This window comes from Eleutherodactylus coqui, chromosome 4 (assembly GCF_035609145.1).
Source record: "Eleutherodactylus coqui strain aEleCoq1 chromosome 4, aEleCoq1.hap1, whole genome shotgun sequence".
In the NCBI taxonomy this organism is placed as follows: Eukaryota; Metazoa; Chordata; class Amphibia; order Anura; family Eleutherodactylidae; genus Eleutherodactylus; species Eleutherodactylus coqui.
The window spans coordinates 235,897,382-236,175,671 of NC_089840.1; the positions used below are offsets into that span (position 1 = coordinate 235,897,382).

Sequence of the window (278,290 nt, forward strand, 5' to 3'; positions counted from 1 at the left end):
AACAATAAACTTTATGAATGAAAAAACAGAAAAAAATTCAAGGGAAAACAATGGAAACGAGAACACTTGGAGGAGAGCACGACACAGCAAAGGAAGCGCTGCATCATCAACCAGGAAAATCTGAAAAAAATACAAAAACCAACATTAATATTTAAAAAACGCTATCACAAAGACAATTATAACAATACTAGAAGAATCTGCCCCCAGAAATGGTAGACTAGATGAAGGACATAAAATGGTACTCAGTATTGAGGCCTCCTGGGGACAATCTATTCAGGTTATGAATCCACATTAGTTCTCTTTTTATCAATAGCCATTCCCTGTCCCCACCTCTTGGTGTGACAGGAACATGATCAATCACTTGAAGTCTAAACTGACTGATATTATGGGTTTTTTTCAAGAAAATGGTTTGATATTGGGAGTTCCTTATTGCCCGTTCTTATGGTGCTTTTATGGTTTGTCATTCTTGTCCGGACCTCCATCATGGTCTCCCCAACATATGCCAACCCGCGGCGGCATGTAATGAGGTAGACCACGAAGGAGGACCGGCAAGTGTATTTACCCTCAATCTTATAATGTTTACCCGAATGCGGATGACAAAAGGAATCCCCCCTGACCAATTTGCTGCAACAGGCACAACTATAGCAAGGGAAATTTCCATTCTTAAGGGCAGCCAAAACTCTAAGTGTCAGTCTGAGAAAAATTTGAAGACACGTGGGTCACTAATCTGTCCCTCAGGTTGTATCTCCTCCTATAGGACATAAGGGGCCTGTTTTGAAATTCCAAGATCTGACTGCAAATGGTGGAGAGTATGGACCAATGCTTGTTGAGGATATTGGAAATATGTCCGCTCGAGGTGCCATATGTGCTGGTAAATGGAATTCTGGATGGAAAAATGGTCTTTCTTTCTCTTGGGGACCACAAGTTCACTCCTTTCCTTCCTTCTCACCTCCTCAATAGTTTTCTTGATTAAATCAGGGGGATATCCCCTACCAATAAATCTATTCCCCATTTCAACTAATCTTAGAGAGTTATCAGCAATCATATGAACCCGTAGGAGCTGGCTCCAAGGGAGCGAATTGACCATGCTCCTTGCGTGATTGCTGTTGTAATGCAATGTACTATTACGATCTGTGGGTTTACTGAAGAGGTCTGTTACCAGTTTTTTTAACTCTCATATAGAGAACCCATTCTTGAATATCCTATTAGGATGCCCCAGCATTAATAGTGTGTGGGTAGTATGCCTCATCTATGAGGTGAAGCAGAAGCAGCTTGTGCTGAAGGATGTAGAAGTCGATTGTACAGCATTAGATAGGATATTCATTGCTGTCAGTCAGGACTGTGTAATACTTATTTTTGCCTGTGGCAGCGCTGCAGAGACATTGACCACTTGTTGCTGTGATCCCTCAATGCCAACCATCTAGTGTGGAGCAAATACAAGTCCTGGACGGTATGATGTCCCAGTCTGGGGAGTCTCATACTCACTTGTTATTCCAGGGTCTTGGTGGTGCAGCAGCACAAGATGGATCTAAATAGCCTAAATTTAGAAAAAAAGAAGTGTGAGACCAACGAGAACAGACAAATGTTGTGGCGACAGCAGAGAATAGGGTTTATACTAAAGAAAAGAGCAATAGTGGGGAGCTTCATCAGAGATGACAGTGAAGGCTGGAGACATAAAGGAGCTCAATGGGGCCTATTCATAAAGCCTTGGATGACAAGATTTTGTTATCCAAAAGTAGCAATTTTGGTACATGTGCCAAAACTGAAACTTTTGAGGCATTTAATTGTGCCTTGGCACTTTTTCAAAATTGGGAAAGCCTCGGCTTTAAGGGGATGGCCGTGTCCAGCTCATCCCATTTGCTATAATCTTTGGCAGAAACTGGCATAGATTATAGCCCAAACCTACTCAAGCTCATAGCTGGCATATGTTTGCATCTGGAAGCTCGCAACTCTTAACACATTTGTCGCTCATAGATGAGCACAGTGTTTGCTTAGACCGGCGTGTGAAGCATCAATCTAAGTAAATAGACACCGATGGTTGTGATGCATGTAGGAGGGATAGGAGAGACACAACCTCTGTCTTCCTTGCATTCCACCATGTACAGTTCTATGGTAGTATTAATCTAATACCTAGTAATCATGTGAAGGTTATAACATGCGCTTTGTACATAGGGAAATGTAGCAGAGAAACAAAATGTGTCCTCCCTGCTTCAAGGAATCTCAATGAAAGAAATGCAAAGTAAGCATTATTGAAATTAGAATTTACCGAGATGGAAGACGGCTGCTGGTACGGCGGCTCTCGCTGCTCCTGCTGTGGAGAGGAATATCAATGGAAATACTGTAAATATCCAGTTATATAATAGTTTTAGGCAGTGGTGTAAATTGTGCCATATAATATCTGTAAGTTAAAGGGGTTGTTTGGTTACCGGACAACATGTCCTCTTTAGCACCCATTTTACTTACATGTTTCTCCGTAGGCATTTCGGAATCCACCATTTTTGGGTTCTGAAAACAAGACATAATCAGATACAATGGATGAGAGGAGAACAGATGACATTATCAGTCCATAAGATTCAACATATAGATATTGTTCTGTGTAATGTTCTTCAGCTACTACCATAAATGATACAACACTACCAGTGTGGAGTAGAACTGTTTTGGGTAGAACTTTGCAAAAAAAATCAGTTTGGGTTTGTTGCAGACCAAACTTTTAGCAAGGTTTGACTCAAAAAAAGGTTTCACTGATTCGGTTTGTTCAACAATATCCTGCATTATAAATCCAGCTCTGCACCTTATAGAATCTTCCTGGAGTGATTCCTCGCTTGTCCAAGCCTCCTTTACACTGTGTTGTATAGGCCTATAATGGAGAACGCAGGTCCAGTTATAATCATTGATAATTGCTCAATTGGAAACTTACAAAAAAAATCTCATCTATAGAATCTGTTCCTACCAGACTGAAGGACCATAAAATGCAGATCCAATAGTGAAACCGTCTGGACAACCCTAATCTACAATGTTATAAAATGCATATAGTCACCACATAATATGTAATAATAAGCTTTCTACCAACCTGCAGATGGTCTCTTCTACCAGATCTAAGGTCTCTATCTCTTCTTCATCCTCCACATCTTCCTCCCTTTAGAATAAAAAAGGTAAAACATAGGAACAGAATTCTGAAAGCCAATAAGAAAACAAGAACAAAAACCTAAACTACAACTATCTAGTGATTCCACACTTGGCCAGGCCTCCTTTACATGATGTTTCATAGGCCTATAATGGAGAACGCGGCTCCAGTTATCATCATTGATAATTGGTCAAGTGTGAACATACAGAAAAAAAATCTCATCTGTACAATCTGTTATTACTAAGGTCAAGCATCATAAAATGTAGATCCAGTAATGAAACAGTCTTGTCACCTCAAATCTACAATGTTCTAAAATGTATATACGGTAGTCATCATATAATAGGAGACCACAAGCCTTCCACAAACCTGCTGATGGTCCCTCCTTCCTCCTCCTCCTCCTCCTCCTCCTCTTCCTCTTCCTCTTCCTCATCTTCCTCCCTTTTGAAGAAATAAGATAAAATATAGGCACATTATCTAGAAAGCCAATAAGTAACCAAGACCAAAAAGCCAAAACTACAACTATATAATAGACAACTTATATAACAATTTCCTCATACACTGCTGGAACTGATCTCCCTCTCGTTATGAGCGGGGGGTCCTAATCTATGACCATGGCAGTGGTAGAGAAGTCACATTCACCAGCTATGCCCAACCTTCTTATAATGTAACCCTACTTTTTCTATAGACTTACGGAATTGGCTGCACACTTGGCCACAAAGACACTTCATTGTATTTGAATCTCCTACAATAGAAAACAGAACTGTGGTTAGAATAATCCATAATCATGAGACGCTACACAGGATCCATCTATATATAACTCATCTCTCTTAGGGAAACACATAGGAATACATTGTAGCATCTCCTCCTCTATATATCATGATAGATAACACAAGAAGATTGTATTTTATCTAAACATTGTATCCACAACAGCCTCCTCCTATATGACTCTGTAGGGTAACACTAGAGAAATACAAGCATTATTCTATATGGTAAGTACCGGAATAATGGCCTCGCCTCCTTCACCTTCTGCATCCAACTGTTATAAGAAGAAACATGACAAATATTATATATACAGGTTATAGAAAGTACCAGGAATATACATTATACTACTGGCATCAGATATAACATGCAGTACAAACACTGGAGCTCCGGCCCATAGAGGATAGTGTTATATCTATTGGGTGATGTAAACTAGATGTTGGGGGTAAAAGGCCCAGTAACAGGGGCCACACAAATTCTATAAGACTCTTTACAATGATCACTTTGGAGGAATCAAACCAGTAGAACCCTGTTTCGGGTCACACTTTGCTAAAAGTTTGGTTTGGCATGAACCTGAACTGAGCTTTTAGCAAAGTTCTACCCAAAACAGGGTTCAACTGGTTCAGTTTGTTCAAAATTAGTCCTGAACACTTGTGTATAACACTAAGGGCCATAAAACCCCTGTATATCACTCTGAGTGTTTTATAGGGCTTTTATAGCTCCTAGACAATGTTATACATGGGTTTTAGGGGTTTTGCTGAACTTCTAGTTTGGTTTAAGCTAAAGGTGAACACCCACTTGTGTTTTTTTTAACGCTGAAATATCACAGGTTTTTTTACGTGATTGTCAATGGGACTTTCTAATGTTAAAAATACATTACAAGTTTGTGCTTTGTGATTTTTGTGCGATGCGTTTTTAATCTTAGAAAGTCCCATTGACAATCGCGTTAAAAAAAGCAGCGATATCGCAGCGTTAAAAAAAACGCAAGTGGGTGTTCACCCTAATTCAGACTGAACCAAACTTTTTACAAAAGTTTTGCAAACCAACTGAATTTCTCAAAAGTTCACTCATTACTAAAAATGACACACATACTTCTCATCAGGGAAATCCTCTTCCTCCTCCTCATCTTCCTCCCTTTAGAATAAATAAAATGAAACATTAATACATAATTTGTAAAGCCAATAAAAAAAACAAAAACAAAAAAGCATAAACTACAACTATATAATCGGCAACTTCTACAGCAATTCCCTCACACACTGCTGGAACTGATCTCCCTCTCGTTATGAGCGGGGGGTCCTGATCTATGACCATGGCAGTGGTAGAGAAGCCACATTCATCAGCTATGCCCAGCCTCCTTATAAATATAACCCTGCTTCTCCTATAGACTTACGGAATTGTCTCCAGCCACGGTGGCCAAGAAACTTCATAAAATTTGAAATTCCTACGATAGAAAACACAACTCTCGTTAAAATAATCAATAATCATGTGACGCTACACAGAATCCATCTATATATAACTCATCTCTCTCAGGGAAACACATAGGAATACATTGTAGCATCTCCTCCTCTACATCACTCAGTATGGTAACACTAGAGAAATACAAGCATTATTCTATATGGTAAGTACCGGAATACTAGCTTGGCCTTCTTCACCTTCCAGAACCATCTGTTATAAGAATAAACAGGACAGATATTATATATGCAGTTTATAGAAATATACATTATACTATTGGCATCAGATATAACATCCAGTACAGTGTTGGTCTATTGGGTGATATAAACTAGATGTTGGAGGTAAAAGGCCCAGTAACAGGGGCCACACAAATTCTATGAGACTCTTTACAATAATTAGGGTTGAGCGCATCAAACCAGTAGAACCCTGTTTTGGGTCACACTTTGCTAAAAGTTTGGTTTGGCATAAACTCAAGGCAAGCTTTTAGAAAAGTTCTACCCAAAACAGGGATCTACTGGTTCAGTTTGCTCACAAGTTAGTCCTGGTGTATAACACTGTCTAAGGGCCATAGAAGCCCTGTATAACACTCGCAGTGTTTCATTAGGATTTTATGGCTCATAGACAATGTTATATCTTAGTTTTAGGGGTTTTGCTGAACTTCCGGTTTGGTTCAAACTAATTAAGACCGAACCAAACTTTTACAAAAGTTTTGCAAACCAACTGAACTTCTCAAACGTTTGCTCATCACCAAAAATGATACACATACTTCTTGTCTGGGAAATCCTCCTCCTTCTCCTCTAAACTTTTCTTCATCCTAATTGAGAGTAAGGAAGACAATGAGAATTAAACATCAATGACTCCTGGGACGTCTTAAGATGTAGACAAACCTTTATAATAGACCGATATGTACTTCTAATTTACTAGACCCAACCTGAAGCTAAGACCTTTACCTCTATTGTATTTATACCCAACCTGTTTCTGCACCTCTAGACCTGAACCCAAAGCCTGAGCACCAACCCATCGATCCCCAACATCTATTAACTACATAGTCAGAGAAATTGTACATTTACAATAGAGATGAACTTACCTGAAAATATGACAATCGTTCTCCAATTGCTCAGCAATAGCTCAACGCTCACCAATGCTACTAGAGGGAAAAAGAAGAATTTACAGAAAATTGATCATAGTATTTCCCTGAGAAGTATCTGCTGATACACTTATAGGATGGAGAGAAGTGAGAGAGGAGAAGAGCGGACAGCTGGACTCACACAGGGGAGACATATGGGAAGAGGTGAAGAAATGCCAAAAAATAATGGTGGACACAAGCAGATCCTCAGAGAGCAGACTTACCTCCACTAGCAACTACAACCCTCAACAGAATGTTAGCGCTGCGGCTCCTTATATACCAGGTGCAATGTCATAATCCCAACATTCCGTGGCCATGTATGAAAGCATCAGCTGTTATTTAAAGGGACAGTACGAGGCCACACAGACAATCCCATGTAATGTAGATGAAATGGGAAATTCTTCCCATCTGACACCTGATATATAATATTATTCTGGTGTCATTTTTGCCTTATATACACCTGTACATACATATAGCTATAAACCACACATCTGTACACAAATACGACATACACAGTACACATACAGGTACACATACATACATATATACTACACAGGTACTACACAGGTCATTCTCTAATGACCCTGTGTCGTACAAACATGAAATTTGGCACAACTATTCTTTAGGTCGTCAATAGCAAAAGTAAAGGGGTTGCAACTTGATTATTCAATTCTAAGTGGAAAAGTAAGTGACCCTCTATGTAATATAAATAATAGCATACATCTGTACCTTACAAATGTGAAATTTGGCACAAGCATTCTTTAGGACATAAAGTGACCTCTGTGTGTATATTCTGAAACAATTTAACTGACCTCTATGTGCATATACTGAAAGGCTGTAAAGTATATAAGGAAGCAGCCATAGACTGCAGATATGGAGCATGCCTTTAAGGCTAAGAAGGGGTTGCAATGTCCAGTCAGGGGTTAAATTGGAATAAAAAGGGGCATTACCTCTAGGCTGGGTTTGCCGCGGAAATTCCATCTGGAAATTCGCTGCGGCAAATCCGCCTGCGGCCGCTAATTCCGGGTTTAGCAAGCCATGTGGACGACATTTCTCAGAAATCTCGTCCACACGGGACGGCAAAGCCGATAGAAGCCGGCCGCATCATGTTCATTTTTTTTCTCCTTCCGCTGCGGCCACGCTCTCCTCTATGGGAGCGCTGGCTGCAGCGGAAGAGCGAGCGGCCAGACTGCTTCAAAACCCGCGGCTAAGTGCAGCGGGTTTTGAAGCAGCGCTTCTCCTGGCGGAAATCTCGCGTTTTTTTGCTGCGGCCAAACGCAAGATTTCCCCTGGGAATCCGGCATGTGAGAACCCAGGCTTAAGGGTAAAAAGTGCAGAGTGTGGGACTAGTGGCACATTCTGCAGAGGGACATCAGTACATACAGCCTGAGGAGAATCTAACCTGAGGAGAATCTGAATCCTCTATGTGTTTACATATTTTATTCCTTGGTTACTCTGAAGTAACCACGACGACTTACACACACATGTATAGTACCAAACCCACAGATATTTCCAAAGCACTTTGCAGACCGAAATCAGACACATTCATCTGAACAAGGCCTTAGTCAAGCCTCTCCTTTCCCTCTGAATACCACCTATGGCGCGGTGTTTACAGCAGACTGCAGACTGCCATACATGAGATGATTTTGGGCGGAGACCTATGCCCCTCAGCAGGGTTACTACATATTTATCACACTCTGTGCTGTCAGGATATTACCCAGTAAACAGGGTAATACTGTAATATACTGCAATGCTTCTGATTGGCTGAGTGCTGTGATGCTCAGCCAATCAGAGCCAATGCTCGATGAACCAAACAGCCATTCATTGGTTGTGATTGATTCATCGAGTGCTGGCTCTGATTGGCTGCGTGATGGCCTTCAGACAATCATTGGCAGTGCTTCCTGGATGCAGGGATTTTCTGATCCCCGGCCAGAAGAGATGCTGAAGACAACTGCTGGAGACCGGGGAACAGATGGGCCGAAGTCGGACAATGCTTCTTAGGTGATGATTGTGTTTTGTTATTTTAATTTTTTCTGCAGCTAGGTCTTAGACAGTAAGATTTCCTACTGTCAACGTTGCATCGCCCCACACAGAACCGCGGTTTCATGTGATACAATGCAACAGAGAGGAAGGCTACATAGGGAAACATGGGCTACAAAACCTCACAAGTCACATGCATATCGCAAAACCCGCAAGGTTTTGGACTCTCAATGTAGCGTGACACAAAACATCGCAAATGTGAAGGAACACATAGGAAAGCATGGAATTATGGGCCTATAAAAATGCCAGATTTGATTTTTTCAGAAATGATTGATGGAAACTTAACACCAAAGTACTGAAATAATTTACTGTCCCTGCTTAAAGCTGTCCCAAATTGCTTCATTAAGCCTAGTTTTATGTGTAACGGTGGCAACAGTATTTTCGAGGGATCAACCAGTGGAAGCGAAACACCTTTCGCCAGGTGTGAAGGTACTTCTGACTGGCTACTGCTTCCAAACGCAATGTTTAATCCTTACTCTGGAGTCCTATTTACACAAAAAGTAAGGAAATTGGGTGTAGCCTGCTTATTGGCTAAACAATATTGCAATCACCTTGAAAATCTGAAGACAGACAATTTATGACGCTTGGGTAAAGTCCAAGTGCCAGACGCTTGGCCAAGGGCTTGACATTGTACGGGGGTGGCACAGGGATGGATTCACTATGAGGCAGTGGTCTCATGGCAGATGGCATATTAGTATACACAATGTTATACTTACTGGCACTGGTATGGCCCACGATCTTCACTGTGCAGAAGTAGCAGTCATCACTGTGATTTCTTGGCTCACACCATACCATGGGTGCACCGAACGGCATTGCTTCCCTTCTTCCACTTGTCCACTTCCCCAACCTGTCCACACATGCACGGCACACTTTGTGAGGAGCCAATGCTTTGTTCTGATCTGCTAGTTTAAATCTGAAGTATTGAAAATAAGCATTTTTCATGAAAGGCGTAATATTTTGCCTGTTTTCCTGTCGGCTAACAGCACATATGTAGCAAAATATGTCTGGATGATTGACACAACCACGGGAAGCCATTGTACACGCCACGAAGAAACAACGAACGGTCACTATAAAGAAAGAAGGGAGAGGTGGCGAGAGGTATGGGTCATACTGGCGTGCCAAGATTACTTTCTCTCATGTTTAGGCTTTGTGAGTTCGGCAAATCTTGATGCGATACAGATAAATCAATTTCATTTTCATAATCAGCTATGTACTTATGTTTATCTGTTCCTTGCACATTCATTCCATCCCTCCAGAGAACATTTTCACATGTTACAAACATTGCCATGTATCAATGTCATTAAAAAAAGTGACGTTTTATTTTATGTTTTGCCATTTTTGTGATCTGTGAGAAAACCTGACATGATACAAAATTTTGAAGGTCATTTCCAGAATCTGCTGAAAAAACCCATTCCGATACAACTCTTCAATTAAAAACAACAAGCAAAAGTGCAGATTAGTGACCCACCTCTCCATAATACATGTGAGCCGCTGACCTGTTCTACTATACTGTTGTACTATGGAAAGCCTCAGTGTGTGAGATCTACGGGACAGTGAATAGTAATGTTACACAGGCTGGACTGGATACAATCTTATCATCATTTTGATGCTTATGTCATTTGTGCTGATACATTGGGAGTCTTTGGGAAATGGGATTAATATAACTAAAGTGAACTTTTTGTCACCTACCTCATAACCTCTAGCTTTATTTTATACTTTTCAGATACAACTATTTGGTAAATGATTGGGGAAATAATGTCTCCACAGCGCCACCTATAGGAAGGTAACAGAAACTAGCCCATAGCATAGCTATGTTTCAATAAACGGCACTGTAGATAATTATTCCCCCAATAATTTGCATAGTTTTTTTTCCAAGGAAACATTGCAAGGCCTATTACCAGACCCCCTGTAGCCTTACCACCTAGACTCACTATAGATACAAATGCTGAATTGGTTGTCTCATGAAGACAACCCCTTTTTGAATGGCATGGCAATATTTATTCTCTAACTCCCGACCATTAGCTGTTATCACCAGAGAGGTATGTGTCTGCTCATACAGTATACTTCCCTCTTGCAGCAGAAATATACATTAGTACTGTCAGAAGAAACCAGGCAGGTATAGCGAGTATTGAATACAATGAGAGCTGCACCTGCAATATCTAACCAGGCAGCTGTCATAAAGTCAGCCCAATGTGCTTTCCATTAGCTTAACTGGAGCAACTAGTGTCAGGCAGCTGCTGCCAAGGCAAATAGGATCATGGGGTGAATCAAAAGAGGTCATGGGGCACATGACAAGAACATTGTTCTTCCTCTTTACAAGGACATACCAGAGCTTACAAGTAACTGATTAGACCACACATGGAATATTGAGGACAATTTTAGGCAGCAGTACTCAAGATGTGAGCCACACAGACACTGATCAGTCTGTGTGAGGAGAGAATGCAGGAAGCCAAGCAATTTCCTTGTGCTTGCCCAGGGCCCAGTCTGCCCAGGATATGCCGATGCTACCACTAAGCACTAAGAGAGAGGACCGCTGCTTAGCCAGAGGAAGGCACAAGTAACGTGAGTGTGAATCGGTAGAGAGTGAGAAAGACCCGGGAGTGGAATCACACAGATAACTTGGACTGTGGATTTATTCAGATATCCCAAGAAATCCTCTCTGTTGCACCACTTTATCTTCTGTGCCAGAACTGTTGATGTACCTTGAATGGTGCCAAGTTACAGTAAACAGACATTGCCGACTGTTCCCGGTTTTGTCCAGAAAGTTTTCCCAGTGTGTGGACTACTTTATTCCATTGTCAAGTTCCACTGCAGAAGATGAAACGGTAGCATCACGTGTGACAAATGTACTACAGGTAACCTTGAGTTACTTTCCCTGTGATCTCCCCCAGCAGTGACTTGGTCGGGTCCTGAGCTACCCCCAGGGTAGGAGGTGGTAGAGCCCCGTGACAAGGTCATTATCTACCCCGCTATCTCCTCGGCCGTGGTCCCGCTCCTCAGACGTTGTAACAGATTACTTCAGGAGGGTCAGTGACCCAGTGATTATTCCAATTGCCAGATTGGGGTCGGGAAGGAATTTTTTAAATTAATGGGGAAAATTGGCTTCTATCTCATGGTGTTTTTTGGCCTTCCTGTGGATCAACATTGGGGGGTAACAGGCTGAACTGGATGGACATGTGTCTTTTTTCGGCCTTACCTACTATGTTTCTATGTAGTGATAGCAGTGCCAGTAATCAGCTGATCTGTGGTGATCTGAGCGACGGACCCTCATCAATCATCTATTGATGACCTATCCTGAGGACTGGTCACTGTGCAGGATTAATAATGTGACTTTTTAATAATCTGGACTTTTGTGGACAGAGTGATACCAATTTTTAATTATTTTTTGACGTCTTGAACATTTTCTTTTTTAATCTTTTAATATATTTTTTTGAAGTCTTTAACTTTATTTTACTCACTTTTTCCATTAGTCCCTAACACGGGAGTTGAGATCATTTGATCACTAATACAGTATAATGCAATACCATAGTATCACATTATATTGTAATCTGATCAGCAATCTATCAAAACCTGCCCCAGGCGTGTCTTGATAAGCGATCATTTCTGGCATCCCTAGCAGCCTCAAGAAGATCCCAGGCTGCCATGACAGCAGCATGCCACTTTGCTACTACATGATAACCTTCACCTAATATCTTGGCCAAAGTATCATCTTGGTATAATAAGGAACATTCTTATGAATTCTGAAAGATAATATCATGATAATTGTTGCTAAGCTGTGGAGAGAAAGGAAGCAACAATGTTTTTGTTGTCTGGTCAAATGACGGACAGCTGAGCAGAAACCAAATGGACCCCATTATAGCCAACAAGTTCCGCTTGGCATTGTTTAGTTCTGTCATAAGACGGATCCATTCTTCCAGGGAACTACCCTTTCCAGCAGGAAAATGGAACCCCCGCAGAAGATGTGAAAGCAACCCTAGGCCAGATACACAAGTTGCATAGTTGCACGCGCTTTTGTGGAATGGGCGTTGCGTATTTGTGCTCGGTGTATTTCACTGTACTTTTTGTGCGCGCAATTGAGCGCACATAAAAACACACGGATGCTCTCAGCCATTCAAATGCCTAATAGTTTCATAAGTTCAAAATGTTTTCTTTCCCTGCGCAAATGTGCAGGAAAATAGAACATACTGCATATTTTTTCACGCAACGGCATTGCGCATGCCAAAAGAGCGCATGTGAATGAACCCATTAAGATCAATGCTCTTCTATTTTCTGCGTGTTGTGCTCGCAAATATGTTCATGTGAATCCGGCCTAATCCTGGCATGTAATATATTATTCCCAGCTGTTTCCTTGCGATGCGGAGCTGTTTTAACACATATCACAACATTATCACCTATTAGTTTACTATCCAGAAACTAAATCTGACAGATTGTAATCATGCGTGGAAGGGAAATAATCCGGATTATTGTTGATGTATCCTATACATTCAGATATAACATTAGTGTCCTCCTTCCATTCAGCCAGTATGTCATCAGTGAAGCCCCCGTACCGATGAACATACTGGCTGTATGGATTGTGTATTGAGAAGATATATTTTTCTTCACACCACGAAATGTAGAGGGCGGCAAGGGACGGAGAAAACTTCATAGCCACAGGCGTATTCTGAATCAAGCATAGTTGTGTTGTATGAAACACTTCACAAGTCCGGATACATTCTGAGAATTCATCATGGTAAACACTAATTCTGTAGATGAGAACCTAAGGCCACCGAAGCAGCAGGGAAAACAGGAGACATCACTTTGGCCTTCATGTTTCTTTTTGCGCGCATATAAAATGCAGCGAATACAAGTACAGCGTCCGAGGAGCGGGCCACAGCCTAGGAGACAGCGGTGTAGAGTTTGGGCCTTGTAATGGTGGCCCTACCGTCTCCCACCCAGAGGGTAACCGCTGACAGGTCCAAGGGCCGAGGGCAGGTTAATAAAAGGGGAAACCTAATACTGGATTACCTTAGTCTCGTTCGTCACGGGTGACACCACCATTTCTTCTGCAGCGGGGAATTCCTAGTTGTCAGAGTAAATCCTCCCTTGCGCAGCTTCCATGGGGGAATTCCAAGTTGGCAGAGTACATTCACACACACGGGTACTTTTAAGACACAGCCTCTGGAAACGGACAGGCGACTGGTCATTTTACTTCAATTTCCAATAGCCAAACAGTTTCGTGAAAAAAGGTGTGACAGAGAGACCTCACGGGATCACAGGAGAAACCACAGCCAAAGTTATCTGTAGGTCCTGGCCCGGCACCACGCTTGCTTTCCTCTCAATCTCTACACACTCACGAGTAGGAACAGGCTGAAGAACTTCTGGGGTTGGCAGTCCCTGACAATCACTAGTCCATTCTCTAAGCTTCCTCCATTCTGTATCACACAGGTTGAAGGTACCTGTGTGGACTTCCTGCAGAGCTCCCCACACTCCTCTGTCTGACAGGACCCATACAGAACTCTCTTCTCCCTCAGAACTCTCTCTGCACACAGCTTGCAAACATCATCACATGACGGACAAAAAGATACAAAACCCAGACAGTCATCTCACATACTAGAATCTTAACCCTTTCAGTGCTGCAGCTATGCAATACACATTATTCTTGCTACACAAAAGACACTGACAATACATAGACAATCGAATGTATACAGCTATGGTGGGGCCCCATTGTACTGGACCACTACACAACTGTAGCACATACATAAAAAAATGACCCATAGGCACTAAAAGCGCACTGAATACACTCATATACATGCAGTGAAATCAGAGCGATATTCACGCGCCGAAACTGCTGCTAGGCTGCATTCACACAAGCGCGAATCTCACACAGGTTTGGTGCATTGTAAGAAGCATTAAACTTGCGAGAATATGAACTCCAATCATTTGAATAGAGTCACACACAATTAAACGACATTGTGAGGCAAAAATTTGCTGCATGTCCTAGCAGTTTTCTAGAATGTCCAAGATAGGTTGCCTCCAGTTTAAACGTACACCCTGATGGGACCCAAGGATGAAGCCGGTAGCGAGATGTGAGCAAGTCCTTTGTTCGTCCAGGATTGGAGGGTTGGTTCAATCCCCGATAAGAAAAACAAGGGCTTCTGTTTCTCTGCCTACTTGTGAAGTGGAAGTGTCTCATGATATCCCTTTTTGTGATTTTCCAAAATCCTTTAAAACCTCCGGATTCTATATGCACTTAACTTTTGGAAAGTGAACACACAGTAATGAAAGGATGTACTTTTATGACCGGTGATGCCCCCTGTATCTCATTGGCTGCACATCTGCCTTACCTGTAGGTCCTGGCAGGCCACTAACATTAAGCTACAGTTGCAAATGCTTTTCATCAAAGGTGGCCTCGACCTCTGTAACTTCAGGGACCCTGCTGCAAGGTGCGCATTGGGCCACCTGAAAGGGCCTTTCCCGCCGGTGGCTCAAAAGGCAGCACCCCGCTCTGTGTTGAAGAGCAAAGCTGGGTCGGCATGACTGAGGCGACAGTGCCATGAATCCTCTTTGCTGGTGGCCCCACAGAAGGCGCTCCAAGCACCCCCACATGTATTGATGATTAAGTTCACCAGCAGGGAGGAGACATTGCCAGTGGTGCTGTAAGTCACAGACTGCATGCACAGGCAGCAGGAGCCAAGCAGGGAGCCGGCATCGGTGCGCTGCACTCCCTGACATGCGTCCCCACCAGACTGCATGAGGAGAGCAGGGAGCCTACAGGGATAGCGAACACAGAGTTACAGGCTGCAGCTGCATACACCAGGAGGATAGCTGGGAGACCACAGTGCCGGGGACGGGGGACAGGCAGTAAGCTGCAGAGGGCTGCTCAGTGCCATTGCTTACAGCTCACAGACTTAACATTTAGCACCTTCCAGGACCTTCACCTATTGACCCTATCGGGAGCTAGGGGTGTGACAGGGGCGTTCCTCCTGACAAACCTCTAGCTTCCGGTGGCGTCAAAATACCATAATAACGCGCTGACATGCTGATTTCATTGGGTAGGTTTTATTTTTGATGATTGACTGGCAGTTAGGCCAATCAAAGGGGGTTTGGCATCTAGTAAAACACCAGATTGATTATTTGAAACAGTGCCTTTTATTGTGATGTCAGTCGATTATATATATACACCTCCCGCTGCTATTATCCAACCTGGGGAATAGTAATTAAACCATGCAACCAACAAAACGACTGTCATCACAGCAAGTAATCCGTATCCTTGAGCATAATGAGGGGCAAAGAAGGAAAGACCTCCATATTTTTTCCTAGCTAAGAAGTTGGTCAGATACACCTAATGCAGTATTAGGGCAGTCAACCTACCGGCCCATATCTTAGCAAATTTATATAGAGGGATGACCCCATTTTCTTCACGCTGCCAAGCAACCCTAGTAGGTTTTTTTGGGTGCTTCCAGTTAAGCAATATAACTTTTTTAGCAGTAAAGAACAGCAATTTATATAGAGTACGTGTTACTGTGTCAACCGAAATGTCCCCCACAAAGACAAAGAGATAGATTTTAGGATGCAGGGTGTGCGGGCCCCTAAGTGTGTCTCCATAAACTCAGGGACATCTCTCCAATAGGTCTGCAGAACATGGCATTCCCAAAACATGTGCATGATAGTGCCCGCACTCATCAATCATTTCGGGCAGTCTGCATTGGGAATTAGGCCCATGGTACACAAACGGGTGGGAGTATAGTAGATTTTGTGCAGGAACTTGACTTGGATTAACCTGTTTCTTGCACTGATCAAGGGCAGCCCTGAGCTGGCCAAAAGCCCGTCTCGGTTGTCTGAGTCCAGGTCTGATAAGCCCCACTTTTCAGGAGCCCCCATCTCTCAGTGAAACAAGACACTTTGTCAGTTGTCTATGAAAACAGCACAGTATCTTCAGAGTATTGGACATCTGTTTCAGCTCCTCTAGTCGGGTCAGCACAAGGGGTATGTTTAGACCTCCAAATTGGGCTCCGAGGGCATGATGGAGTTGGCGATATCTAAAGAGGGAGTTATTAGGAAGGCCCGATCATTTCTGCAGTTGTGAGAAGGTACTAAGAACACCATTCTCAACCACATCCCCGAGGGTAGTTATCACATGACGTCTCCAGAAGATAATGTCTGGCATTCCTTGCAAGTTTGGGAGGTTTTGATTTCTCCAAAGGGAAGTATGAGAGGACCATTTTGCTGCCTGGTCCTGTACCAAGTGGAGGGTTATACTCCATACTTTAAGGGTCACCCACATAGGCATAGGCAGGGTATTTATGCATGAAGTCGGGCCCCTTAGCAATAATCTTAAACTTTGTTCAGGACTTACTATTCTGTGTTCAAGCCAGGGGTGTAACTATAGAGGATGCAGGGGATGGGGTTGCACCAAGGCCCAGGAGCCTTAGGGGGCCCATAAGGCCTCTCTTCTCCATATAAGGAACCCAGTACTATGAGTAGAGCATATTAGTTGGGGGCCCTATTATAAGTTTTGCACCGGGGCCCAGGAGCTTCTAGTTACGCCTCTGGTTCAAGCCCCACCACTGGGTAATAGCTAGTAGAGTACAGTCACCACTACGCGCATACAAACTGACTAGCCATGTAGTAGTAGTTAAAATGGGGGAGGGACAGCCCCCCTCTCCCTCTATGGGCAGACAAAGAGTTTCTAGTTTAATTCTCAGCCTGGATCGTAAAGTTGATATTTTAATACAGTGGTTCCTCCTTGTGAAGATAATGCATATATTATTGAATAGAGGATATATATCTTCAGAATATTAGTTATAGAGGAACCCAGGATTATCATGTTATTGCTCACCAGCTAATGGCAGAGTTCGTAGACTGCCTGCGTCTGGTCAGACTGCATTAACAGGCAAGGGTGTGCAGCCTCATGGCGGATCAGTGCATTAAGTCAGCAAAAGTCCAGAAAGCAGAGTCAGGCTTCAAACCACAAGTTACAGACAAACCCATGTTTCACTTGGCCAGTGTCTGCTGCACTTCTTGGTTCTTCCCATGGGGAGGCTAACCCCAGTGGATTTCTTCTCTCTTCTTGGATAGGAGATCATGCATAGAAAACTTGTTCAATGAATTTATACACCTGGCAGCTGAAAGAAACCATCAGAAAGTCACAAGGTATAGAGTTGACCGCCTTCCAGCGGGGTACGGTGGTGGGATATCACCTAAGCAACCAACCAGAATGGGACATTGCTGAACTTTTGGACCTTCCAAAGTCTACTGTTGGCAATGTTATTCAGAAATGGGAAACATCTGGTATCTGCTGCCATGTTCAGGGAGACCTTGTAAACTGAGAGAGCATGGACAACGAAGCCTTGTACCAGCTGTGAAGGCATCATGCACATCATCTGGTGTAATAGTATCTCGTAGAGCACCAACCCTGGGAAATATGTGCTCACCGAGGCTCATGGTAACATCCTCAAAATGGGGTCATGTTATAATGACAAGGCTTCTTGAAATGCGGTCATTTTACCCATAAAATGTGTCTATGTGCATCACACTGAAATAGACTGAACTCCCAACAACTGCTTTAAATACATAACTTCCTAAATTGTAACTGAATCATGTAATTTCCATCATCCAACGTGTCATGTGCAGCGTCCGAGGAGCAGGCCCTCAGCAGGGTAGAGAAAGGCCTTGCCACGGGTGGCTCTACCATCTCCTTCCCTAAGGCCGCCTGCAAACGGGCGGGTCGGATCTGGCGACGAGGATTCTCGCCGCGGGACCCGACCTGAGTGCCTACAGGGACCAGCACGTACTCACCCGCGCCCGCGGCTCCGGCTGTTTGATGTGCCGGCTTGTCGGGCAGCCGGCGCATGCGCAGACCGGAGCCAACGGCGGGTAAGTGACATTTCTGTGCGGGGCTCCGCGAGCCCCGCACAGAAATGGAGCATGCCATGATTTGTTTGCCGCGCGATATTTCGCGCGGCCAAATTGCGGCCGTCTGCATAGGATTGCATATTGTATTATTCTGTTTAATGCATATGTTACAGGCAATGTGTGAAATAACCAGACCGTTTATAGGTTAAATTTGGTGCATGTCCATTGCCCCATTTTCTAAATTCCGTGGAATGTGACAAATGACAGTAAATGTGTACATTGCACAGTTGTGTGCTGGTTGCGCTCTTAAAATGGCTCGTTGTCCGCCACGTTGCCACTCCGTAGCTAGAAGTATAAGTTCTATATTGTAGAGCAAAGTTATTTTTTTCCCTTATTTTTGAAGCTGTGATTTCCACTTTGATGTACAAAAAGCTGCTATTTTCTTAAGCTCTGAAAAAGTAGTTTTGTTAACCTTTCCTACTAGAATTACTGTAAGGTTTTATGTTGATGCATATACCGTCTTGGATTGTTTTAGTACTTCTTATGGAGCAGCTCTATACAAGGCAGCATACATATATATTCACCAAATAGTGCCCAGTAGCAGTTGGGCGTTTGCTCCCCTATGACATAAGCTGTCTAGGTACTTGCCAGAACACCCTGACCAATGGAGAATGCATCTGCAAGTAGGTCAAAATTTGGATAATTCCTTCATAGGAGTCGGAGCTTCAATTTTCTGATAGTTAAAGGGATTGTCTGGTTGTCAGGTGTTTTATATCAAATTATAGCTTCAAATATGGTAAAATGACAAAAGAATTGGTACTTATCCTCCCTCTGCGCGGCAATCCAGCACTACAGTCCCCCCCCCCCCCCGGTCTCCATTTTGAAAGGATACCCCCTGACAGCTGCAGGCAATCACAGGCCACCATTGGTCAGGTGCTATTCTTCTGCTATCATGGCTCTCAGCCATGTGACCTCTGATTGGCTGCAGCAATCAGTTGGTGTCCAGTCTAGGAGGACTGTGAGGCTATAATGCTGGATAGCGGTTGAGAGGACAGGTAAGTATTCCTTGCTATTATCATTTTAACACATTTGAGGTTGTAAAAATAAATAAAATAATCTGCTACCCAGACATAGATTAGAGCTAAAAGATACCATAGTAGGCACTACTAGGGGGACTTAAGAGCTAACTGCATATTGTATTATTCTGTTTAATGCATATGTTACAGGCAATGTGTGAAATGAGTCATTGCATAGAGTGCCAAAAATGGGACATCAGATTATGAAATGATGAATATTTCACACATTTCCTAGGCATCCCATGCAATGCCGAGATATGCACTGGTAAATAAAGGAAGGAGGTAGAGCTACTGTGCCGAAAGAAGAACTGGCAACATATCAAATACTTCCACCAGCAGTGGACTGCCGCCCTTCCCTGGGCACGCCTATTTTTCCCTACACTAAACATACGATCCCAGCTTTCTAACCATCCGTCTTCATCATCTTCCTCCAGTGTCCCACAATCCAACCCTCATCATCTTCCTCCAGTGCCCCACAATCCAACCCCCAACCTCTTTCTCTAATGTCCCATAATCCAACCCCTCTCATCTTCTTCCAGTGTTCCACAATCCAACCCCCATCCTCTTTCTCTAATGTCCCACAATACAACCCCTTTCTTCTTCTTCCAGTGTCCCACAATCCAACCCCCATCATCTTATTCCAGTGTCCCACTATCCAACCCCTTCATCTTCCTTCAGTATCCCACAGTGAAACCCTCATCATCTTCCTTCAGTGTCCCACAATGCAACCGTTCTCCTCCTCCAAGATGTACTCCTACAGTCCTGCAGTCATTCACCTTCCTGCTGTCGCTCCTCCACTGCACTCATACTGACAAACAGTGCAGACTCTAGAGACCACAGTGCCTGCAGGCTGTCTGCATGCGAGGCTGAACAGGTCTGGATGCCATTGCATGGTTTCGGGACGCAGGTCCTACACGGCTCCACTCACTTAGTACCCCATGCACTGCCACCCATCGGTCAGTCTTATGTGTCCTCTGATTGTGCCTCGTTGGCTTGGTAGGATAGGAGTCAGGACACATCCAGCTCCTCGACTTTCCCGACTGCTGCCACTTCGAACATATGACTTAGAGAGAGAGAGCTGAGTGCTAACTCACCGTTAAGGGGTCCTGAAGGACTCGGAAACACAGGCACTGCGCACCGCTAGGTCAATACTATTTTGTTTTATTTTTTCTTTATCAGTAAGAAAGTCCTATACTTTAGTTTTATTTTTCTCGTTGCGTTTTTCATATACGTCTTTTTTTTTCCCCCATAAAGGCTTTCATGACTCTTTTCATGCTTAAATAGTACTTGTCATTCTGTTTAATGCCTAGGTATTCAATACCATGCCTAGGGAAAATATGTAGCATATTTAACTCAAACACACATTTCATACTTTGCCTAAAAGCCTTGCACGTTCTGTAGATTGCCTATGCATTCTATACAATTCTGCTTTTCACACTCTGCCTGTATTCAATGAGCTCCCCCTACTGGTGGCTGCAGAAAGCCAGAATGTAATCTCTTTTTTAAACTCTAGACATTTGGAGACCTGTGTCAGAAAGTTAGAGCTCCAACCCTTGGATTTTATAATAAATTGATTACTACAGTATTTATGACCTAAAAATGACATGGTGTGGTTGCTCACATTAAACCCTAACTGCACACACATAGTATTTAAAGGGGTTGTCCAATTGTCAACTATTCATGGCCTATCCATAGAATAGGCCACCAATAGTAAGTCAGTGGGGTGTGACACCCAGGACCCCTACCAATCGGTTTGTTGACAGGGCAATGCGCTTATGCACTAAGCTCATTTCTGCAGGAAGCAGGCCTGGTACTACATGCAAAATTCTCATTTACTTCAATGAGAGCTGTGCCTGCAATACCATGTCTGACCACTACAGTGGAAATGGAGCTGTCTGCTTTCTGCAGGTATAGGCTCAGTGTATAAAGCACAGTGGCCTGTTAAACAGCTGTTTGGAGGGGCTCATTGATGGCAAGTCCTCACTAATCTACAATTGATGGCCTTGCCCGAGGAAAGCTCATCAATAGTTGTCAACTGAGCAACCGCTGTAAAACCTTTACAGAATCTCTGTCTCTTCTGGCAGAAAGCTCTTCTGCAGGGTGTATCTTCTGCGGGTAGTACATGTTGCCGAGCAAGCACATGATTCCTGTACGGGTGGCCACTATCTGCGCACATGATGCTACATGTATAGATGGGGTCCTAGGATATTCTTTCTGTCCTAGCTTAGGATAAAACCCTAAGAATACTGCAAGATATGGCGGCTTGGGGGAGTTTAATCATGTAAGTGTATGCCTGGCCATGGGTGACTATCCCGGTATGTGATGTTCTACTTACCTTCATCTATTGACAGACGTCCGTTACCAGAAGTTGTGACCACAGCGGCCAATGATGTCATATGATTGCGGAAAGCAGTGTTTTGGTCGTACGGAAATAGCAAGAAACCTCTCATGATAACCCATCTCGGCCGGTGGTCCTGGTATCCGGATACTTTGTCACAACCCGCTGTCCTTGTATTAATGTTGCTATAACCTTTTTATTTTGAATCTTCCATTTTTTAAGGTTTTGTGTGTTTAATGATGACCGGCCGATGCCGCGCCGTTACGTCTGGTTTCCTTCCAGGACGTTTTACGACACGCTTATCCGGTTTGTTGCATTATTTTGTTTACTGAAAGTGACCAATATATCGTAGTATTATTTCAGCGTTCTCATTTAGGGCAATGCTCTGCAGCCTCTGGACCTTCAGCGAGTGGGAAACTACAAATCCCAGCATGCCTTGCACAACAGCTGGAGATTCACAGGTGGCAGAGCAGGTATTCAGAGCTGGGACTGTACGGTAAGTCTGGGGCATATTCCCAAATTATTACCCTTATATTACTTTTAATCGGAGATGATTTATATTATGTATTAGAAACCTGTAGCTATTCAGCAGTTATGGTACTGTATCTATCGCTCTTCCTGGCTGCCTAGAATCGGATAGGCATGCTGGGACTTGTATTCCAACAGCTAGAGAGCTGTAGGTTGTCTGTAAGTTCTGTTGGTAAAGTTCACTGGTGCCTCCACCCCATTACCTTACACTATATGAAGTAAATGGGTGTTACAGAAATGGAGAAATGGTGTAAGGCTTCCATGCTTGGCCGTTTCCTTAAAGGAACATTCCACGGGATAGAGGATAACTAGCTGATCGATGGAGGTCCTACTGCTGGAAACTCCACCGATCATGAGAATGGGGGTCTGGTTGGTCCCCAAATGATAGGAGCGGAGATCACACAGGCGTACTGCCATTACCTTAACTTTAATGAAAGCATTGGAGATTGCCAAACGCTTGAACTTGGCAATTTCCGGAGCTCTCATTAAAATGAATGGAGCAACAGTGCAGCTGCGCGATATATACTTTGTTTATTTGGAATCTGATCAGACCCGTCCTTCTCGGATCCCAGCGGCGGTCAGACCTCCACCGATCAGCTAGTTATTTCCCCCGTGGATAACTTGTTGAACCCAGATCCCCCTTTCAGTTGTGGAATTAGCTGCAGGTTTCTCATCTCAGCTATAAGGATACATGAACTAATTAATAAGCACAGAACTATGGACCTAAAGCAGCTTGATGAAAGTGGAGATTCACTTTAATGGGGGTTTACCCACAACATTTCTTTATGGCATTTCAACGAGATCCTAAGAGCAAGAGTATTTACTGCAATGGAGCATGACCCCCACATGCATGGGAATGGGTACCGAGCATTGATCGCACTTCCTCCACGGTGTAAGAGAAGCATTCGCACGTGCCCCCTTGTTCTGCTCTATTCTGTTACACTTAGCTTTGAGACATAGTTTTGCTGAATGATGTCTTTTCCACAGCACTGTCTGTTGGATTCCGATCAGTGATCTAGAAAGCACATGTTTGTGAACCCTGCACCATGAAACAGCCTTTCTACGGATACTTAACATTTTGGGATGAAAACACAAACTCCAGAGCGCCATCCATTGTGACATGCTGGAGCTCACGTTCTCTGCACCGTAATCGCAGGCATGCTTCTGGTTTAGAACACAGCTTATTTCTAATCGTGATTGTTTTTTTTCCCCTTTTCTGATATTTCGATCTGGAATTGGTTTATTTTCTTTACTGGTTTGTAAATCGCACTATACTGTATAATCAATAAATTTTAAGAAATTGACATTTTCATGGTTTTGCTTTCAGTCTGGTGTTGTAGTGCTGTGTCCTGGACAAATAAAGGCAGTAAATGAGTGAAACAGAATCATTGCCAAAAACAGTAAAAATAATCCAAAAATATATTGTACACCCCCACCTTACTGGGACCGTAGGGACTCTTTAGGGGAATGGGTGGATTAGAGCTCAAGAACAATGATCAAATTTAGGATTACTCAGTTTGGGTTAAAAAAAGGCAGTTTAGGGGCAATCTAATGACAATCAAGGAGAAGGAAGTCCACATAAGAGGTCAACAGCAAGGAAATCAAAGTAGTTAATATGTTCGTATTCCTTGGGCTCCTCATTGATCATAGTGTCACCACGACAGGTGAGATAAAGCGTCTATTAGCACTGGGGCGTACGGCCATGGTGAGCATGGACCCAATATGGAAGTGCAAGGATGTCTCAGTCACCATCCAAGGAAGGTTAATCATGGCCATCGTCTTCCCGTTTGCAATATATGGCTGTGAGACACGGACCTTGAGGATACCAGACAGCAGAAAAATTGACACTTTTAGGCCTTAGTCAGACGGGCGTTTTTTCACGCGATTTGCGGATCGCATGACGGATGCGCATCCGCAAATCGCGTGACCGGTGCGCGCAAGTCGCCCGCAAATCGCCCGAAAATCTGCTCCTAGCCGCGTTTCATTAGAAACGGGCCGGAGCTGTCCAGCGCATTGCATTCAATGGAGACGGCAATAGAGCCGGCTCCATTTAAAGCAATGCGCTGCGGGCGAGCCCGGGATGAATTGTTGGGAAGGGCTTAAATATATAAGCCTTTCCCTGCAATTCATCCTAAAATGTGTAAAAATAAAAAATATATATATACTCACCTTCTCCCGGCAACCGGATCTCCGCGCGGCCGTCCTGCAGTGGGTGTGAAGGGGGTGTGAGTCAGACCTGCCCCCTGATTGGCTCAGCGCTGAGCCAATCAGAGGCATGTCTCACTCACACCCATTCATGAATTCATGAATGGATGTGAGTCAGACCTGCCCCTGATTGGCTCAGCGCTGAGAGGCAGCAGTCACTCACCCATTCATGAATTCATGAATGGGTGTGTGAGTGAAACCTGCCTCTGATTGGTCAGGGCTGTGACCAATCAGAGGCAGATTATTCAGCAGGCGGGGATTTTAAAGCCCAGCCGGCTGAATAGTGCCGAGAAGCAGTTCAGGAGAACTGACAGCGGCCGCGGCTGGACTCCGGCTGCAGCGGAAAGGTGAGTATACAATTTTTTTTTATTTTAACACATTTTAGGATGAATTGCAGGGAAGGGCTTATATATTTAAGCCCTTCCCGACAATTCACCCCGCGCACTCCGGCAGCCCATTGCTTTCAATGGAGTGGCTGTATTGCCGGCTCCATTGAATTCAATGGGCAAATATCGTTCTTCTCTGTCACAGCTGTTACAGCTGTGGCAGAGAAGAATGATTTGTCTTCTATATGTTCTCAATGGGGTCAGCGCTGCTGCCGCCGGCCCCATTGAGCGCATATAGAGAAGAGAACAGGAATCGCAGATCGCAGATAGGTGCGATCTGCGATTTCTGTTCTATAATTTATCGGACGAGCGCATAAAAAGCGCTCATGTGTCCGATACCATTGCAAAGCAATGGTTTTATAAAATCGCCGGACGCATGCGCATGCGCAAATCGCGGCTAAAAACGCCCGTCTGACTAAGGCCTTAAGCTATGGTGTTGGAGGAAAAGTGTACGAAACCCCTAGACAGCTAGCGTCACCAACAAATAGACTGTCTTAGACTGTAGCAACCCAGAGGTGTTCCTGGAAGGCAAGATCACGAAACAGAGACCGACTTACTTAGCGTATGTGATGAGGGCGAATTTGCTGGAAAAAGTGATGCTACTTGTAACTGTCAGTGGTAAAAGGAAATCGGGAAGACAAAAGACACGTTGGCTGGAAACCTTCAAGAAGGACACGGGAATGGACATCAGGCAATTGAAAGCTGCCATAGAGAAGGATGGAGAGGACTACAGAATGTCCAATAGTCGGAAACGACTGAACGGACAGAATTGGAATTTGGAATAACCAATGTACAAATATATGAATGGATAGTACAGAGATCGCTCTAATGATCTTTTTACAGGACTGTAACAATGGAGGCATCCTCTACATCTAAAGGAAAGGTTTTACCATCATCATAGATGGGGATTCTTTACTGTAAGAGCAGTGAGACTAAGGGACAAATTATGTGTATTAGATTTTCGGAGATGAGACCTTGATCCATATAATTGCATATAATTTTTACTGTTGGCTGTTTTTTGGCGTTGCTTTATTAAGACAGAATTTGTAAACAGATTTTCTAATTTACCTGCATTATTTAAAGGGGTTGTACCAGAATTTCAAGTTATTCCCTATCCACAGGAATAACTTGCTGATCGGTGGGGTCTCACCACTGAGACACCTGCCAATCTTGAGAATGGGACTCCCCTGCCCTGCTCTCCTATCACTGCGGGAGTCGCTTCTCCCTCTACAGTAGGTTTACTCTGAATGGATGCGCGGTCAGTGCTCAATTCATTTCAATGGGCCAACGAAAATATTGAATCTGTTCTTGCTCGGGTATCTTAGCAGTCCGATTTGAAAGTGAATGGAGCACTAAGAGGGGGAGGGAGCTCCTTCCCTGACCTCCTCAGCATGTATTTTCAGAGGGCCAATAGATTGCCACGGCAACTACATCCGGGACTGCCATAGATTGTAATCGTTAAAGTCTCTAGATAATACACTGCAGCACAGAACTACAGTGTATTATCTGAGCGATGATGAGATTACATGTTCAAGTTCCCTACATCAATGTAAAAAAAATTAAAATAGTAAAAAAAAGGCAAAATTAATAAAAGATTGATAGCACTGCATCTGTAACAAGCCGTACAAAAAATTGAACACCCTTTTTAGTGCACATAGCAAACACTATAAAAAAAAGCCTAAAAAAACTCCCAAAAAATAATAAATTATGCAATATATTATATGTTACCCGTAATGGTACAAATAAGACTTACAGCTGGCCATGCACCGACCAAGCCCTCATACTGCTAGATCAATGGAAAAATAAAAAAAAGTTATGGTTTTTCAAAAGTGAAGATGAGAATCCCAAAAAATTAGATCCAAAGTCGGCTGCATCCTTAGGCTGGATTCAGACGAACGTATATCGGCTGGGTTTTCACGCCCAGCCGATATACGTCGTCTCTCTCTGCTGGGGGGGAGGAGGCTGGAAGAGCCACGAGCAGTGCTCTGAGCTCCCGCCCCCTCTCTGCCTATATTCATTCTTCGTTTCATCAGTCATAAGCCTGCTAATAAATATCACCATATCCATAGGGTTCCATAAAACAATATTCATATATACCCAAAGTGTAGCAAGAAATTAATCACTGAAATGACCAGTTGTTTTATATATCGGATTCACTATTAACCCCTTAATGACGCGGCCCCCTTTTTTTCCCATTTTTGTTTTTTCCTCCCCCCGTTAAAAAGAAAAATCATAACTCCTTTGTTTATCCATCGACGTCGCTGTATGAGGGCTTGTTTTTTGCGGGACGGGTTGTATTTTTCAATGGTGCTATTTAAAGGGACTAAAACATGCGATGCTTTGATCGCTTCTGCAGTATGACATAATGCTGTAGCATTACATCATACTGCAATTTGACAGGCAGTCTATCAAGCCACCCCACTGGGATGACTTTAGAGGCAGTCTCCTAAGGCAGCCCTGGGGCCTTTCAGAAGGCCCCCGGCTGCCATGACACCTGCACGGCTCCCCCGATCTCACCACAGGGGTGCTGCACGGCTGATTGCAGCTATTGCTCGCAGGTGTCAGCTTTAATAAACAGCTGACGCCCGCGCTGTATGAAGAGAGGTTGCCCTGCGACCTTTCTTCATACATACCCCGACGCTCCAGGATGTTAATGTACGTCTTGGAGTGGGAAGGGGTTAAAAGTATTGAAGCAATAGATTGTAAGTGCAGCAGCCCCATAATCCAATTCAATAATACAAACGAATATATAGATTAAATAAACCAAAAACGAGGGATAACAGAACAATACAACAATAAACTTTATGAATGAAAAAACTGAAAAAAATTCAAGGCAAAACAATGGAAACAAGAACACTTGGAGGAGAGGACGACACGGCAAAGGAAGCGCTGCATCATCAACCAGGAAAATCTGAAAAAAATACAAAAACCAACATTAATATTTAAAAACCGTTATCACAAAGACAATTATAACATAAACTAGAAGAATCTGCCCACAGAAATGGTAGACTAGATGAAGGGCATAAAATGGTACTCAGTATTGAGGCCTCCTGGGGACAATCTATCCAGGTTATGAATCCACAGTACTTCTCTTTTTATCAATAGCCATTCCCTGTCCCCACCTCTCGGTGTGACAGGAACATGATCAATCACTTGAAGTCTAAACTGACTGATCTTATGGGTTTTTTTCAAGAAAATGTTTTGATATTGGGAGTTCCTTATTGCCCGTTCTTATGGTGCTTTTATGGTTTGTCATTCTTGTCCGGACCTCCATCATGGTCTCCCCAACATATGCCAACCCACGGCGGCACGTAATGAGGTAGACCACGAAGGAGGACCGGCAAGTGTATTTACCCTCAATCTTATAACGTTTACCCGAATGCGGATGACAAAAGGAATCCCCCCTGACCAATTTGCTGCAACAGGCACAACTATAGCAAGGGAAATTTCCACTCTTAAGGGCAGCCAAAACTCTCTGAGTGTCAGTCTGAGAAAAATTTGAAGACACATGGGTCACTAATCTGTCCCTCAGGTTGTATCTCCTATAGGACATAAGTGGCCTGTTTTGAAATTCCAAGATCTGACTGTAAATGGTGGAGAGTATGGACCAATGCTTGTTGAGGATATTGGAAATATGTCCGCTCGAGGTGCCATATGTGCTGGTAAATGGAATTCTGGATGGAAAAATGGTCTTTCTTTCTCTTGGGGACCACGAGTTCACTCCTTTCCTTCCTTCTCACCTCCTCAATAGTTTTCTTGATTAAATCAGGGGGATATCCCCTACCAATAAATCTATTCCCCATTTCAACTAATCTTAGAGAGTCATCATCAATCCAACGAAACCGTAGGAGCTGGCTCCAAGGGAGCGAATTAACCATGCTCCTTGCGTGATTGCTGTTGTAATGCAATGTACTATTACGATCTGTGGGTTTACTGAAGAGGTCTGTTACCAGTTTTTTTAACTCTCATACAGAGAACCCATTCTTGAATATCCTATTGGGACACCCCAGCATTAATAGTGTATGGGGAGTATGCCTCATCTATGAGGTGAAGCAGAAGCAGCTTGTGCTGAAGGATGTAGAAGCCGATTGTACAGCATTAGATAGGATATTCATTGCTGTCAATCAGGACTGTGTAATACTTATTTTTGCCTGTGGCAGCGCTGCAGAGACATTGACCACTTGTTACTGTTATCCCTCAATGCCAACCATGTAGTGTGGAGCAAATACAAGTCCTGGACGGTATGATGTCCCAGTCTGGGGAGTCTCATACTCACTTGTTATTCCAGGGTCTTCACGGTGCAGCAGCACAAGATGGATCTAAACAGCCTAAATTTAGAAAAAAAGAAGTGTGAGACCAACAAGAACAGACAAACGTTGTGGCGACAGCAGAGAATAGTGAATAGGGTTTATACTAAAGAAAAGAGCATTAGTGGGGAGCTTCATCAGAGATGACAGTGGAGGCTGGAGACATAAAGGAGCTCAATGCGGCCTATTCATAAAGCCTTGGATGACAAGATTTTGTTATCCAAAAGTAGCAATTTTGGTACATGTGCCAAAACTGAAACTTTTGAGGCATTTAATTGGGCCTTGGCACTTTTTCAAAATTGGGAAAGCCTCGGCTTTAAGGGGATGGCCGTGTCCAGCTCGTCACATTTGCTATAATCTTTGGCAAAAACAGGCATAGATTATAGCCCAAACCTACTCAACCCTATAGCTGGCATATGTTTGCATCTGGAAGCTCGCACCTCTTACCACATTTGTCGCTCATAGATGAGCACAGTGTTTGCTTAGACCGGCGTGTGAAGCATCAATCTAAGTAAATAGACCCCGATGGTTGTGATGCATGTAGGAGGGATAGGAGAGACACAACCTCTGTCTTCCTTGCATTCCACCATGTACAGTTCTATGGTAGTATTAATCTAATACCTAGTAATCATGTGAAGGTTATAACATGCGCTTTGTACATAGGGAAATGCAGCAGAGAAACAAAATGTGTCCTCCCTGCTTCAAGGAATCTCAATGAAAGAAATGCAAAGTAAGCATTATTGAAATTAGAATTTACCGAGATGGAAGACGGCTGCTGGTACGGCGGCTCTCGCTGCTCCTGCTGTGGAGAGAAATATCAATGGAAACACTGTAAATATCAAGTTATATAATAGTTTTAGGCAGTGGTGTAAATTGTGCTGTATAATATCTGTAAGTTAAAGGGGTTGTTTGGTTACCGGACAACATGTCCTCTTTAGCACCCATTTTACTTACATGTTTCTCCGTAGGCATTTCGGAATCCACCATTTTTGGGTTCTGAAAACAAGACATAATCAGATACAATGGATGAGAGGAGAACAGATGACATTATCAGTCCATAAGATTTTACATATGGATATTGTTCTGTGTAATGTTCTTCAGCTACTACCATAAATGATACAACACTACCAGTGTGGAGTAGAACTGTTTTGGGTAGAACTTTGCAAAAAAATCAGTTTGGGTTTGTTGCAGACCAAACTTTTAGCAAGGTTTGACTCAAAAAAAGGTTTCACTGATTCGGTTTGTTCAACAATATCCTGCATTATAAATCCAGCTCTGTACCTTCTAGAATCTTCCTGGAGGGATTCCATGCTTGTCCAAGCCTCCTTTACACTGTGTTGTATAGGCCTATAATGGAGAACGCAGGTCCAGTTATAATCATTGATAATTGCTCAATTGGAAACTTACAAAAAAAAATCTCATCTATAGAATCTGTTCCTACCAGACTGAAGGACCATAAAATGCAGATCCAATAGTGAAACCGTCTGGACAACCCTAATCTACAATGTTATAAAATGCATATAGTCACCACATAATAGGAAATAATAAGCTTTCTACCAACCTGCAGATGGTCTCTTCTACGAGATCTAAGGTCTCGATCTCTTCTTCATCCTCCACATCTTCCTCCCTTTAGAATAAACAAGGTAAAACATAGGTACAGAATTCTGAAAGCCAATAAGAAAACAAGAACAAAAACCTAAACTACAACTATATAGTGATTCTACGCTTGGCCAGGCCTCCTTTACATGATGTTTCATAGGCCTATAATGGAGAACGCGGCTCCAGTTATCATCATTGATAATTGGTCAAGTGTGAACATACAGAAAAAAAATCTCATCTGTACAATCTGTTATTACTAAGGTCAAGCATCATGAAATGTAGATCCAATAATTGAACAGTCTTGTCACCTCAAATCTACAATGTTCTAAAATGTATATACGGTAGTCATCATATAATAGGAAACAATAAGCCTTCCACAAACCTGCTGATGGTCCCTCCTTCCTCCTCCTCCTCCTCCTCGTCTTCCTCTTCCTCATCTTCCTCCCTTTTGAAGAAATAAGATAAAATATAGGCACATTATCTAGAAAGCCAATAAGTAACCAAGACCAAAAAGCCAAAACTACAACTATATAATAGACAACTTATATAACAATTTCCTCATACACTGCTAGAACTGATCTCCCTCTCGTTATGAGCGGGGGGTCCTGATCTATGACCATGGCAGTGGTAGAGAAGTCACATTCACCAGCTGTGCCCAACCTTCTTATAATGTAACCCTACTTTTTCTATAGACTTACGGAATTGGCTGCACACTTGGCCACAAAGAGACTTCATTGTATTTGAATCTCCTACAATAGAAAACAGAACTGCGGTTAGAATAATCAATAATTATGTGACGCTACACAGAATCCATCTATATATAACTCATCTCTCTCAGGGAAACACATAGGAATACATTGTAGCATCTCCTCCTCTATATATCATGATAGGTAACACAAGAAGGTTGTATTTTATCTAAACATTGGGGTCCACAACAGGCCTCCTCCTATATGACTCTGTAGGGTAACATTAGAGAAATACAAGCATTATTCTATATGGTAAGTACCGGAATAATGGCCTCGCCTCCTCCACCTTCTGCATCCAACTGTTATAAGAAGAAACATGACAAATATTATATATACAAGTTATAGAAAGTACCAGGAATATACATTATACTACTGGCATAAGATATAACATCCAGTACAAACACTGGAGCTCCGGCCCATAGAGGATAGTGTTATATCTATTGGGTGATGTAAACTAGATGTTGGGGGTAAAAGGCCCAGTAACAGGGGCCACACAAATTCTATAAGACTCTTTACAATGATCACTTTGGAGGAATCAAACCAGTAGAACCCTGTTTTGGGTCACACTTTGCTAAAAGTTTGGTTTGGCATGAACGTGAACTGAGCTTTTAGCAGAGTTCTAGCCAAAACAGGTTTCAACTGGTTCAGTTCATTCAAAATTAGTCCTGAACACTGGTGTATAACACTAAGGGCCATAAAACCCCTGTATATCACTCTGAGTGTTTTATAGGGCTTTTATAGCTCCTAGACAATGTTATACATGGGTTTTAGGGGTTTTGCTGAACTTCTAGTTTGGTTCAAGCTAAAGGTGAACACCCACTTGTGTTTTTTTTAACGCTGAAATATCGCAGGTTTTTTTACGTGATTGTCAATGGGACTTTCTAATGTTAAAAATACATTACAAGTTTGTACTTTGTGATTTTTGTGCGATGCGTTTTTAATCTTAGAAAGTCCCATTGACAATCGCGTTAAAAAAAAGCAGCGATATCGCAGCGTTAAAAAAAACGCAAGTGGGTGTTCACCCTAATTCAGACTGAACCAAACTTTTTACAAAAGTTTTGCAAACCAACTGAATTTCTCAAAAGTTCACTCATTACTAAAAATGACACACATACTTCTCATCAGGGAAATCCTCTTCCTCCTCCTCATCTTCCTCCCTTTAGAATAAATAAAAAAAACATTAATACATAATTTGTAAACCCAATAAAAAAAACAAAACCAAAAAAGCATAAACTACAACTATATAATCGGCAACTTCTACAGCAATTCCCTCACACACTGCTGGAACTGATCTCCCTCTCTTTATGAGCGGGGGAGGGGGGGTCCTGATCTATGACCATGGCAGTGGCAGAGAAGTCACATTCACCAGCTGTGCCCAACCTCCTTATAAATATAACCCTGCTTCTCCTATAGACTTACGGAATTGTCTTCAGCCACGGTGGCCAAGAAACTTCATAAAATTTGAAATTCCTACGATAGCAAACAGAACTCTGGTTAAAATAATCAATAATCATGTGACGCTAAACAGAATCCATCTATATAGAACTCATCTCTATCAGGGAAACACATAGGAATACATTGTAGCATCTCCTCCTCTATATCACTCAGTATGGTAACACTAGAGAAATACAAGCATTATTCTATATGGTAAGTACCGGAATACTAGCTTGGCCTTCTTCACCTTCCAGAACCATCTGTTATAAGAATAAACAGGACAGATATTATATATACAGTTTATAGAAATATACATTATACTATTGGCATCAGATATAACATCGAGTACAGTGTTGGTCTATTGGGTGATATAAACTAGATGTTGGAGGTAAAAGGCCCAGTAACAGGGGCCACACAAATTCTATGAGACTCTTTACAATAATTAGGGTTGAGCGCATCAAACCAGTAGAACCCTGTTTTGGGTCACACTTTGCTAAAAGTTTGGTTTGGCATAAACTCAAGGCAAGCTTTTAGAAAAGTTCCACCCAAAACAGGGATCTACTGGTTCAGTTTGTTCAAAACCAGTCCTGGTGTATAACACTATCTAAGGGCCATAGAAGCCCTGTATAACACTCGCAGTGTTTCATTAGGATTTTATGGCTCATAGACAATGTTATATATTAGTTTTAGGGGTTTTGCTGAACTTCTGGTTTGGTTCAAACTAATTAAGACCGAACCAAACTTTTACAAAAGTTTTGCAAACCAACTGAACTTCTCAAACGTTTGCTCATCACCAAAAATGATACACATACTTCTTGTCTGGGTAATCCTCCTCCTTCTCCTCTAAACTTTTCATCATCCTAATAGAGAGTAAGGAAGACAATGAGAATTAAACATCAATGACTCCTGGGACGTCTTAAGATGTAGACAAACATTTATAATAGACAGATATGTACTTCTAATTTACTAGACCCAACCTGAAGCTAAGACATTTACCTCTATTGTATTTATACCCAACCTGTTTCTGCACCTCTAGACCTGAACCCAAAGCCTGAGCACCAACCCATCGATCCCCAACATCTATTAACTACACAGTCAGAGAAATTGTACATTTACAATAGAGATGAACTTACCTGAAAATATGTCAATCGTTCTCCAATTGCTCAGAAATAGCTCACAAACCGCTCACCAATGCTACTAGAGGGGAAAAAGAAGAATTTATAGAAAATTGATCATAGTATTTCCCTGAGAAGTATGTGCTGATACACTTATAGGATGGAGAGAAGTGAGAGCGGAGAAGAGCGGACAGCTGGACTCACATAGGGGAGACATATGGGAAGAGGTGAAGAAATGCCAAAAAATAATGGTGGACACAAGAAGATCCTCAGAGAGCAGACTTACCTCCACTAGCAACTACAACCCTCAACAGAATGTTAGCGCTGCGGCTCCTTATATACCAGGTGCAATGTCATAATCCCAACATTCCGTGGCCATGTATGAAAGCATCAGCTGCTATTTAAAGGGACAGTACGAGGCCACACAGACAATCCCATGTAATGTAGATGAAATGGGAAACTCTTCCCATCTGACAGCTGATATATAATATTATTCTGGTGTCATTTTTGCCTAATATACACCTGTACATACATATAGCTATAAACCACACATCTGTACACAAATACGACATGCACAGTACACATACAGTACACATACATACATATATACTACACAGGTGCTGTGTATGGACACATATAACACACAAATCTAAGTATATAGACTCCTGACAAATCCATCCATGCACACACATATATATATATACACTACCGTTCAAAAGTTTGGGGTCACCCAAACAATTTTGTGTTTTCCATGAAAAGTCACACTTATTCACCACCATGCGTTGTGAAATGAATAGAAAATAGAGCCAAGACATTGACAAGGTTAGAAATAATGATTTGTATTTGAAATAACATTGTTTTTACATCAAACTTTGCTTTCGTCAAAGAATCCTCCTTTTGCAGCAATTACAGCATTGCACACCTTTGACATTCTAGCTGTTAATTTGTTGAGGTAAGCTTGTGAAATTGCACCCCCCGCTTCTAGAAGCATCTCCCACAAGTTGGATTGGTTGGATGGGCACTTCTGGCGTACCATACGGTCAAGCTGCTCCCACAACAGCTCAATGGGGTTCAGATCTGGTGACTGCGCTGGCCACTCCATTACCGATAGAATACCAGCTGCCTGCTTCTGCTGTAAATAGTTCTTGCACAATTTGGAGGTGTGTTTAGGGTCATTGTCCTGTTGTAGGATGAAATTGGTTCCAATCAAGCGCTGTCCACTGGGTATGGCATGGCGTTGCAAAATGGAGTGATAGCCTTCCTTATTCAGAATCCCTTTTACCCTGTACAAATCTCCCACCTTACCAGCACCAAAGCAACCCCAGACCATCACATTACCTCCACCATGCTTAACAAATGGCGTCAGGCATTCTTCCAGCATCTTTTCATTTGTTCTGCGTCTCACAAACGTTCTTCTTTGTGATCCAAACACCTCAAACTTGGATTCATCCGTCCACAACACTTTTTTCCAGTCTTCCTCTGTCCAATGTCTGTGTTCTTTTGCCCATCTTAATCTTTTTCTTTTATTGGCCAGTCTCAGATATGGCTTTTTCTTTGCCACTCTGCCCTGAAGCCCAAAATCCCGCAGCCGCCTCTTCACTGTAGATGTTGACACTGGTGTTTTGCGGGTACTATTTAATGAAGATGCCAGTTGGGTACCTGTGAGGCGTCTGTTTCTCAAACTAGAGACTCTAATGTGCTTATCTTCTTGCTTAGTTGTGCAACGCGGCCTCCCACTTCTTTTTCTACTCTGGTTAGAGCCTGTTTGTGCTGTCCTCTGAAGGGAGTAGTACACACCGTTGTAGGAAATCTTCAATTTCTTAGCAATTTCTCGCATGGAATAGCCTTCATTTCTAAGAACAAGAATAGACTGTCGAGTTTCAGATGAAAGTTCTCTTTTTCTGGCCATTTTGAGCGTTTAATTGACCCCACAAATGTGATGCTCCAGAAACTCAATCTGCTCACAGGAAGGTCAGTTTTGTTGCTTCTGTAACGAGCTAGACTGTTTTCAGATGTGTGAACATGATTGCACAAGGGTTTTCTAATCATCAATTAGCCTTCTGAGCCAATGAGCAAACACATTGTACCATTAGAACACTGGAGTGATAGTTGCTGGAAATGGGCCTCTATTCACCTTTGTAGATATTGCACAAAATACCAGGCATTTGCAGCTAGAATAGTCATTTACCACATTAGCAATGTGTTTGTTTAAAGTTAGGACTAGTTTAACGTTATCTTCCTTGAAAAGTACAGTGCTTTTCCTTCAAAAATAAGGACATTTCAATGTGACCCCAAACTTTTGAACGGTAGTGTATATATTATATATATATATATATATATATATATATATATATATATATATATATATATATATATATATATATATATATATATATATAGGCAAATGCCCTGACTGACTGACTCACCACTAATTCTCTAACTTCCCAGTGTTGCATAAGTGTGAAATTTGGCACAAACATTCTTTAAGTCCTAGATAAGAAAACTAAAGGGATCACAACTTGATTATTTAATCCTAAGTGCAAAAGTAAGTGACCCCCTATGTTATGTAACTTTCTGGTGTCATACAAGAGTGAAATTTGAGTCCCACGTAGAAAAAGAAAGGGGTCACTACTTGATTATTCAATGCTAAGTGAAAAGTAAGTGAACCCCTATGTAATGTATCTAATCTGATTCTCAAACTTCCCGGTTTCATACAAACCTGAAATTTGGCACAATCATTCTTTATGTTCTACATAGGAAAAGTAATAGGGCCACAACTTGATTATTTAATTCTAAGTGTAAAAGTAAGTGATCCCCCTATGTTATGTAACTTCCCAGTGTTGTACAAAATTGAAATTTGGCACAACCATTCTTGAGGTTCTAAATAGGAAAAGTAAAGAGGTTACAACTTGATTATCCAATGCTAAGTACAAAAGTAAGTGAACGCCTATGTAACAGACCTTATCTAATTCTCTAATGCCTGGTGTCGTACCAATGTGAAATTTGGCACGACTATTCTTTAGGTCATAAATAGCAAAAATAAAGGGGTTGCAACTTTAGTATTTAATTCTAAGTGAAAAAGTAAGTGACCCCCCTATGTAATGTAAATAATAACATACATCTGTACCGCACAAATGTGACATTTGGCACAAGTATTCTTTACTGACCTCTATGTGCATGTACTGAAAGGCTGTAAAGTACATAAGGAAGCGGCCATGGACTGCAGGGATGGAGCATGCCTTTAAGGCTAAGAAGGGTCTGCAACTCCCAGTCTGGGGTTAAATTGGAATAAAAAGGGGCATTACCTTTAAGGGTAAAAAGCGAGGAGAGTGGGAGGTGTGGCACATTCTGCAGAAGGACATCGGTACATGCAGCCTGAGGAGAATCTAACACTCCTCTATATTATTAAGGCAAATAGAAAAGGTGTCAAACCGCAACAAAGTAATTATTATGGAGGACATTCATTATCGGAATATAATATGAGAAAACGAAACCTGAAAAGCTTACAAAGGTGATAAGTAATTAAAGATAACTACCCCACCCAACTTGTGTGGGAGCCAACTAGAGGGAGGGCCACTCTGGACTTATTATTAACCAACAAACCAGACAGAATCTCGGGGGTGCTGGTTGAGGAACACTTGGAAAATAGTGACCACAACATAATTAGCTTCCAGCTGTCATTCAACAAGAAACCTCATCAGGGAGCAGGGAGAAGTTTAAAAACACCCTAATTACCTCATGTGAACAGTATATACCCTTTAAAAACAAAATAACTACAAGTAGAAGGAAACCACTGATACTTGATCGGTTTATACCCAGGACTGCGACGGTAACAAGAGGGCATTTGCTACGTCTAGAAGAAAGCAGGTTTCATCACCAACATAGAAGGGGGTTCTTTACTGTAAGAGCAGTGAGACTGTGAAACTCTCTGCCTGAGAACGTGGTGATGGAAAAATCCATAGAGGAGTTTAGGAGAAGACTATATGTCATTCTAGAGCAGAAGGATATTATAGGATATGGACATTAGGTGACCAGTAGGGTTGTTGACCTCAAATGTTGATCCAGGAATTACTCTGGCTGCCATTATGGAGTCAGGAAGGAATTTGTATCCTCCAAAGGAGTCTAATTGATTGGCTAGTTTTCTTTTTTTTTACCTTCCTCTAGACCAACAAGGGGGAGATTAAAACAGGCTGAACTAGACATTGTCTTCATTCAGCCTAGCATACTGTGTTACTACTATGTATATATACTGTGGATAATCTAATTCAACTCTATGTGTATATACCAAGGAAAATCTACCTCATCTCTATGTGCATATACTGAAAGGCTATAAAGTACACGAGGAAACGCCCATGGACTGCAGGGATTGAGCATGCCTGTAAGGCTAAGAAGGGGCAGCAACCTCCAGTTTGGGGTTAAATTTGATTTAAAAGGGGTAGAGTGGGAGGTGTAGCACATTCTGCAGAGGGACATCAGTACATGCAGCCTGAGGTGAATCTGACACTCCTCTATGTGTATACATATTTTATTCCTCGGCTACTCTAAAGTAACCACGACTTACACACACGTTCATAGAACCAAACCCACAAATATTCGACTTTACTACACTATGGGGAACATTTCCAAAGCATATTGTAGACTGAAATCAGACACATTCATCTGAACAAGGCCTTAGTCATGCCTCCGACCTGCAGCTTTTTTCTCCCCTCTGATTAACACCTATGGCGCGGTGTTTACAGCAGACTGCAGACTGTCATACATTTGATGATTTTGGGTGGAGAGCTATGCCCCTCACCGGGGTTACTACTTATTTATCACACCCTGAGTGGTCAGGACATTACCTATTAGACAGGAACACTGCGTGGAGATTATAAATCATCTCCATCACTATTTACCAGGCACAAATCCATATATTTAGTAGTTTCTATGCCTCGTAATATAACTCAGAAGTAGCTAAGCCCAATTCAAGTAAACAGGACTAGGCTGCAGTACCAGGCACATCCACTACTATGTGTATGGAGCTGTGCCTGCTAAACAATAAAGGGGAAGATACATTGTCTAACTAATGTGGCCATTTAGCAAATTTTAAAATTCCTATAATCTAGGAATTAATTACAATACTCCTGACAATGTGTGGTCTTTTAGGAGTTAATTTATCTTCTTTAGGAGTAAGGCCGTAAGACACTCATCCATTAAAGCAGCTACAGATTATCTCATATCATCAAATAACTTCTGATCAGTTCATTGTTGGTTCTCCTTACCTTTTTATTTCCTGCTATTTGAATGCTTTCAAGTTTTTAGGTTCTGATTTTCAGGAGGTCTGCTCCATTTTTCTGCTGCCCTGTTTGCAATCCAACATCAGGCAGTGGACGTGTCACAAATCTACCATTCTGCCAGCAGTTCCCTGTCCTGTACTTTCTTTTCTGACTTTCCATGCTGCACTCTGCTGGCTCTGACACCAAAAGCAGGGAGGCATTTTCTGAATGCCAACCCCTCTGCTAGCACAACTGTAGAAGTTGGGCAGTCAGAGATAATCTGGCTAAATGGTTAGTAAATACAGTATAATGCCCACACATACTGTAACAGCAGGAGAGGTGGAGATTGTGGAGATCTGTAAGCCAGTGAGTGCAGAGGAGCAGCCTTTGAATGTAGCCCTTTACAGGGGTAAAATAACATTTTTAATGGAAGTATATTACAAGATTAATGCGACACACACAGTCTATTACATGAACAGAAGTTGCCTGAAAGGTTTGCGCCACTTTAAGCTACTCAACTTATGAATTGAATCACCCCCACACCCCCATCCACCAACACACACACAAATTTGTTACTTTGTGGCACAAAAGCATCCAAGCAAATTTACTAATAATGTCCAATAATTACAGTGCAAACTTAGTTTGAAAATGTGCCAGATTTATCACATTCGTCATGCTGGATGATAAGTCCGATGCATCTTCAAACTGCCGAGTCTAAGCTTATGCCACTTATTAGTTGGCTTAGTTTATGACAAAATTTAGGGCACAAAAGGGACCCTTTATAATATGTCTGCATAAGCCTTATAAACTTTTTTTTATGGGAAAACCCTTTAAGGGTTAATATCCCTGGTAGTCTACAGCAAAATATTAAATAAGTCATAACTTGGTGAAATAAGTAACTTGTTCAAGGTCACAAGGAAGTGACAGTAGGGTTGTGATGTCTCCCATAGTCATGAGAACAGCGGGCGCCGCTTTTTAGAGAATATATTAGCACTGGAGATATAAAGAAGGTTAATGATTGAGAAGTCACTCAATCTCTTTGGGTCACAGATTTCAAAGGTCAAATGGAGCCACTAGAATCAGAAAAGAGCATATTTAGAATATTGACCATCCAGTTGGGTCTCAAAATTATTTTGTTCTTGAAGTCTTATGTTTTGTTACAATGTAATGACCTCGGTGCATGGAATCATTTTGCATGCTTGGAAGCTTCAATGCAGTAACAGACAGAACCTATCTTTTTCAATCGTACATTACTTCAAGTACACATGCATATTGGCTAGATGAACCCTTTTTGGCACTATGGTGGTGTCTGTTGGCCATCTTGGAGGCAGCCATTTTGGTTTCAGCCCGAGAAGCTTCAATGGTAATGGGGTCATGGGCTAAATGATTTAGGGGTAGGATTTTATCAGAAAGGGATAGGTACAGTCATTTTTAAACAGATGTAGCGATTTTCGAGTTATAGATGACGTGATGTTGAGTATTAATGAAGTTATGTTGAATTATGGGGTATGGAAAACACTAAATGCATGTTCTTTTCATGTAGCGGTAGCTGCTGTTAACAATCCAGGACAGAATTGAGATCATCCTGATGGTCGGTTAAAGAAGTTCATATGAGCTGGCCGAGGCTTTCAGAAGAAGGAAACCAGTGAGAGCACAAAGCATCAGGAACCCTATTCAGAAGTTCAGGGAAACTGGTAGTGTTCCTGGTACCTGAAGAGACGTGCGATTAGCATTCTCCATACCACATAATTCAACATAACGTTATTACCACTCAACAAAATATCATCCATAACTCAAAAATGGTTGCAGGGGTTGAAATAAAAATGACTCCACCTATCAATTTCTGATGAAATTCTACTCCTATTTTGCACATAAAGTACATACTTACTCCACAGCACTGTACATCACTTGATGTCCCCATTGGGACTCACAGTCTAAGGTCACTTATCTGAAGGTTTTTGGAGTGTGGGCAAATTGGAGTACCAGGGGGAAATCCATGCATACACAGTGAGAACATACAAACTCCAAGCAGACGTTGTCCTTGGTTGGATTTAAACCCAGGACCACAGCACTGCAAGGCAACTGTGCTAACCACTGAGCCACCATGCTTTATTCTTAAATCATGTATCCCATTACTTGCATTCAAATAAAATTTAGGCTGCCACCAAGATGGCGGACGGGAACTACAATAGTACAATTAAGTTTTCCCCCCATCCAAATGTTTTATAAAGTTTCTTACTTGTATCTTTTGTTTAGAAGATATTCTAGATGGCCCTGACTTTTGAATCACCCTGTATTTTTGTGGCTATTGAACCTTTTTTTTGTGAATACATGTCAATGGAGCCTAAAAAATCTACATAAATGACTAACATAGTTACGTGGTAGTAGGGGCATTGGGATATTATGTTTTATGGCATTTCTGGGGTTGTTCTAGCATTTGAAAAAACTGATGCGTTCCCGCATCAGCTGGACTTTCATGGCTTACCCGGTGATTATGCCATAAAAGCATCAGATGGGAATACCACTTAAAAGACACTTGATAGTAACATATCCAATATTTATAGTAGAAGGGGCTTTCCTATAAAGAATATTATTAACTGCTGGGAAGCCAATCACCAGAGACCTCCAGTGATCATGAGAACAGCAGCCCCCGAATCCCATATGAATGGAGTGGCAGTGTACATGCATGATCGTCCTCTGCTCCATTCACTTCTATGGGACCAATCGTAAATAGTTGAGTGTTGTACTCCATAAACATTGAATGAAGTCACACATGGGCACTATTACTCCATTCACACAGGGACTACCATTCTAATCATCTGTGGGTCCCAGTGCTTAGACCACAAATATTATCACCCATCCTGTGAATAGGTGATAAATGCACTTTATGGGAAAAACTTTTTAAAAGGAGTTTTCCACAACTTAAATTTGCTTCACAATCACTTTGCCCTTCCTGGTTGCTGCCGCCCAGCACATGTGACTGGCCAGTCAATGGCCACAGCAGTGACCTCCTATAGCCGGTGATTGGCTACAGCAGTCACACATCCTGCTCAACAGCAACCAGGAAGGGCAGAGTGGCTGCGGAGCAATTTCAAGTAATGGGAAATCCCCTTTAATGGATTTTATGTAGAATATTAGCTTAATCTTGCAGTAAAAGAAAAAAAAAAGAGAATTAATAGCAAAAAGTAAAAAAGAACAGAAACACAAAAAAGGATACCAATCATTGTTTATCTAAAAAGAATAAAAGAATACCAAAACCAAAAATAATACATTAAAAATTAAAATCACAACATATACAAATGATACAAAATAAATAAGATAGATTGCAAATCTACAACACAATCTGATAAATTATAATCTGTAATTTGGAGAACGATCAGCCCATGAAAATGGATACATTTCATTTGTAAAATTTTTTTTTTTGTGCTTAAATTAAAATGTATATACAACACAGTTTTTGGATACCACAGTGAGAATAAATGTAACTGTTTGAGAAATATTGTACATTATACTACATGATACTGTAACACATAACACTTTAATAATACAGAATGTTGGTAAATCACAGCTTTAGATTGGAGCACATTCCTGACATTTTTGGGAAAAAAAATTCTGAAGCCAAAATTTGCAGGTTTAAACCGAAGCGAGCTGATAATTTTTTCTCTCTTTTTTTTCAAAACATATTTGCTTAACCCCCCAAAAAAAAACAAAAAAAAAACAAAAGCATTTTTATATAGTGGAAAAATTATTGTGTATTTTACATACTTTATCGTTTCCTAGGATACATCCATATAACACATCAATGAAAAAAAAATATATCACTCTGTTTTATAAAGTATTCTATTTGATTATAACTTTATATTGCATAATATCTTTTTTTAAATACATAGTAGATGGTAAAAAAAAATGTCATAACTCCCTCATCTACCTCAGTGGTCTTTACTGACGCACAGAATTGCATATTAAATTGCTATTAAGCTAAAGAAGCTCTTAAAGGCACATACATTCATGGTAGTTTTTAATTAAAAGAGGAAAAACTTTGTAAATACAAAAAAACTGTATTCCCTGTGGAGAATTAAAGAGCAAGTAGCAAAAACGATGAGAAACCCGGTCTTCTAGGAATTCACTACAAATCCAAATTACATTTTTGTTAGAACATATTGAAACCTGCCTATTAGAGATGAGCGAGCGTACTCGCTAAGGCAAACTACTTGAGCGAGTAGTGCCTTATGTGAGCACCTGCCTGCTCGTCTCTAAAGATTCGGGCGACGGCGGGGGAGAGCGGTGAGTTGCGGGAGTGAGCAGGGGGGAGCGGGGGGGGGGGGGGGGGGAAGAGTGAGAGAGAGATCTGCCCCCCGTTCCTCCCCGCTCTCCCCCGCGGCTCCCTCGCTCGAGTAGTTTGCCTTAGCGAGTACGCTCGCTCATTTCTACTGCCTATGTCTGTTATGTGGCAGTCATTTTTGTAGGGGCAGAACCAATATCAAATCAGACCAGGAAATCTCTAAGAACAAATCATATCACAGATCAAAAATGTGGAATTAGAAAAAATACTTTAAGTGTATTTTTTAGCTATTATTGGTCATTTTTTTCTTAGACGATCAATTTCTCTTTTTGACGTCTGTAACATAGATCCCATCTCATCACATAATATACCCAATGAATATTTAGGTAAGGCAATTAGTGGCGTCCCTCATGTAAAATCTCATTTTAAATAGCGTCATCTTAGTTTTACGACTCCTTTACAAAGTCAACTGAATGGAACCCAATTGCAGTACGGCAGGAGAAAAATAAAAAACTTACAATATAACCTTTTTTTTATTCCATATCCCCGAGTCCCAGGATTATCCTAGAAATCTCTTGAAGGGAACTTTACATTTTTTCATTCTTTGACCAGAAGTGATTCGAGTCATTTACAAGAACCTCAGCACCTTCCGGTGAATTTTTGTGAGGAAATTAGCTTTTTGCTAGATACTACAGGATTAGGCGTTCAATGGAAAATCACATAGATAAAGGCTTTGATCATGAAGCTATCAAGAACTGTAGGAATAGACGCAGGCAGTATTTACAATGGGAGACGATCAGACCATCTTCACCTCCATTATAGTCTGGACTGAAACCATTTTGGTCAACAAATTGCGACTTTTACCACAGAAAATGGGACTGTTTTATAGTTCAAATACCCTTGATATAGTTTTGAGATTCTACACAGTCATAAACCTCTAATATTCTTGTATCTTATAGGTTATTGACTTAGGCAGATTTATTGCTCTGGTTGAATTACATTACTTGACATGATTGTTCAAAATGGCTGCCAACTAGTTCTCATTCAATGCAACAGTCTTTAACAGCAATACCTGATCATAAAAAAGGTTAAGGAAGAAGTAGACATGAGAAAGCAAACTTATATAATAATATAATACAAAGGTAACTTTATTAAAATGACACTCCATTATTACGTATAATATTACAATATTCCAATTGGAAGCAAAAAAAAAACAAAAACAAAGAAAATAGAAACCTCTGCATAATAAATTTGCTCCTGCTACATATAATATATACTGTTTCTCCAACAAACAAGGACTTTGATTGTTAAGTTGCATTAACAAACAACCAGAAAAATGAGATCAGACAAGGGGTTTCAGGGTGAAAGGTCACATATACCATTAAGATTTCTCATTCAAGCTTATGCCAAAGCTGAGGGGCTCTAAAGCATTACACGGAGGCTCAGGGCCTTTTTGTCCATCCCATTTTGTTTTAGACACAAAGAGCGTAAAAATTCCCTAAACTACAATTATTTACAGGAATGCTGCTTTTATACAATTACTAAAATACTTTGGCAATGCCCAAGTTGTCACTAACTAGCAATGGTTGAGTCCCTCCCGAAATGGAGAGGAACAGGCGTAGATGGTCTTCACAGTGGTCACTAAGACATTTTGTCTAGAAAGGATTGTGCAAATAACATGAGAAAAAAAAATAAAAATAAAACCCATAAGAACGTGGCTCTACAGGGCATCGGTAGACCTGTCACATCTCATTGGCAGAACAGTACCATATTAAATAAGGTGTTATTTTGAGGTTTCCTGCTTGTGTAATTCTTGAGCCAATGAGACAAGAAGAAAAAAAGTACCAAATTCAGCAAACTTAAGAAACCAGTATATTATGCCAGCCAATAATACACAAATAAAGCAGCTACCAAAGGCAAATCACATATCTGAAATGAACGTCTTAAAGTAGACCTCCATCTCGAAATTGCACTTTTTAGCAGTGTTTATGGCAGCATCTTCCAACTAAGGTTCTGTGGAAGCCTTAGTTTACTTCAAGATTGGTTAAGGGTTCCCTGGAAGACAGCATTAGCAGTTACTTTACTGTAGGGATGGGGTAATTTAAGAGCAGTGATCTTATACCTGCGGCTCACCAAAGGATGTCAAGGCAGATGTTCTCCAGCAGGAGGACATTTTGTCATGGGTTCCTTCATGGTAACAAGTTAGAAACTAAAAGCTTTATGGAATTACTTACATAGTAAGTAATAGACTCATTGAAAATGTCTTCAGACATAACAATGATCCATTCTGCTGAGACTTCCTTGCCTCATGCTACCTCCTGGTCATGTCTGTCATCCAAGCTTTTGAGCTTAGGGTCTCTCTACTGTATATACAAAACTACATCCAGACACAAGCCATACATAAAAGGCAGATATAAAAGGATATAAATTCTCCTACACAGCTCTATGAACTCAACTGTTGGTGGATGGGCCTAAAACCTTTTTGCACTATTTAGTGGATCACAAAAACTTATACAATTCGTTATGCCTGGAGGGTCAGTGCATGACTTCTGTCTTTGTTGTTCCTTAAGTTGAGTCATACCCCACTCCTTCAGAACCTGCATTAGGCATAACACAGATCCGTTTTTCTGATATGCTCCTTTAAATAAGTAAATCCTAAGTAACCAGGGAAGAAAAAAAGCAGAAGGGCTTCAACTCACCTGCATGAACACTGCAATGTAATCTTGGTGCCCGGAAACCGGTTGCGTATACTTGAAGAAAGTTCAGCACATCAAGAACCACATGAAAAAGCTTTATTATGCAAAACACAAGTGAAAGCCATACACCAATCTAAAAGTGGTCGACATGTTTTGAGCCTATTCATGGCATGTTCAATAAGAGCTATCGCTCGAAACGCGTGTGACATTTTTAATCCCATGTATGGTTTTTACTCTTGTTCAGCTTTTTTTGTGATTCTTGACATACTGGACTTTCTCCAAGTATAAGTAACCAGGAAAAAGTTACAACTGAACTTGTATCTAACCCATATAAGTTTATTACTGGAATATATGAAGCCTCAGTTCAGCTACTGAACCCTTAGCACTAATTAAAAGACAGAAACAAACAAAGGATTAAATGTCTATTATAGTAGAAGTCATTTTTATCAGGAACAGACATGAATCTCCACCTTAAAAAGATAGAAGTAGCAATTAAATATACTGGAATTCATTGGATTTTAGCTGCCTTTACAGTTTCTAATAGATAGTCAACCTTTGACGAACACTGGCTCTATAACCATAAAATATAAAAACCAGAATCATTTAGAATACATCACCGTTGTCATTTTGGCTGTGTGCGCATAGCTTTCAGTTTGCCTTTACTGTATCAGTTATAGAACAACAAATATTTACTATTGGAAACAGTCAACAAGTAGCTGCTGACAGATCTGTAATTCTATTAATGTATCTTTATTAGTACTTTCAGTGCACAATCGCGTCCTGGAGTGCATGCACTGGGAGTTGGACCATTAAAAACATAATGCCCCATGGTTCAGAACAACCTATGGCTATCCGGTGAGAGTTGTAGGTATTCATAGGATTATAAGCCTACTGTGCGAACAGAAAAATAGTTACAATGAAAGTGTAGCCATAATAAGACCTGTCAGCGCTAAACTACCCAAAGTAAAGGTCCTTTAACTAGGACCAATTCACTCTGATAGATGAGCGCAGATCGAAGAGATTGGCGCTCGTCTACCAGGCCTTTACATAGACTGATTCAGACCATTAAGGGGCAAGCAATCGTTCATATGATTATTTGTCCCCATAGAGCTGTCATTAGTCCCTGTTTACAAGGGAAGATCCACAGCCAACCAGCGAGCATATTCATACTTGCATAAATGAGATGATCGGCCAATGAAGGAGCGTTTGCGCTTTTTCCTCCTGATCATTTACACTTTTATATGGCCCAGTGATGGGGCAAAAGAACGTTTAGGCAAACACTCTTACCAGAATATTGAAGTGGGAGGGGCCCTTAAAAAAAAACCCCAAAAAAACATGAAGGTCTATTGCAAAGATAACCGATGACATTTCTTAATTAAACAGTCAATAATTGAAGAGGGGATTTTTTTGTAAGTTCTAGATGAAAAAAATATATATATTTTTTTGACAATTTCAAAAAAGATCAGAAGTAAAAAAAATATTCTCTAAGTTAAAAGTAAACAGTTTGGTTCATTCGAGTACAGTGAGAACTAAATTAACTGGCACGTAAGTCACAAGTTTATGACTATCAACAGGAGTAGGAATTATTCACCAAAGCGTTACCAGATCCCAGCCGAGGATAGCAGCCCCCAAAATTTGAGAATATTTTGTTTTCATAAAACATCTTTCGTTTTTGGTGCAAGAAAACATAATTTCTTTCAGATTAAGCACAAACACAATGACCTAATCTAGAGGATTTCCAGCCTTGCCATTCTACCTGAAATAGATTTTATCCACGGAAATATTAATGGGAAGCTATAATAAAACCATCTTGTTAAACCCTTAAAGGCTTTATAAGAGATGGGAAACATGGCGGCTCTCTTCCAGAAATAGCATCACTTTTATCCATGAAGTATGGCAGGAACTGTATCTCAGCCATTTGCTAATGGGCAACACCACCAGACACAACTCTCGCGGCCTTTTTTCATGCTGATGAGCATGTTGGTTAGCGCTTGTTGTCACCATGTACAATGCATGCAGATTATTTGCTCTATGGGGATGACCGATTGTAATAGGATCGTTTATGCCCATAGAGCCGTCATTGGTTGGCTGCACATCTCAGGGATACGTGCAGCTGACCAATGAGCATTTTCATGCTCACCTAAATGGGATGATTAGCCAACATATGAGCGTTTGTTCATTCTTTGGCTGATTATGAACTTTTTCACACAGCTCGATGATTGGTGGGCAATTAACCTTGCTCAATTATCAAGGCAAGTAAGAGCCCTTTAGACAAGAGTGCTGCTTTTCTAAAAGAAAACAGCCAGGTGTCTGTATTTGCATACAACTCCTTTAAAGGGGTTGTACCAAGATAGACTTTTATTACCGATCCGTATCCCCCATTTTCTCTGTCCTCCTCACTGCTGGCTTACTGTACCCTCCGCGATGTGGAGGATAGTTGAAAGCTATGGCAAGGCATGCCCAATGTTGTTCCATTCATTTCAATGAGGATGACAGAGATAACAGAAGGCCTTGTGCTCTGCTATTTTTGTTAGCTCCGTTGAAGTAAATTGAGCTGTGGCTATGCATGCATGGACAGCGCTCCATCCAATCTGGCAGTTCCGATAATGGGTTCTGTGTCCCCTACTCTTTGTCACTGTGGGGATGCTTCTTGAGAGAGGATTTCTTCTAGGGATTGGTTGAGGTCTCAGCGGTAAGACCCCCACTGATCACACTAAATATTATGGATAGACTGTTGAAAAAAAACAGTACACTACATGAGATTCTATAGGATTTCACTAAATAAACCCATTAGGCCCAGCTTTATTTTGTCAACACAAGACAATAATAAACCTTTCTGTCTTGGTCTTAGACTATTGGGAATGGTCAGAAATATTTGGCAATTCTTGTATGAAGTGGGTCAAGCTGGCATACAAGTTAGTGAGATAACTTCTGTTCCAAAACTGGTCCTATACAACCAGCGATGCAGTAGATGATCAGTAAAGGAAAGGATCAGCACTATTATATATAAACAGAAAAACATAATAAACCTTTCATATTAGGGTCCTGGTAAAATCAAGATGGGATATAAAGAACACTTAAAAATCCCTATATCACTACCATCCACAAAAGAGGACCTGGAAGAAGATCTTCACCCTACTTTATTTGTTTACAGGACATTGTTCCTATTGCTGTTATCTAAGCAGGTGAGCAAAGCAGACAAGCAGGGGGGCAGCTAGGATCAAACAAAGAGGCACTTAATAAAAGACAGGAGATCCTAGTTGTTAAACTGCTGGCCAGCTGCTTTTCCTATAGTAGGACTTTTAAGGAAGAAGCGTCTCTCTGCACATGAATAAGGTTTTGTAGGTCAAGAACTCTATTTTTTCCTCCTATGGAGAACACCTAGAAGGTGAGTGAGGAGACATTCATGCTCCTCTGGGTAATATGCAAATAAAGGACATGGAACAATACCTCTGCAGTGCCACCTATTGGAAGGCAGCATTCTTGCAAGTCAATGTTAGACTCTTTGTACAAGCCTTGTAACAATAACTGGGAAGTGAAAGCTAAGCCAGAATTTATGCACATACTCCGAAACAACTGCCTGTGTATAGATTCTGGCTTGGCTTTTAATTCCCATTCATTGTTACAAAGCTTGTTAGACTCTTTATACATTGACTTGCAGGAATGCTGCCTTCCAATAGGTGGTGCTGCAGAGGTATTGCTCTATCTCTCTTATTTGCATCAGGTCTTATAGGAACATGTTTTTTTTTAAATTTTCTATAAGGGGCAAAGTAGTCAGGATGCATAGCAAATAAAAGGGGGTACAGCGCTGTCTATCCAGTCCCCCATAAAGGGCAATAACACTGATGTTTCATTTCATAGTTAAGCCATAGCAAAGTTATCATTAGTAAAGTATGTAAAATTAATACAAACAACCTTCAAAAAGGGTACAATCTCACTTTATGGGCTTTTTTTAATACAAAAAAAGCAACTGATCCGAGAACAGAAGAGAGAATGGACTCCTTTAATGATCATATAAGTCTTAAAGAGTTATCCCAAGAAAAGATATGATGGCATACGACAAAAGCCATATTTTGAGCAATAATCGTTGCCTGTAAATGTGCCCATCTTTCACTTTTCTGCTGAACGATGATTTCATGTTCGTCATAAAGTCCATCGTTCGGCAGAAGAGCTGATAGCAGGGACTTCACGCTGAGTTCTATGCAGGGAGTGCTGATAATAATGTCTCAGCTGTCAGCCCCGCGGCAGAACAAAGGGAATGTTTTCAGAGAACAGATCACCTGCTGTTCTCGGAATATAGCTTCCAGTGGCTCACAGGCATTAATAAGCTACCAATTAGCATTAGTACCAATTAGTAGTTTATGCAAAATGATGGCTCAAAAGTCATTTTTTGATCGATCATCTTTGTGTGTAAATGGGCCTTTGGCTACTCCATAGAGAGCACTTTATATTACCTTGATACTATTATCATTGAAACCTATTACTACAAGCTACCAGCTTCAATCCTTCTACATCGTCACCTAAGATACAAGAGATATTCCTGCTGGCACAATCAATATATGCAGGCAATATATGCAGTTGGATAAACAGAGAGAACTAAAAGGAACACAGTCGTGAGATTAGCTACAAGATACTAGTTACAACCTATATCAAATCTTGAATACCTTGGCGATACTTCATATGACTTATCTTGTACTGATCCCGAATTACATAGCAAAAGATGAACCATTCTACTCCAGAATTACATTTGGACTACAGTCAGATACTTATGGCAGTGCCTTACCTCCAATGTGAACAAAGGACAGCCATTTTGAAGTGCATAATGCCTAACGCCCCTCCCGAACTCCTATCATGTGGGGAGAGTTGGGCGGCCTCCAGGTACATCTGGATGCAGGCAACTTCTAATTGTATGCTCAGTTTTAAATGTCTGTTATTTGCATACCATGGTTCAACTGACCGTAAACAAAATTGTGAATGCAGCTCTGGAGTATATAATACTCCCTAGCACAATTTTTCATACCATTTTAAACACTTGTGATATATGCCATGGATTTTACGAGTTCTCCACAACATATTTTACAAGCATTTCTGGTAGTTTTTTTTTTTTTTTTTAAACTTTTTGTACATGCAACTTCTTCTGGAAGCCCAACAGAAAAGTCTAATGGAGAAGCATGAGGGGAAAAAAAACCAAAACCCCAACACTATACGCATTTTAGGAAAAAACAAACACACACTATAACCCATAAAAAAAGGGTTTTCTATGTTTCACTACAGACTTTAAAGGGGCTTTCTGGCCATAAATTAACTTTTTGAAATTAGAGCCAAATGGGTTAAAATAATAAATCAAATGGTACTTACCTGTCCTCAGGCCCGGTGATCCAGATCCAGCGCTACAGCCTTGAAATTCTGCCAGTCTCTGATTGGCAGGCAGTGGTCACCCGATTTTCACCATCAACCGAGGCTGCATCGTCACCGTTCTGAACTCCTAGCAACATGGTGCCCACGATGTGAGTGCTTGATGCCAGAAGAATAGGCAGTGACTTCCATTTTTAATGAGACTGGAAGAATCTCAAGGACGCACTGCTGGATTGCCGGGACTGAGGTCAGGTAAGTACAGTATTATTATTTTAACCCATTTGGCCTATTTTAAAAAAGTTAATTTTTGGTCGGACAACCTTTTTAACCCTTTCCAATCCACTATCTGACGTCTAAAGACATTAGGATATAAGGCTGTACAGCTCTGATGTTGGAAGACGTCTGTCAGGGTTGTCTTACTGTTTATTGCCAATCTCTGCGGTCGGAGCCTATCCAACGTGTCACCTCATGCAGTACTGGCTTTAGCCAGCAGATAGCGCCGTTGTATAACGACAGAAAAAGAGTAAGCCCCCTAGGAAAACCAGGATACAAATTGGATTGGAAAGGGTTAAAATAACACCGGAATGCAGCATTTTGTAACCAAAAATACGCTGCTCAAATGCTGAAGAAAAGGTCATGAAAAACTATACAAAATACAGAATCCAGCCTAACTCAGGACCAGTAGAAGATAAGAACTGCAAACTATTGAAATGCTGTTTGAAAGCCTTTTATGGAGATTTATATTATAATTAAGTCAAAAATGTTGGAATATATACGCTAAAAAGATCAGTGAAAATATTGAACAATCCTATCAGGCACAGGCTAATGGAAACATCGCTTAGAGGGAAGGGCGGTCCATTCAATTACAAGCATTAAAAAGGTATAGAAAAATAGCTATCTAGGCACATATATATGCTTTACCTCTTACATAGCAGCATTGCTTCTCTGGTATTACACGTTTCAATGGCATCTAGGAGTAGAATACACAGCAGATCTACAAGGATTAGCGAATTCTCATTCTTGTACGCAGTAAGCATTTTAGGGTTTTCTTATTTTTAGAGAGGCAAAAATAAGTATATGTCAGTCATAAAAATCAATGGGACTTGCTTATATCCATTATCTAAAAATCTTGTATTGTTTTTTTTTTCTTTTCTTTTCAATTTGGTAAATTTTAAAAATATAATTTTATAATTTATGTTTTTTTTTCAGCTTTTTTGATTTTTTTTCTTCAAAAATGTAGATTCATGCAGGGTCTAAGCACTGGGATTTGCATAACTTTTTTCTTGTATTAACAGCCAATACCATAACATTAAAGTGCAGCAGAAAGTGCTACTGAAGAAAGAAACAACCATTTAGCAGACAGCATCAATCATGGAACTGGGTCCACCAGTTTACCAGTCATCAAATATATCAGTAGGGACTGGTCCTCTATGAACGGTTAGCCAATGCCGAACAGGCAACGTCATGGTTGGGATCATTGGAGACTAAACTTGGCCAACTGTTATCTTGTGAGTTTATGCTAGTGATTCTGGCCACAAATGGCTGCCCCCGATGTAGGTGAGAGGTTTGTCCAATGGAAATCGTTACTTGTTTGATACAAGTTGCAAAAATCTACAGCGATGATGTAACTATACCCAGTATGTTTTTAGGATTTGCTTACCACAATGAATGTAGATACACCTCAAAATCTGGAGACATATAATGCCAATAATTGGATATTTCCAACATCTCAAGACCCGAAAAAAATCGAAAATGGTCTGGAACAGATACGACTGCCTGAACAACAGTGCCCTGTGACTGTACAACCATAGGAGACATTAATAAATGAAGCGTGCAAGGGTGTTGTTGCCAGTTATCATTTTAGGGCATAACTATTCATTCAACTTGCAGAATACTATAGGGTCGGGCAGATTTGTTAGCACATAGGGAAATAAATGAACTCAAGTAATTGCTTCAACATTCGCATAATACAAGGACTAAGGCGGTAAGCATTTCAGAAAACCTATTAAATCTCAAAATGTGAAATAGTGCAATATAATACAATTTCTAGGTACCAATACCTTTGAACAACTTGGACAACAATATGAAAAAATATTTAGCAATTTGTGGTCCTAAATTACATCGACAGCACGTTATATGGGACTCTGCTACTTGTTGAGACAGTTAAATTGTATTTAAGTTCATCTCTCACTTAAAGTGACCCGCCCCCCTGGTTTCAGGACACAATTTGATTCTGGGACCTGAGGAGAGGGATATATTACTTGCAGTTGTTAATTGTTGGCAGTTAATCTGTCCAAGTTAGCCAATGCAATCTTCAGACGACCTAATGCACAAAGTGTTGGACTACCAATGCACTATACCAGCTGTCTGATTGGGCAGAGATGCTCATGTGATCAGCACTGGCCAATCAAAGAGCAATGCACAGTGTGCATTACATAGTTCTACAAACACAATGGAAATTGTCATTTTGTTGGCCCAGTAATTATTTATGGAAAAGCAGCCAACCAGTTGTATATGAACAGTATGACTGTATATTTCATGTTAATGTTCTAAACCAATATTTAGGAGAAAGCAGATCATCGACAATGCGGTCAGATTCTTATAAAAGTCAGTATTTTGTGCAAACGGATCACCTGTTGGCAAACATTGAATAAACCCATTCTGAAAGCTGGCCTAGCATGTATAGCCTGTCTCACGAAAAGACTACAGCCAATAGCGGGGGCACTGAGTGTATCACTCTGCCGTTTGTGGTTGGGAGATCGGCCACAAATGTTACTGGTACCAATCACGTGACCGTTTCTGTTGACTGGAGGCGAGGCATTGGTTATCCAATCCCTCCAATAAACAACCACAAATGGTGAAGTGATGATTCAATGCTGCAGCTATCGGTTGCATTCACTTCATGAGAGAGACTAAAGTAACGAATATTTGCTAGGAACCACAGTAGCTCGCTAGGGTCAGTGAGGTTAGTCATAAGACCTGATGAATTCATAAGAGGTACTTGATCCTAGTCAATGGACTATGTTCTCATGGACATTGGTTTAGCCCACAACATGCCTACAGATATTTAAACACACCCAATGTAATATGTGAATCAAAATTCATCATAGGTTAGGAACATAAATTAATATGGCGGTGTAAATCTCCAAACCCAATCAATTGTCAATAGATGTGGTCAACATGAGCCAATTGTCTCAAGGTAATTATCTATAGAAACATGCTCCAAATGTGGCAAAGACCAATTACTTCTTTAGTCTTAAAGGAATTTTCCAGAAAAAAAAAAATAGAGATTACTTTTTTTTTCTCCAGAAACACTGCCGCTCTTGTCCAATGGCTTGACATTGCATTTAGGCACCAACTGCTTCAATGGAGACGGAGTGCAATAACCACACAATGCCAATGGAAAAGAATGGAAGTACACCCTCTTTTCTAATCCTGGAAAACCAGAAATTATTGGACATTTAGTATTGGACTAAAAGAATGTAGCAGATATATTGAAATCAGCCGAATTACTACATTGTGAAATTTTAATTTGGAGTGCTGTTTGGCAAGTTGAATGTGACAACATTTGGGTTGTAAATCCGGCCACCTTCTATATCCGCACCTTTCTCAAGGTTTTAACAAAAAGCTGCTCATCGTCTGGACTGCATCAGGTCACATATTCTACGTCGGGAACTCCAGTAGGTTTGTCAGAAGTGGCAAATGTTGCCTTATTTAATAGAAAAAAAACTATATATTATCTAAAAAAAATAATTTATATTATATTTTCTATAGGTATACATAAACTTTTGAGCACTTTCATTGTAGCATTCTTTTAGTTGTAATGTCATATTGTTTTGAGAATTATTCCATCATCATCACTGTAATAGCTTTTGAGTTAACAACCTCTTCCAAAACTATTAGCATATACCGTATAGGCAGGAAATTCTTACTCATGACCCCCTATGACCACTGTAGGGGTTCATATTTATAACAGGAAATATTTGAGTAATACAAAAACTGCAATAAAACTGAAGTGAATTTCAAAAAGTGGGACGAGAAGAAAAATACATTTCTTTCCAAATAGCTGTGTTCGAGGACTATCATTTTTGGTCTCATACATCAATCCCTATCTTATTACGTCTCCCCTGCTTTCATGGTAAGCTCATCAGTTCCTGTCACTGCTTGGTTCAGAATCTTTGGTCTCAGGATGCTGGATGATACGTGGCAGGCGCACGTACGTGTTTTCGGTCGCAGAGACAGGAATCCAGGAATGAAGCTGGAGTATGGAGTGAAGATAGTCCTGAATTTTAGCAAGCTGTGTGACGCTGGGTCAGATGGGCCCTTCGTTGTGCATACTGTGATTGGACTTATTGTGTGAAACACAGTTCTGTTCATTTAGCAGATTTGCGGTTTCGTCGGCTAAACCGTCATGCAGCTCTGTTAGAGTCATTTCAATTTTAGTATTTTCACTGTCTGAGGATTGTGGGGTTTTGTCCATTCGTGAAGCCATTAGGGCATTTTGGTACTGCTGTCTTGTAATCTATTGTGCAGGTAAAAAAAAAAATACAAGAAAAGAGATCAGTAAAAGGAATGATGAAAATAACATCCCACCACAATCATGTATTGGAGATTTCAAATCAAACTAAATAAAATATATATTGTTGTCTTAAATATTGATATTTCGGCAAACTGACTTCTAAGGCCGCCTGCACACGAGCGTTCCGGATTACGCCAGCGGATTTTCACGCACAGGAGACCTGCGTATGGCACCTAAATGTGCTTGCGGATAGGTGCGGATGCGTGAAAAATCACGCGCGGATATATGCGGATGTGCTGCGGAAAAAACGCGCGGAAAAACCTGCAGTCTCCTACCACGCCTACTTCCTCTAATGTCATAGCAACCAGTGCCTTCATCCGCAGCTGCACCGCGGATGTACTGCGTGAAAAAACACGTCCATTCACTTGTATTGGAATCTACACGCACAGAATCCGACCCAAATTAGGACATGCCGTGTTTTTTTCCTCCACTCACTAGTCCCCCTACCCTCTTTCCTCCACTCGCTAGTCCCCCTACCCTCTTTCCTCCACTCGCTAGTCCCCCTACCCTCTTTCCTCCACTCGCTAGTCCCCCTACCCTCTTTCCTCCACTCGCTAGTCCCCCTACCCTCTTTCCTCCACTCGCTAGTCCCCCTACCCTCTTTCCTCCACTCGCTAGTCCCCCTACCCTCTTTCCTCCACTCGCTAGTCCCCCTACCCTCTTTCCTCCACTCGCTAGTCCCCCTTCCCTCTTTCCTCCACTCGCTAGTCCCCCTACCCTCTTTCCTCCACTCGCTAGTCCCCCTACCCTCTTTCCTCCACTCGCTAGTCCCCCTACCCTCTTTCCTCCACTCGCTAGTCCCCCTACCCTCTTTCCTCCACTCGCTAGTCCCCCTACCCTCTTTCCTCCACTCGCTAGTCCCCCTACCCTCTTTCCTCCACTCGCTAGTCCCCCTACCCTCTTTCCTCCACTCGCTAGTCCCCCTACCCTCTTTCCTCCACTCGCTAGTCCCCCTACCCTCTTTCCTCCACTCGCTAGTCCCCCTACCCTCTTTCCTCCACTCACTAGTCCCCCTACCCTCTTTCCTCCACTCACTAGTCCCCCTACCCTCTTTCCTCCACTCGCTAGTCCCCCTACCCTCTTTCCTCCACTCACTAGTCCCCCTACCTCCACTCACTAGTCCCCCAGCCCTCTTTCCTCCACTAACTAGTCCCCCTACCCTCTTTCCTCCACTCGCTAGTCCCCCTACCCTCTTTCCTCCACTCGCTAGTCCCCCTACCCTCTTTCCTCCACTCGCTAGTCCCCCTTTCCTCTTTCCTCCACTCGCTAGTCCCCCTACCCTCTTTCCTCCACTCAGTAGTCCCCCTACCTCCACTCACTAGTCCCACTACCCTCTTTCCTCCACTCGCTAGTCCCCCTTTCCTCTTTCCTCCACTCGCTAGTCCCCCTACCCTCTTTCCTCCACTCAGTAGTCCCCCTACCTCCACTCACTAGTCCCACTACCCTCTTTCCTCCACTCGCTAGTCCCCCTTTCCTCTTTCCTCCACCCGCTAGTCCCCCTACCCTCTTTCCTCCACTCGCTAGTCCCCCTACCCTCTTTCCTCCACTCGCTAGTCCCCCTACCCTCTTTCCTCTACTCGCTAGTCCCCCTACCCTCTTTCCTCCACTCGCTAGTCCCCCTACCCTCTTTCCTCCACTCGCTAGTCCCCCTACCCTCTTTCCTCCACTCGCTAGTCCCCCTACCCTCTTTCCTCCACTCGCTAGTCCCCCTACCCTCTTTCCTCCACTCGCTAGTCCCCCTACCCTCTTTCCTCCACTCGCTAGTCCCCCTACCCTCTTTCCTCCACTCGCTAGTCCCCCTACCCTCTTTCCTCCACTCGCTAGTCCCCCTACCCTCTTTCCTCCACTCGCTAGTCCCCCTACCCTCTTTCCTCCACTCGCTAGTCCCCCTACCCTCTTTCCTCCACTCGCTAGTCCCCCTACCCTCTTTCCTCCACTCGCTAGTCCCCCTACCCTCTTTCCTCCACTCGCTAGTCCCCCTACCCTCTTTCCTCCACTCGCTAGTCCCCCTACCCTCTTTCCTCCACTCGCTAGTCCCCCTACCCTCTTTCCTCCACTCGCTAGTCCCCCTACCCTCTTTCCTCCACTCGCTAGTCCCCCTACCCTCTTTCCTCCACTCGCTAGTCCCCCTACCCTCTTTCCTCCACTCGCTAGTCCCCCTACCCTCTTTCCTCTACTCACTAGTCCCCCTACCCTCTTTCCTCCACTCACTAGTCCCCCTACCTCCACTCACTAGTCCCCCTACCTCCACTCACTAGTCCCCCTACCCTCTTTCCTCCACTCGCTAGTCCCCCTACCCTCTTTCCTCCACTCACTAGTCCCCCTACCTCCACTCACTAGTCCCCCAGCCCTCTTTCCTCCACTAACTAGTCCCCCTACCCTCTTTCCTCCACTCGCTAGTCCCCCTACCCTCATTCCTCCACTCGCTAGTCCCCCTACCCTCTTTCCTCCACTCGCTAGTCCCCCTTTCCTCTTTCCTCCACTCGCTAGTCCCCCTACCCTCTTTCCTCCACTCAGTAGTCCCCCTACCTCCACTCACTAGTCCCACTACCCCCTTTCCTCCACCCGCTAGTCCCCCTACCCTCTTTCCTCCACTCGCTAGTCCCCCCCTACCCTCTTTCCTCCACTCGCTAGTCCCCCTACCCTCTTTCCTCTACTCACTAGTCCCCCTACCCTCTTTCCTCCACTCACTAGTCCCCCTACCTCCACTCACTAGTCCCCCTACCCTCTTTCCTCCACTCGCTAGTCCCCCCCTACCCTCTTTCCTCCACTCACTAGTCCCCCTACCCTCTTTCCTCCACTCACTAGTCCCCCTACCTCCACTCACTAGTCCCCCTACCCACTTTCCTCCACTCGCTAGTCCCCCTACCCACTTTCTTCCACTCGCTAGTCCCCCTACCCACTTTCCTCCACTCGCTAGTCCCCCTGCCCACTTTCCTCCACTCGCTAGTCCCCCTACCCACTTTCCTCCACTCGCTAGTCCCCCTACCCACTTTCCTCCACTCGCTAGTCCCCCTACCCACTTTCCTCCACTCGCTAGTCCCCCTACCCACTTTCCTCCACTCGCTAGTCCCCCTACCCACTTTCCTCCACTCGCTAGTCCCCTTACCCACTTTCCTCCACTCGCTAGTCCCCTTACCCACTTTCCTCCACTCGCTAGTCCCCCTACCCACTTTCCTCCACTCGCTAGTCCCCCTACCCACTTTCCTCCACTCGCTAGTCCCCCTACCCACTTTCCTCCACTCGCTAGTCCCCCTACCCACTTTCCTCCACTCGCTAGTCCCCCTACCCACTTTCCTCCACTCGCTAGTCCCCCTACCCACTTTCCTCCACTCGCTAGTCCCCCTACCCACTTTCCTCCACTCGCTAGTCCCCCTTCCCTCTTTCCTCCACTCGCTAGTCCCCCTTCCCTCTTTCCTCCACTCGCTAGTCCCCCTACCCTCTTTCCTCCACTCGCTAGTCCCCCTACCCTCTTTCCTCCACTCGCTAGTCCCCCTACCCTCTTTCCTCCACTCGCTAGTCCCCCTACCCTCTTTCCTCCACTCGCTAGTCCCCCTACCCTCTTTCCTCCACTCGCTAGTCCCCCTACCCTCTTTCCTCCACTCGCTAGTCCCCCTACCCTCTTTCCTCTACTCGCTAGTCCCCCTACCCTCTTTCCTCCACTCACTAGTCCCCCTACCCTCTTTCCTCCACTCACTAGTCCCCCTACCCTCTTTCCTCCACTCACTAGTCCCCCTACCCTCTTTCCTCCACTCACTAGTCCCCCTACCCTCTTTCCTCCACTCGCTAGTCCCCCTACCCTCTTTCCTCCACTCGCTAGTCCCCCTACCCTCTTTCCTCCACTCACTAGTCCCCCTACCTCCACTCACTAGTCCCCCAGCCCTCTTTCCTCCACTAACTAGTCCCCCTACCCTCTTTCCTCCACTCGCTAGTCCCCCTACCCTCTTTCCTCCACTCGCTAGTCCCCCTACCCTCTTTCCTCCACTCGCTAGTCCCCCTACCCACTTTCCTCCACTCGCTAGTCCCCCTACCCACTTTCCTCCACTCGCTAGTCCCCCTACCCTCTTTCCTCCACTCGCTAGTCCCCCTACCCTCTTTCCTCCACTCGCTAGTCCCCCTTTCCTCTTTCCTCCACTCGCTAGTCCCCCTACCCTCTTTCCTCCACTCAGTAGTCCCCCTACCTCCACTCACTAGTCCCACTACCCTCTTTCCACCACTCGCTAGTCCCCCTTTCCTCTTTCCTCCACTCGCTAGTCCCCCTACCCTCTTTCCTCCACTCAGTAGTCCCCCTACCTCCACTCACTAGTCCCACTACCCTCTTTCCTCCACCCGCTAGTCCCCCTACTCTCTTTCCTCCACTCGCTAGTCCCCCTACCCTCTTTCCTCCACTCGCTAGTCCCCCTACCCTCTTTCCTCCACTCGCTAGTCCCCCTACCCTCTTTCCTCCACTCGCTAGTCCCCCTACCCTCTTTCCTCCACTCGCTAGTCCCCCTACCCTCTTTCCTCCACTCGCTAGTCCCCCTACCCTCTTTCCTCCACTCGCTAGTCCCCCTTCCCTCTTTCCTCCACTCGCTAGTCCCCCTACCCTCTTTCCTCCACTCGCTAGTCCCCCTACCCTCTTTCCTCCACTCGCTAGTCCCCCTACCCTCTTTCCTCCACTCGCTAGTCCCCCTACCCTCTTTCCTCCACTCGCTAGTCCCCCTACCCTCTTTCCTCCACTCGCTAGTCCCCCTACCCTCTTTCCTCCACTCGCTAGTCCCCCTACCCTCTTTCCTCCACTCGCTAGTCCCCCTACCCTCTTTCCTCCACTCGCTAGTCCCCCTACCCTCTTTCCTTCACTCGCTAGTCCCCCTACCCTCTTTCCTCCACTCGCTAGTCCCCCTACCCTCTTTCCTCCACTCGCTAGTCCCCCTACCCTCTTTCCTCCACTCGCTAGTCCCCCTACCCTCTTTCCTCCACTCGCTAGTCCCCCTACCCTCTTTCCTTCACTCGCTAGTCCCCCTACCCTCTTTCCTCCACTCGCTAGTCCCCCTACCCTCTTTCCTCTACTCACTAGTCCCCCTACCCTCTTTCCTCCACTCACTAGACCCTCTACCTCCACTCACTAGTCCCCCTACCCTCTTTCCTCCACTCGCTAGTCCCCCTACCCTCTTTCCTCCACTCACTAGTCCCCCTACCTCCACTCACTAGTCCCCCAGCCCTCTTTCCTCCACTAACTAGTCCCCCTACCCTCTTTCCTCCACTGGCTAGTCCCCCTATCCACTTTCCTCCACTCGCTAGTCCCCCTACCCTCTTTCCTCCACTCGCTAGTCCCCCTTTCCTCTTTCCTCCACTCGCTAGTCCCCCTACCCTCTTTCCTCCACTCAGTAGTCCCCCTACCTCCACTCACTAGTCCCACTACCCCCTTTCCTCCACCCGCTAGTCCCCCTACCCTCTTTCCTCCACTCGCTAGTCCCCCCCTACCCTCTTTCCTCCACTCGCTAGTCCCCCTACCCTCTTTCCTCAACTCACTAGTCCCCCTACCCTCTTTCCTCCACTCACTAGTCCCCCTACCTCCACTCGCTAGTCCCCCTACCCTCTTTCCTCCACTCGCTAGTCCCCCTACCCTCTTTCCTCCACTCGCTAGTCCCCCTACCCTCTTTCCTCCACTCGCTAGTCCCCCTACCCTCTTTCCTCCACTCGCTAGTCCCCCTACCCTCTTTCCTCCACTCGCTAGTCCCCCTACCCTCTTTCCTCCACTCGCTAGTCCCCCTACCCTCTTTCCTCTACTCGCTAGTCCCCCTACCCTCTTTCCTCCACCCGCTAGTCCCCCTACCCTCTTTCCTCCACCCGCTAGTCCCCCTACCCTCTTTCCTCCACCCGCTAGTCCCCCTTCCCTCTTTCCTCCACTCGCTAGTCCCCCTACCCTCTTTCCTCCACTCGCTAGTCCCCCTACCCTCTTTCCTCCACTCGCTAGTCCCCCTACCCTCTTTCCTCCACTCGCTAGTCCCCCTACCCTCTTTCCTCCACTCGCTAGTCCCCCTACCCTCTTTCCTTCACTCGCTAGTCCCCCTACCCTCTTTCCTCCACTCGCTAGTCCCCCTACCCTCTTTCCTCTACTCACTAGTCCCCCTACCCTCTTTCCTCCACTCACTAGACCCTCTACCTCCACTCACTAGTCCCCCTACCCTCTTTCCTCCACTCGCTAGTCCCCCTACCCTCTTTCCTCCACTCACTAGTCCCCCTACCTCCACTCACTAGTCCCCCAGCCCTCTTTCCTCCACTAACTAGTCCCCCTACCCTCTTTCCTCCACTGGCTAGTCCCCCTATCCACTTTCCTCCACTCGCTAGTCCCCCTACCCTCTTTCCTCCACTCGCTAGTCCCCCTTTCCTCTTTCCTCCACTCGCTAGTCCCCCTACCCTCTTTCCTCCACTCAGTAGTCCCCCTACCTCCACTCACTAGTCCCACTACCCCCTTTCCTCCACCCGCTAGTCCCCCTACCCTCTTTCCTCCACTCGCTAGTCCCCCCCTACCCTCTTTCCTCCACTCGCTAGTCCCCCTACCCTCTTTCCTCAACTCACTAGTCCCCCTACCCTCTTTCCTCCACTCACTAGTCCCCCTACCTCCACTCGCTAGTCCCCCTACCCTCTTTCCTCCACTCGCTAGTCCCCCTACCCTCTTTCCTCCACTCGCTAGTCCCCCTACCCTCTTTCCTCCACTCGCTAGTCCCCCTACCCTCTTTCCTCCACTCGCTAGTCCCCCTACCCTCTTTCCTCCACTCGCTAGTCCCCCTACCCTCTTTCCTCCACTCGCTAGTCCCCCTACCCTCTTTCCTCTACTCGCTAGTCCCCCTACCCTCTTTCCTCCACCCGCTAGTCCCCCTACCCTCTTTCCTCCACCCGCTAGTCCCCCTACCCTCTTTCCTCCACCCGCTAGTCCCCCTTCCCTCTTTCCTCCACTCGCTAGTCCCCCTACCCTCTTTCCTCCACTCGCTAGTCCCCCTACCCTCTTTCCTCCACTCGCTAGTCCCCCTACCCTCTTTCCTCCACTCGCTAGTCCCCCTACCCTCTTTCCTCCACTCGCTAGTCCCCCTACCCTCTTTCCTCCACTCGCTAGTCCCCCTACCCTCTTTCCTCCACTCGCTAGTCCCCCTACCCTCTTTCCTTCACTCGCTAGTCCCCCTACCCTCTTTCCTCCACTCGCTAGTCCCCCTACCCTCTTTCCTCCACTCGCTAGTCCCCCTACCCTCTTTCCTCCACTCGCTAGTCCCCCTACCCTCTTTCCTCCACTCGCTAGTCCCCCTACCCTCTTTCCTTCACTCGCTAGTCCCCCTACCCTCTTTCCTCCACTCGCTAGTCCCCCTACCCTCTTTCCTCTACTCACTAGTCCCCCTACCCTCTTTCCTCCACTCACTAGACCCTCTACCTCCACTCACTAGTCCCCCTACCCTCTTTCCTTCACTCGCTAGTCCCCCTACCCTCTTTCCTCCACTCACTAGTCCCCCTACCTCCACTCACTAGTCCCCCAGCCCTCTTTCCTCCACTAACTAGTCCCCCTACCCTCTTTCCTCCACTGGCTAGTCCCCCTATCCACTTTCCTCCACTCGCTAGTCCCCCTACCCTCTTTCCTCCACTCGCTAGTCCCCCTTTCCTCTTTCCTCCACTCGCTAGTCCCCCTACCCTCTTTCCTCCACTCAGTAGTCCCCCTACCTCCACTCACTAGTCCCACTACCCCCTTTCCTCTACCCGCTAGTCCCCCTACCCTCTTTCCTCCACTCGCTAGTCCCCCTACCCTCTTTCCTCCACTCGCTAGTCCCCCTACCCTCTTTCCTCCACTCGCTAGTCCCCCTACCCTCTTTCCTTCACTCGCTAGTCCCCCTACCCTCTTTCCTCCACTCGCTAGTCCCCCTACCCTCTTTCCTCCACTCGCTAGTCCCCCTACCCTCTTTCCTCCACTCGCTAGTCCCCCTACCCTCTTTCCTCCACTCGCTAGTCCCCCTACCCTCTTTCCTTCACTCGCTAGTCCCCCTACCCTCTTTCCTCCACTCGCTAGTCCCCCTACCCTCTTTCCTCTACTCACTAGTCCCCCTACCCTCTTTCCTCCACTCACTAGACCCTCTACCTCCACTCACTAGTCCCCCTACCCTCTTTCCTTCACTCGCTAGTCCCCCTACCCTCTTTCCTCCACTCACTAGTCCCCCTACCTCCACTCACTAGTCCCCCAGCCCTCTTTCCTCCACTAACTAGTCCCCCTACCCTCTTTCCTCCACTGGCTAGTCCCCCTATCCACTTTCCTCCACTCGCTAGTCCCCCTACCCTCTTTCCTCCACTCGCTAGTCCCCCTTTCCTCTTTCCTCCACTCGCTAGTCCCCCTACCCTCTTTCCTCCACTCAGTAGTCCCCCTACCTCCACTCACTAGTCCCACTACCCCCTTTCCTCTACCCGCTAGTCCCCCTACCCTCTTTCCTCCACTCGCTAGTCCCCCCCTACCCTCTTTCCTCCACTCGCTAGTCCCCCTACCCTCTTTCCTCTACTCACTAGTCCCCCTACCCTCTTTCCTCCACTCACTAGTCCCCCTACCTCCACTCACTAGTCCCCCTACCCACTTTCCTCCACTCGCTAGTCCCCCTACCCACTTTCTTCCACTCGCTAGTCTCCCTGCCCTCTTTCCTCCACTCGCTAGTCCCCCTACCCACTTTCCTCCACTCGCTAGTCCCCCTACCCACTTTCCTCCACTCGCTAGTCCCCCTACCCACTTTCCTCCACTCGCTAGTCCCCTTACCCACTTTCCTCCACTCGCTAGTCCCCCTACCCACTTTCCTCCACTCGCTAGTCCCCCTACCCACTTTCCTCCACTCGCTAGTCCCCCTACCCACTTTCCTCCACTCGCTAGTCCCCCTACCCACTTTCCTCCACTCGCTAGTCCCCCTACCCACTTTCCTCCACTCGCTAGTCCCCCTACCCACTTTCCTCCACTCGCTAGTCCCCCTACCCACTTTCCTCCACTCGCTAGTCCCCCTACCCACTTTCCTCCACTCGCTAGTCCCCCTACCCACTTTCCTCCACTCGCTAGTCCCCCTACCCACTTTCCTCCACTCGCTAGTCCCCCTACCCACTTTCCTCCACTCGCTAGTCCCCCTACCCACTTTCCTCCACTCGCTAGTCCCCCTACCCACTTTCCTCCACTCGCTAGTCCCCCTACCCACTTTCCTCCACTCGCTAGTCCCCCTACCCACTTTCCTCCACTCGCTAGTCCCCCTACCCTCTTTCCTCCACTCGCTAGTCCCCCTACCCTCTTTCCTCCACTCGCTAGTCCCCCTACCCTCTTTCCTCCACTCGCTAGTCCCCCTACCCTCTTTCCTCCACTCGCTAGTCCCCCTACCCTCTTTCCTCCACTCGCTAGTCCCCCTACCCTCTTTCCTCCACTCGCTAGTCCCCCTACCCTCTTTCCTCCACTCGCTAGTCCCCCTACCCTCTTTCCTCCACTCGCTAGTCCCCCTACCCTCTTTCCTCCACTCGCTAGTCCCCCTACCCTCTTTCCTCCACTCGCTAGTCCCCCTACCCTCTTTCCTTCACTCGCTAGTCCCCCTACCCTCTTTCCTCCACTCGCTAGTCCCCCTACCCTCTTTCCTCTACTCACTAGTCCCCCTACCCTCTTTCCTCCACTCACTAGACCCTCTACCTCCACTCACTAGTCCCCCTACCCTCTTTCCTTCACTCGCTAGTCCCCCTACCCTCTTTCCTCCACTCACTAGTCCCCCTACCTCCACTCACTAGTCCCCCAGCCCTCTTTCCTCCACTAACTAGTCCCCCTACCCTCTTTCCTCCACTGGCTAGTCCCCCTATCCACTTTCCTCCACTCGCTAGTCCCCCTACCCTCTTTCCTCCACTCGCTAGTCCCCCTTTCCTCTTTCCTCCACTCGCTAGTCCCCCTACCCTCTTTCCTCCACTCAGTAGTCCCCCTACCTCCACTCACTAGTCCCACTACCCCCTTTCCTCTACCCGCTAGTCCCCCTACCCTCTTTCCTCCACTCGCTAGTCCCCCTACCCTCTTTCCTCCACTCGCTAGTCCCCCTACCCTCTTTCCTCCACTCGCTAGTCCCCCTACCCTCTTTCCTTCACTCGCTAGTCCCCCTACCCTCTTTCCTCCACTCGCTAGTCCCCCTACCCTCTTTCCTCCACTCGCTAGTCCCCCTACCCTCTTTCCTCCACTCGCTAGTCCCCCTACCCTCTTTCCTCCACTCGCTAGTCCCCCTACCCTCTTTCCTTCACTCGCTAGTCCCCCTACCCTCTTTCCTCCACTCGCTAGTCCCCCTACCCTCTTTCCTCTACTCACTAGTCCCCCTACCCTCTTTCCTCCACTCACTAGACCCTCTACCTCCACTCACTAGTCCCCCTACCCTCTTTCCTTCACTCGCTAGTCCCCCTACCCTCTTTCCTCCACTCACTAGTCCCCCTACCTCCACTCACTAGTCCCCCAGCCCTCTTTCCTCCACTAACTAGTCCCCCTACCCTCTTTCCTCCACTGGCTAGTCCCCCTATCCACTTTCCTCCACTCGCTAGTCCCCCTACCCTCTTTCCTCCACTCGCTAGTCCCCCTTTCCTCTTTCCTCCACTCGCTAGTCCCCCTACCCTCTTTCCTTCACTCAGTAGTCCCCCTACCTCCACTCACTAGTCCCACTACCCCCTTTCCTCTACCCGCTAGTCCCCCTACCCTCTTTCCTCCACTCGCTAGTCCCCCCCTACCCTCTTTCCTCCACTCGCTAGTCCCCCTACCCTCTTTCCTCTACTCACTAGTCCCCCTACCCTCTTTCCTCCACTCACTAGTCCCCCTACCTCCACTCACTAGTCCCCCTACCCACTTTCCTCCACTCGCTAGTCCCCCTACCCACTTTCTTCCACTCGCTAGTCTCCCTGCCCTCTTTCCTCCACTCGCTAGTCCCCCTACCCACTTTCCTCCACTCGCTAGTCCCCCTACCCACTTTCCTCCACTCGCTAGTCCCCCTACCCACTTTCCTCCACTCGCTAGTCCCCTTACCCACTTTCCTCCACTCGCTAGTCCCCCTACCCACTTTCCTCCACTCGCTAGTCCCCCTACCCACTTTCCTCCACTCGCTAGTCCCCCTACCCACTTTCCTCCACTCGCTAGTCCCCCTACCCACTTTCCTCCACTCGCTAGTCCCCCTACCCACTTTCCTCCACTCGCTAGTCCCCCTACCCACTTTCCTCCACTCGCTAGTCCCCCTACCCACTTTCCTCCACTCGCTAGTCCCCCTACCCACTTTCCTCCACTCGCTAGTCCCCCTACCCACTTTCCTCCACTCGCTAGTCCCCCTACCCACTTTCCTCCACTCGCTAGTCCCCCTACCCACTTTCCTCCACTCGCTAGTCCCCCTACCCACTTTCCTCCACTCGCTAGTCCCCCTACCCACTTTCCTCCACTCGCTAGTCCCCCTACCCACTTTCCTCCACTCGCTAGTCCCCCTACCCACTTTCCTCCACTCGCTAGTCCCCCTACCCACTTTCCTCCACTCGCTAGTCCCCCTACCCTCTTTCCTCCACTCGCTAGTCCCCCTACCCTCTTTCCTCCACTCGCTAGTCCCCCTACCCTCTTTCCTCCACTCGCTAGTCCCCCTACCCTCTTTCCTCCACTCGCTAGTCCCCCTACCCTCTTTCCTCCACTCGCTAGTCCCCCTACCCTCTTTCCTCCACTCGCTAGTCCCCCTACCCTCTTTCCTCCACTCGCTAGTCCCCCTACCCTCTTTCCTCCACTCGCTAGTCCCCCTACCCTCTTTCCTCCACTCGCTAGTCCCCCTACCCTCTTTCCTCTACCCGCTAGTCCCCCTACCCTCTTTCCTCTACCCGCTAGTCCCCCTACCCTCTTTCCTCCACCCGCTAGTCCCCCTACCCTCTTTCCTCCACCCGCTAGTCCCCCTACCCTCTTTCCTCCACCCGCTAGTCCCCTTACCCTCTTTCCTCCACTCGCTAGTCCCCCTACCCTCTTTCCTCCACTCGCTAGTCCCCCTACCCTCTTTCCTCCACTCGCTAGTCCCCCTACCCTCTTTCCTCCACTCACTAGTCCCCCTACCCATCTTTCCAGCCAGCAGGTGCACTACTTATTATTCCATCCAAGGAGTTCCTCTATGCATTCTGCCACTCCACCTCACTGTTCCACTTGATCTATTTCCTTATCTAACTAAACGTTTGCCCCTTACCAGACCGTTCACGACATTGAAATCCAGATCAATCATGACATTTAAATGCCACTACTGGAATTGATAGCAACAATTAAAAGGTTAACTGCCACGATTGGTTTAATCCCCCCAACTATGCTTTTATCTATTCCCTTACTATACTATCCCTCTATGCATTCCTGTAAAAAACTATTCCCACATCTACCACAACTATCCCCTCCTGGTTATAGGCTCTCTTCCACCCCTCTCTTTCCTTGTTAATTTTCAGTACATCCAGCTATCACCATCTTCTACTCTGCCCATCCTATCTACTTCTTTATGTCCCTCCATCTAATTAATATCTGATGCTTTCATATAAAACCATTTGTATGGCTTTACGAACTCAAACAGTTCTACGTAACACTTGTGTGTGACCGCCGACAGCATTAAATGACAACACAATAGAAAAGCATTCTCTGATAATATACAAGAGATATATTACCTTGACAAACTGCATGTCAGTAACGGCTCTCACAGAGTAATCGGGAATATATACTTGCAAAAATGAAGCATTTAGTTGGTTGTTACTGCTCCCCAGTGTCGGTGTGACAGCATCTATCCGATCACTTCTATTTAGAGAGTCCGAATGATTTAGTCCACACGGGCGAGGCGGTGACTTATTCTCCGCTATCAGAGAGTGAAGAGAAATAGGTTTTTAAGGTAAACAAATGGTTTCACGAAGAGGTTTTTCAATATTTGGCTATTTTTCTGGGAGAGTGCTATATGCTCTCAGTGGACTCCTTTAAACCAAGGCCACTTTTAGGGTCATGCTTATAGAAGGAAAAATATGTCACTACTGGTTGGGAAAACAATCCCGAGAACATTGCAGCTGAACCCACTGTAAATACAACCACCTTCAGGAATAACCTGGTTGTCATGAGTCTGGCAGCCGCTGACCATCAATGAAAGGCCCACCACATATCAGCCTAGTTGCCAGGTCATCCCAACTTACTATTAATTAGCAGATTTATGCTCTGGGTCACAGGTCCTTGGTCAGAACTACCCTCTACGAAATCCATATGTCATAATGGGGCATATAGATAGGTGTTAGTCATAAGACAATCCTTTAAAGGAGGACTTGTCACAGAATAAAATTAGTAGGGCTGACTCTATTTCCATTCCTCTGTTCATCTGGAAGGGCACTTCTTAGGTCTAGCGACGTCCCCACAGCTCGTTGTCAATGGGTAGCGTTGGACTGTCAATCAAGTCCAATGTCAACCATCAACAGTGAGGACCACCAATCTGACATACTGACAGCAGAGGGAACCAAACCTAACAAGAGCCAGTGCAGACGAAGGAAGACTAGTATGAAGAGAGTCACAGGAGCCACAACTCTTCTCCTCACTGTGGGCTCACTGTACTTCCTGCAATGAGAAGGTGATTGAATGAAGCAGAAGTCACAAATGCTGAGTGTATTGCTCCATTCATCTCCAATAGGAGTGTTGGAAATAGCTGAGCGCTTGTACTTGTCTGTTTCCATAAGCTCCACTGAAATGAATGGAGCGGCGCTGAGGATGTGTGACCACTGGTCCATTCAATCTCCATGTCACTGTAGGTGGGTGCAGTGAGCTCGCAGTGACAAAAAGAGGGGCATACGGAACTCTTGTTTTTGGGATTGGTGAGGGTTTCAGAAGACCCCACCTAGCAGACGTTTATCACCTTTCCTATAGATAGGAGATAAAAGTCTATTTTGGTATAACCCCTTTAACTAATAAAAAGTTTTTCTTACTTCATACTTATTGGAAGGGCCCCTTAACAATAAGATTAGCAATAAGCAATCAGCTTTTATCTCTCTAGACGGACCCCATTCCGATTTCACTCCATCTCACTGGCCGCTGCATCCAGGCTGTAAGGCGTGAATGGGAATTATGTAAGCAGTGTAGTAAAGCGAGCTATGCTGTTTCCGTAACTTGTGAGATGCAAAAACATAACTCGCTGTGCTAGGCTCTTTACATACCTTCCATTCACTTCTATGAGAGATACGCAGACAGCGTAGTAGTACAGGGTGCTAAGCCTTTTCTGCAAATCCGGACACCTCTCCAAGCCTGGATGTGGCAGGACAGGGTTCTAGAGACAGATGTGGGTCCCAATTCCGAGACTCAAACCTGTCAGTTAAGGCATATTCTTTGGGTATGCGGTAACTGTCTTAGATGGGAATAACCGTCTGCGTCAGGTATAGTTTTTGAATGGACTACTCCAAAAAGCAAATATATTCCACTAGTCTTTAATCCTAAACTGGTTTACAAGGCTTTATATGCTTACATAAGCAAAGCCATGAAAAAAAAACAAAAAAAAACCTTAGACCAGATGACTGACAATGAAAGAACAGTCCAAAAAGAAAAAAAGTGCTGACCCTTAGGGGCCTACAGTTCTGCTTAAAGGTATGGCATGCCGAAGTTGTGCAAATCTGTGTAAATAGTTCTCATTCCAGCCAAGACTTTATTACTGTCACAGTAGGGAAAGAATGGTAAAAGGAGAGAAGAAAGAGTATAGAGAAGGTTAGGACAAGCATGGAGGACACTGCACAGCTACCGCTCTAGTCAGTCAATGCTGAATATTCAGTGGAAGTCATAGTCCAGAGTGGTTTCTTGTTTACTACAGGGATCAGTAAGAGCTGGAGCTTATGTAGGACTCCAGACTAAAAAATAAATATATATCACTTGGGCACCTTTGGCTCCTAAATCTAAAAATGTAGGTGTCAAATCATATTTTTGGTTGCATTGATAACCATTTTAGTCTTTATATGAAGCTTTGCTATGCCAAAAGGTAAAGGTAAAGTCCCCTGGTGCAAGCACCGAGTCATGACTGACTCCTAAGGTTTTCTTGGCAGACTGTTCCTGCAGGGTGGTTTGCCATTGCCTTCCCCAGTCATCTGTTACCCCCCAGTAACCACGCGAGGGATTAAACCCGCAACCTTCAGGTCGGGAGTGAGAGTTTAGGACTGCATTTCTACTGCCTTAACACTCTGCGCCACATGAGGCTATATATATATATCTATCAGTTACAATCACAACTGTTAGGCTGGATTTACACAGGGCGGATTTGCTGCGGAAATTACGTCCGGAATTTCGCCGTGGCAAATCTGACTGCGGCCGCTAATCCCGGGGCTATCCAGCCATGTGGACGAGATTTCTCAGAAATCTCGTCCACACGGGACGGAGAATCCATTGCTGCAAAGCTGGCAGAAGCAGCATGTCTATTTTTTTTCCCCTGCTGCGGCCGTGCTCTCCTCTATGGGAGCACCGGCCACAATGGAAAAGCGTGTGGCCAAGCCGCTTCAAAACCCGCTGCTAAGTAGCGCAGGTTTAGAAGCAGCACTTTCCCGGCGGAAATCTCTCGTTTTTTTTCGCTGCGGCCAAACCGCGAGATTTCTGCCAGGAATACTCTGTGTGGGAACCCAGCCTTATAACCCACCAAGCTGAAACATTATGATCAGCAGAGGCCCGCTCTCTCTAGCTGTTGTCATATTAACTCTTATATGACCAATGGTCACTGGTGCGCCTGTATCCAGGTCACATTCTGCAGTTCTGGTAACCCTACTTTGAAAAAATCATAACTTTTGTATTTTTTCGGTGACAGATCTACCTGAGGCCTTGTTTTTTGGGTGATTTTTTGATTTGTATTTTTCAATGGTACCATTCAACATACCATATAATGTATTGTAAGACTTAAAAAATTCTAACACGGGTTCAACGGACAAAAAAAAAAAGAAACTATTGCTCCATACCATTGTATAATTGAAGTCTTTCTCTTACTGATTTTTACAATTTTTTTTTTGTCCCCATAGAAAACGTAAACTTATAATTGTTTGATCAATTATACAGTATAATGCAATACTATGCTATTGCATTATACTGTATTTTAACAGGCTTCCTATTAAAGATGTGTCACAGGCATGTCTTAATAAGCAAACGATCATGGCAGCCATGGGAGCCTTTTGAATAAAATTACCTGAAAGCGCTGCGGAATAAATTGGCGCTATACAAATAAGATTTATTTATTTATTACATGGTCCGTCATTTATGAATGCTATATTTCCTCAACTGTGGTCACTGCAGGGGAACTGTATGGCCAAGATATGCCTGAGACCTGCAACGATCACCGGTTTCTATATAAAGGAGTTTTTCATATTTTTGCTGGCACTGATGTGAACTCAACAGAAGCAGTAACTTTCTCATATACTTCTAGGAAAGTGCCCCATTTCCAGATAGGGCCTGGGATATCGTTAGTGATGTGCCATTGCATGCATTGTCTCCGCTGTAGTCTATTCCCATTTATGGGTTTGTTCCATATGTAGCAGTGTTATATTAGAGAGACAAAACCGAGCATGCATGAATATCATTGCCCAGTGTTAACAACCCTTCCCGGCTTCTAAGTAGGATGTCGGGAGGTGATCGGCTGCAGTGGAGAGTTGGACAGGAAGACAAAGGGAAGTACTACACACAGTTTACAGCGTGCAATGATTGCTGGGAAATTTAGTTTTCAAATGAAGCTGAAACTAATGCTACGCCCCGCGGTAGCACCCCAGCGAGGTCAACAAACAGAACACGACGGGGTCAAGGGAATTGGTGAACAGCAATTTTCTTTCCGAAGCGATGGTCAAATTTCGGAAGGCACACGGTGGGAATGACTTTCGACCTTCTTTCCTATCCATCTTTGAAAACCCCTTTAATAAGACGATGCCTTAGAAAGAGAGACAGCTGCTTCTACCTGCAGCCCAAGTAATAATATACGGCACATCATACATATCAGTATATACTTTGAAGGTCACCAATCTTGAAAGGCATTTTGCTACATTAATTTAAAGCAATGTTTGATGAGTTCTATGTAAACTGAAAGAAGCATACTGCAGATTATTCCTCCATTTTTAATTAAAGAGAGATTATTGTACGGTTAAGGGGAAAAAAAATTGGCAAATTGTCAAAATCCCTGGAGGCCAATAACTTAGAGTACCTGGAATTTGACAATTCTGAGACTGCGAGGTAAAAAAAAAAAAAAAATGATACCGGTAATGTCACCTGTCTGTCACAGGGTCACCATACCTAGAATGTGGGAGTCCTTGAACTGACAGCATTTGTAAATTCACATTTGTTCAAGAAGCTTAACCCCTTAGTGAACATTAATGTCTTTTTACGGCAATCACCAAGTAGCCTTAGGTTACAGTGCCAACGTTTAACTGCGCAACTACTGCATGGGTGTACCATGCTGCCTGCAACGGGTGCTTGGTTGCCTAATGACAGGCAGGCTTCTGCTCCAATGGCCAGGATCGGAGGAATCTCTGATCCTGGCCGTTTAACTTCTTAGATGCCACAGGTAATAAAGACCACAGCATCTAAGTGGTTTACACAGGAAGGTGGCTCCCTTTGTAAGTCCATAAGTACCCACACATGCCAATGAGGTGTCATGGAAGCGGTGGCCTAATGAAGGCCATAGGACAGCCATCTCTGGCAGAGCCTAATAGGGTGCCTATCAGTTTAACAATGAAAGAGTTAAAGAGGAAAAAAATGTGAGCATCTGGAGGCGCTGCTGGTATGAAGTTCACGCGACACCTCAGGTATGTATCAAAATATTTTATATTTACAGGTATGCAGTAAACCACTGGTTTTTCAGGATTGTACTGGTCCCTACTTCAAGACACAATATGCAAATGCAGAATATGTAAAAGAGCTTTAGTGCCAGAAAAAAATGGGAATGGATTCTATTTGATTGAACAGAGAACTCTCCGCCCTACACGGTTTCCGTAACTCCAGTGACTGCCATTAGGAGCCTCCATTGGCAGTTTCATCACTTTGGACGGCAAGAATATCCCAGCAGCACCGTTCTAGTCATCTAAATGAGGGGAACGTCAACGGAGACCCTACGGATCCAATTACTGGTAAGTCAATGGCGTCCGGCGGGTGTCATTTGAATCCGTTATGACAGATGCAGCACAGTGTTGTGACTTCCACCACCGTACAGACTCAAAAAGTCTCATCTACGCATCACGGAAAAAATCTGCAGCATAAATTAAGCAGTGATACAGATTTTACATCCGCAATACGTCAATCTATACGGCGGATTTGTAAAACATATTTTATCAGTTGAAATCTGCGACAAATCCGAAATATTTCTGCACCAAAATACACAACAAAGATTGTACCATTTGGAGCTTTACTACAATCTGGATTTTCTGCAAACTTGTAGCAGATTTTCCTTTCTTTGCTTCTGGTATCGTATTTATACAGTATGCTTGGTTCTGATATCATATCTAGGCAGTAAGCTTGATTCTGGTGTCATATTTATACAGGAAGATCGGTCCTGGTATCTCATCTATGCAGTAAGCATAATTCTGGTATTGTGTTTAGGAACTAAGCTCTGTTCTGGTATCCTATCTATATAGTAAGCTCTGTTCTGGTATCCTATCTATATAGTAAGCTCTGTTCTGGTATCCTATCTATATAGTAAGCTCTGTTCTGGTATCCTATCTATATAGTAAGCTCTGTTCTGGTATCCTATCTATATAGTAAGCTCTGTTCTGGTATCCTATCTATATAGTAAGCTCTGTTCTGGTATCCTATCTATATACTAAGCTCTGTTCTGGTATCCTATCTATATACTAAGCTCTGTTCTGGTATCCTATCTATATAGTAAGCTCTGTTCTGGTATCCTATCTATATAGTAAGCTCTGTTCTGGTATCCTATCTATATAGTAAGCTCTGTTCTGGTATCCTATCTATATAGTAAGCTCTGTTCTGGTATCCTATCTATATACTAAGCTCTGTTCTGGTATCCTATCTATATAGTAAGCTCTGTTCTGGTATCCTATCTATATAGTAAGCTCTGTTCTGGTATCCTATCTATATAGTAAGCTCTGTTCTGGTATCCTATCTATATAGTAAGCTCTGTTCTGGTATCCTATCTATATAGTAAGCTCTGTTCTGGTATCCTATCTATATACTAAGCTCTGTTCTGGTATCCTATCTATATACTAAGCTCTGTTCTGGTATCCTATCTATATAGTAAGCTCTGTTCTGGTATCCTATCTATATAGTAAGCTCTGTTCTGGTATCCTATCTATATAGTAAGCTCTGTTCTGGTATCCTATCTATATAGTAAGCTCTGTTCTGGTATCCTATCTATATACTAAGCTCTGTTCTGGTATCCTATCTATATACTAAGCTCTGTTCTGGTATCCTATCTATATAGTAAGCTCTGTTCTGGTATCCTATCTATATAGTAAGCTCTGTTCTGGTATCCTATCTATGCAATAAGTGTGGTTCTGATATTGCATAGCTGCAGTAAGCTTGGTTGTGGTAATGTATCTATGCAGTAAGCATGGTTCTGATATTGCATATAGGCAGTCAGCTAGTTTTGGTAACGTATCTAGGCAGTCAGCTAGGTTTGGTAACGTATCTAGGCAGTCAGCTAGGTTTGGTAACGTATCTAGGCAGTCAGCTAGTTTTGGTAACGTATCTAGGCAGTCAGCTAGTTTTGGTAACGTATCTAGGCAGTCAGCTAGTTTTGGTAACGTATCTAGGCAGTCAGCTAGTTTTGGTAACGTATCTAGGCAGTCAGCTAGTTTTGGTAACGTATCTAGGCAGTCAGCTAGTTTTGGTAACGTATCTAGGAAGTCAGCTAGTTTTGGTAACGTATCTAGGAAGTCAGCTAGTTTTGGTAACGTATCTAGGCAGTCAGCTAGTTTTGGTAACGTATCTAGGCAGTCAGCTAGGTTTGGTAACGTATCTAGGCAGTCAGCTAGGTTTGGTAACGTATCTAGGCAGTCAGCTAGGTTTGGTAACGTATCTAGGCAGTCAGCTAGGTTTGGTAACGTATCTAGGCAGTCAGCTAGTTTTGGTAACGTATCTAGGCAGTCAGCTAGTTTTGGTAACGTATCTAGGCAGTCAGCTAGTTTTGGTAACGTATCTAGGCAGTCAGCTAGTTTTGGTAACGTATCTAGGCAGTCAGCTAGTTTTGGTAACGTATCTAGGAAGTCAGCTAGTTTTGGTAACGTATCTAGGAAGTCAGCTAGTTTTGGTAACGTATCTAGGCAGTCAGCTAGTTTTGGTAACGTATCTAGGCAGTCAGCTAGTTTTGGTAACGTATCTAGGCAGTCAGCTAGTTTTGGTAACGTATCTAGGCAGTCAGCTAGTTTTGGTAACGTATCTAGGAAGTCAGCTAGTTTTGGTAACGTATCTAGGCAGTCAGCTAGTTTTGGTAACGTATCTAGGCAGTCAGCTAGTTTTGGTAACGTATCTAGGCAGTCAGCTAGTTTTGGTAACGTATCTAGGCAGTCAGCTAGTTTTGGTAACGTATCTAGGCAGTCAGCTAGTTTTGGTAACGTATCTAGGCAGTCAGCTAGTTTTGGTAACGTATCTAGGCAGTCAGCTAGTTTAGGTAACGTATCTAGGCAGTCAGCTAGTTTTGGTAACGTATCTAGGCAGTCAGCTAGTTTAGGTAACGTATCTAGGCAGTCAGCTAGTTTTGGTAACGTATCTAGGCAGTCAGCTAGTTTTGGTAACGTATCTAGGCAGTCAGCTAGTTTTGGTAACGTATCTAGGCAGTCAGCTAGTTTTGGTAACGTATCTAGGCAGTCAGCTAGTTTTGGTAACGTATCTAGGCAGTCAGCTACTTTTGGTAACGTATCTAGGCAGTCAGCTAGTTTTGGTAATGTATCTAGGCATTAAGCTAGTTTTGGTAACATATATGTACAGTAAGCCCAGTTCTAGTACCTTATCTATACAGTAAGCTTTGTTTTGATAGCCTATATGCAATATCAGAACTGGTTTGCAGTATTGCATCTGTGCAGTAAGCACGAGTCTGGTACTGTATCTAGACAGTAAGCTTGGTTTCAGCTTTGTATCAAGGGAGTATGCTTGGTTCTTATATCAAATCCATAGAATGAACTCATTTCTGGTATCATATCTATATAGTAAGCTCTGTTCTGATAACAGATCTATGTGATAAGTGTCATATCATCCTAAATCTGCAGACTTATGGGGGGCCCATAGTATTCACAGACCTGGAGCCCATGGCAGCCTTAATCCACCTCTGCCTATAATAAAATAATTATTGTTGTTTTAAGCACTGTAATGTCATCACTACCGTGTTTCCCTGAAAAAAGACACCGTTTTATATTAAGTTTTGCCCCAAAAGAGGCACACAGTGTCCTATTTTCTTTTTTTTAGCGCTGCGGAATAAGTTGGCGCTATACAAATAACAAATTTTTTTGGGGGGTGGGGGGGGATGTGCCTTAATACTCACCTAGCAGCCAGCGTTCGGGTCCCTTGCTCTGGGCTGCGGCGCTGCTGCAGGCTTCCATGTAGTATTAAACACTGACAGAGCATTTTTTCCTGATAGCGGGGCTTGAATACCCAGCTTCCAGCAAGCAATTGCTCTGATTGGTTCATTGAGCGCCGCCTCAGCCAATCAGAGCCAGCGCTTGATTAACCAATTACAGCCATTGGTTGTAACAATTTTCCTTTCTTTGCTTCTGGTATTGTATGTATATAGTAAGCTCAGCTCTGATTTCTTATCTGTGTAGTAAGCTTCGTTTTGATATCGTACCTAAACAGTAAGCTTGGTTTGGTAACGTACCTAGGCAGTAAGCTTGGTTTATTAAAAAATCAGGGTAGGTTTTTTTTTTTTATCGGGATAGGCCTTTATTTTCGGGGAAACATGGTATTATTGCAATCATTAACCGGAATAGTCATTCTGCCTTATTTGTGCCACGATGCTATGGCAACCATAATGAAGTGAACAATGTCACAACAACTATCTATGTATCGTTTTTTGGCTTGATTTCCTATTCCCAATCATTGATCAGACTTGTTAAAAAGTCACACTGATTTGAAGGAATACTGCCATCCAATAGGTGGCGCTGCAGAGGTCTTTTTCCATCTTCCTTATTTGCATAAATTACCCGGAGGAGTTTGCATGGCCCTAAAAATCTCCTCACTCACCTTCTAGGTGTCCCCACGCCCCTTTTGGGTTCTCACCTTGGGGAAAGACTATACCATCTCCTGATCCGCTCAACCCCTAAGTGTTTCCACATACGTTTTGGGTGCTCTCCTTAAGGAGAGACGACGCCCCTCCTGACAATAACTACTGGGATGATCAACCATATAAGAGTTCTTCAGTATAATGTAAATGAAGTCTTGCCTATCCTATGCAGGCTTATACTTATCCAGAGACCTGGAGTGCTCTTGTGTTCCCTATTACATACCGCAATACTGACTACAGGACTGTCCCATTGAGTCTTGATCAAGTACTGTTGGGTTGCAATTAAAGAGTCCCATTACCGGGACCATAAATACAAGGCAATAGGATAACTTGCACCATTTTAGAAGAGTCATTCTCAGTCATCTTGGGGAAGGAAAGTTGAAATAGTTGAAGGAGAGTCCAGAGAAGACGTAACATGGGAGCAGAGAGCGAACAGACAAATTGGTGCAAGAATAAGTCAATAGATACATGCATGATTTACCTGGAGAACCAGCTAACGATTCTGTTCTGCTGACAACAAAGGTACGAGACAGGGACAAGGGAACTGTAATCAAGGAGAGAAGAGATAAGGAACCATAACAAGAGCACAAGAAGGAAGCCATCTACACCAGCGCCTTCTCAGTTGATATGCAACCATCTCCAGGGAGTAAAGATATGGAGGCAATGAGGACAGTCATTGTATTATAGAATGGGGAACAACTCTATAAAACATGGATACTCCATAATGCACAAAACAACCGAATGTCTTAAAAGTGATGGTGCAACTGGTGCAGAAGGCTCCACAAAGGAGGAGGAATTTGGTCAAATTGCAAAACAAATAATGATTTAAGATACCCAACATTCTAGTTGTTGGAAACGTTACCTTCACACTTCGTGCATTACATGTACAGTTCATGCAACCTTTGAATTGTCGCTTAATAGAATAAAAGTAGAGATGAGTGAACCTACTCGTTTCTAGTAATTACTCGATCGAGCACCGCGATTTTCGAGTACTTCCATACTCGGGTAAAAAGATTCGGGGGGAGGCGTGGCAGCGCGGGGGGGTAGCAGCGGGGAACCCTCTCTATCTCCCTCTCCCCCCCACTCCCCGCTGCAACCCCCCACTCATACACGGCGCCCCCCGAATCTTTTCGCCCCAGTACGGAAGTACTCGAAAATTGCGGCGCTCGGGCGAAAAAGGGGCGTGGCCGAGTACGCTTGCTCATCTCTAAATAAAAGCCATTAAAAGAGCCAAGTAAAGTTTTGCTGCGGCTATGTATGTAGTTTTTACAGCATTCACCATTTGGTAAAAACAATAGGATCATTTTCTTATCTGGAAGAACACGATTACTGCAAGATCAATTTAAAAAAATTTTTTTTTTTTTTTTTAACTACTTTTGCACAATAAAGAAAAAATAATTGAATCTGCATCACTGCCTTCTGATTGGTACAATTTTGAGTACATGTGACTTCTGGATTGCTTTTTATTGCGTATCTTTGGAGGCGAAAAAAACAATAGCAATTAAGGTGTTACTTTTTAAAATTATTTTTGCAGCGTTCGACCCCCTGCCTACGGGCGTTGCGGTATCCCGTGGCGGATGTCCGCCCTGGAGCAGGAGCCGGCAGACGAATCTCCGCAGGCCAGCCTATCTCACAGATAGGTTGACCGCGGAGAATTGCGGCAATTTGCAGCATGTTGCAAATTGCCAGCCGCGAGCGGAGAATCGCAATGATTCTCCACTCATGGACACGGGGCCGGCGCTTTCTATAGCAATGCTATGAAAAGCTCCAGACGGCGTGAGTTTATGTCTGTGGACAGGGGGTCTTCACCATGTAAGATAAATAGTCATTTCATTTTTTGAGTTGTTATGAGCGCGATAATACCCATTATGTGCGGCTTTAAAAAAAAATTATATTTCATCCATTTAAAAAGTGTTTGTGGGGAAAAATGTGTATTTTCTTAAACTAGATTTTTTTTAAATTAAACCTTGCCTTAGGTCGCCTGCACACGAGCGGAAATTCTGCGGCGGGATTTCCCATGGAATTTCCGCCGCTGGAAGCCTGCATAAGATTGCGTTAACAAACCCAATCCTATGCAGACGGACGCGGTTTGGCCGTTCGAAATCTCGCGCGGCAAACAAACCGCGGCATGTCCTATTTCTGTGCGGGGCTCGCATGCGCCGGCTGCCCGGCAAACCGGCACATCAAACAGCCGGAGCCGCGTGCACGGGTGAGTACGCACTGGTCCCTGCAGGTGCTCAGGTAGGGTCCCACTGCGAGAATCCACGCCGCCGGACCTGACCCGCCCGTCTGCAGGCGGCCTTAGTCCTTCAAGGGAACTTGAAGATATGATAGTTTGATTGTTAGGATAGTACACTGCATTACTTATGTAGTGCATTCAGCTATAACTATGACAGCAGTCTAGTAGTACCTGCCCGGGAGGTGGGTCTTCTAGGCAGAGTTACATGGCATACCCTTTGCTGCCACTGGATCCCACTGGTACCTTGTGATTGTATAGTGGGGTGCTGATGGGTGACAGAAGGAGCTCCCTCCCTCTGACATCTGCTTACATGCTGCAGCTGCTGTTGAATATGGCATGTAAGGGGTTAATCTGCCAGGATCTGAGGTTCCTATGCTCCAGGCAATAAGAGCAGGAGCCTGGCTGTCGGTAGTCATCCAAGCAACCACCCTAAAAAGATGTATGTGCAGGTGTAAAACCCATTAGTGAGTTCAGTAATAAGAATTATTGGATGTCACCAAGGGGTTCAATTACTTTTTCATTATAAAATGACTACTTTTAGTTAAAAGGGTTGCGTCAATATCACAACTCTATTGTATATTCTATTAGTTCTCCCACTCAGGACCCCCTTCTACAAGCTGGAGTGGAGAGCAGCTCTGTAAGAGTGGCTCCCGTTTGGGCGGACTTTGTACCGTTCCTTTAAATAGCCGCCCTACAATACAAGATTCCCCTTGCAGAGAAATTTTATGACTGGCGGCGGCATCCCACGGTAAAAGCAGCTGAGTCTGCCAAGGACGCCAAGAGTGGGATCTGGGGCAAGGAGTTTTTAGCCCCAGGTGCTCTATTCTTGCTTACATCCAGGACAAGAGAGTGGATAATACTAAAACACATTTAAAGGGGTTTTCCAACCCCCCAAAAATCTCTATTAAAGGGTGTGGCTACATGGGGCAGATTTTCAGCAGTGGATTTTCTCATGATTCTCCACCAAAATCCAAAGCTTGGACTGATTGGTCTCATTCTCACTTGAGGGGAAACTAGTACCTCACTCGACCAACAGGTGGCGGCTGTACAATTATTTTTTCCTATACATTATTTCGGGCCGCCAACCTATTTTCCTTTATCTCCATTGTCCTCTATTGATGATGCAGGCTTTGGGTGCATGCTAGAAGTTGTCATTTTGCAACAAGTTGAGAGTTGCAGGTTGGAGATTCCTTTTTTCTACCATACATGTTTGATAAGCTGGGATCTGTACAATCTTGTTGGAAGTTACTTGGTCCCAGTCTGAAGTCGCAGCAGTAATCACAAAGTCTGCCCATGTGCATTCAGTCCTTGCTACGTATCTATATATGTATCTATAGCCGTCAGCATATATTGTTTCTTCAGTCTGGAGTATGAACCCTAAACATGTATCTACTGTTCACCACTAGATGGCACTACATCACGCTTAGACGTTGTCCTGCCAGCTCTGCCACTTGGCACAGAAAATAACCCAGTAATCAATGCATTGTTCAAGGGAAATGATGTGTGAATGATCTGCCTGAAATGATGTGTAACTTGCTTTTATGCCTTAAGAATTTTATGACTTCAAGAAGTATGCCTGCAGGCCTTTCCACTGATTTAGTCAAGAAAATGGCATTCTGGGAAGTTCGGCTCATTTAAGAAGATTGGTGCCATGCATACCTCGTTTTAAAGCATCGAGAAATGCTGTATGAGATAATGCTACATTACGTTTTAGACGCACTACTAGAGTTTATACAGTTTTCTAAAAAAATATAAAAAGCAGTAAATGGTTCAAAATGAAAAAAAACAAAACAAAACAAAAACTAAAAATCAGACTTACCTCTTCAATCTCCCACCAAATCAGAACCCTAGTCTTAGAAGCAGTCACCAATCTGTGGTCTCAGCAGTCATGTGCCGTACTGCTGGCATCATGACTCCTAATGCTGAGCAGTGATGCTAGTAGAATGGTGCATGACCGCTGAGGCCCCTGATTGGCTGCAGCGAGTATGTGCTGGCGGTTTGTGAATGCTGGGGGATCACTCAAGCATCTGTGATGGATTGCGGGATTGAAGAGGTGAGTGGTGTTTCTTTTTTTCTTATTTTGTTCTTATTTTGTAGCATTTGCTGCAGTTTTTTAGTTTTTAACCCCTTCAACTTCATCTCAGTGATCTATTACAATAACTTAGCTAGGATTTCTTAACTTGTACAATGAAAGAATTCTGTAGCCTCCTACCAGAGCCACTCATGTCTGTGGGCTGTGTGCGGTATTGCAGTACAGCCTATTTAAAAGGGGTTGTCCAGCTGTAAACTAGTCATCGCCTGTCCCTAGGATAGGCCACCACTAGTAGATTGGCAGGTCTGCTGTCCAGAATCGCAGTTCATCAGTGCTCACCATGCAAGTGAGCTTGTGCATGGATTTGTAATCCGCAGTAAGCAGACAGCTTTGTTCTCTCTGCAGTGGCCAGGCTTGGTATTACAGGCAAAGTTCCCAATGTAGTGAGCTTTGCATGTAATACCAAGCCTGGCCACTGCGGAGAGAACAGAGCTGTCTGATTTCTGCAGAAATCAATTGGTGCATGAGCAAATGATGAAAGTGCAATTAATGTCCTGCCAGCATTTGGATGGGAAGATTTCAGTATCTGGAGATTTCATGCGTTCAGAAGGCAAGTAACGATGCATGCAATGTGCTGCACTTTAAGGCCCTAGAACAGAACATATGATATTACCAAAGTAGGGGGCTCATGAAGCGTTCCCTTTTACTCAGGACGACCAACCCATGTCTCCACCCATTATTCTGGTGGAGACCTAATGCACCAGTACCCATCAAACGTCTCCACTCAACCTACTTAAGCAGTTTCCTAATAATAGCTATTCTTTTGTGTTATTCGCTTCTCAACTGTACATAATGCTGAAGGAAATATACAATATACTGCAACTTCTCTGCAAACCCAACAGCATGCATAGGCCGCTTTGCTACAGACCTCATCCACAAGTCCTCTACTGTAGATTTTCACCAAGGGTTTTAAATGTGGAATTTGCAGCAGCTCCGCGATAATGAAGCTCATCCTAAAGTGCATTCACACGTAGACAATTTGCTGCAGCCTTTGTCATGGATTTCTGTGAAGACCTGCAGCAGATTTCACTTTTTCAATTTGAATTCAAAGGGTGAAATCTGCTGCAGATCTGCTACAAATCAGCTAGGTGTGAATGCCCCCCAAAAAGTGCTTTTATACAGGCAGATGTCCTGCTAGGAACGAGCTCCAATCATTGTTTTTGCAAGTCGATCGACACTCGTTCATCCCAATTTACATGGGCCAATCAGCACTACTGCACGCGCCCGATCAACTGTTCCATTGGTTCCGGAAACACATCCATGTTTACACAGAGCGGGGTGCTGCAGACAGCAGATGATTTTGGTGTTGCATAAAAAGTAGCAATCACCCAACAACAGAAAGTTTTGATAGTTTGTTGCCTGATCGGCAGCACTTTCACACATACAGATGATTGGATGAACGAATGTTTGTTGCCAATCATCTCACCATGTAAAAGGACCTTAATAGTTGCACTTTGATTCCTCAAATACAGATTACCAGATATTCCAGGAATGTAAATAAATGTGAATAGCTGTATAAATAAAAAAAAAAAAAAGGTCCGCAACCTTCCAATACTTTTGTATTTTCCAGTTGCTTTTCCTCCCAAGTGGGCTGAAATTTCTTTATATCAAAAACTTATACAATCAAAATACTAACGACCACCTGTCCGTCCGTTCGTGAATGAGTTACATGCTCTGCCCCTGATCACATGATGATGTCATCACAGGTCCTTCAGCCTGAGTGAGTTACATACTCCAACCCTGAACACATGATGATAACGGCATCACAGGTCCTGTAAGCACACGGCTGTTGGTTAGGTGTTGGTTAGTATTCCATTGCAACTGAGGCAGCAGTGGTTTGTAGGGGATGTAGTCCGCCCGTAATCTGCACAGGAATGAAGAACCTGTGATGGCGTCACTGTCATGTGATCCGGGGCAGAGCATGTAACTCACTCGGGATGAAGGACCTGTGATGACGTCACCGTCATGTGATCAAGGGCAGAGCATGAGGGTGATGTCATCACAGGTCCTTCATCCCGAGTGCTGCGCTGCTTGTTATCCCCGTTGTATGGGATAAAGATTGTATGCAGCAGAGCTGTATGTGATGTACATGTAGCAGTGCTGTGTGTGTGTGTGACATGCATGTAGCAGAGCTGTGTGGTGCATTGCGCCACCAGAAATACTGGTACTATAATTTCCTAATAATTACTAGTTGATTCAGACACGAGTCAGTAAATTATAATTATCTGATCTCTTTTTAAGGGGGTTTTCTCATAAATAATATGTTTCACCTGTTCAAAGGATAGGTGATAAATGTATGATCACTAGGGCCCCCCACGTGGGCCAGTCCTGAGCTTCTAGAGGAGTTTGAATGGTGCCAAACATATGTACTTCAGCTTCATTCAAAGTATATAAGACTGATAAAATATAGTGGAGTACAGGGTTCAACTATCTCCATCACTTCCATAAAGTTAGAACAGAGAGGCAGGGCAGTGCCCCATTCAAACTCCTTCAAAATGGGGGCTCAGGACTCCCTTTCAAGTGATCAGGCGGGAGTCCCAGCAATTATTTATTAGCTATTCTATGGATAGGTGATAAATGTTGTTTATGGGATACCCACTTTAACAATGCATCTGAATTGAAAAAAAAAAATCAGTATTTTCAACCCCTTCTTCAACCCATCAGCTGCCATAACCAGGCAGGGAATGAATGAAGAGATGGCCCATGCACAGCACTTATAAGACTTCCATAGCATCTTCCGCTGTTGTGACGTCAGTAGTGTTAATGATTTTACTTCTCCAAATTAATTATTGCTACTGCTCCAGAAATTCACAAATTTCACGTTCTATGAAAGTCATGGGTTAGGCATATTGGCTGATATGCTGACGCTTCCTAACAAAGTGTAAATGGTTAAATTAGATTACTAATTTATTGGATTATGCGAGTACGTAAATCTACTGATCATACTGCATTCTTGTGACTTTCTGGGTTATGCGGGGATATTTATCTTTATGCCTACTGTCGAAGACACAACATAGTAATGCTGCAGGACGGTGTGTACATACCAACAAGTAAAAGTCATCTGAGGGCGACAGAAAATTGTAGACGTTTATTTCAATAGGATAACTAGTTGTGGAAATAAAATACCTGGAGATGCTGTGAGTGCCATCACTCCATAGTATGAAAAGGCACCGGCTTCGAATTTCATCCCTTCCTTCCCGGCTTCTACTTCCACTTTCCCCTGTAGATAAACACAAGGAATATCATTTTTACCTTAGTCTTTCCACCAGGTCAAGAAATAGACACTAATTTTTCTCACAACGACTGCTCATTTACCCCTTAAAAATTAAGTTTGAACTACCTGCCAGTAGTTTTGCAATCCACTGCTTGTCGTTAGGCATTTAGCTTCTCTAGTAACAGGGACATAGGGACACTGCAAGTTACTGCATGCAACATAGGAGCGTGTATTCAGTTTTTGCCTTGCAGCTGATCAGTGAAGGGCTATGCAAGCTAGCATGGGAAGTGTGGGAGCAGAAGTCTCTGCCAGTACAGTACTGGCAGAATAACTGGCTTGGGATGCCCCTCCCCCACCTATAAGTGAATTACAAACAGCAAGGCAGCAGAAAAATAGTGACATCTACATGGAAGCTTTAATTGATAAAGCTCAAACTGGGTACAATAACAGTAAAGCAGAGGCCAAGGAAGACCCGGACAGCTTTTGAAAACTTAGGTGCACTTTAAGTAAAGCTAAAACACAGCTGGTTTTAGGCTATTTTTGTATTTTATACTAAAAAGTTCATGTAAAGTAACAAAATAAACCAACACATATAAAGCTAGCCCACCAGGGCATGGTGGCCCAAGTGAGGACAGTCAACAGTCCTGAAGTTCTGTATGCTAATTGAGATATATGGAGAGTTGGAGAAATAGATTTTAGGCTGTGAGCATTTTTGCACAAAGCCAATAAAATCACAAAAATGACTACAATGTGCAGCATCTCTGCAACAATATACAGAACATGAATTTCATAGCAACAAGTCTGACCTGTAAAACCAGCACAAAGTAATCCACCGGCTTATTACGCTGGTAGAGGTAGTATTCAGGAGACTTCTTGTTTTTGTCATCGAACTTTAGTTCCTGGATGACGTTGGGATGTTTGAGCAGCCTCAGAAGAATCTTCTCCGACATCTGAGATGGGCTGAAGGCATCCACTTCTGCAAGTCAGGCGGAGAAGGGAATGCATGATCAATTACGGAACACTCCAATAGAGAAAAAACCCAACTATAGTCAGAATCATGGCTAAATGGTTTAGAGGAGCTGTCTGCTCGCTGCACGTCTGGAAGGACTTGTTGTATATTCACCATGAAATAGGAATTTGGGAGCAGATTTTCTTAGAACTTTGCATTGTACTGTTCCTCCATTACTCCTCCTGGAAATCTATGAATAAACTGAGAAGCGGGTAATTTCCCTTGTCAATCAAATGAGTCCCAGCACAATGATGGATGGTGTCAGGGTATGACGGGATACTCGCCTTTGACCAGAGAAACTGTAACACTAGTTATCAATATATTCATGCATTTCAAGAAGGAATAACAGAAAAGTGGCACCATGCAGAATGGCTTAAAGGGACTGTGACAAGATTAGAGGTTATCTCCTATCCATAGTATAGGGGATAAGTAGAATACCAGTGGAAGTCTGACCACTAGGACTCCAACTGATCACAATAATGAGTGTACCCCAAATGGATGGAGCAGCGGTCAAGCATGCTCACTGCTGCTCTATTCATTTCAACAAGACTGCTGCAGATAGTTCAAGCTGTTGGCAATCTCTGGCAATCCTATTAAAATAAATGTAGGGGCAATATGCTCGATTGCCACTCTATTCATTCCAGTCCCTTCAGGACCCTTATTTTTCTAATTACTTTGGGTCCCAGCAGATGGACCAGAGCACCACCGATCAAACATTTTCCCTTTATTCTGTGGATAAAGCATAACTTCTAATCTTGGCACAACTTTTAAAAGAATTAAAGGACTTATCCCAAAATTGACTTATCACCTATTCATAGGATTGATGCTAAAGTCACTGCTAAGACCCCCACCAATCCCAAGAACAGAGGTCCCACTGCAGTGAGGAGGAGATTGAATTGAGCGGTGGTCAAGCATGCGTGGCATTACTCCATTCATTTCAATGGTGCTGATGGAAATAGTCAAGTACAGGAGCTCGCCTGTCATCGGCGGTGCTATTGAAGATGAATGGAGTTCCATCGCGCATGCTTGAATGTCGCACCATTCAATCTCCTCCTCATCATAGGGGGTGCAGTGAGGTGGAGACCGGGACATGGATTGGTGGGGGTCTCACCGCAATGGAGAGGTAATAAAAGTAAATTTTAGCATAACCCCTTTAAATATTTGTAGATCCCTATGAGCTTCTCACAAGTCTGTATATACAAGTACTGAAGACAACCCTCTCTCCCCTTTTGCATGTACAACGAATATTGCTTTTTCTTCTAATTATGCCTCCATTCTTTACCCCCCTCCTTATTATGGAAAAGGCTGACCCCACGCCCTGCGTCGGGCAGAGGAATGCCAGTATCGCACAGAGGAAGTGAGAACACGTGTCCGCGCAGAACAGACGTTGGGAACCACTCCAAGCTTCACTACCCTTTCTCCGTCCGTATAGAGTCAGAAACCAGCGTGGAGATTGTTAGTGATCTCAAACTGTGATAAGCCCAACTTGCCTGTTGCTAAGAAACGGTGCATAGCCAGGAGAAGTTGTGGGGAGATTTTAACCTTCATCTCGTTGTCGGTTTGCTTAAAAGCGGAGAAATCTTGTTTTCTCTCTCGATGTGTTATTTTCTTTTTTGTTCTGTTATCAGCTAATAATGGAGACAAAAATGCAAAATGTGTTAAGCAAGAAACCCAACAAGATATTACATATGGAGCGGAAGCGTAAATGGACAACCTAAAAACAGACAAACAAACAACAAACAGAACTGTATCAAACTGTATCAAACAACATCAAACTACATCAAACTACATCAAACTACATCAAACTACATCAAACTACACCAAACTACACCAAACTACACCAAACTACACCAAACTACACCAAACTACACCAAACACATTACATCTATTGTATTATTCGTATAACTGAGCAATAACCATTATGTAACATCAGATATCCCTAATATTAGATACCCCTGAAATTACGTTCAGCATTCATGTTGGATAATCTCCCGGCGCATATGCAGAACACATCTTTATGGTCGCACTCTTTCGGCATCCGTCAGGCCAGTATGGGTCAGCGTACCTTTTTCTCATCTGTATAGAAAAGCTTAGTCTACATAGCCAACCTCATCATACTTCTAGACAACCGTCGAAATCTGACATACCTTCAATGGAAAGGCTCAAGCTTGATGTGAACAGAGCCCTAGTTTTGGCAATTAATCACGTGACTTTACTTTGAAAAAAATAATCCCTAGACTACCAGGGATGCAGATATTAACCCCTCCCATAACCCTGAGCATCAGGAGTAAACCTCTCCACTATTCTGGCCCTCAGAAGCAGATACCTTCCTGTCCTTCACCTTGACCACCAAGAAAGCAAACATAAACCTACCCACTACCCTAGACCATAGAGAAGCAAACATTTAACCCTCTAGTACACCAGAGAAGCGCACATAAACCCTTGCATAGTCTACCTACCACACTACTCTAGACCATAAAATAAGCATTAATTAGTCCCTTTATTCCCTTTAAAGTCCAGAGAATACTAACCCCTCCACTACCCTAGAGCACCAGGGAAGTTGACAGTGCATTTGCAACATGTATTTAACATATACGCCAGGAAAGCTCCTACCATATATCTTAAACCTATCCAAAGGTCCTGAAAACAGCCATATACTTACTGATACAGGAGAGCATATATCTGCACCACCTCAGCATGCAGGCAGCCAAACTGGTGTAATTGGCTGCCTGCATGCTGAGGTGGTACACAGGTCTGCCCTCCTGTATATGGCAGATTTCATTCATTATTTGTTTGTTTTTATATTTGCCTTTCTGGGATACATTTATATTGTGTAGGGAATCACAAAAAGCGAGGAGCCTTGACGTGGCTTATGAGTTCAAATATTTTGGCCAAATTCCATTGAATACCTCGCATTTATTATATATTATTCACATGCAGTGCGGATTCTAGATGCCGAGGGAGCCTGGGATGACAGTACCAATGTGGTTCACTTTCTGAGGTGCAGGGCAACTGGCCGAACTGATATCGCGTCATTAATAGGCTGCTAGCCTGCATGGTGCACTACATGTATAAGAGTGGTCTGGCGCACTGTATTTACTACTCTGTGTAGAAGTATACACTAAGCAGCCACCCCCCTCTATATTAGGAGGCAGTGTGAGTGGCTGTCTCATAGGTGTCCTCCACAGGTGTAAATGGCTCCCTCATTTGGCATTTGACTGCCTGCATGCTGAGGTGGTGCAGACATCTGCCCTCCTGTATCAGTAAGTATATGGCCGTTTTCAGTGATTAATTGATTTTATATTTCCCTTTCTGTGTTACATATTCATAGGTCCTCATTCACCCGATGGAGGCCAAAAAGTGTCGCTTTGGCCACCATTGCAGTGCTACGTGTTGGGATACCTATTTTTACTGGATAGAATAACATGCTGCACCAGTTAAAAGTTTGGACACACCTTTTCATTCCATGCTTTTCATTGTTTTTTCTTTTAACATTGTAGATTCATATTGCAAACATGAAAACCATGAAGGAACACATGGAATGAAGTAGTAAACAAATTATATAGCACTTATATAGAGCTATATGGGGCAGTCTTTGGTTGCCAGAAGGAGCCGAAAACGGCCGACGGAGCAGAAATGCTCTGAAGGTGAAAGTGCAGGTACTTTTTAAATATCAGTGCATCTTAAAGTTCAGTATGTATTATAGTTTACTGTACTTGTCAAACACATTATTTCTACTCACTGTATAAATCAGTTTCATCTAGGATTTCAGATTTGATGATTTCTTCTATTACATCTTCCAAGGTAACTATCCCAAGGACTTCATAAAATGGGTCCCCTTCACCTTCATTGTTCACCCGCTGTACTATTGCCAGGTGGGATTTGCCTAGAGAATTAGGAATACATATTAGCATCTTTTTAATTCTGAATCGTTAGAAAAACATATAAAAGGAGAAGCTACGCGTTTCAAGCCGACATGGCTCTTGTTCACAGCATAAGTACATATAAGACTGAATCCCATTTAAAAACAACAATGGAGCAAACCTAGTAACTTAATTTGCATAGAGGTGTAGCCCCAATAAATTACATTTCAACAAATATCTCACCGTGGTTTGAAAAACAAGGATACAACTAGGTGAAGACAACATAATATTTAATAGATATAAAGATGGTCACTTTTGTAATTCATGTCTCTGGAAACCTTGTAGCAAAGTTCAGAATCCAGAATGCCTCTATTTAGGACAGGTTTCCTCCAGTCTCTCCCATCTGCTGGTTGATAAACCCTTCCAATTGCTGAAACCTTTATTAGGCTCTTCTATGTACCTATGCTATGTTACGGCTCGAAACATGTAGGAGTACACACTGTCCGTTGGACTTTATTCTGGAATATTTTTAAGAATGGAACAAAGAAAAATTTTATCTGCGGAGGTGGTGGATCTCCTTGTTTACTGAGCATTGCTGACAGTTGTTTGTGCACTCCGGGTATTCTTGCAGTATTGATTTGGTGAGCTCCTGCTTCAAGTATTCCTATATAATAAGGTGACCATAAACAGTTTTTCAATCACAGATTTCATTACAGGTCTGCTACAAATTGTACGTTAGGGACCTTTTGCATGGCTTGATAACAGCTTGTCAATTAGATCAGCACTTGTTTAACTGGTCTTCAAACAGACTGATTCATACTTCATGAGGAACGAATGAACATTCATGTTATCATTCATTACCCATACAGTTTCATCGCTGTTGGCACCATATTCTCCCTTTACACAGAAAGATGTACTTCTGACAGCTATGCATTTTACTGCAGCGCAAAAGAGAAAATCAGCTGATGAATAAGCGTTTGCTTGTTCGTCGTCTGATCAAGGGACTATTTATAGGAGGAGAAGCCCTCTTCCTACAGGGGAGCGGCTTCACAACTCCAAGCAGCGGACGATGGTTGCATGAGGCCCCACCCCTCCGGTCCAGTACCAGGCCGAGAGGGTGAGCAGGGATAGTGGTGGTGGGGACCAGAGACAGGCAGACTGGCGCCAGTCAGAACAGTGCTTCCGTGCTGTGCTCAAGTCTCCCCACCACCAGCCAGAGCCTCAGCCGGGAAGGGGAGATACAGGGTGCCAAGCTAAAGAGCGCTGGACCACATTATTTTGGAATAGCCTCACAAAAGGCTGTAAGAGGACGCTCTGCTCCCATCTGGTGCAGGCAGTTACACAGCTAGTATGTCACTGCCCAGAAGACTGCCCCACTGGCCTTAAATAGAAGTTCTGCTGCACCACGACAGCAGATAACACAGCAGCAGGGTGTGTATAGGTGCCAACATACGTGGTGGCTGCCGCAGAAGACGAAGAGCAGTCTGGGCAGTGTCCCCATACTGCGGAGCAACGCAAAAGAAAGGCATGGATAGAGCCCAGACAATTGCTGGAGAAAACAACAGCATTGCGTTGAAAGAGAGGGAGTCTCCCTTCCCGCAGGGGACTCTATCCCCAAAGTAGATGACGACACCGTAATCCAGTATACGAATTAAGATGAAAGATGCTAGATGCGCAAGACCGGTTCAACGACAGTAGTGTGCACACCAAGGACAGTGACTATGACAGAGTTGTGACTAGGTAAGTTAGAGATGAGCGAGCACGCTCGGATAAGGCTGTTACTCGAGAGAGCATCGCTCTTCTCGAGTAACTGCTTACTGGTCCAAGCAGATTCGGGGGGGGGGGGGGGGGGGGGGGAGAGAGAGATCTCTCTCACTCTCCCCCCGCTACCCCCCGCCTGCTCGGACCAGTAAGCAGTTACTCGAGAAGAGTGATGCTCGCTCAAGTAACTGCTTTATCCGAGCGTGCTCGCTCATCTCTAAGCATCTCCCTGAAGGGTGGTGACACCATGTTCAGGGTTACCGGTTAGTTAGTGAGCAATGTGATGTGTACGGATTTATGATGCAAAGTGTATTGTGATAGGGGACCAAGTCAGTTCGGGGTAGCAGTATTGTGCGCAGATGAATGAGATGTGAGGTGATTTTCGCGCCTGCTGTGTGTGAGTCTGCATTCAAGCAGGACTCGGAGATTCAGTAAGGTACTCTGACACCTACGGTGCATTAGGCCACGAGGTAATCTTACCGTGGAGCTTGAAGAAATACTACAGGGTACACGGATTTAAAGTCTGTCATCACCGCCTCATCCTAAACCTGGGCACTTACCACCAGCCTGTTACAGATTCACATGGCCCGAAGCTCAGGCAAACAAGGATTCATGTCTGATCATCAGGCCGCGTATGAAGGCCTTTACATGTGAACTTCGGGAAAATTTGTTAGGGCTGTCATACTTTGGATTGTAAAGGCTGAAATGTGTAGTGAGAATGTGTGAGGATAAGGCCTCTTTCACACGGGCGACAACAATATCGCCGCTACAAAGTCTCGTTGCGGATGCAGAATTTATGAATTGGCTGAGCCGCGGCATTGATTGGCCAATTCATAAATCCTGCCTCCACAACATGATTCTTTAAAATCTGCTCGACCAATCAACGCAGAGCTGGATGAAGCAATCACAGCCCGCGCATTGGTTCATCGAGCGTTGCATTGATTGGTTTATGCAGCACTACTCAGCCAATCAGAGCCATCGCTTACTGTAGGTGGGATTTCTGAAACCTGCAACCATCCTGTAAACGATCTTCTTTCAAACGAGGAAATCAGGACGCACGGTGGAGCTCCAGACCAAGCCTGCTAGGTAATTATCCTTTTTTTTCCCCCCTGGTAATGCAGCTAGGGCTTATTTTAGGGGTAGGAAAATCTATTGCATCTCACGAAAATCGCTAGTTCGTGTGATGCGATGCGATACAATGAGGCTCCATAGGGAAACATGGGCTATAAAAAAAACCCTGCAAAATCGCTCAAATATTGATCATGCTGCGATTTTCTTTTTTTGCAACATAGCATCAGTGAAAAACATCGTTAATGTGAAGGAACCCATTGGAAAGCAGGGGCTGCACATACATGCGAGAAATTTGCGCAATTTTGTCACCCGTGTGGAAGCAGCTTAAAGCTAAGAATGGGTTGCAATACTGCGGATATGAAAACCCATGCTTATTTTGGACGCCAAGAATGGGTGAGGCTTCTAAAACGCCGATCACAAGTATTTCAATGTAAAGTGAAATGCGATTCAACTTTAAAAGTATGCAGCAAATCCAAATGTGGCCTAAAGGGGTTGACTGGTTTAAAAACAAAAATAATTTCCAAATAAGAAAAAATTGGTTATTAACCCTGTAACTACTAGCCAATTGTTGGGATTTTCATTTTCCTAAGGCCTCATTTAAACTGGCAAACTGGCATTGCCGCGTGAAAATCGCGGCACTATTGCATCGCTGGTATGTGCAATATCACTGCAGTTTCTCAAGGTGATACCGCGATTTTGCAGCGCTACTAGCACCACATGGGAGGATTTGGGGGGTGGCTTGAAATATAAGCCCTACCTCGAAAATAAGCCCTAGCTGCAGAAAAAAAGTTAAAAAATAAGTATACATCACCTTAAAAGCACTGTCCGGGGTTCTGCTGCAGCTTTCCCCCATCCCTGCCATTGGCTGAGGTTTAGCTAATCAGAGCCAGCACTCAATAAATGGCTGCGATTGGTTCATTGAGCGCTGGCTGTGATTGGCTAAGCGTTAGCTAATCAGAGGCAGCATTTCTGGGAGGCAGGGATTTTTCAAATGCAACTGTGCCATATTTTATTTATTTATTTTTTATTATCTTGGGGGGGGGGGGGGGTCAATACCATGTTTATAGTTTTTTTTTTTTTCATGTTTTATACTTTTAAACCCTTCCCGTCCTGGTCAGTAACAATATGTTATGACTCGCACTAAGCGCAAGCCACCATACTCATATAGTGCCGTGGTGGTGCGAGATCGTTGGCTGTGCCCGTGCAATCACTTGCAGTTAATATTTGTATTTTATGACTGGTGCATTAAAGGGTTAACAGAGTGAGGAAGCTTCCTGTATGAGCCAATCAGCTGCCCACAATGCAATGCTCTAATAGTGCCCAATGAAAACGAATACAGATGGACTGCAATACAGGATTACTGCAGAGTATTTTCTGGGCAATCATCCGAGTGCATGCTCAAGTCCCACAAGGGCAGAGCAATAAATTAAAGGTAAAGTAAAAATTATCAAGTTAAAAAAAAAAAATGTTAAAAACAAAAATACGGTACACATTTTGTATGAATTCATTATTTATCCCCCCAAGGTGTACATTGTAAAGATTAAATAAAATTTGGGTACGTACAACTTTTTGACAGACTGGCAAACAACAAAAAAAATGCAATATTGGCACAGCATTTTTTTGTCATGATCATGTTCATCATGTGGGATAAATAATTATTTATTAATTAATTTGACACTTAGAGGAGAGGAATCAGCCAGCTGGAGGTGAAGCGACCCCCTCTGGACTGCAGGAGACAGAAGATAGGGGAGGTGAAGATCTGGTAAGTGTACCGACGAGGGAGGAATAGGTAAGTATAGAATGTTTTTTGGTTTTTTTAATGACACAACCCCTTTAAGGACCCAACATGTCCATGCATTACACAGCCAACCCGCTGAAATAAGAATGGTGTAATGCCTCATTTCTCCTTTGGTGGTGCTGTGGGAGAATGTAATACTTGCCATTAGGCTTACACACAAATTACAGCTTACTAATAGGGGTCAGGTGGTCCATCTAAGAAGAAGAGATGGTCCTAAATGGACACTTCCTTTAGGATCCCTTTAATAATTGATTTAGTTCAGAGATATGAAAGAAGTCTAAAGCTATACATATAACGGTAGTGGATGGAAACACAGGACTGGAAGGGGGAATATCCAATAATAGTAGCATCCAACTAAAATGGGCTTCAGAGTTGTGTGAGAGCAACTCATCTCCATAGATGGAATCTATTCATTAGGTCAAGTCGAACATGTTTTTCGTCCAGAAGCTACACGTTCAACTGTGAACGATAAACCCTTTATCCAACGATTCTATTAGCTCTATGGCAATTGGAAAGTAATCACCGTCTCAGGAAGAGTGTACATGAAAGCTAGTCTAAAGACTTTCCCTAGCACCATGCCAAGAAAGTAAAGACTTGCATTCAGTTTGAGAAGACCTGCCATGTATGGCATTCAACCAAAATAGCAGGAATTTTCCAACTTGTAAGGAAAACTGAAATAAATTACTGCACAATACCGTCAAAAATATACTGTAGATGGCTAAAATAGCTCTAGTATAAGACCACTCGGGGACCAACGATATCTCCTTCCAGCTGATATAAACAATAAGAGTAACCCAATAAATACAATTTTCCCATGGTCTGCCGTAAGTGGTTAAAAATTCTTGGTGAATGCTGTTTGCTGAAAGTTGGAATTCTTTAGCTATTCTCAGCTTGTGATCATTTAAAAGGAATTTTCCAAAGCAGGGTCTAATATTAGACTTAAAATGAAGTTTCCATTTCGCTCCAGTTATATTCTCACCAAAGTAACTGCTATATAATCTGATTGTCTTGGAGCCACTAATTTAAATGCAGATAGACATACTTTACATACCAGCTGAACACCAAAAGACCAGAAATTAGAGGAGCTGGTGTTTAATCATCGATCCAATAAAAACAACAGCACAAATCTATTCAAAACTACTTCAGTCATTAATGTGTAGCTTAAAACCAGCCCTCAAAAAAAAAAATGTGAGAAACTTAACCTAGAAATCCGGCTCTGGTACACCGCCGCCGAGCCCAGTAACTCTTAACTTCTCTGTTACTTGGTTCCTGAACCGATGATGTATTGTCCATAATGACATCATCAGACTGTGGAGGACACTTGTCACTACAATCCCACTATCCATCAAGACAAAATGTCCCATGGTGTCAATTGACCAACCCAAGCTTGTGACGTCATCACACATGGCATACAATTGCCCCCAGTTTTTACGTCAATGACCAATGAAGGCCAGTGATGACTTGCTAGAGCAGGATTTCAATAGTAGGTATACTCCAAATGCAATGTTCTTTAGCTAAGGGTCTCTTCTAGAGGTTTTCACTGTTGTAGGAAGCCAACTTAAAGGGGTTGTGAAGACATCATTTTACACCAAGCGTTGGGAGAAGACAGCTGCTCAGGTAACAATCCAATACCTGGCACGTATCATTCAAAGATTCCATTAATTAGTCTAAAACCTATGCATTATACTTGCTGGGTGAAGAGTTGGAATGGCAAAGTCCCACCCTGAATGCAGATGTGTGTTTTCATGTCTGATGTCAAATCAGGCGGGAAAGTATGCCCATACAACGGCTTGAAAAGAATCCTCTCAGTGGATTCATGCTGCCCAAATGATGTGCAGCATAAAATACCAAATACTTTTTTGCAAGCAGCCATGTTTAACTCTGAAATGCTGCAGAGAAAAAAAAAAAAAGTTTAATAATGAGCTGAGAACTGGGAGAAGGGTCACCTGGGCCACAGCCCGGATTATGTAGGTTGACAGGTTACTCCCCATTCGTAAATAGGGAAAGACCTGTCAATCAACCTAAGCTGGGCAGGGGGAAGTAGCTGGCAGGATGCTGCCCACATGACTCTCTCTCCCATTGCCAGCTTATGGGTAAATTGTGTTCTCTGAAACACTACTGCATTGGTCTTCTAAAAATGCATAGACAGTAGTGATGTCAAAGGAAACATGCTCAGCTTACAAGTTTCTGACCTTTTCAGTCCTTACTCATCCTGCCCGCACCTATGAGCAGCACAAGTCTCCTGAAAGTTTTCCGTTAAAAAATATATGTACACGTACTCAAAAAAAAAAAATAGAAAAACTCTAAAATACAAAATGGTTTTCAGTGGTTAAATTTCAGATTTTTAGCAATAGGGCTTGAATTCGACGAGGGCAACATCAGCATGGTGTTTGATGGTTTTTGTATGCATATTCCCATTTCACGCACATACTCTGTAGTAATAAATAGCCATACTGTCCCCCTGCAGTACTAAATAGCCATACGGTCCCCATGTAGTTTTAGCATAATATTCACCGTACTAAAAAAATAAACTCTCACCTCCCTTACGGTCCCACTGTGCCTCCCCTTCACCCCTGACCTCTTTTGTCCAACGTCCTGAATCACATAGAAGATGCTGCGTAGTGGAGCAGGGAGTCCAACGGTTTAAAGGTGCGGATACAATTAACTTCAAATTCAGGGACAGAGGATCAGCGGGAGGAAACGGTGGACCACTGCAAATCTGCCATTTCAGGCAGATTGTCAGTACAGGCCTGCAAATTCGTACCGCCTGAGGCAAAGAACTCAACTTGCCTCCTAGATGAGGCACCCCCTGATCACATTGCACATTTGTATCTCACCATATTACTGAGCTATTCTTCTGTAAATACAATGCTTCTATGACCCCCCCCCCCCCCTCCCCTTCCCTGCACATTAAAAGGGGTTTCCCAGGTCTAACCAATTCCTTCACAACCACTCTGTCCTTCCTGGTTGCTGCTGACCAAGACATGTGACTGCTGCAGCCAATCACTGGTCCCAACAGTGATCTTCCACAGCCAGTGATTGGCTGAGGCAGTCACTTGTCTTGGTCAACAGCAACTAGGAAGGACAAAGTGGTTGCGAAGCAATTTTAAGTCATGGGAAAACCACTTTAAGGTGTCCCGTAGTATTATGCCGAGTGCAGTATTAAATTGAAGGAATGCTCTGTACAGTTATCAGGTTGTCTGGAGCCATTAGACACCTATGTGCAAAACACCTTAAAAAGGTTCTCTAGAATTAGACAAAAAACATGACAGCCTTCTTCTAAAAACGGCATCGTTGAGGTCCATGAGTTATATCTTTTATGGCGAGTCAGCTCAATTGAAAGCAATGTGGTTGAGTTGCAGTACCCCACATAACCTACAGAGAGGGCTGCTAAATCATCCATGTTTTTCCAATCTTGGAAACCCCTATAAGACTTAGCAGTTGTACTACCAGTCATCGATCACCTTCCACTTGACTTCCACTCTATATATGCTCGGAGGTGAACCTACGATGGTTGTAGGACATGGTTCCAAAGATCAAGATTACACGTGTGCCATTAAGTAAAATTAAATTCTAAGTACTATAAATCATGGCCAAGTTTGGCAACACAAGAGCGCAAGATTTTATTTTTCCAGAAACTTCAGTGAAATTAAATGTTCCCCAAAGAGGGATCGGAATATATTAGACTGTATTTCTTTCCTCCCAACATCCGTTGTCAAATAATTCTTTGATGCAAATTGTGAGAGAACTGAAAAATCAACCTTCCCAAGGCAAGTATAACAAGCTGTGGAATTTCAGGGTGTGAATCAATGTATCATTTTATAGTATTACAAGATATCAGCATAAACCCAAGTCATAATAAAAAAAAAAATCTTACAAGGCATTCGAATTGAAAATCTGCCATGTTGCAAAATTAAATCATGTGCCAAAGTATTAGGTTACGAATATAAGCCCAAACATGAAAAACAACAGAGATGACATTTCTAGACTATTTAAGCCATGAAGGAAGAATCAGAAAGGTCTATAATAAATATTTTTGAATCTAGACTTGAGGTTGTTATATAGCCCAAACCCAATTGTGAGGGACGTCAACTAATGAGAGGGATCACAATTAGAGATGAGCGAGCAACCAAATGCTCGGGTCCACGTTATTTGAGTCGAGATTTTCGTAAAATTCGAAAGCTCTACTCGAGTAACGAACTCCATTGACTACAATGGGAGACTCGAGCATTTTTGTATGTGGGTTTTTTTTTTTTTTAAGGTCTCTCGGTCTCTTTCTCATGCCAGACAAAAAATTTGCCATTGACGTGCGCTGCGTCGCGGCGGGGAGGGGCCAAAACAGGCCCATCACAGCGGGGAGGAGCCAAAAACTGGGGCGGGGTCGAACTCGGCTTGATGCTCGTTTGAGTAACGAGCACCATCGAGTACGCTAATACTCAAACGAGCATCACACTCGACAGAGTATGTTCGCTGAACTTTAATCACAATCTGTGTACAGCGCTGCAGAATTTGGTAGCACCATAGAAGCTGCAATAAATAGCCAGTTTATCTCATCCACCAACTTCTCCCTGTTCTAATTAACTATCCAATATTTTTTTTTTATTAAAGAAAGTGGCTCAAAAAAGCCACTATTTAAAACAGCTGACTAATGTGCATCTGGCTTCTTTCATCTCCACATCTCTCTAGTAGGAGGTTTCATCTAGGAATTCAGGAGAAATGTAGCATTACATCATAGTTATTCAAATGAATGGCTTTCCATATAATGCATGGACATGCCAAGTTTGCCAGAGCAGAAGCTGCTGTTACAGAGTGGCTCTCTGTTCTCGAACAGATGGTCTTGAACTGGAGAGCCCCTTAAAAAAGTTTATATGCTCTAACATGATATATGGATAGTGCTTGTCATAAGGCAACAGTTTAAAAAGGAACGATTGTTCCAAAACATCAAATGCATAAAAAAAGCTCAATCCCAAATATTCTGACTGCTGGTTGAAAACAATTGTTTTTTACCCACGGGGACTCGGTATTTGTTTAGCGCCAACTTATTCTGCAGCGCTTTCAGATAATTTATTTATTACCCCCCAGCAAGCTGGGAACTCATTTTACCGGTGGATGGAAGGCTGAGTCAACCTTGAGCCGGCTACCCCAACCCTGCGGGGATTGAACCTGCAACCTTCAGGTCGTGAGCGAGAGCTTGGAACTGCATACTGCTGCCCTAACACTCTTCGCTACACGAGGCCCCTACAGTACAAACATTTGGTATCAATCATAGATATCAAACATAAGATTTGACCCAATCAATCAGGTAAAAAAAATACCTTAAAGTAGTAGTCTGGTCTAAAGAATTCTTTACCTATCCACTGGATAGGTCTTAAACGCTACATAGATGGGAGGAACAACAGCTGAGATACATTCCTCGCAGACTCTAGACCACAACGAGGAGGAATACGAATGGAGTAATGGTGAAGTATGCAACCAAGCCCCCTACTCCCTCCACCCAAAAGACTGTAGCTAGTAGGGGGTCAATCATCACCTATCCAATAAATAGGTGAAAAATGTGGTAGACTGAAATTTCCAGTTAAGTCTGAATTGCTTGGGTATACTCCTCTCATGGTCTTAAAGTTGTTGATAGAAAGTAGAAAAACATGGCTGCTTTCTTCCAAAAACTGAATCACCCCTATCCACCAGCAATGTGTGGAATTTCAGCTGACTCCAATGAAACCGAGCTGCCATAACAGAGACAACCTATGGACACTCGTGGCTCTGTTTTTGGGAGAAAGCAGCCATGTTTTTCTAATCCTTGTAAACCCCATTAAAATATGCCAACTCTACTCATGACATGTTTTTACTAACTATTGAAGCAGAGCCATGATTCCATAAGTTTGATTAAGATTTTTGCATTGGGAGAGGACAACCATTTTGGTCCAAAACAACCAGTTTACGTTGAGGTTTCATGTAGACGACAACTTCTATTCCAGGCTTGTAGCTCTATATGACTATATAATTCTGAGAATTTTGTAAATAGCATAGTAAAACCATTAGGTACAAAGTAGAAAGCTTCTCAAGAGAGACTCAGGTGAATTAATATGCACAGCTTAGAGGAGATGAAAGGGGGACTTGTGATGGAAACATTTAAGTACATCAAGGGTTTCAAGTGTTCTGGGGAAGCATTTTTCTAAATAAGAGGACCTTAAAGCAGACAAGGTTTGATTTTCAAAGCACTTCACCATCAGGTACTACGTTAATTAGGTCTTCTACAATTAATATCTAAAGACATTAGTAGCACTAACTGCCTTCTATGTAATAGAATGTCTTCGTCTAGTATGGCGGTGATGAAATCTCCAGGGTTGACATGGTCTACCATCTTTGTACCATGGCATTCTTACTGCCTTCAGCATGCCATACAGTCATCCAACTCATTCTCCATAGAAATAGACTAGAATGATGAATCCTGTAATATCTATGACAGAGATTCTTTATTTGTGCACGCCATTATGATCCAGATGAAGTAAAGTAGACAATGACAAGACCTTCGATTTGCTAATTTAGGCAAGTCTGATTTTGACTTTCAACTTTTTTTTATTAGAAAGCCATTTATATGAGCTGGTAATATAACACATAGGTTGGCCTATATATAGTATATTTGTAAACATAATTGGAGACTCAACATTTCAAAGACCTTATCAGAACTGAAGATATTTGAAAATGTGTGCCTCCGATATCTTTCATCAGGCGAGTCAACCAAGCCCGCTTCACCCCGAGTCAGCTTGTCATATACATTATTGCTCACTGTAGAGCTAGGAGAAACAACATTTGAGTATTATAAGATGAATGACCCAGTGGGCTCCCAAAATAAATGGAGTGGCTACATATTTTCAATAGCAATATTTTTGGTCCGCCCAACCGGCACTTGGGTAGAGGACAGTTTATTCTGTACTGCACCCAGCAGTTGATATTGTAGACATGCCAATGCTTCCATTCAAAAACATGATGACTGCAAACAATCGAGTTCCTGAGTGATGTAAGGGCTCTAAAGAAACAATTTAATAAAACAACATTTTTCACCGAAACACATGGGAAAGCTTTCAAAATTAAATTGACATAAGTGCTTAAATATGAGAAGGATTCCAAAGAAATGACTCAAGAGAAAGCAATTCCTTCACAGGCGAAACCACAAATAACTTTGAATGTCTAATTTTCATTTTCTTGTAGTGGTCTATTAACAGAAAATCGAATGATAAAAAACAACTATATAAATAAAACCACTATTGGCTAACCCAATCCGCGTCTCCTGATATGGAACTTCATGAATATGATTAAATGCCTCCACCCAACAACTCCTTTTTCTTAATACTCCAAGTCAATATCCGAGATGCCAATCAGAAACTCAACAAATTTAAAGACATTTGGTTACGGAGGTCTACAGAAAGTGAAAGAGCCACCAACTCTACATGTTACATGGTTCTTTAAGAGTGGAGTAAGCGCTCCGACACATGACCATAATATGGCACTGCCGAAAAATTGTGGACAGGTCCTAACATCAGTTCCATGTTCGGTCTTTCTCAACCACTTACATGAAAAGGTATCTGTTGCATGAAGTAACTTCTGAAACCTTACAACAGAAAACTACAATTAGAAAAGCTGCACCCTCTTAGGACGGCAACAGGCTGCCAAGAAGTATCCACCTTTATTTGTTAGTCCAAAGAAAAACAAAGTATGAAACCTGCCTAAACCCGACATCCAAACATCACCGATGTTCTTGCCTCGTGTATTTCATGACTTGTTTCAGTCCTTTTTGATTTACCAATTCACTCTCTCCACATTTTAATGAGGATATTAAGCCGGCTTCTTGGGAAATGAACTTTGTTTTACCTGACACTGCGAGACCCAATGGCCGAATACACAACATCGATAGGGTAGTTTAAGGTTTAGAACACCTCTCCTGGAACAGGTAAGCTAGGCTCAAATTCCAGTGTCGGATGTCACACTAGTAATTTCATCTAGTTCATCCCTCTGCTTCAAAGGGTTAGATCACTGAAATAAAAAAACTGGCGTGTAACTGCTTCATTTTATATTTTTAGAGAATAAAAAAGTGGCAATTTTGTAAGGATAATTATTTTAAGAAATCTAAAATGTCTAAAACTTGATTAGTTTATCATAGAGCACCATAAACTGGACATTTCCTGTAGGACAAATGCAGGCAAAGTGAAATAGCACCAAAACATTATTTTAGATTTTTCATACTTACAAAGTAACAGTTGCTCATAATAAATTGACATTCGGAACCTGCCGGTTATGTTACGGTGACATTTTCTTTGATGCATCAGTGCTTACATTTACATCTAAATGGTACAGTGAATTAAAGGGATTTTCCAGCCCTGAACAAGTGATGACCTATCATAGATGATCGTCGGGGTTCCGCACCAACTGGGACCCCCATGGATCAATTTACCAGGGCCAATGTGGTAGTATGCCGGAAAAACAAAGAAGTATATTGGTACACACTGCAACCTGTATTGGTATTGAAGGCACAGTAAGGCGTTGTGCCAAGTTATAAAGTTATCCCTTATCCGGGGGATAACTTTATGATCCACAAGGGTCCAACCGCAGGCGCACCACTCCTACAGTCACTTCAATAACAAAGTACTCGAACTTGGTACACACTGGTCCACCCAACCGGCACTGGTAATCAACGAAATTGAAGTGAATGGAGCGGCAGCACACCTGCACAACTTCTGCTCCATCCACTCAGGGACTGAGCACACACCCCGTTCTTAGAATAGGGGATAACTTTTATGACTTCGTAAAACCCCTTTAAATGGGAACTGTGCCTGCAATACTAATCTATGCCACTGCTGTGTGTTCAGAGCTGTGCACTTCGGGCATACATTAGCCTCTCATATTATTGAATCGTTACTATTTTGTTTTCCTGCATTAATTTTTACCATATTGACCACAATTTAAATGGGTTGTCTGAGATAAGTGTATATTTTACAAACAGGTTCCCATGTCAGAATACTGTATATCCTCAAGTATAAGCCTCGTTTTTCGGCTTATACTCGAGTCAAGGAAGGCTTTAAGAAAAACCTCCATACTCCCCTCCCAGCCGAAGCCTGTGTCTCCGGCGGCGGTGCGGCAGGCTGTTTGAATTCTCTCCGCTGTCATCCCCCGCCATTAGCGCTGTGTAAGTAAGAGCTGTGATTGGATCAAGCGTCAGCCAATCACAGCCAGTGCTCGATCATTCACAGCCAATCAAGCTGCTTTAGAATTCTCCCCGCTGGGCTTTTAAATCCCCTGCCGTCAATGCTGTGTAAGTAATCGCTGTGATTGCATCGAGTGCCAGCTGTGACTGGCTGGTGCTCAATCCAATCACAGCGTTTACTTACACAGCACTGACAGAGCCAAGCAGAGAGGATGGCGGGGGATGACAGCGGGGAGAATTTAAGCAGCTTGTTGCACAGACGCTGGATGGGAGGTGAGTATGGGGGGGAACGGGGGGTTTACCTAGTATATATTCGAGTATAGCTCGGCTAATACTTGAGTCAATACGTTTTTCCAGTTTTTTGTGGTGAAACTTATTGTCTCGGCTTATACTCGGGTCGGCTAATACTCGAGTATATACGGTATATATTTGCTTCTCCTGGGTTCCCACATCTCCTGTATTGGCAGCTCCAGGTTTCCTATGCAAAGCTATATTTACAGGTTGCTGCAGCCAATCACAGACCTCAGCTTATAAATACAGACTGGCCATGGAGGATAAAGATCCGGGGTGCGAGATGCGGGAACCTAAGTGGGGATAGTATAAGCTTATTATTTTAGGACATAGAGAACCTATTTTAACCCTTTCCAAAATACTGCCTGACTTCTAAAGACATTCTGATTGAAGGCTGTACAGCTTTCGATGTCGGAAGACGTCCAGCAGGGCATTCTTATTGTATATTACTGGCTGCTCTGTTGTCAAGGGCCTCTCCAGCATGTCCAATACCGCAGTACTGACTCTAGCCAGCAGGTGGCACCATTGAATAATGGCAGAAAGAGAAAACCTACTAGGAAACCCAAAATTGGATTGCAAAGGGTTAAAATAAGAATTTATCATGGAAAACCCCTTTAAACAGTGTACAAGTTTCTAAGTATTAAAATATCATTAAATATTTATGTAATAAATGTACAAACATAGTTGGGTTAGTATGTGGTAAAATGTGTAAAAAATTAATAAAACAAAAACAAAAATCTATAAAAATAGAACGATTGAGGCAAAAATGTACAGTGAGAACTCTTTGAGAGGAACACCCAAAGTGGTCTTCCAGGTCTTCTCAAAGAATTTGACCAGTATACATAATATATGGTGAAACTGGAAATCTGTGCACAGGAATTCTGCTCTGCATTAGTGTTAGTGGAATCCTGTTTCAGGCTGAACTTTGCTAAAATCTGGTTCCGCACAAACCCGAACTGAGCGGTTAGTAAAGTTCTACCAGACACAGGGTTCCTCTGGTTCAATTTTGCTCAACACTAGTCCTGAACACTGGTTCTGAGTGTTATACAAGGATTTTATAGTTCTTAGATCGTGTTATACACCAGTTTCAGATGTTCTTGTGAACTTTCAGTTCGGTTCAAACAAATTCAGACCAAACCAAACTTTTTGCAAAAGTTTGGCAAACTTCAAAAGTTTGTTCACCACTAGTCTGCGTAATGGGTTAGTCTTCTTAAAGAGGTGGTCTATTTGAAAGGTTTTACTGCAATTATTAGGTTTATTGCATTTTGAATACCATTAAAAAAATGACGTTGTCCTCCTCAACTAGCATTGAAGATGATCTTCTAAACTAGGTATAATGCAATCACTGGTCAATGGTATGACCAAAGAATGTATACTAAATCATGAGAAAGGATAAATAGCAGAGGACAATGAGAAAAGGCCCATTTTCCATTAGTGTAGGATTATTTTAAGACAACATTTTTGGTATGTCTGTTCCCATAATTAGCACTGAATGTTCTCTGGGCATGTCTTCATGTCTCGGGTGGTCTGTCAAGAATGGGATGTTTGCATAAGGAGTAAGCAGTGGAAACTGTCATAACCCAAGACATGAAGAACATTGAAGAGATAAAACAAATGGAAAACTGCTCTCTCCCATGAGACAGGTACCAGGGAAAAATATTATACAGTGTTCTCAGACAGTCACATCATATTAAATGAAGTTCAGCTCCAGACTTCACTCTCAGAAGGTCAATATGCCCAATCTTTCCATTCATACTTCATAATACCACGCCAGTTTTCTATGCATTCATTAATGTACATCCTATCTTCTCCTAGCGGACTATGTGTTAAAATGATACTTGGAAAGGAGCCATCGGAAATAAAAAGTATTTTAGAATAAATTGGGGCTGCCAGATATTTTGTAACAAATCAAAAATAAAATCAATAAAAAAATCTAAATTTATTGAAATAATTGATACTTCTTCATTCTGATCTACATTAATCTCTAGATAAAATTTTAGATCGCCTCTAGCAAGATGCGTCAATGTTGATCAAACCTTAGGACTAAGTCACATGGTTGTATCTTTGGCTTGTACGCTATCCGAGTTGACTACCGACTAGACTGACAGCAGAGTACTCAATGTGTCAATTCAGACATCAGATTTTTCACACGGACACACAGGCACATTCAGGGGCGTAACTATATGGGAAGCAGGGGATGCGGTTGCACCCAGGCCCAGGACCATTAGGGTGCCCATAAGGCCTCTCTTCTCCATATAGGGAGCCTAGTGGTATGAATAAAGCATTATAGTTGGGGGCCCGGTTACAGGTTTTGAATTGGGGCCCAGGAGCTTCAAGTTACGCCTCTGGACACAATCTATGTATACGAAAAATCAAATTGCAGACTATTCTGGTTTGATTTGCTCATAAGACTCACTCAGGCAAGTCAATTGCGGTGCAAAAAAAAAAGGCAGACAGCACATTGGCGCCTTGTATGTGTGGTTTGTATTTCATGGATTACTAATACTCCATTTACACTGACAGATGATCGCTCAAAAGTCGCTCAAACGTCAGTTTGAGTGACAGTTTTGAGCGATCATCTTTGCATACTTTTTATAGTAGCTAATTAGCTATTATAGAGCTATGCAGGCACAGCCGGACACCGCCACGGCCACTAAAAGAACAATGCAGCTGCTTTGCATAAGCAAACAGCTGTAGTGTTCTCTGCACTTACAGCAGGTGCGCTGCTGTGGATTCACAGCAGGACACAGGCACAGAGAATCTTATCAGTGTAGCTGACTGATAATAGCTAATCGCTCAATTCTAGCAAGCTGGAATTCAGCGATCAACGACTCGTGCATGAAAAATGCACGATGTCCGTGCATTTAGACAGACTGAGAATCGCTCAAAAGATTCTTTTGAGCGAATTTTGAGCAATTCTCATTGTGTCTACATCAGCCTTAAGTGATGCAGCAAAAAAATTAATTGGAGCCTGTTCCAGTTTTCCTTTGTGGTTGTGAAAAATGAATGACATATGGAAGTAAAAAGTATAAAGAATTTCAGACCGCAAATGGAACTACACATATATGAAAAAAAGGAATTTTTTTGTGGACGTAAAACTGATGTGGTTTTAAATGCTTGTGTTAATTAACCCTAATAATGCTGTGCTATAGCTCATGGAATTAAATGGGTTTTCTGAGACTTCTCAAAAAGTTGCTAAGGGCAGAAATAGACTAAAGAAAAAACAATAAACTATGCAGTACTCACTGGTTAAATGTCCTTTTCTGGTGCAGCGCAGCCACAATGGACCGAGCCAGTTTAGTTCCGAACGTTTCTGCTATGGTCACATGCCATGCATCATTCATGTGAAAGGTAAAAAGGTAAAGTCACCTGGTGCAAGCACCGAGTCAGGACTGACTCCTTGGGTGACTGTATTTGCAGGGTGGTTTGCCATTGCCTTCCCAGTCATCTTTCACTCCCCCCCTATTCAGAAGAAGAAAAAAAACTATAGGTGTATTTTAAAAGTTATGAATTAGAGAAATGACATATGGGTTCTAGTTGTGAAAAATAGATATAGGAATATAGAACCGACCGGAAAAATAAGTATCTTTCCCTGACAATTTTTCTCTGCTTCCTAGATCGTTAGGTTAAATCAGCAAATCTTGTTGCAGGCCTCGGCCACCACGCCTCCCCGACTATTTCGTTTTTTTTTTTCATACACTATCCTACAAAAAGTAACTGGACAACTGAGGAACAATCAAAAATAGTATTTACTTATGTTAATACTTAGTGGGGCTTCTTTGGCCCTAAGGACAGTGGATAATCTCCATGGCATACTTTCTACTAATGTCTGACACACTTCAGCTGGTATTTCCCTCTAGTCATCCTGCAAATGTCTGTCAAGTTCTCTCAAAGAAGATAGACATTGTTTATAATTTCTGACCTAACGTTCTGGTTTGTCCCAAACGTTTCAGTTCGTTCTATAGGGTCCAGATCAAAACTCTGCGCAGGTCAGTCCAATTGTGGAACATCCACATTCTTAAACCAACGTACAACAACATAGGATTTGTGACAAGGCACGTTGTCTGGTTGGAAGTATGGCTGACTATTCCCAGAGTATTACCAGTATTATAATGTGCTGGCAGCACATTACAGTCTAGAATGTCAAAGCACACCTCCATGTTCATGGTTCTTGTCACTACAACCAACCAGTAAAACATCCCCAGACCCTAATGTGACCTCTACACTTCAGCAGAAAGCGTTCCCCGACATCCTCCACACCCAGATATATCCATCTGATAGAGTAGTGCGAATAGTCACTCCATAGAATGTTCTTCCATTGCTCAACTGTCCAATGATGACACTGCTTGCACCATTCTAGGCAGGCGGATGCTTTGTACTTTGTAATGGATGGCTTGTGTGCAGTGGCATAACCCATATACCCAATACTGTGCAGTTCCCGTCACAAACGTTGGCCAACACCTCAAAGAGTCTGCATCTTAGGTAGCATGGTTTAGAACAACTAATAAGATATGATCCATACTACTGATTGGGATGTCCATATGCTTTTGGTAGAAGAGAGTATTTACCCACTTTGCGTAGACGGGTTCTTCTTTTTAGGTCTGGCTCTTAGGGTTCTCAATGTGTCAAGTGGGTGGTCCCCACTGCTTAGACTCAAAGCATCATGTCAGCTAAAGTTTTTTTTCATTTTCTAAACAGACGCATAAATGAGTGTTTAGATGAACAACAGATATAACTACTATAAATATTATGTACTAGTCCGTATGTACAAGACAGCACAATGTGCATTAGCAATATAAGCAAATCAGACCATTAAATAGTGAGACCATACAAGGAAGAGAAATATGGTCCTATCATTGTGGCCTTATTGTGATCCGTACCACATACAAAATAAGCTTGGACAAGGGGTGGTATGAGAAAGAATTCGACTACTTCTCTCCAGAATCAACTCTTGTCCGCGGCCTTGCCTGAATGGGGTCGGGCTGCAGAACCAGACACCTCCCATGGATAAGAGTGCTACTCTTTCCAGAAGAAACCAGTCATGTTGTTCTAATCTCAAAGTTTCACAAAGAATCCTGGTGGGTAATTTGGAATACATGATGTAGCCTGTTTTTGCAGTGCTTGAGTGCCAAGATCAGCCCATTTACTGGACTACAAATATTGCTTTTTTCTGCTTTCTTTGTAGGAGTTGGGTATTTTATCTGAACTCTATAAATAACATTTCAAGAACATTTCACTACAATGTTGGATTGAGGTGTTTTTGCATTGATAGTTTAAAAAATAAATTCACGTAATGTTGGAAGAATTTCATAATTACAGGATGCTTTTTTTTAAATAAACTTAATCCTCTCGGTAACCTTGATTTAGCTAATGAGATTTACCAGTTATACTAAAGGAATGCCAACTCCTTAGCTGCCACTAAAAGTAAACACGTCTCCTTAGAAGTCTCTCTAAGGCAAATTGCAATACTGGACAAGAAAATACTGAAGAATACATCACGGTTGTCAAGCGAAAAAATAATAGAAGAAGCTGCTCTATTAAGCGAGTGACAATCTTCTCCTAATATGATGATAATTAAAATTTTTGTTGATCATTGCATCGTTTCAGTGATTAAGGGGTTTTCGGGAACCTAAATACTGATGACCTAGCCTTAGGGTAGGTCATATATCAAACCAGTGGGTCTGACTCCTGGCAATCCCATTGACCAGCTTTTCGAAAAGTCCACAGAGCTCGGGTGAAAACTTTGGCCTCTTCACCAAGTACCAAGCACAACTGCACACATTGCGTATGGATGTTGTTCACTATTGCAGAAAGGCCATGTGACCAATAAATGTACTATTACATGGCCTTTTCAAATAGCTGACTTACAGGGGCGTCGGGAGCTAGTTCCCCACTGATCTCATATTGATGGCCTATCCTTGGGATAAGCCATCAAAATTTAAGTCCCAGAAAACCCCTTTAATTATAAACACGTTAATTTTGTATTCGCTTGATCTCCTCTAAAGATCTACCGCCTGCAAGTCAAGAGCGTTCTTTGCAGCATTACGTGATCACGTCAGGCAACTATACCCACGGTGACATTATCTGGTGGCAATTGGTCACTTCATCTGGTAGGTCATTGTGTTCCCTTTTTAAACAAGGAGGATCTTGTAGAGAAGTAAGAATATTATGTGATATAATTGTAAAGTCTATTAAAATTTTATTTTTTACATTTTTGCCCAATCTTGATTTTTATCTTGAGAAAAGAAACCTTCAACAATTCGGTTCCACCTTTCTAATTTCTACCTGGTTCAATATGGCAACTACTATAGCATTGACTAAGATTTTCTCCTAGACCAAAGCACCACTGTCCATTCATTGTCTATCCAGACACTGAGTGTCCATTGACAAAAAAAAAGGTTAAAGGGGTTGTCTCGCGGCAGCAAGTGGGGTTATACACTTCTGTATGGCCATATTAATGCACTTTGTAATATACATCGTGCATTAAATATGAGCCATACAGAAGTTATTCACTTACCTGCTCCGTTGCTAGCGTCCCCGTCGCCATGGTTCCGTCTAATTTCGGTGTCTTCTTGCCTTTTTAGACGCGCTTGCGCAGATCCGTCTTGTCCATTCTTCTCCCTTCGGCTCCGCTCAGCAGCATCGGCATTTTGGCTCCGCCCCCTTGTACGCATCATCGCGTAGCTCCGCCCCCGTCACGTGCCGATTCCAGCCAATCAGGAGGCTGAAACCGGCACACATCATGGGGCGGAGCTACGCGATGATGCGTACAAGGGGGCGGAGCCAAAATGCCGATGCTGCTGAGCGGAGCCGAAGGGAGAAGAAGGGAGAAGACGGATCTGCGCAAGCGCGTCTAAAAAGGCAAGAAGACACCGAAATTAGACGGAACCATGGCGACGGGGACGCTAGCAACGGAGCAGGTAAGTGAATAACTTCTGTATGGCTCATATTTAATGCACGATGTATATTACAAAGTGCATTAATATGGCCATACAGAAGTGTATAGACCCACTTGATTTCGCGAGACCACCCCTTTAATATGGTTGATGAAGGAAGTGGTCAGACGGCTACTTCCTGTCTCAAAAACTGAAACAAAAACAACTATACTTAGAAGAGCTCCAAAGATTCGGGAGTCAATCTTTGGCTGATGGTTCTCTGGGATGAATTACTTATTTTGTTTCATTTGGATTGTAGAGATGATACAAATGATTTTTAGAAATTACCTAAATGTACAGAGATCAGAAGTCTAATAAACTTATTGAGGATCAGCCAGTGAATAAAGGCAAAGTGATGAATGACATTACCCAGGACGATGAATGAGTGGTATAACTTCCTTCGGCTGAAGGACACACCTTTAACTTCTCCATGTGTTCTTGACTCGGCGCTGTTACAGCAGCATTATGTGTTCCTTCCAGCTCTACGGATTAAAACTAATCCCTTCACTATTAGAAAATGACATTAACCCTTCCCTGACTAGTACTTGATGCCAGGAAAGAGTACTGCCAAACTTTTGCAATTAAGAGTTTTCTTTTGCCACGTCCACTGCCATCATTATGCAGTCTATTAAACAAATTAGCGAGTCCTCAGAAGTCACATCTGTCCCCATCAAAATCTCTAAAATTAAAATATCAAACTATCATTTTGTTTGCAGTTGTATGGCGATTCATTATGTTTTATATTATATACTACGCTTTGCGGTAAAGTTGTTAGATGTATCCTAAAGGGGGTTTCTGGTTTAAAAAAAATTCTATTCAATATTCTGAGATAAGACGGAGATGTCCTGTTTAGTTCAATTATCTATAAGACAAAGAACATCTGTACCTTTGGAGGACCTGAGATGTCCACGCATTATATGGACACCCACTGATGTCAATCAGAATTCTGCAATGCTTTGCTTTCACCTGTGGTGGTGCTGTTGCGAGAAAACTGAAAACAAACTTTAATTTTATTTTCAGCTGGTTACCGGGGGTCCTAGCAGAGGACCCCCTTGTGATAAGGCTCCCCTTTGAGAAGGTCCAACGAAGTAAAGCGAATTATGTGTCAATTTACCTTCTATTACCAAAACAATTGTAAATTACGGACTTGCATACAAAGTACGGAAATTCCATGATGCATTTCCATCATTAGAATTGCTTACTTTATGAGTGGGAGGAAGCTGGTCATGGAACAAGGGGTTGTCCAACTTCTAACTACTTTGCTGCAGGAAGTAGACCACCCCATACATTGTGCAGTGGCCCGGCTTGGTACTGCAGGCCAAGTCCTATTGAAGTAAATGGGACTTAGCCTGCAGTCCCAACTCGGTCCACTACGCAATGTACAGAGCTGTCTACTTCCATCAATTGAGATGTAGGCTTTGCGGTTTTGCTGCAGGAAGCAAAGGTTGAAGATTGGGTTACTTTAATGGTCACCTAAGGATGTGGCCCAAAGCCAAACTAGTGTGAGAAAGTGTGGATCTAACTGTTATTTGTGGAGAAAAAAAAAACATGAGCCATTCAGTCATGAAATGTTATTAGCGAAATAGTCTTTGGTATCCAATACCGATACTATGTTATTACCTATTTATGGAAACCTAGAGAGATTATCCAATGAATGGTTTCTATGTGACAATGATGTGAAGTAATAGCTTGACTGCGCAATTCTCGGCTATTATAGCAAAAGTCAAATCTGATGCATCTGAGAATGTTGGGTTTAATTTTGTCATTGAACTAATTTTACATTCTTGATTGTCTTGCTGACCTATATTGTAAATAAATCTCCCAAAATTAAAACTGTTGGCATTAATATTGAACAACTGCCTTGATTGTTTGGAGCGATTAAGGAGGCTTTAGGTTGCCTGAGGGATTGCTACTAAAACTGTCCTACTCGCTAGAAATTAATCCCCATTCCCAGAACCCCATTGAAATGTGATCCATGGCTGTGTCTGAAATAAAGAGGATGGACATGAGCATCCTAAGTACTCACGCACTCTGGACATATGTCAAAAAAGGCACCTCTAGGAATAATTGTTTACACCCAGAAGCCTATATATTGGCTACAATACGGCCAGTCCAATATAACATGAAGAGCCTTAGGGGATTCTAAAGACTCACAATATATGGAATACTGATAGCAGAAAGAAGTTGATAAAGTCAAAGTCCAAGTTGCAACTAATCTAATATCACAGGAAGCACAAAAAGTCAGAGTACAAGTCCATTCTGCAAATTCGTTGACTGTGCACAAATGGATAGTGCCTCCGTATAAATTTGAATTTCAACACCGGTACAATATAGTCCATAGCCTCTAGCTTGGATACAAGATCTGATACGGAAGGGCATAGGGGCTCTAGTACTAGAGATAAGCGAGCACGCTCGAATCAGGCAGTTACTCGAGCGAGCATCACTCTTCTCGAGCAACTGCATTGTCGTCCGAGCAGGCTCGGGGGGGGGGGGGGGGGGCGGCGGGGGGGAGAGAGATCTCTCTCACTCTCCCCCCCACTCCCACCCCTGCCGAGAATGCAGTTACTTATGCAGCCTTATCCAAGTGTGCCCGCTCATCTCTATCTAGTACCCTGTTTGTGCCACCTCTATCTTGGATATAAGATGTGATACAGGCAGGCATGTAGGCTCTAGTACCCTGTTGTACCGCCTCTAGCTTGGATACAAGATGTGATACAGGCATGGAGGCTCTAGTACCCTGTTGAACTGTCTCTAGCTTGGATACAAGATGTGATATGGGCGGGCATAGAGGCTCTAGTACCCTGTTGGGCCTCCTTTTGCTTGGATGTAAGATGTTAGATGGGTGGGCATGGAAGCTCGAGCATCCTGTTGGACCCCCTCTAGCTTGGATACAAGAGGTCATACAGGCAGGCACGAAGGCTATAGTACCCTGTAGTACCGCCTCCAGCTTGTATACACGATGTAATATGGGCGGCCATGGAGGCTCTAGTATCTTGTTGTACCACCTCTAGCTTGCATACAAGATGTAATACCGGCAGGCATGGAGGCTCTAATACTCTGTTGTGCCACCTCTAGCATGGATGCAAGATGTGATCTGGGCGGGAATGGAAGCTCGAGCATCCTGGTGGACCGCCTCTAGCTTGGATACAAGATGTAATACAGGCAGGCATGGAGGCTCTAGTACCCTGTTGTACCACCTCTAGCATGGATACAAGCTGTGATACCGTTGGGCATGGAGGCTCTAGTACCCTGTTGCATCCAAGTCAGAGGTGGTACAAGATGTGATATGGGCGGGCATAGAGGCTCTAGTACCCTGTTGTACCACCTCTAGCTTGAATATAAGATGTGATACGGGCGGGCATGGAAGCATATGTTCTGTATGGTATCCTGCAACATATTGGTCCACATTTGCTATAATTGGACTTCCAGATAGTACAAACTCGTAGACTGTAGAAGCTGGTGTCCCAGATAGTCCCATATATGTTTTAGTGGTGATAAATCTGGTGACCAGGCAGCCACAGAAGTGTGACAATGTGGTGGGGACATTCCTGTAACCCCATTGCTGTGCGGCCGAGCATTATCCTGCTGCCTCTTGGAAGCCGCCATGAGAGAAACACATGTGGCTTCAGGAAATCCAGAAAATATCGCTGAGCTGTGATTGTTCCTTGTACCACTACTAGGGGTGACCGACTGTCATATGTGATGGCCCCCAAGACCATCACACCAGCGGTGGGGGCAGTGCGCCGCTCCACAGCAAAGGCAGCATTAAGGCGCTTACCCCTAGGCCCCAAGACACAAAGATGGCCGTCATTAGTGCCCAAACTAAACTGGAATTCATTGCAGAAGACAACCTGTTTCCCCTCTGTAGCAGTCCAGTTCCTTCACAACTAAGGACTGAATGCCTGGAACAGGCCACAACTCATTCTACTGTTAATAAAGTACATTGTTGAGCATCACAATGGCGATGTCTGGTCCATAAGTAACATCCCCGAAGCCTTCGCAACTCTGCTAGTAACCGGTTCTACTTCTCTACCAGGCTTATACAAAAAACGACAGGTGAGATGAAGAAGACAGAAGGAACAAACTGGAATGACCTTATCTAGTTTGACCATTAACAGACATAGAAGATAAATTTCTAACCACCAAATTAGGCATCACCAGTAGAGATGAGCGAGCATACTCGATAAGGCAAACTACTCAAGTGAGTAGTGCCTTATTCGAGTACCTGCCCGCTCGTCTCTAAAGATTCGGGTGCCGACAGGGGGCGGGGAGATCTCTCTCTCCCTCTCTGACCCCCTCGCTCACTGCCGCAACTCACCTGTCACCCGCTCCGGGAATCTTTAGAGACGAGCGGGCAGGTACTCGAATAAGGCACTACTCGCTCATCTCTAATCACCAGGAATCATGAGTATGTAAATAAAGAGTTTTAAAAAATACTTTAACAAAGGAAAATTTATAATGAATTCATTTTGAAGTGGAAATATGTAGCTTGTAGGAGTATAATAATATACCACACAAAAAAAATCATAGTACAGCAGTCAGTATTATGTAACAGACTACTGATATGATCTAATTGAATTTCTTGAAAGTGTGCAAGGCCTTTAAAGGAGATGTCCCGAGGCAGCAAGTGGGTCTATACACTTCTGTATGGCCATAATAATGCACTTTGTAATGTACATTGTGCATTAATTATGAGCCATACAGAAGTTATAAAAAGTTTTATACTTACCTGCTCCGTTGCTAGCGTCCTCGTCTCCATGGTGCCGACTAATTTTCGCCCTCCGATGGCCAAATTAGCCGCGCTTGCGCAGTCCGGGTCTTCTGCTTTCTTCTATGGAGCAGAGAGCGGCTCCGTGTAGCTCCGCCCCGTCACGTGCCGATTCCAGCCAATCAGGAGGCTGGAATCGGCAGTGGACCGCACAGAAGAGCTGCGGTCCACGAAGGTAGAAGATCCCGGCGGCCATCTTCAGCGGTAAGTATTGAAGTCACCGGACCGCCGGGATTCAGGTAAGCGCTGTGCGGGTGGTTTTTTTAACCCCTGCATCGGGGTTGTCTCGCGCCGAACGGGGGGGGGGGTTTAAAAAAAAAAAAACCCGTTTCGGCGCGGGACATCTCCTTTAAGATGAGGGCGTAAGGTCTACTCTAAATTGCTGCATATACTCACAAACATAAGAAGATAATATGTAAGTTATGTGAATTTAGTCAAAACAAGCAACATGCCTGGAATTTTTTTGTAGCACTCAGCCTCTATAGAGGTCATCGAAAGCCCCAACGTAAGAGGATGTGTAAAATAGGAGGCGAGCAACAGAAGGAGCAGCCATGAATGATTCTATCAGATCACAGGGACTAAATGGAGAAGAGCAAAAGATACAGATCATCACATGTTCCCTGTTTAGTATTACACAAGGAAAAAGCGAGTGTCACAGAGTCACCACCTGCCAATATACACCAATGCTAATCTCACATGGATCCTCCGTGCAGAAGAAGATTGGCAAGCCACATCTTGTGCCCCTTCAGAAAACCAAGAATACATCTGCTCCAGTAGCAACCTTCCTTCAGATATCACTTCTAGGTCAACAAGAAAACTAAGAAATCAGAATGAAAACTTCAGGGACTGTGCCCAAACTTCAGTAGAAGTTTTAGGATGCACATAGCTGATGAGATACAAAGGACCATCCTCCTGGTTAGTTTTAGATATTACATTGATCACAGATAGTTTAAAATAGAGCTGCCAGCAAGGATGTGCCTCGAAAACTGCAGACGTTCTTCATGGAAACCAGATTACAAACTTGAAGATTACCAGCAGCTTCTAATCTGGACATCTGCGGAATAACATTACAATGCAGTCTGCATTATTCACATTTCTAATTGTAAGTGTAAGGATCCTCGTTTCACTAGCTTGCATACAAGAAAACTGACTTTTTAGGACTTGTAGTCAATTTCTTAAGAGGGCATGCATGAAAGATCTGAAGCCAAAACAGATTTACAATTTAATATACAAATTGCAATCAAAATTATTCAACCTCCATAGCAAATATGCCTTATTTGCCAATTTTACAAACTTTCAGCTGTCTGCAAAAAACCCCAAATAATTTAAATAGTTTAACACAACGAATCTAACAAGTGGTTTCTCCAAATTCAACAACACTTCTAATCACTACTGCAGTCTCAGAATTATTCAATCCCCTGAAAAGAATCCCTCAAAAGAGCAAACTTTTGGAAATGGGGTGTTGTCTCAAGCACACCTGATGCAACTAATCAAGGGCTTCATTAGTTGCATCAGATGTGCTTAAGAGAAAACACATCAAATACCTGGACTGGCTAGGGCTTTACTGACTGTGGGGTTGGACTGCATATAAGTAACATAGTTAAGTGAAAAGAGTATTCCAAAAAGTAAAGAGAGGGGATCACTGACTTGCACAAACCAAAAACAACTTATATAAAAAAGATAGCAAAGGCACTGAACAGTTGGAAACATAATTTGCAAGTTCACAAGTTGAGTTGAGCTATTTTAATTGTTGTTAGCTTTTTTTTGCAAACAGCTAAAAGTTTGTGAATTTGGCAAAAAAAACTAATTTATAAATTTGGTTAAATAATTTTGATTGCAACTGTACAAGAGCTCACTTCTTAAAGGGGTTCTTGCAGAATTTTAAGTTATCCCCTAGCCACAGGATAGGGAATAGCTTGTGATTTGGTGGGGGTCTCTTAGTGCTGAGAACCTCAACGGTCATAAGAATGGAGGTCCAGTGCCCTCCATCCTCCTCACTGTTGGATTACTGGACCCCTCGCAGTGAGAAGGAGACTGAATGAAGCACTGGTTGCGCAAGTGCACCAGCGCTCCATTCCCTTTCAATGGGACTGCCGAGATACCCAAGCAGCACCCATTCAGAGTGACATCACTGTGAGGGTAGAAGCGACCTGTTCGAGATTGGCGGTGAGCCCCCTACCGATCAACAAGTTATGCTTTATCCTATGTATAGGGAATAACGTGAAATTCTGCTACACCCCTTTAAAGCTCTGTTCACATTACATTCACATCTCACCTACACGATTTTCACTGACCCAAGCATATCTTTTGGCAGGCCGCTTTCGTCCCGGATACTGGTTGCCATGGCCCGCAATAGGGAATGACATACTGCACATATGCACCCATGACATCTATTGCTTAGAATCGGAGAGTGTAGACAATTATATTACTAATTCCCCCAAATTGGACAATTCTTTACATACTCTATAACTCAAAGGACTACCTTCCAAACAATATTTCTTCAAATGTCTTAAAAAAATACATTTGCATTGTTGTGCCTTATGTAAAAAGTCTTGCCCATGAGATCTCACTGGAAATCTGGACACCTAAAATTGAAAACTCTTATATTTCAATAGTTGTTCCACTTATATATGAGAATATACATAAGCATTATACATGCCTATTTAAAGTAACTGTCCCGTTTCAAGATAAAATTCTGTCCCAGGACCAGAGGGTTAGGGGGGTATAGTACTTGTAGTGGTTCTTCTCTACTATCCCTACGATACACTCGTTCTGAGTCCTGTTTTCAGTCATCCAAGATGGCTGACATAATCTTTAGACTACTTAATCCCCACAGTGCGTTAGTAGTTTTAGGACTACCAATGCACTTTAGCTGTTCTCTGATTGGTCACAACACATGAGCAGCTCTAGCCAATCAGAAAGCAGTGCACTGTGTGCATTAGCCAGATAGAAAATGACTGCAGCTATCTTGGATGGCTGAAAACTGGGCCCGAAACTGGCAGATCATAGAATGGCAGTTGGAAGGGACCTCCAGGGTCATCAAGTCTAACCCCAGCTCAATGCAGGATCACTAAATCATCCCAGACAGATATCTGTCCAGCCTCCGTTTGAAGACTTCCATTGAAGGAGAACTCACCACCTCCCGTGGCAACCTGTTTCACTCATTCATAACCCTCACTGTCAGAATCAGAGGGGCAGCAGAGAAGAACTTCAGGTAATATGCCCTCCTACCCCTCTTGTCCGGGCCAGAATTCTGTCATGAAACTGGAGGGTTGCTTTAAGTCAAAGCATTTTCTCTGTAATGTAGGGAAGAATGTAAGGAGTAAGAGACGCTCTTCCTAAAAACCACTCATAATCTACTAACGAGATATAGGAAAAAGAGTTTAGGACAATCCCTTTAAGAGGAATGAATACAAGGTAATTTCATTAGGAATTTTAATTTATCAATAACTATAAAAACACCACTAAGCAAATGGCCATCATGTAAAGAGGGCAAGACTAACCCTGAAGACCAAGGATTGGTCACCTTCATCCAACCGCCAACTGGTTTAAAGTTTCCCCCAATTCGGATTAGCAACTTTGAAAACAAACATTCTGGCTTGAACAACTTACTGTACACCACTGCCTTTAACTTCTAAGTGGGGTAAATTAATTACTCTAGGCCCATGTTTGGTTTTAGCAGCAGTTTTTAAATCATCTGACCTAATTTTTTTTGATCCTTGGGAAAAATGGAAAAAAAAAGGATGGAATTGTCATTTCAGTAAACTCAGTTTGCCCTTTAAACTGAACTTTTCAGCCTAAACTGATACAATATGTCATGCCTAGAGCAGATCTTGAGGCGGTGGAGCATGACACGAAAAACACTTTAGCGTTCTTTCAAGCCATTGTATACAAGAGTTAACGAGTTAAACCAGATAATGAAACCCACTCCGTTCTTCGAATCTGTTTTTATATTGTGATTGTAGATTATCTTCTTCTATGGTCTGTATATGACTATGTGAGTGGCCACCTTGCTGAGCTGCAGTTAACAGCATTTAGAGATGTGCTTTACAGCAGAACTCATGGACTATTCACACAATAGGAGTTGACTCACTGACATCTGTGAAAGAGTGCTGAGGGCATGGTCTATTACATGTGCAAAGGTTATTAGGTAGGGAGGGGGGAGGAGGTGAGCTGTGACCATCTCCTATTATGAGTGGAACCAATGGTATCCATATATAGATGTTAGCTTTCATTATAATCCTGACTGTGGTGAAAATGAGATGCTGAAAAGTTTTCTCCACAGAACAGGAAGTATCAGACTATTATTAGGTGTAGTGGTCAAAACTGCAGATTTTAGGGGGGGGGGTTCAATATAGATCATGACATTGAAAGTTAAAAGCAAACAAAAACATTGTAAAAATATGTTTAAACATAAACGGATTTATACAACAGGCCATTCCCATTAACATTTCTACACCTATTAATCAGCTTTCAACCAAAAGGCATGGAGTGTATACTCAAGGACCGATGCAGCCGTAGAGCAATCAAAGCTCTCTATAGGCTTGCACATCCCCATAAGGTTAAGGTGCCCATACACCCTCAACAGCAGTCAGACAAACAGCAATTCCTCCAACGCCCCCCACCCCTCCCCATTCCATATATATGTACACTCGGAAGAGCATGGATGTGTTCTGAATGAGCAGAGGGGAATAAGCTGCTGCCAGACAGTGGTGGCAGTAGCTTATCTCCCTAAACAACAAAAGAATTGAGTACTGAAATTCAACACAATCCTTTTTTCAACCTTGAGATCATCTGTCGGAGAGAGTAGGAAGGCAGGTGTACACATAAGATAGTCGGGCAGTCTGCACCAGGTATCCGTTTTTGCCAGATTATTTCCTTAACACTCCTATACATCGAAAGGTCCCTTGCTATACCAATTATAATTCAATTAGAGCCAAAGTCAACATGATTTGAAAATCATATTACAGTAAACTACTAAAAGTATTTGGACTCCTTGTGAATAGAATGGATCATGTCTTTATTAATTAACAAGTCACATGTTCTAAACCATGCTGCATAAGACACAGACACTTGGAGATATCAGCCGTAGTTTGTGATGGGAACTGCACGTTATTGGATCTTCAGGTCATGCCATTGCACAAAAGCTATACATAACGAAGCACAATGCACCGGCTGTCTACAATGGAGCAAGGATATGGGTGTTCTACGATTGGACGGACCAGAACAGAGCACCAACCTGAACCCTACTGAACTTCTCTGGGACAAACTAGAAGGTTAGGTAAGGAAATATGATCGGCATCCATCTTCTTTGACAGAATTTGCCAGACGTTTGTAGGATAAACAGAAGAAAATACCAGTTGAAGCGTATCCAGACATTAGTAGGAAGTGTGCCACGGAGAGTATCCAATGTCATTAGGGCCAAAGGAGCCCTACTATAGATTATCATATGTAAATAAACACTACTTTTGATTCTTGCTCAGGTGTTCAATTATTTTTGGTATGATTGTGTACTTGTATAAGAACTTTAAAACGAATAAGGCAGCTGGAACAATTCCTCTGCAGCGCCTCCTATTGGAAGGCAGTGTTCCTGCAAGTCAATGTTAGACTCTTTACACAAGCCTTGTAACAATGACTGGGTTCCCAGTTACAAGGCTTGCATACAGAGAGTTGATTAATAGGAGTACAAATGTTAATGGGACTGTAATGGCCTGTTGTATAAATCCCCTTTTATGTTTAAACATATTTTTAAAAGTTTTTGTTTGCTTTTAACTTTCAATGTCACGATCTACATTAAAAAAAAATCCTAAAATCTGCAGTTTTGACCAGTAAACCTAATAATAGTCTGATACTTCTTGTTCTGTGGAGAAAACTTTTCAGCATCTCATTATCACCACAGTCAGCCATCTCCCTTATTTGCATATTACCCAGGGGAGCATGAATGGCCTAATAAGTCTTCTCAATCACTCACCTTCTAGGTGCTCTCCCTAAGGAGAAAAGATAGTGTTCCTGACCAAGCTTAAAACATTGACAGGCATGGACCTACAAGAGTAATATCTTCTGTTCCGATCTAGTGGTCTCACCTTCGCAGGGTTCAACTAAATGCCTCAATACCCGTTGACTTGAAAACATTCAATTAGGATTGTAATGAGAAGTTAAGGTATTAGTTCAGCTGCTGAAAACAAAACATCCTAGAAGTAAATGTAATTACTACTCTATAATTGTGTTTTGGAAGATTTTGCAACAAGAGATTTTCCAGAATTACTGGAACTCTCTGAAGTTCAGAGCTGCACAGTTCATTAGGGGATTTTTAAATTAAATAGACTGCTAATAAAGTAGAAAAATCAATGTTCACTTATGGGTGTATAACTAGAGATGAGCGAGCACCAAAATGCTCGGGTCCTTGTTATTCGAGTTGAGCTTTTCGTAAAATTCGAGAGCTCTATTCTAGTGACGAACCCCATTGACTTCAATGGGAGACTCGAGCATTTTTGTATGGGACCCGCCGATTGCCGAGCTTTTTTTTTCCCCCTGCTCTCTCTCTCCTCCGCCAAGCCATCCACAAACTACCGTTGACGTGCACGGCGTCGCAGCGGGGAGGGTTCAAATCTGACACGTCATTAGAAAAACTTTCAGGCTCCATAAGGAATAATTTTCTATCCTTGTTATTTTCGTAGTAGCAGCCAAAGTACATATGGGCTGCAGGTTAACAGTTTGTAAGGTGTGCAAAACAGACGTATCTGCATCCAGTTCAACCTGTTCTTCTACAATGTTGATCCAGAGCAAGTCCATAAAGACAGAAGTCAATTTTTTCTTAGCTTAGAGGAAAACATTTTTTTTTCCAGACTCCAAATATGGAATTCAGAATAAATCTCTGGACCATCTCCAGTAATCTAGTAGCCATAATCTGGAATATTAATTTTTAAGAAAGACATCTAGGCCTCTTTTAAACTTTCAATGAACTACAAGGATTACTTGATTCTCAGGCAGAGAGTTCCATGATCTCACTGCTCTTACAGTAAAGAATCTCCTTCTACAGCATGCTGGAGGCAAAATGTGGTTTCCTCTAGAAGCAGCCGATATCACCTATTATAGTTACAGTCTTGGCTATGACTAGTTCATGAAAGAGTTCTCCGTATTGACCTTATTTTACCAAAACTAAACATACCCAATTTTGACCAGTTTTCCGAGTATAGAACTCCCACCTGTTCCATTTCTTACTTTGTTTGCCCGCCTCTGAATCTGTTTAGGTTCTATTATGTTATTATACTAGTGGCCAATATTCTACATGCTTTCTGACTGGTATTTTGTGAAGTATTACCAGGTTTCCCCAAAAATAAGACCCTGTTTTAACTTAATTTTTGCTCCAAAAGAGACACAGGGTCTTATTTTCAGGGGGTTTCTTAAAGGGGTTGTCCCGCAAAACAAAGTGGGTCTATACACTTCTGTATGGCCATATTAATGCACTTTGTAATGTACATTGTGCATTAATTATGAGCCATACAGAAGTTATAAGAAATTTTTCACTTACCTGTTCCGTTGCTAGCGTCCTCGTTTCCATGGAGCCGTCTAATTTTCAGCGTCTAATCGCCAAATTAGACGCGCTTGCGCAGTCCGGGACTTCTTCTTTTCTCAATGGGGCTCCGTGTAGCTCCGCCCCGTCACGTGCCGATTCCAGCCAATCAGGAGGCTGGAATCGGCAATGGACCGCACAGAAGCCCTGCAGTCCACCGAGGGAGAAGATCCCGGCGGCCATCTTCAGCCGGTAAGTAAGAAGTCACCGGAGCGCGGGGATTCAGGTAAGCGCTGTCCGGTGTTTTTGTTTAACCCCTGCATCGGGGTTGTCTCGCACCGAACGGGGGGGCTGTTGAAAAAAAACAAAAACGTTTCGGCGCGGGACAACCCCTTTAAACTCGCCTAGCAGGCGCCGTCTGGGTCCCTCCCACTGGTCTCTGGTGCTCCGGCAGACTTCAATGCAGTCCTGAGCACCAACAGAACATTGCTTGCTGGTAACGGGGTTTGAAAAAACCTCGCCTCCAGAAAGCGATTGCTCCGATTGGTTCTCGAGCACCGTGGCTCAGCCAATCAGAGCCGGCACTCCATGAGCCAATCATAGCAATTCAACGCGATGCTATGCAGGAAACAAATCGCAGCATGTCCTATCTTTCTGTGTGTTCTCGCATTGCAGCACCCATTGTTTTCAATGGGAGAAACACCGTGATCCTCTGGCACAGCTGTGACAGCCGCAGTAGGGGATTGCTTCTTCCCTGAAGTGATGAGAGGCTGTCTAGCCAGGAAAATGCCTCGCATCCTTGAGGAATTCACATGGTTTGGAGATCAATATAGGGGCAGGATTCACGGCCCCATATCATGGTGGGGGTCCAAGTACTAGATAGTGACACAGTGGAGGTCCTTTTATTAATCGGAGCCACAGAGAATTCGTATTACTTAGTGGGACCACAGCAGAGGCAATATTATTAGGGGACTTCAGTGGCACACTGTTATAATGGGGGGTACTGAGAAGTTGATTAGGCATTGCAGCAACAGCATGGGTAGAGCATGCAAAAGAGAGTCATGGCTCGAAGAAAAGAAAAAAAATCTAGTTCTTGGTTCTGGTGCTGTATTTGTGTTCTGAGCTTGGTTCCGGTATTGTATTCATGTTAAACCAACAAGTTAAGGATGGAAAGACAAACGTGGCTGGCCACACACAAGTAGACCATCCCCACCTGCGGTGGTCATTGGCCATATGATTTTGCCAGTAATTTGTGTGGCCATGGTTTGGCTGCATTTGGCCAGTTGCACTGTGTGTTTCTACCATAAGACTAATATCACAAGGGCAACTGCGATACCGGGCTGTGAAACAACATTGCCAACGTGTGATTTCCCCGTTGATGGGAGGGGTTTTGTATTAAAAATGTCTCGCATCACTTCGCGGAGTGTTTCCCATTTTTTTAAATGGGAAATTTTGCATCGCGTGCATCTACCACGTGGTGCAATGCTTTGCCGGACCTGTTGATTACAATGGATGATGTGAAGCGAGGGCACACTCAAAGATAGGACATGCCGTGAGAATGTGTATGACCCCATTCAAATGATCGGGGTTCATAATTGTGCAAGGTTTTGCGTCTCACAACGCACAAATATCACGGGAGTTTCTCGTCCGCGTGGAACCAGCCTTAGAGTGTGTTGACATATTGCGGATTTTGGTGCAGATCTGTAGCTTACTACACCTTTTCAACTGAATTCAAATTGAAGGGTAGAAAACAGCATTGATCAGTCAAAGTGGCATGTAGGGTCATAGACTACCGATGGTGGTGCTGCAGAGGTATTCTTCCATCCTCCTTATTTGCATAAATTACCCAGAGGAGCACTGATGTACAAGTCTTCTCACTTAGCTCTTACGTGTCGTGTCTTCTCACATTCTGGGTGCTCTCCTTGGGGAGAGATGATGCCATCCCCTGACGCACTCACCCCCTAGGTGTCTTCAAACACTTTTTGGGTGCTCTCCTTAAGGAGAGATGACACCCTTCTTGACCCATAGACTACCGATGCATACGAATGCACCGCGTTCATCCGGTAGTCAGAAGCAATACAGCCATCTAGATCATCCAGGAAGGAAGGTCACGTTAACTAAGAAAGCCCTTCTCAGGGGCCTCATGTGGAGTAGAGTGTTACGGCAGCGGAATGCAGTCCTAAGCTCTCACTCATGACCTGAAGGTTGCGGGTTCAATGCCCGCTTGGTTCAGGTAGCCGGCTCAAGGATGACTCAGCCTTCCATCCTTCTGAGGTCAGTAAAATGAGTACGCAGCTTGTGGGGGGGTAATGAACAAAATTACTTGAAAGTGCTGTGGAATAAGTTGGCGCTATACAAAATAACAAGTTGAATCCAGCCTTATATGGACCTATTTTTTTCAAATGCAGTGCATTATATACTACACTCGTATATTACGGTTTTGTCACAATGGTGATGTGTCTATAATATTTATTTTTAGCCATTAATCTCCTTTCTTTCGGTGGGGTTTACTGGAAGCTGAACAATAACATGATAACGCCAGCAGTGTAGGGGTAGCCGTAGCATTAATGTCCCAATAACTCTACTCCCACACCAAGATATCAAAGGCTTTACTGTGCGCTATCAGCGGCATATTCCCGATAGCCGCCAAGACTGCTGGATAAATAGTGGTGTTGTGTCTAATAAAGCCTTTATCAGAACTAAACATTCAGACTCGTCCGCCCACAACGATCTTCACAGCTATCTGCCACAACTTTGGCCGCCTCGTCCATGCCCTGTTACCGGAGGACAACATTAGATTTCCCAGACATATTTGTTTCAAAGTTTTTTTTAACTCTGTGGTGGGTACAGTGCCATTTTTTTTTTTAAATAGGAGTACCAAGTTACTAACTTTTCTTGAATATTATGGAATGGAAAAGCTGCACCTCCATCCCCATTCACTGAACAGATCCCCCACAAAGTGCTACATGTAGTAGATGAAGCTACTCCCAATATACAATGTAACCGTGCGAAAAATCAAACTTTTTGCATGGTATATAAATCAGCATTGAATTGTCCGATGGACGTTGCTACTGCCCAAGTGGTCCAGGCTTTTTATACCCGTGAGCATACCCCCCTCATGCCCAAAGGCAGATTTGAATTGTAGAATCCACGCGGGACACCGGTGTGGACGATCCGCAGGTCAAACCGCCCATGGGGAAGCATGGGGCGTCCGCACTTCAATTAAGACCTGCGGATTTGATTTGCAGATGACACGTTTAGAAAAGAAATCGCAGCATGCTCCATTTTACCGTATGTGGATGGGCGCCATAGATCTCTATGGAAGCGAGTGATCCGCAATACATCCACAATTCAATTGCGGATGCATTGCGGATTTGTAGGCAGATACCTCTCTGTTTGCTTGGAGACCAAGCAGAGAAGTGGGGAGGAGGGGGAAGACAGACACTTTGCATTTATGTTTTCCCCACGCGGACTATCTGCAGTGCATCCGCGTACGTCCGCGCAGAAAAAAAAAAAAGGAGAAAAAAAAAAAAAAAAAGCACATCTGCGATCACCGGCAAGTAATTAGATATAATTTCCGCACTGACACGCAGGTCATCCTCTGCAGAAATCCGTGCGTGTCGTGGACATGAGGCCTCACTCTGATGAGTGACGTCTACAGCTCAGGCCATGCGCCTGTGCAGCACTTCCAGCTTCAGGGCAAGAGTGTGACGTCTGTGAGGCCATGGGGAGAAGAATGGACATCCCTGCCCATGCACTGAAGCCAGAAGTGTGATGCCAACAGACACATGTCGCTTTTAGTGATCGCGTCATTTGCGCTTCGAAATTTGGCATGCAGATGTTGCCCATATACAGGACAAATTCTGCATGCAGATCCGCTTGAAAATTTGCGCCAAATTTTGGAGGCGGAATTCATGCGGAACATACTTGCGGATGTTAGTGTGGATCTGCAACATATTTCTTCCTTTCTGCTGCAGATCTACAAGTAGTCCAAATCATGCACTAATATTTTTTTGCAGAGACCCGCTAGAAACAAAAAAAAGCATGACTCGCTTGGACAAGTCCTACGGCCCTAGAACCTCCAGTCCGGTCCGGTCCGGTCCTGGAAACTGCCACAGCAGTCACGTGCCATTCATCGTTTACATGACTGTTGCAGCCAATCACTGGCCTTGGCATTCATGTATGAGTGGCACACGAGCACTGAAGCCAGTGATTGGCTGTTGCAGGCACGTGACCACTGCAATAGCTTAGGGGACTAGATTGGGTCTGGAGCCCTGAAACTTTTACACAGCTGCTCTCCGATATATTTTGAAGAATATTAGGAAACCTCTAACACAGAAATCTCAAAAAAGTCTAGTTTTTAACATTTATTTTTTTTAATTTAATAAATACACACATTTCTACATTTATTGTACGTTCTCCTTAAAATTACGCCTGTTCCGCAGCCTGTCTGTTTGAGATATGCAGGTATCCCAGTCTATATAGTTGAAATACACATCAACAAATTGCCCCTGCAGTGTTCAGAGGCTAAATGGTAACACTGCTGCGCCCTACGCCCGTCAGGCCAACATCATCGACCTGGAAAGCCCTAATTGGGCTTCTGCGGTCCCCTTACACATACACAGCAGTTCTGTAAGCAGCATTAGGCGTCATACACATGACCGCATTACGGCAGTTTTGCAATTAAACTGTAGAAAACAATCCATGTTCTGCAACCACGATGTAGGAACCACATATGACTCGCACGTCTCCTACAAGTGGTACCCCAACCACAGATGCTCTGTAAAACACATTTCACTGGAACTCAGTTTCCCTGAAAATAAGACCCTGTCTTATATTCATTTTTTTCCCACAAAACAGGCGCTGTCTTATGATATTTACCTAGCAGGCTCGGTCCCAGTCACTCCCGCGGCTCTCCGGAGCTCTAACGCGCTTCTTGCAGTGTTTGGCCACCCACAGAAGATCACTGCCTGGCTACAGGATTAATAAATCCCGCCTTCAGGAAGTGATAGCTCTGATTGATTCATCGAGCGCTGCACTGATTGGCTGAGCAGTGCTCGAGAACCAATGCCATGGCTGTAATTGGTCCATCAAGCGGTGCATTGATTGGTTTTTCGATCGCTGCTCAGCCAAATCACAACCATCACGTTTTGGAAGCGGGATTTATAAATTGGCTGAGCCATGGCATTGATTGGCCAATTCATAAATCCCGCCTCCACATTGCAACGGCTGTGACTGGTTCTTCGACCGCTGCTTAGCCAATCAATGCAGCGCTCGATAAAACAATCACAGCCATCACCTTGATTTATTGAGTGTTGCATCAATTGGTTCTCAAGCGTTGCTCAGCCAATCAGAGCCATCATTTTCTAAAGTTGGGCTTTATGAATCCGGTAACCAGAAAGTGATCTTCTGTGGCCGGCCAAGGACTGCAAGAAGCGTGTCAGAGATCCAGAGAGCAGTGGGAGGGACCTGGACCGAGCCTTCTAGTTAATGTACACCTTTTTTTCCCATGTAATGCAGCTAGGGCTTATTCTTGGGGTAGGGCTTATACTTCAAGCCTACCTGAAAATCTTGAAAAATTATGGAAGGGCTTATTTTGGGGCAAACACGGTAGTTGCCATCAGACTTGGGTAAGAATTCTAGGCGCCGCCTAACAGCCAACACTAATAGCTTATTCAGATGACCGTATGTAGCACCGTGATGCGAGGTAGATTTGCGCACATATCGTGGGGAATAGTACTGTACTTTTTGTGCATGCAGGGCCAGTTCACATGCGACACCCTTCCTCCCCCCTGTGAGTTAAAAGACTATTTAGCTTAATGAGGTCCAGGTGTGCTCTTTGTCTCATAGAATTGCGCAGTGTATTGCACATTTGCGTGTGTATTGAGTTCTATGGGACCTTTGCTGCACAAATACACAGAGATAGAGCAGAAAACACAAAAAACGTTAGCAAGAAGGAACCCATTGACGGCAATAGGTTCTGTTGTAAAATCCGCACACAGATCCGTCTGAGTGTATATACGCCAAGTATTTACGCCATGAGTTTCCATGAACAGAACTCATTGATTTCAAAGAGATCATTTAGATTTTTCTGAATTTCAGTAAAAAAAAAAAAAAAAATTGAAGCGTTCCCATCGTTGTGCGCATTTACGCTCCAAAATACTGTAATAAGTATATCAAGTGCAAAAATTCTACTTGGCCCTTCTCAGGAGTCTACGGTATTTATTTATTTTTTTTTAATTAGCATTTTGGTCATTTAGGTAAATTATTTATATATTATTGCTAGACTTCAAAACAGAAGGCTAATTGGATCAACACTAGATGCTAATTAAAAACCTTATGGGATCTTCACATGAGAAACAAGTAAGTTTTAGCACATACATTACATGTCCCCGGCCTCTGGGAGGTATTTATGCAGAACACAAATCAGCTTATTGTGTTAACCGGAGCACGTGGCGCAGTTCCGTGGCGTAATACCACCAAGTGCTCCCAAATGACCCATCAAAGATTCAGATGGTCTCTGGAGAACGATCCGAAACGGATGACAAATGTTTGGTTATGCTGAATAGATTCAGCAATGCTGAAACAAATATGCCGGGTATGGACAGAGTATTGCGCATATTAAAGGCTCAAACGAGCGTAAATACGCAACGTATTACACACATATCTTTTATGAATAATACCCACTGATTTCAATGGGATTTTGTGCGGTTTTATGTACATAAATACGATGCAAATTTATGCACAGAACGACTGCAGATGAGCCTCGTGTGGTGCAGAGTGTTAAGGCAGCAGAAATGCAGTTCTAAGCTCTCGTTCATAACCTGAAGGTTACAGGTTTGGTATTATTGTATCTTGACACCACCAGGAACGGGAAGAGAAGGGGAGGTGACGCCTCCTCTACCTGATTGGCTGCAGAGAATGCTCCCCTGCAGGTCCTGGAAGGCCACTATTTAGCTGCTGTCCTGGCTGTCGCTAAAAGTATGCGTTCCCCCTATGTTCTCTCAGTAGTCCCTTCTCCTGTGGCTGTCAAGTAGCAGTATGCCTTGTCCTTCCGTCCGCTGTCACTACCCTTGTTCCTCTGCTGCCTGCTCCGGGTACCATCTTCCCCCTGGTTACCAGCGACGGTGATGTTCGGCCCCCTCCTCCGCGTCAGTTAGGTGATTTTCCATGAATCTCCCGCCATCTGCTGTGAGTACGCCTCATCCTGTGCTGGCTGCTCCGGGGCCAGTCTTCCCCCCGCTTTGCTGCAGCACGAGATTGTTGGCCGTGATGTGCCGGCACCTCTCCCACCTAAGCTGTCACTTACTCCGGGACTCAGGGAGGTGAGCGGACAGAAGTGTGGACTAGCAAGATTGTGAGCAGTGGAGCAGCACTGTGGCAGAGGCCAGCAGCCTGTCCTAATGAAGGCGAAGCACATGTGTGGTGAGCTGCAACATCGGGGTGAGCGTACTTCAATTACCACAAACGCTGCACCTGCTGCCAGTATGCAGCAGTGAGGCGGCGGGCGTCCGGAAATTGGGGGACGGCTGCTCTGCTCAGAGTTATCGCAGCACACTGAGGATCCATTAGTGGCTGCCCTGCAGCCTTAGAGTGACGCTTACTGCGCTTCTTAGCCTTACAATATTACATGTGAATGCTGCCATGTTACAGCACTAACATGCTAGCATTTACAGCTGTTAATGCAAGGCTAAGAAGCGCAGTAAGCGTCAGCCTAAGGCTGCAGGGCAGCCACTAATGGATCCTCAGTGTGCTGAGATAACTCTGAGCGGAGCAGCCATCCCGACCATCCGCCGCCTCACTGCTGCATACTGGCAGCAGTTGCAGCGTCTGTGGTCGTTGACGGGCAGCCACTAATGAATCCATACAGTGCTGCTAGGACCTTTGTGCCTTGACCTTATCGGAGGGGGGGGGGGGGGGGGGGGGGAGGGTGTGACAGAGGCGTTCCTCCTGTCAAACCCCTTGCTTCCGGTGGCATCAAGATACAATAATACCTGCAGGTTCAATCCCTGTGTGGTTCAGGCAGCCAGATCAAGATTGACTCACCTTCCATCCTTCTGAGGCTGGTAAAATGACTACACAGCTTGGTGGGGAAGGGGGGGGGGGTAATAAATAAAATAAAAAAATTACCTAAAAGCCCTGCGCAATAAGTTGGCTCTATACAAAGTGAGGGTGATCAATGAGTGGAACAGGTTACCATGGGAGGTGGTGAGTTTTCCTTCAATGGAAGTCTTCAAGCAGAGGCTGGACAGACATCTGTCGGGGATGATTTAGTGAATCCTACACTGAGCAGGGGGTTGGACAAGATGACCCTGGAGGTCCCTTCCAGCTCTACCATTTTATAATTCTATGTGATAGGCAAAAAGAAAACACAAAGCAACAGCATATTTTGACCCGCTAATACACTGCAGACAGAAATAAAGAATAAGCCCACAGTGAAGGGGACAAGGGGCATGGGACCGACATTCTTGGAATTGAGTGGAGGTCTCAGGGCTGAGGCCTCCCAAACTGATTAGCAAGTAATCCCAAACCTATGGATAGTGTAATCAGAATAGGAAAAAAAACTCACTTTATGCGCTCCGTCAAACTGTGTCAATGTAAAGAGATCTTACTTGTTGTGGGGTGCCTGGACTCCTGGCACCCCCAATATCCAAGAAAGCAGAAAACTCCAATGGAGCAGGCGTATTCCTCATAGGTCGGTTTATTACATTAAAAACAGGTGGATTGGCACTGCAACGTGTTTCGGCTTCTGTCAAGCCTTTTTCATGCTTGAAAAAGGCTTGACAGAAGCCGAAACGCGTTGCAGCGCCAATCCACCTGTTTTTAATGTAATAAACCGACCTATGAGGAATACGCCTGCTCCATTGGAGTTTTCTGCTTTCTTGGATATTAGGGGTGCCAGGAGTCCAGGCACCCCACAACAAGTAAGATCTCTTTACATTGACACAGTTTGACGGAGCGCATAAAGTGAGTTTTTTTCCTATTCTGATTACACATTTCTTTCCTCCTCAACACGGTTGTTTGGAGTCGCTCGCTGCTGCTCTCCCCTAGGGGATGTCCCAGGACCGTCAACGTGTACCACTTTAAGTTTGGTTTGAGAGGCCTACGTGGACCAACGAACTGACTGGCCTCTAAATCATAGGACCGGTTCAGTTGCGGTGAGTCTTTATCCACACTAATTCTGTTCTCTATATTTCCACATACCATTGGAGCGCCGCTTCTGACCCAACTATTCTGTTAAACCTATGGATAGGAGATAACTTGTGATCCTAGTGGAACCACTTTAAGCAACCAAGCTTTATTGGCTTTACGATAGAATCCATTAGTAGACTGACTAGATGGCAATTAAAAGATCAGTTGTTTTTTAAAATAATATTCTGTATTACAATCATGTTCAAATTACATTACATGGAAATAACCATATGTCAAATGGAAAACACAAAGAGTCACATTCTCCTGACTTGGAGCAGTAGGACAAGAACCCCTCTGACATACCTCGGCCATATTTGAAACCTTTAATATGATATGTAATATTTAAAAGGGGTTTTCTGGGACTTTTACCATTGATGACCTGTCCTCAGAGTAGGTCATCAATATTTAATCAACGGTGGTCTGCCACTCAGGATCCCCGGGCCCCAGTGTCAGAGCGGACAACTCTGGAAGCAGATAGTGGTGTCCGTATTGCGGCAACCCGACTTAGCACTGCAGGCACAGCTCCCATTGAATTCAGTGACAGCTATGCCTGTAGTGCCCAAGCAGACTGCTACAATGTTGATAGCACCATCTACTTCCAGTGCTGTCCACACTGACAGCAGGGCGGTGATCATCTGATCGGCAGGGATCCCCATCAACTATTGGATGACCTATCCTGTAGACAGGTCATCAGTAGTAAAAGTCAGGGACAAACCCTTTAAGACTTGAGTTGGCTATGGGCATAGCCATTTTTAGGGGTGCGCAACCTGTAAAAGTGTTCTACCTTGGCCGTTGTATCTACCTTGTTTAATTTGGAGCATGAAGTATAATTATAGCAGGCAATGCTTGTGTGTGTCTTCGGAATTTATATGCAAAGGAGGGCAAGCAGCTCACCAATTATAGCCTCAAGACTGAAGGCGCATTGACGCATCAGAAGACTATGACTAAGGCTAACTTCCCATGGGCAGGCGAGTCAGATATTGACCTCATTCAAAAGGGGGTTAATATTTGTGCATCTCGCAATGCGCAAATCTTGCGCCATTTTCTTGGCTGTGTGGAAAAAAGGCGCACTATTGTGCCAACAAAGGCTTTTTCTGGATGCCAAAATTTCTGCCCAATTGGTTTTTAATGCTCATATGAATTAAAATTTATGGTTTTATTCAGTTTTTTTTTCTCACGCAAGGGGATTAGCTGGCAACTTTTCTTTTTTTTTTTACTTTCACAGTAAAAATCTCCAAAAAAACCCCCAACAAGGGCATATTATTTATCACTACTGAAGGTGGCACTACTGGCTCTGACAGCTTGCATTTCTAATCCCACACTTGAAGCTTAACTCAATGGGGGCAGCTGCAAAATGTTCAACTACGTTCTCTTGTTTATAGTTTGGGCAGTGTTTTTTTTAGAAAACTGGCAATGTTATTTGGGCGTTATATGGTATGGGTACTTGGCACTGATGGGGGGGGGGGGGGGGGGAAATAGGCCCCATCCAAACTAATGCCGGCCCTGAGAAGGGGCAAAGAGTCCTGGCGCTGCACATTTTCTCCATGTTTGACGGTCAGTCGTAATAAACCAGAATTTGCTGAAAGTAAATTTGGGTGGAGAACAGATTTAACATTCTAACAATGAAAGATCTTTCTTCTCTTCCTTTAAATAAAATTGTCCAAGTATGGGAATTAATTGCTGTTGTATCTCCTTGGCATAGTCATTAACCGTTATTAGGAGTACAGATGAAAAATACACAATATTATTCTAACAAAATCCGCTTTTCACAGGCAACAATCTACATTGAGTCACGTGAGACGACCACATCTGTACACACAGCAGAAGACAAGATTGTGTTTGTGAGGTTAGACAACCTCCATGAGAAACCACCATGAGGAATGTGCGCGACCCGGTGAGGGGAAGCCTGGTCTTCTCAAGGACACAGCAGATTGGGTTGTTTTTTTTGTCTGGTAAATAAAACAAACCCGTGACTAAGTTGTGTGCCTCTCACCCGTAGTGATACTACAACGGTCAACGGGTCCAACAGCTAGCAGTTGCCGGACATGTCCGGTCAGAGAGTCTGCCACAGATCTGTCTCACAATAGCCAAAGAAAAAGGGTTGCATGCAGCGCTTTTTCTTCTGTCTAAAAGAAACCGAACGGGCTCCATTATAGTCAATGGGGTCCATTGGGCGCCATTCGGTTCTGTCTGGAGATGAAGCCGTTTGGCCGCGGGGATTCCCCTTTCCTGCTCCCCAAATGGAGCAGAAAAACTGAACCCTGTGGACAGATGTGAAACCACCCTTGTTGTTTATTCGTTCAGTCGCTTCCGACTCTTTGTGACCTCGTGGACTAGCCCACGCCAGAGCTTGCTGTTGGCTGTCGCCACCCCAGCTCCACCAAGGTCCAGTCCGTCACCTGAAGGATATCATCCATCTTCCCCTTGGTGGGCCCCTCTTCTTTTTGCCTTCCACTTTCCCCACCCTAACACACAGAAAATGAATGGCAAAAATCACAGGACAATCTCTTTAATTTCTCCATACAAGTAAGACAATCCCCTATTCAAGACTCTAATCTTTTTTCAACACTGGTGGTAACTCAGTGGTTAGCACTGTTGTCTTGCAACACTGGGCTCCTTGGTTCAAGTCTCGTCAAAGACAACATCAACTTTGTAAAACTCCATACAGCCATCACCCTTGGTCAGAATTGAACCTACAACTCCAGCACGACAAGGCAGCAGTGCTAACAACCGAGCCACCACAATTGTTCTTTCATTGCCAGAGAAATAGAAGAGCAAAAAGAATAAATACAAAGTGAACAAAGAAAGCCAATACAGCCATCGCACTTGCTCAGATTTGAACCTGCAAGTTCAGCACTGCAAGGCAACGGTGTTAATGACTGAGCCACCATGCTTGAGAAGAAAGAAGAACAAACACAATGAGAACATACAACCTAAATGTAGAGGTTTTCCATAGTCAGATGTGAACCTAGAACCCACCACCACCTACTGACACTGGAAATGAAAAATGGATTGTCTACCAGTTCCATCCGCCTCCCATTGAGTACAATGCAGTAACAAAAGGATCCATCTGTATTCAGTTTTTGAAACTGGTAACAAAAAGCGTAGCAGTCAGCACTTTTGATTGAATGGAGACAGGAAATACAGAAACAGATTGAAGCTGAATGTCTTCCGCTTCAATGCATTTAAGGCCTCCCTCACACAGGCGTTGTAGAAACGCAGCATTTTTCCAACGCTGCGTTTACTGAGTTTTCAGCAGAACTGGCACGCGTTTTGGCTGCGTTTTCAGCGCAGCTGAACACAAAGCCAAGGAAGCTGGGAAAAAAAGCTAGCTGCTCTCCGTAGCTCTTTGCAGGCTTCCCGGCACTTGTAATCCCGACAGACCATCTTTTGCTGGTAATGTGGGTTGAAGACCACGCCTCCAGCAAGAGATTGCTCTGATTTGCCTAGTGCCTCAGCCAATCAGAGCAATCTCTTGCTGGAGGCGGGGTCTTCAATCCCTGTTACCAGAAAGAGATGCTTTGTCGAAGATGACAAGTGCAGGGGAAGCTTGCACAGAGCCACAGAGAACAGCGGCAGGGACCCTTCGGCGGCAACTAGGTGGGAATTGATTTTTTTTCCCCCTCAGGTAGTGTAGCTAGGGCGCTTAGCGCTGGCAGAAACGCAGGTTGAGCAGCATTTGTGGCAGCGCAGAAACCGCTGCCCATTCATTTCAATTGGCAACGCAGAGCCGAAAACGGCCTAAGATAGCACATGCATCGCTGTCAAAGTGCAGCGCTGGAAACGCTGCATTTTGACTCTTGTGTGAACAGCCCCATTGAAATGAATGGGAGCGTTGTGCAGCGCTGAAAAAGCAGCGCTAGATGGTGTACAAAATTTAGGGAGGCCTAAATTGCCTTGAAAATGAAAAAAGATTTCTTCCAATTTTACTGTTCTTACAGAAAGCAAAAAATAAGTGAAAACAAGGGCAATCTAGGATCTGCAGAGAGCAAATGAAGTACTAACAGACTATAGAATAGCTTTGCAAATAGGAACAGATGGAGGTGAAGGGGGGGGGGGTATTTATAGGGACACAATTTTGCAAGACATTTAAAATCTTACACCATATTTCTTTGCATAGGATATTAATTGACCACAGAACGGTGCTTGGGAGCATGAATATGGATACATAACAAAAAAAACGATCCAAAATCCCATGAATACTGTCAGATCATTAATACCATTCCTCATCATTGGCCCTTTTTGAAATGCAGAAGTCCACATTAAGAAACATATGCATCCTAAATACACTGTATGTGCAAATGTTAAATATTAACGCCCTCATCCATGATTAATATGACTCCACCGTGCCAGCGTTTCCACAATCACACGGATACGTTCATTTAGTTACAAAGCAGCTATGTCAGTCAGATGATAAACTTGAGAACTACGGAAAAGAAGAAGTTTTCTGCCACTAAAGTTTTGGCTATTGTTGGCTTCGCGAGGAGAGATGCCGTTGAGTCTTATCCCCGGACTCTTAATAATGTGCTGCCGCTTCTTTCATTCTAGCGACTTAACAAAGCATAAACGGTGTATATTTTCATCTCATTAAATCTAGAAATCATTTGGGGTGGAGGGAAAAAACTCCCTTGTGGTAGACAAAATAGAGGATCCGTGTACTTGTGGTCCTATCCATCTTCAGTTGGTGACTGTTTAGGGGACGAGACTGAGGTCCTTATATACCGGCATTATCTGCCTATAACAAGCTCAGAGTGGCGATATTAAAGGTAACCGCCATATTGAAATGGCAGTCCAATTGGCAGGAACCATGTTAGAATCGTACAGTCATAAAGTTAGAAGGGACCTCCAGGGTCATCGGGTCCAACCCCCTGCTCAGTGCAGGATCACTACATCATCCCAGATAGATGTCTGTCCAGACTCTGTTTGAACACTACCATTGATGGAGAACTCACCACCTCCGGTGGCAACTTATAGAATCACAGAAGCTGGTATACAGCAAGAGAAGTTGGGCAGATTTGTGGGGAAAAGATTCACTAGAACTACTAATTTGTTTGTTTAAAGGAAGTCCATCGACCCCACTTTGCATACCCGTATGATGTGGCAACAACCATGCTTTTATTGCCTTCTTTAGTACTTTCATTCTTAAAAAATCCTTATGAGTAATAAAGGAAAAAAAAAACATTTAAACTTATTACAAAAATATTTAAAGGTTTTTTTAAAAATTCGTAACATAAAAAAAGGACGAATCAAATTTCGATATCAGCGTCTGTAAAACTCTGATTTATTAAAACCATGCATTATTTATACCTCACGGTGAACATGCAAGAAAATACACAAATGTAAGACATATACTTTATTGGTCACCGCCCTCTACAAGAAGAAAAAAAAATCATAAGAAGCGATCAAGAAAGACGATTGGCATTTCAAAATGCTATCAATAGAAACTACAAGTCATACCATAAACAAGCCTTCAGACAACCCCATCATCAAAAATTAGAAAAATGGCGGTCAGAAGATGGCAACAGAAAGTAATGATTAAAGAATTTTTTTTTTTTTTTTTAAGCAGTACAAAAAAAAAAGACTAAATAAAAACTTTCTATCGCTGTAATCATACTGATCTACAGAATAAAGATTACATGCAAAACTTCTCAAAAAAGGTACAACTGCGTTTTCCCACTTCATCCCACGTAGAAATCTGCTAAAGTTTTTCAGGACATCATATGGTACATTAGGCAGTGCTACTGAAATATGACTTGTCCAACTTGAAGCAAGCCCTTAGGCTAGGTTCACACAGGACCAAAATCTCGCGGAATGACCGCACGGAAATACCACGAGATTTCCATGGGAGAAATGCAGCTTCAAACCTGCGGATTTTGGAGCGGCTTTACCACCTGCATTCCGCTGCAGCCATCTCTCCCCATAGGCTGAATTGACATGCCGCGTCTTTAAATTCTGCGCGGCATGTCAATTTCACCGCGGCTTGGCTGCAACGGATCAGCCACAGCACATGGACAAGATTTTAGCAAGTCTCGTCCACTTTGCTGGCTATCCAGGGATAAAAGGCCGCAGGCGGAATGCGCGGACATTCCACAGCAATTACGCCTTACACAGGTATGCTGATAAAAAGAAATAACACTATTATTTTTCTAACAGCGGGGAGAAAACAAAAATGAAAAAATATATATATACAGCTCTATCCTAAAGGGGTTAAAGGAAATGTCCCACAAGTTATCCCCATCCACAGGCGATAACTACATGCAGAGCATGGATCATTTGCAGGCTTACTGTGGGGAAGTGATAGGGAGTTCAGAGATGATAATTACATCTTTGTAAATGCGGCTTTTCTGCTTTCCAGCTATAATAGTAGTTCCCACACAACTATAATCAGGGTCTCTGGAACTCTCTCATCGGCAGCACATCACCTCTGTGAACAGGAGATGGGCTGTTGACAGATGCAAGCCGTACGGGGATGAACAGCCATATTAATGATTATTTGCCCCCATGGTAGTGATCATCCGCCACATTTGAATGGCAGCAACGTGAACTGATCCACCTACTGTATTGCCGATCGGCGCTTATTAGTTAACAGTAAATCTGTTCGTGTCAAAAAAATCCTTAAAAACTAGCATTTTCCAGGAAAAATCTGTCTGTGACAGCAAGTTCTGCAAAAAATTACCATCCTAGCGAAATTCCAGCCTATGAATAGTCGCTTCGCGAGGCTACTGTCTACGCTTGGAGATGGTGCCAAGGTTTTCGTCATGGTTAACGCCATGCTTCTTGCACATGTGTGCACAACAGGGCTTTGTGTTTTAGCATTCACAAGAATGCCTGCTTCTTTACAAATTAAATATCCCAATGGGGCATCATGAGGTCTCCAATAGTATGTCATTGCACAACATGAGGTCTGAATCTAATTAACTGTATGTTATGCAGCAAGGCATTAACGATGCATGTACATGGCTGTACATAAAACACGGACAGGTCAGAACACCTAAACTTCTGTAACGCTACAGCCAAAGTGCATGTTCAAGGAGCTCGATGACAAAGTGATGTAGAACGTATTTACGAAAACCATGTTCAAGTCTTGCCTACTGCGGTTGGTCTTATTATCTCCCCGATGACAGTAGTGACTCCAAAAGTGCTTTTTATACGTAACGATTATTGTGCAAAACAGCGTTCAAACCAGCAAAGTGAACGATAATTGATCAATCACGTTTAGACGGAACGACAAACTACAATGGTTCACTTTTCATTCGTTCATTTCATGTGGGCACCAAAACCATCGTTGGCTCGCTCGCTTCTCGTTTAGTGCCTCTATTCACCTATACAGGAACGATTTTCGATTGAATGAGCCAGTACTACATTTGCCCATCTAAACAAGCAGAGCAAAAGCAAACCAGCTAGTGGTCTACAAGGACCCCAAGAATGCAGCCAGATGTCAAGCTATGAAGTAATAGTGACATTTGGAAGGATTCAAGGTTGGCTTTCTCATTTCCGTGATAGAGAAGGTCATTATAAGAAGATGAAAGGAAAACAAGGACCAAGTGGCAATGAAAATCAAAGTGAAGATGGCCAGGGTGCAGAAGATGAGGAAAGACCAAGAGGACAAGGCAAACATGCAACATACATGACCACCAGTGAACAAAAGAAGTAACACAGCAGTAGCAGCTTGGCAAGTCTCAATCCATCGGTCAGATGAGGAGGATGGTTGATGCGGATGATAAGTAGTCTCATATTGAAGGTAGAGCGTTCAAAAATGTTTAAGGTAAAATGAAGGGAGGCGTAAGTGATTTCTGGGTGACTGCAAACCAATCATGGGTTTGGGGGGGTGGGGGAGTGATAGCCGAGGACCAGGACACTTATGCATGTTCGTCATCCCCTACCTACTTGCCAGAAAGTGTTGAAAAACATAAGGGAGGAAAAGTTCATGGAAGTTTTAAGGCAGTTTTGAAAAGATGTTGCACAAAGGAAGAGGATGTCAATTAAAGGAAAAAAGAGGCGGAGAATCCTTAGTGCATTTTTGGCATTTTGCAGTATGGCGGAGTAAAGTCGGAATTAGTTAGAATTTTCTAAAATAGAATTGATTGTCAATGTGCGGTATTTTATGGGGGCACTTATGGAACAGTGAGCCTAGGCAACCTGAGGGAATGGCTTAGGATTTACCCGGATAAGTCGTAGGCGGAATTAATTTTACAGGGTTTCAAGGAGGGTTTTAGATTGCCAGTACCGGGCATTGAAAGGGTTTGCAAGAATTCACTAAGACTGTTGAGGGAGAAATTGGAGAAGAAAATAAAACTTGGCGGAATGGAGAACCCTGTTGGATCAAGTACCAACAGAAGACATCGTAGTATCACCATTGGAGGTATTGCCCAAAAAGGAGGCTCGTAAGTATAGAAGGATACAAGATCTCTCATTTAGGAAAGTGATGCCATAGACAAGATGGTGAATGAGGGGAATTACCCAGGCAGGTTTGTAAGCATGAGCGATAATGGATACCAGGAGAATAATTTGTACTTACAAGACTCAAGCAGTAAGCAGTGGAAGGGGCGAGGATATTACCACGGATAGGGTGTCCATAAGTTATGCAGTAGAAGGAGCTGATGTAGTGTTCAGAAGTGATGGCGTACACGGTATAAGATAAGACCAGGACTAAGCGGTGCTGTTCTTCTGCAACTCAACGCAGATGGCTCTGCGGCAGCTCCTTTCAGTGTATGGGAAGCAGGAAGCATGAGGACCGGGCAGCATGATCTGAGCATGCGCATTCACCTTACAGCTGGTGGATGTAGCCTAGGACAACCAATTTAAACAGGAGCGCCCCCACTGATGTTAGATTGAAAAATAGCTTGTAACAAACATTTTTTTAAAGTAATGCACACGTATTTAAGAAAAATATTCTCAAGTATGGACGCTAAATAAAGAGATCCATCCAGTTTCCCAAAAAGTTCAACAAATATATTACCCCGTACTTGTTATTTACTGTATTAGGTCACGATTATGTAATATGCAGGAGACCGGGTCTATTCTACGGTTGGCACTAGTGGAAGAGTCACGCTCAACTTCGTGAGAGCCAGAGTGGATAAACGTTCTTGAGAAACCCACCGACCAAGACCCCCACCCGACAAAGCAACATTTTTGTATGTGCCTCACTATCCCCCTATTTTTCAGATTGCCGGGCGAAGTCTCAGAGAAGTGAACCATACATCCTACAAATGGGTCACAATGTAAAGTCCAAGCACACCTCAAGGCCTGGGTATTGTAGAATATGCAAACGTTGGAACAGTCTAAATGAATTTCACATCCGCAACAACTTGTTGCCTCTGACAATTCAATATACATACTGCAGACTTATGTACAGGGTCAAGAAAAAGGACAAGTTCAGCAACTTTACAAGGCAAAGTCCCAAACCTGCTAAGATCATGTTAGGAATTTTTATGTTAAAAATACATGGAAGAAAATTTCTTACAAATTTAGGTTTTGTTCTTTATTGAAGGATGACCAGACAATACATGAACAGCGCCTGGATATCAAATTACATAGCTAAATAGTGGTTATAAAATCTCATCATAGATCTATATGATCTCTGCAGAATTGGACTAGAACAAGAGATCGTTCTAATAAAAAATATTCTGATAAATCGTGTAAATATATTAAAAATGTGTTTTACTACTGAAAATCAAGTTTGAAGTGGCTGCCACTAGGGGTCTCCCTTCTAGCATCTCTGCAATCCACTGCCTGTTGTTAGACAGTTGGCTTTTCTCTAGTAATAGGGACATGGGGACACTGCTAGTTACTACATGCAACCTAGGGGCAGGCATTCAGATGTTGGCTGGAGTAGGGCAAAGCAAGGCAGTATGGAAAGTGTGAGAGAGGAAGTCCCGGCCAGTAGAATATTGGCAGAATGGCTGGCTTAGGACACCCCCAGCTGTAAGGGGACTGCAGACCACAGAGCGGCAGAGAAAGAGTAAAATCTACATAGAAAGCCGAGTTGGTAGAGCTCAAACTGGGTCCAAACAGCAAAGACCTGGGCTGCTTTTAAAAATTTTTTGAAAACTCAGATATGCTGTAAAAAATTTTTATGTAAAGTCATGTACATGTATGCGGTACAGCAGCGCTCTGGGTGGTGTCAGATTCATATTGTTACTGAGAATACTTATGTAAGATGGCCTGTGTATAACACTGGAGACATCTAAAATCTAGTCAGAAATGCCATCTTTTCTCCTTAGAGAGAGCACCTAGATGGTGAGTGTGTGAGGGGACTTATAAGGCCATTCATGCTCCTCTGGGTAATATGCAAATAAGGGAGATGGAACAATACCTCCAATTGAATCCTGCTGCACACTGATGAGGGGCAAGCACCCTGAAACAGCTGTCTGGGCATGGAGTCTGGCTTTGTTTTCAATTCCCAGTCATTGTTACAAGGCTTGTATAAAGAGTCTGATATGGACTTGAAGGAATGCTCCATACCAATAGGTGGCAATGTGGAGGTATAGGGACAAGTAAACAGTCTCTGCCAATCAGCTGTTCTCTGGGACTGTTGACTTGTGCACAGAGCAGTGTTCAATTGCAGTTGCCAGGCTTGGCATTGCATGCCCAACTTGCACTTCAGTAAATGGGAACTTGGCCTGCAATACCAAGCAATGTCATCGCAGTGGGAATGGAGCTACCTGCTTCCTGTAGAAATCAGCTCATTGCATGAACACACCAACCCAGCCAACAGCTGATCATTGGAATCCCAAGTGGCTGACCCTCGCTGATCTACTGATGGCTAATTCTGCTGATAGGCCATAAATTGTTTACAACTGGGCAACCCCTTTAAAATAAAAGTTGTTTTACATAATAGAAGCCTTGCAGAAATCTGGCCAGGATCTACAGTAGTTAGGTGTAAGGTATGACATTTTTATAGCCATTATGCCATGCCACAACAGTACATTGCAGTAATTGGCACTGACGTAATACCACATTCTTCTTTTATATAGACCACAACTTCAGCAGCTGATGCCCTTTGTGTTCATTACCCTTGAGTGTTGCGATATCCTCTGGCATTGAAAAATCTATGTAGGCTTTGGGATGGTCAGTATGCAAAAAGCCTCAAGCCCTGCAGAATACGAACACTCTCGTACTACAGGTTCTTAAAGCAGATTGCTTTTAACCATATGGCAGCTGAGAACAAGCTGCCTCAGACTTTCTCAAACTAATCGGACTAGTAAGACCATGGACATAAGGGAGGGGGGGGGGGGTTATACTGTGACATGTAGGATGCAACTTGATGCAATGTCACTGCAGCCAGGGCATTGCACCAGTCTGTAGAGGAGTGACATGGATTTTTGATGTGATCCTGATGACCATGGAAGGTTTAAAATGTTCTAATGCTTAATGGTCAACATGTCCAGTGGTGAATTATAGCGGCCAAACGCAATCAAAGGGACCGGTTTAGTAAGACTGTCTTGATTCCCACCCTTGATTAGAGAAGAACTGAGCCTGATGCGATGATATTCATACATCTATATATAAAGGTGAAAGCCCTCACTGACTGACTGACTCGCCACTAATTCTCTAACTTCCTGATGTCGTACAAACATTAAATTTGGCACGACCATTCTTTAGGTGGTAAATAGGAAAAGTAAAGGGGTCGCAACTTGATTATCTACCTCACCTCTCTGTGTATATCCTATATGTATTGTATGCAGCATTTGAGGGGTTAAATGGTAAGGATTAAATTTATCTCCCGACTGGTGATTGTGTGCTCTTGGCTCCGGCGGTTAAACCATGGCTGTACCGTATATGTGCAGGGATTCGAGCAAACTACGTAGTGCCAGCACAGTAAATGTACAACATGTAGTGCCAATGGAGATTATATATATATATATATATATTTATTAGTGTGTGTGTTTGTGTGTGAAGAAAGCTTTCACTGATTTTTTTTTCCACTCACTGAATGACAAACATCACTATGGGCTTCTTCACATTAACTCGGGAAAAGCCAGTTATGATAGCTACCGTGCTTACCCGAATGTAAGACCCTGTCTTATATTAAATTTTTGCCCCAAAAGAGGCATTACCGTATATTCCGGTGTATAAGGCGACTGGGCGTATAAGACGACCCCTCAACTGTCGACTTATATGTCGGGAATACGGTGTAGGAAAGAAAAAAAAGCAATACTCACCTCCCGCGTCGTTCTGCAGCGCTGCTGGAGGCTGTCGCTCCCTCCTCCTTGCCGACAGAGCATTGCTTTCTGGATGTGGGGCTTAAAATCCCCGCCTCCAGAAAGCTAATGCTGTGATTGGCTAACTCAGGCGGCTTTTTCTACAGCTTACACCCGGCGTATAAGACGACTCCAGACTTTGGAGAAGAATCTCCGGGGTTAAAAGGTCTTATACGCCGGTATTTACGGTAGGTCTTATTTTCAGGGGAGGTCTTACCTAGCAGTCTCATTCCAGGTCCGTCCCGCTTCTTTCCGGAGCTCCGACGCGCTTCCTGCAGTCCTCGGCCGCCAACAGAAGATTACTTCCTAGTTAGGGGATTCATAAATCTCACCTCCAGGAAGCAATGGCTCTGATTGGTTCATCGAGCGTTGCATTGATTGGCTAAGCAGCACCCGAGAAGCAATGCGATGGCCGTGATTGGTTCATCAAGTGCTGCATTCATTGGCTGAGCAGTGGTCGAAGAATCACAGCCACTGCGTTGTGGAGGCGGGATTTATGAATTGGCTGTACAGTGGCATTACCGAACCTGCTAGGTAATGTATTCCTTTTTTATGGGATGCATCTAGGGCTTATTTTTGGGGTAGGGCTTATATTGCAAGGTTTCACGAAAATTCCGAAAAATCATAATAAGGCCTATTTTCAGGGTAGGTCTTATTTTTGAGGAAACAGGGTAGTAGCAAATAAAAATAAGGGTGTAGTGCTGTTTATTGCGATTGCAGTGAAAACCGTACTGTGCATAAGATATTATCTGGGGGATATATCAAAAGTATGGGATCCATTTTGGCCAACTGGCATGAAAGAAGTTTACTTCATTAAGATCGCAATCTTGAACACTCACATAAGCCCTAGAAATTGCTAAAACGGTTATGTTTTAAGAAAATAAAAGCATTCTGTGTTTTTTTTTAAATTCTGTTTTATACACTACCCTCTTCAGGCCCTAAACGAGGGATAACAGTATCCGTTCCACATACGCACAAACGCCCCCGAGGGTTCCTTTAACCCCTTGGCACTACATGTTGTACATTTACGGCGCTGGCTTCTATCCCTGCAGATATATGGTCCAGGCATGGTGCATTCAATAATTGTTGCACCCAAGTAGTTTTAAAGAGGAAGCAAACTCCCTCTGTCACCCCATCAACACCTTCACTATACGAATACGGGGTGCTGATAGCTTACATGGCAGTAGCGGGGGCTAAAGAAGGTTCCTAAGTCTGCCATTTATGTATGTCATGCCCTGCCAAAATTTATTCTAGACATCTTCCAATTTTGAAGGGGAGGAAACATGAGGTGTAGAATTTATTCCCAACACTTGCCTAATGCGTTTGCACAGAACTGCATGTTCTTCACACCCACAATATCTGATTAACCTGGTAATAGACAAGTTCATTCAAAACCTCAAGTAATGCAGTAGTGGCAATGTGGCCACCTACCATCATCAGATGACTTACATGGCAAAAACTTTTCCGAAGGAAAAGAGATGCAAATTTTATCTGGCAACTAGAAATACAGACGGGAATATCCTCGCAATTCTACAATTTTACAAATGATCAATGTAGTCTTAGTGCCAATGGAACAACATCTGGGACACTCTGCAGCGTGCCTCCACATACGTCTTTGACCAAGATTCTTAAAGTTTCAGACCACAAACGTTACGGTATTAGTGTATCTTGACACCACCGGAAGTAGTGGTGGAGTCGAGATACAGTGTGTTTGGCAGGTAGTGGACGCCCCCTGTTCCTCATTGGCTGGCTGCCGGTCTCCCCGTGTAGGCCCTCACAGGTCCTGTTGGACGTCGCCAGCCTCCCTGCAGCAGTGGAACTGATGGGCTGCGCTCCCTCCGGTGACTCTGCCTGCCGGTTGTGTCATGGCCCCTGAGAGCCGCCAGTTGTCATTTATCTGCGCTTGTAGTGCTCCCTCCGTTAAGTGTGGCTGCTGGGTGCGTCAAGGCCCCTGACGGCGACTGCTGGACATGTATCTGCGCTGCCCGTGCAGGAAGGGAAGAGCAGCCTTTCGGGAGTGGTCAGCGCTGCTGTGCGACAGCTCAGCGCTGGCCGTTCACGAAGGTAACAGCCGCAGAACTACAGTCGGGACCCATGTTCAGCGGGGCCCAAAGCACAGTGTCAGCAACGGAGCTGGTTGGCCACAGCGGCGCAGGGGAAAAAGGCAACACTGGGCACAGTTGCTGAGCGTTGCCGGCAGTGCAGTGTCGGGAGCGGAGCTTCTTTCCTGCAGCGGCGCGGGGGTAAACGGTAATAAGACTGGGGAACGGTGGGGAGCGTGGCCGGGAGTGCTCTGTCAGCAGCGGACATTGTTGCCCACAGTGGCGCAGGGGAAAAGGGGAGACCAAAGGTTAATGTTGGCATCAGAGCGTGGCCGGGAGCTCTGTTTCACCAGCGAAGCTTGTTGGACGCTGCTGCAAGGACCTTCAGGACTTTACCCAATCAGAAGCTAGGGGTGTGACATGGGCGTTACCCTGTCAAAACCCTAGCTGGTGGTGGCGTCAAGATACACTAATACCAAACATTACTGCCCTTTGGACATATAAGCAAACTACATTGTTGACCTTTAACCCTTTCCAATCCACTGTCTGACTTCTTCCTACATTCTGATTGAAGCTTGTACAGCTCCAACGTCAGAAGACGTCCGACAGGGTATTCTTACCATCTATTGCCAGCCACTATGCTGTCGGAGCCTCTCTGGCGCACACACACTGGCTTTAGCCAGCAGATGGCACTGTTGTATAACAGCAAGAAGAGAAAGCCTTTTAGGAAACCCTGAATCCAAAATTGGATTGGAAACGTTTAATGGCGAACGTTTTTTCTGCCATGACCAGATCTTATACTTTGCCAAAGAAAATTGCCATTATTGCATCACAGATACATAGGCAGTCCGATGTTCGGCACATTGGTCTGCTCAAGTATCTTATAGGCTGGTTATATTTCGAAGTAACGCGAAAACTTAAAAGTAACACAACTATGTTTTGGCCTCAAGTTGTAAAGAAATATGTAAATACAATAAAAACATAAAATATAGTCAGAAAGTTATAAAAAGGCAAGGCTTAAATAGACAGAAGGTTCGTTTTTGGTTACTCCGTAAATAAAAGGGTTTCCACCAGCTCATTACTGATTGTGAAATGTCACACATTAAATATTGATTGCGTTAATCTGAGATCTGTCATTTTTAGTCTACAAAACTTATTAAAAATGTATAAAGGGGTAAGACATTTTATAAAGTTCACACTTAACCTGTAATTAATGCAATGAGCTGATGCTTTCACCACATTCTATACAGACGGCTGCAGACGACATTAAGGATTCAAAACAGTTATTAGCGCTACAGAAATGGAATTATTCCGACATTTACTTTACGATCAGAGTTTTTGTAATGTTAAAAAAAAGGAAAGACAAAATGCAAAAAAGTAACATTTCAGGCAAAGTTTCATATTTAGACAAGAATGGATACCCCCCCCCCCCCACACACACACACACACCCCCATTGTCTCCATAGCATCTGAAGCACCCAACAAGACAAGTATCTGTCAGTCAAGGATTTAGGATTTTTCACCAGTCATTGCATAATATTGTCCGCGCTCCCGATTATTGCCATTAATTACCGTTTTTAAAGTATTTTTCTAATATATTTTAGCTATGCTTACATTGTCTCTACCAAAACATGGATTCCCATGTTACAGAGACTTTAGGGGGTCTCAAACTTGCTTTGTTTTCTAATTCAATGTAAAGACCTGCATGTTCTGGTGTCCTGACTTTTCTCAGTAGAGGTGGTTCCCACCGTTGGGACCCTCATCAGATTTAGGAGAACAGCGGTCCGCTGTTTGTGAAACTCCCATAGACGTTGATGGAGAGAATTGCACACGCAAGGGACACCTCTAATGAAGCTTGTGGAGAATGTGGAAGGAGGCAAATGGCGAACAGGGGATCTTAATTCTCCGAACATGTTAGGGTCAAAGTTTATAGCATAACTAAACTTTTTGAACAAGTTTTTAACATGGCAGAAGTTATGATTGTCATGGAACCGGGTGTGGAGACCCCCATGACTGCTAAAACACATGGGCAGAAGTACTCATCCGAGTGCTGTGCCCATTCAGCTCTCATTTGCAAGTGCTTTACAGGCTCCGTAGACTTTCTATGGAGCTCTTACACTGCTCCGAGCAGGGATGGAAACAGCTGAATGGACACAACACTTGGATGAGTGCTTCTGCCAATTTGTTTTAGCAATTGGTGGGGATCTCAGAACCCAGAAACACATCAGTCAAAACTTCTGACATGTCAAAAGTTTTTTAAAAGTTTTAAAAAAGTTTTAGTTTAGTTTTTAAAAAATTTAGTTTAGTTTTTAAAAAGCTTAGTTTTTAAAAAATTCTTTAAGATAAGAATGTCTCTTTTGAAAAAAAAACAGAACGCAGATGCCCAAAGAGGGAAAGAAGAGACACCAAGTTTATGGTCAAATTTATTAACACTTACAGACGAAGATCCTTAGTAGAGTGGCTCGATGGGCAGCACTGTTGCAATGCAGTGCCAGGGCTATGGGTTCAAATCAAACCAAGGGAAACATTTGAATGAAGTTTATATGGGTTTGCATTGGTTACATTTGGGTACTTTGGTTTCCTCCCAAACACCACATACTGACTGATTCCTGTATCCACATTAACCTATATAACTGATACAGCACTGCATAATATGTATGTGCCCCAATAATGAGTAAAATAACTGCCAGAGCAGGTCTAGGCTATAACAATACAATGTTGGCAACACTTTCCTTTACTTTTGGGTAGTGACCTTCTCACTCGTTTACTGAAGATGACAACACTTCTCAGGTCAATGTATGTGGACCGTAACATGGAATCTTGTGAGCAAACTTTTGACAAGAGTAAACCTCCAGAGAAGTCAGGAAAAAGAGTTGTCATTGAAAAGCGCCCGAGTGGCCTAAAAGTTCCAGCAGTCATTACCCAGAAGACATACATGTATGAAACATGAAATAATATCTATACTACTATAAAATATCAAGGAAGGAGTTTTTCTTTAACCATTGCAAGGACTGTAATGAACAGAACACGCTATACTGCAGTCGTCTCCAATCGGTGGCCCTCCAACTGCGGCTAAACTACAATTCCCAGCATTCTCCGACAGGTGTAGACCACTGGGGTATTCCAATGCAAGTATTCCTATAGACTAGTAGCATCCCTGAAGAAATGCATGCTGTGCCGAGTGGGGTTTCCTGCTACCTTTAAAAAACTCATGCATGCCCGATTCTGCTGTAAAGGAGTTGGTCCATGAAAAAAAAAGTTATTCCCCCTTAACAGGATAGGGGATATTTGCTGATCACTGGGGGTCCAACCTCCGGGAATCCCACCGATCCCAAGGAAGGTGTACCGGAGTGTACTGCATTGAAGGCAGCAGAGGTTGCATGGACAAATCACCACTTTGTTCATATCCACGGTACCGCCAAAGATAGCCAAGTTCAAGCAAGATACTCTGGACCCCCATGTACAGGATTGGTGAGGGTCCCACTGGTCAGCAAGTTATTCCCTATCCTGTGCATACGAGAAACCTGATTTTCGTGGGAAAACCTCTTTAACAAGATTGCTTACCCCAACTACATGAAAGAAACCCTCTAAAAGGTGCGTGTAGACTAAACAATTATTGTTCCAAAAATCATTCAAATGCGTAAAAATGAACGATAATTGTTCAGTTTAAACATAAGCCAATGACTGAGCAATAAGCAAAAGCGTTCACTTCTAGAGATGAGCGAGCGTACTCGATCACGCCCCTTTTTCGCCCGAGTACCGCGATTTTTGAGTACTTCCGTACTCGGGCGAAAAGATTCGGGGGGCGCCGTGGGTGAGTGGGGGGTTGCAGCGGGGAATGGGGGGAGAGGAAGAGAGAGAGGGCTCCCCCCTGTTCCCCGCTGCTACCCCCCGCGCCGCCACGCCTCCCCCCGCCCCCCGAATCTTTTCATCCGAGTACTGAAGTACTCGAAAATCGCGGTGCTCGATCGAGTAATTACTCGAAACAAGTTCGCTCATCTCTATTCACTTCTCGTTCGTCGTTCAGTTTCAGCAGGTATAAAAATCATAGTCGTCGGCTCGTTCGCTTCTTGTTGCGTTTAAACATGGATAGTTCGGCGTTTCACGTAGGAATGTTAAACACTGAATGAGAAGTTCACGATTCTCAACCATGTTCTGCCTGTCTAAAAACGCTGCACAAGCTGGTGATGACGTCACCAGCTTTTCTCGGGCAAACGTGAATTGTGCAGTTATCACTGCGTGTAAAAGGGCCTTAGGACATCAAGTTATGGAGCCCTAACTAAAATGTAACTCCAGTAACACTTTGAGAAACACAGACTTAACAGCCTTGAAGAGATGCTTCGGAATGCGGATATTACTTTTGTAAGTGTCTTTTCCTGTGGTGAAGCCCGCCATTGTCTGAAGCCTCTAAGTGCATCTCTGGACCACAAACTTCAATGCAGTACTTAAGCAGAAAAACAAATTGATCCATGTTTAATCTCCATTTGTCTCCCTCTCAGTATACAGATGGCATGTAAAGTACTTCACAGGGGTTTCTCACCAACATTTCTTCTTTTTCAATTGAACCAACTGATCTCGTGTCAGAAACCCTCGAGGATCAACTGTTATAAGGATGACTGATACTTCCCCAGAAAGGTTTCCCATGTAGCCACCGTCCATGTAACACAAGGGCTAGGTCTAGCTCATCGAGAAGAGACCCAAGTAGGGGACTGCTCTCTATGACGGCCGGTATACGCCTGATACCAGGGCTATGGAGTCAGTAAACCAAATGTCCAAATTATCTCTTCCATTTTCCACACTGATTAATCTTCGTAGTAACACATTTAGTGCAATAAAATAGTAACATTAGCTTTATATTAATATACATTTTTTTATTTTGAGGCTAGATTTGGAGTCTGCACATAATTTTTCCCCGACTTCACAGTCATACCTGAGGACGATCCCTTTAATACCTTAGTTGACCTGTACTTTTCTCCTTCCCTTGCACGTCTTTATTTGTAGCAAAGAGTGCATCTCTCAAAGTGCCCATACACCTTAGATAGGTTAGTCCAACCCACTGATTTTGGCAGGACCCTTCTATTATCTCCAGTAGAGATGAGCAAGCATACTCGATAAGGCAAACTACTCGAGCGAGTAGTGCCTTATTAGAGTACCTGCCCGCTCGCCTCTAAATATTTGGGTGCCAGCATGGGGCGGGAAGCGGCGGGGGAGAGCGGGGAGGAACGGAGGGGAGATCTCTCTCTCCCTCTTCCCCCCCCCCCCCGGCTCCACCCTACTCACCACCGCAACTCACCTCTCACCCACGCTGGCAGCCAAATCTTTAGAGACGAGCGGGCAGGTACTCGAATAAGGCACTACTCGCTCGAGTAGTTTGCCTTATCGAGTATGCTCGCTCATCTCTAATCTCCAGTCTTCACTTCTTCCCCAACAGATTGTGTTTTCAGGATTTCCACAGTTTTGCACTAGGCAATGTAATGGTTAGTGCCTCACACATTGCTACAAGTGTTCCCTTTATAGTATATTCGCAATTCATGACCTGTTGGAGTGCGAGGACTGGAGTTTGGTAAACCCTGCGTTAGATGAACACAAGGTTCAGTCTATTGAAACCTAAATCATATAACCAGCCTTATTTGTCTCTTCACATTGGAAACACATATATGATGGCCAAGTCTTGGTAGGTTTGGGGAAGACAAGAGTAATAGCTTTCCATTGAGAGACGACTAAAATGCATATAGATCTTCCAATAACAAGCTTATAACAGTAGTCACCCAGAAAGAAAGTCATGGCTTGCTAGACAACCTGAAATCATGCCCCTTGAGAGATCCTCGAAAGAGATTTGATATTAAATAGAGTGGGATTATTGCAAATTAGGGAAAAAAATGTAAAAACACAAGAAAGGCTTGCTGTTGCAAAATGCTCAACGATTAAGAACTTTTCAAAGTGACCCATATGGAATCAAAAGTTCTGTAGACTCCAGGTCAAAGTGGAATGGATGGAGTCAAGAAAAAGTGTGGAAAATGCTGGCCTGCTGCTTCCACGGCAAGAAGATTGAGGGTAGTGGGCCTGCAAGGACTTGGATCTGACAAATATTCGAGCACGTTACCGATTAGAACAGTTGAGTTTTACGGAAAGTCCTTTTTTTTTTTAAGGCTTCAAGGAATTGCGTTCTTAATTTTCTTTACTCAGCATTTGACTAGTCTTAGTATCTCCAGGGCTCCAGCACTCCCCACTGTAGGAGTAAGTGCTTGAGAATAGATGGTACAGTGAACGTCTTTGTTTCTCAAACGTTTCCTTAAGCATTTCTAAAAGCTTAGATTTAAGTATCTCTGTACGAGTACAAACGAATTAGTGTAATTGACTGAGCCAGTATTTATCCCACTGGTGCTCAGACAGGAATATCATTAAAACCTGGCACACGGCTCAACTGTTCCCATTAGACGTATGCAACATAGACTGGTATGCTAATATCATAGGACCGAGTGGTGTAAGCTGGGAGGTCCGCATTCAGACAATCATTTGTACATTCCTCTCTGCATTAGCATCCTTCACGCAAGGTCATAGTATTATTGTAAATGTAATTAGGTCATTAAACTTTTATCGCTCTTCTGTTCTTCCCGTATGCCTGGTCCATAAGGGTGTTTGGCTAGCAGTTATTCACAACTAATGTGTACATATGGTTCCAAAGAACACGCCCGTGAAAAAAAAAAAAAAAAATTGTGCAAACGCATTGGGAGGTCTAAAATCAAAAATTACATTGTGACGGTAACAATCTAATGAGAATAGACGACTTTGGCCAATGGCAAAATAAACCTATCATTAGACATGCATGGTCTTTAAGAGATGGACTAGATTTGTAGTTTATACAACTTTTTGCAGAGAACAGGGTCGAAAAAAAATTTTTTTTCCAAAGTTCTAAATACTCTGCCCCTAGAACACAAGTAATACCAGTTGGTTTAGTCACAGACCGATAGTGTTAACCATAAGACTAAATTGACAACTTATTTTTTAGCAGCCTTTTACAGATATTCTTGCAGTCAGCAAAAAAAGAAAGAACTAATAGGTCCAGTAGCCTTCGTTGCCCTGCAGCAATATTGCTGCTATAGGATATGCCACTAAGGCATGCTGTCCCACTCAATGCCTTTGTATTAACTACCTGTCATATGCCATACTTCTGCAAAAAAAAGTTTGCCATCCAGAGTGACATTAGATAATTTACGCAATTCCCAAACGGAGGCTACTCCAATGTTAACGACCAGATACTAACTTTCGCAAAATATTAAATATAAAATAAAAACTTGAGATCCTATGTAGAACTATGGAAATATGCCCACAATCCCTTATGCTCCATGTTTTAAAAATCAAGTTCCATCCACTTTTTCTTTACTTGTAGACTTTGCACGAAGACATGCTTTACCGACACTTGAACAAAATCAAGCATCAGACGGTAAAACTATTTGCCCCACATTTGCAACTGTGCTGTGCTACAACTCAACAGGCATGTAAGCCTCTTAATTACATAACCAGCAAAACCATGCAGGCTTTGTTTGTGCCTTTCTTATAAAAATCCTCCCTTTTGTGCCAGCTCCGTTTCAGAGAAGCACAGCCTTACGCCGAGTCTGGAGAATATTCAGAAAAACATTCCTTATCAGGAACTGATAGACGGGAAATGTGTAGATGAAAACACAACGGGAACTGATTGGTATCTACAAGATGACCATACACTGTAATGGCTATCAAAGGCAAAGGAAATGCTGTCCAACAGCAAGCTTTTGAGACTAATTGGGCACAGCATAAAATAGTAGTCTGAAAAAATTTCTGTTCAACTTCCCTTCTTTCTTGTCAGCAACTGAAATGTATTAAACAGAACACTTTTCTATCCGGCTTAAAGCAGAAAAGAGCCGAAAGCCTTGTGAAACGGAGACCAAAGTGGTCTCCGTTTCACACATTAAAAGGTTGAACCAAGCTTCTGTCTTATTGCTGTTTTCATCATGTTAGACAGAAACCCAAGGTAGAGGGCAGGGGCAAAGGCGAAGACACAGTCCGAAATTTTTTTTTCAAAAAAAGGCTTACTAAGAGCAATAATACTTTTTTTGAACCGGCTAACAAGGTTCTGTATTTTGTTGAATAGCTGAAGAGACACAACTGATCTTTGGAGCATATAAGCTTTTTCAGATACAATGGGGATCAAAGTAAATTGTACTTGAGGGTAGACGGACTTGATGTCCTGGTGACTAGAAAGTAGGACTTGATGTCATACGGCCAAAACCGTAGCTCATTGGTTAGCATTACTGAGGTCCTGGATTAAAATCAATGGGCAAAATCTGCATGAAGTTTGTATATTCTCCAACAATCCAAAAACATACTGATAGTTTAATTTAGATTTCGAGCCAAGTCAGGGACCAATGTCAGTGATTATAAAGTACACACAGTGCTAAAATAATAGTGACTGTCCCAAGTCCACACAAAAGAGGTGATAAGCAGCAGAAAATCAGGGCATGAAGTAAAAAAAAAAAAAAAAGAATGTTTTTGATTTCCACATATGTCTACTGCTTCTTTCTTGTAGAGATGTAACAGTGCGTGCTAAATAGACTTCGTGATGTTGCTTTTGCGGGCTCAACACAAGCTTGTCTGCATGAATAAACCCTGAACGAAGAACCCAAGAGCTTGTCGTCTTCATCAAAAGGACATGTACTTGATTGTATTACGCTTTATATGGATCTGTCAACTTACTTTGTACCGGTCTTGACATAATTTGTTGTAATATACTAGGCCAAACCGATCATTATCTACAAGCTTTCTGCTGATCATACCGACTTTGTGGCTATTTGTACCATACAACTGCTAAGCACTCTTTTACGGCAGCGATACTGGAGACCAATGAGCAGATGTCCGTATCCTGAGAAATAGATTGACTAGTATTGCTCCTACTAAAACATGAACTTTCAGATAATATCATAAACTTTAGTTCCATCAGAAAAATGTGAGAATCATTGACTTCTTCCAGAAGTTAAAGGATTTGGGAATACCCTTCAATGTCAGTCAACTTATTCCGGAGCGCAAAGCATTCTAAATTGGATGTCCATCAATGAGGCATTTGGGCCGCAGAAGATCTGTGCCGCTCCATTTACATCACTCTGCTAGGAGGTACAGACTAATCAGTCATAGCTCAATGAGGATACACAAGCTGGGACATGATATGAAGAACACTATGGTTCTTGTCCTCACGTAACTAGACAGAAAGCATATCAAAATCTTGTGTGCTCATCAAAGTCTCACCAAGTTGACCTTTACGAGTCACATCGGCATACCAGAAGTGTCAAATTTTTAAAAAGATCAATAAGAATAGCCTTCAGTTTGGAACAACTCAATACCTTACACTTTTCCACTGAAATTCGGTCTACAGATGTTCTTGTACCCAAACAGCCATTTCCAAACAAAGTAGGTTAAGGGTCTCATATTGACAGATTTCATGTCAGGAATGAGTAATCAATGTGTTTGCAAGTCAATCGGTTCTCATTTAGCTCCACATACATGGAACAATCAGCAATATTGTATGTCTCCGAATGACTGTTGGTGCAACTGTTCAAGCAATACTGGTCCACTATTATCAGCAGCTCATCGCTGTTTACACAGGGTAACGTGCGGTCAACAACAGATGAATATTAGTGCCGCATAGGATGTGATCACCCAACATTGAGCATTTGCTTGTATGTTGGGTGTTCGGCGGCACCTTCACGTGGGTAGATGGGTGGGTTAACCAACATTCAGATAAAAATTACTAATCTGCTCATGTAAAAGGCACTTTAGTTTAATCTAGAAACATGTGGCCAAATAGGCCGAAGACCTCAGGGTCTATACATGTCCAAATGATCAGGAATGAACGTTCATTCACCCGATCTGCAAGAGTGAAGGTGCCACCGATCACAGGACTAGTGCCAGAGTAAAAGGGCCTTTATAGCCTTCCGCTGGTAGAATAAATGAGGGCTCCACATACTACGGCATAAGCTACAGGGAGAATTTATGGAAGGAGATGCTAAAAAGAGGAGCCCATCCTCCGAACATCTAAGATGTGTTCCAATTACGGAGAAAAGAAACTTCTGAAGCTCATCAGAACAGTTAGCTTACCGACATCCATTCTCATGTTCACACCTGAGTTGCTTTCTATGTCTACAAAAAAGAGTTTGACCTTTCCCTCTCTACATTGAAGACAAACTAGCTGTGCAAATATGCTCTAATAATGCTCTTCCTGCCAGAAGACCTGCTCTATCATCTGCCGCCCAGTGATCAGACAGGGCATCCTTCTTGGTTATGTGACTTTGCAGACCTTTATCCTTAGGTAATCAGCACAATCTGGAAAATGTTGTAGACTGCATCATGAATACATGAACATTGGCAATCAAATTATAGGACAATCTACAAAGTTTTATTCTACTATTCCCAATGCGTAAAACCAGATCACCATGTCCACGACTGGCAGTCAACTTTGAGCCGGATGACATTCAACTGGTTATATATGACGTATTGACCTAAATTTTCATCCCAAGTACAATACTAGTACTGACATCCCTACTACTACAGGTTTAACTCATAATGGGAAAACAGTGACGCATTTCTGTAGATACTCGGATCCCTTTTGCATCACACTGCATTAAAACTATTACAGCGCCGTAATCAAAAGGTAAAAAGGATAATATGGAAGAAAAACACCATAAGACAAGTATTTAGTAGAAGTCGTCTTCCAAACTGCTGATGCTTGAACGAAGTAATTAATATTCTCGACTTGTAGAGATTTATTGTGTCCTTGTCTCTTTACCTGTCAAGCACCAAATAGGAGATTAAATTGGCAAGAAAAGCATAGAGAATGCTTAATGTATGCGTCTCAGTGCGAAAGCAATCTGGTTTCTGCCGATCTGTTGTATTTTTATAACATTAGATTGCCCCGGCAAACTTTTACTAGCTTCTTTATCTTAAAGGGACCAACTAACCCCGGGGACCTCTGAGTAGGACAAACCATGGCTGATGTCCTCAGGGGCGAAAGGTTGCAATTACGTGCCACCATATGATGAGCCTGCAAGTCTGGAACCCGATGTATGCCATGTACCGGATGTCTTCACCCCTAGAGGTCAACGTCCTCCAGCACAAGAGTAAGGCTTGCCAATTTTTTTCTTCTTTATTGCCATTAAAGCTCATATAAGGCTAGTCAAATGACGAGTAGTGAACCGCACAACTACCAGCGTCGATACAGAAACCGGAAATGTACAAAAAGTACATTTCGGAAACCCAACTTTCCCGAAGACGGACTGAACTTTTCAAATACTTTTTAAAAACAGGGGGGAAAAAAAAAACTAATCAATGCGAAAAATCTTCAGAGATGGAAACGGTGTTTGATTTTGAACTGCAAACCTTTTGTGAAGTCAAGAGTCTACAATTCTGTAAGACTTCTGAAATTTCAGATGCCCGACAATTACTTGCCTATTAGAAGTAGCGTTTCATCTCTGCAGGCAGCGCTGTGTGAGAAGGTCTTGTCTGGGGTTCACAGACCATAGAAAAGTAAGCGCCATTTTAGCTAATCTCGGTAATATCGTGTATTTCCTTATCAATGTCATGCACATCATCAGAGTCCAACGTGATGGCAAAAACTTCTCACCCGTCACTTCTACCAGTCGGCGTATCTAGAGGCGGCTAGAAGTGCAATGATTTGTCCACAATCAGATGTAAACTCTACATTGTATCGCTTATGAAGACACAATATTTGCTACAATAAGAAAATTGCTACAATAATATCAAAATGCATAAAAAAAAAAAAAAGAGGCTCCTAAACTATATAGTATCTAATTTAAAAGAACATTAAACTTAATGTCTTCTCTCCTTTGTGCTGCACTGCTGAATGCTAGCAATTGCTCCCTCTTATCAGCCATGCCAGTTCGGAGTGAAAATGACTTTAAAAATCTTCAGGCTTCCTTTAAAAGGGGTTCGTCCCACTTCTAGCTGTTTTGCTGCAGGAAGTAGACAGCTCTGTACTTTGCACAGTGGCCAGGGTTGGTACTGCAGGTTAAGTCCTATTGAAATCTAATCGGTGGGGGACTCACCGTTGATACCGCCATACCCTTGTCACCCTCATCTGATCACTGCAGGGATGCTTTTCCCATCCGCAGTGATGTCACATTGAATGGACCAATGGACTGGTCACTGCGCCGTTTCAAAGGGGCTGATGCAAAATAGCCAAGTGCTTCTACACAGATATCTCTGGCCGTCCCGTAAAAATGAATAGAGCAACCATCACGACATTCAATCTCCTCCTCACTGCGAAGGGTGCAGTAAACCCACAGTGAGGAGTACTGGGTAAATAGGATCCCCAGAGATCAGCGATGAGACCCCCCCACCAGATTTTAAGTACTTATCCTATGAAGTTATAAAAGTTGAGGGCTCCCACACACTTACGTTTTTTTTTAATGTGAAGGTCAATGGGACTTTCTAATGTTAAAAACGCATCGCGCAAAAACCGCAAAACACCAACTTGCGATGCGTTTTTAACATTAGAAAGTCCCATTGACATTCGCATTAAAAAAAAACGCAAGTGTGTGGGAGCCCTAATTCTGGTAAATCCCTTTAAAAATAATTTCCATAATTAGGCCGGGCTCACACAGACAGATCGAATTCCGCATGCGGATTTCCACAGCGGAAGATCTGCAATCATTCGCAGAAAGTAACTGCAAATGATCGCGGATGCGAGCATTTCTCTGCGCAGATGGACGCTATGCACCGTTTGTTGTCCGTGGGGAACAATGATCTCCATCTCCCTTCCAGCTTTTCTACGGTACCCATTTTCCCTTGAAGTTGTGAGCTTTTCCGCCACTCATACAAAATAATTATTGCGTATTGGCGACAAAACACTCGCATCCATTGACTACAATGGGGCTGTCCATGCGCAATCCGCGCTAAAATAGAGCATGCTGCGATTTTTTTTCAACTCACAAAATCCACAATTCCAACTTGCGCGTCTGAGCGAACTGGCGAAAGTTCATGCCTTTCAATGCCTGCGTTTTACCGCGCATCTTCTGCAATCGCAGATCATCAGCAAATAAAATCGCCTGTGTGCACCCGCCCGTACAAATATTCTTGTGCCAACTATGAAAAATAAAACAATGCTGGATGAACCAGGATAGGAGCTTCCCCTCTATGGCCTCAGAGTTACCTTCACATGCAAACGATACTAGCAACGCATTTCACTTCTTGCAGACTGCACTTCAGTTTTAGTGGCCCTTTAAGAATGTGCAAGGCACCAACCATAGAAAAGGCTGTGCGAGGTCAAAAAGCATAAATCACTCAAGTGACTGACTGCGGGTTTGAAGCTTGAAGCGTAAGAAATCTATCCAAGTCACCAGAATGTGCAATAAACTTTCTAGATAAGACAGCGAGTAAACTCTCAACAACAACTTAGAAATGCAACTTTTATAATACCAAGATCTGAGGGACGTCAGTGAAGGAAGGGAGTCGGAAATATGCAAGAAGCTACCAAAGAGGTATTTAAACAAGACATATGTGAAGCAAGAATCTGGTAGAGCTAGTGAAGATCTTGTAGAGCGGTGCTGGACAGCGCTGAACACACTTTCTGCAGGACCCTGAAGTCAATGGGAGTCTATTCCTTCTCTACTACAAATGCCGGGACACTTACTAAACCCAACAGCGTGCAAAATCTAAGGATGGGGTCGTTTGCATATATCCGCACCATCGCTTTAAATTGTACTAAATAACCATATCAGCAAGAACTATTTAGACCATCCAGATAACCCACAACTAGTATGCATGTACAACCTGTCCAACAGTAATTTATCCTTCAGGCTTCTATCTAGATGTCAATCAAAAAGTTGCACCCAATGCAATTTTAGAACTTCAATGAATGGTGTTCAGTATTTTTCCTTTTTAAGACGTTATGATCAACGTTACGTAGAAAGAAAAATGACTACATGCATGTTCAATTTGCAAGGAGGTCCTTCACGTACATACTACCTGCTTAGGAATTCCTCATGGGGTTGTACCAGAACCGCAAATTATCCCCCATCCATAGGGTAACTTGCTGACTGGAGGGTCTCAACGATAAGACCCTTGCCAATCTTGAGAATGGGGGACCCATATCCCCCTCTAGCTATCAATGCATGGAGTGCAGAGAGAATGGTGGCAACGGAACCCCTGTTCTCAGGGTGAGTGGAGGTCTCGGCGGTAAGACCCCCACTGACCGGGAAGTTATCCCCCAACCTATGGATGGGGGGGATAACTTGTCATCTTGGTACAACCCCTTTAACTAAACACTCCATATAATAGGAAATTCTAAATTGATCTACCTATGTAGGGAAGTATGGCCAAAGTCAACAAAAGTTGCAAAAAGCATCACCTACCCTCTCCTTATCCCTCCCTCCATAACTACGAGCCGCCAAATTTTTAAAGTTCCCACCTTTTTTGAACTCTTCCAGCATGGCATCTAGCTTGGTATCATTGAAGACAAAGTGTAGAGGGTGATTGTAGAACTTGGTGATGGTCTTTAAAGGCGTGCAGTCGTCTGGGTCCACAAAGGCCAAGTCTTTGACAAAGAGAAGGTCTACAATGTTAGACCTTTCCCCTTCGTAGACCGGGATGCGCGTATATCCGCTTTCCATGATCTCGGACATGGTGTTGAAGTCCAAGATAGCATCACCGGCCATCATAAAACAATCTCTTAACGGGGTCATGACATCTTCCACCGTTTTGGTCCTGAGCTCCAAAGCCCCTTGGATAATATTGAGCTCCTCCTTGACCAGATCATTATACGGATCGGTCACCCTCAACATCTCCAACAACTTCTCCCTATTATACACCGTCCCGATCTCCTGCCCTAAGACGCAGTCCAACAACTTGCTGACTGGATAAGAAGCCGGAAAAGTCATCATCATGAAGAACTTGGTCAAGAAGATGGTGTTGGCTCCCACCGCCAAGCCATGCCTAGAACAGATGGCCTGAGGCACGATCTCACCGAAGATGACTATACCGATGGTGGAGACCACAACGGCCACCAACCCCGATCCAGCGATGTCGTCCAACAGGATGGTCAGCGTAGTGTTAACAAGGACGTTACCCAACAGGAGGGAGCATAGCAAGTAGTTCCCCTGACGGCGAACGGGTTCGATCCTCTTGGCGTAATTTTTTTCTTTGTCGGTGCCGCAGTTCTGGACAATTCGTAGCTCCATGGGGTCCAGGGCCATGAGACCCAAGTTGAGGCCACTGAACATGCCGGAGAGGCACAAAAGGAGGGCGATGAAGATGACCTGAAGCCAAAAGGGCAACAGAAACTTTTTCTCTTCCACCACGATGACCCTGGTGTCGTCGCCAGCGTGGTACACCCAGGTGGTCTCGGTCCAGGGCTGGTGGGCACCGGGGCTGGGCGGGGGGCTGCTCACCGAGGTGCACAGGTAGTAAGCCTTGCTCTTCTCCGTCTTCCTCAAGGGTTTGATGTCTATCTCCACGATGCCGGAGCTGCTGCGGCTCAGCTCGATGTGCGGCAGGATGAGGATGTCGGACGTGCGGATCCCGCAGGGGTAGAAGCCCTCCTGGCCGCCCGGATCCGGCCCCCCTCCCGTCATCCAGGGCGGCGGGTGCTCGGTGAAGGCGATCATGGACCACGTCTCGTTGTTGATGTTCTGCCCGTACACCCGCAGCTTCACCCGCGTCCTCTCGCTCACCCGCAGCGCCCCGCCGTCCATGTACGACACATCGTCCGTGTCTTCCAGCCGCAGCCCGATAATCACCGTTTCGGCAGCAGCAGCGGCGTCCTCTTCTTCAGCCAGGCAACCGCTCAGCGCCAGCAGCAACATCATCATCACCAGGCATAGGACCCGGCCGTGACTGCGCGCCGCCATGTTGACAGTGGGCAGTGTGATGGAGCCGCCCGCCATCTTTGGTCCGGGAGGGAGGGAAAGAGGAGGGGGGAGAAAGAGCGGGGATGGAAGGGCTTACATCCAGTCTACTAGCGCCTTCATTCCCGGACCGGCGGCAAACCCCCCTGCCTAGTCCGACACCCGTCCGGGTTCTGACAGAAGGCAGCGAGAGCGTCCCGAGGTGAACTAGTCTGTGCTGAGCGACAGGTAGATCGACCAATCAGAAGGTGACTTAACGTAAGATGGGCGGGGCTTCTTGACAGGTAAGGAGGCGGGGAGGATTTACTGGATCCTATTGGATGGCGGGAGGCGTGGTTATGGGATGGGGGTGTGGTCAGCGTGGTGTAGCGAGACAGTTATCTGCGGGTGAGATGTGTGGAGCTCCGCGGAGTCTGCAGAAAGTTACGATGTGACCGATGAGACGCGACAAGAGGATGGGACCGGCAGGACTTCATAGATCGGTGACCACTGGACACTGATCTCCAAGCTGTAGTAGGAAGAGTGGAAGAACACAGTGTCAGTGCAAGGATTGCCATCACATATACATGAAACATGCAAATATGGATTTGATTTTGAGGTTTCCCTTTTTCCAGTCACTTTGCATTTTGTTGATTGGGGAAAAAAAGTTTTTCAAATCCTTCTTACTTTGCAGCATTTTTGCAGACCAGCTTATATATACATATAGTCCTAGTTATATACACATAATAGGGTGCTACATTTTAGACAGGTGTGCAGAAAATGCTGCAAAGTAGGAATGCCTTCAAAAGTAGAGGTGTTAAAAGTTTACTTTTGTCAATTAACAAAATACAAAGTGAATGAACAAAACAGAAAAAAGTCATCAATACTTCATCTGACCCTCCTTTGCCTTCAAAGCAGCATCAATTCTTCCAGGTACACTTGCACAAAGTTTTTGAAGGAACTCAGCAGGGGAATTGTTCCAAACATCTTGGAGAGATAACCTCAGATCTCCTCTGGATGTCGGCTTGCTCAAATCCTTCTGTCTCTTCATGTAATCGCAGACAGACTGGATGATGTTAAGAATCAAAGCTCTGCGGGGGCTGCAGCATCACTTCCAGGACTCCCTGTTCTTCTTTATACTGAAGATAGTTCTTAATGAGATTGGCTGGATGTTTGGAATTTTCCTGCTGCAGAATAAATTTGTAGACAATTAGACGGCTCCCTGATGGTTATACATGATGGATACTCACAAGAAAACAAAGAATACATAACAGAAGAAGTCAGAAATGTTTCTTTTTAATTTTAAAATAACTACCGTGTTTCCTCAAAAATAAGACCCTGTCTTAATAACTTTTGCCCCCAAAGTGGCACAGGGTCTTATATATTATTTATACTTACCTAGTAGGCGCCGTCCGGGTCCCTCCCGCTGCTCTCCGGCGTTCTCAGCGCAATGGGTTTTGTAAACCCTGCCTCCAGCAAGCAATTGCTCTGATTGGTTCTTGAGCGCCACGGCTTAGCCAATCAGAGCCGGCGCTCAATGAACCAATGAATGGCTGTGATTGATTCATCAAACGCCGGCACTGATTGGCTGAACCGCAGCACTCGAGAACCAATTTAGAGCAATCACTTCCTGGAGGCGGGGTTAAAAAATCTCGTTACCAGCAAGCGATGTTCGTGTCGGTGCTGAGAATTGCAAACAAGCCTGCCCAGACTGAGGAGTCCAGTGGGAGGGATCCAAAAGGCGCCTGCTAGGTAAGTATTGCTTCTTTTTTTGTCACGTAGTTTAGCTATGGCTTATTTTTGGGGTAGGGCTTATATTTCAGATACCCTATCCTCTTCCCTCCTGAAAATATGGATAGGGCTTATTATTGGAGTAGGTCTTACTTTCGGGGAAACATGGTAGCTTATTTAGAAATTGATGGCAGAAACACATCTCACTAAAGTTGTGACAGGGGTAACAAAAGTCTGGAAAAGCAAGTGGCACTAATGAAAAACAACTATAGGGTCAATTTTCTACTAAGTCACATGATAGTGTTTAAAAAGCACGTTAGAGAGTCTTTCAGGAGGAGAGGGACCATCCAGCTTGTTATCAGTTCAAAAGCCTCCATCTTTGGTATGGGGTTGCATTAGTGCCTGTGGCATTGTGGTATGGGCAGCTTACACATCTTGAAAGGTACTATCAATGCTCAGCAGTATATAGAGGATTTAGAACAGCAGTGCTAGCATGTGAAGAAGTGAGACAGCTGCAGTCCTTACACCACAAGATCTCTGAGAAGCAGGTCCAAAAACATGGAGCGGATGAACAGTAAATAAACATGTTCAAACATGCAGGAGACAGCAAGGATCTTTAATAGCCTTTATTGAATCTAGGGCCATGCGATATGGAGCTATACTAGCTTCTTCGTCATGCCACTAGTACAGCTCTATAACACTTAGCTCTAGATTCAGTAAAGGCTATTCAATATCCTTCTTGTCTCCTGCATATTTCGACGGCAGAGCAAGTCTTCACCTTTATTTACTGTTCCTCCAATCTTTGTGATGTTATCCAACCATTTTGAATACAGAATTATGATACGGGCAAAGCTATTTTGAATCTTGAATGTTCTTGGGGAAGAACCCTGAGAGGCTTGAAAGCTCGCTATAACATCATGTATTTTTGTTAGCCATTAAAAAGTATCATATCTACAAGATTACTTGGTTTCTCTTGCTGAGAACAATCCCATGGGGACCAAATGTAGCATTATTGTCCATAGGTCTCAGTAATGTGGCCGGGGAAAACATCTGTATTGTTTCAGTCTCCAGATCCCGTGCAGCAAAAAGATGGAATATCTCTAATATTCCCACAATTTTTGAGTTTGGGCAGATTGTTCACTCCAGTTATGTTTTGGAGCACCTGACTGCGAGTGGGCGACCTATCATCCTTTAAACAGAATTGGGCAAAGTGGTCCCAATTTCCGGGCTATTCATGTTAACTTTCATTTGACTCAATTCCTAAATCTTAAAATATTACCCCTTCCCACAAGTCTGTGTAGCACGTGATATCTATTGGGTATGTAATTAAACCTACATGCTCCTTCAAGCAGGGAATGTTCCTTGTTCTTTGCCATGGATTTCATAACGTCCCCATTGTCCCTCTCTTGCCTTCTGCTCATTTTATCTCCAGTATTGGGGCACAGTATTTATGATTTCTTTTCTAACAGTAGATTGTTATCTTCAACCATTACCTCAAGAAGTCAATGTGACTACATAGAAAATGCAGTATTTTCTGTTATATTTACTGATTTACTGTGTGCTTTTATTGTATTCTATCTTTTTATCTTTAAAAAACCTAATTAAAAAAGGTATTAAAAAAAACAGTATTGGTTAATGCAGAGTTTTTTTCAAAATTAGTGATAGGAACCCGATCGAGGAGACAGAACATTAAATATTTATATAATCCCCAATCTAATTTTCATGCAAAAATTGTTTGGCGAATTCCTGTTTTGGCGTTTTTTTCAACACGTGCAATAGGAACGTAGACATGTGTGCTATGTGTGAGCTCCTTGCATCTTACTTTTTTGCACAGTACATTTTGTTTGCACAAGGCTTTATTCTCAACCAGGGCTTTGTGGAGGTTGGGCACACTGGGAGAGAATAAAATGAAAAATGGACTTACTATATAATAGTTGGGAGCTCTGGCCAAATCTAGGAGGTGGAGCGTCTGTTCCCCAAAGTGCTGTGATGGAAGGAAAATTGCACCTCTGCAGTGCAGAAAGGAGCCCTGAGTACCAGGGGTATTGTTAGGGACATTGTTAGTCTAGACTCTGGGGCATGTGCTCTGAATCCCTAGTCCTGTACCCAGAATTACTTTAGGATCATGCCATCATGCTAATACTGCCATTGAGATCAATGCCAAAGGTGACTAGCAAGGGGAGCGCCATGTAAATTGAATTGCAAAGCAAAACATTGACTTGGCCCTATGGGGACTTTTACGAGATTGGCATACTTACTACAAATAATGAGAGGGGCGAAAATGGGGTCCTGCTAAGTCCAGAGGGTGGTAAGACCTCTGTATTGAAATCAGCAGTCCTATCCTGGATATTTGGAGAAATATTAGCTCTGTGCCATCATTTTTGGTGTCCTGTGGCTTCTACAAACACTTGTGACAGACACGGCTACCTGAAGGGTGGGTCTTAGCCTGGCCCACCTCCTAAAGTGCCAGCGCAAGCGCCCAGCTTTCCAGTCCACAGCCAATCCAGATAGGCTCTAGGATATGTAAAGGAGTATTCTGGGCTTTTTTTAGCTGATGACTTTGGATAGGTCATCCGTAGTTGATGGACAGGGGTCTGTCCATCAGCTGATTGTGTGGCCCACTGTCAGTGCAGTAGGCCGGATGTTGTCATCATTGGTCAGAGGAGGATGTTGGAGCATCGGCTTTACTCCCATTGAAATCAAGAGTCTCGCGCTGGTCTTACACTTCCACCTCAGGTAAGGATATGACATCCTGACCATGGTCCAGGGGATAGGTCATGAGTTAAAACAGCCCAGAATACCCTTTAAATCAACCTCTCTCATTGGAGTGTGCCTTAGCAATTAGTGTCCTTCCCTGCAGCAAACATCAGATCCCAATTGGGGGTATTTAAGGGTAAAAGCAGAGATCCCCAGGTGCGACCCTCAGATCTAGCTTTCAAATCAGTTTGGCACAGTGGATCCACGTCTGTTGCCAATACGCTCTGCCGCTTTTCTGCACAGAAACAAGTGGCTCCGCACACGATTAAAAAAAATTCTGTAATTCATTTGTGAGGGTCACCAGAGATTAGAATTTTTTTCCAAGGGTTCCCTGCTGTTAAAAAGGTTTGGAATCACTGGCATAATGGGTCTGCTTGAGTAAGCAGGGAATTGAATCTTCATGCAATTTTTGCTTATAATCATGTTTCATACAAAGTTGCATGAAGGTGGATATGTGTATAAATTCTTAAGTTGTATTTTTACGCATGGCATCCTGTGCACTTCACAAGACAGGGGATAACTTACTGATTGGTAGGGGGCTCACCATTGATTCCCCTGCCTATCTTGAGAACTGGACTCCTGTGTCCCAGTCTCCTGTCACTCAAGGGTTCGCTTCTGCCCCCACAGTAACATCACTCTGAATGAAGTGCTGGCCGCACAGCGGCGACTCCGTCGTCCCATTGAAAGTGAATGGAGTGCTAGAGAACGTGCGCGACCAGTGCTTCATTCGGTCTCTTTCTCACTGCAAGTGGTGCAGTAACCCGAGGAGGGCGGGGAACATAGGACCACCATTCTCGAGATCCAGTGGGGGTCTCATTGCTGAGACTCCCACAGATCAGCAAGTTTTCTCCTATTCTGTGGATAGGGAATAACTTGCAATTGTGGTTCAACCATTTTAATACATATTTGCTGCAGATTTTTTTCATTTTGGAAAAGTCACAGCAAATCTGCCAACCCTTAAAAGAGTTGCCAGGATTACAAAAAACATGGCTGCTTTCTTCCAAAAACAGCACCATACCTGTCCACAGGTTCCTTGATTCTCTTCCTTTCTTTGGTCCTTGCCTGTTTGCTAAATATTTGTAAAAATGGAAAAAAAGATCTAAAACTGAAGAACTTTCTCTGTAATAACGCTAATACGGTAGATCAAGCATAACATTGCTAGTTTTATAGAGGGCTACCAGCAGAGAGCACCATAACTCTCCTGCACAGTGGAGGAAGTTCATTCACTCTGTGGGGAGGAGAGATAGGTAAGTGCTCGCTGCTCTGGACGCTGGATACACTATTTATCACGTTCTGCACCCTCTGGGCACTGTTTGGTAATATATACAGTATGACACCCTAGCCACTGTTTGCCATTACTTGGGCACTGTCAACTGGACTGGCTAGCAGAGAAGCCCAGTGTGCCCTTTGATGGTTTATTTTGCAGATGCCAACCTTACTTCAGCAATAAGGCAACCTCTCTCTATTAGCTCAGCATATGAAGCAGTTGTGTAATGCTGAGGAGGGCAGCAGTTATTGTGTATGGACCAACTCGCCTGTGCATTTAGCTCGAAGAACACCTGAGAGTTATAGGAGCTGCTGCTGGGGTCCAGAGACATAGTAATGCATCTCAGGGTGCTGCTGCAGGCCAGAGGGTCACTGCTGCAGATTAAGGTGCTGATGCTGCTGCAGGTCACGGGGCCGCTGCTGCTGCAACTCAGGTCAATGATTGACTTGTGCCCAGGAGTAAGATTTCTCTTTTTGGTCAGGCTGCTTGGTCAATGATATTTGCTCCTTTTTATGAAAATAGACAATCACAGAAAATGACCATATATTTCCCCTTCTTTGACGTATTTTCATAAAAGTGGGGGGCTTTTGATTTATGATATCTGCATTCTGTCAATGGAAATGGCAAAGGGGCTCAATAATGCCTACCAGGCAGATGCCAGGGTGCACTGTGCCAGAGAGGGCCAATTTAAGTGATGACAACCAAGGATGGGTCACAGGGGTGCCCAGGCTGCTGAGTAAGGTATAGCAGTCGGAAGCCCTGATTTTAATTTTAAGTGCGTTTAATTTTTAAAAAAAACCTAGTCCATACTCACGTCCTGTGTCTCTGTGACAGCTGTAATGGGCACGCTGTCCCCCCACTCGCTTCCACGCTGTTCAGTTACATGACAATCACATGATCGCTAGAGTCAATTCCCAGCCTCATCTTGGCGCAATCATGAGGTTGTCACATGACAGCACAATACGGAAGCGAGCGGGGGAGAGCACGCCCCCTAAAGCTGTCGGGGAGAGACATGGGAGGTGAGTATGGACTATTTTTTTTTATTACATACAAGGGGCCTTTGGGGGTGGCATTTTTCAAAGAAGGCAAATGGAGGTATTATATCTAAAAGGGGGCATTATTTCAAAAAGGGGGCAAATGGGGGCATTATTTCTGAAAGGGGGAAACTGGAGACATTATTTCTGAAAGGTAACATTCTTGGCATTATTTCCATAAAGGTGTAAATAGGGTTATTATTTTAAAAATGGGGCATTAATAGTGAATGGGGACAAAAGGGGGGTATTATTACTGAGTGGGGACATAAATAAGGCACTATTGGTAAATGGGAAACTTTTACTATGTGATGGTCACTATAAGCAGCATTTACTGTGCAGGGCATATGGGTGGGACAAAAATAGGGACAGTGCTACTGTGTGGGGTACCACAAGTAGTATTATTACAGTCTTAGGTATTATAGAAAGGGGGATTGTGTGAAGATGTAGACAATGCAGGGAGGGTGATGGAAAAGCAAGGAGCCAAAGATGTCTGTGTGTCAAATTCCACAGTGACAGTTCCGGCTTGGAGAAGTTGTCATGGCGGTCTGGGCTAGATACAGAAGAAAATGGGAACTGAACAACTCCACTCAGAGAGGGCGTCCCCTGTGATTACTGGATATAACAGTATTGTAATCACGTATACGGTCTGTAAAACACCTATGGAGAACTGTTAACTACCAGTATGTGGTCACTGTATGCGCCATTACAGATTTACTGCCGCATGTGTCATGACACACTGCAAAGGGGCCCGCTGAGACTCTGTCACGCAACCTGTGCATAAACCTGGAGCCAGCCCCACACTACCGGGCTTTTTTTTTAATGGGCATCTGGGTAAAAAAGCCATTCCATCATTTTAAATTTTAATGCATGTAAAACACAAATACATATTCACTTTTTAACCTGAAAGTTTGTATATGAACACAGGCATCCAGCGCCAAATAATATTTCTATATAATGACCACAGCCCAAACAATACCACCAAACCATGCATACCTCTATAAATAATACAAATAATGCTGCCATATAATGCCACATAACATTGCTATTTATTGCTCAAATAAACTGACATTGCTCAAATAACACTGTCATATTGGGCTATAACAATATGCAATATCCAAATAATATGCCTTAGAGCTCCAATATAACATTGTAATTCAATTTAACTCGGTAAGGACCAAGCGCCGTAAATTTACGGCTCTTGGCGCTGGGCTTTAATCCTGGCCGATGGTAAAAATGTTGTGTGGGATTAAAGCTCCTGCTCAATTAGCGCTATGTAGTGAAGAGAGAAAGCAGAAGTGTTATGTGACTGCTGGGTGTTCCCTGTCACAGTAGAGCTGCAGGGTCCTAGCAGACCCAGATCGGCTCTGTTAGTGACTACGATCACTACAGGGAGATGTTTTCCCCTGCTCTGCCTTCTAATAGCAGGTGTCCCCAGCACTACTGATGAAGAAGCATTGCATTGCTTCGGAACACGTTTTTGAAGTTGGTAATACCAATAAAATCAAAGAAATGTATCCAACAACATTTGTGCATATTCATCAAAGGGTCGCGCCTTATTCCCGTTTTTTTGGTCTTTTTGCATAATAGGATTCAATGCTGTTCATCTGAATAAGCCAAACTGGTGACGTGGCAGAATATCCTGATTTGACAGATTCTCTATGATACTGTAGATCAACACGGTATAGCTGGATTATGGCAAATATGGATAGGGAATATCATCTGCAAGATATATATACCACTCATTTACATGCGAAAACTGCAAATTATACATAGCCCAAAGTATTGCACACGAGCACCAAGACTGCGAGCCGCACATGTCCTGCTTCATGCTCGTACGACCTTTGCTTGCACTGAAGAATTTTATAGCTTACCGGAAGCACAGTACAGGGTTACCACCCTGCAATAAGGTCTTGACTAGTTTTCTACTGAAACAAGATTAAGGTTAAATGCTACTAGTTTTTATTTAAAAGTTTTACAATTTGAGGCCATTTGATGATCCGGAAGGTAAAACCGGTACATTTTTTAACCTCTCAAAAGTAAAAATGTGACCAAATGCCCAACATCAGTGATTGTAGCCAATATTTGTCCATTTGGATTTGCTGTTTCACATCCTCCTCAGTCTACAGCAAAGCATTGGCAGCCCTAGAGGAGTTATTTCTGACCTGATGCTCTAGCGATGCTGCTTCCAGGGATCTTGAAAGCCTCTACGCATACCACCATCTTGTTCTCTAGCTGCACCATGAACAGGATTTCTGGATAACTGGACATCGGATCTAAAATAGGTCAGCACTTCCCAATGGAAATCTATAGGTGCACGTTAAACCATGGCTGCAACATCCATAGAAGCAGAAACCAAAAAGTGGCAACAGCACACAAAATACATTTACTATTGGAAGTATACATACCTATAATACTCTAACCACAATAAATAATGCAAGGTTCTTGGTATATAATGTGATCAAATTACATTGGCTTATCTACCGACTTCCAGATGACCAAGCTTTCAGATGGGTCCTAACTAGAGATGAACGAACGTACTCGGTAAGGCCGATTTGGCAATCGAGCACTGCGATTTTCGAGTACTTCACTACTCGGGTGAAAAGATTCGGGGGTCGCCGCAGGGCGTGGCGTGGTGGAGCGGTGGGTAGCAGCGCGGAACAGGGGGGAGCTCTCTTTCTCTCCCCCCCACTCCCCTCTGCAACCCCCTGCTCACCCACGGCACCCCCCGAATCTTTTCACCCAAGCAGTGAAGTACTCGAAAATCGCGGTGCTCGATTGCGAAATCGGCCTTACCGAGTACGTTCGCTCATCTCTAGTCCTAACACTAAAACAGGTAGTTTAATCTTAACCCGGGAAAGATGGGTACCTACTTTTAAAAATGCTCCTCTCTTGGGACTAAGCCTACAAATAAAACCAGAGATGGTAGGATACCATTTATAATCTCCAATAGGAGGGATAGAAGGTAAATGGGCGGCAGGCGTGCACGTTCAAGTGAAGGCAGCCACTACTCCACAATATTTGTAGAAAAAAGGATAAAATAGGTCAGCATGTCCTAATAGAAATCTATAGGTGCTCCGCTCCTGGTCACATGACGGTGGCGTCATTACAAGTCCTAAACCAGTAGAGCCTGATAACATGACAGTGATGTCATCACAGGTCCTTCATCCTTTTGCACTGAATGAGGGATTATGAGCGGACTACATCCCTCACAAACCCCTTTGGCCTCAGTTGCTATGAATACAGCAGTATTCAGTCTGACAGTTTGTAGCTGGTTGTAAGACAGCTGCCCACCTGTGTGGAGACTCCAATAAATGACACCTCACAAATGTACACATACATAGCTGGCAGTTCATATTGACCAACGGCATTGAAGCATAGTCCTTCACCGCTATCTTCACATCTCCTGAACGTGAGATCATGTGATCTCAAGTGCTAATGCTGCCAACACCAGTCCAGCCTTCATCTAATCGTGAACTGTGTTGAAACAAACCGTCGCTGTCGTACAAACACGTCACCACAGAGGGTTCAACACCGCCGTGAGGCTACAGCAGCTTACATGACACTGGGACAAGCCATGATTTCCCCTCAGCCACCAGCTGAAGTTTGCACACCTTGTGCAGCAGATATGCGAAAACTACAAGCAAACATGTCTCATCAGCGAGCTGCTGAAGTTTGTACATATCATGCAGCAGAATATGCAAAAGCAACGAGCCAAATTGTCTCCTCAGCAAGCTGCTGAAGTTCATAAATCACTATTTGCAATGTTCAGGAAAAATGTAAATAATGCCAATAGCTTGCTATTTGCACGGAAATATTTGTACCAACTCCAATTCCTTACAATGTATATTAGTAAGTGGCGCATCGCGCCACCAGAAACACTGGTACTATAAAAAATTCCAATAACTAGTAACATAAAAGCTAGCCATAGTAAGATGTGATGAATTTCGCTGTGAGGCTGGGTTCACACAGGGCGGATTTGCTGTGGTTTTGCCGCGGATTGCCGTTGCATATCCGCACTGCGGCAAAACCGCTGTGTTTGCAGTGCAATGCAGCACAAATGAGATTTGCAAAAAAGCTGTTCTCACAGGACGGATTTTTTCCGCACAGCCGCAGAGCGGAAATGCATCTGCGTCGCGGTTTTAAAAGATGCAGCCTGTTCATTCTTTGGTCTTTTCCGCAGCACTTTTTTGTCCATAGACCTCTATGGACGCACCCAAAACCGCACCAAATCCGCGACAAAAAGTAAAAAAGCGCTGCAGAAAAAAACGCGTGCGATTTTTTCCGCACAAAAATCCGCAAGCCCAAATTAACCTTTGAAGCGGTTTTGCTGCAGAAGCAGTTCTTCTACAGCAAAACCGCAACGGAAAAACCGCGGCAAATCTGCCCTGTTTGAATCCAGCCTGAAAGTTGCCTTGCTTTCGTTTGCTAATATGCTGTTAATTCTTTACAATTACTTATTTAAAAATAAAATTGCATATTCTTGATAGGCCCAATGTCCAAAGGTGATATTGAATTGTGGAATCCGCGCAGGGCCCCGCATGGACGATCCGCAGTTCAAGCCACCCATAAATAAACATGGGCGTCCACACTGAAATTAAAGCATGCAGTTTGTTTTGCAGACCTTTTGGTCCGGAGAACAAATCGCAGCATTCTTCATTTCAGTGTCAATCCCGCACGGACAGTTTCCATTAAAGTCAATGGAAGCCATCCGATCCATGGCCCAATCGCAATTGAATTGTGGATGGGCTGCAGATTCCACGGTAAAGCAGGAGTTTTAAAAAAAATCGTACAGCACATACGCGCTTGCATGCCTGCTGACCAGAAAAGAGAAGACCCAGACAGAACGCAGAAGACCCGGACAGGTAACGCGGGCCACGGGCAGGATCAGATTCCACTGCAGGCTCTCGTATGCAGAATCTGATCTGCCCATGGACATGAGGTCTAACTCTGTCTTCTGAATTGTACCCTGGAACCTACGTCGTGTACCATCTTCTGCAACACAGTAGTCACCATTGCATGAGTAAACCCGCAAGGTTGGCAGCTTTTGAAATCCTGGCCCCGGATAGTCAGACATCGATGACTAGGCTTCATTAGAAGTTGCTCTGGATTACTTGACTTTCCTATTCTAATCTGGATTCACAGTGGATTCCTCACTGCACTTCAGGGTTATGAGTTTAATTTCTATACAGGGAAGATCTAATCATGTAAGGACAGATGTCCCTAATCAAGTGCTCATTCAGTGCATACGAACATAAGGCCGTATACACACGGGGGGTAGGGGATAACCTGAAATTCTGATACAACCATTTTAAGTCTTCCATTATCAAGTGCAACTGAAGACCCTTTACTGCACTTTCATAGAGAACCTCTTGTTGAAAAGTAAAGGTGCTGACATAAACAGACTTTGCAACTTAGGAGTGAACTACCATCAAGAGTATGGAAAATTCTCTAACACCGGGTACCACAGGTCTAATTACACAATTTTGTTAAACATTAAATAGATTACATGCCGACAGGAAAGATCAAACTAAATCATCAAAGTCAATCAGTATCTTTATCTACAATCAATCTACAATGTACCAGATATGAATAACTAGGGACATTCAGGTTGAAGACCTCAGGATCTATTTATCAGTTATGTACATCATAAAAACTTAATTACCTACTCTACTTCAATATCTTTTATATGGGATGCACAAAACACTTGACTTTGCATAATCCTGATTCAACGATACCAAAAAACCCTAATCTAACATGTAAAAATGTTGCTTTAATATTTACAGACTACATGTTAATATTTTTGTTTTATAGCACTCTGTTCTAAAAACCACTGCAGGTGACCAAACTTACTGATATACTGATACTAGTAATTATTAGGAAATTATAGTATCAGTGTTTCTGGTGGCGCCACTTACTAATATAGCGTGGCTGCTGTTCTAGGACCTGCTGGTTTAGGACCTGTGATGACATCACCGTCATTACAGCTCTAGGGTGTTTGATAGATAATAAATAGCTCTGCTACATGCACTTCACACACACAGCTCTGCTACACGCATGTCACACACACAGCTCTGCTACATGCATGTCACACACACACAGCTCTGGTACATGTACATCACATACAGCTCTACTACATACATTCTTCATCCCATACAACAGAGATCATAACCAGCATAGTAAGTCCTACACACACTGATCAACTCCTGGTTATGTTACCCCGGACTCCTCCCACATATGTGATTGATCACATGACGGTGACATCATCACAGGTGCTGTGAGCACACAGCTGCTATCCAGTTCTGCAGGTTTTTAGTAAAGTGAAAGACCTGTGATGATGTCACTGTCATGTGATCAGGGGTGGAGCTTAGAGCCCCGGTGACTGATCCCATGACGATGGCATCTTCACATGTAACTCACATAGTCACTCACTTACAGACACGTGGTCGTTAGTATTCCATAGAAACTGAGGCCGCGGGGGTTTGTAGGGGATGTAGTCCACCTGTAATCTACACAGGGATGAAGGACCTTTGATAATAGAACATGTGAATGTAGAACATGTGAATGTCCCCGGGATCTTAAAGTCCTACGCAACAGGGTCTTATAGTCCTACACAGCAGAACTTATATAGCCCTACACAGCAGGACTATAAGATCCCCAGGACATTCACATGTTCCACGTCCGATCCGATCAGATTGTGTACCTGATCCTGTGCAGTAAATGTCCTGTTGAAGGGCTTTATGTTGGAAAAACAGGACAAAAACTGAAAGCAAGAATGAGGTCTCATCGCTACACAATTAAAGAGAGAAAGACAGAATTATCTGTGGCCGAGCACTTTTCTAGTCACGGACACAACATAGAACACATGAAAGTCACCATATTAAAAGGCAATTTCAAATCACAAAGCCATAGAACAATTTGTGAGTACAAATTTATAACAACTTTTTGGCACATTCAACAGAGGGCTAAATTCTTCAAAAGGATTCATGTGTGACTGGGAATATGAGAAATCTATAGCACAGATAACACTGCTGACCTGGTGACCTCCCAACACTAATTTAGAGACGATAAAACCTTCACATCCTTATCAGTGGACTATTTAAGTATTTATTTATTTCTCTACTCATCTTCTTGTGGTATTAATCACATCCATGTCTGTCCTTTGTCATATGTATGTGTGTATATACAGTATATGCAAACAAGAGAGATGTAATAATACCTCCACAGTGCCACTTTTTGGAAGGCAGCATTCCTTCAAGTCAAAGTTAGACTCTTTGTCCCTTATAGCAATGACCGGGAATTCAAAGCAAAGCCAAACTCCATGCACATACAGTGTTTCAGGACTTTACCCTTCATCAGTGTGCAGCAGAATTCTCGCTTTGCTAGTGAGATGCCTGTGACAGGGGTCAGAAACGCTATCTTTTCTTCTTAGGGAGAGCACCTAGATGGTGAGTAAGGAGACTCAAAAGGCCATTTATGCTCCTCTGGGTAATATGCAAACAAGGGAGATTTAATAATACCTCCACAAAGCCACCTATTGGAAGGCAGCATTCCTTCAAGTCAAAGTTAGACTCTTTATACAAGTCTTGTAACAATGACCGGAAATTGAAAGCAAAGCCAGAATCCATGCACTTACAGCCATTACAGGTATGTATTACAGGTATGTATTACAGGTATATGCATGCCTCTTCGGATCTATTTCATTATGCCTAAGGAATAGAGATGAGCGAGTGTACTCGCTAAGGCAAACTACTCGAGCGAGTAGTGCCTTATGCGAGTACCTGCCTGCTCATCTCTAAAGATTCGGCTGCCGGCGGGGGGCGGGGAGCGGTGGGGGAGAGCGGGGAGGAATGAGAGAGAGATCTCTCTCTTTCCCCCGCTCCTCCCTGCTCACTCCCGCAACTCACCGCTCTCCCCCGCCGACATCCGAATCTTTAGAGCCGAGCGGGCAGATACTCGCATAAGGCACTACTCGCTCGAGTAGTTTGCCTTAGCGAGTACTCTTGCTCATCTCTACTAAGGAAGAACCCTGAGTAGGTTTGAAAGCTCGCTATAACATCATGTATTTTTGTTAGCCATTAAAAGGTATCCTATCTACAAGTTTACTTGGTTTCTCTTGCTGAGAACAATCACATTTTACTCTACTGGCTAAGACGGAATCAAACTCTTTTCGTATTACTTAAAGGAACATTATACACAAAATACAGAAACCAGCTTTTCTAAAAGACTGTATTGAAGTGTTAACCGGAAAGGAAAAGCTATGTCTCTGTGCCATGTTGTTACATGCTTCATCATTTTGGCATTGTTCTTCTGCATCTCTGCAGACGTTGCAGCAGGTCACTAGGCCCTCTATACATGCTGCTGGATTCTTGGCCAGTAAAGCATATTTTGACAGTATGGTCCATTATGGCAATGCAGTGATTAACTCTCTCTGACCTTTGATCTCTGTTGCCATACTGGTTCTTAATGAACTCATTAACTACTTTATTTGTATCTTAGGACCTCAGTCATGCCTTGCCTGAGTATCACTGCAGTTACTACTAGGTCTGGTCTTGTAAACTGCTAACCAGGTTGTCTTCTGTTACCCAGACTTGTCTGACCTGTTGCCTGCACAGCTTTGCTACATCATCCTGCTTTCTGCCCGAATCTGCTACATCATCCTGTTAACTACCTGGCTCCGCTACATCATCCTGCTACCAACCTGGCTCTGCTACATTGTTTGCTGCTTGCCCGACTCTGCTACATCACCGTCACGACTTGTCTGACCGTTTGTGATTCTGGCCTTTCCGTGATCACCCATCTGATCTTTATGAATGCATGAAACAACTACGCCTGATGTAGGTGTGGCTATAGCATTACACATACACGTAACTAGACATTGTTTAAAACGCAACTGATAATAGTCGAATGTCATTGATATTGTTCTTCTGGAATTATTTCCTATGATGCACAGAATATTATCCTTAGGATCTAGTTAGCCATAGTTAATGACACGTGATTCTAAGTAAAAGGTTTCATTGTGTAACCATTACTGCTATACTATTGTTGTTCATTTCTATTTCTGTGTTTATCAATAAATATTGTAAACTTTGGTTACTCCATCTGCTGTATCGTGTCTTGAATCCCATGTTGCACCATCACCCACAACAGCAGTACCCATTTATAGGCCCATATTGTACCTGGTAAAAGGCAAACACCTAAATCACAGCTGGCTTCCCTGGTTTAGAGATCCAACAAATTGCATCATTAGACTCCAAGGTCATTATTACTAAATGGTTTGCCTCATCTCGACAACCTCTTCCAATATGCCCTGCTGGAGTACATTGATATCATAGACAGTGGGGTCCCTTAGATACTGTAGCTTTCATTCTGGCGGACATGATCCATCATGTATTATGAATGGCCGCATGTAATACTACATTTTCTCAGGAATGGTGGCATTTAAGCGCTGCGGAATAAGTTGGCGCTATACAAATAAAGATTATTATTATTATATAAGATATCTTGCATAAGAGCCTAGTAAATAGACTAGTGACATATGAGGGCCTTGCTGGGAGAGGGAAAGTATTACCTCAATCAACTATTATAACCTATCAAACGAATCATGAGTGTAACATTTTGTACATAGCTGTTCAGGCTTGTGCGGTACCAAAGTGTCATTGTAAACTTGGGTCAGAGAGGTGAGTAAATGATTACAGTGACATATTTAGCTGTTCTTATTTTATAGTCCCAGTTGCAAGGCAGTTGTAAAAGGATATTGTAACAGATCTGACACGAAACTCAACTCCATCTCAAGTATAGTGTCCTGTGAGTATACCCTTTATACTAGTGTCTGTGGGCTGGACTAAAAATGCACAAGTTGAAGCCTCTTGTTTATGAGCTTTCTGGAGAAGAATTACATAATAATTGCATAATAAAGCATCAAAATGTTTCCTTCTTTTATTACAATATTCACTTTGTTGCTTGCTTCTACTCTCTGTATTCTTGATCCTTGTAGGCTGTATTCATATTGCCGTGTGCTATCAAAGACCTTCAGCCGCAATAATCATCGGACAACACACGGATGCCGTATGCCCCATTCACTGCATCATGCCGCACTATTGTCTGTGAAAACAGACTGGAATAGGACACGTGCCAAGTTTAACCCGGATTTATAGTTGTGTTCTAGAAGGACGCATATATCCACACAGTATAAATGCGGATAACGCAAAAATGGAAACGTAAACTCAAAACGGGGAATACAGGGAAACGGACCCTAACTCTCTGTTACAGAAAGGCCTTACCTGACAGCGGATTACTCGCCCTGATGAGGGCAACCCCACATCTGGAACCTAGGGCAACCCACACTCTCCCTAGATGATGATAGAGAATAGTGGGAAGGGTAAGATGACACACAATAAGTAATGAACCACAAGAGGGAACAAGATATACTAACACTCCAGATAAATAAACAAGTAAGCAGCAGACTTACTGGTGTCCCCTGTAAGGAGGAGCCAGAATAAATACATGGAAACCAAGGCTGATTGGCTGGCTTTGTTGCCCATGTTCCATCCAACTAATCAGTTCATAAACTACCAGAGATGTTTCCTCGTTGGTGCCTAGTACTGAAATGACAGTAAGCATGTGCCAGGAAGGATCACATGGACTGGGGCTGATACCTGTAACATCACCCTGGTCCCAATCCCAAACGGCTGATGAGCCATGACAGCATGTAGCAGTTTTTTCACACAGACAGGAAAAACAGTCATGTAAATAGCATAATAGATTCTGTGTCACTTGGAGGGTGCCAAGTGATGGAGCTGGAAGCCCAGGGTGACTGCCAGCGCTATGCTCCAGGAGCACCCACAGTGATGAAAGAATCTCAATGAGCGCTGAAAAATGGGGCAAGAAAAGGCTGGCTGGAACAAACAGGAGAACAGTGAGACATGGGTTCCAAACCGGGATTGCCATGCTGGATCCGGGACGGTTGGGAGCTGTGCTGAACTTTATATATGTTTCTGCTATTATATTCAGATGGGTCACATTATTGTGCTTTTTTTCTTATTCTAACTTTGCTGCTGCGGGTTTACAGGATCTGAGCTGCGTGTTGATTAGCTGAAGGACTAGGTATAAACAGCAGGGTCTGTTCCCAGGCTGGGTGTTTTTCGCAGAGAGCCTTGTGAGAAGTGAGCTGCCCCAGTGTTACTGGAGAGCTGGGTTTTCCTGTACCAGAGTGAGCACAATTCGGATTCCTAGAATGGTGCTATCCAACTGTTACAAGTCTAGTGCCAGTGGGAGGTCTGACAATTGTCCAAGAAACTTTCAGCTGCAATTACCGACTGCAAGTGCCAAGCTGTCACTGAGAGAGAGCCCGCCAGTGAGAGCAAATAGACCAACAGCAAGTACCCAGATATTCAGGTTTCGGTGGTGTGTTATCGTGAGCCCCATCACCCAGGCTTATCACCACTAAAATAGATTACTGTGAATTCATCATTGTACAGCCTCTACAAAGGTGCTGTGTTAATATTTGGTTAGGGAATAGTGACTGCATATTTCAGTTAGCGAATTTAGTCATTTAATTAACTGAATTTCCTGCAAGACTAAGTTGCTTCCAAACAGACTACTATTTTCAATCAGCATCTGTGGAGCTATTTAACCCTGGTCATTTATTGCCTGTAATAATTCTATACTGCGTGCACAATATTAAGAACACCCTATTCATAGGGTACGGACTAAATGGGCCTCCTGCACACGGGCGGATTTGCATTGTGAAATCCGGAATGGGATTCCTCCTTTGGATTCTGCAGCAAATCCAGCCCATAGCATGCTATGACAATACGTGATTTCCTGCCCTTGAGCGGAAATCGATTGTGATTTTCCGCTCACGGGGGGAGAAATCGCAGCCGGCTTCCATTGAAGTAAATGGAAGCCGTCTGTCCTGCGGCCATTCTGCAATCAACATTGCAGAATGGTCCTGGCAGCAGAGGAGAAGACGGTATGCTGGGGTCACCGGCCTGGCATTTGGTCGAACTCGGCATTTGGTGTCCGACCCACCCGTGTGCAGCTGGCCTTATAGTGTTAATTGAATATTAGCAAATTGTTTGAACTGTAGCCAAATAATCCTGTTGTATATTATCATCATACTATTCTTTATTGTACATTCAGTAAAGCATTGTTTGCTCGACTGAACTTGTGTAAAGCCTCTCCATAACTGGCACCATATTCCGCACCTGCAACCAGTTCCAAAACTCTACAGAACGAATATCAATAGAAATGCAAAGTTTAGAGTTATGTGGTTTTTTTTTGGCTCTATCCAAAGCAGAAATGAAAGATATAAAGGAATTTATATGACCTTTATTTGTTGGTGATTCTTTTTACTTTGGTTGGAAATGAAGATCATTAAAATATGTGTTGCTCAATGGAAATCTTTAACAAGCCTCACATTTGGGGCCAGTAAAGGCATTGGCAAACAAAAAGACATACAATTAAATGCAAAAGCAACAGGTTTTGGAAGATGACATTTAGACACCTTTCATTGCGATTACACAAAGAAGGGGCGTTGGACTTAACAGCAGGACAGGAAAGAGAGTGCCGCTTAAGCGAACTCATTAAAACTAAAGATACAGTGAGGTAGTCATTAGAGGCCATGGCTGGGCCTGCTGTGCTTAGATTAACGGTTGCAATTTGACATTTTGCCTTCCTATTCAGCAGATGTATTAATGTAATATTAATAGAATATTCTAAGCATATGGCCTTGCAGGGTGTCATTGTGTGTTAGTGTATAAATATCATGCTAAGCCAACCTGGCGAGCAAACGAATGACTCTAGTGAAGAAAAGTTTGTTTTGCATAAAAGGTTAAAAAAATCAAAGCTAGAATGAAATAAATTAAAGATTTGACTTTTGTATTTTTCCTAACAATTTGAAAAATCCTAAATCTGTTCATAAAAATCTGTCAGATTGCGTTTGTTTTTTATGCCTAATTTATTTCGTTTTTCCTAGGATGGCTTATTGTATAGCAATTGAAATATAATAGACTTCATGTAGGAATACTGTTCTAAAGGAAAAGTGACCCATTGGAGCCAGAATTGAGATTTAGAATCTATGGACATCTTTGAGGGCAATTTTCTTTCTTACCTTTTTGCATATATTTTAAGCTGAAACTTATTTTTTGCGATAGGATTTAATTAAAAATGTTTGCACTGCTTAGCTTTTGCAGCTTCTACATATCATGGTATACAGTAACCGCAGACTGAGTCTCCATAGTGTAAGGATTGTGCTGGCTGCGATCTGTTGTACCACATAAGTTTTTAGCAGCACAGCCCCACAGGTGTGGAATGATTGAGCTGGCTGGCTGTGGTGTTCTCCTGCTAGCCAATCATCACTGGTCTTTTTGCAGATAAATATCCGCCCTCTGCAAGAAGAAGCTGGTATCCCTTCACTCTAGGGTTTGTTGGTTTTGCATGCCTGTACATGTGTTATGTGTTTGGACAGGGGCTAGTCCAGTGTTTGTGCAGGTGGCTAGACATTAGGTGTGGATAGCCCTGTTTTGTGTATATGGTGTAAACAGTGTCATGTTCTGTATGTCTGAGCTGGTGGCTAGACATGAGGAGTGAACTGTTCTGTTCTATGTGGTTGTTCTGTCTTTCAGGCTAACCCTAGTGTGTTGGTGTGTGATTGGTGTCCTGTGTGCCAGTCTGTCAGGTTCCGTGTATTAAATCTGCAGGGATAGTCAGAAATGAGGTCCCAGCGCAGGGCTGCCTTTATTGAGGTGATCGCTTTATTTATTAGATAGGGTCCTGCCGTGCTCCCTCAGTTTGGGGCCAGTTGTCTTGCTAGTGTAGGGACCGTGAGACATGAGGACCCTTGATCACTGGGCTCGCAGCTTAAGTGACTCGGCCAATTCATTAACTAATCCCTCGTATTTATATTACACCTATTCCATCTGCTTTAGCCTGCTGGTATGCAAAGTACATAAAACTCGCATTAGATTTCCGCTTGTGTGAATGTAGCACCGGTTAAATTGGTCCGAAATTTGGACAGAACTAGCACCTATTCATTTGAATGGGTGTATTCACATGTATTTTTTTACTTTAAAGGAATAGTCTGAGTAAAAGAAATAGCTGCATGTCCTATTTTTCTCCGATTTTCGGATGAAAATACTACGATCCAATGTGAAGTGTGCCACACATTGGACAGCATATGGACTAGATGCCTGTGTGCTGTCTAATTCATGCACACGGGCCAATAAAAAGTTGCGCTTGAGTTTCTTGGATGCAATATCTTATCAGTCCGTGCGCATGTAGCCTTAGGGTGTACATATCCTCTAGCTTCCTAAAGTGCCCCCCAAAACTAGAATATATATTCTTACTGGCTACCAAGGGCAACAAGCCCCAAAGACCCCAAACTTGTCTTTGCCATTTCCAGTTATAAACACCTTGTCTTCTTGTCTTGCAAGCATATACATATATAGGCCCCCTACTAGAAAGTCATTCGAACAACCCTCCCCTCTCTAAGATATAAGGGCTCAATTTTTGCACCTTCTCTACTGTTCTGTCTTCTTGAAGATAAGTATATTGTGGATCTAGTGCTAGCTACCCCAGTTTTGCCAGATACAGTAAAGGGGGACTGAGCCTGAAGGAGCTGAGTACTGTAATAGGCCAAATGACATAACACATTTTTATCTTCCAACTTAATTTGCATACATGTTTTAATCTGATTGATTATCCATTCAGTCGCATCTCTATGGATCAATGTTCTCCACTCATTCCTGTCTTTCACCACTTCCTTCAGTTCAAACATGTTCATGGTGGCCTTGATTGTATCTATCCATCTTGTTCTTTGTCGTCCTGATCTTTTTCCACTGAGTTTGCCAAGCATCAGTACTGTTTCCAGTGAGTTAGCGCGTATCATGTGTCCAAAAAAAGAACCGCTGTTTGATGATTTTGCCCTCTAGTGATATTTTCGGTTTGACGTGATCTAACACTACCTTGCTTGTTATCACGGCAGTCCAAGGTATCCATAGCATTCTCCTCCAGCACCATAGTTCAAATCCATCAATTTTCCTTTTGTCTGTTTTTCTGAGCGTCCAACTTTCACAATCATACGTAGTTATGGGAAAGACGATTGCATTGACTAGTCTGGTTTTTGTTGCAATGCTAATATCCTTGCTTTTTCAGATCTTTTCCATTCCTTACATTGCAATCCTACCAAGTGTAATCCGTCTCTTAATCTCAGGTCCAGATTGCCCGTTGTAATCGATTTGGATCCAAGAAAGATAAAATTTTGGACCGTCTCGACTTCTTTATTGTTAGTTTTTATGTTCACTGTACCGTTGCCTACCGTGGTCATGACTTTCGTTTTCTTGCTGTTGAGGTACAGTCCCATGCGTTCGCTTTCCTTTTGCACTCCTTGGATAATGTATTCCAGGTCCCTTTCACTTTCCACAAGCAGGGTGGTGTCATCTGCATATCTAAGGTTGTTGACATTTCTGCCACCGATTTTGACTCCGATTTCCAATTCGTCCAAATTGCATCGCCTCATGATCATTTCTGCGTACAGATGAAAAAGGACTGATGATAGAATGCAGCCTTGCCATACGCCTTTCTCGATTCCAAACCAATCTGTATTTCCAGAAGCTGTCCTGACTGTTGCTTCTTGGTTGTTCTAAAGCGACCTAATAAGCTGTCCAATGTGTTCTGGAACACTTATTTGCTTCAGACACTTTCAAAGTTTGCCATGCTTGACACAATCAAATACCTTGCTGCAGTCGATGAATGAGTTTTAATCTACTGTATTATATAGTCCAAAAAGTATTATTTGTCCTTCTACAAAGGTTTCTATCCTGAGAACCTTACCATTAAGCACAAGAAGGATTAGAAATCAAAAGGATCCACTTATACACTGAATGATCACTGCATTAGGGTTCGTCCACCTCTTTGGGCAATCACAGCTCTCAGACGTTGAGAAACAGGTTCCACAAGATCACGAACATTGTACTTACTCAACTCAACCCATTCCATTTGGAGCAGTTAGGTCAGTTGCTGTAAATTCTGTGGATATGTGGGAGTAGATCTTGCAGCCCTTTCCAGCAAATCCCAAACATGTTCAATGGGGTTACAGTTCGGTGAGTATAGGGGCCAAGGTGGAGTGGAGAATTCATTGTCGTGTTCCTTCAATCATTCCCTAGTGATCTGAGTTTGATAACACAGAGCATTGTCCTCTTGAAAGATGACACTGTGGTTAAGAAAGACTTCCTGAAGATATGGATGCAGTTGGTTCATCATTCAAGTATTGTGGTATGATGACTAATAATCCTGGACCATGCCAGGAAAGTACTCTCCTGACTATGACACTACCACAATTGGCCTGTTGAACCCCAACAGTGCACTCATAGGATAACGATTCATGGAAATGGGACTCATCACTCCAGATGACCTTCTGCCATGTCTCCAAGGTCCATTGATATCTTTCCTGAACCCGTGTGAGGTGTTTTTGGATATGACATTGGGGTCATCAGGACACCCTTGGTGGTCTTCAGCTATTGAACTCCAGTTACAAAACGCATGTATGTGAATCCCATGGTTTCCAATGGGTTCTTTCACATGAGAGATGTTTTGACCCCCGGCATAACTCAAACTCACCAACACACTCATTCCTGCACAGTTGTTGGTATATTTATTATTAAGAGTATGACTATCAATTAATGAGTAACTCTATCATTTTCCTGCAAAATAACAATTATTAGCACACAAAGTTCTTGTTCCTTTTTTTAGAAACAGCAATAAAATAACTTTATAAGTCCCAAATAATAAATGCAAGTGTCCAAAAATATCTTTCTCAGCAGCACATAACCCTGGTGGGTCGTATAGGCTCCTCTGCCTCCGACTCCGTGCTGAACCCAGTGGGGCTAAGATTACTGTCCCAGGAATGGATTCCAATTGACAAACACAAAGAAGGGCTAGGACATGTCCATCTCCTCACCTCTGCATCCTCCTCTACGCACCCCTCCTTGCCTGTATCCTGAGGCGGTGGGGAAATCACAGACTGCCACCGCGGTTCCATTATGGATTCCGGCATAGGAAATCCACTCCGTTCAGTCTGTTTAGGAGGAGCAAAATAGGGTGAAACTTCCCTCGTAATCATCCCAGAAAAATTGTCCTCTCTGTCCTCCATCACGAAGGGCAATAAATGTTCTGGCATGGTCTGTCGGGCCTCCAAGTTGTCCCTATGGATCAGTATCCATGGCAGGTAATACGACCACACAGTATGTGCATGTGTGGTGAACAGCCTACAGGTCTAGTCCCCTTTCCTTGCAGATGCAGAGACGAGTGCGGCATCCTCTGAGGTCACAGCCACATTACCTCATCCTGTGGTGATGTTTGAGCACTTTGGCTCCTTAATTGAAGCCTGCTGTGCTGGTGAAGATCCTTCAGACAACGAACAGCTTGAGGCCATCAGTGCTTGTACCTCCCTCTCGTCTCTGAAATACCACCGAAGTCAGGGTGGCAGGTAACCAGCTGGCACAGCCTGCAGGGCACACGTAGCAGTCATGTCTGTGCTGTCTGGTCTCTTTTCTCTCCTCTGAGCACACTCCTGGTGGACTCTTGCTACCACCACTGGCTCCACCTCTGGGCGGCTCCAAACTCCCTCCCTTTCCAATTCTGTGCCCCTCTGCTTTTTTCTCACCAAAGGCGGGAACCTTTTGGCAGGAAGAATTGGTGGGCTCCTCCTGAGGGAGGGAAGGTGTAGTCTGGGCGCCATTTTGTACATCCATTTTCTCACAAGAACCTTCCACCAGTACATGAATGTCCAACAACTCCACTTTATCCAACAACGCAACACAGTCTCTTTCCAGCCTGTAGGACATCCTTGTCACATGCATTTTGTTCCCAGTAAGGTCTCAATTCAAATCTCACAGTCCTTTCTTTGCCATCCAAAACAAGTAAGCGTATCACAGTGGAAAGTCCATTTTACTTTTCCATCAACACATATGGAGCGGAGATATCATCCTGTTTGTAACACCAAGCTCTGGCCTTCAGAGACTCAGAACCAGGCCTTCAGCCGAGGAGACAGCAGGGTACAAGGTAGCAACAGTTCACAGTGGCTCTACTGTTTCCTTCCCCCAAATACTGAAGTATAGCCCAGCTCAGCCACTGGCAGGGGAGATGAGATTTTAACAGACTTGATAACTGCAGTTCAGTTCTAAACTATTGTCGTGACGCCAGTGTTCCTTGATATGTCATGAGTTACTCGCGATAAATAAATGAGTTCACAGACAAAAAAAATGCTTTTCAAACCCGAGGACACGCGGTTTCCTTTTAATCACATTCCAACTTTGATTTTCCAAGACAGGCAAATTACTTGTACTTTTCAACATGAAGATACAGGCTTTGGAACAGATTTCTGAGCTCTACCTTTGCTGAACACACTGGTCAATAAAAGGCTCTTCCCCAAAACACGCACATCCTCAGTCACTGTTATCTGAAAGGACATTTTCTTGTGTTACACAGTTTCTCAAATCACATTCACTTCAGCTGTTGGCTGTAACAGGTTTCTGCGCCTTTCCTCCACATGCAGTTCAGCGGGGGCACATGCAGCTCTTGCATTCCCTAACTAACTCTTAAGCAGTATCTCATGTGCTCTCATCCCCCGAGGAGACAAGCCTTCTTGCAGTAAAGATATAGCTGCGGCCTAGCCCCGGCAGGAGCATCAGCCCATCTCTACTGCAGGCACCTCCTTCTCCAACCACACCATACTACTTCTTCTACGCTTTTACTCACAAGCTCCTCCCTCTTCTCTCCAAGCACCAATCACAACACACTGATGGGACAGGGAGACAAACGAATGTCCTCAAAGACAAACAAACTTACAAAACGATGGAGGGACCCTACTCTGGGTCACTACACATGCTTTTTTTTACACGGAATGACCATTTTTTAGATTCTCACTGATCAGCCTGTGTAAGTGGGCACTAATGGGCAATTTATTAGGACCGATACAAAAATCCAGGAGCTGGCTTCTGTCATACGTCACTGTAAATTGAAAAATTGTCCATTTCTTGCGTATGCTGGGCTTCTGTTAAAATGTATGATTTGTTTTACTCAAATTTGGCTTTCATAAACTCCACTTCTTAGGCTGTATTCACATGGTGCATTTAAGGTACATTCTAAACTGCACTAAGAAAAGTGTGCGTTTTTGCCGTTCTTTCTGCTGTGTTCTAGTTTTTACTGTAATCACATGGAAACAGCAAGAAATCACCAAAAAAAAGTCATTTAATCTGGTTAAATAAAGTAATTTCACATCGTAAAATACTTTGAGCAACTGAAGCCCGCAGCTCAGAACAATGTCACCCTGTGACCTTACAAAAGACAAGTATTTATTAACTTGCTACAAATTAAAATGCACATTTCCATCATAGTCAGGAGGTGCGATTGTCAGAACTGCTACAACGCAATTGTTCACAATGGCTTTCTTCCTCTTTACAGGTGCAAAAAACAAATAGATATACTTATCAATTACCTGAAATGTTTAACAAGTCTAATTCAGTCTCTGGTTGAAACTAGTACTTCTACTAGTAGTAAATAGCTGGGGGCTGTAGGTGAACTAGTGAACTTCTGACATAGTAGTTCTATATGTGACACTATAATGAATGGTAATTGACATAACGTGCCAACACTTTGGTGTACACAGTATGCGATGGGGATGAACTGTGATACAAATGCGTTTAGTTGGGGGTCCAGATGGGGCAGATTTGTTGCATGGGAACTCCATGGCATTTAATGTAGCGGCAAAGTGGATGAAATTTTGAAAATATCATCTACAAGTTATGGTAATAATAATCCACACAAAACCCGTTCTGAAATTGACATGCGGTGTGGAATTCAATTTCATAGCACCTCAATTTTATCGCCATTTCCACTGCGAAATTCACCTCTTCTCTGTAACGCCTGACGCAGATGGGAATGCAGCCTTATGTTTTATTTTAGCATGCTGTCCTGGAAAGAATGATGTGGTCCACTATTTCTGGCACAAAATACTTGAAACGAACATAAACCTTTTAAAATACTGATCCTTTTTTCCAGATTTTAGGTGTAAGCTGGGATGGGACCCCTGGCCGCGGAGAGGTCACAAGATATGAATGAAGTCTTATACTGTTGACATAGTATGGTATTCTTCATGTGTGGCACCTTCAGGGCTCCTTTACATCAGAGTTCAGGAGTTCCGTTATCCTGCTCCGTTTGGGGAGCAGCAGAATTGCCCGCCATGGCTGAACAGTTCCATCTTATGACAAATCCAAACTGACCCCCGTTGACTATAATGGGGTCTGTTCGATTTCCACCCAGAAGTACAGGATGAATAGCGCAGCTTTCTAGAGGATATCAGCGACGGAGGTTGAGAACGGAACCTCTGACGTGAGCGAGCACTCACCTGTGACCTGATGCAAACAATCTGAGAGTGAAACGGGTTTCTCCATGTTTCCGCAGGTCTGTTGAAGACTTAACAAGGATGCTTTCACACGGGTCGAATATGCAGTCTTGAATATTCCACAAAAGGGCATAATTCCGCCCATGTGAATGTCTATTTTACCACTGCAGATTTTTTATGCTGTATGTGTATGGGGCTTGCTAAAGCACCCTACATTGCTGCGTTCCATCCTCAGCCAAAATTCCACTGTGTGTGAACTTACCCTAAAAGAGCCATTCCTGTGAAATTTTTATCAACGCAAGCTGTGCTTGTAGTTACAAGCACCGGCCACTACGCACAGCAATTCCATTGCTTCGTCTGTGTATTTGCAGCGCTTACAGCATGCGCTCACTCAGCTGATCGGTCGGGGTCCTGAGTGACAGACCCCATCCAATCAACTGTTGATGACCTATCCTGATGATAGGTTACCAAAAGTATTCTCCCTGGAAAACCTCTTTAATGATATTAACAGTGCCCTCCCATTAGGCAGAGATGGTGCAGTCTGTAGCTGCTCATGCATCATGGGATTGATAGTGCAGTGCACAGTGTAAATGAAAGCAAAATCAAGGTGGTGCCTGATAAGTATCAGAGAGGAGGCTGCACTGCATGGATGAGAGTGCCATATACATAGGAGATCTCCAGAGTGTGGCATCCAATCAGTTGAGGAGCAAGGATGGAAAAATGTAATTTCTTGGGAGTGCTTCTTTCATTTAAAGAAGGATGGATTAGCTGTGCTTGGTGTAGAGATTGTAGTGATAGCCTGTTTTTACTACTACAGATGGTCCCCGACTTGCGAACAGGTTCCGTTCCAGGAACCTGTTCACAAGTCAATTTGTTCGCAAGTCCGAACAAATGTTTGTATGGAGCGGGATCGCGGTTGGATCCCGCTCCATACAACGTCGGGTGCAGGCTTTTTCTTACAGCGAGCACCCGGCAGCAGCAGTTCCGACGAGCCGCGTTGCTCGTCTGAACTGTTAACAATTTAAATACCGCTCTGACAACGGTATTTAAAGTGTTAACAGTTCTGATGAGCGGCGCGGCTCGTCGGAACTGCTGCCGCCGGGTGCTCGCTGTAAGAAAAAGCCTGCACACGGCTTGATAGGCGCTCTGCATAGACAGCCCTAGGGCCTTTCAGAAGGCCCCCGGCTGCCTAGCAACCGCGATCTGACCGGACAGGCTTCTATCAGGCTTGATAGAAGCCTGCCCGGTCCCTGCACAGTATGATGTAATGCCATAGCATAGCATCATACTGTGCAGGACAGATAGTTCGTATCTTGCGAAATTCGTAACTCGAATGTTCGCAAGTCGGGGACTATCTGTATTACTAAAGTAAAACTGGCCTGAGCGCATTCTCTTCCCTTTACCTACTGTTGTTACTGTATAGGCTCAGAAGTGGAGAGGAGGAGGGGGACATAAAATGGATGACCCCAGGAGTCTAAAGAATAAACATATACCGTTGTCTCATTTCATGGTGAAAATTCGGGCATCCCCTTTCATTATTCTGTATTGCAGAAGAGGCGATGAAAGGTTCAGATTTGTAAATAAGTTTAATTTAACTGCAGCGAGAAACGAAAATCTGCTGCTCAGCAAGGTGGCTGGTAGAAAATGAGCATGACCGGTGAGATTACAGCAAACCGCAGAGGAATAGCTGAATCATACAAATAATTGTCGATGCTTGAGCTTTCTGATGCACCCATATTTCAGTGCTGGGGGAAATATTTATTGCCGGTGACAGAAGCAAACTGAGAATACTGTCACATTTTGACAAAGCTGAAAAATTACATTTAACGGTCTGCAAATGAAATAGGAATCAGTTTATGGTCATTTCTCACTGACTGGCACTTTTTAGTGGAATTATTTTGCTTATTATATATTTTCCGCTCCAAGATCACAACGTCATATCTCAAAATATGGCCCATTGTATTCGAGAAGTGTTCTTTGCATGAGAGATCGGTGCGATTCTATTACAGAACTCTAGAACTTCTCATTCTTTCAACCTTGGAATATTCATTCAAATGAACTGTTGCTATAGAGGAGAAGCAAAGCAGAAAACCGTAAGGTTGCCTTCACAAGGGCGATAGAATCGCGTGATTTTCACGCAATGCGAAAGGGAGAAAAATATAGGATTATGAAAACCACGATTTTCAGTGGTTTCCTTCCCATTAGTGATGTTTTCACTGAAGCGATGTTGCGGGGATAAAATCGTGGCATGCCCTATCTTTCTAAGATTTGTGATTTTTATGGCCCATGTTACCCTATGGAGCTTCCTTTTTCTCGTCTCACACAAATTGCTATTTTTGTACGATGCATTTTTAACATTAGAAACTCCTATTGATTCTTGCGCAAAAAAAATTGCATGATTTTATTGCAGGCGGCAGCGATGTGAGAAAAAAAAGCGTTGCTGATAGAGATGAGCGAACGTACTCGTTTCGAGTAATTACTCGATCGAGCACCGCGATTTTCGAGTACTTCCATACGGAGGCAGAGCGGGGGGTAGCAGCGGGGAACAGGGGGGAGCTCTCTCTCTCTAACTCTCCCCCCCACTCCCTGCTATAACCCCCCACTCACCCACGGCGCCCCTCGAATCTTTTCGCCCGAGTACGGAAGTACTCGAAAATCGCGGCGCTCGGGTGAAAAAGGGGCGTGGCCGAGTAGGTTCGCTCATCTCTAGTTGCTAATGCTCAAAATTTGCTAGAACAAAGACAAATTTTGCCATGATTTTCAAAATCACGATCGCCCATGTGAAACTAGCCTAAAGAGTAAGGTTGGCTTTACACAAAAAGATCTGCAGCAAAATCCGCATATCTAAGGGCAGCTATCCACAGGCGTGTACGTCCTACCGATTTGGAAACAGCAGGTCTGCCGGCAGAGACCATGTATGGCTGCGGGTACACTGTACATTGCCGTGTATCTCACACACACGGTTATGCGCAGTAAAAAAAAAGAGCAGGGATGCGTATAAAAAGGCTGCCCATATGCAACGGATTGCATACAGACAGTGTTTCATACCCAGCCTATACCAATGTATAGGGCTCACGTTGCTTGGTACGCAGAGAAACAGAGCATGCTGCGATTTATTTCTTGTGTGTATCATTGACTCCATTCACCGCGTATCACACAGCCGCGCAATGCACACGTAATACGTGGTTAGAACATGGTTAGGGACATGAGCCCTTGTGTGGAGATTTTGATGCAGAATTGAAAATGGCAGAATTCTGCATCAATATCCGCATTCAGACCTGCAGATTTGGGCGGCAGAATATTCTACAGCATCTTGCGCACTCTTCCGTGCCGTATGAAGGCACCCTTTACATGAATCTTTTCTTACTTTGTAATCATATTTGAGGCTACGAGATGAGCGAGCACCAAAATGCTCGGGTGCTCATTACTCGGGACGAAATTATCGCGATGCTCGAGGGTTCGTTTCGAGTAACGAACCCCATTGAAGTCAATGGGCGACTCGAGCATTTTTGTATATCGCCGATGCTCGCTAAGGTTTCCATTTGTGAAAATCGGGGCAATTCAAGAAAGTGATGGGAATGACACAGCAACGGATAGGGCAGGCGAGGGGCTACATGTTGGGCTGCATCTCAAGTTCCCAGGTCCCACTATTAAGCCACAATAGCGGCAAGAGTGGCCCCCCCCAACAACTTTTACTTCTGAAAAGCCCTCATTAGCAATGCATACCTTAGCTAAGCACCACACTACCTCCAACAAAGCACAATCACTGCCTGCATGACACTCCGCTGCCACTTCTCCTGGGTTACATGCTGCCCAACCCCCCCCCCTGCACGACCCAGTGTCCACAGCGCACACCAAATTGTCCCTGCGCAGCCTTCAACTGCCCTCATGCCACGCCACACTCATGTCTATTTATAAGTGCGTCTGCCATGAGGAGGAACCGCAGGCACACACTGCAGAGGGTTGGCACGGCTAGGCAGCGACCCTCTTTAAAAGGGGCGGGGCGATAGCCCACAATGCTGTACAGAAGCAATGAGAAATATAATCCTGTGCCACCGCCATCAGGAGCTGCACACGTGGGCATAGCAATGGGGAACCTATGTGCCACGCACTATTCATTCTGTCAAGGTGTCTGCATGCCCCAGTCAGACCGCGTTTTTTTATAAATAGTCACAGGCAGGTACAACTCCGCAATGGGAATTCCGTGTGCACCCACAGCATGGGTGGCTCCCTGGAACCCACCGGCTGTACTTTAATGTATCCCATTGCAGTGCCCATCACAGCTGAGGTAACGTCCGATTACATGCAGGTGGGCTTCGGCCCACACTGCATGCCCCAGTCAAACTGGGGTTCTTTAGAAGTGGACACATGCAGTTACAACTCCGTGTGGACCGACAGCATGGGTGGCTCCCTGGAACCCACCGGCGGTACATAAATATATCCCATTGCAGTGCCCAACACAGCTGATGTAACGTCAGCTGTAATGCAGGTGGGCTAAAAATTAATTGCATTACACTGTAGGCGAGGGCCCCCAAAAATTGGTGTACCAACAGTACTAATGTACCTCAGAAAAATTGCCCATGCCCAACCAAGAGGGCAGGTGAAACCCATTAATCGCTTTGGTTAATGTGGCTTAATTGGTAACTAGGCCAGGAGGCAGCTCAGTTAAAATAAAAATTGGTTCAGGTGCAAGTTTGAACGCTTTAATGAGCATTGAAACGTATAAAAATTGTTTAGAAAAATTATATGACTGAGCCTTGTGGGCCTAAGAAAAATTGCCCATTCGGCGTGATTACGTGAGGTTTCAGGAGGAGGAGCAGGCGGAGGAGGAGGAATATTATACACAGATTGATGAAGCAAAAATGTCCCCGTTTTTGATGGTGATAGAGAACGATACTTCCATCCGCGGGTGCAGCCTACGTATTGCTTAGGTATCGCTGCTGTCCGCTGGTGGAGAAGAGAAGTCTGGGGAAATCCACGCTAATGATTGCAGCATCCCCTCTCACCATCTGGGTAGACTCCTCAAAGTTTCCAAGGACCTGGCAGATGTCTGCCAACCAGGCCCACTCTTCTGTAAAGAATTGAGGCGGCTGACTCCCACTACGCCGCCCATGTTGGAGTTGGTATTCCACTATAGCTCTACGCTGCTCATAGAGCCTGGCCAACATGTGGAGCGTAGAGTTCCACCGTGTGGGCACGTCGCACAGCAGTCGGTGCACTGGCAGATTAAACAGATGTTGCAGGGTCCGCAGGGTGGCAGCGTCCGTCTTGGAGTAGCGGAAATGTGCGCTGAGCCGGCGCACCTTTCCGAGCAGGTATGACAAGTGTGGGTAGCTTTTCAGAAAGCGCTGAACCACCAAATTAAAGACATGGGCCAGGCATGGCACGTGCGTGAGGCTGCCGAGCTGCAGAGCCTCCACTAGGTTACGGCCGTTGTCACACACGACCATGCCCGGTTGGAGGCTCAGCGGCGCAAGCCAGCGGTCGGTCTGCTCTGTCAGACCCTGCAGCAGTTCGTGGGCCGTGTGCCTCTTCTCTCCTAAGCTGAGTAGTTTCAGCACGGCCTGCTGACGCTTGCCCACCGCTGTGCTGCCACGCCGCGCGACACCGACTGCTGGCGACGTGCTGCTGCTGACACATCTTGATTGCGAGACAGAGGTTGCGTTGGAGGAGGAGGAGGAGGGTGGTTTAGTGGGGGAAGCATACACCGCCGCAGATACCAGCACCGAGCTGGGGCCCGCAATTCTGGGGGTGGGTAGGACGTGAGCGGTCCCAGGCTCTGACTCTGTCCCAGCCTCCACTAAATTCACCCAATGTGCCGTCAGGGAGATATAGTGGCCCTGCCCGCCTGTGCTTGTCCACGTGTCCGTTGTTAAGTGGACCTTGGCAGTAACTGCGTTGGTGAGGGCGCGTACAATGTTGCGGGAGACGTGGTCGTGCAGGGCTGGGACGGCACATCGGGAAAAGTAGTGGCAACTGGGAACCGAGTAGCGCGGGGCCGCCACCATCATGCTTTTGAAAGCCTCCGTTTCCACAAGCCTATACGGCAGCATCTCCAGGCTGATCAATTTGGCTATGTGCACGTTTAACGCTTGAGCGTGCGGGTGCGTGGCGGCGTACTTGCGCTTGTGCTCAAACAGTGGCGCTAACGACGTCTGGACGCTGCGCTGAGAGACATTGGTGGATGGGGCCGAGGACAGCGGAGGTGAGGGTGTGGGTGCAGGCCAGGAGACGGTAGTGCCTGTGTCCTCAGAGGGGGGTTGGATCTCAGTGGCAGGTTGGGGCACAGGGGGAGAGGCAGTGGTGCAAACCGGAGGTGGTGAACGGCCTTCGTCCCACCTTGTGGGGTGCTTGGCCATCATATGCCTGCGCATGCTGGTGGTGGTGGCTCCCCATGTGATCTTGGCGCGACAAAGGTTGCACACCACTGTTCGTCGGTCGTCAGGCGTCTCTGTGTAAAACTGCCACACTGTAGAGCACCTTGACCTCTGCAGGGTGGCATGGCCCGAGGGGGTGCTTTGGGAAACAGTTGGTGGATTATTCGGTCTGGCCCTGCCTCTACCCCTGGCCACCGCACTGGCTCGGCCTGTGCCCACACCCTGACTTGGGCCTCCGCGTCCTCGGCTGCGTCCACGTCCTCTAGGCCTACCCCTACCCCTCAGCATGCTGTATTACCAGTAGTGCAGAAACAGAACGCTGTAATTAAATGTGCCGCTTATTGGCCTGTGGTTTGAGGCTGACTTTGCTTACCGAACGCAGAGCCAGGAAATAATTTTGCGCAAGCCTGCTGTAACACTTAGCTGGCTGCGTATGAATTAGGAGGACAACTACACCCAGCACAGACCCAGTACACTGAGGACAGTCACAGGCAGCCCAAATAGATTTTTTTCCCCAAATGTTTTTGGAAAGGCCCACTGCCTATATTCAATAAATATGTCTTCTGTCCCTGCGTCACCACTACTGGCCCTGGAGTATGTAAAATAACTGCAGACTGTTGCACTGTGGACTGGAATACAGCGGTGATTTAACAGCCAACACAGAGCCAGGAAATAATTTTGCGCAAGCCTGCTGTAACACTTAGCTGGCTGCGTATGAATTAGGAGGACAACTACACCCAGCACAGACCCAGTACACTGAGGACAGTCACAGGCAGCCCAAATAGATTTTTTCTCCCCAAATGTTTTTGGAAAGGCCCACTGCCTATATTCAATAAATATATGCCTTCTGTCCCTGCCTCACCACCACTACTGGCCCTGGAGTATGTATAATTACTGCAGGGCGCAATGCTCTGCTTGGCCGATATGCAAAAAAAAAAAAAGTGCAACACTACATCTCGCCAGCCACTCACTGCAGGGGGGTGGTATAGGGCTTGAACGTCGCAGGGGGAAGTTGTAATGCCTTCCCTGTCTTTCTATTGGCCAGAAAAGCGCGCTAACGTCTTAGAGATGAAAGTGAAAGTAACTCGCACATCGCGTGGTACTCGTCCCGAGTAACGAGCATCTCGAACACGCTAATACTCGAACGAGTATCAAGCTCGGACGAGTACGTTCGCTCATCTCTAGCTGCGAGCGTATTATGGCTGCATTTCTTCCCCCGTAAAACAGAAGTGTGAACACGCCTGACCGCAAGGGATCTATGATGGTTTCAGTTTGTGCCAGTGATCCCCGCGGTCAGGCCAGGACACACATCTATACTATGGATGCAGAAATGTGGCCATAGTAGCTTTGTATGAAAGTAGTTATCAAAAGGGTTTCCATTTGATACAAAGTTTTGAAGAAATGGCTGCAAAGGTGGTAAAACAATAAAAGAAGCCATACTAATCTATTCGCTTCTCCAGTGATCCTGGTCTTGCTCACAGACTCGGCCCCCTCTGCTCCAGTCACCGATGTCACGTTCATTCCTAACATGACCACTGCAGCCAATCACTGGCCTCAGCTGTCATGATTCCAGTAACTGGCTGCAGCGGTCATGGGAGTAATGAACGTGACATCAGTGCCTTCAGTTTGGCAGAGCGGAACTGAAGACACAGTAGAAGGATGAGTAATGGCTATTTTATTTTTTATGCCGTTCCTTAGTCTGGGACAAGGTTTGAGAGACCCTGTAAACACAATGTGAATTTTGTAATGCCTGGATTCGTGATCAGCACAGTTTTAGGAATGTTCATAAGTAGCTTCTGCGGTTATTTTACTGCTGTGGCATTTACCATTTTGCGCTGTATGACTGTTATTGTCCCCAGTAATGGTGCCAGGGAACTTCCGCATCCAGCAAGTGGGGTCATTTCCCATGGGTAAGTAGAGCTGGCTTCTGTGCACGCACGCTTGGGGGGTGCTTGGGGAAAAGGTGTTGCATTCCACATAGCATGGGCAGGTGCCGATCACTGCCGCACATGTGTACACAATAGCTCATGGCTATGGGCTCTGCATTTCCAGTCAAGGCAGTGAATGCTACATCACTGCTGACATAGTGTCCACTTGCCGAGCCAGAAGTAAATGGTCCAGGATTTATGTGATGTCTGAAGATGTAGCAAAAACGCACCATCATGGGTCACGGGACAGGCATGGAGATTGTAGAAACAGGGAAAATTAGAAAACAACAACAGAGAGGGGAGTAAATTTCATTTGGATAAAGTTGTTTTTAATGCTACAACCCCTTTAGGGACCGTGCTCTAATAATGATTGGTGGTAGGTTTTGGAAGAGCAGTAGAGGAAAAAATTGCAAAAAAACCCAACAAAAGTAGAGCGCTTCACTCCATCCACATCAGAAGAGCATGTGAGTTCCTTGTTAGGCTCTGTTTACATCACGTATTATGAAGACAAAGGGTGTTTTCTACTTTCCAGCGCTTGTCCTGTTCCTGCAGTGCTTTGACTTTCACGTGTGGGCAGTCTGAACCAGTGTTGGGTACATTACATTCTATCACACCTATGCTGGGAAGCACGCACTTCTAGACAACTCCAGTTTGTACCTGGCATCGGTCATCGACACTTTTATAAGAAGTGATTTACACCACAAGATTGTTGTCCAACTTTGATCTCCAAGTAATGTTCTGAGGATTGAAAAGACACAAGATGACTCCTGGCTTCCTCTAAACAGGAATTAAAGGAGCCCACAATGCAGATGTGCGGAGATATTTCTAATTATCTTTGCCATTTCATATTTTGCAGAAATATAAATCTCACGAGTAGAAAATGGAAGCATGTGCAATAAGTGCACAGTCTCGCTAGTTGCAGGGATTTGAGTAAGACTCAGTCTTCTCAAGGGACGTGAGGTCAATGTTACGTCCGCTCGGCGCACTAAATCAGGGAAACTGGGGAATCCCATGCCTAAAAGCGGGGTGATTGTCCCGATAAGGACAGCCCCACTGTCTTCATCTGTGACCTGGCTATCCCTAATTAGGAACCTGGAGATATGCATGAAACAGCGGACACAACACTGTTCACACACACTGAAAACAGAACACAACAGTTCACAGCTCATGACTGGCCACCTGCACAGACATACAAAACATGTCGCTGTTCACACCAACACACAAGGTCATGTATAACACACAGAACAGGACTGCGCATAGAGAACATGTCTGGCCACCTGCACAGACATACAAAGCATGTCGCTATTCACACCAACACACAAGGTCATGTATAAGACACAGAACAGGACTGTGCATAGAGAATATGTCTGGCCACCTGCACAGACATACAAAAACAAATTGTTGTTCCCACCTACACACAAGGAAATGCATACCATACAGAACAGGAACCCCACCCAGAACTCAAATGCATACAGATAGCAAACCATAGCTAGTCGAAGTGTCCTCACACCAAGGGGATGGAAAGTCAGCCACCATGCTGAGATTAAGGGAACAGTGTCAGGTATTATCCACCTGACACACATAAGACATCAGACGTCTGGAGGCCGCACCTGTCAAAGGGAAAGGGAGAGGGGGTCCACATAAGATGCAGATGGGGACTACAGGTGTCCAGACCATCCTCAGGGAAGTAGAGAGAGGCACTACAGACAAGCTTGCATAACACCAGCTCTGAGTGAGTATAACACAGACTGAGTAAAACAGAGTAAAATGACCAGCATTTTCTACCAAGAGATGATGCTCTTTATGTGTCGCAGACCAGAGGGGATTGGCTGGTGGAGACACACCACACCCAGCCAGCTCAATTAACCCTCACCTGTGAAGTTGCTCATGGAAACCTGTAGAACCACAGGTCCCAGGCACACAACCTAACAATCGGTTCCCCTGTTGGAGTTTTGTTGCAAATTGTGGCTGCACCAGCCTGTTATACCTGGATAGGTGTTATCCTGGGACGGAGAAGTTCGGCAGTGCGATACTGCTCATCCGGTATTCTCGACGCCAGCTGCGAAGTTCCAAAAGTTAACTTAAAAAATTGTTCTGTTAATGAAAAGTTCAGCAAGCAGCAAGTTAATGATGTCCTCCTTTCAGCCAGTATAGAGTCCTCGGTGTGAAGTTTCCTACAAGGCATGTGACCGGTCTTTGGATAACAATACCTTTCCGAGGCACCACAGTTGTACCTATTAAAGGGACTCCTATATTCACCTCCATATAACAGTTGGGCTTATGTAATGGACAAGGCATACCCTATAGACACCCTCCCAACACTGGCGAGAGGAAGACGCTTCCATTGTGTTCATTGGCTGATCTGTGCAATAGCCACAATCACTCTCCTGGCCAGAAACAAGAGGCATTCTGCGTGAGTTACTAGGCTGTGTGACCACCAACATTGGATAAATAAGAGTTGTTCACAGCTGTGCCAGAGTATCCATTTGGAGTCCCCAGTGCAGATCTGGCATCAAATCCTAGACAAAATAATGTAGCATGCTGTGCTATTTCATCCATGAAAATGCCGTGCGGCATGCCGGAGGCCAGGCAAACTCCATTATAGTCAATGGGGTCCATCCAGAGTTCTTTGTGCTCGCACATCCATTATCTTCACCTTGGAGCCGAAGAACGGAAATAAAAACACTGATGTGAAAAAGGGGCCTTAGGTTGACTTTCTAAGAAGAAATTACAAGAACAGCAGGGGGCACCATAACAAGTATGTAACAAAAATATCTAGACACTGGAGCCTTTTCTTTAAGGATTCTAATTGCTGCATTCTTAGGGCGTGTGCGGGAAAAATTCTCATGACCACATCCATTGCCACCCGTATGATCTATCTCTTGTAGGTGCAGATTTTTTCCCGCAGACGCGTTGCGTTTTTTTCCACGCAGAAAAACGTACGAATCTCCACATGTCTGACTGAGCTCTTAAATTTTGCTTGATCTGACAGTTACAAACCCTTTAAGGCTGTTTGCAAAGTTCATTCAGCTTCATTCTTCATTTTAGATGCATTGGAGCAAAAATAGTTGCAAATTTGGACAGGGATTTTCAATGACAGTAAGGCCGCCTGCAGACAGCCGGGTTGGATCCCACTGCAAGCGGGACCCAAGCCCCTGCAGGGACAAGCGCGGCACTCACCTCCCCCACGGCTCCGGCTCTTTGATGTGCCGGCCGCCGGCCAGCCGGCGCATGCGCAGTGCGGAGCCAGCGGCCGGGGAGTGACATTTCTCGCAGAGCCCCGAACAGAAATAGAGCTCGCTGCGATTTGTTTTCCGCACGTGATTTCGCGCAGACAAATCGCGGCCGTCTGCCTAGGATTGCGTTTTCTAACGCAATCCTATGGCAGCTTCCACAGGTGGAAATTTAGTGGGAAATCCCACCGCGGAATTTCCGCCCATGTGCAGGGGGCCTTAGTGATAGCACCATAAACGTAGACTAAAGTTCCTTGGTCTGAGCTCTGTGATTGGCTGCAGCAACCTATGACATCCCATACACAGGCTGCTGCAGCCTATAAGCAATATGTTACAGCAAAACCCCAGAACAGATATATTGAATTTACTGTGCGCAAAACTAAACCAACTTTATTAGATTCTCATCTGTTTTCCAGGGGGAAGAAAAGAGAATTGCTCTGTAAATCTAAAGATTTTCAGTATTTCGCCTGGCTCCACATCCTTCTCCAATCTTGTCCTTCCTTGAAAATGATTAAATACCATAAAACATGCTTATTTCTAGACCTTAGGTGTTATCTGAAAAATGAAAAAAATGTAAAAACATCTAGAAATGTTACAAAACATAAACATAACCAGAACTCATCTCTTCTTTCCCATAGTGATCTAGTGCACAACCTCTGGAGGCCCCCTGCTGGGTGCTGTCTACAATGACTTTCATACTGCTCTTGACTGTTGCAGCCAATGAGTGGCCTGAGCGGTCATGTGGAGTGCTCCTGATACGATGGCTCCAATCACTGAGCAGGGATGCCTGTAGTATGGCATGTGACAGCTGTGCTATACATTGGCCAAAGAACACTTCCATACATTTGCCAACACTAGATACTGTGATGGATCATCATATGATGAATCCTGAGGGTGACTGGCGAGTTACAATGGAGTTTGTCAAAGTTCTACCAAGGGTTACATTGTTTTGATGGCAAGAATAGTGCTGCCTGCTGCTCTATTCTTTGTGTAATAAATGATGAAAACCCTGATGGGGGAGTCATAGCGCACACTGATCGGGGCAGTTAACCCTTTAAATCTCACTGTCAATTTTGACAGTGGCATTTAAATGCCCCGATCGATGTTATTGCGAGGTGCTATCCAGGTTTCATGGCAGCCAAAAGCCTTCTGAAGGCCCCCAGGGCTACCATAACCGATTGCGCATTGAGACATGCCACAGGCATGTTTTGATAGCCTGGCTTTCATAACGCCATATAGTGCAATACTATGGTATTGCATTATACTGTACGGACAATCAAATGATTACAAGTTCAAATTCTCCAATGGGAACTTAAAAAAGAAAAAAGGAAAAATGACAAACAAAAAGTTTCATTAATTAATAGAAAAAATAAAACGTAATGCAACTTTAAAAAAATACACTTTTCCCATATTCATAATAAAATCAAAACAAAAAAAACCCCAAACAGATATTTGGTATCACTGTGTCCATAAAAGTCTAATCTATCAAAGTAACACATTATTTTTCCCTCGTCATCAAAAGAGAAAAAACATTTTGCAAGAACTATGCTTTTTTTGGTCACCGCGTCTCTAACAAAAAATTAAATAAAAAAGTGATCTAATAATCAAATGAGCTCCAAAATGGTACAAACAGAGACTACAGGAAGTCGATGGAAAAATATAAAGTTATGGCTGTCAGAAGATGGCGGCAGAAAATAATTTTATTTTTTTTAAAGATATTTTATACTTTAAAAGTAGTACAGTAAAAAAAAATTATAAATTTGGTGCATCATAATCGTACTGACCCATAGAATGAAGTTTTCTCATTTTTGCTGCAGTGTGTACGCCGTAAAAACAAGACCCTCAAAGATGTCGGAATTGAGTTTCTTTTTCTATTTCGTTCCACGTAGATATTCTTTTACGTTTTTCGGTATATTATATGGTACATTAAATGGTAGCATTGAAAAATAAAAATCATGCTGCAAAAAATACCCAAAAAACAAGCCCTCAGACAGCTATGTCAATGGATGCACTACCTACGCCATGTCACTGCACTACCTACGCTACTCCACTGCCGGCATCCAGCGCTGCAGCCCCACTGTGGTCCGGGCATTTCTTGTGACTACTGACATCCACTTGAAGTCAGGTGACCGCTGCAGCCCATCAGAAGCAGCAGCATCACATTCCAAAAACTCCTAGCATTATGACGCTCAGGATGTGAGTACCAATGCCAGGAGAAGGCCAGCTGTCACAACAAATGCCAGGACCAAAGTAGTGCTGCAGCATGAATCCGGGTGGCAGAGGAGGCTCAATAGTGCCCTGTTTGTCACGTACTTTTAGCCCTATGCACTATGTTTATAGGCTGAAAGTAGGTGACCCTTGGAATCTGTGGATATAAGTATTATACTTTCCTTCCCTATTCTTCCCCCAATGTGAGCACTGAAAGCAGCCGCTACAGGGCATTGGAGGTCCTGCTAAGTAGTCCGCTTGTTTTAATTTTATGATGGGTGCATCACTTAGCGAGCTGCTCAATGCACTGCAGCGCCCACATCAGGGTAGGCAGAGGGAGGTATAACACATCCCCGGACTCAGCGGGTCACCTACTTTCAGTCCAAAAGTTTAGCTTATAGGGCTAAAAGTAGGAGACGGATTCCCTTTAAGGTATAATGTTGTGACTTCCAATCAAACTGTATTCTATCTTCATCACTGACGATGCACTCTGTTATCAGCCAGACGCTTTTCCTTTTTAGCATCCTTTGGGAACTGTCGGGATGTAGCAGAGAGGATCTTGAAGTTGCCAGTAAGAAACAGATTGCGAAGATGATATGATAACTGCATGGTGAGACAATGAGTACTGAAATAGCTACACCTACTGGAGAATATATAGTATTGCAGGTCAACTGTGGATCCTGTGCATTAGCCTTTTAGGATCCATAATAATGTCTTCCTGCCAAGCCGAAAAGCACTGGAGTAATAACTACAATATCTGAAGTGATTAGTGTTACTCATCTTGATCGGCTGCACGATAAAATCATCCCGAATTTGCATAATCGCATCGGATACGTCTTAACAGATTTTTAGCAGGAACCACAGAAAAATTGAATTTCCCATAATGTTTGCTGCAGAGATAAGCATGCAGCCAAAACGACTTGCTGATGTCACCAAATGTGCCCGCCATCCTGCATATGAACAGTAGTTTCATTTCATCACATGACCTAGCCATACACAATAAAGGGCTCCTTTACACGAACGTATGATTACAGAATATTACACAGGTGGGTTTTGCACACGTAATACGCTGTACCAATCTGCCATAGGCTCCCATGTTGCTGCTCATGCATACAAAATACATGCGCAATAAGAATTGCATATTCTATTTTGGCTAGTATTACGCGTGCATACAGACTAAGACAGTGCATGGCGACCGGTAGCACGTAGCAGGTCTGCAATGCCATTGTATACTTGCTGCGTGCCGCGCGACTGTCTCATGCGGGCCGAATACAGCAAGTTATGTTCTTGTGAAGCTGGCATAGGCACAGTGTAACCAATGACCATTTTACAGAGGATACATTACTGCTGGGTGTGAAAGCTTGTATACTAGCAGAGAACTTAAACGGGCTCTATTGGAGGGAGCAGAGAAAGTTGCTGCATCCGGTTTATATACAAAACGTGGTCTGTACATTGGGAGAGGGGATATTTCTGCTGCTAGCAATATATATAGCAGCAAAGCAGACTGACAAACTACACTTTGCCATGGGGAAATATTGCAGTTCTTTGTTTGTGGCCTCAGACGTTGTTCAAAGTCACCAATCTGGACACTATGAATTATTTGCAGACCTTATGCAGCTAGAAGTGGGGAATTCAATTACTCTGGGCCAAACAGAGGCAGCTCACAAAGATACAAGCTATACTCTGTGGCCTTCCGTTCTCACATATTGTGCCTCCCAGACAGGGGCGTAACTATAGAGGGTACGGGGGGATGCAGTTGCACCCGGGCCCGGGAGCCTTAGGGGGCCCATAAGGCCTCTCTTCTCCATATAGGGAGCCCAGTACTATGAATAAAGCATTATAGTTGGGGGCCCTGTTACAGGTTTTGCATTGGGGCCCAGAAGCTTCAAGTTATGTCTCTGTGCAGTATGGTTTAGGTATGGGTACGGGTACAGATACAGATAGAGGGGGGGCCCCAGCTCACGTTTTGCATCAGGGCCCCTGAGCCTATAGTTACGCCCCTACTCCCAGAGATTGTGGTTTATTTAGTTGGTGGTGCTTTTTTTGTTAATATAAAACCAAAAGAAAAGCAAACAGGAAAACAGTAAATACACACAGTGTGTGTCCCACGTGGATGTACTCAGACATGGCATTGATCCCTTTGACTTCTGGGTGTCTACGCCGGACAAGTGGCCAGAGCTGGCACAACATGCTTTAGAGCTGTTTGTCTGCCCAGCTGCCAGTGTGCTATCAGAAAGGGTGTTTGGCAGTACTGGGAGTGTCATAACTGACAGACGCTTCCACCTGTCTACAGACAATGTGGATCACCTAATGCTTATAAAAATGAACCAGGCATTTTTCTGCACTCCCATGGCAGATTCCGCAGATTAGTTAGCACGCTGGCAATTTTTATTCACACATGTTTGAGCATAGATTTCTGTCAAAGACCACATTATCCCCTCAAGGTGCTGCTGGTGGTGGTGGTGCTGCTGCTGCTTTCTCTCCTTCTCGTGCTTCCATCATGTTTCCTCTCTTCCTTCTACTTCCCCCCAAAATGACAAATAGCTCACTATGGAAATACAGAGCTACAGTTCTCATGTCTGTCTCCTTTCTCTTAACGATCATTTCCTTACATAGCAAAAAATATACTTAAAAGTTAAAATGGGTCTATTTCCGTAGTTCCGGAACTATCTTTCGAATATGGTGACAGCTCCCATAGACTCCTATGGAAGCCCATGGGAGCTGCCAGAGAAGAGAGGTGGGAAGGAGTTTAGTAGCGTGTCTGCTAAACTGCCACCCCCTTCCCTCCTCCTCTCCACCCCTTCCTGGATGCTTGCAATGGGAGGGGCTGGACAGGAGCTAGTTGCTAAGCTCCCGCCCCACCTTCTATTGCTGGCCGCCAACAAGGGGCAGAGAGGGGGCAGGAGCTAAGCACACTAGCTGCTGCCCCGTCCTGGCTCCTTCCATTGCCGAGAGCTGGTGAGGGGACGGAATGGGGGAGGTAGCTTAGCAGAGCTAAACTGTCTCCACCTGCCCAATGGTATCTCGGGATCAGTCTATAGTCACCGGACGCGGGCCATCTGAGTGGGAGCACAAACAGGAGATTTAGCTATGACTTGGTCATAGCTGCCTCTCGTTCACATGACTTTCGGTCGCACTGTGGTCGTGACACCGCCAACTGAAAATCACCTATGCTCGTGTGAAAGAGCCCTAATTTTGTAAGCTGCCATGTGTGTACATGAGGACTAACACTATATCTGGTCAGTATATGACTTGTCTCCTGCATTGTTACCACTTTTCCCTTCTGCAGGTCCATCTCTAATTGTCAATTTTCCATAAGATGGTCCGTAAAGACTACTGCACACATAGAGAAGCAAGTATATCAAACTGCAGAAAAAGATGGACTGCACAACCACATACAGTATAATACATTGATCTATTAACCCTTTGCAATCCAATTTTGAATTCAGGGTTTCCTAGGGGGCTCTCTCTTTCTGCCATTATACAATGGTGCCATCTGCTGGCTAGAGCCAGTACTGCAGTATGGGACATACTAGAGAGGCCCCCAACAACAGAGTGGCCAGTAATATACAGTAGGAATACCCTTCCGGGCGTCTTCCGACATCGAAGCTGTACAGCCTTCAATCAGAATATCTTCACACGTCAGACAGTGGATTGCAAAGGGTTAATGCTAAGCAACATTTATAAACAAACATGAGGTTATAAATTACATTTTGAATAAATTGTATAAACCCACTAGCCACTTCATGACTGTCTCCTTTTTATTGCTCCCTACGCATGTGGGAGCAGGATTTCTTTTTCACTCTGTAGCACAACCTTAGAAGCAACAGTATGGATGACATTATACAGCAGTACTGAGCAGTGTAGCTGTGAATGAGATAGATCATTTACTATTAGTTGCAGCTACTTCTCTATGTGAGTCTCTCTGCCTCCAACAGCTCCCTCTTCTCGAAAGACTTCTATGGGAAACAATAGACCTCAGCAAGTAAAGGCCCCCACCTAATCTGTAATCTGTTTCTTGGTGTCTGTTACTAAAGACGGACTTAACATGACAACAAGCAGTGGACAGCAAATTAGAAGGAAAACCCTAGTGGCCTGCAATTTCTCAGCAAAATAATGTCATTTTAGGTAAATAAAGTTATTTATGTTATTGCTAGTTATTACATTGGCTATCACATCAGTTTACTGAGAATGCAGTGGCCACTTAAGGGGTGAAAGTGAGTAAAATAATAGCCCTGGTATGTTACATGACCGTAGCACAGTGATTCCAAAACATGCTGCTGTGGCACAAGAGATTTTACTTTTATTTTTTGTATTTTTTTTAAATAGTTTTTTTTGCAGTGGTGCCTCAAGGTAAAACCTTTTTCACAGCCAGTCTAAAAAAGTTGGAAAACACTGCCCAAGTAGATTCATTTTAGTCATTTAGAAAATTTGCGTAGCTTTTCATTTTAAAATCACATAAAATGTTTAGGCACAACTCCCCTTCTATAGTGGAGAACAAAGGACACTCCAGCAGAAACTGTAGCTTGTTAATGTCAGAGATGTTCATATCTTAAGGCAACTTGAGCAGCTTGCCTCAGGCGGCACCCTGCATCTCCACAGAGGGGGGGGGGGGTGGCATTACAGCTAAGAACTACTGGCTGAAGGACCTTATCAGCAGCTACTGTGCAAGACTGTGCTGCTTACTTTAAAAAAAAAAAATCAAACATGCACTTTCTTAACACCTAGAACATTTGATATTTTTTATTTTTTTTTCATTCCCACCTTTGAAGCACCATAACTTCTTTATTTTTACTAGAGATGAGCGAGTACCAAAATGCTCGGGTGCTTGTTACTCGAGCCGAACTTTTCGTAATGCTCGAGAGCTCGCTTCAAGTAACGAATAGAGATGAGCGAACGTACTCGTCCGAGCTTGATACTCGTTCGAGTATTAGCATGTTCGAGATGCTCGTTACTAGAGGCGAGCACCACGCGATGTTCGAGTTACTTTCACTTTCATCTCTGAGACGTTAGCGCGCTTTTCTGGCCAATAGAAAGACAGGGAAGGCATTACAACTTCCCCCTGCGACGTTCAAGCCCTATACCACCCCCCTGCAGTGAGTGGCTGGCGAGATCAGGTGTCACCCGAGTATATAAATCGGCCCCTCCCGCGGCTCGCCACAGATGCATTCTGACATAGTTCAGGGAAAGTGCTGTCTTGCTGGAGTTGCTATAGGGAGAGTGTTAGGAGTTATTTTAGGCTTCAAGAACCCCAACGGTGCTTCTTAGGGCCACATCTGACCGTGTGCAGTACTGTTGAGGCTGCTTTTTGCAGTGTTGCACATTTTTTTTTTTTTGTATATCGGCCGTGCAGAGCATTGCGTCCTCAGTCTGCAGTAATTTTACAGAGTATAGGGCCAGTAGTGCTGAGGCAGGGGCAGTGAAAAAGGTGAAAGACATATACTGTCTATATAGGCAGTGGGCTTTTCCAAAAAAATTTGGGAAAAAACATTCTATTTGGGCTGCCTGTGACCGTCCTGAGTGTACTGCGTCTCTGCTGGGGGTAGTAGTCCTAATTAATACGCAGCCAGCTAAGTGTTACAGCAGGCTTGCGCAAAATTCTTTCCTGGCTCTGCGTTGGCCGTTACATCACCTCTGTCATCCTGTCCAGAGGGAAACAGTCTGCAGTAATTTTACATAGTATAGGGCCAGTAGTGCTGAGGCAGGGACAGTGAAAAAGGTGAAAGACGTATACTGTCTATATAGGCAGTGGGCTTTTCCAAAAAAATTTGGGAAAAAACATTCTATTTGGGCTGCCTGTGACCGTCCTGAGTGTACTGCGTCTCTGCTGGGGGTAGTAGTCCTAATTAATACGCAGCCAGCTAAGTGTTACAGCAGGCTTGCGCAAAATTCTTTCCTGGCTCTGCGTTGGCCGTTACATCACCACTGTCATCCTGTCCAGAGGGAAACAGTCTGCAGTAATTTTACATAGTCCAGGGCCAGTAGTGGTGAGGCAGGGACAGTGAAAGAGATATACTGTCTATATAGGCAGTGGGCTTTTCCCAAAAAATTTGGGAAAAAACATTCTATTTGGGCTGCCTGTGACCGTCCTGAGTGTACTGCGTCTCTGCTGGGGGTAGTAGTCCTAATTAATACGCAGCCAGCTAAGTGTTACAGCAGGCTTGCGCAAAATTCTTTCCTGGCTCTGCGTTGGCCGTTACATCACCGCTGTCATCCTGTCCAGAGGGAAACAGTCTGCAGTAATTTTACATAGCATAGGGCCAGTAGTGCTGAGGCAGGGACAGTGAAAAAGGTGAAAGACGTATACTGTCTATATAGGCAGTGGGCTTTTCCAAAACAATTTTGGAAAAAACTTTCTATTTGGGCTGCCTGTGACCGTCCTCAGTGTACTGCGTCTGTGCTGGGGGTAGTATTCCTAATTAATACGCAGCCAGCTAAGTGTTACAGCAGGCTTGCGCAAAATTCTTTCCTGGCTCTGCTGTGCGTTCCATAAGCGAAGTCAGCCTCCAACCACAGGCCAATAAGCGGCACATTTAATTACAGCGTTCTGTTTCTGCACTACTGGTAATACACCATGCTGAGGGGTAGGGGTAGGCCTAAAGGACGTGGACGTGGACGCGGGCGAGGACGCGGAGGCCCAAGTCAGGGTGTGGGCACAGGCCGAGCTCCTGATCCAGGTGTATCGCAGCCGACTGCTGCGGGATTAGGAGAGAGGCACGTTTCTGGCGTCCCCACATTAATCTCACAATTAATGGGTCCACGCGGTAGACCTTTATTAGAAAATGAGCAGTGTGAGCAGGTCCTGTCGTGGATGGCAGAAAGTGCATCCAGAAATCTATCGACCACCCACCAGAGTTCTGCGCCGTCCACTGCTGCAACTCTGAATCCTCTGGCTGCTGCTCCTCCTTCCTCCCAGCCTCCTCACTCCATTACAATGACACATTCTGAGGAGCAGGCAGATTCCCAGGAACTGTTCTCGGGCCCCTGCCCAGAATGGGCAGCAATGGTTCTGAATCCTCTCCCACTGGAGGAGTTTGTCGTGACCGATGCCCAACCTTTGGAAAGTTCCCGCGGTCCGGGGGATGAGGCTGGGGACTTCCGGTAACTGTCTCAAGAGCTTTCAGTGGGTGAGGAGGACGATGACGATGAGACACAGTTGTCTATCACTCAGGTAGTAGTAATTGGAGTAAGTCCGAGGGAGGAGCGCACAGAGGATTCGGAGGAAGAGCAGCAGGACGATGAGGTGACTGACCCCACCTGGTTTGCTATGCCTACTGAGGACAGGTCTTCAGAGGGGGAGGCAAGTGCAGCAGCAGGGCAGGTTGGAAGAGGCAGTGCGGTGGCCAGGGGTAGAGGCAGGGCCAGACCGAATAATCCACCAACTGTTTCCCAAAGCGCCCCCTCGCGCCATGCCACCCTGCAGAGGCCGAGGTGCTCAAAGGTCTGGCAGTTTTTCACTGAGAGTGCAGACGACCAACGAACAGTGGTGTGCAACCTTTGTCACGCCAAGATCAGCCGGGGAGCCACCACCACCAGCGTCACCACCACCAGCATGCGCAGACATATGATGGCCAAGCACCCCACAAGGTGGGACGAAGGCCGTTCACCGCCTCCGGTTTGCACCGCTGCCTCTCCCCCTGTGCCCCAACCTGCCACTGAGATCCAACCCCCCTCTGAGGACACAGGCACTACCGTCTCCTGGCCTGCACCCACACCCTCACCTCCACTGTCCTCGGCCCCATCCACCAATGTCTCTCAGCGCACCGTCCAGCCGTCGCTAGCGCAAGTGTTGGAGCGCAAGCGCAAGTACGCCGCCACGCACCCGCACGCTCAAGCGTTAAACGTGCACATAGCCAAATTTATCAGCCTGGAGATGCTGCCGTATAGGGTTGTGGAAACGGAGGCTTTCAAAGGTATGATGGCGGCGGCGGCCCCGCGCTACTCAGTTCCCAGTCGCCACTACTTTTCCCGATGTGCCGTCCCAGCCCTGCACGACCACGTCTCCCGCAACATTGTACGCGCCCCTCACCAACGCGGTTACTGCCAAGGTCCACTTAACAATGGACACGTGGACAAGCACAGGCGGGCAGGGCCACTATATCTCCCTGACGGCACATTGGGTGAATTTAGTGGAGGCTGGGACAGAGTCAGAGCCTGGGACCGCTCACGTCCTACCCACCCCCAGAATTGCTGGCCCCAGCTCGGTGGTGGTATCTGCGGCGGTGTATGCTTCCTCCACTAAACCACCCTCCTCCTCCTCCTCCTCCTCCTCCTCCTACGCAACCTCTGTCTCGCAATAAAGATGTGTCAGCAGCAGCACGTCGCCAGCAGTCGGTGTCGCGCGGCACGGCAGCACAGCGGTGGGCAAGCGTCAGCAGGCCATGCTGAAACTACTCAGCTTAGGAGAGAAGAGGCACACGGCCCACGAACTGCTGCAGGGTCTGACAGAGCAGACCGACCGCTGGCTTGCGCCGCTGAGCCTCCAACCGGGCATGGTCGTGTGTGACAACGGCCGTAACCTGGTGGCGGCTCTGCAGCTCGGCAGCCTCACGCACGTGCCATGCCTGGCCCACGTCTTTAATTTGGTGGTTCAGCACTTTCGGAAAAGCTACCCACGCTTGTCAGACCTGCTCGGAAAGGTGCGCCGGTTCTGCGCACATTTCCGCAAGTCCCACACGGACGCTGCCACCCTGCGCACCCTGCAACATCGGTTCAATCTGCCAGTGCACCGACTGCTGTGCGACGTGCCCACACGGTGGAACTCTACGCTCCACATGTTGACCAGGCTCTATGAGCAGCGTAGAGCTATAGTGGAATACCAACTCCAACATGGGCGGCGCAGTGGGAGTCAGCCTCCTCAATTCTTTACAGAAGAGTGGGCCTGGTTGGCAGACATCTGCCAGGTCCTTGGAAATTTTGAGGAGTCTACCCAGATGGTGAGCGGCGATGCTGCAATCATTAGCGTCACCATTCCTCTGCTATGCCTCTTGAGAAGTTCCCTGCAAAGCATAAAGGCAGACGCTTTGCGCTCGGAAACAGAGGCGGGGGAAAACAGTATATCGCTGGATAGTCAGAGCACCCTCCTGTCTATATCTCAGCGTGTTGAGGAGGAGGAGGAGCATGAGGAGGATGAGGAGGAGGGGGAAGAGACAGCTTGGCCCACTGCTGAGCGTACCCATGCTGCTTGCCTGTCATCCTTTCAGCGTGTATGGCCGGAGGAGGAGGAGGAGGAGGAGGATCCTGAAAGTGATCTTCCTAGTGAGGACAGCCATGTGTTGCGTACAGGTACCCTGGCACACATGGCTGACTTCATGTTAGGATGCCTTTCTCGTGACCCTCGCGTTACAGGCATTCTGGCCACTACGGATTACTGGGTGTACACACTGCTCGACCCACGGTATAAGGAGAACCTTTCCACTCTCATACCCGAAGAGGAAAGGGGTTCGAGAGTGATGCTATACCACAGGACCCTGGCGGACAAACTGATGGTAAAATTCCCATCCGACAGCGCTAGTGACCGAAGGCGCAGTTCCGAGGGCCAGGTAGCAGGGGAGGCGCGGAGATCAGGCAGCATGTACAGCACAGGCAGGGGAACACTCTCTAAGGCCTTTGACAGCTTTCTGGCTCCCCAGCAAGACTGTGTCACCGCTCCCCAGTCAAGGCTGAGTCGGCGGGAGCACTGAGGGATGGTGAGGGAGTATGTAGCCGATCGCACGACCGTCCTCCGTGACGCTTCTGCCCCCTACAACTACTGGGTGTCGAAGCTGGACACGTGGCCTGAACTCGCGCTGTATGCCCTGGAGGTGCTTGCTTGTCCTGCGGCTAGCGTCTTGTCAGAGAGGGTGTTTAGTGCGGCTGGGGGAATCAGCACGGATAAGCGTACCTGCCTGTCAACCGACAGTGCCGACAGGCTTACACTCATCAAGATGAACAAAGCCTGGATTTCCCCAGACTTCTCTTCTCCACCAGCGGACAGCAGTGATACGTAAACAATACGTAGGCTGCACCCGCGGATGGAAGCATCGTTCTCTATCACCATTAAAAACGGGGACCTTTAAGCTTCATCAATCTGTGTATTCTATTCATCCTCCTCCTCCTGCTCCTCCTCCTGAAACCTCACGTAATCACGCCGAACGGGCAATTTTTCTTAGGCCCACAAGGCTCAGTCATATAATTTTTGTAAACAATTTTTATACGTTTCAATGCTCTTAAAAGCGTTGAAACTTGCACCTGAACCAATTTTTATTTTAACTGGGCTGCCTCCAGGCCTAGTTACAAATTAAGCCACATTAACCAAAGCGATTAATGGGTTTCACCTGCCCTCTTGGTTGGGCATGGGCAATTTTTCTGAGGTACATTAGTACTGTTGGTACACCAATTTTTTTGGGCCCTCGCCTACAGTGTAATCCAATTAATTTTTTGCCCACCTGCATTAAAGCTGACGTTACATCAGCTGTGCTGGGCACTGCAATGGGATATATTTATGTACTGCCGGTGACTTCCTGGGACCCACCCATGCTGTCGGTCCACATGGACTTCCCATTAGGGAGATGTACGTGCCTGTGTATACTTATAAAAAACTTGAGCCTGACTGGGGCATGCAGTGTGGGCCGAAGCCCACCTGTATTTTATCTGACGTTACCTCAGCTGTGCAGGGCAATGCAATGGGATATATTTATGTACCGCCGGTGGCTTCCTGGCACCCACCCATGCTGTCGGTCCACACGGAGTGTGGGCCGAAGCCCACCTGCATTTAACATGACATTACCTCAGCTGTGATGGGCACTGTAATGGGATATATTTATGTACAGCCGGTGGGTTGCAGGGAGCCACCCATGCTGTGGGTGCAAACGGAATTCCCATTGCGGAGTTGTACCTGCCTGTGACTATTTATAAAAAACCGCGGTCTGACTGGGGCATGCAGACACCTTGACAAAATGAATAGTGTGTGGCACATAGGTTCCCTATTGCTATGCCCACGTGTGCAGCTCCTGACCTGATGGAGGTGGCACATGATTGGATTTCTCATTGCTTCTGTACAGCATTGTGGGCTATCGCCCCGCCCCTTTTAAAGAGGGTCGCTGCCTAGCCGTGCCAACCCTCTGCAGTGTGTGCCTGCGGTTCCTCCTCATGGCAGATACACTTATAAATAGACATGAGTGTGGCGTGGTATGAGGGTAGCTGAAGGCTGGGCAGGGACAGTTTGGTGTGCGCTGTGCACACTGGGTCGTGGGGGGGGGGGGTTGGGCAGCATATAACCCAGGAGAAGTGGCAGCGGAGTGTCATGCAGGCAGTGATTGTGCTTTGTTGGAGGTAGTGTGGTGTGTAGCTAAGTTATGCATTGCTAATGAGGGCTTTTCAGAAGTTAAAATTGTTGGGAGGGGGGGGGCCCACTCTTGCCGCTATTGTGGCTTAATAGTGGGACCTGGGAACTTGAGATGCAGCCCAACATGTAGCCCCTCGCCTGCCCTATCCCTTGCTGTGTCGTTCCCATCACTTTCTTGAATTGCCCAGATTTTCACAAATGGAAACCTTAGCGAGCATCGGCGATATACAAAAATGCTTGGGTTGCCCATTGACTTCAATGGGGTTCGTTATTCAAAGCGAACCCTCGAGCATCGCAAAATTTTCGTCCCGAGTAACGAGCACCCGAGCATTTTGGTGCTCGCTCATCTCTAGTAACGAACCCCATTGAAGTCAATAGGGGACTCGAGCATTTTTCATGCTGACCGATGCTCCACATAGGGGAGGTTGTGTGAAAGATCTAAAAAAAACATCGGAAATTGATGGAAACACCACAGAAACGGATAGGGAATGGCAGGGGCAGCATGCATGGCTGTATCTGAGGCTCCCAGGTCGCACTATTAAGCCAAACTGGGGGCAAGAGCCTGGCAGTCACCCCCCTAACAATTTACTTGGGAGAGACCATAAGCAGAAAGGTACACTCACTGGCACATCTTAGCTAAGCACCACACTAGCTGCAACCAAGGACAATCACCGTCTGTGGGTGACACCCTGCCTCTTCTTCTGGGCTACATGCTGGAATTGCTGCCCACCCCACCCCCCACATGAGCCTGCGTCCACAGCGCACACAACATTTTCCCTGCGCAGCGTTCAGCTGCCCTCATGCCACACGCTGGCTTAATAACCACACCACCCTCATGTTTATTTATAAGTGCGTACTGGATGAGGAGAAAACGGAGACACACTGCAGACGGTTGACAGGGCCTGGAAGCAAGCCTCTTTGAGAGTGTGGGCGATAGCCCACAATGCTGATGAGAATTGATGATAAATTGCTGTACGATCATTATTCAAATCCCGTGCCACCTCCGTCACAAAATTGTCAGGAGCTGCAAACATGGGCATAAAGGGGACTCAAATGCCAGTACTTCTACACATCTCCACAATGCAGCAGCGCATACTAACACCAAAGATTAGATTGAAGCAGGAGGTGTCGCAAAAGCAGCCATCACAGGTATGACCCTGTGAACGTCTCATTAAATCCGTTATGCTTCCTGTGAATGCTCCAATCCAGTATCTCGGATATTTGTGGTAATTTGTAACACGAGAGATAATACATGCTGACCAGCACTGATACCCACACCCCAAGCAGGAGGAGGAGGTGGCATAATAAGACCGAGAAACCGTGACCGAGGTAGGACCCGCAATCCTCTGTGTGGGAAGTACTTGAGCGGGCCCAGGGTCAGGCTCGGTCCCAGCCTCCACCTGGTTGACCCAATGTGCCGTCAGTTACGGTTTCTTTCATTGCGCCAAGGACTGGATGAACCACGAAGAAGTTCCACAGGCCAAACCTGGCACAGTTGCACCCCCCCACCCCAGGACTTCGGCCTCTGCCCACACCCTCAGCAATCATGGGCATAAAGCGGACTCGGACGCTAGTACTGCTGTGAATGTCTCATTAAATCAGTTACGGTTACTTTGATCGCTCCAAAGACTCGATGAACCACAAAGAAGTTCCACAGGCCAAACCTGGCGCAGCTGCCCCCCCCCCCCCCCAGGACCTCAGCCTCTGCCCACACCCTCAGCAATTGTGGGCATAAAGCGGACTTGGATGCTAGTACTGCTGTGAGCATCTCATTAATTCAGTTACGCTCCTTTTGATTGGTCCAAACCAGTGTCTCAGATAACTGTGGTAACACGAGAGCAAATACATGTCGACCAGCGCTGATCCCCAGACCCCAAGCAGGAGGAGGAGTTGGTATAATAAGCCAGAGAAACCATGACCGAGGTAGGACCCGCAATCCTCTGTGTGGGAAGTACTTGAGCGGGCCCAGGGTCAGGCTCGGTCCCAGCCTCCACCTTGTGTGACCCAAGGTGCCGTGAGTTACATACTTATGGGAAACCCATGTGTCCCCACGCAATTCATTCAGTGTATGTGTCAGGTAGCTCAACAACGCAATGGGAAAGCTGCCTGCACCCTACCCAATTCATTCAGTGTATTTGTGCCAGACAGCTGAACACCACGTTGGTAAACCATTGTGCCCCCACAGCATAGGCGAGCCCATGAAATCCAAAGACAGTATTACACATGAAGAAATGAGAGTGCACAAACACGGCAGAGTTTCACCCCGCCCAGTACCTCGGCCTCGGCCAACACTTCTGCCCAAGTCTTTCAGTGTATTTGTGAGAGACAGCTGAACACCGCTATAGGAAACCTTTGTGCACCCAAGTATAGGCGAACCCCTGAAACATTTCTGTAGCAAGAGTGTAGGCGAACCCCTGAAACATTTCTGTAGCAAGAGTGTAGGCGGACCCTTCAAACCTTTCAGTAGCAACAGCATAGGTGAACCCCTGAAACATTTCTGTAGCAAGAGTATAGGCAAACCCCTGAAACATTTCTGTAACAAGAGTATAGGCGACCCCCTCAAACCTTTCTGTAGCAATAGAATAGGCGAACCCCTGAAACCTTTCAGTAGCAAGTGTATAGGCGGACCCCTGAAACCTTTCTGTAGCAATAGTATAGGCGAACCCTTGAAACATTTCTGTAGCAAGAATATAGGCGACCCCCTCAAACCTTTCTGTAGCAAGAGTATAGGCGAACCCCTGAAACATTTCTGTAGCAAGAGTATAGGCGAACCCCTCAAACTTTTCTGTAGCAATAGTATAGGCGAACCCCTGAAACATTTCTGTAGCAAGAGTATAGGCGAACCCCTGAAACATTTCTGTAGCAAAAGTATAGGCGAACCCCTGAAACATTTCTGTAGCAATAGTATAGGCGGAACCTTGAAACATTTCTGTAGCAAGAATATAGGCGACCCCCTCAAACCTTTCTGTAGCAAGAGTATAGGCGAACCCCTGAAACATTTCTGTAGCAAGAGTATAGGCGAACCCCTCAAACTTTTCTGTAGCAATAGTATAGGCGAACCCCTGAAACATTTCTGTAGCAAGAGTATAGGCGAACCCCTGAAACATTTCTGTAGCAAGAGTATAGGCGACCACCTCAAACCTTTCTGTAGCAAGAGTATAGGCGAACCCCTGAAACATTTCTGTAGCAAGAGTATAGGCGAACCCCTCAAACTTTTCTGTAGCAATAGTATAGGCGAACCCCTGAAACATTTCTGTAGCAAGAGTATAGGCGAACCCCTGAAACATTTCTGTAGCAAAAGTATAGGCGAACCCCTGAAACATTTCTGTAGCAATAGTATAGGCGGAACCTTGAAACATTTCTGTAGCAAGAATATAGGCGACCCCCTCAAACCTTTCTGTAGCAAGAGTATAGGCGAACCCCTGAAACATTTCTGTAGCAAGAGTATAGGCGAACCCCTCAAACTTTTCTGTAGCAATAGTATAGGCGAACCCCTGAAACATTTCTGTAGCAAGAGTATAGGCGAACCCCTGAAACATTTCTGTAGCAAAAGTATAGGCGAACCCCTGAAACATTTCTGTAGCAATAGTATAGGCGGAACCTTGAAACATTTCTGTAGCAAGAATATAGGCGACCCCCTCAAACCTTTCTGTAGCAAGAGTATAGGCGAACCCCTGAAACATTTCTGTAGCAAGAGTATAGGCGAACCCCTCAAACTTTTCTGTAGCAATAGTATAGGCGAACCCCTGAAACATTTCTGTAGCAAGAGTATAGGCGAACCCCTGAAACATTTCTGTAGCAAGAGTATAGGCGACCACCTCAAACCTTTCTGTAGCAAGAGTATAGGCGAACCCCTGAAACATTTCTGTAGCAAGAGTATAGGCGAACCCCTCAAACTTTTCTGTAGCAATAGTATAGGCGAACCCCTGAAACATTTCTGTAGCAAGAGTATAGGCGAACCCCTGAAACATTTCTGTAGCAAAAGTATAGGCGAACCCCTGAAACATTTCTGTAGCAATAGTATAGGCGGAACCTTGAAACATTTCTGTAGCAAGAATATAGGCGACCCCCTCAAACCTTTCTGTAGCAAGAGTATAGGCGAACCCCTGAAACATTTCTGTAGCAAGAGTATAGGCGAACCCCTCAAACTTTTCTGTAGCAATAGTATAGGCGAACCCCTGAAACATTTCTGTAGCAAGAGTATAGGCGAACCCCTGAAACATTTCTGTAGCAAGAGTATAGGCGAACCCCTGAAACATTTCTGTAGCAATAGTATAGGCGGAACCTTGAAACATTTCTGTAGCAAGAATATAGGCGACTCCCTCAAACCTTTCTGTAGCAAGAGTATAGGCGAACCCCTGAAACATTTCTGTAGCAAGAGTATAGGCGAACCCCTCAAACTTTTCTGTAGCAATAGTATAGGCGAACCCCTGAAACATTTCTGTAGCAAGAGTATAGGCGAACCCCTGAAACATTTCTATAGCAAGAGTATAGGCGACCACCTCAAACCTTTCTGTAGCAATAGTATAGGCGAACGCCTGAAACATTTCTGTAGCAAGAGTGTAGGCGAACCCCTCAAAACTTTCAGTAGCAAGTGTATAAGCGGACCCCTGAAACATTTCTGTAGCAAGAGTGTAGGCGAACCCCTCAAAACTTTCAGTAGCAAGTGTATAGGCGGACCCCTGAAACATTTCTGTAGCAAGAGTGTAGGCGAACCCCTCAAACCTTCAGTAGCAAGAGTATAGGCGAACCCCTCAAACCTTTCAGTAGCAATTGTATAGGCGGAACCCTGAAACATTTCTGTAGCAAGAGTATAGGCGAACACCTGAAACATTTCTGTAGGAAGAGTATAGGTAAACCCCTGAAACATTGGTGTACCAAGAGTATAGGCAAACACCTGAAAAAAATTTGTTTCCCAAGAGTATAGGCGAAGCTCGGAAACATTAGTTACCTGAAAAATTGGTGTACCAAGAGTACAAGTGTACCCCTGAAAAATTGCTTAACCCCGAGGCAGGTGAAACCCATAAAAAATTTGTAAAGATACAGCTTGTTGCTTAATTTGTAACAGAGCCTGAAGGCAGCCCTCCGAAAAAATTGGTTTTAACAGAGCCTTTTGGCCCGCTAAAAAATTGGCAGTTCAGCTTGATAACATGCTGTTTGAGAAGGAGTAATATCCGAGAGGGATAGACCAAGCTACTTCTCCCCTTTTTAGGGGTGACAGAGGATGCATTTTTCTCCTGTTGCAGCGAAAAGAATCTTTAGGATCTGCTGCTTTCCACCAGTGGAGAAAAGAAGTCTGGGGAAATCCAGCCTTTGTTCATCTTTATGAGTGTAAGCATGTGGGCGTTGTCAGTTGACAGGTGGGTACGCTTATCCGTGATAATCCCCCCAGCTGCACTAAACACCCTCTCTGGCAAGATGCTAGCAGCAGGGCAGGCCAGCACCTCCAGGGAGTACAACGCAAGTTCGTGCCACGTGTCCAGCTTTGACACCCAATAGTTGGATGGAGCAGAGGCATCACGGAGGATGGTGGTACGATCGGCTATGTACTCCCTCACCATCTTTTTACAGTGCTCCCTCTGACTCAGCCTTGACTGGGGAGTGGTGAGACAGTCTTGCTGGGGAGTCATAAAACTGGCAAAGGCCTTGGAGAGTGTTTCCCTGCCTGCGATGGACATGCTGCCTGATCCCTGCTCCTTCCCTGCTAGTTGGCCCTCTGAACTGCGTCTTCTACCGCTAGTGCTGTCAGATGGGAACTTAAGCATCACTTTTAACGCCAGGCCCTGTGGTATTGCATCACTCTCGTACCCCTTTCCTCTTCGGGAATGAGAGTGGAAAGGTTCTCCTTATACCGTGGGTTGAGAAGGGTGTACACCCAGTAATCTGTGTTGGCCAAAATGCGTCTAACGCGAGGGTCACGGCAAAGGCAGCCTAACATGAAGTCAGCCATGTGTGCCAGGGTCCCAGTATGCAACACATCGTTGTCCTCCTCTTTAGCCCATACACGCTGAACAGATAAGAGGCAAGCAGCATTGGTACCCTCTGCAGTGTGGCCAGCAGTCTCTTCCCCCTCCTCCTCCTCCAAATCACCCTGAGATATAGACATAAGGGTGGTCTGGCTATCAAGCGACTTACTGTCATCCCCCATCTCCTGTTCTAACCGCAAAGCGTTGGCCTTAGCAGCGAACTTCTCAGCAAGCAAAGCAGCGGGATGGTAACGCTAATGATGGCTGCATTGCCGCTCACCATTTGGGTAGACTCCTCAAAGTTTACGAGGACCTGGCAGAGGTCTGCCATCCATGCCCACTCCTCTGTAAAGAACTGCGGAGGCTGACTACCACTCCGCCTCCCATGTTCCAGCTGGTATTCCACAATTGCTCTATGCTGCTCGTAAAGTCTGGCCAACATGTGCAGCATAGAATTCCAGTGAGTGGGCACGTCGCACATCAGTCGGTGCTCTGGGAGCTGAAACCAACGTTGCAGTGTCCTGAGGGTGGCACCTTGCCGAGCAGGTCAGACAAGTGGGGGTAGTTCAGAAACCACTGAATTACCAGATTGAAGACGTGGGCCAGGTATGGCACGTGTGTGTGGCTGCCAAACTGCAGAGCTGCCACCAGGTCACGGCCGTTGTCACACACGACCATGCCCGGTTGGAGGCTCAGCAGCGAAAGCCAGAGGTTTGTCTGCTCTGTCAGACCCTGTAACAACTCGGGGGTCGTGTGCTTCTTGTCACCTAAGCTGATTAGTTTCAGCACGGCTTGCTGATGCTTGCCCACCGCTGTGCTGCCACGCCGCACGCTACCGACTACTGGCGACGTGCTCACACTTCTTAATTGAGAGGTGGAGGCAGTGAAGGAGGAGCAGGGGAAGGCTTTGGAGGAGGTGGCATAATACGCCACAGAAACCAGCACCGAGGTAGGACCCGCTATCCTCGGTGTGAGTAGCACGTGAGCAGTCCCAGGCTCTGACTTGGTCCCAGCCTCCACCAAGTTCACCCAATGTGCCGTCAGGGAGATATAGTGTCCCTGCCCGCCAGTACTTGTCCATGTGTCCGTCGTTAAATGGACCTTCCCGTTAACTGCGTTGGTGAGGGCATGGTTTATGTTGCGGAAGACGTGCTGGTGTAGGGCGGGGACGGCACATTGGGAAAAATAGTGGTGACTGGGGATCGAGTAGCGCGGGACCGCCACCGCCATCATGTTTTTGAAAGCCTCCGTTTCCACAAGCCTGTACGGCAGCATCTCCAAGCTGATTAATTTGGCAATGTGCACGTTTAAAGCTTGTGCATGCGGGTGGGTGGTGGCGTATTCCAACTTTCGCTCCAACACTTGTGTTAGTGACAGCTGAACACTGCGCTGAGAGACATTGCTGAATGGAGTGGAGGACCATAGAGGTGAGGGTGTGGGTGCAGGCCGGAAGACGCTCGTGCCTGCAGACTGGGAGGGGGATTGGATCTGTGTGGCAGGTTGTGGCACAGGGGAAGAGGCAGTGGTGTGACCCAGAGGCGGTGAATGGCCTTCGTCCCACCTTGTGGGGTGCTTGGCCATCATATGCCTGCGCATGCTGGTGGTGGTGAGGCTGGTAGTGGTGGCTCCCCGGTTGATCTTGGTGCGGCACAAGTTGCACACCACTGTTCGTCGGTCATCCACGCTCTCACTAAAAACATCCACACCTTTGAACACCTCGCCCTCTGCACGGAGGCTTGCTGCGAGGGGGTGCTGTGGGAAACAATTGGGGGATTCTTTGCTCTGGCCCTGCCTCTCCGCCTGGCCACCCCACTGCCTCTTCCAAGCGGTCCTGCTGCTGCACTTGGCTTCCCCTCTGAAGCCCTGTCCTCAGTAAGCTTAGCAAGCCAGATGGGGTCAGTCAGCTCATCGTCCAGCAGGTCTTCCTCCGAATCCTCTGTGCGCTCCTCCCTCGGACTTCCTGCCCTTACAACGACCTTACTGAGAGACAACTCTGTCCCATCATCCTCATCCACAAAAAGCTGTTGAGACAGTTGCCGGAAGTCCCCAGCCTCATCACCCAAAGTGTGGGAACTTTCCAGATGCTGGGCATCGGTCATGACAAACTCCTCAGGTGAGAGAGGAACCGTTTTTTTCCACTCAGATCAGGGACCCGAGGACAGTTCCTGGGAGTTTGCCTGCTCAGAATCTATCATTTTCATAGAGTAAGGAGGCTAGGAGGAAGGAGGAGCAGCCAGAGGATTCAGAGGTGCAGTTCCTTGGCTGGGAGTAGTGGACTGCATAGAAGACTGAGGGTTCGATACATTGCTGGACGCGTTATCTGCGATCCATGACAGGACCTGCTCGCACTGCTCTGCTTGTAATAAAGGTCTACCACACGGACCCGCAAATTGTGATATGAAGCTGGGAGACTTGGCGCTCTCCTAATCCCTTAGCAGCCGGCTGTGATACACCCCGCCCACGACCTCGGCCTGTGCCTACACCCTCACTTGGACACTCACGTCCATGTCCTCGACTCCTCATCATGTCGGATTAAGGATAGAGCAGCACCAAAATAAATTACCCCACTGTATAGCACTGAGAACTGTGGCTTATTCACCGCACACAGAGACTTGTAGATACCAGAGGCTCTATGCTGGGACCGGAAAAAATTAAACCGCTGTCTTGCGCTGATACCTAGGGGTATGGAGTGGCAGAAAACTATAAACCCAGTGGATAGTGCTGATAACTGCGGCTACCTCAACCCCCCCGCCCCCCCCCCCAAGGAAAAGGCATTGTTAGACACTCTGCACAGGGACAGAAAACTATAAAGCCAGTGGATAGTGCTAATAACTGCGGCTACTTCACTGCACCCAAGGAAAGGGTATTGTGAGGCGCTCTGCACAGGGGCAGAAAATTATAAAGCCAGTGGATAGTGCTGATATCTGCAGCTATTTCACCTAACACAGAGAATGGTATCTGTGAAATGCTCTGCAGGGGCCCAGGGAATATTAGCGTACTGTTTAGCAATGAGAACTTTGCCGGATGCACTGCACACAGAGAACATTATAGCTGAAATACTCTGCAGTGGCCCAGGAAATATTAGCGTACTGTTTAGCGATGAGAATTCTGCTGAATGCACTGCACACAGAGAACAGTATAGCTGAAATACTCTGCAGGGGTCCAGGGAATATTAGCGTACTGTTTAGCGATGAGAACTCTGCCTAATGCACTGCACACAGAGAACGGTATAGCTGAAATGCTCTGCAGGGGCCCAGGGAATATTAGCGTACTGTTTAGCGATGAGAACTCTGCCTAATGCACTGCGCACAGAGAACCGTATAGCTGAAATGCTCTGCAGAGGCGCAGGAAAAATTAGCATACTGTTTAGCAATCAGAACTCTGACGAATGCACTGCACACAGAGAACAGTATAGCTGAAACGCTCAGCAGGAGCCCAGGGAATATTAGCATACTGTTTAGCGATAAGAACTCTGCCGAATGCACTGCACACAGAGAGTGGTATAGCTGAAATACTCTGCAGTGGCCCAGGAAAAAGTAGCTACTGTTTAGCGATGATAGCTCTGCCTAATGCACTGCACACAGAGAATGGTATAGCTGAAATGCTCTGCACAGGCCTAGATGCTTTAAAAAAAATGGTGCACTACTGCTCCCAGCCAGCCACAAAAGTAATGCACACTATGAGGAGTAGCCATAAGAAGGACCGTTAGGGTTCTTGAAGAGAGGATCCCTACTCTAATACTTTCCCTTTCTCAACTGCAGCTTTTTCCCTAATCTCTGCCAGCATGCGTCTGAGGCGAGCCACGGGCGGCACCAGTTTAAAGGGGTTGTCTCGCGAAACCAAGTGGGGGTATACACTTCCGTATGGCCATATTAATGCACTTTGTAATATACATCGTGCATTAAATATGAGCCATACAGAAGTTATTCCACTTACCTGCTCCGTTGCTAGCGTCCTCGTCTCCATGGTTCCGTCTAAATTCGCTGGCAGCTTGCTTTTTTAGACGCGCATGCGCAGTCCGGTCTTCTCCTTTCAGCACGAGCCGCTTCAGTGTGCTCCCCGCTACAGCTCTTCTGCGCATGCGCAGATGAGCTGTCACTGCTCGGGAGCGCGCTGGAGCGGCCATTCTGTACCTTCCTCTGTTAGAGGAAGGTGCAGAAACTGGAGCTGCCGTCCGGAGAAGCCGCCCAGCTGTCCTGCCGTCCTGCCGTCCAGGTAAGTGATGGGCCGGGGGGGGCTGCCGCTGCGCCGGGGGGGGCTGTCGCTGCAATGGGGGGTCTGTCGCTAGGCCGGGGGGGGCTGTCGCTGCGATGGGGGGTCTGTCGCTAGGCCGGGGGGGCTGTCGCTGCGATGGGGGGTCTGTCGCTAGGCCGGGGGGGGCTGTCGCTGCGATGGGGGGGCTGTCGCTAGGCCGGGGGGGCTGTCACTGCGATGGGGGGGCTGTCGCTAGGCCGGGGGGAACTAGCGCTGGGCCAGGGGGGTAAGTGATGGGTCAGGGGTGATGTTCACTGACAGGTGAAGGCCCCGGAGCCCAGCGCTGGGCTCCGGGGCCTTCACCTGGGCTGAGGGTCTAGCGCTGGGGAGCCGGGGGCTAGCGCCGGTTACCTGCTGCCTGGCGGTGGGTGACTGGTCGGCGGCTGCGGGGCGTCTGGTCGTCGGCGGCGGCTGCGGGGCGTCCGGTTGCCATGGAGACACAGCTGGCAGCGTCTCGGGAGCGCGCACGTCGGGCTGCAGCGAGCGACGGGGAAAGAGCCGGCGGCCATCTTGGGGAAACTTTTATAAGTTGCTGAAACGCTGGAACGGTAAGTACAAACCAGCTAGGAAAGTCATTTACAGGGGGGCTTAGTAATGTATGTTTAATTAGGGGGATTGGGCAAAAAAAAAAATCACTGCTTCCTCGAGACATCTCCTTTAAGTACTTGGCGGTCACCTGATCGGCCCAGCCACTCACTGATGTAGACGTGCACAAGGCTGGCATTCTTATTTATCCACATGTTTATTGGCTCAAAAATGGCGCTAAACATGTAGGGAAGCGAAATGAAATTGACTCGAGTACCTCGTGGTGTTCGTCTTGAGTACCGAGCATCATTAGGGTACCGAGTAACCTAAAACTCGAACGAGCATCAAGCTCGGACCAGTGTGCTTGCTCATCTCTAATGCTGTTCAATGGCAGACATAAGATATAAGCAGATGCATTCTCCATTGGTCAGGCTGTTCTTGCAAGTACCTAGACAGCTTATGTCATGGGGGAGCAAACGCCCAACTGCTACTGGGCACTATTTTGTGAATATTAGAGATGAGCGAATATACTCGTTTCGAGTAATTACTCGATCGAGCACCGCGATTTTCGAGTACTTCCGTACTCGGGTGAAAAGATTCAGGGGGCGCCGGGGGGTGGGGGAGGCGTGGCGGAGCGGGGGGTAGCAGCGGGGAACAGAGGGGAGCCCTCTCTCTCTCCCTCCCCCCCCACTCCCTGCTGCAATCCCCCACTCACCCACGGTGCCCCCCGAATCTTTTCGCCCGAGTACGGAAGTACTCGAAAATCGCTGCGCTCGGGCGTGGTCGAGTAGGTTCGCTCATCTCTAGTGAATATATATGTATGCTGCCTTGTATAGAGCTGCTCCATAAGAAGTACTAAAACAATCCAAGACGGTATATGCATCAACATAAAACCTTACAGTAATTCTAGTAGGAAAGGTTAACAAAACTACTTTTTCAGAGCATAAGAAAATAGCGGCTTTTTGTGCATCAAAGCGGAAATCACAGCTTCAAAAATAAGGGAAAAAAATAACTTTGCTCTACAATATAGAACTTATACTTCTGGCTACGGAGTGGCAACGTGGCGGACAACGAGCCATTTTATGAGCGCAACCAGTACACAACTGTGCAATGTACACATTTATTGTCATTTGTCACATTCCGGGGAATTTAGAAAATGGCGCAACGGATATGCACCAAATTTAACCTATAAACGGTCTGGTTTAGAAAACCAAATTTTTTAAATGCCCCAATTCTTAGTAACACGCTATCACTCCTTTACAAGACAATATCCCATCTTGCTGAACTTGATGCAATTTGCACCATTTTTGCAGGCATCTGTCTTTCCTATAGGGCACTACAGATAAATAACGGGACTTTTACGTGGAATATCGGGCGAAGAATTGCTCAAACAAGCGATTCCCAATGATGGTCCTCCCATGTTAAAGTATGAATAACTACCTGTTAACTGTGAATGGATGCCGATGGCCGAAAGAAATCCCTAGCGTGTTGCCTCCATTTACTGTATGACTTTCACTCTAGAGGAGCGATCATTGTTGGGACAGCTGTTAAACGCCTAAGTGCCCACCAGTCGTCCCATGTAAAAGCACCCTTAGCCGGAGTGTTCGGAACTGCTGATAGATTCATAGACTACTTGCTCAGAAAATGGCTCAGAATGTCAGATTGATGTTTCTCTAGTAGCTAAGAAGAAAATATGCATGGTCTATGTGCAGCAGATAAGGCCTGGACAATATAATTTGGTCATTGCATGGATCGGTTACTATGAGATGGTGGCAAATACCGCAACCAACATCCACATAGAGGTAATCACATTATATCATCTACAACGAGGGAGAAATCTCTTCTTTAAGATTCTGCCTTCGGTACTAGATACGATGAAAGCCGCCATTGTGTTTACAGGACGTGTGCCCTCACGGGAGGTTTATGCCCTGTTAATTCACAGACAACATTTTGCAGGATGGCATTGGATAGGAAAATGCTACAATATGGAAACTAATTGGTAAATACTGTGCCATGTCTGATCAGTATCAGTACTCTCCGACAGAAATGTAGGACCGGGAGGAATCTAGTGATTTGCATTCATAATGGTTGGATGGGATTAACAAAAAAAATAAAAATCTTCCGTGTTTATAGAAATGTGTTCCAAAAGAACAAAAGTTTCCTTGTACAGTGTTACAGTGATCTCTTCAATATCCCCCTCAGGTCAATGCTTATTCTTCCTCTTCCTCTTCTTCTTTTTCCTCTTCGTCGTCATCTTCATCATGGCAGTTCTTGTGATGTCTGGGGAAATAGGTTGGGTGGTTTAATGTCACTGATAGAGCGAGTCAGCTGATGCCGCTTCAAATCCGAATCTTTGAAGTCCAAGGAAGTGCGGTTCCGTGTGGCCATCGGTGACTCCGACTCCTTAATATCCACATGAATATGATCCACTGTGGATTCATGGGGCATCTAGAGGAAAGAGAAAACCGAACAAAAATTCACAGAGGAAGATGAACAATCATATGGTTAGATTAGGTTCAGATCAGGTTTGGTGGGACTATGGGAATCCTCTAAGGGATTGTCCCACCTCTAAGACGAATGGCACAGGGCTCCAGACTAAAAAAATTACTTTTTTATTGGCTCCAAAACTGAAACATTTAAATTCCTTACTTATGTAGGTTGGCAGCCTAGAGTCAAGATGAGACAAGTCAACAGTGTGGAGAGACAAGCAGACAGACAGTGAGAGAGGAGACATGGAAGAGTCAGAGAGGTGGTCTGCTGCTCCCGCCAGGGCCTAGCCCTACAAAGAGCCTACCTATGGGCTCCGTCTGTAGGGAAAGTAAAAGCCCAGGCATGATGGAAACGCGTGGGTGTACAGGGCAGGTACAGCATGCATCCGGAGGAATGGAAAACCGCTGCTAAATGAGAGGAACATGAGTGTATGACAGGAGAGGGAGAGATTGCCGGGAGAGAAATCCTACAGATAACTTAGACTCTGGATTATACAAATGCCCCGAGAATCCTCCCTGCTGCACCACTGCCATTTGCTTCTGTCAAAGACTGTTTTATTTGGATATAATTTCAAGAGTTTAAGTAAACGAACAGAATCGACTGTTCAGGCAGGGTTCACACAGGGCAGATTTGCCGCGGTTTTTCCGTTGCGGTTTTGGCGCAGAAGAACTGTTTCTGCGGCAAAACAGCTTCAAAGGCTAATTTGGGCTTGCAGATTTTGCTGCGGATTTTCGTGCGGAAAAATCCGCACGCTTTTTTTACGCAGCGCTTTTTTACTTTTTGTCGCGTATTTGGTGCAGTGTTGGCTGCGTCCATAGAGGTCTATGGACAAAAAAGCGCTGCGGAAAAGACCAAAGAATGAACATGCTGCATGTTTTAAAACCGCGACGCAGTTGCATTTCCGCACCGCGGCTGTGCGGAAAAAATCCGTCCTGTGAGAACAGCTTTTTGGCAAATCTCATTTGTGCTGCATTGCACTGCAAATGCAGCGGTTTTGCCGCTGTGCAGATATGATACGGCAATCCGCGGCAAAACCGCAGCAAATCTGCCCTGTGTGAACCTAGCCTCTGTTCTTGTTTAAAAAATACCCAGTGCATGGACTACTTTATTACATCTAAGGGATCCGCTGCAGTGGTGTCACAAGTGACAAACAGGACTACAGGTAACCACGGTTACCCATTTTGTGAACTCCCCCTGCGGTATCGGGGTTGGTTCCTGAGCTACCCTTTAGGGAAGGAGATGGTAGAGCCACCCGTGGCAAGGCCTTTCTCTACCCCGCTGAGGGCCTGCTCCTCGGACGCTGCACATGACACATTGGATGATGGAAATTACATGATTGAGTTACAATTTAGGAAGTTATGTATTTTAAAGCAGTTGCTGTGAGTTCCGTCTATTTCACTTTGATGCACATAGACACATTTTATGGGGAAAATGACCGCTCTTCAAGAAGCCTTGTTATTATAACATGCTCCCCATTCTGAGGATATTACCATGAGACTTGGTAAGCCAATATTTCCCAGAGTTGGTGCTCTACAACATACTATTACACCAGATGATTCTAGTGCTAATGAATGTTCCAATGACCTGTGAGACCTCCTGAGTGACTGTTCGGCAGATGATGTGCATGATGCCTTCACAGCTGGTACAAGGCTTCATTGTCCATGCTCTGTCAGTTTACAAGGTCTCCCTGAACATGGCTGCACATACCAGATGTTTTCCATTTCTGAATAACATTGCTAACAGTAGACTTTGAAAGGTCCAAAAGTTCAGCGATGTCCCATTCTGGTTGGTTGCTTAGGTGATATCCCACCTCCGTACCCCACTGGACGGCGGTCAACTCTATACCTTGTGACTTTCTGATGGTTTCTTTCAGCTGCCAGGTGTATAAATTCATTGAATAAGTTTTCTATGCATGATCTCCTATCCAAGAAGAGAGAAGAAATCCACTGGGGTTAGCCTCCCCATGAGAAGAACCAAGAAGTGCAGCAGACACTGGCCAAGTGAAACATGGGTTTGTCTGTAACTTGTGGTTTGAAGGCTGACTCTGCTTTCTGGACTTTTGCTGACTTAATGCATTGATCCACCATGAGGCTGCACACCCTTGCCTGTTACTACAGTCTGACCAGTGGCAGGCAGTCTACGAACTCTGCCATTAGCTGGTGAGCAATAACATGATAATCCTGGGTTCTTGTATAACTAATATTCTGAAGATATATATCCTCTATTCAGTAATATATGCATTATCTTCACAAGGAGGAAACACTGTATTAAAATATCAGCTTTACGATCCAGCTCGAGAATTAAACTAAAAACTCTTTATCTGCCCATGGAGGGAGGGGGGCTGGCCCTCCCCCCATTTTAACTACTACTACTACCTGGCTAGTCAGTTTGTATGCGTGTAGTGGTGGCTGTCCTCTACTGGCTATAACCCAGTGATGAGTCTTGAATGCAGAATAGTAAATCCTGAACAAAGTTTGAGAGGATTATTGATAAGGGGCCTGACTTCACGCTTAAATACCCTGCCTATGCCTATGTGGATGACCCTTAAAGTATGGAGTATAACCCTCCACTTGATACAGGACGAGGCAGTAAAATGATCCCCCCATACTTCCCTCTGGAGAAATCAAAACCTCCCACACTTGCAAGAAATGCCAGACAGTATCTTCTGGAGATGTCATGCGATAACTACCCTCTCGGATGTGATTGAGAATGGTGTTCTTGGTACCTTCTCACAACTGCAGATACGATTGGGCCTTCCTAATAACTCCCTCTTTAGATATCTTCAACTCAGTCATGCCCTCAGAGCCCAATTTGGAGGTCTGAACATACCCCTCGCACTGACCCAACTAGAGAAGCTGGCACAGATGGCCAATACTCTGAAGATACTGTCCTGTTTTTATAGACAACTGATAAGGGGTCTTGCTTCACTGAGAGATGGGGCTGTTGAAAAGTGGGGCTTGGACATATCAGACCTGGACTCGGACGACTGAAACGGGCTTTTGGCGAGCTCAGGGCTGCCCTTGATCAGTGCAAGAGACAGGTTAATCCAAGTCAAGTTCCTGCGCAGAATCTACTATACTCCCATCTGCTTGTGTACCATAGGCCTAATTCTCAATGCAGACTGCCGGGGATGTTTGGCGAGCTCGGGCACTATCATGCAAATTTTTGGAATGCCATGTTCTGCAGACCTATTGGAGAGATGTCCTTGAGTTTATGGAGACACACCGGGGGCCCGTGCACCCTGCATCCTAAAATCTTTCTCTTTGGCCTTGTGAGGGACATTCCGGTTGACACAGTAACACGTACTCTATATCAATTGCTGTTCTTTTATGCTAAAAAAGTTATATTGCTTAACTGGAAGTACCCAAAAACCTATTAGGGCTGCTTGGCAGCGTGAAGTCAATGGGATCATCCCTCTATATAAGTTGACATATATGGTCTGAGGATGCCCTTCTAAATTTGCTAAGATATGGGCCGGTGGGTTGACTGCCCTAGTACCGCATTAGGCGTATCTGACCAACTTCTTGGCCAGGGAGAAATATAAAGGTCTCTCCTTCTTTGCTCCTCATTATGCGCAAGGATACGGGATACTTGCTGTGATGACAATTGTTTCGTTGGTTGCATGGTTTAATTACTATTCCCCAGGTTGGATAATAGCAGCGGAGGTATATATTTATAATCGACTGACATCACAAAAAAAGGCACCGTTTCAAATAACCAATCTGGTGTTGTACTAGATGCCAAAACTCCTTGGCCTAGATTGGCCTAACTGCCAGTCAATCATCAAAAATGAAACCCAGCCAATGAAATCAGCATGTCAGTGCAGTATTATTGTATCTTGACGTCACCGGAAGCTAGGGGTTTGACAGGAGGAACGCCCCTGTCACACCCCTAGCTCCCGATAGGGTCAATAGGTGAAGGTCCTGGAAGGTGCTAAACGTTATGTCTGTGAGCTCTAAGCAATGGCACTGAGCAGCCCAGCTGTCCTCTTCCTGGTGTATGCAGCAGCAGCCGGTATTTCTGTGTCCGCCGTCCCTGTAGGTTCCCTGCTCTCCCCATGCAGTGTGCGGGGGACGCATGTCAGGGAGTGCAGAGCGCCGATGCCGGATCCCTGCTGGGCTCCTGCTGTTTGTGCACGCCGTCTGTGACTTACAGCACTACCAGCAATGTCTTGTCCCTGCTGCCAAACTTAATCGTCTATGCATGTGGGCGTGCTTGGAGCGCCTTCTGCTGGGCCGCCGGCAAACAGGATTCACGACACTGTCGCCTTAGTCATGCCGACTCCGCTCTGCTCTTCAACACAGAGTGGGGTGCTGCCAGGGGTAAGGTCCTTTCAGGTGGCCCAATGTGCACCTTGCAGCGGGGTTCCTAAAGTTACAGAGGTCGAGGCCGCCTTTGATGAAAAGCATTTGCAGCTGCAGCTTAACACTCATGGCCTGCCAGGACCTACAGGTAAGGCAGCTGTGCAGCCAATGAGGTACAGTCGGCATCACCTGCCGTTAATCTTGACTCCACTGGGACTTCCTGGTGGCGTGAAGATACAATAATACCTGTCAGGGCAAGCGCGTCTCATTCAAAGTGATCTCGCAAAAGAGAAACTAAGCATTCCCAGACACTTTAGATTTTGGCAAAGGATCACTCGGCTGGGTCTCTCCAAGAAGTTATCTGCAGTATCATAACAAAATAGAGTTTTAATGAATTTCTATATTTTACAATATTGTATATTGTAAAAAAAAGGGAAAAAACTAAGAACAGCAGATATTGGTGACTTTTTCTTAATAAATGCCTGTTTTGTCATAAAAGTAAATTCTTCCATTACTGTGTGTTCACTTTCCTAAATAAAAAGTATATATAGAATCTGGAAGTTCTGAAGGATTTTGGAAGATCACAAAAAGGGATGTCCTGATACTCTAACATCTCACAAGTAGGCAGAGAAACAGAAGCCCTTGTTTTTCTTATTGGGGATTGAACCAACCCTCCAATCCCGGACGAACAAAGGACTTGCTCACATCTTGCTACTAGCTCCGTCCTTGGGTCCCATCTGGGTGTATGTTTGAAATCCCAAAGTCAGAACCCCTGGATGGAGACTGGAGGCAGCCTATATTGGACATTCTAGAAAACTGCTAGGACATGCAGTGAATTTCTGCCTCGCAGCGTTGTTTAATTGTGTGTGACTCCATTCAAAAGATTGGAGTTCATATTCGCACACGTTTTGTGCATCTTGCAATGCACCAAACCTGCGTGAGATTTGCGCTTGTGTGAATGTAGCCTAATATTCCATGTGGGGTCTGACCAGTGACTTGTAAAGAGGAAGAACAATATTCTCGTCATGTGCCCCTAGACCTCTTTTGATGTACCCCATGATGCTATTTGCCTTGGCAGCAGCTGCCTGACACTGGTTGCTCCAGTTAAGCTAATGAAAAATACATTGCGCTGACTTTATGACAGCTGCCTGGTTAGATATTACAGATGCAGCTCTCATTGTATTCAATACCTGCAATACCTGCCTGGTTTCTTCTGACAATACTAATGTATATTTCTGCTGCAAGAGGGAAGTATACTGTATGACCAGACATATACTTCTCTGGTGATAAACAGCTTATGGTCGGGTGTTAGAGAATAAATATTGCCATGTCATTCAAAAAGGGATTGTCTTCATGAGACAATCAATTCAGCATTTGTATCTATACTGTAGTCTAGGTGGTAAGGCTACAGGAAGTCTTGTATAGGCCATGCAATGCTCCCTGGGGAAAAAAACTATGCAAATTAGTGAAGGAATAATTCTCCACAGTGCTGCCTATTGAAACATAGCAATGCTATGGGTTATTGTCTAACCTTTTAACAGACCTTACAACATTGCAAGGGATATAAGCCAAACCAGAATACCCATGTACATCAGTAACTCATACAATTAGCCATTTCACCAACCAGGACCCTACTGTGCACTGATGAGAGGCAAGAACCCCAAAAAAGCTGTCTCTACAAGAATATTCTACTTTGGCTTACATCCCATGTTGCATGCCGTTAGATATTGACGCATAGGGTACTTACCTTCCAATAGGTGGCGCTGTGGAGACATTATTTCACCACTCATTTACCTAATATTTATATCTGAAAAGTATTAAAAAAAGCTAGAGGTTATGAGGTGGGTGACAAAAAGTTCACTAATATTTAGTTATATTAATCCCATTTCCCAGTGTCCTAATAAGAGATTCTCCTAGTAGAGACACTGAGAAGCAGAATTGCTTCCGTTTTTTGCTGAGGAAGGCGGTTTTGTATATTGTCAAGACATTCAGGAGAGTGGAGGTTGTTCATAGATGCCAGCAAATCCAGTTTAAAAGGCGTTTTATTACACAATACTAACATCCATCCATCCATTCCAGTAGCACATTCTGTGACTATGAAAGAGGCATACGAAAACCTTACATTTCAGCTGGAAAGTGCAGTACAAGTGGAGTGGCCCAGAGTTGGGGTCCCTCCAGCACTTCAGAATTTGTATGTTTTGTGTGTGTCTCATGTCACTGCATGTAGTGTTGAATGGAACAGTAATATCTGTATTAACACAACAGTGCATGAAAGGGTTAATATCTGGTAATGTTTGGAAAATGTATCGTTTTTGTCTAGTTATGTGTATTGGTCTATGTGCGTGTGTTGGGTTGTGTCAGGTGACTGAGGGAGGAGTTTGAGAGTAGAGTTGAGAGTTGTAGGTTGACAGGAGAAGAGTCTAGAAGCAAGGTGTGATGAAGATGGAGGAGATGGGCCATTGCTCCAGCCGGAGCCCAGCCATGGCAGAGCCTCTCCTTGTGATAAGTCTTTCCCCTCCGAGGTTTGGAATGCAGGACATGCAGAGCATGCGTGGGTGTGAGAGCGCAAGAATCGCATGCTCCCCCGCAGAACTGCAGCTTAAGCAAGACCAGTAAGAAACTACTTAATTCTAGTGACAGGTGTGAACGTGTTGGAAAGGCCATGCGGTTGAGAGTGTTTCATCCAAGAAGGAGATCCATCAGATAACTGCGACTGAGGATGTATGTGCCTTGGGGAACCAGAACTGTGCGATATAAGAAATGAGGCGAGAGATGTAAGCCTACAATTCATTCTACAAACGTATTTGCAAAGTACCAGTTATTCCCTATTGTATGGACGAAAAAAGTTATTTTAAAGGAGATGTCTCGAGGAAGCAGTTAAATTTTTTTTTTGCCCAGTCCCCCCCATTAAACATACATTACTAATTACCCCTGTAAATGACATTTCTAGCTGGTTCGTACTTACCGTTCCAGCGTTTCAGCAACTTATAAAAGTTTCCTCAAGATGGCCGCCGGCTCTTTCCCCGTTGCTCGCTGCAGCCCGACGTGCGCGCTCCCGAGACGCCGCCAGCTGTGTCTCCATGGCAACCGGACGCATCGCAGCCGCCGACCAGACGCCCCGCAGCCGCCGACCAGACGCCCACCGCCAGGCAGCAGGTAACCGGCGCTAGCCCCCGGCTCCCCAGCGCTAGACCCTCAGCCCAGGTGAAGGCCCCGGAGCCCAGCGCTAGGTTCCGGAGCCCAGCGCTAGTTCCCCCGGCCTAGCGGCAGCCCCCCCCCGGCCTAGCGGCAGCCCCCCCATCGCAGCGGCAGCCCCCCCCGGCCTAGCGGCAGCCCCCCCATCGCAGCGGCAGCCCCCCCCGGCCTAGCGACAGCCCCCCCATCGCAGCGGCAGCCCCCCCCCGGCCTAGCGACAGCCCCCCCGGCCTAGCGCTAGTTCCCCCATCACAGCGGCAGCCCCCCCCGGCGCAGCGACAGCCCCCCCGGCGCAGCCCGGCGCAGCGGCAGCCCCCCCCCCCCCCCCGACAAATCACTTACCTGGGAGGCTTCTCGGGGCTGCTGGGCTGGGCTGGGCTTCTCCGCTGGGCAGCTCCAGTTTCTGCACCTTCCTCTAACAGAGGAAGGTACAGAATGGCCGCTGCAGCGCGCTCCCGAGCAGTGACAGCTCGTCTGCGCATGCGCAGAAGAGCTGTAGCGGGGAGCACACTGAAGCGGCTCGTGCTGAATGGAGAAGACCGGACTGCGCAAGCGCGTCTAAAAAAGCAAGCTGCCAGCGAATTTAGACGGAACCATGGAGACGAGGACGCTAGCAACGGAGCAGGTAAGTGGAATAACTTCTGTATGGCTCATATTTAATGCACAATGTACATTACAAAGTGCATTAATATGGCCATACAGAAGTGTATACCCCCACTTGGTTTCGCGAGACCACCCCTTTAAGTAAAAGGACAAAATCGCATGTCCCCGGTTTTTGTTCGAAAAGTACTTGTGTGTGGACTACTCTGAATTCAGGACTGGTGATTCATCGCTTGTCCAGGGACGTTGGCATCACGATGACAAACAAGAACTACTTTAAGGTAACCAAGGTTACTCCCTGTGACCTCCCCTGTTAGTAAAGAGGTTGAGTTATAGTCACCCATCTAGAGAAGACACTAGAGCCACCCGTGACCTACTGCTATCTTGTACCCCGCTGTCTCCTTGGCCAAGCGCCTGGCACTCGAATGCTACACAAGCTTCATGAATGGTCTGTGTGCGGGAATTTCAAGGTGATTGCAATATTGCTCAGCCAATAAGCAGGCTACACCCAATTTCCTTGCTTTTTGTGTGAATGGGACTCCAGAGCAAGGACTGAACATTGCGTTTGGAAAAAAACAAACCTGACATTTTTATAGGCACACAAATTCAAAAATTAATGGCGGACAACATATTTGAGAAAACCATGAGTGAGTGCGAATTGCAAGCATGGACTGCATTCAGAAATGTGGTTCAAAACCTTTTGGGGAACACGAAGGCTGCAAATTACACCATTTTAGTCGACGAGATGTTGGAATCCTATAAACTGCTTGGTTGCAACATGACTGTCAAAGTTCACTTTCTTCATGCTCATCTAAATTACTTTCCTGACAATCTTGGTGATTTTACAGAAGATCATGGCGAGCGCTTTCAGGATATTAAAGTGATGGAAAAGCGATATCAGGGAAAGTGGACCGCACATATGATGACCGACCGTTGGATGTTGAAAAGAGACTGTGCAGATAACCACCAAAGAAAATCCAAAAAGAGGAAATATCAAGGGGAGTCAAGTGGTAAATGTTAGGTATGTTGTCATATATGAATGTCATTAAAAATTAAGTTTTTTGTAATTTTTACATTTTCATGATTTGTGAAAAAACCTAAAATTATACTGAATTTTGAAGGTCATTTTCAGAACCAGCGGAAAAAAATCCACCCCTTCATTTCAAAACAAAAAACCTTGCATAAACTCCAAGGTGATACTCACAGGAAAGGGTTAAGGCCTCGTTCACACAGGCGACAAAGTTGTGTGATTTTCTTGTGATACGACAATGCTACAAATTGCATGTATATGAAGCCCATGCTTTCCTATGGATTCCTTCACATGTGCAATGTTTTGTAGCATGCTACATTGTGAATCAGAAACCTTGCGGGTTTTGTGATATGCATGTGACTTGTGAGCTTTTGTAGCCCGTGTTTCCCTATGTAGCCTTCTTCACTGTTGCATTGCATCATACAAAACAACGTTTTTTGTGTGGGGCAATGCAACTTTGACAGTAGGAAATCCTACTGTCTAAGTCCTAGCTGCAGAAAATTAAAAACACAATCATCACCTAAGAAGCGCTGTCTGGCTTCGGACCATCTTCTTCCTGGTCCCCGGCAGTTATCTTCAGCATCTCTTCTGGCCGGGGGTTGGAAAATCCCCGCTGCCAGGAAGCGCTGCTTCTGATTGGCTGAGGGCTGTGAGTCAGCCAATCAGAGCCTGCGCTCGATGAATCAATCACAGCCAATGAATGGCTCTGATTGGTTCATCGAGCGCTGGCTCTGATTGGCTGAGCCTCACAGCACTTGGCCAATCAGAGGCAGCGCTTCCTGGAGGCGGGGATTTTCCAACCCCCGGCCAGAAGAGATGCTGAAGACAACTGCCGGGCACCAGGGAGTAGATGCAGGGGAGCTGACAGAGCTTCTTAGGTGATGTAGTTTTGGTTTTATTATTTTTTTCTGCAATTAGGGCTTTTTTTCAGGGTAGGGCTTATATTTCAAGCCCCCCCCTTAAAAGCCCTGCAAGTGGTGCTACAAAGTCATGTGACTTTGTATTTCCACTTGCAGCTTTGTAACACCCCAAAATCGTGGTATTTCCGCAAAAAAAAACACAGCAGTATCGTACAGACCATCGATGCAACATTGCTGCCATTTTCTCTGATCCATATCGTGTCGCCCGTGTGAAGGAAGCCTAATACTGACTAGGAATCAAATACAATCAGAAAGCCCCGCAGTGGATATCACTTCTGATTTCCATTGAAAATGATGAATTCTGCAATTTGTATTCATATTGGTCCAAGAAGTAAACTTTCCTCATATATGACTTCTTCCCTACAATGTAAGGTGGAAGCTAGGTAGATAGATGACTTAGAGCTACTTACGTTTTATTGTGACTTGATATACAACATACTGGGGCAGATTTACTGTTGAAAATGTGCCAATTTTCTGCCACAAATTGCCCTAGAAAAGTGTTATAATATTTGTGTCACATTTATCATGTGTTTTAGACACTTTCATGCACTTTTTATGTGGAGTGGCTTCCTGAAAAGGGGGCGCTGAATTAATGCGACATTTTGCACCAAAATTTTGCCAGTTTTCTAGCAATTTTTGGTGTAAGAACTGAGCCAACTAATATATGGTATAAAGTTAGACAGTCCAAAGATATGGCAGATTTATCATCTAGCTTGTAGCACTGTGATAGATCTGGTGCATTTTGAGACTGTTAAGTCTAAATTTGCACTATTAGACAGTATTCGTAAATCTGCCCCATTTTGCCAGCATGTAATATTTCTTTCTGTTTTCCGTAAAGCCAATATGCACATCCTGCACGCCCCTAAACAACAAGCAGTTACAGCAATCCTCCAGTCCCTGACACATTTGCCCAAGGACTAAGTGGGGGGAGAGTTCTGGTATCTCTCGCCCTCTTTTCACTCCGTTTGGTCACTGATCCACTTCTTCCGGAAGCCGCTCTTCATTCTTCTGAGGGTGAATTCACACGGGGGAGTGCGATATCAGTCCAAGAAACTCAGACCGATATCACACTTGTAAATTGCAATTCTGGATGTGAGTGCAATGCATTTTTGCTTAAAAAAACGCATCACCTCGCATCTACGGTATGTACTTGTAATTTTCATGCACATGGACACATTTGTGTATCATTTACTTCAGAAGCTGCTGTAAAATATACCAGAAATCTACTTCAGCTTCAACTTGGCGCAGATTTATGTGTCAGCACACGGAGATGCCAAAATGCGTTGGCACCAAAGAGGGTGTAGTTGGCAGGCTTTACCATTCAGGCTCAACTCGGGTATGTTCTATAGGAAATGTAAGTGTTGGAGGTATAACTGTAAGTGCTGGACCTGATTTATAATCTCCATGCAGTGTTCCTGTATACTGGGTAATCAGAGGGAAGGGAGAAGCCGCAGGTCGGAGGCATGACTAAGGCCTTGTTCAGACAAATGTATCTGTTTTCGGTCTGCAAAGTGCTTTGGAAATATTCCCCATAGTGTAGTAGAGTGGAATATTTGTGGGTTTGGTTCTATGCATGTGTGTGTAAGTCGTGGTTACTTCAGAGTAACTGGGGAATAAAATATGTATACACATAAAGGAACATTAGATTCTCCTCAGGCTGCATGTACCGATCTCCCTCTGCAGAATGTGCCACCCCTCCCACTCTCCTCAATTTTTACCCTTAAAGGTAACGCCCCTTTTTATTCAAACTTGTCCCCAGAGTGGAGTTTGCAACCCCTTCTTAGCCTTAAAGGCATGCTCCATCCCTGCAGTCCAAGGCTGCTTCCTTATGTACTTTACAGCCTTTCAGTATATGCACACAGAGATCCTCGGTATATACACATAGAGGTGAGGTAAATTCTCCTCAGTACATACACATAGAGTTGAATTGGATTCTCCTCAGTATATACACATAATAGTAACATGGTATGTTAGGCTGCATGAAGACATGTCCTCAGGCAGAGAGTTCCACAGTCTCACTGCTCTTACAGTAAAGAACCCCCTTCTGTGTTGGTGATGAAACCTGCTTTCTTCCAGACGTAGAGGATGCCCTCTTGTTACCGTCGCAGTCCTGGGTATAAACAGATCATGGGAGAGATGCTTCTATTGTCTGCTAATGTACTTATACGTAGTTATTTGATCGCCCCTTAACTGTCTTTTTTCCAGGGTAATTAATCCCAATTTTGATAGCCGCTCTGGGTATTCCAGTCTTCCCATTCAGTTTATTAATTTAGTTGCCCTTGTTTGGACCCCCTCGAGTAGTGTCACATCTTTCCTGAGCAGTGGAGTCCAGAACTGTACACAGTACTCCATGTGAGGCCTGACAAGTGCCTTATATAGTGGGAGAATTATATTCTCGCCCTTCACCCCTATACCTCTTTTAATGCACCCCAATTCTTTATTTGCTTTTGCAGCAACTGATTGGCATTGATTGCTCCAGGTCCTCTAGTACCTCCAGGTCTTTTTCCATATCACTTTTTCCTAACAGTACCCCATTTAGTGTATATTGGTGATATCCGTTTCTCCTGTCAATGTGCATAACCTTGCATTTATCAATATTGAACTTCATTTGCCATTTTTCTACCCAAGCCCCCAGCTTATCTAAGTCCTACATTGTCCTCCTTTGTATTTATTATCTTGTATAATTTTATATTGTCTTCAAATATTGATATTTTACTGTGCAGCCCCTCTATCAATATATTGAACAGAATGAGGCCTAATACTGAACCCTGTGACACCCCACTAGCAACGGTGGCCCAATCTGAGTACAAACCATTATAACCACCCTCTGCTTTCTATTCTTTACCCAGATACACACATTTTCGCCCAATCCGAGCTGTCTCATTTTATATATTAACGTATTATGCAGCACGGTCTCAAATGCTTTAGAGAAATCCAGATATACGAGATCAATAGACTCTCCCAGGTCCAGCCTAGAACTTACTTCATCGTAGAAGCTGATCAAATTGGTGTGACATGATTGACCTCTAATGAAGCCATGCTGATGAGGAGTTATGCCATTGTTTTCCTTGAGGTATTCTAGGATGTCCTCTCTAAGAAACTCCTGGAATATTTTTCCAATTATTGAAGTTAACTGGCCTGTAGTTACCAGGCTCTCTTTTAGCCCCCTTTTTGTATATTTGAACCACACTGGCAACGCGCCAATCCAGTGGTACAACCACGGTCTCAGTAGTGTCCATAAATATAAGAAATAGTGGTCTAGCTGTCACATTGCTTAGTTCCCTTAGAACACTTGGGTGTATTTCATCCGGACCTGGTGATTTATTTATTTTGATCCTCTTTAACTGTTTCTGCACTTCCTCCTGCGTTAGGCAGGCAATATTTAGCTGGGGGTTCGTTTTATTCCCCTGCACCTCGTGTGACATTTCATTTTCATTCGTGAATACACTCGAAAAAAAACTATTTAATAGATTTGCCTTCCCCCATCGTCTTCTATGGTTTCTCGTGCATTATTTGTTAGAGGGCCAGTGCTCTCCATGCAAATCGTTTTACTGTTTATATAACTGAAGAATAGTTTAGGATTATTTTTGCTCTCTTTGGTGATCAGTCTTTTTGCCTGCTCCTTAGCTATTTTGATCTTTTGTTTACATGATTTTTTTTTTCCTGTATGATTTTAGCGCTTCTTTGTTGCCTTCTTGCTTTAGTGGTTTAAACGCTTTCTTTATTTCATTCATTGCTCCCTTAGGCCTCCTTCCCACGAACGGATTTCCGCCGCGTAATTCGCGGCGAAAATCCGCTGCGTTGCACGCAGCTATTAGGTTCTATTGAACCTAATAGCTCCATGCTCACGATGCGTAATTCCACCGCGGAATTACGCACCGCGATTTCTCCCGTCCTCACCCGCAGCATGCTCTATTTTCTGCGGGTGAGGACGGGCTGTACGCACTGACGGCTTCCATTGCAGTCAATGGAAGCCGTCCATTCACGCTATCTCCCGCTGTAACCAGCGGGAGATAGCGTGAAAAAACGCTTTCCCGCCCACCGCCGAGCGTCATATGACGCCAAATGACGCGGTCCGGCCGCGTCACGTGACACGGCTGGTGACGCGAGAGCGGTGGGCGGTGACGAGCGGTGACGAGCGGTGACGCGGCGGTGGTGGGCGGGGAAGCGATTTCACGCTATCTCCCGCAGGTAAGTATAGGGGCTCTGGGGGGCGCCGTGACGGGCTTCACAGCGGAATATTACGCTGCGGAGCCCGTCACGCTCGTGGGAAGGAGGCCTTACCGTCTTGTTGAGCCGCATTAGTTTCCATCTACTTCTAGTTCTTTTATTTTTAAAGGGTTTGAACTGTTTACATGAGGTCATTAGGATGTTTTTAAACTTCTCCCATTTGTCATATGTACTGTTATTTATGAGGATGTTGTCCAAATTAATGTTACCCATCGTAGTTCTGAGATGATCAAATTTTGCTTTACTCAAGTTCAGTTTTTTTGTCGCTCCCTTCTTCTTGAATGACAGCTGGAAGCTAATTATATTGTGGTCACTATTTCCCAAGTGTTCCTCAACCAGCACCCCCGAGATTCTGTCTGGTTTGTTGGTTAACAATACGTCCAGAGTGGCCCTCCCTCTAGTTGGCTCCCGCACAAGTTGGGTAAGGTAGTTATCTTTAATTGTTCTCAAGAACTTATAAACCCTTGTGAGATTTGCAGGTTTCGCTTTCCCATATTATATTCTGATAATGAAAGTCCCCCATAATAATTACTTTGTTACGCTTTGACACCTTTTCTATTTGCCTTAATAATATAGAGGAGTGTTAGATTCTCCTCAAACTGCGTGTTCCAATGTCTCTTGGCAGAATGTGGCATCGCTCCCACTGCCTCACTTTTTACCCTTAAAGGTAATGCCCCTTTTTATCTCAATTTAACCCCAAACTAGGGGTTGCACACCCTTCTTAGCCTTAAAGGCATACTCCATCCCTGCACTCCATGGCCGCTTCCTTATATACTTTACAGCTTTTCAGTATATGCACATAGAGGTCAGTTATTTACGACCTAAAGAATGCTTGTGCCAAATTTCACATTTGTGCAGTACAGATGTATCTTATTTTTTACAATACATAGGGGGTCCCTTACTTTTGCACTTAGAATTGAATAATCAAGTTGTGACCCCTTTACTTTTCTTATGTAGAACCTAAAGAATGGTCGCATCAAATTTCAAGATTGTATAACGCCAGGAAGTTTGAGAATCAGATTAGGTGCATTACATAAGGGTTCACTTAATTTTCACTTAGCATTGAATAATCAAGTTGTGACCCCTTTCTTTTGATAGGTGGGACCTGAAGAATGCTTGTGCCAAATTTCACACTTGTATGACACCGGAAAGTTACATAACATAGGGGTCATTTACTTTTGCACTTAGGATTGAATAATCAAGTTGTGATCCCTTTACTAGAGATGAGCGAATGTACTCGGTAAGGCCGATTTCGCAATCGAGCACCGCGATTTTCGAGTACCTCACTACTCGGGTGAAAAGATTTGGGGGTCGCCGGGGGGCGTGGCGTGGCGGAGCGGGGGGTAGCAGCATGGAATAGGGGAGAGCTCTCTCTCCCTCTCCCCCCCACTCCCCTCTGCAACCCCCCGCTCACCCACGGCGCCCCCCGAATCTTTTCACCTGAGTAGTGAGGTACTCGAAAATCGCGGTGCTCGATTGCGAAATCGACCTTACCGAGTACGTTCGCTCATCTCAACCCTTTACTTTTTCTATTTAGCACCTATAAAATGGTTGTGCCAAATTTCAAGTTTGTACAACACAAACACAAAGTTAAAGAATTAGATCAGGTACATAACATAGGGGGTCACTTATTTTTGCACTTAAAATTGAATAATGAAGTTGCAACCCCTTTACTTTTCCTATTTATGACCTAAAGAATGGTCTGCCAAATTTCACATTTGTACGACAGCGGGAAGTTATGTAACATAGGGTTCACTTACTTTTACACTTAGAATTGAATAATCAACTAGTGACCTCCTTACTTTTCCTATATAGGACTTAAAGAATGCTCATGACAAAATTCACACTAGTGCGACACCGGGAAGTTAGAGAAGTAGTGGTGAGTCAGACAGTGAGGGCTTTTGCCTATATATATATATAATATTTATGTGCATGGATTTGTCAGGTGTCTATATACATAGATTTGTGTGTTCACATATATATGTGTCTGTACACAGTACCTGTATAGTATATATGTATGTATGTGTACCTGTATATGTACTGTGTATGTCGTATTTGTGTACAGATGTGTGGTTTATAGCTATATGTATGTACAGGTGTATATTAGGCAAAAATAACACCAGAACAATACTATATATCAGGTGTCAGATGGGAAGAATTTCCCATTTCATCTACATTACATGTGATTGGCTGTGTGGCCTCGTACTGTCCCTTTAAATAACAGCTAATGCTTTCATACATGGCCACGGAATGTTGGTATTATGACATTGCACCTGGTATATAAGGAGCCGCAGCGCTAACATTCTGTTGAGGGTTGTAGTTGCTAGTGGAGGTAAGTCTGCTCTCTGAGGATCTTCTTGTGTCCACCATTATTTTTTGGCATTTCTTCACCTCTTCCCATATGTCTCCCCTATGTGAGTCCAGCTGTCCGCTCTTCTCCTCTCTCACTTCTCTTCATCCTATAAGTGTATCAGCAGATACTTCTCAGGGAAATACTATGATCTTTTTTCTATAAATTCTCCTTTTTCCCCTCTAGTAGCATTGGTGAGCGTTGAGCTATTGCTGAGCAATTGGAGAACGATTGTCATATTTTCAGGTGAGTTCATCTCTATTGTAAATGTACAGTTTCTCTGACTATGTAGTTAATAGATGTTGAGGATCGATGGGTTGGTGCTCAGGCTTTGGGTTCAGGTCTAGAGGTGCAGAAACAGGTTGGGTATAAATACAATGCAGGTAAAGGTCTTAGCTTCAGGTTGGGTCTAGTAAATTAGAAGTACATATCAGTCTATTATAAATGTTTGTCTATATCCTAAGAAGTCCCAGGAGTCATTGATGTATAATTCTCATTGTCTTCCTTACTCTCTATTAGGATGAAGAAAAGTTCAGAGGAGAAGGAGGAGGATTACCCAGATAAGAGGTATGTGTATCATTTTGGTGATGAGCAAACGTTTGAGAAGTTTAGTTGGTTTGCAAAACTTTTGTAAAAGTTTGGTTCGGCTTTAATTAGCTTGCACCAAACCAGAAGTTCAGCAAAACCCCTAAAACTAATATATAACATTGTCTATGAGCCACAAAATCCTAATGAAACACTGCGAGTGTTATACAGGGCTTCTATGGCCCTTAGACAGTGTTATACACCAGGACTGGTTTTGAACAAACTGAACCAGTAGAAACCTGTTTTGGGTAGAACTTTGCTAAAAGCTTGCCTTGAGTTTATGCCAAACCAAACTTTTAGCAAAGTGTGACCCAAAACAGGGTTCTACTGGTATGATTCGCTCAACGCTAATTATTGTAAAGAGTCTTATAGAATTTGTGTGGCCCCTTTACTGGGCCTTTTACCTCCAACATCTAGTTTATATCACCCGATAGACCAACACTGTACTGGATGTTGTATCTGATGCCAGTAGTATAATGTATATTGCTAGTACTTCCTATAAACTGTATATATATAATATCTGTCCTGTCTCTTCTTATAACAGATGGATCCGGAAGGTTAAGAAAGCCAAGCGAGTATTCCGGTACTTACCATATAGAATAATGCTTGTATTTCTCTAGTGTTACCATACTAAGTGATATAGGAGGAGGAGATGCTACAATGTATTCCTATGTGTTTCCCTGACAGAGATGAGTTATATATAGATGGATTCTGTGTAGCGTCACATGATTATTGATTATTCTAACCAGAGTTCTGTTTTCTATTGTAGGCGATTCAAATTTTATGAAGTTTCTTGGCCACCGAGTCTGGAGACAATTCCGTAAGTCTATAGGAGAAGCAGGGTTATATTTATAAGGAGGTTGGGCACAGCTGGTGAATCTGACTCCTCTACCACTGCCATGGTCATAGATCAGGACCCTCCCGCTCATAACGAGAGGGAGATCAGATCTAGCAGTGTATGAGGAAATTGCTATATAAGTTGTCTATTATATAATTGTAGTTTATGCCTTTTTGGTTTTGGTTTTTTTATTGGCTTTACAAATTATCTATTAATGTTTTTTTTATTTATTCTAAAGGGAGGAAGATGAGGAGGAGGAGGAGGATTACCCTGATGAGAAGTATGTGTGTCATTTTTAGTGATGAGTGAACTTTCGAGAAATTCAGTTGGTTTGCAAAACGTTTGTAAAACGTTTGATTCAGTCTGAATTAGGGTGAACACCCACATGCGTTTTTTTAACTCTGCGATATCGCTGCTTATTTTAATGCGGTTGTCAATGGGACTTTCTAATATTAAAAACGCATCGCACAAAAATCACAAAGCACAAACTTGCAATGTATTTTTAACATTAGAAAGCCCCATTGACAATCACGTAAAAAAACGCAGCAATGTCGCAGTGTTAAAAAAAACACAAGTGGGTGTTCACCCTTAGTTTGAACCAAACTAGAAGTTCAGCAAAACCCCTAAAACCGATGTATAACATTGTCTAGGAGCTATAAAAGCCCTATAAAACACTCAGAGTGATATACAGGGGTTTTATGGCCCTTAGACAGTGTTATACACCAGTGTTCAGGACTAATTTTGAACGAACTGAACCAGTGAACCCTGTTTTGGGTAGAACTCTGCTAAAAGCTCAGTTCAGGTTCATGCCAAACCAAACTTTTAGCAAAGTGTGACCCGAAACAGGGTTCTACTGGTTTGATTCACTCCAAAGTAATCATTGTAAAGAGTCCTATAGAATTTGTGTGGCCCCTGTTACTGGGCCTTTTACCCCCAACATCTAGTTTACATCACCCAATAGATATAACACTATCCTCTATGGGCCAGAGCTCCAGTGTTTGACTGTACTGGATGTTATATCTGATGCCAGTAGTATAATGTATATTCCTGGTACTTTCTATAACTTGTATATATAATATTTGTCATGTTTCTTCTTATAACAGTTGGATGCAGAAGGTGAAGGAGGCGAGGCCATTATTCCGGTACTTACCATATAGAATAATGCTTGTATTTCTCTAATGTTACCCTACAGAGTCATGTAGGAGGAGGCTGTTGTGGACACCAATGTTTAGATAAAATACAACCTTCTTGTGTTATCTATCATTATATATAGAGGAGGAGATGCTACAATGTATTCCTATGTGTTTCCCTGAGAGAGATGAGTTATATATAGATGGATTCTGTGTAGCGTCACATAATTATTGATTATTCTAACCAGAGTTCTGTTTTCTATTGTAGGAGATTTAAATACAATGAAGTTTCTTTGCCACCGAGTCTGGAGACAATTCCGTAAGTCTATAGGAGAAGCAGGGTTACATTTATAAGAAGGTTGGGCATAGCTGGTGAATGTGACTTCTCTGCCACTGCCATGGTCATAGATCAGGACTCACGCTCATAACGAGAGGGAGATCAGTTCCAGCAGTGTATGAGGAAATTGCTATATAAGTTATTGTCTACTATATAGTTGTAGTTTTGGCTTTTTGGTCTTAGTTACTTATTGGCTTTCAAAATAATGTGCCTATATTTTATCTTATTAATTCAAAAGGGAGGAAGATGAGGAGGAGGAGGAGGAGGAGAAGGAGGAGGAGGTGGAGGAGGAGAAGGAGGAGGATGAAAGAAAGACTATCAGCAGGTTTGTGGAAGGCTTATTGTTTCCTATTATATGATGACTAAATACATTTTAGAACATTGTAGATTTGAGGTGACAAGACCGATTATTTGATCTACATTTTATGATGCTTGACTTTGGTAATAACAGATTGTACAGTTGAGATTTTTTTTCTGTATGTTCACACTTGGCCAATTATAATGATGATAACTGGACCCGCGTTCTCCATTATAGGCCTATGAAACATCATGTAAAGGAGGCCTGGCCAAGCGTGGAATCACTATATAGTTATACTTTAGGTTTTTGTTCTTCTTTTCTTATTGGCTTTCAGAATTCTGTACCTATGTTTTACCTTGTTTATTCTAAAGGGAGGAAGATGTGGAGGACGGAGAAGAGATTGAGACCTTAGATCTTGTTGCAGAGACCATCAGCAGGTTTGTGGAAGGCTTATTGTTTCCTATTATATGATGACTACCGTATATACATTTTAGAACATTGTAGATTTGAGGTGACAAGACTGTTTCATTATTGGATTTACATTTTATGATGCTTGACTTTGGTAATAACAGATTCTATAGATGAGATTTTATTATCTGTATGTTCACACTTGACCAATTATCAATGATGATAACTGGACCCGCGTTCTCCATTATAGGCCTATGAAACATCATGTGAAGGAGGCCTGGCCAAGTGTGGAATCACTAGATAGTTGTACTTTAGGTTTTTGTTCTTGTTTTCTTGTTGGCTTTCAGAATTCTGTACCTATGTTTTACCTTGTTTATTCTAAAGGGAGGAAGATGTGGAGGACGGAGAAGAGATCGAGACCTTAGATCTTGTCGAAGAGACCATCTGCAGGTTGGTAGAAAGCTTATTATTTCCTATTATGTGGTGACTATATGCGTTTTATAACATTGTAGATTAGGGTTGTCCAGACGGTTTCACTACTGGATCTACATTTTATGGTCCTTCAGTTTGGTAGGAACAGATTCTATAGATGAGATTCTTTTTGTAAGTTTCCAATTGAACAATTATCAATGATTATAACTGGACCTGCGTTCTCAATTATAGGCCTATACAACACAGCATAAAGCAGGCTTGGGCAAGCATGGAATCCCTCCAGGAAGATTCCAGAAGGTACAGAGCTGGATTTCTACTGCAGGATATTGTTGAGCAAACCGAATCAGTGAAACCTTTTTTCGTGTCAAACTTTGCTAAAAGTTTGGTCTGCAACAAACCCAAACTGACTTTTTTTTGCAAAGTTCTACACAAAGCAGTTCTACTCCCCACTGGTAGTGTTGTCTCATTCATGGTAGTAGCTAAAGAACATTACACAGAACAATATCCATATGTAGAATCTTATGGACTGATAATGTCATCTGTTCTCCTCTCATCCATTGTATCTGATTATGTCTTGTTTTCAGAACCCGAAAATGGTGGATTCCCAAATGTCTGCAGAGAAACATGTAAGTCATTTAGTGGCATTATCTCGGTAGCTCCTGTATCATTTTGATATAGCCTTTGTCCCCAAAACAGACCTTGTAAGTCACTGTATCTAATACTGTAGATGCTCTACAGGAAATATATCTGCTAATGGCATCCTGAATCGGCCATAGCTAGGTGATTCCAGTTGGCCAATCAGGATGGCAAGCGGTTAAAGAGGCTTTTGGTTACAGGACAACATGAATAAAAGAAGTATTAGTAATAGTAAAGTGGGTGCTAAGAGGACATGTTGTCCGGTAACCAAACAACCCCTTTAACTTACAGATATTATATGTCACAATTTACACCACTGCCTCGAACTATTATATAACTGGATATTGACAGTATTTCCATTGATATTCCTCTCCACAGCAGGAGCAGCGAGAGCCGCCGTACCAGCAGCCGTCTTCCATCTCGGTAAATTCTAATTTCAATAATGCTTACTTTGCATTTCTTTCATTGAGATTCCTTGAAGCAGGGAGGACACATTTTGTTTCTCTGCTGCATTTCCCTAAGTACAACGCACATGTTATAATGTTCACATGATTATTAGTTATTAGATTAATACTACCATAGAACTGTACATGGAGCAATGCAAGGAAGACAGAGGTTGTGTCTCTCCTATCCCTCCTACATGCATCACAACCATCGGGGTCTATTTACTTAGATTGATGCTTCACACGCCGGTCTAAGCAAACACTGTGCTCATCTATGAGCGACAAATGTGTTAAGAGGTGCGAGCTTCCAGATGCAAACATATGCCAGCTATGAGCTAGAGTAGGTTTTGGCTATAATCTATGCCAGTTTTTGCCAAAGATTATAGCAAATGTGACAAGGTGGACACAGCCATCCCCTTAAAGCCAAGCCTTGCCCAATTTTGAAAAAGTGCCATGGCACAATTTAAATGCCACAAAAGTTTCAGTTTTGGCACATGTACCAAAATTGCCACTTTTGGATAACAAAATCTTGTCATCCAAGGCTTTATGAATAGGCCCCATTGAGCTCCTTTATGTCACCAGCCTCCACTGTCATCTCTGATGAAGCTCCCCACTATTGCTCTTTTCTTTAGAATAAACCCTATTCACTAATCTCTGCTGTCACCACAACACTTGTCTGTTCTCGTTGGTCTCACGCTTCTTTTTCTTTAAATTTAGGCTATTTAGATCCATCTTGTGCTGCTGCACCACCAAGACCCTGGAATAACAAGTGAGTATGAGGCTCCCCAGACTGGGACATCATACCGTCCAGGACTTGTATTTGCTCCACACTAGATGGTCAACATTGAGGGATCACAGCAAAAAGTGGTCAATGTCTCTGCAGCGCTGCCACAGGCCAAAATAAGTATTACACAGTCCTGATTGACAGCAATGAATATCCTATCTAATGCTGTACATGAGCTGCTACATCCTTCCGGACGAGACGCTTCTGCTCCACCCCATAGATGAGGCATACTCCCCACACACTATTAATGCTGGGGCGTCCTAATAGGATATTCAAGAATGGGTTCTCTATATGAGACAAGTAAAAAAAAACTGGTAACAGACCTCTTCAGTAAACCCACAGATCGTAATAGTACATTACATCACAACAGCAACCACCCAAGGAGCATGGTCAATTCGCTCCCTTGGAGCCAGCTCCTACGGGTTCATAGGATTGCTGATGACTCTCTTGTGGGTTAAAGATTAGTTGAAATGGGGAATAGTTTTATTGGTAGGGGATATCCCCCTGATTTAATCAAGAAAACTATTGAGGAGGTGAGAGGAAGGAAAGGAGTGAACTCGTGGTCCCCAAGAGAAAGAAAGACCATTTTTCCATCCAGAATTCCATTTACCAGCTCATATGGCACCTCGAGCGGACATATTTCCAATATCCTCAACAAGCATTGGTCCATACTTTCTATTGTTTGTAGCCAGATCTTGGCATTTCAAAACAGGCCCCTTATGTCCTATAGGAGGAGATACAACCTGAGGGACAGATCAGTGACCCCACATGTCTTCAAATTTTTCTCAGACTGACACTCAGAGAGTTTTGGCTTCCCTTAAGAATGGAAATTTCCCTTGTTATAGTTGCGCCTGTTGCAGCAACTTGGTCAGGGGGGATTCCTTTTGTCATCCGCATTGGGGTAAATGTTATAAGGTTAAGGGTAGAGATGAGCGAGCGTACTCGGATAAGCACTACTCGCTCGAGTAATTGGCTTTATCCGAGTATCGCTGTGCTCGGGTCTGAAGATTCGGGTGCCGGCACGGAGCGGGGAGCTGCAGGGGAGAGCGGGGAGGAACGGAGGTAAGATCTTTCTCTCCCTCTCTCCCGCCCGCTCTCCCCTGCTCCCCGCTGCGACTCACCTGTCAGCCACAGCGGCACCCGAATCTTTAGCCCCGAGCACAGCGATACTCGGATAAAGCACATTACTCGAGCGAGTAGTGCTTATCCGAGTACGCTCGCTCATCTCTAGTTAAGGGTAGATACACTTGCCGGTCCTCCTTCGTGGTCTACCTCATCACGTGCCCCTGCGGGTTGGCGTATGTTGGGGAGACCACGATGCAGGTCCGGACAAGAATGACAAACCATAAAAGCACCATAAGAACGGGCAATAAGGACACCCAATATCAAACCATTTTCTTGAAAAAAAAACCCATACCATCAGTCAGTTTAGACTTCAAGTGATTGATCATGTTCCTGTCACACTGAGAGGTGGGGACAGGGAATGGCTATTGATAAAAAGAGAACTAATGTGGATTCATAACCTGAATAGATTGTCCCCAGGAGGCCTTAATACTGAGTACCATTTTATGGCCTTCATCTAGTCTACCATTTCTGGGGGCAGATTCTTCTACTTTATGATTTAATTGTCTTTGTGATGTTTTTTAAATATTAATGTTGGTTTTTGTATTTTTTTCAGATTTTCCTTGATGATACAGCCCTTCCTTTGCCGTGTCGTCCTCTCCTCCAAGTGTTATTGTTTCCATTCTTTTCCATTAAATATTCTTTTCTGTTTTTTTATTAATAAAGTTTATTGTTATATTGTTCTATTATCCCTCATTTTTTATTGATTTAATCGATATATTCCCTTGTATTATTGACATAAATGTGGATTATGGGGGCGCTGCACTTACAATCTATTGCTTCAATACTTTTAATAGTGAATCAGATGCTTTAAAAAAAAAATTGGTGCACTACTGCTTCCAGCCAGCCACAACAGTACTGCACACGGTCAGATGTGGCCCTAAGAAGGACCGTTGGGGCTCTTGAAGACAGGATCTTACACTACCACTTTCCCTATCTCAGCAGCACTTTCCCTATACTCTCCCAGTGTGTGTCTGAGGCGAGCCGCGGGCGGGACCAGTTTAAAGGGGTTGTCTCGCGAAAGCAAGTGGGGTTATGCACTTCTGTATGGCCATACTAATGCACTTTGTAGTGTACATCGTGCATCAAATATGAGCCATACAGAAGTTATTCACTTACCTTCCCTGCGCTGGCGTCCCCGTCTCCATGGCTCCGTCTAATTTCAGCGTCTAATCTCCCGATTAGACGCGCTTGCGCAGAAGGGTCTTCTCCCATCTCTTCGGTCCGGCACGAGCGGCATTCTGGCTCCTCCCCCTTTTACGCGTCATCACGTAGCTCCGCCCCCGTCACATGTGCCGATTCCAGCCAATTTTATTCTGCATAGTGGACTTGAACTTGCAATCTTCCAATCGCTTGTATGATATACTGCAATACTTCTGCACAGCCGTATATTGTACTTTTACTAGCAGGCTTTTGAGCAGGAATACATGGCAAGGCTGTGAGTCTACCAAACGCTTATGTGAGCTCTGGCCGCCACATTGAACCCCACTTCCCACAAGGTGAGCTGCCTCAGGTGGGTGGTCCAACTTGCCTCATGCAGATGTGCCCCTGAATGGAGGGGGTGCCTTCAACCCTATTCATTGTGATTATTCATTAGCTAGTAGCTCAGATTCCATGAAAAATATTTACTTGGCCCTGGCATTTCCTAAGCAGGGGCCAGGATAAGCTCAGCTTTTGCAAAGCAACTCAGACTATTGACTGCATGTAGCACAAGCAGATCGTGTCATCAACAGCGTCCGCTATTGTAGTTGGCACATACCGCCGGTCCAATATCCAAGGGATACCCATTAGACCAATTTCACAAGTGTAAAGTTGGCCCTACATCTAGTGTTGTCAGTCCTGTATAGATGACATGCTGGAGGCAGCCAGTTCCTAGCATGTCTCAGACGTGGCCGTCTGCCTAGAAGAAAGCAATATATCTGAGAAACCTAGACTTGTTTATATAAGCACATGAAATTTAGTAAGAGTGACATTTATCAACGTTGCATTATTGGTTGTATTGTCTTTTGAGCTTCACACTGCAGTAATCTAGTTTTACTCCTCGGATGTTATTCAGGACTGTGCAAAAGTTTTAGGCAGATGTGGAAATAATGCTGCAATGTAAAGGCCCATTTACACGCAAAGACAAATTTTCAAACGATTGAAAGCTTGACAGTTTTAGTGATCGTTTTGCATAAATTGCTAATCGGCACTAATGTCCATTAGCAGTTTATTACCATCATTTGCGTGTAAACAATTCTCCAGCATCTGTTTGCACTCAGCTGCATTGTCTTCGCATGGGCTGCTGCAGGCTGTCAGCTGAATACAATGTCATCAGCTGCTCCCGTGCAGAACACATCGTGTGGTCCCTGCTATCTCTCTCCTGCTGAACTATGGATTTTAAGCTCACCTAAATATCATCGTTCAGTGAAAGATGGAAGCATTTACATGCAACGATTATCGTTCAAAAACATCGTTTGAACGAATTTTGAGCGATAATCGTTGCATGTAAAAGGGCCTTAAGAATGCTTTCCAAACCAGAAGTGTCAAGGGTGCATTCACACAGGCGAGTTTCACACGCGATATCTGACCGCCTGCAATATGGATAGATTATCGCACCTGAAAAGAACACATTGCTTTCAATGTGCTTATTCACATTAATGGTCGTTCTCTCGATCCGATAGTCTGAGATTGATAAATCACTGCATGTTCTATGTAGTTGCAATTTCCATGCGAGTGCAATGCGATATTTCAGTTTTTCCTTTTGAAACATGCAATTTTCATGTGCGTAAAAATCACATGTTGCAGAGATTTTTCATGCAAACCGCTTTGAACTTGCAGCAGAAATTGGACCGATATTGTATTTGCCCATGTGAATTCGCCCTAAGGCTAACTTCACACAGGCGAGCGCTATACGGGGCTGTGAATCCCGCCCTCATATCACGCTCGCCATCCATATGATAGCACGAGGATGCGAGGCGTTCTCGTCCGAAAACAGCCTTGCATCACTTCAGAGGATTGCAAAGTTCTCCCATTGCTTTCAATGGGGCCAGTGCTGCTGCCAACAGCCCTTCTGAAAATAATGGGGCCGCAATGCGAGATCACGCAGCAAGATAGAACATGCCGCAATTTTCCCCCCAAATAGCATTGCGGTGACATGCAGGAAAACATCGCTCATGTGTATGGCCCCATTCAAATGAATGCGGTTTATATTTGTACGAGATTTGTGCGTCTAGCAACTCACAAATCTTGCACGATTGGTGTGACCGGCCTTTACCTTCAAAACAGCATCAATTCTTTTGGGTAGACTTGCACACAGTTTTTGCTCCAACATCTTGCAGAACTAAGCACAAATCTTCTGTGGATGTCAGCAGCTCAAATGCTGATGGCGAAAAGATAAGTACTCTTCAGTTTGTTATGTTACTACAGTCAGCCCTATGGAAGGGATGTTGTACGTTAACCAGACAACCTCTTCAAAAAGTGCATATATATAATACATGTGATAACCATAGAAGGTCATACAGTGCCCATATGGTGTTATACTATGCCTGTATAATGTTATAAAATAGCCACATAGTGCTAGACAATGCCTTTATATTATTATAGGGTGACAGTATAGTATTATGAGCTACTAGAGCCAGAATGAAAAGCTCCTATCCAGGTTGAGATTGTAAATGTAGACAATGGCTCCATCTAGTGCCTGATGTGGGGAAAGACAGCTTTCCAACTCCAGATATTGAGTAATGTTATGTTGCTTCTAACCAAAGTTTCATTAAAGGGGGCGTAACTATAGGGGATGCGGTTGCACCCGGGCCCAGGAGCCTTAGGGGGCCCATAAGGCCTGTCTTCTCCATATAGGGAGCCCAGTACTAGGAATAAAGCATTATAGTTGGGGCCCTGTTACAGGTTTTGCATTGGGGCCCAGGAGCTTCAAGTTACGCCTCTGGTCCTCATCCTTTTAATTATTATGAGTTCTATAGCAGAGACCTCTTTGCCGCTCGCAATCAGTAACATATATTATATAACACGCAGCATCACTACTATATATTATATCAATGGGCTGTACTTTATATGAAAAGCAGGTACCATATTGTATGTATGCCCCCAGGGGCGGGGTTAAAATTTCCAACAGGTTTCGCACGTGACTGGCTAAAATATGCATGCGGGGTGTGTGATATAAATACCGCACCAGAACCAGCATGAATCCCATACAGTAAAGCTAGTTTCACACGGGCGATCGCGAGAAAATCGCATCAAAATGGCTGCTTTTTTCCCACGTTTGTTGAGCGTCATCACTGCTTTTTCTCGCAAAAACATTGCTGCCACTTGCGCGATTTTCTTTCATGTTTTTTTCATTTCATTTTCTAACGCAAAAGTCAATAGGACTTTCTAATGTTAAAAACGCATCGCACGGAAATTGCAAGTTTGTGCTTTGCTCCATAGGGAAACATGAGAGATCAAAAAAACCCGCAAAACACAGAAAGATCGGGCAGGCAGCGGATGTGAAAATATCGCAAATGTGAAGGAAACCATTGAAAATCATTTGTTTCATAATTCTGTGTTTTCACTCACTCTTGCACCGCTCAAAAAAATGCACGATTTTCTCGCAAGTGTGAAGGCAGCGAATGGTTCCCTTCTCTTCTGTTTAGGGGTTCCATCACAATGCTGTTTTTGGGAGATCCAACAGAACTACCCCCATTGAAATCAATGTAAGCGTTGTACCGCAGTTAGGCTTAAAGTCTATGGGCGGATTTGAATTGCGGAATCTGCGCTGGTCTGCAGTTCAAGCTGCCCATAGGAAAGCATGGGACGCCCGCACTTCAATTAAACACCTGTGGATTTGATTCGCGGATGCCACGTGCAGAAAGGAATTCACAGCATGCTCCATTTCACTGTGGATTCCACACGGATGGGCTCCATTAATCTCTATGGAAGCGAGCGATCCGCAATGCATACGCAATTCAATTGCAGATTTGTAGGCAGATACCTCTCTGTTTGCTTGGAGACCAAGGAGGGAGGTGGGGAGGAGGGGGAAGGCAGGCACTTTGGGCTTGCGATTTTTTTTTCCCGCACAGACGATCCGCAGTGCATCCACGTGGAAAATCTGCGATTACCGGCAAGCATTTAAAATAATTTCCGCACTGACACGCGGGTCTTACGCAATATTGCAGTGAGAAAATGACAGAAAAATCACAATTTTGTTCTGGCGATTTTCGAGCCTCAGCGATGCTTTTTGTTGTGAAAAGTCGTGCATCCCATCGCTGCCGCCCGTGAGTTTCTCGCATGAAAGTCAATAGAAGTTGCTAATGTTAAAAATGCATCACATTGCACAAAAATCACAAATTCGGGTGTTGCGATGCTATGAAAAGGAGGCTCCATAGGGGAACATGGGCTAGAAAAAAAATCCCAAAACACAGAAAGATAGAACATTCCGTGATTTTATTCTCACGCTACATCACGAGTGAAAACATCGCAAATGGGAATGAAAGCACAGAAAGTCATTGGCTTAATAATTCTGCGTCTTCACTCACTCGCATCGCTCAATTAAATCGCTCACTTAGGTTACCTTCACACAGGCGCTAAAATCGCCCTGCATCACACATGTACGCCTCACAATAGTGAGTGCATATGCGCTTATGGCCATGTGAGGGCGCCCTCAGGACAGTTTTACACGGCTGAAAACTCGCGCGACATTTGTGTGTTGCAAGATGCACAAATATCGCCTGAATATAAACCCCATCCTTTTGAAGCAGTGCTCCAATATCATTAATGAAATTTGCAAGGGTTATTTTCATCCCTCGCTGGAGATAAATCTCATATATTCAGATAATTGACATGTACCTACATTTTTTTTTCTTTAAAGGGCCACTCCGGCAAAAACACATTTTTCCTTCTCTGCCCCTCCTCACCTGATTACCTGTCAGAATCTGGAGGTATACTCTGTGTATTCCAGTCACTTCCCTGCTTTGCAGCCCCATTAGCAGATACCATCTTGGTGGTGAGATTTTTTATTATTGCTTTCAATCAATCCCATGATGCATTAGTCCAGCTATACCATTTTCGCCTGTAGGCAGAGAGAGTTTAATTATCATTATTATCAATATTCTTTATTCATCTAAATATGCTGCAAACCATAAGTATACAGTCAGGAGGATGAGCTGTGATCTCCTCTATTATAACTGTGACAGTAGCCTCAAATCATCACCAGTAACTGTAAATACGGTACACCTTCTGGCCGGGCGATTTTACGCCATACTTCGGCCAGACCTATCTTCTGACTCGAATATGGCAGTGGCTCCCATAGACTCCTATGAGAGCTGCTGGAGAACGGAGGTGGTAGGGAGTTTAGCAGCATGTCTGCTAAAATCCCTCCCCCTCTCCGCCCCTCGCCGACTGCTAGCAAAACAAGGGGGCGGGGCAGGAGATTAACACACTAGCTCTGCCCCATTCCATCCCCTCTTATTGCAGGTAGCGGCAAGGGTCGGAGAGGGGACTGGAGTTTAGCACACTAGCTCCCGCCCCCTCCCTTTGCCAACAGCAGCAGGGGGCGGAGAGGGGGTTTAGTAGAGTTAAACTCTCTCTCCGTGCCTGAGGGCATTCCGGGGCTGCGGCGTATACTCCCCTCACTTGGGCCATCTGTACGGGCACAAAAATGGGAGATGCAGCCGGACGAAAATCGCAACGCCTGTGTGAAAGAGCCTTCAGACTGAGAAATTGACAAGAAAATGAATCCATACCCTCCAAGTAGATCTGAGCTGGTCAGAACTGAGATCACATGACCATCTGGGGAAAAAGAGGTCAGAAGTTTTAAACAAAAGGAAATAACTAACCAAGACAACACTAAACGACTTATATATACTGAGGGCAATAGCTACATAATTAATGAATGAGGGAAAAACACACCGGACTGGCCCTTTAAATGGCCCTTTAAATCCTGTTCTCAACAAAATTCTGACATTTGGATATCCATTTGGAAAACTGGTATAAAAAGATGGATGTGCCGAAACCTGGAGATCTGGAGGTTATTTATCATGGTACTTGTGTCAGTTTTTTGGGGGTACCTTTTCTTTTTACCCCCAAAAGTTTGATTTTCACTTTTATGCAGCACTGAATGGCCTCTTGGACAGATGTCACATGACTTAGAATAAAACAAAATGACACATTAATCAGTTCTGATTGACAAACATTTAGATATCTAACATGATTTCTCCCTAATACTGGAAAGTAGTTTTGTAAAGTTGGTTTCCCATGAGTGTATTATAAACACATATATGAGCCCATAATACAGCCGAGTGTCCGGGTCTCCTATGACAGTGACAGCACTGAAGATTGCTGTCAGCATAGTCATCGCAAGAAATAGCGTGCATATATGACCTCCGCTCCAATCATGCCAGGTCAATCATGACCTCTGTTCTCGGGCTCAGTGGTGGGCCCACATCTTGCTTCAACCCCTTCAATGATCAATCGCTTCCACACTCTTTCATTATTGGCTCCTAGCAACATCCTTTAGAGCCGCAGCTATTATGTAAGGGCTGTCTGTTTTTGTCTTCCGCCAGTTGAAATGGATCTTTGATGATTTCCTACAAGTATAAAAAGAAAATGCATTAAAGGGGTTGTCTCACGCCGAAACGTTTTTTTTCTTCTTTCAATAGGCCCCCCGTTCCGCGCGAGACAAACCCAAGAGATGGGTTAAAAAAAAAAAAAGTTTATCACTTACCCGAATCCCCGCTCTGCGGCGACTTCTTACTTACCTTACCAAGATGGCCGCGGGTCTTCTCCCATGGTGCACCGTGGGCTCTGTGCGGTCCATTGCCGATTCCAGCCTCCTGATTGGCTGAAATCGGCACACGTGACGGGGCGGAACTACGAGGACCAGCTCTCCGGCACGAGCGGCCCCATTCACCACGGAGAAGACCGCACAGCGCAAGCGCGTCTAAAATCGCCAGAAGACGGCAAATTTAGACGGATCAATGGAGACGGGGACGCTAGCAACGGAGCAGGTAAGTGAATAACTTCTGTATGGCCCATAATTAATGCACGATGTATATTACAAAGTGCATTAATATGGCCATACAGAAGTGTATAACCCCACTTGATTTCATGAGACAACCCCTTTAAGTATACGGTACCATGATGAAAACTACATGCAGCAAAAACCCAGCCCAACCATATGGCCGACCACTGGTTATCACGCAACAGGCGGGCGGGAAGAGGTGGAGCGCCCCCCAACAGACATCCCTATCCCACGTTCATGCTGCCCATGGTTCTGGCAGCATGAATTTGATGACAGAATTCCTTTTAAAATCAGGTTGAAACAATTTATACACCATTTGTATTACAATACCTTTAATATCTGTATTGCTCAGTGTGTGGGTGGTCAAACACATTAGATAAGGTTGGATGAACTCGATAACTTCCGCCGGAATAGCTGACCATTTAAGGTGTGTTAAATGTTCACTTGACATTTATTTGACTTGTCAGGAATTAAAAAAAAAAGATCAGACATGTTTAATTTTACATGCCCGATCCTTTTGATCTTAAGGAACATAAGCTAACACCAAAGATGTCTGGCAGCTGCTTATTCCCCTCTCCCCTCAGCTGAACCAACTGTGCATCTGTATGAGGAGATGGAGAGGAAAAGCTTTCTTGGCTGACAGCTCTTGAAGATGTATGGCCATCTTTACTGTGAAGAGGCTTCTATTCCATTTAACATCTACTAGTTTTATAACTGGATTGCAGAATTGTTCTGCAATGGTTATCACTTCCCCTCCCCTATACAACAGGCTAGCCAATGCTTTACTATTGCTCTTCCACACAATATTATAACAAAATATTTCATGGAAAGTTTTTAAAATCACCATCTAGATGCTAATTAGTCATTAAATTAAATAAGCATGCATTAATATGTGGCTAGTAGGGGTCATCCCATGGGACCCCCACCAGTCAGCTCATTCATTCACTGTAGTACCCCAAGGAGTGTAGTCAATGTGTGTAGCTGTACCTGAAACTCCAACTAAGGCCCCCTGTCCATGGCCGTTGCAGAATATCGCTAGCGATATTTCGCAGCAGGGGAGAGCTGTCAGTGCTCTGCGGTGACAGATAGGGTCACCCCGAAGACTTGCGTCATGCCGTGATTTGAATCCCGTGAGCGGAGAATCGCTGTGATTCTCCACTCGTGGACAGGGGGCTCCGCTTTCCATAGCATACAATTAGAAGTTGCCTGCATCCAGATGTGCCTGGAGGCCGCCCAACTCTCCCCACATGATAGGAGTTCAGGAGGGTCGTTAGGCATTATGCACTTCAAAATGGCTGTCCTTTGTTCCCATTGGAGGTAAGGCACTGCCATAAGTATCTGACGGTAGTCCAAATGTAATTCTGGAGTAGAATGGTTCATCTTTTGCTATGTAACTCGGGATCAGTACAAGATAAGTCATATGAAGTATCGCCAAGGTATTCAAGATTTGATATAGGTTGTAACTAGTATCTTGTAGCTGAGCTCACGACTGTTCCCGTTAGTTCTCTCTGTTCATCCAACTGCATATATTGCCTGCATCCTAGGCTAATTTCTGACGTTATTTGATTGTGCCAGCAGGAATATCTCTTGTATCTTAGGTGACGATGTAGAAGGATCGGAGCTGGTAGCTTGTAGTAATAAGTTTCAATGATAATAGTATCAAAACAGATGTTTTGGCACATTTTCAGGTAATATAAAGTGTTCTCTATGGAGTAGCCAAATTAAATGGGTTATTCTTACTATAAAATGTTGCTGCATATAGCTGGCATATTCCACGATATGATCATGGGGGGCAGGCCTTCAATGAACGAAGGGTCTAAAGGCCCATTTACACACAAAGATGATCGATCAGAAGATGACTTTTGAGCCATCATTTTGCATAAACTACTAATTGGTACTAATGCTAATTGGTAGCTTATTAATGCGTGTGAGCCGCTGGAAGCTATATTCCGAGAACAGCAGGTGATCTGTTCTCTGAAAACATTCCCTTTGTTCTGCCGCGGGGCTGACAGCAGAGACATTATTATCAGCGCTCTCTGCATAGAACTCAGCATGAAGTCCCTGCTATCAGCTCTTCTGCCAAGCGATGGACTTTATGCCGAACATGAAATCATCGTTCGGCAGAAAAGTGAAAGATGGGCACATTTACAAGCAACGATTATTGCTCAAAATATGGTTTTGAGTGAATTTTGACCGATAATTGTTGTGTGTAAAAGCGCCTTAAGTGATCAGAAGTGTCCCCATACAGTGAAAAACTGTTAAGGAACTGCAGCGTTGTAGCTGATTATCTCTGAAGATTGCTGAGGGTCCTGGCAGTTGGATCCCCTCCAGTGGATGCCGTATGCCATCATATCTTTTCTTGGGATAACTCTTTAAGAGTTATATGATCATTAAAGGAGTCAATTCTCTCTTCTGTTCTCGGATTAGTTGCTTTTTTTGTATTAAAAAAAGCCCATAAAGTGAGATTGTACCCTTTTTGAAGGTTGTTCGTATTAATTTTACATACTTTACTAATAATAACTTTGCTATGGCTTAACTATGAAATGAAACCTCAGTGTTATTGCCCTTTATGGGGGACCGGATAGACAGCGCTGTACCCCCTTTTATTTGCTATGCATCCTGACTACTTTGCCCCTTATAAAAAGTTTAAAAAAAAACATGTTCCTATAAGATCTTATGCAAATAAGAAAGATAGAACAATACCTCTGCAGCGCCACCTATTGGAAGGCAGCATTCCTGCAAGTCAATGTATAAAGAGTCTAACACGCTTTGTAACACTGAATGGGAATTGAAAGCCAAGCCAGAATCTATACACAGGCAGCTGTTTCGAAGTTTGTGCATAGATTCTGGCTTAGCTTTCACTTCCCAGTCATTGTTACAAGGTTTGTACAGAATCTAACATTGACTTGCAGGAATGCTGTCTTCCAATAGGTGGCGCTGCAGAGGTATTGTTCCATGTCCCTTATTTGCATATTACCCAGAGGAGCAAGAATGTCTCCTCACTCACCTTCTCTCTAAGAGGAAAAAATAGGAGAAGTTCTTGACCTACAAAACCTTATTTATGTGCAGAGAGACGGTTCTTCCTTAAAAGTCCTACTATAGGAAAAGCAGCTGGCCAGCAGTTTAACTACTAGGATCTCCTGTCTTTTGTTAAGTGTCTCTTTGTTTGATCCTAGCTGCCCCCCTGCTTGTCTGCTTTGCGCACCTGCCTAGATAACAGCAATAGGGACAATGCCCTGTAGTCAAATAAAGTAGGGTGAAGATCTTCTTCCAGGTCCTCTTTTGTGGATGTGTGTGTGTGTATAAATGTATGTATATGTGTATATATATATATATATATATATATATATATATATATATATATATATTAGTATGTGTGCACATAATCGTTTTTTGTGAAATGTTATGGGGTTTTTTTGTTTTCTTTTTTAGGTTTTTAGAAATTTCTCAAACTTATAAAGACAGAGAGGCAGATCACTTAAAGGGTTATTTCCCACAACTTAAAATTGCTTTACCATCACCCTGTCCTTCCTTGTTGCTGTTGACTAGGACATGTGACTGCTGCAGCCAATCACTGGCTTCAGCAGTGACCTTCCATAGCAAGTGATTGGCTGCAGCAGTCACATGTCCTGGTCAACAGCAGCCAAGAAGGACAAAGTGGTTGTGAAGCAATTTTAAGTTTTGGGAAAACCCATTTAAAGGAATACTCCATGTAGAACTGACACAGTGACGGGCCTGAGGAGAGTGTGCATGATATAGGGATTTATTAGTGTTCTTTATATCCCATCTTGATTTTACCAGGACCCTAATATGAAAGGTTTATTATGTTTTTCTGTTTATATATAATAGTGCTGATCCTTTCCTTTACTGATCATCTACTACATCGCTGGTTGTATAGGACCAGTTTTGGAACAGAAGTTATCTCACTAACTTATATGCCAGCTTGACCCACTTCATACAAGAATTGCCAAATATTTCTGACCATTCCCAATAGTCTAAGACCAAGACAGAAAGGTTTATTATGGTCTTGTGTTGACAAAATAAAGCTGGATCTAATGGGTTTATTGAGTGAAATCCTATAGAATCTCATGTAGTGTACTGTTTTTTTCAACAGTCTATACATAATATTTAAAGGGGTTGTCTGTAGGATAGGTGATAAAAGTGTGATCAGTGGGGGTCTTACCGCTGAGACCCCAACCAATCCCTAGATCAAATCCTCTCTCAAGAAGCATTCCCACAGTGACAAAGAGTAGGGGACACAGGACCCATTATCGGAACTGCCAGATTGGATGGAGCGCTGTCCATGCATGCATAGCCACAGCTCAATTTACTTCAACGGAGCTAACAAAAATAGCAGAGCACAAGGCCTTCTGTTATCTCTGTCATCCTCAATGAAATGAATGGAACAACATTGGGCATGCCTTGCCATAGCTTTCAACTCTTCTTCACATCGCGGAGGGTGCAGTAAGCCAGCAGTGAGGAGGACAGGGAAAACGGGAGATACGGATCGGTAATAAAAGTCTATCTTGGTACAACCCCTTTAAAGGAGTTGTATGCAAATACAGACACCTGGCTGTTTTCTTTTAGAAAAGCAGCACTCTTGTCTAAAGGGCTCTTACTTGCCTTGATAATTGAGCAAGGTTAATTGCCCACCAATCATCGAGCTGTGTGAAAAAGTTCATAATCAGCCAAAGAACGAGCAAACGCTCATATGTTGGCTTATCATCCCATTTAGGTGAGCATAAAAATGCTCATTGGTCAGCTGCACGTATCCCTGAGATGTGCAGCCAACCAATGACGGCTCTATGGGCATAAACGATCCTATTACAATCAGTCATCCCCATAGAGCAAATAATCTGCATGCATTGTATATGGTGACAACAAGCGCTAACCAACATGCTCATCGGCATGAAAAAAGGCCGCGAGAGTTGTGTCTGGTGGTGTTGCCCATTAGCAAATGGCTGAGATACAGTTCCAGCCATACTTCGTAGATAAGAGTGATGCTATTTCTGGAAGAGAGCGGCCATGTTTCCCATCTCTTATAAAGCCTTTTAAGGGTTTAACAAGATGGTTTTATTCTAGTTTCCCATTAATATTTCTGTGGATAAAATCTATTTGAGGTAGAATGGCAAGGCTGGAAATCCTCTAGATTAGGTCATTTTGTTTGTGCTTAATCTGAAAGAAATTATGTTTTCTTGCACCAAAAATAAAAGATGTTTTATGGAACAAAATATTCTCAAATTTTGGGGGCGGCTATCCTCGGCTGGGATCTGGTAACGCTTTGGTGAATAATTCCTACTCCTGTTGATAGTCCTAAACGTGTGACTTACGTGCCACTTAATTTAGTTCTCGCTGTACTAATGAACTAAACTGTTTACTTTTAACTTAGAGAATTATTTTTTTACTTCTGATCTTTTTTGAAATTGTCAAAAAAATATTTTTTTCATCTAGAATTTACAAAAAATCTCCACTTCAGTTATTGACTGTTTAATTAAGAAATGTCATCGGTTATCTTTGCCATAGACCTTCATGGTTTTTTTTTTTTTTTTTTTTAAGGGCCCATCCCACTTCAATATTCTGGTAAGAGTGCTTGCCTGAACGTTCTTTTGCCCCATCACTGGGCCATATAAAAGTGTAAATCATCAGGCAGAAAAAAGCGCAAACGCTCCTTCATTGGCCGATCATCTCATTTATGCAAGTATGAATATGCTCGCTGGTTGGCTGTGGATCTTCCCTTGTAAACAGGGATTAATGACAGCTCAATGGGGACAAATAATCATATGAACGATTGCTTGCCCCTTAATGGTCTGAATCAGTCTATGTAAAGGCCTGGTAGACGAGCGACAATCTCTTCGATCTGCGCTCATCTATCAGAGTGAATTGGTCCTCGTTGAAGGACCCTTACTTTGGGTAGTTTATTGCTGACAAGTCTTATTATGGCTACACTTTCATTGTTAGCACAGTAGGCTTATAATCCTATGAATACCTACAACTCTCACCGGATAGCCATAGGTTGTTCTGAACCATGGGGCATTATGTTTTTAATGGTCAAACTCCCAGTGCATGCACTCCAGGACGCGATTGTGCACTGAAAGTACTAATAAAGATACATTAATAGAATTACAGATCTGTCAGCAGCTACTTGTTGACTGTTTCCAATAGTAAATCTTTGTTGTTCTATAACTGATACAGTAAAGGCAAACTGAAAGCTATGCGCACACAGCCAAAATGACAATGGTGATGTATTCTAAATGATTCTGGTTTTTATATTTTATGGTTATAGAGCCAGTGTTCGTCAAAGGTTGACTATCTATTAGAAACTGTAAAGGCAGCTAAAATCCAATGAATTCCAGTATATTTAATTGCTACTTCTATCTTTTTAAGGTGGAGATTCATGTCTGTTCCTGATAAAAAAGACTTGTACTATAATAGACATTTAATCCTTATGTTTGTTTCTGTCTTTTAATTAGTGCTAAGGGTTCAGTAGCTGAACTGAGGCTTTATATATTCCAGTAATAAACTTATGTGAGTTAGATACAAGTTCAGTTGTAACTTTCCTGGTTACTTATACTTGGAGAGGGTCCAGTATGTCAAGAATCACAAAAAAAGCTGAACAAGAGTATAAACCATACATGGGATTAAAAATGTCACACGCGTTTCGAGCGATAGCTCTTATTGAACATGCCATGAATAGGCTTAAAACATGTCGACCACTTTTAGATTGGTGTATGGTTTTACTTGTGTTTTACATAATAAAGCTTTTTCATGTGGTTCTTGATGTGCTGAACTTTCTTCAAGTATACGCAACCGCTTTCCGGGCACCAAGATTACATTGCAGTGTTCATGCAGGTGAAAAAAGCCCTTCTGCTTTTTTTCTTCCCTGGTTACTTAGGATTTACTTATTTAAAGGAGCACTCCAGAAAAACGGATCTGTGTTATGCCTAATGCAGGTCCTGAAGGAGTGGGGTATGACTCAACTTAAGGAACAACAAAGACAGAAGTCATGCACTGACCCTCCAGGCATAACGAATTGTATACGTTTTTGTGATCCATTAAATAGTGTGAAAAGTTTTAGGCCCATCCACCAACAGTTGAGTTCATAGAGCTGTGTAGGAGATTGAACTTCCTTTATATCTGCCTTTTATGTATGGCTTGTGTCTGGATGTAGTTTTGTATATACAGTAGAGAGACCCTAAGCTCAAAAGCTTGGATGACAGACATGACCAGGAGGTAGCATGAGGCAAGGAAGTCTCAGCAGAATGGATCATTGTTATGTCTGAAGACATTTTCAGTGAGTCTATTACTTACTATGTAAGTAATTCCATAAAGCTTTTAGTTTCTAACTTGTTACCATGAAGTAACCCATGACAAAATGTCCTCCTGCTGGAGAACATCTGCCTTGACATCCTTTGGTGAGCCGCAGGTATAAGATCACTGCTCTTAAATTACCCCATCCCTACAGTAAAGTAACTGCTAATGCTGTCTTCCAGGGAACTCTTAACCAATCTTGAAGTAACTTAAGACCTCCACAGAACCTTAGTTGGAAGATGCTGCCATAAACACTGCTAAAAAGTGTAAGATGGAGGTCTACTTTAAGACGTTCATTTCAGATATGTGATTTGCCTTTGATAGCTGCTTTATTTGTGTATTAGTGGCTGGCATAATATACTGGTTTCTTAAGTTTGCTGAATTTGGTACTTTTTTTCTTCTTGTCTTATTGGCTCAAGAATTGCACAAGAGGAAACCTCAAAATAACACCTTATTTAATATGGTACTGTTCTGCCAATGAGATGTGACAGGTCTACCGATGCCCTGTAGAGTCACGTTCTTATGGGTTTTATTTTTGTTTTTTTCTCATGTTATTTGCACAATCCTTTCTAGACAAAATGTCTTAGTGACCACTGTGAAGACCATCTACGCCTGTTCCTCTCCATTTCGGGAGGGACTCAACCATTGCTAGTTAGTGACAACTTGGGCATTGCCAAAGTATTTTAGTAATTGTATAAAAGCAGCATTCCTGTAAATAATTGTAGTTTAGGGAATTTTTACGCTCTTTGTGTCTAAAACAAAATGGGATGGACAAAAAGGCCCTGAGCCTCCGTGTAATGCTTTAGAGCCCCTCAGGTTTGGCATAAGCTTGAATGAGAAATCTTAATGGTACATGTGACCTTTCACCCTGAAACCCCTTGTCTGATCTCATTTTTCTGGTTGTTCGTTAATGCAACTTAACAATCAAAGTCCTTGTTTGTTGTAGAAACAGTATATATTATATGTAGCAGGAGCAAATTTATTATGCAGAGGTTTCTATTTTCTTTGTTTTTGTTTTTTTTTGCTTCCAATTGGAATATTGTAATATTATATGTAATAATGGAGCGTCATTTTAATAAAGTTACCTTTGTACTATATTATTATATAAGTTTGCTTTCTCATGTCTACTTCTTCCTTAACCTTTTTTATGATGAGGTATTGCTGTTAAAGACTGTTGCATTGAATGAGAACTAGTTGGCAGCCATTTTGAACAATTATGTAAAGTAATGTAATTCAACCAGAGCAATAAATCTGCCTAAGTCAATAACCTATAAGATACAAGAATATTAGAGGTTTATGACTGTGTAAAATCTCAAAACTATATCAAGGGTATTTGAACTATAAAACAGTCCCATTTTCTGTGGTAAAAGTCGCAATTTGTTGACCAAAATGGTTTCAGTCCAGACTATAATGGAGGTGAAGATGGTCTGATCGTCTACCATTGTAAATACTGCCTGCGTCTATTCCTACAGTTCTTGATAGCTTCATGATCAAAGCCTTTATCTATGTGATTTTCCATTGAACGCCTAATCCTGTAATATCTAGCAAAAAGCTAATTTCCTCACAAAAATTCACCGGAAGGTGCTGAGGTTCTTGTAAATGACTCGAATAACTTCTGGTCAAAGAATGAAAAAATGTAAAGTTCCCTTCAAGAGATCTCTAGGATAATCCTGGGACTCGGGGATATGGAATAAAAAAAAAAAAGATTATATTGTAAGTTTTTTATTTTTCTCCTGCCGTACTGCAATTGGGTTCCATTCAGTTGACTTTGTAAAGGAGTCGTAAAACTAAGATGGCGCTATTTAAAATGAGATTTTACATGAGGGACGCCACTAATTGCCTTACCTAAATATTCATTGGGTATATTATGTGATGAGATGGGATCTATGTTACAGACGTCAAAAAGAGAAATTGATCGTTTAAGAAAAAAATGACCTATAATAGCTAAAAAATACACTTAAAGTATGTTTTCTAATTCCACATTTTTGATTTGTGATATGATTTGTTCTTAGAGATTTCCTGGTCTGATTTGATATTGGTTCTGCCCCTACAAAAATGACTGTCACATAACAGATATAGGCAGTAGAGATGAGCGAGTATACTCGCTAAGGCAAACTACTCGAGCGAGTAGTGCCTTATGCTAGTACCTGCCCGCTCGTCTCTAAAGATTCGGCGGGGAGGAACGGGAGGGGGGAGATCTCTCTCTCACTCTCTCCCCCCCGCTCCCCCCTGCTCACTCCCACAACTCACTGTTCTCCCCCGCCGGCAGCCGAATCTTTAGAGACGAGCGGGCAGGTGCTCACATAAGGCACTACTCGCTCGAGTAGTTTGCCTTAGCGAGTATGCTCGCTCATCTCTAATAGGCAGGTTTCAATATGTTCTAACAAAAATGTAATTTGGATTTGTAGTGAATTCCTAGAAGACCGGGTTTCTCATCGTTTTTGCTACTTGCTCTTTAATTCTCCACAGGGAATGCAGTTTTTGTATTTACAAAGTTTTTCCTCTTTTAATTAAAAACTACCATGAATGTATGTGCCTTTTAAGAGTTTCTTTAGTTTAATAGCAATTTAATATGCAATTTTGTGCGTCAGTAAAGACCACTGAGGTAGATGAGGGAGTTATGACATTTTTTTTTTTACCATCTACTATGTATTTAAAAAAAGATATTATGCAATATAAAGTTATAATCAAATAGAATACTTTATAAAACAGAGTGATATATTTTTTTTTCATTGATGTGTTATAAGGATGTATCCTAGGAAACGATAAAGTATGTAAAATACACAATACATTTTCCAGTATATAAAAATGTTTTTGTTTTGTTTGTTTTTGTTTTTTTTTGGTTTTTTTGTGTTAAGCAAATATGTTTTGAAAAAAAAAGAGAGAAAAAATTATCAGCTCGCTTCGGTTTAAACCTGCAAATTTTGGCTTCAGAATTTTTTTTTCCAAAAATGTCAGGAATGTGCTCCAATCTAAAGCTGTGATTTACCAACATTCTGTATTATTAAAGTGTTATGTGTTACAGTATCATGTAGTATAATGTACAATATTTCTCAAACAGTTACATATATTCTCACTGTGGTATCCAAAAACTGTGTTGTATATACATTTTAATTTAAGCACAAAAAAAACAAATTTTACAAATGAAGTGCATACATATTGCTTGGAGTTTGTATGTTCTCACTGTGTATGCATGCATTTTCCCCTGGTACTCCAATTTGCCCACACTCCAAAAACCTACAGATAAGTGAACTTAGACTGTGAGTCCCAATGGGGACAACAAGTGATGAACAGTGCTGCGGAATAAGTATGTACTTTATGTGCAAATTAGGAGTAGAATTTCATCAGAAATTGATAGGTGCAGTCATTTTTTTTTAAACACCTGCAACCAATTTGGAGTTATGGATGATATTTTGTTGAGTGGTAATAATGTTATGTTGAATTATGTGGTATGGAGAATGCTAATCGCACGTCTCTTCAGGTACCAGAAACACTACCAGTTTCCCTGAACTTCTGAATAGGGTTCCTGATGCTTTGTGCTCTCACTGGTTGTCTTCCTCTGAAAGCCTCGGCCATCTCATATGAACTTCTTTTACCGACCATCAGGATGATCTCAATTCTGTCCTGGATTGTTAACAGCAGCTATGGCTACATGAAAGGAAGATGCATTTAGTGTTTTCCATACCCCATAATTCAACATAACTTCATTAATATTCAACATCACGTCATCTATAACTCGAAAATCGCTACATCTGTTTACCTATCCCTTTCTGATAAAATCCTACCCCTAAATCACTTATCCCATGACCCCATTACTATTGAAGCTCCTCGGGCTGAAACCAAAGTGGCTGCCTCCAAGATGGCCAACAGACACCACCATAGTGCCAAAAAGTGTTCATCTAGCCAATATGCATGTGTACTTGAAGTAATGTACGCTTTATAAAAAATAGGTTCTGCCTGTTACTGCATTGAAGCTTCCAAGCATGCAAAATGATTCCATGCACCGAGGTCATTACATTGTAACAAAACATAAGACTTCAGGAACAAAATAATTTTGAGACCCAACTGGATGGTCAATATTCTAAATATACTCATTTCTGATTCTAGTGGCTCCATTTGACCTTTGAAATCTGTGACCCAAAGAGATTGAGTGACTTCTCACTCAGGAAGTATCTTGTAGAGAACATGAACTTTCTTTATATCTCCAGTGCTAATATATTCTCTAAAAAGCGGCGCCGCTGTTCTCATGACTATGGGAGACATCACAACCCTACTGTCACTTCCTTGTGACCTTGAACAAGTTACTTAATTTCACCCAGTAATGACATATTTAATATTTTGCTGTAGACTACCAGGGATATTAACCCTTAAAGGGTTTTCCCATAAAAGAACGTTTATAAGGCTTATGCAGACATATTATAAAGGGTCCCTTTTGTGCCCTAAATTTTGTCATAAACTAAGCCAACTAATAAGTGGCATAAGCTTAGACTCGGCAGTTTGAAGATGCATCGGATTTATCATCCAGCATGACGAATGTGATAAATCTGGCACATTTTCAAACTAAGTTTGCACTGTAATTATTGGACATTATTAGTAAATTTGCTTGGATGCTTTTGTGCCAAAAAGTGACAAATTTGTGTGTGTGTTGGTGGATGGGGGTGTGGGGGTGATTCAATTCATAAGTTGAGTAGCTCAAAGGGGCGCAAACTTTTCAGGTAACTTCTGCTCATGTAATAGACTGTGTGTGTTGCATTAATCTTATAATATACTTCCTTTAAAAATGTTATTTTACCCCTGTAAAGGGCTACATTCAAAGGCTGCTCCTCTGCACTCACAGGCTTACAGATCTCCACAATCTCCACCTCTCCTGCTGTTACAGTATGCGTGGTCATTATACTGTATTTACTAACCATTTGGCCAGATTGTCTCTGACTGCCCAACTTCTACAGTTGTGCCAGCAGAGGAGTTGGCATTCATTTTTGGGTCAAAGCCAGCAGAGTGCAGCATGGAAAGTGAGGAAAGGAAAGTGCAGGACAGGGAACTGCTGGCAGAATGGTAGATTTCTGACACCCCCACTGCCTGATGGTGGATTGCAAACAGCAGGGCAGCAGAAAAATGGAGCAGACCTCCTGAAAATCAGAACCTAAAAACTTGAAAGCGTGCAAAAAGCAGGAAATAAAAAGGTAAGAAGAACCAACAATGAACTGATCAGAGGTTATTTGATATGATGAGATAATCTGTAGCTACTTTAATGGATGAGTGTCTTACAGCCTTACTCCTAAAGAAGATAAATTAACTCCTAAAAGACCACACATTGTCAGGAGTATTGTAATTAATTCCTAGATTAATAGGATTTTTAATATTTGCTGAATGGCCACATTAGTTAGACAATGTATATTCCCCTTTATTGTTTAGTAGGCACAGCTCCGTACACATAGTAGTGGATGTGCCTGGTACTGCAGCCTAGTCCTGTTTACTTGAATTGGGCTTAGCTACTTCTAAATAATATTACGAGGCATAGAAACTACTAAATATATGAATTTGTGCCTGGTACATAGTGATTGAGATGATTTATAATCTCCACACAGTATTCCTGTCTAATGAGTAATGTCCTGACCACTCAGGGTGTGATAAATAAGTAGTAACCCCACTGAGGGGCATAGCTCTCCACCAAAAATCATCTCATGTATGACAGTCTGCAGTCTGCTGTAAAGACCACGCCATAGGTGTTAATCAGAGGGGAGGGAAAAGCCGCAGGGCGTAGCCATGACTAAGGCCTTGTTCAGATGAATGTGTCTGATTTCAGTCTACAATATGCTTTGGAAATGTTCCCCATAGTGTAGTAAAGTCGAATATTTGTGGGTTTGGTTCTATGCATGTGTGTGTAAGTCATGGTTACTTTAGAGTAACCGAGGAAAAAATATGTATACACATAGAGGAGCGTCAGATTCTCCTCAGGCTGCATGTACTGATGTCCCTCTGCAGAATGTGCTACACCTCCCACTCTACCCCTTTTGATTCCAATTTAACCCCAGACTGGAGGTTGCTGCCCCTTCTTAGCCTTACAGGCATGCTCTATCCCTGCAGTCCATGGGCGTTTCCTCGTGCACTTTACAGCCTTTCAGTATATGCACATAGAGGTGAGGTAGATTTTCCTCAGTATATACACATAGAGTTGAATTGGATTCTACACAGTATATATACATAGTAGTAACATAGTAACAGAGTATGCTAGGCTGAATGAAGACAATGTCCATCTAGTTCAGCCTGTTTTAATCTCCCCTTGTTGTTCTAGAGGAAGGCAAAAAAAAAAGAAAACTAGCCAGACAATTAGACTCCTTTGTTGGTTAAAAATCCCTTCCTGACTCCATAATGGCAGCCAGAGTCATCCCTGGATCAACATTTGAGGTCAACAACCCTGCTGGTTACCTAATGTCTATATCCTGTAATATTATACATTCTAGAAAGACATCTAGTCCCCTCTTAAACTCCTGGAGTTTTCCATCACCACGTCCTGTTATTTATGAGGATGTTGTCCCAAATAATGTTACCGATAGTAGCTCTGAGCTAATCAAATTTTGCTTTACTAAAGTTTTGTTTTTTTGTTGCTACCTGATAAGGTTTCTTGTTGAATGACAGCTTGAAGTTGATTATATTGTGGTCACTATTTTCCAAGTGTTCCTCAACCAGCACCCCCGAGATTCTGTCTGGTTTGTTGGTTAACAATAAGTCCAGAGTGGCCCTCCCTCTAGTTGGCTCCTGCACATGTTGGGTAAGGTAGTTATCTTTAATTGTTCTCAAGAACTTATAAACCCTTGTGAGATTTGCAGGTTTCATTTTCCCATATTAAATCCGGATAATGAAAGTCCCCCATAATAATTACTTTGTTGCGGTTTGACACATTTTTTATTTGCCTTAATAATATAGAGGAGTGATCGATTTTCCTCAGGTTGCATGTACCGATGTCCTTCTGCAGAATGTGCCACACCTCCCACTCTCCTCCTTTTTACCCTTAAAGGTAATTCCCCTTTTTATTCCAATTTAACCCCAGACTGGGGGTTGCAGACCCTTCTTAGCCTTAAAGGCAGGCTCCATCCCTGCAGTCCATGGCCGCTTCCTTATGTACTTTACAGCCTTCCAGTATATGCACACAGAGGTCAATAAAGAATACTTGTGCCAAATGTCACATTTGTGCGGTACAGATGTATGTTATTATTTACATTACACAGGGGGTCACTTACTTTTTCACTTAGAATTGAATACTAAAGTTGCAACCCCTTTACTTTTGCTATTTACGACCTATAGAATAGTCGTGCCAAATTTCACATTTGTACGACACCAGGCATTAGAGAATTAGATTAAGTCTATTACATAGGCGTTCACTTACTTTTGCACTTAGCATTGGATAATCAAGTTGTGACCTCTTTATTTTCCTATGTAGAACCTAAAGAATGATTGTGCAAAATTTCAAGTTTGTACAACACCGGGAAGTTACATAACATAGGGGGGTCACTTACTTTTACACTTAGACATAAATAATCAAGTTGTGACCCGTTACTTTTCCTATGTAGAACATAAAGAATGATTGTGCCAAATTTCAGGCTTGTATGACACCGGGAAGTTTGAGAATCAGATTAGATACATTACATAGGGGTTCACTTACTTTTCACTTAGCATTGAATATTCAAGTAGTGACCCCTTTCTTTTTCTACGTGGGACTCAAAGAATGCTTGTGCCAAATTTCACACTTCTATGACACCAGAAAGTTACATAACATAGGGGGTCACTTACTTTTGCACTGCGCAAGTTGTGATCCCTTTACTTTTCTTATGTAACGCCTATAGAATGGTCATGCCAAATTTTAAGTTTGCACAACACAGGGAAGTTAGAGAATTAGATTAGGTACATTACACAGGGGTTTGCTTACTTTTGCACTTAGAATTGAATAATCAAGTTTTGACCCCTTTACTTTTCCTATCTAGGGCCTAAAGAATGCTCGTGCCAAATTTCACACTAGTGCGACACCGGGAAGTTAGAGAAGTAGTGGTGAGTCAGTCAATTAGTGAGGGCTTTCCCCTTTATATATAATATTTATGTGCATGGATTTGTCAAGTGTCTATATACATAGACTTGTGTGTTTATATATATGTGTCCATACACAGTACCTGTGTAGTATATATGTATGTATGTGTACCTGTATATGTACTGTGTATGTCGTATTTGTGTACAGATGTGTGGTTTATAGCTATATGTATGTACAGGTGTATATTAGGCAAACAATGACACCAGAATAATATTATATATCAGGTGTCAGATGGGAAGAATTTCCCATTTTATCTACATTACATGGGATTGGCTGTGTGGCCTCGTACTGTCCCTTTAAATAACAGCTGATGCTTTCATACATGGCCACGGAATGTTGGGATTATGACATTGCACCTGGTATATAAGGAGCCGCAGCGCTAACATTCTGTTGAGGGTTGTAGTTGCTAGTGGAGGTAAGTCTGCTCTCTGAGGATCTTCTTGTGTCCACCATTATTTTTTGGCATTTCTTCACCTCTTCCCATATGTCTCCCCTATGTGAGTCCAGCTGTCCGCTCTTCTCCACTCCCACTTCTCTTCATCCTATAAGTGTATCAGCAGACACTTCTCAGGGAAATACTGTGATCGTTTTTCTTTAAACTCTTCTTTTTTCCCCTCTAGTAGCATTGGAGAGCGTTTTGTGAGATATTGTTGAGCGATTGAAGAGCGGTTGTCATATTTTCAGGTAAGTTCATCTCTATTGTAAATGTACAATTTCTCTGACTATGTAGTTAATAGATGTTGGGGATCGATGGGTTGGTGCTCAGGCTTTGGGTTCAGGTCTAGAGGTGCAGAAACAGGTTGGGTATAAATACAATAGAGGTAAAGGTCTTAGCTTCAGGTTGGGTCTAGTAAATTAGAAGTACATATCTGTCTATTATAAATGTTTGTCTATATCTTAAGACGTCCCAGGAGTCATTGATGTTTAATTCTCATTGTCTTCCTTACTCTCTACTAGAATGGAGAAAAGTGTAGAGGAGAAAGAGGAGGATTACCCAGACAAGAAGTATGTGTATCATTTTGGTGATGAGCAAACGTTTGAAAAGTTTAGTTGGTTTGCAAAACTTTTGTAAAAGTTTGGTTCGGCCTTAATTAGCTTGCACCAAACCAGAAGTTCAGCAAAACCCCTAAAACTAATATATAACATTGTCTATTAGCCATAAAATCCTAATGAAACTGCGAGTGTTATACAGGGCTTCTATGGCCCTTAGACACTGTTATACACCAGGACTGGTTGTGAACAAACTGAACCAGTAGATCCCTGTTTTGGGTAGAACTTTGCTAAAAGCTTGCCTTGAGTTTATGCCAAACCAAACTTTTAGCAAAGTGTGACCCAAAACAAAGTTCTACTGGTATGATTCGCTTAACGCTAATTATTGTAAAGAGTCTTATAGAATTTCTGTGGCTCCTGTTACTAGGCCTTTTACCCCCAATATCTAGTTTATATCACCCGATAGACCAACACTGTACTGGATGTTATATCTGATGCCAGTAGTATAATAAACTGTATATATAATATCTGTCCTGTTTATTCTTATAACAGATGGATCCGGAAGGTTAAGAAAGCCAAGCGAGTATTCCGGTACTTACCATATAGAATAATGCTTGTATTTCTCTAGTGTTACCATACTGGGTGATAGAGGAGGAGATGCTACAATGTATTCCTATGTGTTTCCCTGAGAGAGATGAGTTATATATAGATGGATTCTGTGTAGCGTCACATGATTATTGATTATTCTAACCAGAGTTGTGTTTTCTATTGTAGGCGATTCAAATTTTATGAGGTTTCTTGGCCACCGAGTCTGGAGACAATTCCGTAAGTCTATAGGAGAAGCAGGGTTACATTTATAAGGAGGTTGGGCACAGCTGGTGAATGTGACTTCTCTACCACTGCCATGGTCATAGATCAGGACCCCCCGCTCATAACGAGAGGGAGATCAGTTCCAGCAGTGTATGAGGAAATTGCTATATAAGTTGTCTATTATATAATTGTAGTTTATGCTTTTTTATTCTTGTTTTTTCATTGGCTTTCCAAATTATGTATTCATGTTTCATTTTATTTATTCAAAAGGGAGGAAGATGAGGAGGAGGAGGAGGATTTCCCTGATGAGAAGTATGTGTGTCATGTTTAGTAATGAGTGAACTTTTGAGAAATTCAGTTGGTTTGCAAAATGTTTGTAAAAAGTTTGATTCAGTCTGAATTAGGGTGAACACCCACTTGTGTTTTTTTAACGCTGCGATATCGCTGCTTTTTTTAACGCGGTTGTCAATGGGACTTTCTAAGAT

The 278,290-nt window shown here is 44.0% G+C and overlaps 2 protein-coding genes and 2 long non-coding RNA genes across 5 annotated transcripts; all 4 read right to left on the minus strand.

The window, feature by feature from the left end:
- Window positions 1-1,492: 1,492 nt before the first annotated feature.
- LOC136624902 (uncharacterized) lies at window positions 1,493-2,507 on the minus strand. Its single transcript, XR_010792484.1, has 3 exons — window positions 2,464-2,507; window positions 2,267-2,311; window positions 1,493-1,537 (listed from the first exon to the last, which is right to left on the minus strand). It is a non-coding gene; the product is annotated as an uncharacterized lncRNA (long non-coding RNA).
- Window positions 2,508-3,810: 1,303 nt separating this feature from the next.
- On the minus strand, window positions 3,811-5,043 carry LOC136624904 (uncharacterized). The gene is made up of 3 exons (XR_010792486.1): window positions 4,976-5,043; window positions 4,122-4,160; window positions 3,811-3,866 (listed from the first exon to the last, which is right to left on the minus strand). It is a non-coding gene; the product is annotated as an uncharacterized lncRNA (long non-coding RNA).
- Window positions 5,044-30,299: 25,256 nt separating this feature from the next.
- Window positions 30,300-53,123, minus strand: LOC136626641 (uncharacterized). The gene is made up of 10 exons (XM_066601660.1): window positions 53,053-53,123; window positions 33,767-33,814; window positions 33,176-33,214; window positions 32,940-32,990; window positions 32,636-32,677; window positions 31,781-31,819; window positions 31,473-31,523; window positions 31,157-31,219; window positions 30,737-30,802; window positions 30,300-30,522 (listed from the first exon to the last, which is right to left on the minus strand). The coding sequence occupies exons 1-10, from the start codon at window positions 53,121-53,123 to the stop codon at window positions 30,300-30,302; spliced, it is 693 nt and encodes a 230-aa protein (XP_066457757.1).
- A 1,844-nt stretch (window positions 53,124-54,967) lies between these two features.
- Window positions 54,968-163,696, minus strand: CNNM2 (cyclin and CBS domain divalent metal cation transport mediator 2). Of its 2 annotated transcripts, XM_066600907.1 has the most exons (8): window positions 162,069-163,696; window positions 90,723-90,866; window positions 88,471-88,608; window positions 86,778-86,947; window positions 85,884-85,977; window positions 78,908-78,970; window positions 68,891-69,075; window positions 54,968-56,179 (listed from the first exon to the last, which is right to left on the minus strand). In XM_066600907.1, the coding sequence occupies exons 1-8, from the start codon at window positions 163,540-163,542 to the stop codon at window positions 55,970-55,972; spliced, it is 2,478 nt and encodes an 825-aa protein (XP_066457004.1). In that variant the 5' UTR covers window positions 163,543-163,696; the 3' UTR covers window positions 54,968-55,969. The 2 variants fall into 2 exon arrangements, with proteins under 2 accessions (XP_066457004.1, XP_066457005.1); XM_066600908.1 differs by lacking the exon at window positions 78,908-78,970.
- Between the last annotated feature and the right edge of the window lie 114,594 nt (window positions 163,697-278,290).

Coding starts and splice junctions, on each gene's coding strand:
- LOC136626641 (XM_066601660.1), bottom strand. CDS start 53,123: ATGACGTTGCCTGTTCGGCATTGGCTAACCGTTCATAGAGGACCAGTC. Junction 32,991..33,175: donor AAGGCCAAGCTAGTATTCCG/GTACTTACCATA, acceptor TTGCTATCGTAG/GAATTTCAAATTTTATGAAG. Junction 30,803..31,156: donor GAAGGAGGGACCATCAGCAG/GTTTGTGGAAGG, acceptor TTTATTCTAAAG/GGAGGAAGATGTGGAGGATG.
- CNNM2 (XM_066600907.1), bottom strand. CDS start 163,542: ATGGCGGGCGGCTCCATCACACTGCCCACTGTCAACATGGCGGCGCGC. Junction 88,609..90,722: donor AGATGAAACTGATTTATACA/GTGAGTAGAAAT, acceptor CTCCATTATTAG/CTGATAACAGAACAAAAAAG. Junction 85,978..86,777: donor ACTTTGTGCTGGTTTTACAG/GTCAGACTTGTT, acceptor GTTTATCTACAG/GGGAAAGTGGAAGTAGAAGC.